The 288,358-nt window shown below is 41.9% G+C and overlaps 3 protein-coding genes and 1 pseudogene across 8 annotated transcripts; 1 reads left to right on the forward strand and 3 right to left on the reverse strand.

Moving 5' to 3' along the window:
- Nucleotides 1-463: 463 nt before the first annotated feature.
- ARMC1 (armadillo repeat containing 1) lies at nt 464-35,362 on the reverse strand. The gene is made up of 7 exons (XM_004588013.3): nt 35,171-35,362; nt 28,928-29,145; nt 17,800-17,891; nt 9,591-9,780; nt 1,710-1,826; nt 1,553-1,627; nt 464-837 (listed from the first exon to the last, which is right to left on the reverse strand). The coding sequence occupies exons 2-7, from the start codon at nt 29,108-29,110 to the stop codon at nt 646-648; spliced, it is 849 nt and encodes a 282-aa protein (XP_004588070.1). The 5' UTR covers nt 29,111-29,145; nt 35,171-35,362; the 3' UTR covers nt 464-645.
- An 18,609-nt stretch (nt 35,363-53,971) lies between these two features.
- On the forward strand, nt 53,972-103,600 carry MTFR1 (mitochondrial fission regulator 1). 3 transcript variants are annotated; one of them, XM_058668679.1, is made up of 8 exons: nt 53,972-54,194; nt 71,647-71,789; nt 77,438-77,536; nt 85,787-85,899; nt 99,343-99,578; nt 101,632-101,872; nt 102,401-102,569; nt 103,428-103,600. In XM_058668679.1, exons 2-8 carry the CDS (start codon nt 71,724-71,726, stop codon nt 103,494-103,496), a joined length of 993 nt encoding a protein of 330 aa, XP_058524662.1. In that variant the 5' UTR covers nt 53,972-54,194; nt 71,647-71,723; the 3' UTR covers nt 103,497-103,600. The 3 variants fall into 3 exon arrangements, with proteins under 3 accessions (XP_058524662.1, XP_058524663.1, XP_058524665.1); XM_058668680.1 differs by lacking the exon at nt 53,972-54,194 and adding an exon at nt 54,205-54,235; XM_058668682.1 differs by lacking the exon at nt 53,972-54,194 and adding an exon at nt 67,741-67,765.
- A 6,460-nt stretch (nt 103,601-110,060) lies between these two features.
- PDE7A (phosphodiesterase 7A) lies at nt 110,061-231,429 on the reverse strand. 4 transcript variants are annotated; one of them, XM_058668675.1, is made up of 13 exons: nt 230,683-231,429; nt 168,301-168,361; nt 165,542-165,625; nt 132,715-132,866; nt 132,109-132,172; nt 126,954-127,049; nt 125,867-125,967; nt 119,883-120,014; nt 119,598-119,689; nt 116,594-116,738; nt 116,017-116,113; nt 115,316-115,396; nt 110,061-111,884 (listed from the first exon to the last, which is right to left on the reverse strand). In XM_058668675.1, the coding sequence occupies exons 1-13, from the start codon at nt 230,818-230,820 to the stop codon at nt 111,679-111,681; spliced, it is 1,449 nt and encodes a 482-aa protein (XP_058524658.1). In that variant the 5' UTR covers nt 230,821-231,429; the 3' UTR covers nt 110,061-111,678. The 4 variants fall into 4 exon arrangements, with proteins under 4 accessions (XP_058524658.1, XP_058524660.1, XP_058524659.1 ...); XM_058668677.1 differs by lacking the exon at nt 230,683-231,429 and adding an exon at nt 212,026-212,055; XM_058668676.1 differs by lacking the exon at nt 230,683-231,429 and adding an exon at nt 174,701-174,982.
- On the reverse strand, nt 196,265-197,538 carry LOC101530861 (zinc finger protein Pegasus-like; annotated as a pseudogene).
- Nucleotides 231,430-288,358: the final 56,929 nt, after the last annotated feature.

Here is a 288,358-nt window from a genome sequence, read left to right on the forward strand (position 1 = left end):
CGTATAGCAAATAACATTGCAAAGTTTTTCTCAGAGCTTTTTCTTAGGGGACTATTGTGTTCAAATAAATATATTTTAATCTGCAATATGTCATTAGTAATGTCCTTTCTATAAACATGGTTGGCAAAATAAAAAAGGCACAAAAGGGGCTAAACACAAAATGCTTTCAGTTTTCAGTGAAGAGTACAAAAGCACAGATCATTCATGAAAGCAGAGGAAAACATTCAGTAATTCATGCACAATTTGAATTACAAAGAAGCTTCTCTTCAAATAGGTCCTGAGACTGGAGGAGAAAATGAGTTTTCCTAATCATGTGCTTCATGTAAAATAAAATATAAAGCTACACATACATGTTTGGTTTAGCAATGGACCCATGTTTTTAAAAAAGTGAGGCAATGGAAGAAAGGAAAGGCAAACCAAAACACCTTTGTGAACAAAGCAATTCCACCTGTCACCTCCGTCCTTTTTATCACCCAATGGGGTAAAATGTCCAATAAAATGTAAAATGCAGCATACGCAATCATGTAATCTAAAAACTTTTTCATGATAACTTATTGCAAATTGCACTTGACAGTTCACCACAACACTGGAAAACTGGCCCCTAGTTGGTTCACACTGTCCTTGAGCCCCAAAGTGAAGTTGAAGTCACCAATAAAACGACCTGGATAAAAAGTTTGCAGCTGTGCTCAGCCAGCTAGCTCCACCCTCTGGGTGTGAGCCCACCCGGGACACGGCTTTGTCCTGCTCCTTCGTGGGGCTCTCATCCTCTGGCAGGTAATCGGGCAGCTCTGTGTTCTCTTCTACTTCCACAGGAGTATCCTGGAATGGGACCAGCATCTGGAACACAGAACAGGTTCGAGAGTTATCACAAAATCAAGATAAGGGTTAGAAGGTAAGGTCAACTTGGTTCTGGATTCTAATCACCATATTTATTCTCAGGGACTCTGTTCCTCTGAGACTCCCTATTACATGACAGTAGTCGCCACTGCTGAGCACTGTCTAAATACAGAAAGGAAGAAAGACAAAGAGAACTCAGATGCTGATCTGCTTAGACTCTTAGAATCAATCACTGACCTGTGTCTATAAAAAGACTAAATCTACTGTCTGGATGTGTGGCTCCCCAGAAATCCTGGAACCTTCCATGGATGAAGACCCACATGAACTCAAGGCATTCAGATTCATTTCTGCATCACAACAATAATGCAAAAGTAGCAACAGGCCAAGATTTTGACCACACTTTCTTCCCCAGTGGGTTGCACCTTGATTTATTTCTTAAATTTCTAGATTGGCAAAAATGGCTAAGACTGGGAAAAAAGTATTTAAACTATGTATTCAATGCAAAAAAACTAGGTATCCTTTATTTCCATAAAAAAATTAGCAAAATATCCCCACTGAGAGTTTTCATCCTAAGTTTTGAAATCTATAATTCATCTATCCATATTTCTAAAGCAATTAACTACAAAGTTGGCATGTACTTTTCTAGAAATACTCCCAATCTGCTAGCCATGAAAGACAGTCAAGAGTCCGAATCAGAACTAACTGTAACCTTTACCTCTTCTCCACTCTCACTTTTCACAACTTGCTGAGCTTTCATAACCTTGGTTGATGCTATTGCTGATGCCAAAGCCTGGAACAAGATAAAAGGATCAATGTTGAACACTGACTTGTTTATCTGTAACCTTAGGTGTTTTCACCCATTTTATACTAACCTCTGCTTTCAAATCCGAACGGATTCGCACCACACATCTTTGAACAGCCATTTGAAAAGTAAAGCTAATAACGCCTTTAATTTTTAACAGAGCTTCTTCACATAGATTTCTCCGAGACTGAAAAACAGGACATTATTAAATAGGGTTTTATTGTATTAATAGTAAAAGGGAATGTATCAACTCAAACCACTCCGAACTAGTTCTTTATGATATTTTTGAGGGGAAGGGTGCAGCTGAACCTATCTCAACACTACCATCTCATATTTCAGGGCATGGGGACGGTGCTGAATCACATATATGAAATTTTACAGAAAGAACAACAAAACGGCAATTTCTGTTGTACTTTTTAAACTCAAATACTCATATGTATTTTTCTAATTAATTATCTGCTTTAGATTTTTTTTGAATGAAAACAAACAGAGAGAGATTTCCTACCTGTTCTTCTACTCCCAAAGTGCCCCCAACATACAAGGCCAGGAGGGGCCCAAAAAAGCCAGAAACCAACAATTCAAACAGGTTTCCTACACAGGTGGCAGGGCCCATGCACTTCAGCCATCGCCTGTTTCCTCCCAGGGTCTGCATGAAGCAGGATGCAGGAGCACAGCTAGGCAATGAGCCTGCGCACTCTGACACAGGGGTTTGGGTATTCTTAACCACCGTGTTAAATTATGTCTCTCCTATCTAGTTTTAACATTTTTCTGAGAAATTACTCAACTTATATCCTAAACAAGACAGAATTAAAAGTGCAGGGGAATAAAAGCCACAAAGCAGAAAAGACAATTCTCTAGCTGAAGTGTGAGCAAACTCGAGTCCATCAGCCATTTTCATAGATGAGCATTCACCGGAACATGCCAAATCCATTTGTTCATACGTCATGAGATACTAGTTTCATGCTAAGACAGAAAGTTCAACAGAGACCCACAACAACCTGTAAAGCCGAATATATCTATTCTCTGGCTCTACAAAGAAAAAGTTTACAGGGGCAGGCAATGTAGCACATCCGGCTAAATTACCTCATGCAATGCCGATTCCACAACTGCATCCTGTGACAGCACGCCCAGTCAGAGTCCCAGATTCTATACTTACATTTTTCTTTTGCCCTATGTACTTTAAAAATATTTATTTAGCTGAAGGGCAAAGTTACAGAGAGGCAGAGAGAAAGAAGAATCTTCCACCCACTGATTCATTCACCAGTGGCCACAATGCAAAGAGCTGAGCCAGGCAGAAGCCAGGAGCTTTGTTCAGGTCTCCGTCATGGGTGCAGGGACCTCAGGACCTGGCCATCTTCTGCCGCTTTCCCAGGCACATCAGTAGGGAGCTGCATTGAAAGTGGACCTGCCAGAACTTGCGCCAGTGCCTCCATTGGATGCTGGTGCTGACGGTGGGAACTTGAGCTGCCACACCACAGTGCCAGTCTCAGATGCTCCCTCAGACCCCCGGGAAAGCAGTCAAAGATGGCTCAAGTCAGGAGCTCCTGCCATCCACATGTGAGACCAGGATGCAGTTAAAACTACTGGCACCAGTCTGGCCCAGTCCTGGTTGCTATATTCCAGTCGCAGAGTGAACCAGTGGATGGAAGATATCTCTCTGACACTCTAAACTTTCAAATTAGTAATTTTTTAAATTAAAGATAAAAAGGGACCTAGCACAGTAGCCTAGCGGCTCAAGTCCTCACCATGTACACACCAGGATCCCATATGGACATCAGTTCTAATTCTGGCACCCTGCTTCCCATTCAGTTTCCTGCTTGTGGCCTGGGAAAGCAGTTGAGGATGGCCCAAAGCATTGGAAACTTGCATGCATGTGGGAAACCCAGAAGAGGCTCCAGGCTCCTGGCTTTGGACTGACTCAGCTCTAGCCATTGTGATCACTTGGGGAGTGAATCATCGGACAGAAGATCTTCCTCCCTGTCTCCTCTCCTCCCTGTATATCTGATTTTCCAATTTAAAAAACAAATAGGGCTCGGCAGCGTGGCCTAGTGGCTAAGGTCCTCGCCTTGATCCCATATGGCTGCTGGTTCTAATCCCGGCAGCTCCACTTCCTCTCTATCTCTCCTCCTCTCAGTATATCTGACTTTGTAATTTAAAAAAAAAAAAAAAAACAAATAAATCTTTTAAAATATAAAATTAAAGGGGACTGGGGCCCAAGGACTTGAACCTCCAGCAGGCAGCTACCTTGCTGCCTGCCGGGGGGCCTTGGGATGGCCACGCCTCAAGCCTAGGAACACACAGTAGCTACCACGTACACGTGGGGAGCTGCTCCCAGATTTGCCGGAACCTCGATGGCTACCCCTTTTCTGGGTGAGTCCCGGGGGTCTGTGTAGCGAGTCTGGGCCTCCCCTACTGCTCGCCATGTGGCTTGAGCTGGGGGGAGGAGCCAGGAAGGGTGGGACTGGGGCCCAAGGACTTGAACCTCCGGCAGGCAGCTACCTTGCTGCCTGCCGGGGGGCCTTGGGATGGCCACACCTCAAGCCTGGGAACACACAGTAGCTACCACGTACACGTGGGGAGCTGCTCCAGGGCCTGCTGGCCGCCCGGCCAGAGAGTTTTTGACTTTTGGTTCATTGACCTGCTGCCTGGGAGGCTCCCTCCTGAACCCACAGTGCTTGGGGCGTGAAGCACTGTGCTTGCTAGTAACCTGATCTCTGAACACCTCAAAGTCTCTTTGGGGATCCCTTCAATCAAAATGGAGGAAACAGAATGCTGGCAATGAGGGAATCCCAAATGAACTTGAGGCTTGCAGCTAATGGTCCTCAGAGCAACCACGGGCAGGTGCGTGATTTACGGCTAGGAACAGGCCCAATCTGGGAGGTAAGGGGATACCACAACTGGGATGAGGCTCCCACCAAGGAGTGTATGTGCTGGAATGGGGGCTGCGTTCTATCTAGGAAACAGTTGTAGTCACCCGAGGCACTAGTGTGGGCTGGGATTGGATGCACCAGGCCGGTTCAGATCCCAACACCATCTGGTGTTATGGAGAACCAGGGTAGATGTGGGACTGACTAGGCTGGGTCTCACTCCTCTTCTGAGCCATGTGTGAGCTGTATGTGGGTATGGACGAGCCATGGCTGGGCTGAAACATCCAACATCAAGAACCAGAATGGGGTGAAAGCCAGCCAGGAAAAACCACTGTCCCTGCTAGGACAGGAGGTGAACTGAGTAGGGTTAGCTCAAGAACCCCCTGGCAAGCGCAAAATCTGGCATTGGGAGGGGTTCTGATGGAGGAGCCTGGGCAACTCCTCTGGCAGGACACAGTCCCTGCAGGTAAGCGCAAGAAACATGATAGGAAACAGCCCAGAATAGGTCATGGAAAGTTTCCCACTGGCATACATTCGGCATGGGTCTGAATCAGTTCATGTCAACCACTGGCAAATCCGATCGCCAGAACAGAGTGTGGGATGGGCCGGGTTTGGTTGCGACAAAACCAGTACACATTATGGAATGCCAGGGCGTGGTTGCCTGTACTGGATGTGAATGCAGCACCCATCCAGCACACGTGAGATCCAGGAAGGAAGGGGCAGAGCTGGCAGGGGGATTAAGGGGCTGGTCCCCTCGCCGGTCAGCTACTCCCACTGGAGAGTGTTGGCTGGGACAGAGACAGACCCGACTAAGCAAGGCTACAACACCTGTGCGCTGCATGTGGACTAGATCAGGGCTGCAGCATCAGCTGGCAGAAGCTGGCACTGGGGACTAATTCTGTCGAGTCAAATCTCAGGACCACCCAAAGAGTGCATAAACCGGGACAGAGAGACCTGGGAGGGAAAAGTGGGTTCCCCCTTCTTGGGTCACTAGTCCCGTGGGAGGGCATGAAAACTAGGACGGGGGCTGGGATGGCTAGATAGAGAGGCACTCAACAACATCTGTGAGGGCTGGATGGTTGAGTTGGTTAGATAGAACTAAGCTTTAATACCCATTGACAAGTACCAGAGCCAAATGGGATGGGGGACAGACTGGTCTTCTGCTATACATACTGGCAAACCAGGGTAGGGGGCGGGCTTGGTGGGGGTTATTGTGGGTCGCCCCAACTAGGCTGCAGCTCCCACTGGTTGATGTAAGGGCCGAACCAGACTGGACTGCAACACCCATTGGTTCCAGTGCAACTCGGGACTGAAAACAGAACCAACCCAGCAATTGCAACCACCAGCTGATCGGGGTGATGGACTGTGCCGGGCCCTGTGCTTGCTAGAACATATAAGAATCTAGTCTGGGAATACCTCAAAGTATCTTTGGAGATCTCCCCAATCGAACTGCTGGACTCAGAACTCTAACCAAGAAAAGACAGAAGACAGAACAGGACAATCATTCATCTCAGCTATATGTTGGCAGCAAATTATGGGGCAAACGGAGACTTTATGATGGACCATATCAATCGGTGGACGACCTCATCGAGCGAAACTGGCAGCGATTTATAACTGGAGAACTATCAACACCACTCGAGCACATATCTCAGAGCATGCCCCACATCCGAGACTTGGGGTGGGCGGGAAACCGGGTGGGGCTTCTCCCTCAATATCCCCCTTTACCTCAGATACATGATGGAAACAATATGGACATTATAGCATTACGCACTTTCCTATGCCCCTGAACCTTTTTTTTTTCTTCTTTTTCCTTTAACTGTAATTAACTATGTAAAAATTGTCAACAATACAATAAAAAGAAAAAAAATAAATAAAAATAAATAAATCTTTCAAAAAAAAATATAAAATTAAAAAGTTCAATTCTAGAATCATACCACCTAGAATCAAATTCTGGCTCATCCTTTCATTTCCTCAACCTATGTGACTGGGATGTATTATATAACCGTTGTAAAACTCAATTTCCCATTCTTCAAAAATAAGAGAGTAACATGCCTCTTAGTGTTGATTACCAAATCAGATAATCAATGGAATATACTTATCTTTAGTGCCAGCTTATACCATCAAAACTGTTGACCAACAAGACAGTACAGTGCAAGAACTAACTTGCTAGTGTTTTTTTAGTGTTTTGGCAATCACATTATCCCTATAGACTGGCCTATATTTTTATGAGTGCTTAATGGAATCTCATTATTTGGTTTCTGCTACATTTATAAGGAACTATATTCTCAGTCACTAAAATTAGATGATACTAAAGATATTTAAATATCTTATTACCCTGATCAACCAATTTATATTTATCAGAACATGCTTCCTAAAAACTTCTCATGATCCACAGTTTCAGGTTCATTCAGACAGTTGTTAATTTACTTGGCTCTGTCACAGATAATACACACAAGGAAGGCTTCTTCTCACACTTACAAGAGTACTTCAAAAAGCCTGTGGAAAATGGGACTAAAAACTAAGATTTGTACAAAATTTTTTTAATTAATGCATAATTTTTACTGTGGTATGCACTTTCTATAAACTCATTTTACAGACCCCTTCTTAACATATAAAACCCTAAATCCTAAGTCCTCAGCACCAAAACACTACAACCAAAAAGCTGTGGATGACCATTTTAACAGATCTAGCCCAGGTAAAGCGAAATGTGACTTTCTGACAATTGCCACTGCTAAATAACTTATCATTGCTCAGGACTTCTAATTTCAGTCAATATGAAGTACCAAGAACCACAGTTACCCCCCAGCATTAACTAACTAAATATACTAACTAAATATAGTAGGAGCTGTTATGGTTGGGGTTAGGACCCAGTGCATCAGACCATGGTTGCTCCATTTCCAATCCTATTACCTAGGATTTTCCCAGGCCTGTGGCCTGGGAAAACAGTCGAGGATAGACAAAAGCCTTGGGACCCTGCACCCACATGAGAGACCCGGAAAAAGCTCCTTGCTCCTGGCTTCAGATTGGCTCTGCTCTGGCTATTGCGGTCACCTGGGGAGTGAACCAGTGGACAGAAGATCTCTCCTCTCTGTAAATCTGACTTACAATAAAAAAATAAATATATATGTACATATGTGTGTGTATATATATATAAAACAAAGAAAATACAGGGCCCAGTGCAGTAGTCTCCCGGCTCAAGTCCTTGCCTTGCATCTGGCAGGATCCTATATGGCCTAATTCCAGCTACTCCAGTTCCCTTCCAGCTCCCTGCTTATAGCCTGCGAAAAAAATAGAAGTCTTGGGAACCTATACCCACATGGGACAGTCAGGGAGGCTCCTGGCTCAAGGCTTCAAATAGGGTTAGTTCCACCATGCAGCAATTTAGAGAGTGAACCAGTAGACAGAAGACTTTGTCTCTTCTCTGATTTTCCAATAAAAAAAAAAATAGACACTATAGAACAAATTCAATAGGAATCAGATGTTATATAAAATTACTATATTTCTACACTATTTATACGAGTACAGCCATCTGGCACTTAAGTTGGCTTTTAACTACAAACTCAATTTCTTTAACAGAAATAGAGCTACTCTGATCATCTCTCTTTCTGAGCTCGCTAAATAATCTCCATCTTTCAAAAAATTTCCCGACTCTAACAACATTATCAACTTTATTGCGATAAATTATTTAAAATGTTCATTTTTAGTCCTTTTAATATCTGTAAAATCTACAATGAGGTCCTCTCACATCTGACACGAATACTGTTTTGCACGTCTGATATCCACTTTTTTGCTTTTGCTCTTCTGCTTGCTTTCACTTTAATTTGCTCTCCTATCCTAGTTTCTTACAGTGGAAGCTTAAATAGCTGACTTGATTCATCTTTTGCAACCATTTAAACATTTGGCGCTAATAAATTTCCACCCTACAGTGTGTCACGTGTTTCACACAAATTTTGATGCTATACTTTCACAATCAATCAGTTCACAGTGCTTTCTAATTTCTCATCTGATTTATTCACTAACTCATATTGACTATTTTAGAAAATTAAGTTGTCAGATTTTGAGGGATTCCTCCAGGTTACTCTTTTGTTACTAATTCCTAGTTTTCCTTCATTATGCTCAGAGAAACTATGGTTTCAATCATTATACACTTATTCTTTTTTTTTTTAAGATTTTATTTATTTTATTGAGGAGCCAGATCTACTGAGAGGAGAGAAAAAAGGAAGATCTTGATGCAGTATTACAGTTCAAATTCAATCAAGATTCTTTCCTTGCAAACATATACCAAGCATGGAGTCCAGCTACTTATTGTCCAGATGGGTTGAACAGTTTCTTGGAGAGACCATTTCTGGTCCGAAGTTAGAGCTGATAATAATATAAAAAAAAAAATTTGTAGGAAAAAAAAAAGGAAGATCTTCCAACCACTGGTTTGCTCACCATCTAGCTGCAACGGCTGCAGCTAAGCCGATCTGAACTCAGGAGCTTCCCCCAGGTCTCCCACGTGTGTGCAGGATCCCAGGGCTTTGGGCCGTCCTCGACTGCTTTCCCAGAGCACAAACAGGAAACTGGAACGGAAGCGGAGCAGCCAGGACACAAACTGACGCTCATTTGGGATCCTGGCAGACGCAAGGTGAGGATTGGGCCACTAGGCTATCGTGCCAGGTCCAAAGTAATTCGGTCTTGTTTTATGGCTCACACAATTATCTAGCTTAGTGAATACTAAGTGAATATTACTATCAGATAAAGTTGACTGATAGTATTATTCAAACCTTCAATATCCTTACTAACTTTCTATATGCCTCTTGTATTAATTCAGAGTGCTGTTATGAATTACGGATTTAGCTCTAATTATAGATTTCTCTATTTCTCCCTGAATTTCTGTCAACTTCTGCTACATATATTCGGAGGCGCTATTATTATGGGTCTATGTATTTGAAATGGTTATGTCTTCGTAAATGACTCCTTTGGCTTAAAATGAGTACAAAATACTGCCACTAACTCTTACAGTTAGCAGGTGACACTGCAGAAACAAATTGACATGATCTCTTTAGCTTCCCTTATGTCCAACATGTTTGTAGAACTCTCACCGTGTCATCCAGACCATCTATATGCAAAACCACTGTTTTGGCACGTTTGTTTGTAGTTCCCAGAAAAAACTGAGCTTTCCTTCGACGTGAATTCATTTCATTGAAACTATCACCATCTGCCATATTAGAGGACTGAAGAATGTCATAGATTTCAGAGGCCAGAAGTTTTGTTTCTCCTGGAGTTGTAGTTCTGAAAAAGAAAGACATACAAATAGATGAATTAGTTTTGCCACTTCTACTCATCCTGTAATTTTATTTCTCAACTTTAAGAAGCCTTATTTTCTTCACCTTAAAAGTAATACAAATGAAACCTAGAATAACCAATAATGTTTTTAAAAAGCATCTTGCATATCACAGCCTTCTAATTCCATTGAGATTTCAAACCAATCACTACAGTGGCATAAAAAAACATTTACTAGAAATCATTAATTAAATAGGAAACGAACAAAATCATGCTATAACATGTCCCTGGATTATCACTAACATAGACCCTCAACTAGAAAGTATCCTGATCCTCCAAAAGATATAATATATAAAAATTCAAAGGGAGAAAATAAATTAGGATAGGAAATTTTTAGTGTATTCTTTCCTTAATTCACATTTTTATATCTTTTATAAAACATATAAACATGTAAACTCAACAAGCTAAATCTCCACTTTCAAAGCACTGGCAGATCCATGTCCCAACTGCTCCACTTCAGGTCCAGCTCCCTGCTTATGACTTGGGAAAGCAGCAGAGGATGGCCCAAGTCCTTGGGATCCTCTACCCACATGGAAGACTCAGAAGAAACTCTAGGCTTTGGATCGGCTCAGTTTAGCTCCAACCACTGCAGTCATTTGGGGAGAGAACCAGTAAATTAAGTTCTTTCCCTGTTTCTCCTTCTCTCTCTAAATCTGCAAATAAAAAATGCTTCAAAAAATGGGACATACTTTAAATAAATAAATATATATACATATATATATATAAAAATCAAGAATGAGTAGTAGTACTTGTATGTACCTAGACAAAAAAAAATGTGGTAAAATGTTAAAATTTGGAGAACACAGTATGCTGGAATTGTGTCTGCTGTCTTTCAAAGTTTTCTGTAGGTCAGACATTATTTCCAAATAGAGCTTTTAAAAATAAAAAAAAACTAAGAAAAAACATAAAGAAATGATATGTATGTTTTTCATCTACAAAGGCTTCAGAAAGGACACACCACCATTTATTAAAGCTTATTACTGTTTTAAAATCAAGAACTTTGCCTGCAATGCCAACACCCCACAGCAGTGTCAGTTTGAATCCCAGCTGTTCCACTTCTGATCTTCCTAATGGCCTGAGAAATCAGCAGAAGATGGCCCAAATGTGGGATATCCAGAAGAAACTCCTGGTTTCCAACTTTGCCCTTAGGCAAATTACAGCTATCTTGGCAGTGAACCAATGAATGGAAGATCTCTCTGACTCTCTCCTTTCAAATAGATAAATATTATAAAAAGAGAGAGACCGAAAAAAAGAGAGAGAAAACAGAGAGAAGGGGGAAGAGACAGGGAAAGAGACAAACAGGGAGAGAAAAACTTTAGAGGCTGGCCCTCTGCCTTTCAGCACCGGGATCCCATATGGGCTGTGGTTCTAGTCCTAGCTGATCCACTTCCCAGCCAGCTCCCCGTTTATGGTCCAGGAAAGCAGAAGATGGCCCAAAGCCTTGGGACTCTGCAACCATAGGGGAAACCCAGAAGAAGCTCCATACTTCTGGCTTCAGATCAGATGAGCTCCTGCTCTTGCAACCATTTGAGGAATGAATCAGAGAACGGAAGGTTTCTCTCTGTTTTCTCTGTCTCTCCTCTCTAAATTTAAAAATCTGCCTTTAAAATAATAAATAAATAAATAAATATTTCAGAAAAAAAGAACTTGAAAGAGCAGGCATTTGGCACAGTAGTTAAGAAAGACATTGTTGGGCCCAGCACGGTACCATAGTAGTTATAGTCCTCGCCTTGTACGCGCCAGGATCCCATATGAGCACCAGTTCTAATCCAGGTGGCCCTGCTTCCCATCCAGCTCTCTGTGGCCTGGGAAAGCAGTCGAGGACGGCCCAAAGCTTTGGGACCCTGCACCTGCATGGGAGACACGGAAGAAGCTCTTGGCTCCTGGCCTCTGACTTCGGATTAGCTCAGCTCCAGAAACTGCGGCTGCTTGTGGAGTGAACCCTTGGATGGAAGATCTTCCTCTGTCTCTCCACCTCTCTGCATATCGGCCTTTCCAATAAAAATAAATAAATCTTTTTTTTTTTTAAAGATTTATTCATTTTTATTACAGCCAGATATACACAGAGGAGAGAAAGAGAGGAAGATCTTCCATCCGATGATCCACTCCCCAAGTGAGCCGCAACGGGCCGATGCGCGCCGATCCGAAGCCGGGAACCTGGAACCTCTTCCAGGTCTCCCACGCGGGTGCAGTGTCCCAATGCATTGGGCCGTCCTCAACTGCTTTCCCAGGCCACAAGCAGGGAGCTGGATGGGAAGTGGAGCTGCCGGGATTAGAACCGGCGCCCATATGGGATCCCGGGGCTTTCAAGGCGAGGACTTTAGCCGCTAGACCACGCCGCCGGGCCAAAATAAATAAATCTTAAAAAAAAAAAAAAAAAAAAAAAAAGGCACTGTTAGGACTGCCAACAGTCCTTACCAGAATTCCCGTCTCTGCCTTAGATCCAGCTTCCTATTAGTGGAAACCCATGCAGAGAGCAGCTACCGGTCCATATACTACTCAGAGCCCTGCCACCCATGTGAGAAACCCAGCTTGGATTCCAGGCTCCCTGTTTCAACAAGGACTAGCCCCAGCTGTTGGGGGCCTTTGAGGAGTGAGCCAGAAGATTAACATCTTTCTATCATTCAAATAACAATAAAATTAATTTTAAAACTTTCAAAAACCAGAACCTTAGCAGTTCCTCAGATGAAATTAAATATTTCAAAGTTGAGATCACATACTTTATTCAAACGGTTTTCTATAGTATAACCTGGTTAGATATCCACAGATGGTTTCGGAAGTACATCTTGGGGTGGATACTGGGCATTTGAGAGACCTCCAGTCTTTATCCTGAATGACTGGGTTCAATTTCTGGCTCAGCTCCCAATTCTAGTCTCCCAGGAGGCAGCAGGTGATGGCTGAAGCAGTAGGGTTCCTGTTATCCAAACTGGGTTTCAGGCTCCAAACTTTGCCTGACCCAGCCTTGACCGCTGGAGGTATTTGGGGGAGTAGACCACTAGATAGAAGATCTATGTTACTACCTCAAATAAACATAAGGGAACTTCAAAAAGAGAGAAATTCAAATATGAATTAACAAAGATCTTAAACTGGATCTAAAGTTATAAGCTACCATCTTAAAAAATTATTTTTCAGAAAGCGGTCCAAGACTAAAAATATAATACAAAAGGTTATATCCTTTAATGAGGCACTTTTATTTATAGAAGAGATTAAAATTAGAATATCATATGAGAGTCATTCTGAGTGACAGAGAAGTGAAATTCTTTTCACAGTTACGAACTAACGTAACAACTGTTTTAAAAGCAACCTAACTGCCAATCTCTGCACCAATTTGACCTCAAGCAAAAACTATTGAACACTGTCAAAATTTTAGCAAAATTCTCTAGCAAAATATGTGATGGCAAATAAGCAACAAAAATTTTACGGCTGGTGGGCCTCAGGATGGGGCATCTTGCTCGGATCCTGACACCAGCCACCATGTGCACATGGTGAGCTGTCCCCGGGCCTGCCTGGGTTCAGGGGCTGCTTCCTTTGGGGTGAGTACATCTAGGGGGGAAGTCTCCGTGACTGGGTAGGTCCGGGGGCCCACCCACCGCCCTCATTGGGCAGTGGATGGGACTGGGGAGGGGTGCGACCTTGGGCCTGGGGGTTTAAACTTCTGGCAGCTTCCCGGCTGCTGGTGGGCCTCAGGATGGGGCGTCTTGCTCAGATCCCGACTCCAGCCACCATGTGCACGTGGTGAGCTGTACCTGGGCGGCCAGAGCGCCACTTGGCGCTAGGCTCTGCCTGCTGGCCACCTGGCCGGGGAGCTCTGGGGTTTTGGTTCTTTGAATCGCTGCTTAGGTAGCTCCAGGTTGATCCCACTGTGCTTCTGGGATTTGAGTCAATCCTAAAGATTCCCAATGACAGTAACTCTTCCTTTGAAGAACTGGTAATCACTGAACAATGCTGAGCACCAGTTCATGCAAAAGCTAAGGGTCGGGGCTTGTCCAGCAAGATATCCTATTACCTGACATGATGATGCATCAGGAGACTGGTCACATTAGGCAGGGCCATAACATTAACTAGAACTTGAGAACCATATCCGAGGGTAGATTCTGTGGGAGATGTGTGGGCCACACCCTGTGGAAATTCTAGTCTCACGGGTTAGTTCAAGTGTTTGGGTGGTGATGGACTGAGCTAGGTGTGACGAAGAAGCCTGCCATCAATCACAGGTTAAGGAACTGACAACAGTCTGGACTGGTCAAGACAGCAGCACCCGAATGTGCAGCCTGAATAGGGTGTGGGGTGGGCCGGGCTGCAACATTCACCAGCTCATATGTGACCAAATGGAAGGCCAGACTGTGCTGGGCACTGGCCTAAAACCCAATGGCATGTATGAGAACTGGGTCTGTGAGTGGATCAAGTGGAGGAACTTGGGAAACTCCCCTGGTGAGTCATAGCTCCCGCTGGTGGACATGTGGTCCAGACCTGGGGGTCAGACAAGCTGGGCAAAGTAGCTCCAACAGTTGGCTAAATGTAACTTGGTAATGAAACAGGATGTACTGGGCAGGACTGAGCAAACCTGAGCCTACAAGCGAAACTAGAAACCAGGATGGAACACAGGGCATGCCGAGCTAGGCTCTTGCACCTATTGGTCTGCATGAGCCACAGACACTAAGCCACAGTGTCTAAGGCAGAGGCCAGGACAAGTGAGGGACTGAGCCAAGCTGAGTCAGAACAACCACTGGTATGCGCGTGATCTATGGCTGGGAACAGGCCTGGTTGGGGAGCTAAGGGAACACCCTAACTGGGTTGAAGCTCCCACCAAGGGGTGTATGTGCTGGAATGGGGGCTGTGTTCTAACTAGGAAACAGTCGTAGTCTCCCGAGGCACTAGTGTGGACTGGGACTGGATGCACCACACCAGGCCAGACCCCAACACTGTCTGGTGTCCTGGAGGACCAGGGTAGATGTGGGACTGACTAGGCTAGGTCTCAACCCCTACTGAGCTGTATGTGGGTATGGACGAGCCATAGCTGGACTGAAACATCCAACAGCATGAACCAAAATCGGTTGAAAGCCAGCCAAGAAAAGCCACTGTTCCTGCTAGCACAGGAGGTGAACTGAGTAGGCTGGCTCATGGACACCCTGGTATGCGCAAAATCTGGCACTGGGAGGGGTTCTGATAGAGGAGCCTGGGCAACTCCTCTGGAAGGACACAGACCCTGCAGGTAAGCGCAAGAAGCATGATAGAAATCAGCTCAGAATAGGCCACGGAAAGTTTCCCACTGGCATACTCTTGGCATGGGTCGGGGGCAGACCAGGCTGAATCAGTTCATGTCATCCACTGGCAAATCCAAACACCAGAACAGTGTGGGTCGAGCCAGGTTTGGTCGCGACAAAAACCAGTGCACAATATGGTACGCCAGGGTGAGGTTGCCTGTACTGGATGTGACTGCAGCACCCAACCAGCACGCGTGAGAACCAGGAAGGGAGGGCGCAGAGCCGGCAGGGGGATTAAGGGGCTGGTCCCCTCGCCGGACAGCTACTCTCACTGGAGAGCGTGGGCTGGGATGGGGACCAGACCAGACTATTCAGGGCTACAACACCTATGCGCCTCATGTGGACTAGATTAGGGAAAAGCCAGGCTGGGTGGACTATTCCTGCTGGTGCAGGCATAAATCAGAGTGGGTGAGGGCTGTTTGGGCTTAGCCACAGCATCAGCTGGCAGAAGCTGGCACTGGGGGCTAATTCTGTCAAGTCAAACCACAGAACCACCCGAAGAGTGCATAAACTGGGATTGAGAGAGACCCGGGAGGGAAATAGTGGGCTCCTCCCTCTTAGGTTACTACTCCCGCGGGAGTGCATGAAAACTAGGATGGGGGCTGGGGTGGCTATACAGAGAGGCACTGGAGGGCTGGATAGTTGAACTGGTTAGATGGAACTAAGCTTCAATACCCACTGTCATGTACAAGAGCCAAATGCAATGTGGGACAGACTGGACTAGTCTGCTACACATATTGGCAAGCCAGGGTAGGGGGCGGGCCTGGTGGGGGCACCCAACAACATCCATGAGGGTTGGATAGTTGAACTGGTTAGACAGAACTAAGCTTTAATACCCATTGACGTGTACGAGAGCTGAATGGGATGTGGGACAGACTGAACTAGTCTGCTACACATACTGGCAAACCAAGGTAGGGGGTGGGCCTGGTGGGGGTTATTGTGGGTCGCTCCAACTAGGCTGCAGCTCCCACTGGTTTATGTGAGGGCCGAGCATATGCTGGGCAGAACCAGGCTGGACTGCAACATCCATTGGTTCCAGAGGAAGACAGGGCTGGAAACAGAACCAACCCAGCAATTGCAACCACCAGCTGATCAGGGTGATGGACTGTGCCGGGCCCTGTGCTTTGCTAGAACATATAAGAATCTGGTCTGGGAATACCTCAAGGTTTCTTTGGGGAATATCCCCATTCGAACTGCTGGACTCAGAACCCTAGCCAAGAAAAGAAAGAAGAAAGAACATGTCAATCAACCACCTCAGGTATATGTTGGCAGCAAAATACTGGGCAAATGGAGACTCTATGATGGACTATGTCAATCAGTGGATTCTTCAACGACCTCATCGTGCGTGGAGTGGCAAGACTGGCAGCAATTCATAACTGGGGAACTATCAAAACCACTTAAGGAAGTATCTCAGAGCATGCCCCACATCCGGAAATTGGGGTGGGTGGGAAACTGGGTGGGGCTTCTCCCTCAATAACCTCCTTTACCTCAGATACATGCAGGAAACAATATGGAAATAATAGTCTTACCCACTTCCCTATAGCCCTTGAACCTTTTTACCGTAATTAACTATGTAAAGATTGTCAAAAATATAATAAGAAAAATGAAAAAATAAAAACATATCAATATCAAGGGCCCAGCGCGGTAGCCTAGTGGCATAGGTGCCCCAGTGGCCCCACTTCCCATCCAGCTCCCTGCTTGTAGCCTGGGAAAGTAGTTGAGAACAGCCCAAAGCCTTGGCACCCTGCACCCTTGTGGGAGACCTGGAAGAAGCTCCTGGCTGCTGGTTTAGGATCAGCTCAGCTCCAGCCGTTGTGGGTGCTTGGAGAGTGAACCAGCAGACAGATCTTTCTGTATGTCTGCCTTTCTAATAAATCAAGTGAATTTTTTGGAAAAAAATAATAACAGGGCCCAGCGTGGCAGCTAGTGGGGCTAAAGTTCCTGCCTTGTACATCCAGGATCTCATATGGGCGCCAGTGCATAGCCTAGCTGCTCCACTTCCCTTCCTGTAAGAGCAGCAAAAGATAACTCAAGTTCCTGGGCACCTGTCATCCTGGCTCCTGGCTTCAGACCCATCCAGTTCTGAGAAGTGGATGGAAAATCTCGGTAGGCTAAGCCACTGTCTGTGTCACCAGCATCCCATGTGGGCAACAGTTTGTGTTCCAGTTACTGCACTTTTCAGCAGGCTCCTTGCTTATGGCCTGCGAGAGCAGCAGACTTAACTCAAGTTCTTGGGCCCCTGCACCCACGAGGGAAACCTAGAAGACACTCCTGGCACCTGATTCCTTGCTTCAGGTCAGCCCAGCTCCAGCCACTGTGGCCATCTGGGGAATAAACCAACGGACAGTGGATTTGCATGACATGCTGAGACAGAGAAAGAGAGAGAGAGAGAGTGAGTGTCTGTGTGAGGCCCAGAAGAAGCTCCTGGCTCCTGGTTTCAGACTGGCTCAACACCAACTGTTGTGGCCACTTGGGGAGTGAATCAGCGCAAAGAAAATCTTCCTCTCTGTCTCTCCTCCTCTCTGTATATCTGAATTTCAAATAAAAATAAATAAATCTTAAAAAAAAAATTGGACACATAACCCAAATAACCCACAAAAGCATATCAGAATCAAAATTGTGATAAAATTCTGTATTAACAATTCTGTATATATTTAACACAGTCCATTTCTCTGCTGTAATAGGAAACACTATCTATTGGACTTACTTTTGTATAACGTTCTGCAAGCTCAACATCATACCCAATTCTCCTTTCATCTTCTCTCTGTTCGCACGGCATTCTGCCAAATATCGCAGAGCCTACGGCAAGAAAATCAATACATTAATTTACATGTCCACAGTGCTAAATTTACTTACTGAAAAAAAAATAAAGAAAATTCAAGTTTTTGTCTTTTCTAAGATCACTTAATTTTGAAGTTTTGGCACCTCTCCTTTTAACAAAATATTTAGCTCATTTTAACAAGATATTCAGTGGCCGCTAGTATCCTTACAGGCATCAGGTATAGCTTCCAATCCAACTCCCTGCAACAGTAGTGAAAGACAGTTCAAGAACCTGGATCCCAGCCACTCATGTGAGATGAAGTTCCTGCATCCTCCCCTTCACTATTAGGGCTGTTTGGGGAATGAATCAGTGGGTAACATCTTCCGTCACTATGCCTTTCAAGCAATAGCAAAAAACAGAACAAAACAAAAGGATCCATTTGAAAGACATTTTAACAGAGAAAGCGAGAGAGAGCTTCCATGTACTGTTCATCAGCCCAAATGGCCACAGAAGCCCAGAACTACACCCTGGTCTCCCCATTAGTAATCAGGGCCCAATTACTTGAGCCATCTTCTGGTGCTTTCCCAGGTACAGCAGCAGGTAGCTGGCTACAAGGCAAACAGCTGCGACTCAAACCAGCTCTTGGTTTAACAACACTTGGAGCTGTTAAACGTACATGTTTATCGGGCCAGCATTGTGGAACAGTGAGGAAAGCTTCCACCTGCAATGCTGGCATCCCAGTGGGCACTAGTTTAAGTCCTGACTGCTCTGCTTCTGATCCAGCTCCCTGCTAATGTGCCTGGGAAAGCTGTGAAAGATGACCTTTGTAGGACTTGGACCCCTGCACCCACATGGAAGACCTGGAAAAAACTCCCAATTCCTGATTTAGGATGGGCCTGGCTCCAGCAGCTACAGCAATTTGAGTAGTGAACTAGCAGATGAAAGATCTCATCCTCTCTCTCTGTAACTGAGTTTCAAATAAATGTATACATATTTTAAAGTATATGTTTAGGGTCCAGCATAGTAGCCTAGTGGCTAAAATCCTCGCCTTAAACATGCCAGGATCCGATATGCCGCTGGTTCTAATCCCAGTGGCCCTGCCTCCCATTCAGCTCCCTGCTTGTGGCCTGGGAAAGCAGTCAAGGATGGCCCAAAGTCTTGGGACCCTGCACCCACGTGGGAGACCCAGTTGAAGCTCCTGGTCCCTGGTTTCAGATCGGCTCAGCTCCGGCTGTTGCGGCCACTTGGGGAGTGAATCATTAAACGGAACATCTTTTGCTCTGTATATCTAACTTTCCAATAAAAATAAATAAATCCTTTTAAAAAGTACATGTTTAGTATTTTTTTTTAAGATTCATTTAGTTTTATTGCAAAGTCAGATATACAGAGAGGAGAAGACATAGAGAAGATCTTCCATCCAATGATTCATTCCCCAAGTGGCCCCAACGGCTGGAGCTGAGACCATCCAAAGCCAGGAGCCTGGAACTTCATCCGGGTCTCCCACACAGGTGCAGGATCCCAAAGCTTTGGGCAGTCCTCAACTGCTTTCCCAGGCCACAAGCAGGGAGCTGGATGGGAAGTGGAGCTGCCGGGATTAGAACCAGTGCCCATATGGGATCCTGACATGTTCAAGGTGAGGACTTTAGCCGTTAGGCCATCACACCAGGTTCCATGTTTACTATTTCTTGCACATGTTCTTATTTAGAGACCTTGTTTAGCTACTTACACGCTACACCTAAATATTACAATCTTTAACACACCTCCCAAACACTGATCGTTCACTGAAAATCTTGTACCGCTGAGAATTCTACAACCCAAAATTATGCCATTTCAGTTCACTGATCTTCACATTTACCAGTCCTTTACTTTCCATTTGTGAAGTGTCTAGTCATCACTGAACACATGCCATGAATGGCACAGTGTTCTGGAAGTGGTGCTTCAATGCCATACTCCTAACTGTGGCTCCTGACTCCAGCTTATCACTGCCTCAGACCTTGGGAGGCAGAGGTGACAGACTCCAGCTTATCACTGCCTCAGACCTTGGGAGGCAGAGGTGACAATCTGAGCAACAGGATTCCTGTCAACCAATGGGAGAACTGGACTGTGTACCTGGCTCCCAGCTTTAGATCTAACCCAGAGGCAGTCACTTACAGGCAACAACAGAAGGAACAAGTAGAGGAGAGCTCGCTCGCTCTCTCTCAAAGAAAACAAAAAGAAAGAAAGAAGGAATGTGCCATCTTATATCTTCTTTCACAACTACTCCCAGTATGACATCTACTACAGCCCATAAACAATGAAGTGCTGGGCCCAGCACAGCAGTCTAGTGGCTAAAGTGCTTGCCTTGAACATGCCAGGATCCCATACAGGAGCTGGTTCTAATCCCAGTAGCTCCACTTCCCATCCAGCACACACAAAAAAGTCTGCATCAAGCAGGTCATCATCATATGTGCAAAAACACTACTAAAAGTCTCAGTAAGAAGACTCGGCATGGTGGCCGAGCAGCTGAAGTCCTCGTCTTGAACGCTTCCATTGGGCACAAGTTCTAATCCCAGCTGCCCCAATCGCTTACCATCCGGCTCCCTGCTTGTGGCCTGGGAAAGCAGTCGAAGGCAGCCCAAAGCCTTGGGACCCTGCACCCGCGTGGGAGACCTGGAAGAAACTCCTGGCTCCTGGCTCCAGATCAGCTCAGCTCCAGCCGTTGCAGTCACTTGGGGAGTGAATCAGTGATGGAGCATCTTCCTCTCTGTCTCTCCTCTTCTCTGTATATCTGACTTTCCAATAAAAATAAATCTTAAAAAAAAAAAAAAAAAGACTCAGAAGGGCCCGGCATAATAGCCTACTGGCTAAATCCTCGCCTTGCATCCGCCAGGATCCCATATGGGCTCCAGTTCTTATCCTGGTAGCTCTACTTCCCATCCAGTTCCCTGCTTGTTGCCTGGGGAAGCAGGAGAGGATGAGCCAAAGGCCTTGGACCCTGCACCCGTGAGGGAGATCTGAAGAAGTTCCTGGCTCCTGGCTTCAGATATGCTCAGCTCCAGCCATTGTGGCCATTTGGAGAGAAAAACAGCAGATGGAAATCTTTCTCTCCTTCTCTCTAAATCTGTCTTTCCAATTAACAAAAAAAGTAAAATTAAGCAAAATAAAACAATATTATTTGAAACAAAGTGAATTAAAAAAATTTTAGAACAGGACAGGAACAGTAACCTAGTGGCTAAAGTCCTTGTCTTGCATAAGCCGGGATCCCTTATGGGCGCCGGTTCTAATCCCAGTTGCTCTGCTTCCCATCTAACCCTGCTTGTGGCCTGGGAAAGCAGCTGAGGACGGCCCAAACCCTGGGGACCCTGCACCTATGTGGGAGACCCGCAGGAGTCTCTTGCCTCCTCCAAAATCAGACAAAAAGCATTAATCAGAGAGAAACAAAGATAAAAATTATCTCATTTTTCTCTTAGAAATTATACAAGTCTGAAGACTGTGCAGCAGTATCTCTGGAAGTACTGGAGGAAAGTTTCACTGCTTCCTAAGAAATGTCAAAGTTTTTCAGGTGAGAAAAAAATTGTATCAGCACAAATCTATATTTATATTAACGGACCAAAAAAAAAAAAAAAAAAAAAACACCAGAAATACGAGACTACGTATATAAGACATCAAAAAAATTTTTAATGTCTTTAAAAGATAATTATTTTAGCAAAAAAAAATGCACTGTAGGTGTTTAAATTCACATAGAAGCAAAATGAATGATAAAAATAGCACAAAGGAGAGAGGGAGAATGGAAGCACACGGATACATAACACATGCTGTGCACGACTGGTTTAAAAAGTAGGCTGTCAAAATTAAAAGCATTTATTGTAAAACCTGCTGCAACCACTAAATAAGTTAAAACAAAAGGGCACACTAACAGTAAGACTCTAGTGATAATGAAACAAACTACAAAACCACCATCCCTGTCACACCTCACTGGAAGATGCATGCAGTGAATCCTGTACTGTCTGACAGCTCCAGCCCTCAGTGGCTCACCTGCCCTTCCCATTCAGCCTAGCACCTAACCTAGCATTTCAACCCCTCTCTTGCTAATAGCCTTGCATAAGAGATCAGCCCGATTTACAGGGCTAAGTATCATTGCTGGACAGATCCAACTGTCTGGCTGTCAGAGCCTAAAGCTGGACTGATGGGGTAGAAAACGGTCAGTATTACACCAACTTAGTATTGCCAAACCAGTGAGTCCCTCTTTACTTACCATTCTTTTCAGTCAGCAGCCTTTCTTATTTTCTATAATCACAATAGCCTTTTCAAACTTCTCTTGCTGCAGCAGTCTTGCCTTCTGAACTCAGGTATGTTCAAATCTAATCTATTAAAAAAGATTTGTGGAGCTGGCACCATGGTTCAATAGGCTAACCCTGCACCTTCAAGCACAGACATCACTTAAGGGCACCAATTCATGTCCTGGCTGCTCCACTTCCCATCCAGCTCCCTGCTTATGGCCTTGGGAAGCACCAGAGGATGGACCAAGTCCTTTGGATCCTGCACCCACGTGGAAGACCTGGAGAAGGGTCCTGGCTCCCGGCTTTGGATCAGCTAAGCTCTGGCCATTACAGCCATTTGGGAAGTGAACCAGCAAATAGAAGATCTCTCTTTTCTTATCTGTGTTAACTCTCCCTTTCCAATAAAAACAAATCTTTAAAAATATTAAAAAAAAACTTCCTTCATCCTATCTAAAGATCAACACACTCTTTCTTCTCATCTTTATTGCATTTCTGACTGAAACAGGAACCAAATAGGAGTCCATCAATTTTTACTACTGTTCATATCTTAGATCAGTGTATTTGGCCTTTTAAGCTCCATTCTGTGAAGGTAAAATACAAAATTCACAACATACACTTTAATTTTCTAAAAGGAAAAGCAATGTATTTTTTGTGTGTGAGCAAACCATCCTATTACCAATTGAGGAAATTTACCCTGAGTCCTTAAATAAAGGACAGTAAATAAAACTTTTAATACAATAATTTTGTTTTATATTATTTATTATAAAATGTTTAGATCACAGTAATGATTCCCAGACTCTGACTCAGTTTCAACAATTATCAAGATTCATCCATCTTTCCTGTCCAGAATTACATGATACTATTTTATTGTAAGTTTCAGAGAAGACTTTCATTTGCAAATATTAGTATATCCTAAACACCTCATTATTTAAAAATAAGTATAATAACAACACTATTTTAATATAATGTAAAAATAGGTTCGGGCCTTGGGATTCGGGGGCAACTGCCACTCTTCACAGTGTGGCGGCTGTGGGGGGTGCCCCTGCCGGGTCGGACCCAATGCTGGGGGCTCACGCCAAAGACACTGCCGCAAGGCAGTGAACGAGTCCTCGGCCTCACCCAGGACCCAAGACAGCTCATTCCTCAGGGTAAGTGCGCCATGAGGGAACTTGGGAACTGGCTTAAAATTCCTAGCTCCACCCAGCTGCTAATATCTGGCAGCTAGGTGAGTTTGGGAGGGGTTCGGGCCTTGGGATTCGGGGGCAACTGCCGTTCCTCACAGTGTGGCGGCTGTGGCGGGTGCCCCTGCCGGGTCGGACCCAATGCTGGGGGCTCATGCCAAAGACACTGCCGCAAGGCAGTGAACGAGTCCTCGGCCTCACCCAGGGCAGCCTGTGCACCATGTGGTGCCAGGCTTTGCCTGCTGGCCGCCCGGCCGGGGAGCTCTGGGGTAATGGATGTCCGAATTGCTGCTTAGATAGCTCTAGGGTGTCCCCACTGTTTCTGGGTTCTGAGTCAATCCTAAAGATTCCCAACGCCAGTAACTCTTCTTTTGGAGAACTTCTAATCACTCAATAATGCTGAGCTTTGAACACCTATAATGCAAAAGATAAGCCCCAGATTGTCTAGCAGGATATTTTTTTGCCTGACATGATGTTGGTTCAGGAGACTGGTCACATTACGCAGGTCCATAATTTTAACTAGCACTCTAGAACCTTATCCTGGGGTGGACTCTGTGCAGGATGTGTGGGCCACACCCTGTAGAAAGTTTGGCCCCACTGGTAAACCTAAATTTTAGGTGGTTATGGACTAAGCTAGGTGTGACCAAGGAGCCTGCCATCAATCACAGGTAAAGGGATCCACCATAGACTGGACTGGGCAAGGCAGCAGCAACCAAATGTGCATCCTGAATAGGGTGTGGGGTGGGCCGGGCTGCAACATTCACCAGCTCATACAAGGCCAAATGGGAGGCCAGAGTACACCGGGCACTGGCCTAAAAACCAATGGCATGTATGTAAACTGGGTTTGGGAGTGGATCAAGTGGAGGTACTTGGGAAGCTCCCCTGGCGAGTCATAGCTCTCGCTGGTGAACACGCCGTCCAGATCTGGGGGTCAGACTAGCAGGGCATAGTAGCTCCAAAATGTCTAAATTGGTAATGGAACGTAATGCACTGGGCAGGACTGAGGAAACCTTTGTTTACAAGCAAAACTAGAAACCAGCATGGAACACAGGTCATACCGAGCGAGGCTCTTGCACCTACTGGTCCTCAGAGCAACCACGGGCAGATGCATGATTTACAGCTAGGAACAAGCCCAATCGGGGAGGTAACGGGACACCCTAACTAGGTTGAGGTTCCCACCAAGGGGCGTATGTGCTAGAATTGGAGCTGCGTTCTATCTAGAAAACAGTTGCAGTCACCCGAGGCACTAGTGTGGGCTGGGATTTGATGCACCAGGCCAGTTCAGATCCCTACACCATCTGGTGTCATGGAGAACCAGGGGGTAGATGTGGGACTGACTAGGCTGGGTCTCAACCCTCTACTGAGCCATGCGTGAGCTGTATGTGGGTATGGACGAGCCATGGCCGGGCTGAAACATCCAACAACAAGAACCAGAATGGGGTGAAAGCCAGCCAGAAAAAGCCACTGTTCCTGCTAGGACAGGAGGTGAACTGAGTTGGGTTAGCTCAAGAACCCCCTGGCATGCGCAAAACCTGCCACTGGGAGGGGTTCTGATAGAGGAGCCTGGGCAACTCCTCTGGCAGGACACAGTCCCTGCAGGTAAGTGCAAGAAGCATGATAGGAAACAGTCCAGAATAGGCCATGGAAAGTTTCCCACTGGCACACATTCAGCATGGGTCAGGAGCAGACCAGGCTGAATCAGGCCATATCACCCACTGGCAAATCCGATTACCAGATCAGAGTGTGGGATGAGCCGGGTTTGGTCACGACAAAACCAGTACACATTATGGAATGCCAGGGCGTGGTTGCCTGTACTGGATATGAATGCAGCACCCAACCAGCACACATGAGATCCATGAAGGAAGAGAGGGGCAGAACTGGCGGGGGGATTAAGGGGCTGGTCCCCTCACCAGACAGCTACTCCCACTGGAGAGCGTGGGCTGGGATAGAGACAGACTAGACTATGCAAGGCTACAACACCTGTGCACTGCATGTGGAATAGATCAGGGAAAAGCCAGGCTGGGCTGATTATTCCTGCTGGTGCAAGCATAAATTAGAGTGGGTGAGGGATGTTTGGGTATAGCAGCAGAAGCTGGCACTGGGGACTAATTCTGTCAAGTCAAATCACAGAACCACCCAAAGAGTGCATAAACCGGGACAGAGAGACCTGGGAGGGAAAAAGTGGGTTCCCCCTTCTTGGGTCACTAGTCCCGTGGGAGGGCATGAAAACTAGGACGGGGGCTGGGATGGCTAGATAGAGAGGCACTCAACAACATCTGTGAGGGCTGGATGGTTGAGTTGGTTAGATAGAACTAAGCTTTAATACCCATTGACAAGTGCCAGAGCCAAATGGGATGGGGGACAGACTGGTCTTCTGCTACACATACTGGCAAACCAGGGTAGGGGGCGGGCCTGGTGTGGGTTATCGTGGGTCGCCCCAACTAGGCTGCAGCTCCCACTATTTAGTGTGAGGGCCGAGTACGTGCTGGGCAGAACCAGACTGGACTGCAACACCCATTGGTTCCAGTGCAACTCGGGACTGAAAACAGAACCAACACAGCAATTGCAACCACCAGCTGATCGGGGTGATGGACTGTGCCGGGCCCTGTGCTTGCTAGAACATGCAAGAAACTAGTCTGGGAATACCTCAAAGTTTCTTTGGAGATCTCCCCAATCGAACTGCTGGACTCAGAACTCTAATCAAGAAAAGACAGAAGACAGAGCAGATCAATCATTCATCTCAGCTACATGTTAGCAGCGAAAAATGGGGCAAACGGAGACTTTATGATGGACCATATCAATCAGTGGACGACCTCATCGAGCGAAACTGGCAGTGATTCATAACTGGAGAACTATTAACACCACTTGAGCACATATCTCAGAGCATGCCCCACATCCGGGACTCGGGGTGGGCAGGAAACCGGGTGGGGCTTCTCCCTCAGTATCCCCCTTTACCTCAGATACAAGATGGAAACAATATGTACATGATAGTATTACCCACTTCCCTATCCCCCTGAACCTTTTTTTTTCTTTTTCTTTCTTTAACTGTAATTAACTATGTAAAGATTGTCAACAACACAATAAAATAGATTATAAAAAAAAATGTAAAAATAATGATTCTTCAATATCATGTATTGATTGATCTATATTTCATTGTTTAAGAAATATTTATAGCTAACATTCAAATCAGGTTCACATATTACATGACATAAAAGCCTTTGATCTACAATATTCACTACAGCCCTGCTCCACTTCAATTCCCTTTCTTTTTCACTGTCATTTATTGTTTAAAGAAATGAGGCCTAATGACCTGTGTTGTTCTTACATATGTTTCTCCAGCTCCCACGTAACAAAATAGCTTCTTCTGCATTACCAGCTAAGATTCTATATATTTTCCCCTTAACCTTCTTTTTTTAAAGATTTATTTATTTTTATTGGATAGTCACACATACAGAGAGGAGGAGAGACAGAGAGGAAGATCTTTCATCACTGATTCACTCCCCAGGCAGCTGCAACGGCAAGAGCTGAGCCGATCAGAAACCAGGAGCCAAGAGCTTCTTCCAGGCCTCACACAGGGGTACAGGGTCCCAAGGCTTTGGCGCCGTCCTCGACTGCTTTCCCAGGCCACAAGCAGGGAGCTGGATGGGGAGCAGGGCTGCTGGGATTAAACCAGTGCTCATATGGGATCCTGGCACATGCAAGGCGAGGACTTTAGCCACCAGGCTACCGTGCTGGGCCTCCCTTTATCTATTTCCTTACCTTCTCTTCTTACCTTGTATAGCAGATGCACCTGGGCTAACTAACGAATGGACAAACACTATGTGGTATGTCACAATGGACTTGCCACGTACAACCCCAAAAGAAATAGTAAAATATGTCATAGAAAGGACAAACTTTGAAAACTATACTAAGTCACAGAAGTCAGGCAAAAGGGTTACATACTATTTGATTCCATTCATATGAAAAATTTATAGGCATTTTCACTAGAATAGGCAAAAACAGAGAACAGACTAATGGTTGCTTAAGGACAGAGGGTGGGAGATTACAGAACAGGTAGAAAGTGTAGGGTTTCTTTCTGATGTGACAGAAGTTAAAATGCACTGTGAGGAAGGCTGCACAACTCTGTAAATAATTCACACAACTACAATGGGTGGATCCTTGAAAACTGTCAGAAGGACACTGTGTGACAGCCTAGTGGCTGAAGTTTTAGCCTTGTATGTGCCAGGATGCCACAGGATGCCGGTTCCTACCCCGGCAGCTCCACTTCCCATCCAGCTCCCTGCCTGTAGCTTGGAAAAGCAGTTGAGGACGGCCCAAGGCCTTGGGACCCTGCACCCACATGGAGACACAACACAGGCACCTGGCTCCTGGCTCCAGATTGGTGCAGCTAGCCGCTGCGGTCACTTGGAAAGGGAATCAGCAGCTGGAAGATCTTCCTTTCTGTCTCTCCTCCTCCTCACTCTCTCTTTCTCTCTCTATTGCAATAACAATAAATAACCTTTTTTAAAAAATGAAGAAAAAAAAGGAAAAAAGCAAAACAACAAACCATGCTCCATTTGTGTAAAATGGCTACACACACATAAATGTTTGTACATAAAGAAACACAGGCAAGATCGGCAGCAATTCAGAACCACTGAACTCTCAAAAACCACTTGAGCAAGACCCTCGGGCATGCCCCACATGGGGGACCTGGGATGGGTAGGAGGCTGGGTGGGACTTCTCCCTTTATCTCCCCCTTTACCCCAGAAACAGAAAAAAAGAGAATGTGGAACTAATAGTCTTACCCACTTTCCTGTAGCCCTTGAACCTCTGTGCCCTAATTAACCGTGTAAAGATTGTCAAAAAAAAAAAAAAAAATAGCAGGAATCCAGTTTTCTAAAGTTAGGTAGTGGTGAGAGTGGCACAGACCTGAGACTCCATTAGCTGTATAATTACAGGGGGAAAAAAACAAAGAAAGAAAGATAGACAGACCCGGGGCCAGTGTTGTGGTGTAGTAGGTAAAGGTGCTGGTGCGCTGGCATCCCATATGGATGCCAGTTCAAGTTCCAGATGCTCCACCTCCGCTCCAGCTTCCTGCTAATGGCGTCTCGGAAAGCAGCAGCGGACGGCCCAACTGCTAGGGCCCCTTCATCCACACAGAAGACCCTGGACCAGCAGAGCTCCAGCAGCTGAAGCCACCGGGGAGGGAACCAAGAAAGAGAAGACCTCCCCCTCTCTTTACTCTGCCTTTCAAATACATCCGTGTATCTTAAAGATAAGAAAGATAGGAAGAGTCCTTCTTGGCATTGTAGGGGACTGGCTCCAGGGCTCCCTCCCATAACACAACTCACACACCTCCCTGCATAATTTAAATCAACTGCAGGTCACTTAGAATAGGATGTCAACGCTATGTGAACTGCTGTTACACTGTAAAAAGGTTGTACATGAAAGTAGAAATGGGTTTCTTTTTTCTGAATACTTTCAATCCTTCAGTTAGTTGAATGAAAGAATGCAGAAGCCATGGAGGAACACCTGTACAGAAATTACTCTGTATCCTCTTCTTAATTTTTACAATGTCATCTAACACCTTTTTCAAAATGTTACAACTTTCCAAAGAGTAAAACATTGGGAGGGAAATTATTAACACCAACTCACGAGCAAAGCTGAGTGGACGACAGAGGGGTTAGGATGGTCCATAAACAAGATCAGGCCAGGCAGACATCCCTGGTCCTGGACGATAGCTCTTCTGTTCAGTGGATCTGCTGCCAAATCCCGCAGCTGGTTGACTACTGACAGAGCATCGGGTTCTTCATTCATGGTAGAGGAAGAGGAATTCATCTTCTATGCCATGCACATGAAGAAAATCTCAGATTCTGCAGAAAAGATTCACAAATTAGCTCTAGGTTGCTGAGGTATAATGTGACACCTAGTAAATAACCAGGATTACAACATCATTTGAAAGAAATAGATGGGGCCCGGCGTGGTAGCGTAGTGGTTAAAATCCTCACCTTGCACGCGCCGGGATCCCATATACTTGCCGGTTCTAGTCCCGGTGGCCCTGCTTCTTTCCAGTTCCCTGCTTGTGGCCTGGGAAAGCAGTCGAGGATGACCCAAAGCCTTGGGACCCTGCACCCATGTGGGAGACCCGGAGGAGCTCCTGGCTCCTGGTTTCAGATTGGCTCAGCTCCAGCCTTTGCGGCTGCTTGGGGAGTGAACCATCGGAATTAATGTCTGCCTTTCCAATAAAAATAAATAAATCTTTTTAAAAAAAGAAAAAAAGAAACAGATGAATCCAAGTCACAAAAACGCAAGAACTGCCAACTCCACAGTTTGAGAAAAGTAAAATGAACACAAGACGCTGACTGAAGAAATCAAGCTATTTATGTGTGCACAGTGTTTAAAAAACATATGTTGTGCTCAATATTCCAATAAACTCTCTTTCAGCAATACATATTTTAACACTAAAATCACAATAAACATTATTCAAGCTTGTGACCTTCGATCCGCTTCCTTTCCTCTAGAGCATTTCTGGTCCTAAAACAAGAGCCTGGAGTGCGGTGGGGGGAGGGAGAGTGGCTTGCTGGCAGCCTTTCCCCCCGATTCATCTATGAACAAAAACAGCCTACTGGGTCTTGAAAAGATAAAATCCTCTAGAAAAAAAAGGAAGAATGCAAGGAGGATGAACCTAGAATTCACCAAGGGTATCCTGCTTTTGCTCAGGCTAGCCAAGCTTAGGAGACTGCATCGGATCTGACCCGCAGAGATCTGTCCACCTCTGCGCCTGCCACCTCCTGCCACCTATTAGGAAAGCAAGAATAGCAGCAGTCTCAAAGAAGTTACATAACACAACCCAGGTCACAAAATCTAATTAGTGCAGTACTGGGCTGAAATCTCACTACTTCCTAAAATGGTGAGCTTTCCACTAAGCATACAGATCCTGTAAAGTCAGCATATCCTTTCCCATAAAGATTAAGTGTTTTAGAAAAGCTACCATGCAAGACTTAATAAAGCCAAAGCAACAAAATACCAAGGGATGATCTTGATATTTTCAAGGGATAATCTTCACACACACAGAAAATTAAAAACTAACTTCAGTTAATCACGTTGCATAGCATATTCCTTATCTGACCGACTATACAGTTTTGAGCTTTCAATAACAATGCCAACTGTGAACGCAACAGGATCAAAATGACTCAGTATTTTCAATGGGATGACTACAAAGTTACTTTGAGGAGAAAAAGCAAAAAAGCAGAACTGGCCTCACCTTGTAGTGAAACCTGAAAAGCTTTCAGCATAAAGCAGTGGTCCTGGGGCGGGGAGCGGGAGACACAGATCAGAGGGGCTCAGTGTTTGGATTTTGCCAGACATCTGAATATTTGCATTTACAAATCGTGATATCGGGGATCCAAGTCTAAAAACGAAATCCATGCCTATTGCCCGTGCACCTTATATACAAACCCTGCAGGTAATTTTGCACATTTTTATAATAAATCTTTAAAAGAAAAGATCTTCGAAGGATCTTTCTCTCTGTCTCTCCTCCTCTCTGTATGTCTGACTTTCCTCGCCTTGCATAAGCCAGGATCCCATATGGGTGCCGGTTCTAATCCCGGCAGCCTCGCTTTCCATCCAGCTCCCTGCTTGTGGCCTGGCAAGCAGTCAAGGACGGCCCAAAGACTTGGGACCCTGCACCCTCGTAGGAGACCTGGAAGAGGCACCTGGCTCCTGGCTTCTGATTAGCTCAGCTCAGATCACTTTGGCTACTTGGGGAGTGAATCAGCAGATGGAAGATCTTTCTTTCTGTCTCTCCTCCTCTCTATGTATGCCTTTCCAATAAAAATAAATAAATCTAAAAAAAAAAAAAAACTAAGGTTCTTTAACTCAAACAACATGGTAAATACAGATAATACACACAAAGAATATATCTTTTCCACATAAAATATATTAATGTATTTCAGAAATCACCAAGAAAATACCAAACGAAGGGTTCCCAGAAAGAGGGCTTTGATAGGATAGTATTGCTAGGTAATCTTCTCAAAGTATTACAGCTTTGCTTGTAATTTTTAAGGTCAGAATAAAAAGTAAACACAAAAGGAGTTGGCATTTGGCACAACAATCAAGACACCACTTGAGACGCCCACACGTCACACTGTACTGCTCCCTATTCCATTCCCTGTTACTGTGTCCCAGGAGGCAAGTGACGGCTTAAGTGCTTGGGTCCCCATCCACTACCTAAGACCCACACCAAGTCCCAGACTGCTGGCTTCAGCCTGGCACGGCCTCAGCTACTGAAGATATTTGGAAAGTGACCAATAGACGGAAGACCTCTCTCTGTTTCACAAAGAAATTAATCTTAAAAAAAAATCAATAAAAAGAAGCAAAGGAAAAGCAACAGACAGAACACCCACAGACTACGAGATCTAACTCCATGTTGCCTCTCGGCTGCCTCTATTAATCAGTATCTTGAAGAGCATGGTTTACAAACCTCATACCCACAAGCTTTCCAGGCGTCAGCAGCACAACAAATCCTATCCAAATGGACCCCGCAGAACTAATTACCAGCTTAAAGTCAACTATCAGAGGTGGGCATTTGGGACAGCAGTTAAGATGATGCATCTTGTATCAGAATGCCCGAGTTCAAGCTGTGGTTGACGTCTTGGCTCTACTCCTGATGCTAGCCTTCTGCTAAGACACACCAGCAGGTGGGCGCAGCAGGTGATGGCTGAAATGGTTGGATCCATGCCATCCATGTGAGACCCAGAGGGTTCTTCCCAGTACCCAGCTTCATGCCAGCCTTACTCCAGCTGTTGTGGGCATTTGGGGACTAAATCAGCAGCCAAGACATCTCTCTGCCGTCCCAAATATAAACAAATATGCTCACTGATGGCCTTTTCTAGAACACTGCCTTGCATGGGAATGTTCCATTATCTAAATAGTCCGTAGACCCTGAAAAGGTAAAACTTTCCTGTTCCTTTGAGATAAACAAAACTTAAAACAGTTAAAGCTACCAATCTTCAAAGCCTACTAAGGACAGGGCTCAAATCAGGATTTACCTAGAAAAAGGTCCACAATACCAGGAGACACCAAAAACCTGAGCTGACACAGCAGGCAGACCTGCAGTCAAGCGGCACACTTCCTATGACTGTTAAAGAAGCCTTGGGACTCTGCACCCGTGTGGGAGACCCGGAAGAAGCTCCGGGCTCCTGGCTTCAGATGTGCTCAGTTTCAACTGCTGTAGCCATGTGGGGAGTGAACCAGGGGATGGAAGATCTTTCTGTTTCTCCTTCTCTCTATAAATTAGCCTTTCCAATGAAATGATGATTAAATGATTAAAAAAAATGATTCGCTCCTCAAATACCCATAGCAACTGGAGCTGAGCTGATCTGAAGCCACAAGCTTTTCCTGGGTCTCCCACATGGGCACAGGGTTCCAAGGCCTTGGGCCATTCTCTGCTACTTTCCCAGGCCATGAGCAGGAAGCTGGTTGGGAAGTAGAGCAGCCAGGATATGAACTGGTGCCCACAGGGGACCCAAGAATTGCAAGGGGAAGATCAGCCAAAGAAGCCATCATACCAAGTTCCCAAAATACACAAATATATTTTTTAAAAAGCCATCAAGTTATTTCTGATACAAATAAGAAGAAACACTAAAGCTCACCTCCATCTAGAAAAGTATGACTCTTGAAAAATCACAATATTTAACCCTCAATGCCAGAACTAGAACTATAAAACTTTCTCTAATTACTGAACAACACAAGATTATGTGAATTTGAGACTGGGTTTCAATTTTTTATTACCAGACAGCCAAAATAATAAACTGGAAAAACCAGTAGCAAACACAACCCCTTCCTTCCAAAGAAAACTGATCAGAAAATTTTGATTAATGAAGCAAAACTATGGGGAGCAGGGGCAAGTTCAGGACAGAATCAGGCTGTACCCAGACTATGCGTAAGTAAACACAAGGTTTGTGAAACCTTAACATGCCTTTTGTGTCAGCGTGCCTCTTACTTTTAAGACTGACACATGATATCTCACAAAAGTTTTCAATTACTGTATTCTTGTATACTTTAAAATTTTGAATCCCAGCGTGATAGTCTAGTGGCCAAAGTCCTTCCCATATAGGTGCCGGTTCTAATCCAAGCTGCTCTGCTTCCCATCCAGCTCCCTGCTTGTGGCTTAGGAAAGCAGTTGAGGATGCCCCCAAAGCCTTGGGACCCTGAATCCACGTGGGAGACCCAGAAGAAGCTCCTGGCTCCTGGCTTCAGATCAGCTCAGCTCAGGCTGTTGCGGCCACTTGGTGAGTGAACCAGCAAATGGAAGATCTTTCTCTGTGTATCTGTTCTCTCTGTAAATGTCTTTCCAATGAAAAGAAATAAATCTTAAAAAAAAAAAAAAAGTATTTTTGACATCTGGAGCCAGAGCCCTGGGATAGCAACTTGAGCTTCCATCTGCAGTGTCATAATCGGCAATGATTGGAGTCTTGGCTGCTCTACTTGCTATCCAGTTCCCTGCTGTTCACAGGGAAAGCAGTGGAAGATGGCCCAAGTCCTGGGAAGACATGAGGAAGCTCCTGGCTCCAGACCAGCTCAGCAGTTACTGCAGTCATTTGGGGAGTAAACCAGCAGACAGAAGAGCTCTTTCACTCTGTTCTTCTCCCTGTAAATCTGCCTTTCCAATAAAAATAAATACTTTAAAAAAAAAAATAAAGATTTCTGATGGATAAGCAAAAAATTTGTCAATACTGATGCATTTTAAACTTATGGTAACTTCCTGCTCACTTGGCAGCACATACACTAAAACTATGCAAATGCTGCAGTTGTGGCAGGGGGTGGAAATGGACCCCATCTCTCCCCATTGTAGTCTTACTGGAACACAAGCACACAGATATATTGCAGCTCATTATTTTCTCTGCCTAGTTAAATCTGGACTATCAATTCATCCTAAAGTCATGAATGCTCACTCCTACACCTACAAAACCTCCTGAGCACCTCCAGGCCCTTGGCCTACGCACCCACACCGCCCGTCAGAACCCCTGGGCTCTGACCCATCTCCTGACTCTAGCTTCCCATTACGCATAGGCGCTCGGAGTCAGGTCTGCCCACACCGTGTTCCTGGGTCTGCCAGGCACCTACAGAGTTACCTCACAGAAAGAAACCCTAGCTCTCCACTTGTGTCTCTTGTTTTGCTTTGCTTTGTTTTACCATAAGAAGTAAATCCGGACTGAGTGGCAGACATAGGGCCTGGGATTCTGCATTTATTTCACACAGGGCTCCAGTGAGGTCTGTGTCAGCCAGGACTTGCCGTTTATTTCACAGAATCATTTGGTCCTTCCACGCTAAGTTAACCAAGCTTTCCTTGGCTCTTTTTTTTTTTTAAATGACATAAGCTTGGAGAGGATATCTGGCTTTCCCTTCACCTGCAACTAACTGCAAATCCGAAAAATTAAATTACCTCCTCGCAGCCAGTTTCCTCACCTCGGCAAACACATGTGGTTCACTACGACCCAAGCCAATAAAGCAAACCACGAGATGGTCAGCAAGGAACAAACCAGAGGACACTGCATCCCGTGGGGCCTGCTCTTCCGAGCCATAGGGGTTATCTCCCGTCAGCCGTGACCCCGCCACAGAAGGCCTGCGAACCACAGAGTGCCCTTGCCAAGAACAGTGCTCCAGACACTGGCTGTGCAGCTGCTGCCTCGAACAAAGTCGCTAAGGAACGACAGAGAAGAGGGGCTGGCCACAACCGGGCGCGAGGAGGACAGAGAGGAAGCCCACCAAGCGAGCGTTTCCACGGGACACAGCGGAGGAGGGCGTTTCCGAGCGACCCCGCCGGTTCGCAGGTGCCCCGGCCCCGCGGCCTTCCAGTCTCCCGCGCTTTGTCCGCCGCCCCTGAACCCCACCTACCGCTGCAGGGTCCTAGGAGGCCGCAGCCTCCGCACCATCAGGGCCACGCCGAGGAGTGAGCACAGCCCACGCCGGTCGCAGCCGCCGCCTGGGAGATCGCCAACAATCCCACCAACTCCAAGAGCCCAGGCGCCAAGGAGCTGGCGGGGGAAGGCGCTGCAGAGTTCCCCCGGTGACCCTGTCACCTCCGCCGGTTCTGCCCTCCTATTGGCTGGTGATGGAGCCACCGCGAAGAAACGTACCCAGTCAGTGAAGGCCTTCTGAGAGCAAGTCTCTCATTGGTGCACTGGAGAAATGCACTCAAGTGTCGAATGGGCAGGCCCAATGAGGGCCCGGGATACTGAATTGGCCCTAGCGACGCCCTATCCACCATGCCGGAACCGCAGACCTGGGATTCAGGCAGGGACGTCTTAGACATCTCCGAACTACAATTCCCAGCTCCCGGGGCTGGGAGGCTATCGGGGCTGCTGAGTTCGGAAAGCCCGGCCCAACTCTTTCAGGTCTGACAAAGCAGTTACTTTTCCTTCCCTGAGTTTTAGTTCATAATCTTTAAACATCTTTTAGTTTCTTCTTTTTTCAGCTTTACCTTAGCAATTTATTAGATGTGCCTTTCATTTCCTTCATTTCTCGTTGGGGTCAGTTGTGTTAGAAGCAAAGCGAAACCCACCAGACTCCTTCTATAAAAGGAGTATTTTTGTTTCGGAAATAAATTTTTTTCTTGGAATGTTCTTATGATCTTTAGCGAATTTACTCAAATTCTTCGTAAAGTATTGTTAAATGTTGTTTATCAGAGTAAGGATAATGTATTTGTTTCATAGATTCCAGCCATTGACTTTTTTTTTGGTTTGGGTTGTTTTGTTTTTGTTTTTTAGAATAGATTTCATTTGTTTATAAAAAGTATTTCTTTACATTTAAACGTCACCTAAATGCCAGAGATCAGTGGTGGAGAGTAATCAGTTCACTGTATTCTGAATGTGTTCTTTCACAGTTTAGTTCTGCCCGACAGTTCATGAATTGTAACTAGAAAGAATTTGGTCTGCAATAGGGAGAGTGTGGGGGAGAGTAAATATCCAGGCTGTGCTGTCTGCCAACACCGTGGCAGAGAATTTAAAAAAAAAAAAAAAAAAAAGCTTCTGCTTTTATTGTGTTGTGTTCCAGTGTTCTTAGTCTGATCTTTTTTTTTTTTTTTTTTTTTTTTTTAAGATTTACTTATTTTTTATTACAAAGTCAGATATACAGAGAGGAGGAGAGACAGAGAGGAACATCTTCCATCCGATGATTCACTCCCCAAGTGAGCGCAACACCTGGTGCTGTGCTGATCCGAAGCCAAGAACCAGGAGCTTCCTCTGGGTCTCCCACACGGGTGCAGGGCCCAAGACTTTGGGTGGTCCTCGACTGCTTTCCCAGGCCACAAGCAGGGAGCTGAATGGGAAGCGGGGCTGCTGGGATTAGACCCGGTGCCCATATGGGATCCCGGCACGTTCAAGGCAAGGACTTTAGCTGCTAGGCCACGGCACCGGGACCCTGATCTTCTGATAAACTCTAGAAGATAGGAGTGAAGTGAAGTAGAAAACCATTATTGGTCTGTTTCATACCATTTACACCATTGAAAAACCATGATTGACAGGATTTTTGTTTCCCAAAGCAACAGGAAGGTGTGGTTGTGGGTGAACATTCAAGTGAAATATAATGTCTAGTATTGAAGGGCCAGTCTTATTTATAGGAACCCGCAACCAGTCAACTATTGAAATGGAAACAGGAGTAAGAGGGGGAAAAAGAAATTGTAACTGTAGAAAGCTGTAAAAAAGTAAACATAAGAAGTTCAAAGGACACAGCCAAGTTAAACATAACCCTTCTGGTTGGGTAAATCAACTTTTGTTCAGAATTCTTATTAAAACAACTCAGTAACATAGGAAAGTAAACTTGATATTTTTAATTACATTTTGTATTAGGAAAGGAAACTACACTTTGCATTTTCCCTAGTGATTAGGGCAGAAGTTTTAGCAGCTGCCAGAGTAACTTCCAGAGAACATGTTTCGGAAGTTTAGAATCCAAAATTAAACCTCATCACATTTAAGTACTGAGACTAATTCTGCCATTAAAGTGTGGAGATTAAGTGAGATTAATGTACTGGGTAGATGACTAACATTATTCATAAAACAAATAATGATTTTCTGGTGACTTTGTAGCCTGACAGGTAAAGCCGCTTCCTGTGGTGCCAGCATCCTGTATGAGTGCCAGTTCTAGTCCTGCCAGCTCCACTTCCAATCAGCTACCCTAGTGTAGGGACCCCTAGTGCTGGCACCCACGTAAGAGACTCAAAAGCAGCTCCTGGCTCCTGGCTTTGACCTGACCCAGCCTTGACCGTTTTACCATCTGGGGAGCAATTCTGTAATGTTGCATTTCAAATAAATAAATGAATTTTAAAAAAATAAATCTCTTGAGCATTGGTGGATTACAAGCCTCAAAGGAAGTTTTAAAGGTCTTAAGAATTAATTCCCACAGTAAGAATGTCTTTAGCTGACACTAATGAAGAGTTGCTACCTGTGAGTCATTGTTTGTCTCAGCTGTGAATATTTGGCTACAGAACTCACTGGAATATCAAGTTTCTCAATAGCTGTGTTGCTTAAGACATATGATTCAGATACTGGCAACTTCATTTCATTATTTAACAGCCAGTTGTGTGTTTGTTTGTTTGTTTAGTAAACATATACAATGTGACATGGGTGGTCTTAGCTATAGATTCAAACACAAGGAAAAACATAATCTCTACCCTTCTGATTTAAGGAGTTCAAGGAACAGTGATTCCTGAGATATGTTAATAAAGCAACAATTACAGGGGTGGTATTGTGGCACAGTGCATAAAGTCACAGTCTACAACGCGGGTATCCCACATGGGTGTCAATTTGTGTCCCAGATGCTCTGCTTCCCATCCAACTCCCTGCTGGTGCGCCTGGGAAAACAATGGAAAATGGCCTAAGTGTTTGGGCCCTGGCCATCTATGGCAGTTCAATACAGCTGTTGTAGCCATTTTGAAAATGAACCAGTAGATGGAAGAGCTCTGTCTGTCTTTGTGTGTCTCCTTTGAACTCTGTAACTCTTTCAAATAAATTTTAAAAGTTTAAAATAAAACCATGAAAATACAATTTTATATGGAAGAAAAATTTAAAATAGAAGCTCTATCTATCTGAAAGAAAATAAAGTTGGGTCCATAATTGGATCATTTACCACAACAGTAAACTCCAGATGTATTAAAAAGCTCAAATCTTAGAGACTATATATATGTAACCTAGAAGTGAGGAATATATTTAGTATTTTTTAAATTTATTTATTAATTTGAAAGGCAGAGCAAGAGAGAGAGTTCTTCCATCCTCTACCTTACTACCCAAATGTACACAGCAGTGAAGTATGGACTGGGCTGAAGCCAGGAACTCTGTTAAGGTCTTCGAAGTGGGCCACCTTCCCCTGCTTCTCCAGGCACATTAGCAGGATATGGTATGCCAGCTTATCTAGATTTGTCACACCAATTCCAAGGATCATTTTAAAGATTTATTATTATTGGGGCCTGGGGGCCTGGTGGCTAAAATCCTTGCCTTGAACGCACACAGATCCCATATGGACGCCGGTTCTAGTCCCGGCAGCTTCACTTCCCATCCAGTTCCCTGCTTGTGGCCTGGGAAAGCAGTTGAGGACAGCCCAAAGGCCTGGGACCGTGCACCCATGTGGGAGACCCAGAAGAGGAGGAGGTTTCTGGCTCCTGGCTTTGGATCGGCATAGCATCAGAAATTGCGGTCACTTGGGGAGTGAATCATCGGAGGGAAGATCTTCCTCTCTGTCTCTCCTCCTCTCTGTATATCTGACTTTGCAATAAAAAATAAATAAATCTTTCAAAAAAAGTCTGGAAAGCAGAAATTAAAGGTTAATAAGTAGATATCTTTGAGGTTTTTTAATTTCGTGTCTAGCTGTGCCGGGCCCTGTACTTGCTAGTACATATAAGAATCTGGTCTGGGAACACCTCAGACAAAGTTTCTTTGGGGATCCCCCCAATCCAACTGCCGGACTCAGAACCCTAACCATGAAAAGACAGAAGACAGAACAAGTCAATCAACCACCTCAATTATATGTTGGCAGTGAAAAACTGGGCAAACAGAGACTCTATGATGGACTATGTCAATCAGTGGATTCTTCAACGACCTCATCGTGCTTGAAATGGTGAGACTGGCAGCGATTCAGAACTGTTGAACTATCAAAACCACTTGAGCAAGACCCTCGGAGCATGCCCCACATCCGGGACCTGGGGTGGGTGGAGAAAGGGTGGGGCTTCTCCCTTAAAATCCCCCTTTACATCAGATATATGAAGGAAACAATATGGAACTAATAATCTTACCCATTTTCCTGTAGCCCTTGAACCTTTTTACCCTAATTAACTATGTAAAGATTGTCAAAAATATAATTAAAAAATGAAAAAAAATTTCATGTCTAGGAATGATTTTTTTTTAACAGAGAAGGAGAGAGATCTATTGCTGTTCACTCACCAAATAACTGCAGCAGCCAGAGCCGAGCCAGTCCACAGCCAGCAGATTTTTCAGCATCTCTCATGCGAGTGTAGGGTCCCATATCACTTGGGTCATCCTCTAATGTCCTCCCAGGCACATTAGCAGAGAATTGGGTTGGAAGTGGAGCAGCTGTGACTCTAACTGGCACCCATATGGGATGCCAGTGTCCCCATCCACAACTTTACTTGCTATATCACAACACCAATACCCTGTTTTGCTTTTTAAAAACCTTATCTGGCAAATACTTAAACAATTTCTATAGGTAATAATTTTGGAGTTGAGTTTTCAGCCCAGTGGGTTGGCAGAGGGTGGCATTCAAAAATCAGTTATAATTGTTCAGTAAGAGACTAAAACCAATAGTGATTAGGCAAATAATATAAATGAATATTTTAAAATGGAAAGTTCATATGACTAATCAACATGAAAACACATATAAGCTTACTTTTATAAGGGAATACAAATTAACAAGAACAATCACTTGATACCGATTAGACTGGAAAAAGCAAAATAACACTGTTGCTGGCAGAAAGGGTGGGTGGAAGGCTCATTCTCAACTATTGCTATACAAATGTAAATTATTGGGCCCTGCGGTGTGGCCTAACCGCTAAAGTCCTTGCCATGAAAGCCCCGGATCCCATATGGGCGCCGGTTCTAATCCCTGCAGCTCCACTTCCCATCCAGCTCCCTACTTGTGGCCTGAGAAAACAGTTGAGGACGGCCCAAAGCATTTGGGACCCTGCACCCACGTGGGAGACCCAGAAGAGGTTCCAGGTTCCCGGCATCGGATCGGCGCGCACCGGCCCGTTGCGGCTCACTTGGGGAGTGAATCATCGGACGGAAGATCTTCCTCTCTGTCTCTCCTCCTCTGTGTATATCTGGCTGTAATAAAAAAATGAATAAATCTTAAAAAAAAAGTAAATTATTTCAGCATAATAGACAACAAACTGGCAGCATCTATTCTAAAAAAAATAATACTGTCTTTGCGCTCAACAATCATGGTCTCAAGAACCTAAACCATGGGCCCAGTGCTGTGGCCTAGTGGCTACAGTTCTCACCTTGAACGAGCCGGGATCCCATATGGGCACCAGTTCTAATCCCACTTTTTTTTTTTTATTGCAAAGTCAGATATACAGAGAGAAGGACAAACAGAGAAGAAAATCTTCCAGCCACTGATTCACTCCCCAGGCCGCCACAACAGCCAGAGGTGCATCGATCAGGAGCTAGAAACCTCTTTCAGGTCTCCCACGTGGGTGCAGGTTTCCAAAGCCCAAGGCTTTGGGCTGTCCTCAACTGCTTTCCCAGGCCACAAGCATTTAGCTAGATAGGAGGCAGGACTGCCAGGATTAGAACCAGCGTCTGTATTGGATCCCGGTGTGTGTAAGGCAAGGACTTCAGCCTCTAGACTACTACACCGGGCCCATGTTGTAAGTTTTTATTAACAGAATGTGTTGGTAGCCAGTCGGGAAAGGCCACTGTTCCTGCTAGGAGGTGGACTAAGTAGGGCTGGCTCATGGACCCAGTGGTATGCGCCAAGATCTGGCATTGGGAGAGGTTCTGATGGAGGAGCCTGGGCAACTCCTCTAGCAGGACACAGTCCCTGCAGGTGAGCGTAAGAACCACGATAGGGAGCAACCCAGACCAGACCAGGGAAAGGTACCCACCGGCATGCATTTGGCACAGGTCAAGGGCAGACCAGGCTGAACCAGTTCATATCACCCGCTGGTGAATCCGAGCACCAGAATAGTATGGGTCGGGCCAGGCTTGGTCATAACACATAACAGCAAACATTACAGCTGGGATTGGGTGCCTGCTGGACTGGGCTAGGTTGTAACCCTCACCAGCATCAGCTAAAATGGGGGTGGGCCGGGTCAGGCTATAGCACCCACTGACAAATACCGAGGCAAGAGGGGGGCCATGCCAGACTGGTCTGCAGAGCCCAACCAGCACATGTAGGAACCAGGGAGGGAGGGGATAAAGTTAATTGGGGGAATGTGGAGAGCCCCCTTGCTGGAATATCACACCCACTGGAGAGCCTGAGTTGGGATGGAGGCAGACCAGACCCGGCAGGGCTACAACACCGGTGGGCCTTATGTGAGCCAGATCAGGGAAGAGCCAGGTTTGATTGACTGCCCCTACTGGTGCAAGCATAAATCAGAGTGGGTGAAGGTTGGTTGGGCTATGCTGGAGCATCAACTGGCAGATGCTGGAGCATCAACTGGCAGATGCTGGCACTGGAGGCTAATCCTGTCAAGTTAAACTGCAGAACCACCTGGAAAGTACAAGATCCGGGAGTGGGCCTAGAGACACCTCCCTCTTGGGTTATTGCTCCCACTGGAAAGCATGAAAACCAGGACTGGGGCAAACTTGGCTGGACAGAACAGCACCTACTAGCATGTGTGTGGGCTGGACAGTAGGCCTGGTTGGGTTAAATTGGGCTTCAATGCCCATCATGTGGGAGAGCTTAATGGGATGTGGGACAGACTAGACAAGTCTGTGGTACACACGGACAAGCACGGGAACCAGGGCAGGGGGTGGGCCTGGTGGGGGTTGCTGCGGGTCGGTCCAACTAGGTTGTAGCTCCCACTAGTTTGTGTGATGGCCAAGTGTGTGCTGGGCAGAATCAGGCTGGACTGCAACACCCATTGATTCATGTGGAAGACAGGGCTGGAAACAAACATGATCCAGCAATTGCAACCAGCAGCTGATTGGGGCTACAGACTGTGCCAGACCCTGTACTGGCAAACACACAGGAGAATCTGGTCTGGGATCACCCCAGATGAAGTTTCTTTGGGGACCCCTCCAGCTGAACTGCCATACTCAGAACCCCAACCATGAAGAGAAGTGCAGGTTCCATGGTCTGACCATGGAGTGCAAGCATCAAAGCTGAGCCTCCTCAGAAGCTCAAATGAAGCAGTGGACAGCATACCCAGGTGTGCATGGAGAATATGGCAGTCCATCAGAACCTGCAGAAGACACCTGGTACCACAACAGGGGATGGAGGACAGAACAGATCAGTCAAGTACCTCAGCCATGTATCGGCAGTGAAAATCTGGGCAAACAGAGACTCTGAGGTGGACTATGTCAACAAGTGGATTCTGCAGCAATTTCATCGTGCTTGAAATGGCGAGACTGGCAGCAGTTCAGAACTATTGAACTCTCAAAACCACTTGAGCAGGACCCTTGGAGCATGCCCCACATTGGGGACCTGGGATGGGTGGGAGGCTGGGTGGGCCTTCTCCCTTTATCTTCACCTTTACCCCAGAAACAGAAAAAGAAAAAAAGCAATAATGTCGAAACAATGGTCTTACCCACTTTCCTGGTGCCCTTGATCCTTTGTGCCCTAATCAGCTATGTAAAGATTGTCAAAATAAAGCAATTTCAAAAAAAAAAAAAGAAGAAGAAGAAGAAGAAGAAAAAGAGAAAGAAGTGGTGCTGCTGGGACATAACTGACACCTTATGGAATTCCAGCACTGCAAGGTGAAGGATTAGCCTGCTGAGCCACCACATTGGCCCCACCATTAAGGAATTTCAAGAAATGAATTCATTATTTTGAAATTTTGAAATAAAAGGAATCAAATCCTTAACTTCGTTCATCTTACATGAACTGTATTTCAGAGTAGCCAGAAGAGTGATGATTATCCCCAAGAGAGGGATAATTATTTTGAAAATGGTAAATCTTTTTTTTAGATTTATTTTATTCTTTGTTGGAAAGGCAGATATACAGAGAGGAAGAGAGATATAGAGGAAGATCTTCCGTCCGATGGTTCACTCCCCAAGCAGCCACAATGGCTGGAGCTGAGCTGATCTGAAACCAGGAGCCTGGAGCCTCTTCCTGGTCTCCCACGCAGGTGCAGGGTCCCAAGGCTTTGGGCTGTCCTCGACTGCTTTCCCAGGTCACAGGCAGGGAGCTGGATGGGAAGTGGAGCTGCTGGGATTAGAACCGGCGTCCATATGGGATCTTGGCACCTTCAAGGCAAGGATTTTAACTGCTACGCTATCGTGCCAGGCCCATATCAAGCCTTTTTATCTACCAGCTTAAAGACAATAAAAGGACAAAATATGTTAAATGTCACAGTAGAACAGAATCAGCAAATTACATTTGAGAAAATTCAAATTGAATTGGAGAAGTTTGTACACCAGAAAAATTTGTTTCTTCAGTAACAGGAAAAAGGTTGGGGAAGGTACCAATGTCTGGATGTCTAGGCAGCTGGTTTGATTCTCAGCTGCTCCATTTCCAGTGCAATTCCTTGCTAATTCAGTTGGGAAGGCAGCAGAAGACGGCCCAATTATTTGGGCCCCTATATCCACATGGGAGACATGAACGGAATTCCAGTCTCCTGGCCCATCTGTAACTGTTACAGTCATTTGGGAAGTGAATCAGGATGGAAGATTTCAACTTTTCTCCTAACTCTGCATTTCAAATAAACAAATAAGTACCCCCTTTGAAAAAATGTGGGATGGTGGTATTTCTGGGTGAGAGAGAATCTGGAGGCCATAGATTCAGTCTGGGTTTCACAGACCAGCTGCACTTCAGATTTCAGCATCTTGCTAATGTAAACCCCGGGAGACAATGGGTAATATTTCAAGTACCATGTATTCCTGCTACGCACCTGGTACATGGGATTGAGTTTCTGCTTTGGCTTGGTCTAGCACCAGCACCACACTTATGGGGCAAATCAGCAGATGGGAGATATATCTATCTCTCTCCCTGCTTTTCAAATAAATAAAAATTTAAAATAGATTTAAGGGACATATTGTCCAAATAGAATGAAGGATTCTTTTTGGCTGCTGAGCCAAAGAAATGGAATTTTAAGAAAATAACAGGTAGGAGGTGAATGTTTAGTGCATTGGTAAAGATACTGCTTTAACCACTTTCATATGTGTGCACGTTGGTTCTTATTCTAGCTTCCTGTTAATGCACACACCGGGAACCTCAAGTGCTCAAGACCCTGCCACTCATGTAGACAGTCCAGACTGAGTCCTGGGCTTCTAGCTCCAACCTGACTGGCTTGGGCTGTGGTGGACATTTAGGGATTTCAGGAATGAGTCAATGCAGGAGGATCTCTCTGTCTCTCCCATTCTTTTTCTGCCTTTTAAATAAGTGAAAAAAGATTTTTAGGGCCTGACACAGTGGCCTAGCAGCTAAAGTCCTCACCTTGAACACGCCGGGATCCCATATGGGCAGCCCCACTTTCCATCCAGCTCTCTGCTTGTGGCCTGGGAAAGCAGTTAAGGACAGCCCAAAGCCCTGGGACCCTGCATCCACATGTGAGACCTGGAAGAAGCTCCTGACTCCTGGCTTCAGATTGGCTCAACTCTGGCCATTGCAATCATTTGGGGAGTGAATCGTCGGAGGGAAAATCTTCCTCTCTGTCTCTCCTCCTCTCTGTATATCTGACTTTCCAATAAAAATACATAAACCTTAAAAATATTTTTTAAAAAGCATTAATTTGATAGCATGAAGAAATAATCATTAATATTTTATTTTCATAGGGATATTGTAGTTTTCTTTTAGTGGTGCATACTGAAATATTTATGTGTGAAACAATATACCTAAGATTAATTCCAAAGACACAAAGGGAGGAAAAGCTGTGGAAAGAACAATGATAAGAATTGTTAAAGCTAGCTGTTTGATATGTATTGATTCTTCATACTTTTTTGTGAATGGTTGAAATATTTCATAATTTTAATTATAATTTAAAAAATGTAAAAGCTTTGTAGGTCAAGGCCAATCTCAAGAGCTGCATCACAGAACGGATATAACTTTCCCAGAAAGGCCATGATCTTTCACTATGGCTACTGATCTTTTTTGGCATTTTATACACTGATCAGAATAAAATAGTTCCAGGGCTCAGAACAATCAAATAAGCCCTAGTGTATATGATTAAATTAAATATATCCACAGAGGCTGGTATTGTAGTCTAGCAGGTTAAGCTGCTGCTGTCCATGTGGGCATCCTGTGTCAAAGGTCCAATCAGAATCCTGACTGCCACTTCCCTTCCAGTTATCTAATGTGCCTAGGGAGGTGGCTGATAAGGGTACAAGTACTTGGGCCTTGGCCACCCCTGTAGGTGGCCTGGATGGTGTTCTAGGCTCCTTATTTGATTCTGGCTCAGTCCTGCCTGTTGTGGGTGTGTAGCAGTGAACCAGCAGACCCTTGGGAACCAGCCATGGGACCCTGCACCCACGTGGGAGACCCAGAAGAGCTTCTGGTTCCCGGCTTCAGATCAACGCAGTACCGGCCGTTGCGGTCACTTGGGGAGTGAATCATCGGAGGGAAGATCTTCCTCTCTGCCTCTCCTTCTCTTTGTATATCTGACTTTGCAATAAAAATAAAATAAATCTTAAAAAAAATTATAACAGAACTTCATTTCAATATTTATCTTTCTCTATTCAAAAATGTTCCAATCAGGAAGGAAAAGATAGGAAACAGCTGAGGATTGATCTTTTTTTTTTTTAATTATTATTGGAAAAATAAGTTTTCTGGGGGTCTTTGAAGGCTGGATTTTTTTTTTTTGTCTTTCACATCTGTGGCAGCTAAAAAATAAATCACTCGAAATATTCAGGTTTACATGTTAGCTCTCTCACAGGGAGCTGCCATCCCTCACAGCTCAAAGTGTATTCTATAGAGCAGCAACATACTGACATGTAATTGCAATTTACTATGCAGCAAAAATGATTCAAGAATAACCTGCAGTGTCTATTTATCTTTGTATAGGCAATTGCTTAAGTTACTCTGCTTTTAATATTTGTACTTGGGAAAAGATGCTTATGTATGTCTAGTAATGTCACAGTGCAGATGCTGCTAGCCTAGGCACAAAGTATTAAAAATTATTTTGTGAAAAAAAGAAATTATACAACACAAGTTGACCACATGGCCTTCGTGGTGATTCATTTTCAGGCACTTGTGATAAACCTGGCCTTGTCCTTAGCATTTGACAAGTGTTACATAATCAGTCCTCAAGGCTACTCTTTGAAGTTGCTACCATATCTACTGTGAAGGCAAATAAATTGAGGCTCAGGGCGGCCACTTGGTTTGGCCAAGGCCACCCACTGGGGCAGTGGCTGAGGCATCCTTTGCACATGACACCCATGTTCTTTCTGTATCATACACAGCCTCACTGCACACCAGCATACTTGGTTGCATCTCTGTAAGGAGAGAAGCTCAACATCTGTCTTGGTCATCTTAATGCTGCGTAAGTAATGAATACTTCTTTGCCTAGTGATGACATTACAGTATTTTTCTTTCCTTTTGGCTTTTGGAGGGACAGAAAATCAAGGACCACTTTATCAAAACCACACTGTAAGAGAAATGTGAATTCTTGTACCTACACTCAAGGTGCTGGCATTGTGGATTAGGAAGTTAAACTTCATCTTCAACACTGGAATCTTACATGGGCACCAGTTCAAGTACACCAGTGGGAACAGCAGAGGTCCTTGCGCCCCTATGGGAGACCAGAAAGAAGCCTCTGGTTCAGGGCTTTAGCCTGACCTAGGTCTGGCTGTTAACGGCCATTTGGTGAGTGAACCAGGAGACAGCAGTTTCTGTCTCTTCTTCTCCCTCTGTACTCTGCCTTTCAAGTAAATGAAACACATCTTTAAAAAAAAGTAAATATTCCAAATTGCACATGGCATTTCATTTATCCTACAATCTGCAAAAAAAAAAAAAAAAAAAAAAGCTGAACAATTAATTTTGGTGAAGAATTCTTAGATCAAATGCATTGAAAGTAAATAGTTTGGGCCTGGCGCAGTAGCCTAGCAGTTTAAGTCCTTGCCTTGAATGCACCAAGATCCCATATGGGCGCTGGTTCTAATCCTGGCAGTCCTGCTTCCCATCCAGCTCCCTGCCTGTGGCCTAGGAAAGCAGTCCAGGACAGCCCAAAGCCTTGGGACCCTGCACCCACATGGGAGACCAGGAAGAAGCTTCTGGTTCCTGGCTTCGAATTGGCTCAGCTCAGATCTTTGCAGCTGCCTGGGGAGTGAATCATCAGACAGAAGATCTTCCTCTCTGTCTCTCCTCCTCTCTGCATATCTGCCTTTACAATAAAAATAATAAATCTTTCATAAAAAAGTAAACAGCTCTTTTCTTCTGATATCCTCCAATGAAAGCTTCTTAGCTTGTTTCCAAACCTCAACAAAAAACTTAAAATTCAAAAGTGAAATTTCAGAACCTTTGATTTTTTTAACATTTTTTTTTTATTGGAAAGGCATATTTGCTGAGAGAAGGAGAGACAGAGAGGAAGATATTCTGTTTGCTGGTTCACTCCCCAAGTGGCTGCAATGACTGGAGCTAAGCCAATTTAAAGCCAGGAGCCAGGAGCTTCTTCCAGGTCTCCCACGCGGGTGCAGAGTCCCAAGGCTTTGGGTCGTTTTCTACTGCTTTCCCAGGCCACAAGCAGGGAGCTGGATGGGAAGTGGAGCAGCTTACACCAATCAGCATCCATGTCAGCACCCACGTGGGATGCTGACATAAGTAGGGAGAGGATTAGTTAGTTGACCCATCACGTCACCAAATACCTCACCGCCTCAGGAAATTTCTGTAATAGCTTTGGAAAATCTTGTTAAATCTAGAATTATCCTAGAATAAATTTTGTTAAAACCAAACAAAGAAACTCAAAGTAGCCTGCTTACAATTTTAAAAGTGTGATGATGGTACAATTGTTCACCTTGATGACCTTTACATCAACATATTTCAAACTCTTTCTCTTTAGAAGCCTTCTAGAGTCAGGCACCAGGGCACCTGTTGGGAAGCTCTTGGGGTCACAGTCTTGAAAGAGATGGCCCAGAGCTCAACCAAGAGTACTTTTTAAAAAGAATTTTAAATTTTATTTGAAGGGTAGACTTACAGAGATCTCCCATCTACTGTGCATTCCCCAAATGACCACAAGAGCTAGAGCTGGTCTGGTGTGAAGCCAAGAACCAGGAGTTTCATATGGGTTACCCATATGGGTGCAGGATTCAAGCATTTGGGCCATCTTCCACTGTGTTCCTAGGTACATCAGCTGGGAGCTGGATCAGAAGTGGGGCAGCCAGATCACGGGGTTTCGGTCTGCCAGCAAGGTCCCAAGGTCACCGAGGGTAAGCCGATGGTGCTTTTTGACCATAAAGTACACAGAAGACAAGCTGGTGAGGTCCGTTTATTCAGCGCGAGTTACAGGTTTATAAAGGTTAGAAAAGGACGTTTTCAGGTAGTATCTTCACCCAATAACGACACTGTAATTAGATGAAAGGCACGCCTAATCCTGTTGATCTTCCACTCATATCAGAGGTCGCATCTTATATACAGGGTTTGAAGTCACACACTAGACCAGGGCAGAAATGCCTAGGTCATGCCCACCAGGTAGTAGGCAGAGACCCGGGGATGATTTCCCACATGTTGATCACCTCCTTACAGTTCAGGTGATCTGAATGAAGGACAGCATAGACAGTGCAGCTGCAGTCATCGTGGTCACAAGGGAGACAGCAGTGATGACGAGGCCAGTTATATGCTGCGTTCGGTGCAGAATGGAAGAGAAGAGGATCTCATTGTGTACTTGCTTTCAGGGTACCTTCCATTTGTCATCCAGCTGAACTGGAATCTGAGGTGTTGGCATTATTCATAAGTGAAGGCTATGCAATCTTGCATGCACAAGTCGTCATTTCGAATCATGCATGGGGCCAAATGAGGCCACAAACTGTGGAAATTAAAAGATAACTTCTCCAGGGACCAGAGACCCTAACTCTGCCTATTATCCCATCTGACTTCTCACATCCCCTCCCCAGGAGAAAGAACCCTAGCTGCTGTCAGGGATAGGAGCCTACAATCGCTCTGGCTGCTCCATGCTGAAAGCGAGTGTTGGAAGGCCAGGGACAGCAGCAAGGTATTATTCAAGGAGTCTACCTAGAGGTCCTTGATAGAAGGTAGAACTCATTGAGTGTCTGAAGTATTCATTGGAGCTTGGAGGCTTCTCCTTGTTGAAGTTTGAACTTTGAAAAGGTTAAGCCATTTTGCGTCCGGTATTGGGAGGGAGCTGGGCTCCTCTTTTTCCATTGTCTCCTTGATGGTAATGGATCTTTCAGGATGAGGTCCTGAGGTTGTCTTGCTGGAGGGGCATCCTCCAGTGGATGGGGTCCAGGGCTTGACATAATTAGCAGACACTCTCACAGGCTGCAGCTCAGTTTCTGGAAAAACACAAGCAAACCCTCCTCCCACAGTTAGCAAAGGGTCCCTCCATCGAATCAAAGGCATCTGCATTGGTCCTGCAAGCGGCCTCTAGTGACGCACAGCTGGTAGCTCACCAGAAGGTGGAATCTATAAGAGAGGCTTGGCAAAAGAATCAACGGGAATAGTCCAATAAACTACCTGGGGAAGTTATTTCCATTTGATTTGATTGTCTAGTGGAAGAGTTTGGCCTTCTAGTGGGAGAAGACCATGACACTCCCCCTCCGGATGACAGGGATGGGGTTCACCCCACTACCTGAGTCAAAGGCTGGCCACTCTTGGTGCGGCAGATCCTGCAATCCTTAGCCCAATGAAATCCCTTTTTGCATCAAAGGCACACTGATCGGAGCACAGGTGGCAGAGGGTCAGGACTTGGTGTGGAAACATTAAGACAATTGCGTTTATGTGTCCTTGATCTCCACATCTCCAGCATAAAAGAAATTCAGCTGACCTTGTGTGGCTCTGGGTGCAGTCTGCACTCAAAGCCTGGGCTATTCTTCAGTCTTATTGGGAGGGTGGCTCTGTCTGAGGTGGTGCAGGGGGGCTTGAAACCAATGGAGGTGGCGGGAACTATTGGCCGTGGGCTCTCCCCGAGTTCCCCTGTAACTGGGTCTGGAATAAAGTTTACAAGAGCGATCTGAGGGCATTCCCCTGCTGGGCTGACTGCTAAATGGCAGAGGCACCTCACTTCCCTTCTCTTCCAAACGTGAGTTCAACTGCACTTTCTTCTGTACCCAAATGGGACTCAAACATCACTGTACTGAGAGTCAGAATTCTGTCTCCGGGGAGGTCTGACTCTGCTTTTTAGATTTTGAGTCACTTGAGCTTATTTGACCCATAATCACCGTGAGACACAAGAAAACAGGAGACCTGCACTCCACGAGCTCCACGAAAAATCAAATGTCCTCTATCACAGAAACCAAACCAAAGGGCGAAAATCTCAGAGCACAAACTGAGGGTGCTCACCACTGGGTGAAACCTGAATCCACAAACCAGGACTGTCCACCACTCGGGGAGACCAAAGCCTACAAACCAGGGTTTGCCGACACCTTGTCATTTCTTAGTCCACAGACTGGGGCTGTCCAAAGCCAGGTGGGAATCTAGGCCCACAGACTGAGGTGACAGCCCTGAACCGGGCTGGAATCCGGGCCCACATATCAGGGCGAGAGCCCTGAACTGGGCTGGAATCTGGGCTCACAGCAACACAAATGTTCCCTTTGAGGGGGTGACTTAAGAGTCTCACCTTGGGCCCGGTAAGGTAGCCTATTGCTAAAGTCCTCACCTTGCACGTACTAGGATCCCATATGGGTGCCGGTTCTAATCCCGACGGCCCTGCTTCCCATCCAGCTCCCTGCCTGTGACCTGGGAAAGTAGGCAAGGACAGCCCAAAGCTTTGGGATCCTGTGCACGTGTGGGAGATGTGAAAGAAGCTCCTGGCTCCTGGCTTTGGATCGGCGCAGTACCAGCCGTTGCGGTCACTTGTGGAGTTAATCAAGGGACGGAAGAATGTCCACTCTGTCCCTTTGCTTCTCTGTATATCTGACTTTGAAAATAAAAAAGTTCCACCTTGTAAGTAGCAATGGAAGGCTACATAAGAGGACGTGAACTCAGTGTCAGGGGCCCCTCCTTGGGTCTCAGGACTGCTTAAGTCAGAGGCAAGAAGCACAGCTTCACTTAGTAAATCCTACCAGAAGAAACTCTGCAGATAAACGGGAGGTTTGCTAGAGACACCACTGCCTCAGCTCCTACCCAGGAATTACGCCCTTGCTGATCCACGACACTTCTCCCCAGCACTCATTCCTCCTGAGCCACCCCACAGGCGTGGGCATAGCTCCTGAACCGCGGGCACCCGGGTTCCCTCCTCCTCCAACACAGGATCACACATGTCATGCCTGTGTCCGACCTCCCAGTTATCCCGGACGCTCAAAGGAGGGTGGGGCTTCAGGCTTTTCTCCATTGCACTGGCCAGGCCTTCACCAAGGCCTTGTTGAGTAAAAAAATTTGTACACTCGCTGAAAGAGGGAAGCTCCTCGCCAGCAAACTTTTTTTTTTATTAATTATTTTGCATTATGTGACAGTTTCATAGGCTCTGGGAATCCCCCCACCCCTCCCCACGCCCCTCCCCCATGGTGGATTCCTCCACCTTGATGCAGCATTACAGTTCAAATTCAATCAAGATTCTTTCCTTGCAAACATATACCAAACATAGAGTCCAGCTACTTATTGTCCAGATGGGTTGAACAGTTTCTTGGGGAGACCATTTCTGGTCTGAAGTTAGAGCTGGTAGAATATCATCCCAGTCAATTAAGAGTCCCAATATAACATCAACAGCAATTTGCAATATTATGGAATTGACATGGTTTTGAGTAACCAGTATGTTAAAAAAAAAAAAAAAAAAGCAAGTCCTAACCACAACCTATGATTAGCTCATTGACATTTCAATTTTAGTTTATATACAGGACCAGCTGCTATTTACCTTAAAATGGCTATAAGGTACCATTCAGTTGTGTCGTGTCTATTTCATTTTAGTATTTAGCCATTTGTTGTGTTGAAGTATAATTTTGCTGATCTTGGCAGATTTTAGGATAATCTAGACTGGTTTGTAACTCTAACAAGATATTTGTCGACATTTAAGGTGCAGAACATTTTTTTTGGGGGGGGGGGTTGTGCAGGAAAATCCTCAACACCATGGTGAGGAGTAACTAATCTTTGTGTCCCACCCAGCGAGGCATGAGCCAATCCCCGCCAGCTCTTTCCTGTCAGATTTCAAGCTCTACTTTCTGTTGTTTGTCTATTTATTTTAGTTTTTTTAGTTTGTATGATTGTTTGTTTGCTGTGAGGGGTTTTCGAAGCGATCTCGATGGTCATTGCGAGGGAGGGCGGGGGTCCAGAAGTGGAGCCAGGCTCGGACCAGAGATAGCTCTCCTCCCTGGTCCCGAAGGACATTTATTGTTCTTCTGTTTCTGCGGACCGCTCAGGGCTTCTGGTTGTCTTTCTGATGACGTTGGTTTCTGCACGGTAGTGTTTGGACTTCTTCCATCCCCTGCGGAAGTTCCGGTTGGGGTTGGGTGACCTCAGAGTTCTTGGCCTCCGAGGGCATCCAATTCCCTGTGGCCTCCTTGGCAGTTGGGATATAGTCCTTGTTGCTCGTATTAATAGTTTGTGGTGAAGGTCTGGGAGTCTTCATGGTTGGGATCCAAGCTTCCTCCTTACCACCTGCTCCACTCTGGAGTGCCCCCCTGCTCCACGTACATGACCTCCTGTTGTCAGGATCGCACCCGATTCCCCCCTCATGCATTGGTATAGTAGTTTTACTGTTGTTTAGTGCCGCTTTGAGTCTGTTGTCTATGAGATCTTGATAGCCTATATTGTACTTTTTTCTCACTCTTTTTATGGTCCTGAAAGACTTCCCTGCACTCCCTCCCCATCGCCAGCAAACTTTTGCTCTTGCCCAGAGCAAGAACACCAGAGTTCCAGGGCCTGTGGAGCCACCTCCGGGACCAGCTGCAATGGGAGGATAAGAGACAGCTAAGCACCCGCCTCTGCAATGGCCAACAAAGAACTACCCAGGGCTTCCTACCTACCCATGAATATGAATCACGCCCACACACATTCCCATGCTGAACCGAGTTCATGATATCATACGTAACAATCGTAATTTTCCTGTCAGACTTCTAGAACATGCAGCTTCTAAAGCTGGGAGTGAAGATGGTGAAGTAATACCTTCATCAGCAGGCACTTTGAACAGCCTCGCACCCCTACTCCGCCCAAACACAGACGCTGCCCGGATGTGAGGCCCGCCCAGGCCGACGATGTGCCGGGGAACGCTCCTAGCCTCCACAGCGTGGGAGGAACGGACTTAACATATGTTAGGTTCAAAAGGGCTTAGGACCTGCCTCTCCTTTCAAGGTAACACACGCTTGTGGCCGCATTCAGAAGGTGAGGTTACCCTTAGCCAGAGTTTGGCGTTAACCAACAGGGTCCAGCCGTGAAGGCACAAAGCGAGGTCCACGCGAACGCACACGCCCCTCGCCGCGCGCCGCGCGTGCGCACTGCGACTGGGAAAGGCGGCCTGCGGCGCGCCGGGCGGTCTCAGCCTGGCGTCCGCGTTCCCCTTCTAGGCCCGCCTCCGTACCGGAGAAAGTAGAGGATTGGCTACCCTGGATCCGGGTCGGGGCGGGGATTGGCTGATTGGCAACAACCATCTGGGACAACCAATCTGGAGGCCTGAGTAGCTGGAGAGGGTGCTGGCTGCCGCGCGGCGGAGGTAAGTGGGGCTGGGGACTTGGAAAAGCGGTTGGCGAGGAGGTGAAGGAAGCGGCTGCCCCTCCGGGTGGCGGCTCCGGGGCGCAGTGTTAGTAGTCGGGGTGCGAGCCGAGGCAGTCCGGTTCTGGCATGCGGGGCGACCGGCGGGCCCCGTGGGCAGGTCGGGCGTCTGCCCGGCGGCCCTCGGAAGGGAGCCGGGGTCGTTCTGCGGTGCCGGGGTCGTTCTCCGGCTGCCGGGGTCGTTCTGCGGTGCCGGGGTCGTTCTCCGGCTGCCGGGGTGGCTGCGGGGCCTCGTGGGTGCCCCGCCACCTGCGGGCCTGCCCCAGGTCCCCGGCTCCCTTCCCCCTGTCCTCGCTCCGTTTTCGGAGCTTAGAGATTTCGCGCCGGCCGGCAGGCGGCGGCCCGGACGGGTGTTGGACGCTCTCCCGGGCCCCGGGGATTCCGGGAGGAGGAGCGCGCTCCGTGCTCTGCTTCGCCTGGCTTGGGTTGCCGTGTCTGTCACTTTCCTCCTAGTACATTTTCCTAACCGTGACCCGGGTTTGCACAAAGTCGGCCTTTGGCCTCTGCGAACTCCCTTTTCCTATGGCAACTTTGCAGTGTAGAGAAGTTCAGCGAACAAACTTGAGCGTCGACCCTTTTCTTCACTCAGACTCAGCAGCTATTCCTGACGATTCTTGCTCCCCTCCTCTTGGGTATTGTGAAGTAAATCGCCGGTGTCATCTCTTTTACCTGGTCCATTATCCTTTCTGATCACTTGCTTTTTTTTTTCCTAATGAGAAATTGAGTAAATGAAGGTATCTATGGAGAACTGTACTACAAGTATCACCGCCTTCTCAGGTTTTAAAAACTACTGAGATCTGAGGTCGTCAAAAATCCTAGGGGAGTCGGATTACTACTTTGGAGCAACTATGATGTTTTTATTTCTGTTTACGGAGATTTTAGTGTGCTTGAGGCACTGTGCGATTGTCTGGAAAGGTGTTATTTTAGGGTTGCAGGAAAAGTAAATTAGGTCACACAAATTGCCTAAGGTTACCTTGTTAATGGGAGATTGAATGAGTGATGTTAATCTCGATTTTTGTCGTAAAATGTTGCCTTTTTTTTAACTTTAAGAAGTTTCTACAGGGTGAAGTTGCAGAGTAGGTAAGAAACCTGCTGGAAATGTACGACTGTACAATACCATAATAGGGAATTGTGTTTCTCTGAAAAATTGATACACCTGAACTCAAAGTTAAGAACAGTGTTATATAAACGTGGTTGGATAAATACAGGATTGCAGTTTTTATTAAAATATGGCCAGTTAAAAGGGGAAGGGAAAAGGAAGAACTGCGTACGTCAGTGAATGCACATCCTGGATGTTTGTACTATTTCATCTGTGTCCCTCCTCTCAGTTTTATTCAATGTCTGCGACACTGGCTTCATCCAAATAATGTTGCAGGAACAAGGCACTGGAAGGATAGCTGAGCTTACAGCACTGTGGACAAGGTCTGTGAGGGTGGAGTTTAGAATTCCTCCTGGAGTGGGTCTGTAGGAGGTCTCAGAAGGACGACTCCCACTGAAGCCACCAAGTGCTTGCCTTTGAGGGGTTTGAACTTAATGAGCAACCGGTGACAAGATCAAAGTCATCTCTAGAAGGTGGTGAGCCTGCGCTGTCAGGAGTGAATTTACCTGAGCTGTTGAAGGGATTAGGGAGTTGACCTGAAGAATGTGCAGGAAGCAGATGAGCCTATCTGGTGAGTTCATGAATAAAGCAAAGGTATGGAGAAGCAGAAGGGCCAGGATTGCAGTATAGATTTGGAAATGTTGGTGAACTTCATTTTCCAAGGGTTTTTCTTGGACAGCTGTGTACATTGCTCCCTGAAATGTGAATTATTACTGTGCTATTTATCCATTCTTTTAATATGTACTGATTGCAGAAATTACATAATGTAAACAAGTGGCCAAAATAATCCTGTGATCCCACCGCTTAGATAGTCCCCGATGCATTGCTGTATACCTTAGGTTGGCAAACTGCTCCAAGGGCCTGACCTAGTCTGAGGCTTATTTTGGTGTGGGCTGGGAGAGGGAAGAAGTTTGTATGCTTATGTAAAGAAACTTCTTTTTACAGACTGTTTCTTGACACCTGCAAATTATTTGAAACTTAAATTTATTGGAATCCAGCTCTACTCAACTTGTTTACATGTTGTTTATGGTTTTTGCACTGACAGGGCAGGGGTTGAAAATGCTTTCGTCACCCTCTTTTCTCGGCTTTTTTAAATGAATGTTCCTTATCACTTTTATCTATAAGAATTAGATTATACACAGGGTTTTGTAATCTGGTTTGTGTATTGAACATCTTTCTCAGATTTAAAACTGTGTCTGTAATGTCTGATTACTTAAAAGTATAAACGAGGTACCCTTGTACATATTTTTTATTTTTTCTTAAGATTTCTTTTGGGGGGCCCGGCGGCATGGCCTAGCAGCTGAAGTCCTCGCCTTAAATGCCCCGGGATCCCATATGGGTGCTGGTTCTAATCCCGGCTACTCCACTTCCCATCCAGTTCCTTGCTTGTGGCCTGGGAAAGCATTAGAGAGTGGTCCAAAGCCTTGAAACCCTGCAACTGCATGGGAGACCTGGAAGAAGCTCCTGGCTCCTGGCTTCAGATCAGCTCAACTGTCAGCTGTGGTCACTTGGGGAGTGAATCATCGGACAGAAGATCTTCCTCTCTGTCTCTGCTCCTCTCTGTATATTTGACTTGCCAACCAGAAAAAAAAATCTTTTTTTAATTTATTTTTATTGGAAACCTAGATATACAGAGAGGAGGAGAGTCAGAGAGGAAGGTCTTCCGTCCTGATGATTCACTCCCCAAGTGAGCGCAATGACCAGTACTATGCGGATCCAAAGCCAGGATGCAGGAACCTCCTCCTCGTCTCCTGCGTGGGTACAGGGTTCCAAGGCTTTGGGCCGTCCTCCACTGCTTTCCCAGGTCACAAGCAGGGGGCTGGATGGGAAGTGGAGCTGCCGGGATTTTAGCCACTAGGCCACCATGCCGGACTCATTTTTTATATTGTTTATTTTTAATGATTCATTAATTTTTATTGCAAAGTCAGATTTGCAGAGAGGAAAAACAGAGAGATAGGTCTTCTAACCATTGACTGACTCCTCAAGTGGTTGCAGCAGCCTGAGCTGAGCCTTTGCTCTGAAGGCAGGAGTCAGAAGCCTGTACCGGGCCTCCCACGCGGGTGCAGGGTCCCAAATCTTTGGGCCGTCCTCGACTGCCTTCCCAGGCCACAAGCAGGGAGCTGGATGGGAAGTGGAGCTGCCGGGATTAGAACCGGCGCCCATATGGGATCCCGGTGCGTTCAAGGCGAGGACTTTAGCCGCTAGGCCACGCCGCTGGGCCCAACTCTGCTTTTAAAAGAAATACATGTTGGAAGCGAAATACTGGGCAAATGGAGACTCTGTGATGGACTATGTCAGTCAGTGGATTCTTCAACGACTTCATCGTGCGTGGAGTGGCGAGACTGGCAGTGATTCATAACTGGGGAACTATCAAAACCACTTGAGCAAGTAGCTCAGAGCATGCCCCACATCAGGACTTGGGGTGGGTGGGAAACTGGGTGGGGCTTCTGCCTCAATATCCCGCTTTACCTCAGATACAAGAAGGAAACAATATGGAAATAATAGTCTTACCCACTTCCCTATAGCCCCTGAACCTTTTTACCGTAATTAACTATGTAAAGATTGTCAAAAATATAATAAAAAAAAAGAAGGAAAAAAAAAAAGAAATAAAAGAAGTCTAGCGCAGTAGCTTGCTGGCTAAAATCTTCACCTTGTACATGCCGGAATCCCATATGGTGCCAGTTCTAATCCTGGCTGCTCCACTTCCCATCCAGTTCCCTGCTTGTGGCCTGGGAAAGCCGTCGAGGGTGGCCCAAAGCCTTGGGACCCTGCACTCACATGGAAGACCTGGAAGAAGCTCTTGGCATTGGATCAGCTTCTCTCCCCATTTGCTCATAAATATTGCTCGGTATTTATGCCATAGATATTGGGAAAGTCTTAGTGACATTAAGGATACTAAATTGAGTAATTTTTTTGTTTTTATTTTTTAAATTCAGGTTCGTTATGCATCATTGGCCCTGTAGTATGGACTTTTTGTGGGGTACATTGATATGATTGATTATTTGATCTCAGTAGTCTGAGAACATTAAATGTTATTTGAATGATTTAACTCACCAAATAATCAAGAATGTTCTGTTCTTATTCTTAGAGCCTCTCCCTAGCTGTATTGGTCAGACTCCTCCCTTATAATGTAGATAGTTTAATCATTTCCTTGAATAATTCTCAGACTGTATAAAAAATATTTTTTACTGTAATTAAAAGTTTTTGGCATTTTCCATTTCATGACAATCATACAGTTAATGCTGATGATGAAATTAGTGCTACTAACTTATTGGTACTGTCTCGAAACAAATATATGACTTGATGGTATTATTTTGTATAATTTTTGTTGGATTGCTATACATTTTAGCCCAACTACACTATTACATATTTTTGTGATTTTTATCGAGGGGAGAAGGTCTGTCCATTTTTGAGGTTTGTAAGTTTCTCATTTACTCTTGATTTTTTTTTTTCCTATCAACTGCCAAACACATCTTTCCCCAAAAAGTAATTTGCGGGCCTGGCATGGTAGCCTAGTGGCTAAAGTATTCATCTTTCATGCACCAGGATCCCATATGGACATTGGTTCTAATCCCAGCAGTCCCGCTTCCCATCCAGCTCCCTGCTTGTGGCCTGGGAAAGCAGTGGAGGATGACCCAAAGTTTTGGGACCCTACGCCCTGATGGGAGACCTGAAAGAGGGTCCTGGCTGCTGGTTTCGGATTAGCTCTGTTGTGGCTGCTTGGGGAGTGGATCAATGGACAGAATATCTTCCTCTATCCCTCTCCTCCTCTCTGTATATCTGTCCAATTAAAAAAAATTTGCTAGTTCTTGTAGTCTGTGCAGAATAGACTTTAAGCCTAAATCATCTTCATAAAATCTCTAGAAGTTACCTTTTATTTATATAATCTACGTGTGTATTCATATAGAACCTAGAAAATAAAATGCAGTCTGCTTTCTTTGTACTCCAGTTTAATTTTTTTTAAATTTTGAAATCTTAAATAGAAAAATGTACAATCATAAACTTACACCTCAGGTAACATAAAGCAAGCATCCCCCAGGTTAAGAAATAAGTTGGTGACACTCCAGGAGACCCCTCCTAGTAGCCACTCCCTCCCAAGGATGTTGTAGGTTTTTTACAACTTATTTTGATTTTTGTGATTTTCTTAAATGCCTTAGCGTCTAAAGTCATGTTTGAACCTTCTTCATTCTCATATTGATAAGTACTTCCCTTTCTGTCCTTGATAAATCGCGTTAGAAGTCTATATTTTTTATTGTTCTTCTCAAAGAACAATACTTGTTTGCTTTGATAATTCTCTAGTTCATTCAAATATGTGTTTTTGGGCAGTAGCCTAGTGGCTGAAATCTGCCTTGCACTCACGTGGATCCCATGTGGGTGCCAGTTCTAATTCTGACAACCTCACTTCCCATTCAGCTCCCTGCTTGTGACCTGGGAAAACAGTTAAGGTTGGCCCAAAGCCTTGGGACCCTGCACCTGCATGGGAGACCCAGAGGCGGCTCCCGGCTCCTGGCTTTGGATTGGCGCAGCTGTGGCTGTTGTGGCCACTTGGGGAGTGAATCATTGAACAGAGGATCGTTGGCTCTTCTTCTCTCTGTGTATCTGCCTTTCCAAAAAAAAAAAGAAAGAAAGAAAGAAAGAAATCTGGGGCCTGGCGCAGTAGCCTAGTGGCTAGAGTCCTCACTTTGAATGCATCGGGATCCCATATGGGTGCCGGTTCTAATCCTGGCAGCTCCACTTCCCATCCAGCTCCCTGCTTGTGGCCTGGGAAAGCAGTTGAGGACGGCCCAAAGCCTTGGGACCCTGCACCCACGTGGGAGACCTGGAAAAGAAGTTCCTGGATCCTGACTTTGGATCAGCACTGCATTGGCCCTTGCGTTCACTTTGGGAGTGAATCATCGGATGGAAGATCTTCCTGTCTCTCTCCTCTGTATATCCGACTTTGTAACAAACTGCAAAACATGTGGGTGATTCGTATAAACATATTCTGTATGATCTATGTTATTCAAAAGGCAAAGTGGTAGAGATGGAGATCTTCTGGCTGCTTGTTTACTCCCCGAATGGCTGCAAGAGCCCAGGGCTGAACCCGGCTGAGCTAGGAGTGTGAAACTGCTGAGTCTCTCATGTGGTCAAGGATCTGGGCCATCTTTGATGCTAGTGTTACAGGTGATGGCTTACATTGCTTTGCCACAGTACCAGCCTGATGACTTACATTTTGTCCAGCTAGTTTACTCGTTGTCTTCAGTGGGAGGAGAGTTTGCCCTGTTAACCGTTGGGAAAGCCTAACAAGGGCACTCACCTGGACTTTACGTTCTCTCATTTAGTGTGGAAATGTCAGTTCAGTAATTGCTGTATCCTATATGCTGTGCCTTGTGCTCGGGCACTGTGATGCCCAAGATGGAGTTTCTGTCCTTGAGGTGGTTCAGTCCATTGGAGGAGGGAAGCAGATTAGTTTATTGTTTTAATGTGCTGCTCTGTAGCGTTTATCCTGTTAAGTTCTGAAACATTTCTGGAGAAGGTAGCAGCTAAACTGAAGTGAAGAATTAGTAACGATACAGAGGTACTGGAATATTGGTAAGATAAATGTGAGAAAGAAAGCATGCTGAATTTCTGAAATTATCTGTGTAGCTGAACTGAAGAGTAAGATGAGAAATGTGGGAGATAAGAAAAAAGCAGAAGCTAGATCATAACAGACCTACTTCAGTACTGATAATGGGTAGAAAAGGGAGAACAGAATGGAGAACATTAATGAAGGTGTAGCATAGCAGTAAGGACTTTGGATGTGAAATCTGGTTTATTTTAAAAGAAAAATAGAGTGTGATTAAATATAGATAGTGACAGAAGAAATAACTGGCAGTAGGGAAGCTCATTTTCTGAGCTAAGGAGCCCATGAGCTATAAATTTTGGGGAAAGCTAGTTCAAATTCAGATTTTTATAAATGGGATGGCTGAAACCACCTATAGCCTTGACATCTTTTTGGTTCAAGTCCTGGCCACTCCATTTGCATTCCAGCTCCCTGCTAATGTGCCTGGGAAAGAAGAGTAGGGTAGACCAAGGGGTCTCGCACTTATGCTTCCGTGGGAGACCTGGAGTTTCTCTGGCTTCACCTTAACCTGGCCCTGGCCATTGCGGCCATTTGGAGATTTTTTCCTAAATCATAATTTTGCCTTTCAGATAAGCAAAATAAATTTTTAAGAAAGAGAACGTGAGAAAGGAAAGAGGACAGATTTTTCTAGAATGATAGGAAGCAGTGAGGGCCCAGTGTAGGATGGAGATGGTACATTGGTTGTACCATCAAAATTCAGTATTTTTTCTGTAGCCTAGTTGTAGGAAATGTAACCTGTTGAAATCATCGTTTTGGCTTACAGAATAAGCAAGAGAGAACAAAGCGTTGAACGTATTAGCTAAGGGGCTGGTTTTCTGGTGTAGTGGGTGGCTAAAGCCACCACCTGCCGCCTGCGACACGGATATCCTGTATGGGTGCAGCTTCTGGTTTAAGCTGCTCTGCTTTGATGCATCACGCTGCTAATGCACCTGGGAAAACAGTAGAGGTGGCTCAAGTACTTGTTGGGCTCCTGCATCCACATGGGAAACCCTTGATGAACTGGGTTTGTCTTGGCTGACCTCTGGCTGTTGCAGCCATTTGGGACGTGAACTAGTTGATAGAAGGCTCTCTGTCTCTCCTCTCTGTGTAACTATGCCTTTCACAAATAAATAATTGTATTTTCTTTAAAGATTTTTTTTTATTGGAAAGTCACATGTATAGAGAAGAGGAAATGCAGAGAGGAAGTCATTCTGTCTGCTGGTTCACTTCCCAAGTGGCCACAATGGCCAGAGCCGAGCCAATCTGAAACTAGGAGCCTGGAGCTTCTTCCAGGTCTTCCACATGGGTACAGGGTCCCAAGGCTTTGGGCCATCCTTGAGTGCTTTCTCAGGCCACAATTAGGGAGCTGGATGGGAAGCTGGGCTGCTGGGATTAGAACCAGCGCCCATGTGGGATCCTGGTATGTGCAAAGCGAAGACTCCAAACACTAGGCTACCATGCCAGGCCTAATAATTGTATTTTTAAAAACATGAGCAAAGCTTTGGTTTGGAATAGGGTAGAAGAAAATTAAAGTGAAAAAAGACTTGCTAGCTGAGTGGAAATTGCAGAAGAGGTTGAGAATCTTTTTTTAAGTTGAAAGATGGGTTTTTTAAATTCTAAATTTTGTTTTTAAATGAAGGAAAATGTTAAAATCATACATCTTGGTAACATTTTTATAAATTAAACATTCTGAGAGGATTCATGCCAAGAAACCATACGTTCTGGCACGCTGAAAATTCCTCTCCTGTCTCCTGGTGGTCACTCTACAAATAGGTAGACTATTTCCAAAGGTGATAAAACTTTAGAAAGGAAATGGAAACAAAAACAAAGCTCTCATAGGATTAACTTGGTTTTAGTTTTGTCTTTTAGGTTTTATTTTGTTTTTTTTTCTTACCTTTTAAGATTTTTAAGTAAATGGACTTTTATAGTACTCTCTTGGATGCACCAGTTACATGAATGTTACAGTCACATAGCATAGTAGGAATGTAAGTTGTTGATGTACTAATGCCGATGAAGTCAAAGCACGACATTTCTTTTAGGGAAGGACGTGGCGTGAAGACAACACAGCTGATGTCCTAGGTGAATTACTGAGAATGACTCAGCTGTCTTCACTGGTGACCATAATGAGTGAGAAGGAAAGTGGTAAGGCAGTGCCTCCAAAGTAGAATGGCTTTGTTTTCATTTCTTAATGAAAGTAAAATTTGCATATAACAAAGCACAGTTTTCTGTAGTGAATATATCTGTCTTGAACAGTCATGTCAGTGCGAACACAACCAAGATAAACGAGCAGTCCCATGCTTCCTGTGCTCCTTTGTAGTTCAGTCCATCCCTGGTAAGCACTGATCTGTTTATTGTCCCTTTTCATTTCGCCTTCAAAGAAGGATTTTTTTTTTAGCGATTTATTTGTTTATTTGAAAGACAGGGCATGGAAGGCAGGAAGAGGAAGGAGAGAGGGAGAGAGAGAGAGAGAGAGAGAGAGTGAGTTTTCACCTGCTGCTTTACTGACCAAGTGGCCACCACAGCTAGACTGGGTTAGCCTGAGCCAGGACCTCTTTCCTGGACCATGAGACGTAAGTACCTGGGCCGTCTTCCATTGTCTTATCTGGGAGCATTAGCAAGAAGCACTCTGATACAGGTTGCTAGCACTGCAAGTGGAGGATTAACAGCTTGACAGTGCTAGCCCCATGGATGGTTTATTTTTAAAAGTTTACAGAAATAATTGGTGGGACTAGGTAAGCAGGAAACCCTTTGAGAAGACTATGGCTTAGGAAAGTATCTTAGAAAAAAACCTATTTTTCTTTGGAAGTCAGAGGAAGGACAGAAATATCTCTACTGGTTCAGTCTCCAGACGCCCAGAGGAGCCTGGGCTGGGCCAGGCTGAAGCTTGAACCTAGTTAGGAGCCATGAACTTAATTAATCGAGGTCTCACATGGATGGCAGGGACCTGACTGCTCAACCCATTACTGCTGCCGCCCAGGGTGGACGTTGGCAGGACTCAGGAGTGGAACTGGGGCTCACACTCAGGCATGCTGATGTGCGCTGTCTCAACTGCTTGGCCAAACAGATGCAGTATTCTCCTGGGAAATGTCTGTTAAGGGGGATGGAGCTGGGCCAGGAGAAGTCAGCCATGAGTGGGTGTGCTTGAGACTGCATTCCAAAGAGTACAGTGGAGAAGTTTAGAAGGAAAGGAAAAGCCAAGAGGCTTCTATGTGCTCTTCCTCCTGCGTTACCTTTCCTGAAAGCTCTCCTGCTTCTTGAGGACAGACTCTGTTTCCAAGGTCTCTTTGGTCATATTTGCTCGCTGCCTTTGTGGGTTCTTGATTGTTGTTGTTTATCCCACAAGTATTTCCTGAACTCTCTGTTCCACCTTTTCTTCTTACTCTATATGAGTTACCATTTTTAATCTTTTTCTGACCAGTGTTTCATAATCTTATGTCTAGGCTAGACCTAAAAATCTGTCAAAATAACTTTTCCAGATAATTTTATGTACTATGTAAACATAATATGTCATATATTAACATATTTCTGATAATTTTTAGAAGAATTATGTTGTATGACATGTGATTAATGTATGACAGGAGTAAGGGATGCCCAGGTTGGCGGATATTATTTCTAAGTGTGTCTGTGAGGCTGTCTGTAGAAGAGATTAACATTTGACTGCGTTCTGAGTAAAGAGCATTGGCACTACCCAAAATGCTTGAGTGCCTGAACAGTACAAAAAGGCGAAGGAAGGGTGAGTTTGCTCTGTGTTTGAACTAGGACATCCGTCCTCTCCTGCACTCAGAGAAGGCCACGCGCAGGTTAGGACCTTAGCCATTAGTTCCCTTTGCCCTCCAATTTGCATATTCCAGGGATTTGTCAGCCTGTGTAGCCATAAAACCTCATCTCTTGTGTATCTCTTTGTGTCTCCCCTTTCGGTTCTACTTCTGGGGAAAGAACTAACTCAGGTACTGTCTTCAAAATGATCAAAACCTGGATATAAATGTTTATAGCAGCCTTATTTGTAATTGTCAAGCCTTGGAAACAGTCACAATGTCCTTCACTAGGTGAATGGATAAATAAACTGATGTATTAGAATGGTGAAATCCTATTTGCCACTGAGAAGCAGTGAGCTATCAACCCATGAGGTTTTTTGGAGGAAATTAAAATGCATATTACTAGGTTAAGGCCAAACTGAAGTCCACAGACTATGGTTTTTATGGCACGGCATTCTTGAAAATGGAGAAAATGTGGAGGAAAGTGGAGAAAAATGAAAGGATCAGTTGTTGCTAAGGGTTGAGGAGGGAGAAGTGATTAGCCTGAATGCCACAAATGTTTAAAACAGGGAAATTACAGGGTGAAAGAGGTGGATACAGGTCAACACACATTTGTCAAAATTGCAGGATGTGGGCTCAGGTGTGACACCACAGATTAAGCTGCTATTTATAATGACTGTGTCCCATAGAGTGCCTGTTCACATCCCAGCCGCTCTGCTTTTTATCCTGCTTCCTAATGTGCCTGGGTGCAGGGGCCTCTGTCACCCATGTGGGAGCCAGAGTTCCTAGCTTCTGGCTTCAGTCTGGCCTAAGCCTGGCTATTGCTCCCATCTGGGGTGTGAATCAGTAGATGGAAGATGGATCTCCTTACCCCTCATCCTTTCTTGCTCTGCCTCTCGACTACTTAATAAGCAAATCAATCTTGGGGGGAAGGAGAGGGACCCCTAATGGAAACTGTGGACATTGATAGTATATTTTGTAGGTACAATGAAATATACCACTCTGGTATAGTATGAGATATAAAGGAAAAATCTGTGCCTTCCACTAAATTTTGCTGTGGATTTAACTGCTTTAAAAAAATGTTATTTATATAAAAAAGGGAAAGAAACAGAAGATTGGATAGCTACATAAGATTTTTTAAATTGATTTTTAAGTTAGCTATGGAGTGTGGGCGGGGAACCCGAGGGGAGAGAGATTTTCATCTGTTGATGCACTCTTTTTTTTTTTTTTAAAGATTTTATTATTATTGGAAAGTCAGATATACAGAGAGGAGGAGAGACAGAGAGGAAGATCTTCCGTCCGATGTTTCACTCCCCAAGTGAGCCGCAACGGTCCGGTGCGCGCCGATCCGAAGCCGGGAACCTGGAACCTCCTCCGGGTCTCCCACGCGGGTGCAGGGTCCCAAATCTTTGGGCCGTCCTCAACTGCTTTCCCAGGCCACAAGCAGAGAGCTGGATGGGAAGTGGAGCAGCCGGGATTAGAACTGGCGCCCATATGGGATCCTGGGGCGTTCAAGGCGAGGACTTTAGCCGCCAGGCCACGCCGCCGGGCCCTATTGATGCACTCTTTAGATGACCACAACAGTCAGGATTGAGCCAGGTTGAAACCAGGAGCCAGGAGCTTCTTGCTGGTCTCCCATATTGGTCGCAGGACCCAAATATTTGGGCTGTTTCTGTTTTCTGAGGCCATTAGCAGGGAGCTGTATAGAAGTGGAGCAGCCCAGACACAAACTGGCGCCCATCACAGGGGTTGCTGGCATTGCAGGCAGCAGCTTTATTCTTATGCCATGGCACCAATCCCTAAGAGAATATATTGTACCCCCAAACCATGTAAAGAAACTGCTAGAGTTGCTAAGATAAAAAAGTGTAATATCAAGTATTGACAGTGTTGTAGAGCACCCAGGGATCCCTTATTTGCTTTTGAGAACATCATTGGTACAACAACCTTGGAAACACGCTGGGAAGGCTGTAACAACAACGTTGAATAGTGAGTGAAGATGCCCCCTGCAGTGTCACCAGCAGTTCATGTTAGCATTGATCTGCGACCCAGCTGTCCCTTTTCCAATCCAGCTTCTTGCTAATGTGTCTGCCAAAGCAACAGAAGATAGTCAAATTCTTGGGTGTCTGCACCTGCAAGGGAAAACTGGAAGAAGCCCCTGAACTGGCTCCTGGCTTGGATGGGCCCAGCGCTGATGGTTGGAGCCATTTTGGGAATGAGCCAGCAGATGGAAAATCTCTGTCGTCTCTCCCTCTCTTGCTGTGTATCTCTGCTTTTCAAATAAATATTTTAGAGTTATATTCATGTATAATAAGCATGCATGTATAGGTATGGCTTATGATCTGGCATCATGTATGTGTATTATATAAATATAAGTGTGTATATGTATATGGCCTGTGATCGGTATACTCATCAAAAGAAATTAGTGCCTATGTGTATCTTGCTAAACCATATGTAAGACTTAGTACATTTATTTGCCATAGCAAAAATTTGAAAAGAAATAATCACAAACAGTAAAATGAGTAAGTAACATGTGCTATGGCCGTGCAATGAAATACTAGACAGCAGCAGAAAATACTTAGGTCATAAACAACATAAATGAATCTTACAGGCAATGCTGAGTGATAGAAATTAGGCACAAAAGAGCACATGTCATTTTTGCTCTTTGTTTTTATTTTAATCCCAGTGAGTTATAGAGAAAGAAATCATTTATACAGTCAATAATAGCTTGTGATAACCAAAATCTAGTCATGGGCAGTCAATAAATATACGGTGTGTTCCTCCTGGTGCTAAGTAGTCTGTATTTTCACATAGCTATACATTTGTCATGTTCGCCTCATCTTCATGAAAGAGCTTTACCGCTGTCAGCCAGCATCTGTGTCAGCCAGCATCTCTGCTTGAAATGTTGCAATGAGTCACTTCACCAAGTCTGATTAATTTTTATTTTGTCAATGTCTTACCTCCGTCTCTTGTCCACTCCAGCTAATATCAACCGCTTTTTATTTTCAGGACTTTACTAATATGGCATATGTTGTATTTGTCAGTTCTGACAACTCTTCAGGTACTGTTACTATCTGAAGGTAATTAACTCACTTGTGCTCACTAACTGTTAGGTGACTTGTGGATAGAATTCAAGTTCAGGGCCCGGCGTGATGGCGTAGTGGTTGAGGTCCTCGCCTTGCATGCGCCAGGATCCCATATGGGTGCCGGTTCTAATCCCAGCAGCTCCACTTCCCATCCAGCTCCCTGCTTGTGGCCTGGGAAAGCAGTGGAGGACGGCCCAGAGCCTTGGGACCCTGCACCCGCGTGGGAGACCCAGAAGAGGCTGCTGGCTTCGGATCAGCTCAGCTCCAGCCGTTGCCGCCGCTTGGGAAGTGAATCATCACACAAAAGATCTTCCTCTCTGTCTCTCCTCTCTGTATATCCACCTTTCCAATAAAAATAAATAAATCTTTAAAAAAAAAATTCAAGTTCAAACCCTTAACACTTTGCTTTGAGAATGTAAACGTGGAAAATTGGGTAGGATCATATGAAAAAATGAAAAACAAGCAAATTTTCAGATAGGTCTTGTGGGAATAGAATGGTACAGTGGATTGGAGAAACTTTATTTTTAGCTAAGTAACTAGTTTTTAAGAAAATTAAAATTTTTTCAGATTTATATATTTTTATTAGAAAATCAGGTTTACAAAGTAAAGCAGAGACAGAGAGAAAGATACTTCGTCTGCTGGTTCACTCCCTAAGTAGCCACAATATCTGGAGCTGAGGGCTGATCCAAAGCCAGGAGCCAGGAGCCTCTTCCAGGTCTCCCATGCAGTTGCAGGGTTCCAAGGCTTTGGGCCGTCCTCAACTGCTTTCCCAGGCCACAAGTAGGCAGCTGGGTGGGAAGTGGAGCAGGCAGGACATGAACCAGCACCCGTATGGGATCCCAGCACATGCAAGGCAAGGACTTTAGCCACTAGGCTACTGTGCCAGGCCACGTCTAACTAGTTTGATCCTAACTTTGCTGCTTGAACTCTTGTTACCTTTAGTCAAGTCATTAACTAAGCTTCAATTTGCCCCCTGCAAATGTGATAATTGAATTGATTTTATATCTAATGACAAGATAAAATTATGGGTGCAGTAAAATATAATGCTCATAGTGCCTGACACATAGTGAATGTTCGGTGACGTCAGTGCTCGTTATTGCTGTGTAGCCTAGTGGTGGTTGGCCATTTTTAACTATGGACTCTTACTGGTACAGCGCGCGCACACACACACACACACACACATACACGTATACATTGGGAGCAGGCCTTCACCTGGTGGTTAGATGCCTCTCTAAGCTCTACTGCCAGTTCTGGCTCCCTGAAACACCCACTCCAGGAGGCAGGGTTGATGTCCCCAGTAGTTGGGTCGCTTTCACCCATATGGAGTCCTGGATTAAGTTCCTGGCTGCTCATCAGGCCTGGCCCAGCCCTGGTCAGTGCAGATACGTGGGGAGTAAACCAATGGTAGGTAGGAGATATTTTCTGTCTCTATAGCTCTTTCTTTGTTTCTTTTTGTTTCTTTCCCTTCCTTCCTACCTCTCAAAAAGGAAAAAGAAAAAAAGATGTAAACCATATTAAAATGTGTGTGCTACTTTTACAATTTTTCAAAAGTTGGTGAATTAAAACTTTCTAAATTAACGGTCCTACCCAGTTTAAGTTAGTTGTATCCCTGTTCTTTGCCTCTTTTGTTCCAGTATAAGTTTTTAGCTCAGATTCTCATAGAAGTTCACTTCTTGTGTATATTCTGGTCTTAACGGTTCTCTTATTGCTGTTTATTTTGACCAGTTTTGTCATTTTCCTTTCTACTCTATCATTAAGGCCCTGCTCTTCCATTCACCCAGTGTTCCGCATTTTTGTGGCTACTTTCTTCTCTATGATCTCTGTAATTGTCAAGTTCTTCTCAAATTGTAGACCACAAACTACTTTTGATCCCGTGTGAGCTTATATCAAAATGTAGACCAACTGTATCACAAAGTGTGCTTCAGTGTTCAGCTATTTTTTTTCTTAATTAAGATTTCCTTATTAAGGAAATAACACTTTGATTTATATTCTGGTGCAAACTCCCTTCCTCGTTGGAAACCAACACTATTAGTGAACTCATCTGTGCTATTCAAGTTAATTTAGACTTTTATATTCTTAGAGATTTATTTTTTACTTATTTGAAAGGCAGAGTTACAGAGGAGAGACAGAGAAATCTTGCATCCATTGATTCACTCCCTAAATGCCACAGTGCTTGGGACTGGGCCAGGCTGAAACCAGGAGCCAGCAGCCTCTTGGTCTTCTGTGTTCATGTGGGGCCCAGGCATCTGGGTCATTCTCCACTTCTGTCCCAGATATGTTGGCAGGGAGCTGGAATGAACCAGCGTCAAATGAGATGTTGGCATCACAGGTAGGGGCTTAATTTACTATGCCATAGTGCCAACCCCTTATTTTAGTTTTGTTAGATTATTAGGGTGAGATGGGTTACACGGACTATATTGCCAGTGAGCATAAGATTTTTCATGTAATTTCAACCTCGCATCTGGATTCCTACTCCATGTTTCTGGAATTTATTTCTTTATGATCTTTGATGGAAAACAGAACCTCTTTGTTCAGGCAGGTACTTGCTTTTCCAGCCTAGATGCTCCTCCCTCAACTTTTTTTTTTTTTTTAAAGATTTGTTTAAGACAGAGTGAAACAAAGACACACAAAGAGATCTTGCATTTGTTGTTTCACCCTGCAAAATGGCCACAAGAGCTGGGCCAGGCCAAAGGCAGGGTCTTACAATTCCACCTGGGTCTCCCACGTGGGTGTGAGGAGCCCAGCTCCTAGGGCCACACTCTGCTGCTTTCCCAGCTAGGTTAGTGGGGAACTCCCAGCCTTTCTTGTACTAGTGTGTAAAAGCTGTGATTGGCCAAGCAGATGTTCCAGTACAGACAGCACTCAGGAGCTGGTGACAGAACAGGGGGCCATGTGTACTCTGTTCTGTCCTCTGTGGCTACAGCAGGTGTCTTTTCGGGACCAGTTCAGTAGTTTCGGCTGTATCCTGTATGTCAGGTTTTCTGAAGATTATTGTTTAGCAGTTGTCTTTTCGTAAGTCTGTTTTACTTATATCAGCTATAGTATGTGTTTGTTGCATCCAACTAAACCTTGTATTGGAAAAATACTTTTAAAAATCTTATACATGTTAGAGTTACAAGCCAGTCTAGATTATCCCAAAATCTGCCAAGATCAACAAAATTATACTTCAACACAACAAATGGCTAAATACTAAAATGAAATAGACATGAGACAGCTGAATGGTACCCTATAGCCTTTTCAAGGTATATAGCAGCCGGTCCGGTCCTGTATATAAACTAAAATTGAGATGTCAATGAGCTAATCATAGGTTGTGGTTAGGACTTGTTTTTTGTTATTTTGTTCTTTGTTTTTTGTTTTGTTTTTTTTTTTTTTTTTAACATACTGGTTACTCAAAACCATGTCAATTCCATAATATTGCAAATTGCTGTTGATGTTATATTGGGACTCTTAATTGACTGTGATATTATACCAGCTCTGACTTCGGACCAGAAATGGTCTCCCCAAGAAACTGTTCAACCCATCTGGACAATAAGTAGCTGGGCTCCATGCTTAATATATGTTTGCAAGGAAAGAATCTTGATTGAATTTGAACTGTGATACTGCATCAAGGTGGAGGAATCCACCAGGGGGGAGGGGAGGGGGAGGGGGATTCCCAAAGCCTATGAAACTGTCACATAATGCTAAATATTAATTAAAAATAAATAAATAAAAAAAAATCTTATACAGTTTTATCAGACAAGCTGATCACAAGCAGCTTGTACTTTTTCTTAATTTATTCACAAAGCTTTAACATGTTTTAGGCTTACTTTGTGAGACATGTTTGGGAAGATTTTAAGTAATAATTTTATTTTAATATTTGCATTTTAAAATTTTAGTGTGCTTTATGGACCATGTGCTGCTATGTATGCCTGAAATACTTGAAATGCAAATTTGGGGAGACTTTGCCATCTAAATGCTTGGCTGGATTAAGCGTCTGATTAGGATGGTTCTTCAGCAAGCTGGAGTAAGCATGCAATCGGTGAGTACTTAAAATTCATATTTAAATTCAGACATTTATTTCTGCATTTGCTTCTGAAGAAATGAAATACATCTATTTGAGTACATGATCAGCATTTTAAATTCAGTGTATTTATATACTGTTTCATTTGCTTAATATTACGTGTAAAGTGTGTCTTTTCCTAGAATCCTAATGAAAGGAGTGATTTTTTTATATTTATATTGAAAATGAAGCAGTGTTCACTTCATTAAAAGCAATGCACTTGTGAGGAGGTAGTTCACATATATAGAGAAATAATTCAACAAAATGTCTGATTAGACTTAACAACCCTGAGCATTGTAGAACTTTTTTTTTTGTTTTGTCTGAAATGGCTACAGTGGTCCAAGCTGAGCCAGGCCAGAGCCAGGAGCTTCTTTTTGGATCTCCACATGTGTGCAGGGGTCCCAAGCAGATGGTCCCGATATGGGGTACCAACACTGTAGGTGGCAGCTTATCTTGCTGTGCCACAGCACCAACTGCTATAGAACTATGCATGTTGCATGTTGCATTTTGCATATATTATGGTGAGTCACACAGCTGGTTAAAAGGTAAGTAATGGGCCCAGTGTGGTAGCCTACCGGCTAAAGTCCTCACCTTGCATGCGCCAGGATCCCATATAGGCACTGGTTCTACTCCCAGTATCCCTGCTTCCCATCCGGCTCCGTGCTTTTTGCCGGCAAAGCAGTCGGGGATAGCCCAGAGCCTTGGGACCCTAAACCTGTAGGGGAGATCCTGCACCTAGAAGAGGCCCATGGCTCCTGGGTTCAGATCAGCTCAGCTCAGCCCCAGCAATTGGCAGCCAGTTGGGGAGTGAATCAGTGAATGGAAGATCTTCCTCTCTGTATCTCCTCCTCTTTGTATATCTGACTTTCCAATGAAAAATAAATAAATTTTTTTTTTTTTAAGATTTTATTGTTATTGGAGAGCCAGATATACAGAGAGGAGGAGAGACAGAGAGGAAGATCTTCCATCCGATGATTCACTCCCCAAGTGAGCCTCAACGGGCCAGTGCGCGCCGATCCGAAGCCGGGAACCAGGAACCTCTTCTGGGTCTCCCACGCAGGTGCAGGGTCCCAAATCTTTGGGCTGTCCTCAACTGCTTTCCCAGGCCACAAGCAGGGAGCTGGATGGGAAGTGGAGCTGCCGGGATTAGAACCAGCGCCCATATGGGATCCCGGGGCTTTCAAGGCGAGGACTTTAGCCGCTAGGCCACCATGCCAGGCCCAAATAAATCTTTTTTTTTTTAAAGCTAAACAAATGAACAAGCTACTTGAATTCTATACCCTGGCATCAGGTACATCAAATTAGCCTAACGTGGAGAAAATAAAAAGGTGAAAATGTTTGAGTCAGGATTTTGTTTTTGTTATAAAGATAACCGGTGACGATTAGATGTTGAAGTGGGCATCCCTTGCTTTGTGCTCAGTGTTTAGTTAGATTTGAACAGTTCTCTTTTACAGATGAAAACCTTGTGGTTTGGAGTGTTAACTGCCTCAATCAGTGTTTTCTGACTGTGGTAGTGAGAATTTGGATACAATTCTGATTCCCAAATGCTTCTTTTTTCTCTTATATTCTGCCTATTGTAATGTAAGGGGAGAGATACTGTAACTGTTATTAAAGATCTGTGATCAATACCTTCACTCATTGGTTGTTTCAAGGCATGTCAAATGGATGTAGTACCATCTTGCAGATAAGGAAAGAGAAGCACGGAATGGGCAGTGGTTTGGCATGACCGAGGCAGTGCACTGGCAGAACCTGCTCTCCAAGTCAGGGCCTGAGGTTTTGACTTTGCTGTCTTCCATTTTACCTCAACCTTTGTTTTAGTTTAAAACCATACATACATTATTTTTTCTCTATTATTTTTAATCTATTAATTAGATTTCTATCTCCCAGTAAAAACATGGTTTTTTTTTTTTTTTTAACTAGAGAAAGTAAGACTTGTGAAGCTAATGTGATTCTGATAAATCTCAATATTTTATGTTGGTGAAAAGTATAGAAAATCCTCGTTTGCATTAACAGCATAGTAATCGTAGGAGTTAGAGCCTCACTTTCTCTTTGTGCTTTAGAGGAGGAATGTGAATGGTGCTCAGAGTTGGAATAAGAAGATAACAGGGAGCGGTCTTAGGCTTCAGTTAGGGATTTTTATTTTTTATATTTCAAAAGGTTTATTTTATTTTTACTTGAAAGCCAGAGCTACAGAGAGACACACAGAGAGAGATCTTCATCCACTGGTTCACTCCTCAAATAGCCACAGTAGCCAGATCTGGGAGCCAAGAGCTTCTTTCAGTATCTGTGCTGTTGACGTGAGTAGCAGTAGCTTCTTCCAGGTTTCCCATACGGTTGCAGAGGCCAACCTCTTATGCCATCTGCTGCTGCTTGTCCAGTCGATGAGCAGGGAGCTGCATCAGAAGTAGAGCAGCCTGGACTTGAACTGCCAGTTCTATGGAGGCCAACACTTCAGGCCAAGCTTGCTATGCCACCATGCCAGCCCCCGTTTAGGAATTTTTAAATTGTTATTAGAAATTCATTTTCTAATATCCAATACCACTTCCCCCAAATACGTGTGTGTGTGTGTGTGTGTGTGTGTGTGTGTGTGTATATATATATATATATATTCTGAATAAGGGGGTTACGAGAAATAAAATATATTTATATACATGTTAGGCTAATCTGACTGATGCCAGGGTATGGAATTCATGTAGCTTGTTCATTTGTTTAGCTTTTTTTTTTAAAAAAGGTTTAATTATTTTTGATTGGAAAGAATTTGTACTTTGTTAGGTCCTTGAAAATTTGTTAATGATATAGGCCTTCTTCTTAGAAAAATGTTACATACCCACTTGCATGTAATGTTAAATATGTAAACTCATGCACAAATATAATTATTCTTGAGAAAAACACATTTACTTAGAATTGAATTTGTAGTTTTTCCTGCAAAAATAGTTCCTCTCAAATATTAATAGAGATGAATATACACCAAGTGATTTCCGCATAACACTTGAGTGCAGCCATGATGGAGGAGACAGATGACTGCCTCACACTGCAGCCTCACCCGTCAACACTTCCACAGTAGCCTTTCACGATGCTAAACAAGAACAAATTGCTTTCCTGTTGTCATCTTCCTCTTCGCTGTCATCACTTTCAAACACTGTTGTAAAACGTTATGGACTGTCACTACTAGACAACGCATACACAACACAGAGAGGCTGATGAGTAGATTGTAGAGAAAGTTTCTTATAGATAAAACATGATTTTTCTGTTATGTCTTAAAGCTGTTGAATTGTCTTATTTCTCACTGAAGCCACATTATCTAGTAATGACAGTTTTATCCCTGCCTTCTTTCTTACTTTCCAAGCAATATTAATAACAGTTTATCTTTAGAGAAAGTCTTCCCTTTTCCAAATCAATGTATTGACAAGACACGGTTCAGTCCCAAGTTAGGCAAGGAGACGCACTTGGGTCATGCAGCCTCTCATTGCACAGATGGTGACTTTTCAGCGCCATCTGCTCACTGTTTCTTCACAGCCACTTACAACTTCTCCCCCTCCCTGAGGGCTGAATAGAAAAAATAGGAGAAAAGCTGGGAAGACCTACTTTTAGAGTTCCTGGAAGTTAGCTGCTCTTTCCCCACACTTTTCCCTACCATCCAATAAAGGTTATGGTTGTTATAAATATTCTATCGTTCGCTTACACAGGCCCTTGTTTCGTATTTCTTGGTTTAAGTAATATGCATTTCACAAGTAACAGGAAAACAAGATTATGTTAGTCTACTGCGTATGCTCAGAAAAAAAATAATCACATAAAGCAATCTGTTCTTTTTCTTCCTTTAGATTTGTAGGAGAAGCCTCAGTAGCCTGCTTATCCTTTTAATTAAATGCTGAATTGTTGGCTACTTCTCGTGTAGGAGGCACCTTGTAGTCATCCCTTCTGATATTAAACAGATGGAAAGATAATAGTTGAAAATTAGCCCTGCAGCATGCATAGTGAGACGTGTTCAAAGCTGGCAGAAACATTAGTTCACGACCTTGACAAATCCTTCCTAATTTTTCTTTGTGAGCTCCTTGTTCTTTTTGTTTCTGGTAAGAACTTTACGTACTGGAACGGGGGAAGGTTCAGGTCAGGCTGTGTGATTGTCACCTGTGATGCACACAGTTTTCCTTATCTGCTTCATGACACTACGTAGAAGAGTGAAGGAAGACTGATATGACTGTTACACTGTGTATTTATGTTCAGAAGGTCAGGACTGTTAAAGAGTTTGCTTAAAATTGTCTTGAATTACGTGCTCTTTTTGTTGACAATGCAGATTGAATGCTTGCTTTTTTTCTCTAGTTATTTTTTTTGTCTCTTCATTTTCACGTGTATGTGTGGTAGATAATTTTCTGATCATTGGTGTGAATATTTTGCTTGAAGCTTAGAGCAAGTTTGCCTCTTAAATACTTTGTGTGATATTCACATCTTATGTGGATCCCTTCCTGTCTTGCTATTGAGTCGTTTTCCAGCCTGTAGCATCCTCTTAAATGATGTTTGAAAACAGAGTTGGCATGTTTGTTGCCTATCACATCCAGCATAGATTATAGAATTGGGTAAGAGGCAGTGACACCTTGAACAAATGTTCAGTTACATAAATCTGAGGCAAGTACTTGAGGTGTCCATTGCTCAGATGCAGTACTCACCTTAGTATTGTTTATTTATTCTTTAGGATATAAGTGTTAAAATTTGAGGAGTTTACTTTTATAGTCACTTTTATTTTTTACCTTTAAAAATAGCTTTTAATAGAATGTTACCTCTCTTTACCTCTTCTGTCCAGGCTTTTTCAAGTGTAGCACTCAAAACAAATGGATAGTGTTTCTCTTTAAGGGAAGATTATGTTCCTGAGGAGAAATTTCAAGGTACAATTTGTAATGCCTTAACAATCTACAAGTGTTGTTTTACTTTTGGTTTAGGGAGTAATTACTTTAAGCATAACATAATATCTTATGTGTTATGATTTTGTCTGAGAAATTCTGCTCATTAGGACTCCCGCTGGCCTCTTAGGCAGCTTTGCGCAGAGTAGAAGGTGCCTTTCCTGAAGGCACGAGGCACCCCAAAGAAAGGCAGCGGTTGGTGAGCAGCGTAATCGCGTCTCAGCCCCCGCTCAAGCCCAGCCAGGCCCTCTGAGACAGCAGGCGACGTGTTGCCCCTTGTGACCTGAACTTGGTGTTCTGAACCTGGAATTCAGTTGGATTTATTTTGAGAAGTCCATTATAGTAAAAGCAGCTAGCATTTATCTATTTTTATTTTTACAAATTATGTGTATTAAAACTAAAAGAACAAGAAAAGAGGCAAAGTGTTATTTCTTTTAGCATCTTCTATAAACCAATTGTAAGTATTCTTTGTGCCAAATACAGTTTTAAATATTTAAATATTCTTGTATATTTTTATATGATGTCTTACTTTAAATTTTATTGCTGAATAACTGACTGTCTACTTAGATATTCTTTAATTTTGAATTGAGAACTACTAGAATATTTCCCATAATAATTACAGCATTCTGATCCCATAATTAATGCTAGCATGCCATTGCTTTGTATTTGTCCAGTACTTTGTTTTAACTGTAAGTTTTGTAATTAAACTGTTGGTTTTGCCCACTTCTACAGGTACTTTGGTCTGGGAAGCCCTATGGTTCATCTCGAAGTATCGTAAGGAAGATCGGTACTAATTTATCTCTGATTCAGTGCCCAAGAGTTCAGTTTCAGGTATAATTTATTATTACTATTTATTATTATTATTGTATTAATGTGTGCATTAAGAAAAATGGGAAAGATGGTTTTAACAGTGTTTGATTTTGAACCTTTTTCTTTGTTGATGCCAACTATCAATACAAGGATTAAAGACCACAGTAAAGTCTTTCTGATTTTAGTTCATCTGTGGAGTGATTATCCAAGACATTTATCCTTCATAAGAGTGCAAATGTGAACAATTGTTAATTCCTAAGTGACCTCACGACATAGATCTATGTACATTTATACATACATATATATTTAGGTGCTATTTTATCTAGTTTTTATATGTTTGTACAGCCACTCTGGTCCCCTAGTTTGTTGCTGTTTTGAAAATGTCATATAACTTGCTTTTGCCACAACTGGTTTCAGTCTGAGCATTTATTGTAAAATTCATTGACATGGAGGTAACTGCAGTTCCCTGAATGAGGTGGCAGTCAGACTCTGAATTAGGAGTCATGTCAAACACTTAAGTCTCAGTATTCTCCTCTAGTGCAAAATCTGGAGCTAGTCTATTGTTTGCTTGATGTATTAGTGTTCTGTTCTATGATTTGTTTCATTTTTAAGAGATTTATTTATTTATTTGAGAGTCAGACTTACAGAGAGAGGTACAGCTTACTTGATGGATGTTCACCACAGCCCAAACTGGGCCAGTCCAAAATCAGGAGCTTCATCCAGGTTTTCCACGCAGGTGCCAGGAACAAATTGGGTGTCTTCTGCTGCTTTTCCCAGATCATTATCAGGGAGCTGGATCAGAAGTGGAACAAGCGGACTAGGGAACAGCACCCATGTTGGACACCTCCCATCGCAGGCGCCGACTTTACTCGTTCTGCCGTATCACCAGCCCCTTGATTGGCATTTTTTGTCCTGTATTGTTATTACTATTATTGTGTTAGAAATAGATCACCTGGTTCTTATTTTTTGGTTATTCTCTGATAGTCAAGATAAAACTTTTCATTTCAACATTTAATAATATAAACCCAACAGACACTTGTATCAGTTTGAAATAATAGATTCGCATGTGGAGATGTGAAACATTTATTTAACTTATCATTTAGAAGCTCAAAATGCCTGTCCCCCTGCATGTTTATTCGAAGTTATGTTGTACTATACATTACTTTTCTTGGTGGGGGTAGGAACCCATTTGGAAGCGAGTAGCAGAAATGCATTTTTGTAGACTGACTGCAGTGTTTATTGATGTTCATAGTCCCGCTCACAGATTGATTAGTTAAGCCTTTGTGTATCACTGTAGAAATTGATAGATTGGAACTTTATGAGAAGTAATTTTTGTTAAACTGTAGCTTTTAGAAACTTCAGAGAAAAATATGGTTTTATATGACTCAAACACAGTTTCAGAGAATTTAATTCATTTGGAACTAAATTATTGTTAGCTTTGTTTGCCAAATTCCTTCAAATAACTGTTAACTCTTTTTGACAGCTTATTCTGGTAACTTGTTAAGACAACTTTTTGATAGTTGAGTTGCATTGAAATGTTTTGTTTGTCAGTCCTACTAGTTGTAGGAGAAATTTGTTTTTCCATTTGTGTTCATGTAGATAGATACATGTAAAAAAACCATGAAAATACGAAGCATTTTCTGAACACATCTCACTTCTGCCTTATTAGTGCAGTGAAATGTTAGGACCAAGTGTATTTACCTGATTGGACTCTGTTGTTCAGTGTTGTCATTAGCCACTGAAATGGCATGCACACAAAGAGTGTTGGTTTAGGGCAGGGATTGCTTTTACAAAGAGACATGTTAACTTAAGGAAAGTACTGGTGACCTACTGGAGAATATGACCTGAGACAGAAGACATTTGTTTATAGTGAGATTTTTATTCTTCAACATCAGTATTAAAATGTTTGCTACCTTAGCTAGATGTTTTAAATGTATTATTTCTCCTTGTTGTTTTCTTCTTTATCTGAAACATTAAGAAAAAGTAGGTTGAGAAATATAGAGTGCTGTTTACTTTTTAAAGATGTATTTATTTATTTGAAAGACACTGATTGGCGAAGAAAGAGAGATCTTTTGTTTGCTGGAAGATCTAAATGCCCCACATTAGGCAAACTGGACCAGGCTGAGTCCAGGAGCCAGGAATTTCATCTGGGTCTCTAATGTAGGTGGTCCAAAGTACTTGGACTGTCCTCCACTCCCTTCCCAGGTGCATTAGCAGGAGGCTGAATGGGGGACAGCGGAGCCTGAACTTGAACCAGCACTCTCATAGGAGATGTAGGTATGTGTTGCAAGCAGCCTTAACATGCTGCACCATTGCACTTGCCCTTTAGACACAGTCTAATGAAATTCAAAATGCATTTTTGCCGTTTTTATAGCTCCTTCAGGTTACTCCTTGATATGGAGCAGTGTAGCTGGATAATCTTGGCATCCAAAATGGGCAACTGGGGAACCACTGTGGTCCCCAAAGAGAGCAATAACCATTATAATAAGACCAGATTCAGGTCAGAATGACATGTTATATATGTCTATTGAAATGTTATATTGTACTTCATAAATAAATACAATTAATATGTATCAGAGTAAGAAATTTTACTTAAGAAAAAATCTTGCCTCCAAAGGAAAAGTCAAATTAAACTGAGCGTACGACATTTATGGGAATTAGGTAGTCACTCCCTCATTTGCCTAGGTGATGTCCATGTCTCTTGTAGGATCATCTTGAGACATTGCTTCCTTTTCTTTTCTTCCTGTGCTGTTGACTTGTACTTCCATTTCTTTCCTAGGACCAACATCATAAGCAGTAGTGCAGCTGTGTAACCCAAAACAGTTTGACTTTTACAATTTTTTTGAACGATTTATTTTTTTTATTCAAAATGCAGAGTTATAGAGCAGAGGAGAAACAATGCTAGGGGGGTCTTCATCTACTGTTTCATTCCCCAAATGGTCACAATGAAGGGGGCTAAGGTGGTTCAAATCCAGTAGCCAGGAGTGTCTTCTGGGTCTCCCGTGTGGGTGCAGGGGTCCAAGGACTTGAGTCATCTTCTGCTGCTTTCTCAGACATATTAGCAGGGAACTGGATCAGAAGTGGAGCAGCTAAGACTCTTGACAGGCACCCATTTGGCATACTGTTATAGTGTTACAGGCAGAGGCTTAATACGCTATGTCACTGTGCCAGCCCCACTTCTGAAATCTTAAACTTCAGAGTTATGCTTTCTTGGCAGAGAATACTAGTAACTGGTACTAATGTGTTTTATAAAACATTACATTGGATCTTCTGATATTTTCATTCAAAATATTTCAAGCTTTATACATTTATGTTTTACTTCTGGGCATTTTATTAAATGAATCAGTTTGCTTGGCATAGTTTTACATTACCAGAATATTTAAAATTGAATAAAGTTGCTTTTGTAGGATTCCTGAAATATAGTGGTATTCAGGATAATTTATATTGTTTCAAATGGTAAAGTGAACATCGAAAGGTGTGAAAATACAGTGCTATTAAGTTCTCATTTGGATGAAATATGATTAAAAATTTTTTTCTCTCTTCCCTTTTGTTTTCTTTCCTACTAACAATAGCCTTAGTAGGACAGGACCTTGCTGAGAACCTGCAGTAAGTTGGCCTTTTCTCTCCCAGAGCTGCTGTCGGTCACCCATGCATGTCAGTAGTGCTGTCTGCTTCATGCTTCCAGGAACAACTTGCTCTTATTCTCGTCTACCATTGGTGACTTGGCCTTGGTTTCCACTACACGGAGTGGGTTGTCCTGGAAATTGTCCTTTCCATTCCATGCTTACGTCTCTCAGTGAATGCTTTCCTCAGGAACAACTGAATGAGGTGTAAAAAAAAAAAAAGAATTATTTTTTAATTTTGCCTTGTGAATGAGCTGAATACATACGTCAAAACTACTTTGGATGCAGGATGTCAAGTAGAAATGATGCAGATCGTGACAGCATCATTAACATTTTTGTCTCTGGGGGCACTTACCATGAACGTGAGATTATTGTGAAGCCTAACTAAAGCTTTACTAGTATTGAAAACCAAGTTCTTGGGGGTAATTATGTTTTTTTGTTTGCTTGTCTTTTAAGATTTAGAAAGAGAGAGTGGCAGAGATCTTGCAGACACTCCCCAGGTGACTGCAACAGCCAGGGCAGAGCTGGACTGAAGCTGGGAGCCCAGAGCTTCTTCCAGGTCTCCCACATAGGTGGCAGGGACGTGAACACCTGGGCCATCTTCCCTTTTGCTTTTCCCATCCTATTAGAAAAGAGCTAGATCTGAAGTGGAGCACTGGGACATGAACTAGTGCCCATGTAAGGTGTTGGCATTGCAACAGCAGCTTTATGTGCTGTGCTATGATACTAGCCCCACAGTTAGGTTTTGGTTTTGCTATATTGAAGTTTGTACAAAAAGAACATTTTGTGTCATTGAGTAAACTATTTACACATACAATATTGAAATATGTTGATCCTATGAAAGCCCTGAGAATGGATTAACTTCTCTGTCTTTGAGAATGTATTCTTAGAAAATAGTACTTCACTTCTCTATTAATATTTCAGAAGAAAAAGTGATATTTGTAACTGTCATGGGAAAGTATGGAGTTGTAACGTCAGATAGGAACTGTTGGAGCACTTAGATCCTTGAGCAGATATAATACCCATTATCAAGTTATGTAAGATACTTACTTGTTAAATATTTGAAAGTTTCTTTTCCTAATTCCATTGTTATGTCTGTTTTTGCCTGGGAGTTATAGACATATTTCATTTCCTGTTTCACTTGCCTGCCAGCATGGCTTCCCCAAAGGGCATAATTGAGTCATTATTAGATACTTGAGTTTCTGGGTAAATTATTAAAATGTCATTTTAATGCTTTTTATGCAGTTGGTAATGTTATGCAACTGATATGAAAACGAGTGCACCTGCTAATACTGATAACTTTGGTTTGACTTTTATTCTTTTTTTTTGCTATATTTTTATTTTGAATTTTTGAATTTTGTGGTACCATTTCATATATCCTGGGATTCCCCTCCAAACTCTCACCGCCCAACAGATTTTCCCCATGTTGCTATGATACCATAATCCTTCATAATGAGTCATAATTCCATCAGTCTGTTATTTAAGTGTGCCCCCAACATTGCTGGTACAGACAGTGTCAGACAATCCAGTATCCCATTGTCTACACATTTCCAACAGTTTCATTGGGAATCCATCTTTTGTCTGGAAGCAGGGATGCATGTTGCATTGTACCCCCACATCTGGATTTGGTAGACCCCAGTACTCCATCACTGTGCATTTCCATAACTGAGAAGCCATGAAACAAGGTCAATAACTGGTATGAATTAGATCAACAGCCACAACAACAACAGCAAATTATAGCACCATGAAAAAACATGCCACTGAGTAATCAACACATGGGTGACAAAAAGGAAACACAAAAGTCTCTTGAGAAAAATGATGCCACTGTGTAATCCATGAGCCAGTGATGAATTTGACAAGAGGAAAGAAAGTATTTGAAATAAATGAAACTGAAATGAAAAACATCAAAACACATGGGATGCAGCAAAAAAAAAAAAAAAAAAAAAAACAGTATGGATCGGGTTATTGAAGTTACACTTTCCATGATGATTTCCTTTTATCAGAGAGAATATATGTTATTTGTTCTTTCATGAATGACTCATTTCACTGAGTGGTCTCTAGTTGGGACCACCTAGTTGTAAATGGCATAATTTTGTTCTTCTTAATAGCTGAATAATATTCCATGGAGTAGATGTACCACGGTTTCTTTAACCACTCTTCTTTGGAAGCACATCTGGATTGTTTCCATGTCTTTGCTATTGCAGATTGTATTGCTGCAAATATAGGATTACAGATCCCCTTCTTATATGCAGATTTCACTTCTATTGGGTATATTCCTAGGAGCAGGATAGCTAGGTCATATGGCAGATTTATTTGCAATTTTCCAAGCACTCTCCATACTGATTTCCACCATGGTTGAACTAGCCTACACTCCCACCAGCAGTGAAGGAGGGTGCCTTTCTCCCCACATCCACGCCAGCAGATGTTATTCGAGTTCTGAATGTAGGCCAGTCTCACTGGAGTTAGGTGGTACCTCAACGTGGTTTTCATTTGTATCTCTCTGATGGCTAGGGAGCCTGAGCATCTTTTCATGTTTGTTAGCCATTTGAATCTGTTCTTTTGAGAAATGTCTGTTCATTTTCTTTGCCCATTTTTTCACAGTTTTTGTTTTTTTTTTTTTTTTTTTTTTTTTTTTTCTGTCCCTGGGTTTCTGAAGCTCTTTGGAAATCCTGGATATTGGTCTCCTATCACTTGTGTAGAATGCAAAAATTTTCTTCCGTTCTGTTGGTTGCTTCCTCAGTTTGTTAATTTTTTCCTTTGCTGTACAGAAGCTTTTTAGTTTGATGTAGTCCCGTTTGTTCATTTTGGCTTTGATTGCCTTTGCTTTTGATGTCTTTTGTAAGAAGTCTTTCCCTGTTGCTATGTCTCGGAGAGTGCTTCCTATGTTTTCCTTTAATAGTTTGATGGTTTCTGGGTGTAGACTTAGGTCCCTGATCCATTTAGAGCTGATTTTGGTATACTGTGACAGTATACAAAAAAAAACTTTGGTTCAATTTTTATGTATTTTTTTTTTAAGATTTATTTGTTTTTATTGGAGAGGCAGATATACAGAGAGGAGGAGAGACAGAGAGGAAGATCTTCCGTCCGGTGGTTCACTCCCCAAGTAGAAGCAATGGCTGGAGCTGAGCCAATTCGAAGCCAGGAGCCAGGAACTTCTTTCTGGGTCTTCCATGCAGGTGCAGGGCCCCAAAGCTTTGGGCCATCCTCAACTGCTTTCCCAGGCCACAAGCAGGGAGCTGGATGGGAAGCAGGGCAGCCTGGATTAGAACTGGCACCCATATGGGATGCCGGCACATTGAAGGTGAACACTTTAGCTGTTATGCTATCGTGCCGGGGATTTTTATTCTTAATACTACTTTAAAATTATTTTAATATTCACCTATGTTAGTGTTATGTCTTTGATGGGTATATTTTGCATTTAAGGAAGTAGCATTAAGCGTAACTTGGCAAAGAGAGCACAGATTTGAACAATGCAGGGGGGCCCCAGTAGCACCTTCCTACTAAACACATTACTGAGTAAATTTACCTTTTTAAAAGAATTTACTTATTTTTCTCATGAAGACAGATTGACATATCTTCCATCCACTGGATCATTCTCCAAATGACCACAACGGCCGGAGTTGAGCTGAAACAAAGAGCTCTCTCTGGCTCTCCCAAATGTGTGCAGGGTCCCAAGGCTTTGGGCCAGCCTCCTTTGCTTTCCCAGGTCACACTCAGGGAGCTGGAAGGGAGGTGGAGTAGCTGGGACACAAACTGGTACCTGTATGGGATGCTGCTGATTTCAGGCAGAGAATTAGCCAATTGAGTCGTCATAGTCACACTAAACACATTTTTCTTGGCCTTTTACTGTTTTTCCCCAGTGTAAGTTTGAGTTGTTTTTCTGTTTTATTTAAGATTCATTATAACTTTTAAGGGAGTATTATATTAATTTGGTAATTCTTATGTTAAAACTTTTTCTGGCCGTCTGACTGTATTATACATCTAATAAAATCAACTTTATTCCTATTAAATTATTTTTGCAGTTTTTTTCAGGTCATACATGCTATTTTTTTTGTTTTTATTTCCAAATATTCCTTCCCTTCCTCCATGTGTTTATGTTTGCTAGAATTCTGTTATGCTGTTTGCAATTTTTCATTCTTTAATAGTAAGCTAAAAATTGAAATCTTTAGGGAATTTAAAAAATATTTAAACAGTATAACAATATAATAACATACACACTTATATATACAACGCTACAATAACATAGACATATTGTGGTCATTTAAAAATATTCCTAGTTTTAACACAGATTGTCATTGTTTTTTCTTACAATTTCCTGCTCCCAAATTTCTTTTCTTTTTTTCTTTTCTTTTTTTTTTTATACTGCATCACTTCAGAACAAAGTAGTTTCTGATGCTTGGATTGCAAACTTTTTCCATTTTAAGATAGAATTTTCTAAGTTAAGTAGCAAAATTAAAAATAGAATAGAGGTGAATTATCCTTTACAGATTGTGTATGACTCATGATTTCATTCAGGGAGCTCTTTAATGGAAATGCAGACATCACTCATGTGTTTCTAATACCAGAGCTGATGATTTTCATTTAGGTGAATTAAAAAGTCCAAAGATTTCATACCAGATAAAGAACTTTTCCTGTTTATAACTTACAGCTCACCAGTCAAACAGCGGAGTGGAGCCCCAGCCCAGGAGAGGATGCGGTGGCCTCTTTCGCGGATGTTGGCTGGGTCGCCAGAGAAGAGGGGGAATGTTCAACAAGACTGAGGTTGGTCTGGAAGGCTGTCGGAACTGAACTGCAGTATGTTGTTTTAAAGGATTATAGGCTTGCAGTACTTTGTTTTAATAGCTTAATCTGATATCTAGTAATTAACCCATCTTTTTTGTTCAGTTTTTTCTTTTTAATTAGTTTATTTTTGTATGAAAGGTAGGTTTACACGTAGAGAAGAAAAGTCAAAGTTGTGCCATCTGCTGGTTCACTCCCCATGGTCACAATAGCTGAAGCTGGGCTGGTCTGAAGCCAGGAGCCAGGTGTTTCTTTCTGGGTCTCTTACGTGGAGGGAGGGGCCCAGGCAGTTGGGCCATGTTCTGCTGCTTTCCCAGGCATGTTAGCAGAGAACTGGATCTAAGTGGAACAGCTAGGACTTGAACTAGCGCCCGTATGAATTAGCGCCACAAGTGGAGGTTTGACCTACTATGTCTTAGTGCTGACTCCTTTTCTGTTTATTTTTAAGACCAGGCTCCTAGAGACATGTAATAATTTATATTTGTATGTAAATAATACAGTAAATATTTATGATGTAATTATGATATAAATCCTTATGGAATATAGGAGTAGCGTTTCTATGTTTTCGAAGTATACATCCTGTTATGAGACCAAAAAGAACTGTTGTGTGTTTACATCAATACAGTACTGATAATGGCAGATAAATTGGTCTGGATGATGAAAGGGAATTGGGTTGTGATTCAAGGGCAATTATACAGTTGCTTGTATTTTATTTAAAAGAGCCTGAATAGAGACAACAGATTGAACATAATGAAGTTATTTCACGTTATTACATGCTCTGCATCCTCACCAGACGTAAATGATGTAGTGATAAAACAAGGCAGAATTCTTGTAGTCAAGGAATACTTGGAGTGCTAGAAAAGATTAGAAAAGAAGTGAATGCAATCGTCATTGCAGACTCCAGTAATTCAAGAGGGCAGCCAGGGTGAGGGCGGGACAGTGCTGGGAGAAAGATCAGTGGGAAGGCTGTGTTCCAGGAAGGGGGAAGGACTCGTTTCAGGTAGTCAGAAAACATGGCACATTTGGGGTTACCAGCTGTCTCAGCAAGACAGAGAAAGGTAAGCTGTGGGAGATGCACATGGAAAATGGGGATAGGCTTAAGGAAATACACACTATGCTCCGAATGTTAGACCTTTTTCTGAAAGCGGAATGGAGCCGTGGAAGAAATTGAGCTGCATTAGCAATGTGATCAAATTTGTGTTGCAATAAAATTAACCTGTAGTCAGTATAAACAGTACGATGAAATCCAGGAGTTAGACAATTAATAGGTGAAAAGGTTGAAACTAAATGAGGGAGTTGGCAGAAGGTCAAAGCTCAGGAAGGAGTCAGAGGAATAGAAAAAAAATGTAGAAACATACTAGTTATGGAGGATAAGGAAAGGAGAGTTTAGGATGGCTGGATCATTAGGAATATCAGAAAATAGGTTTACTGATAGGCAGGATTAGGACGCAGTATTCCAGGCTGATGTCTGGGTTTTGTGTGACTTTCACATGACTGTAAAAACAGATTAAGGACACAGATACTTGTAAGAAAGGCTTGTGCTCTGTAACATGTAGATAGAATGGCTGAAAATGAAGGGTGCCCAAGGAGCACATATGGGACTTGAGCGTTTGCATTCTGAATGAAAGCAGCATTTGGAAATTTAGAAAAGAAGAAGTCAGTCCTCATTCAGAATTAACAAGCAGTGCAAGAGGTGAGACTCAGTAAATCAAAAAACTAGTGAGTTTCTATTTTTGTAGTTGGAGGATTATCATTAACTTTAGCAGGGGTCAAGTAGATATCAAGCAGGCCAAGAGCAAAGGAGGGTGTGACTTGAATGACAAGTGAAGTGAGAATGTAGCAGTAGATGCACGCAGACAGACCTAATTCCCCCCCCCGCCCCCGCCCCCACTGACACCACAGGGAAGACTGTAGGACCTGTATATTATTGCTAGGCAGTGCTGAAGGTTGTCACTCTCTGTGGGGCCCCTGTGATACCACTCCAGTTAGTGGCAGGGGCAGCTGCCGCCTTACTGTTGGATGGGAGTGATGGTACCACCATTTGTGGGGTGCCTTCTCGACACCAGCCTGTAGGCTTTCGGAGCTTATCATGCTGCTTGTCAGGGGCATCTCAGTTGGCCTCCGCTGTGTGGGCCCTAGTTTACTTCAGTAGTTTTGCCTGGAGTAGAGCATTTATTTTCTGTCTTGCTACACTGCCTCTTTGTTGATCCTTTGGATAAGAGAACAGGCTTGTGTTAAGGCTTTTTATTTTCTATAGCCCTTAGCATTTCTGGATTGTCAGCTTCTCCAGCATCCAAGACAAGTCAGCGAACCCTGCTGAATTGTTTTTTGGGTTTTGAAGTCCCCTCTCTGAGGTTCTCCAAGCACCTTTCAAGTTCTTCATGTGCTTGTTTTAAATACGGCATCCAGGGTTTTTAAGTGTAGTTAGTGGAAGAATAGGGAAAAGTCAGCTCTATCGTTTTCCTCAAACAAGAATTTTATCAAGGGATTTTAATAGCAGATCACATGTGTACAGTGAAGTGAGATGTGACCCAATGAATTAGCATACTGAAGGATTGTGGTGCCTTTGAGTTGGCATGTGGATATGGAGAGTAGGATTTTATCGGTAATATTGCAAATATTACTAATGGCAACGGGCTTTTGAAAAGGCACCTGGAAATACTGTAGGTGAAGGTACTCTGAATTTGAAAAAGAGAGAAGGAAATGCAAGAGCAAAGACCAGTTGGATTTGAGAGGTATCATAGAGGAAGAAGTCAACAAAATAGATAATGCAGTGCCCTCAGATTCCAACGTTTTTGATAGGTGTGTGACTTGGCTCACGTGACTGAGAAGAACCAGATGAACTTTATCTTTTGTACTAGGATGCTGTTTTGCTCTTTGTATTGATTGTGATACGGTGTAAATAAACTTTAGTCAGATGCCAAGGAAAGGTATTCTTCCCCTGTGGCCAATATTTATAAACAGGCTGCCAGATCCGTCTCACCATCTTTCTCTGTGTGGAAATGGTTCTTGAAAGGGCTGTATGTTGTTAGTCTCACATATTAGATAAGTAGTGGCATATTGCACAAGCAGCAGTAAATTTACCATGTATTTCAAACAATAGAACAAGATTGAAAGGAAGAGAATTGACAAGATTTTATTTTGTCTTGGAATTTATGTTAATGACATTTGTGTAGCAACTAAAATATCCTAGAATTGTGTCCCTGGGAAAATAGCACATTAGTGAGTCCTTCATAATTGGTTATTGTACAAGTGATTATCTCAGATATCCTTTTTTTTATTTGTAAATGAAAAGTGTTAATATTACCTTTACAAGAAAATTGTTTTCACCATTTCTTCCTCCCCTTTCCCACCTTCTGGTAGCCATCATTGTACTTTTTATGTATTCATTAAAAAAATTTATTTGGAGGCTGCAATGCCAGGTAAAGCTGCCACCTACAGTACGCATATGCTATAGGGGTGCTGGTTCGTGTCCTGGCTGCTTTGCTTCCAGCTCAGCTCCGTGCTAATGACCTGGACAAAGCAACAGCTGATGTGCCAAGTGTTTGGCCTCCTGCACCCATGTGGGAGACTTCAGTGAAGCTCCTGGCTCCTGGCTTTGGCCTGGCTCAGCCCTCGCTTGTTGCAGCCACTTAAATTGAACCAGTAGGTCGAAGAGCTCTGTGTCTTTCCTTCCCTCTCTGTCACTTTTTCAAATAAAGAAATAATAAATCTTTTTTTTTTTTTCCAGATGCCTTGACTTTTTCTTTTTTTTTAATCATTTATTATTTTTAATTCATTAATTACATTGTATTATGTGACACAGTTTCATAGGTACTTGGGTTCTCCCCACCCCTCCCCAAACCCTCCCACCATGGTGGATTCCTCCACCTTGTTGCATAACCACAGCTCAAGTTCAGCTGAGATTCCCCCATTGCAAGCGTATACCAAACATAGAGTCCAGCATCTTATTGTCCAGTCAAGTTCAACGGCTTCTTAGGTATACCCTCTCTGGTCTGAAAAACCCAGAGATGGAGATGGATTGCCTGATTGCTCCTCATCTGCTGATCCATTCCCGAAATGGACGTAGCAGCTAGGGCTGGTTCCGGCTGAGGTTAGGAGTTGGGACTCCATCTTGGTCTCCCACCAAGGTGGCAGGGACCTAAGAATTGGACATCTTTAACTGCTTTCCCAGGTGCATTGACAGGGAGCAGTAAAGAATTCGAGTTGCACTGTTTTCGACACCACGTGTGAGTGAGATCAGGTGATACTTGTCTTTCTGTGCTTCCCTGTGACGCTTAACAGAACAGCATCTGTTCCCGTCCATGTTGTTTCTATCCTTTTTATGGCCTAGTATTAATCCATTGTGTATATGAACCACGCTTTCCTTATCCCTCACCAGTGTGTAGATACTTAGGGCTCTTTACATTTCTGGGCTATTGTGAATAGTGCTGTAATAAACATAGCAGATGTCCCTTCAGTGTGACTTCATTTTCCTTGGTTAGATACCCAGTAATCAGATTGCTGGTTCTGTCTTTAGTTTTTTGATGAACTGCCTTACTGTTCTCCACAATAGCTTTACTAATTTGCACTCCCATCCACAGTGTCCAAGTGTCACTTTTGCTGCACGTACTCAACAATGCTTGCTTTTGTTTTCTTCGTAACAGCCTGAGGAGTTTAAGAGACCATGAAAAAAACAGTACAGTGGCATGGACAGTAAATCTTTTTTTTTTTTCTGTACACATCTTATTTCCTTTTGCATTAACAAAACTGCCTCAAAATAAGGGTATCATTTTTGTAAGTATTGACATTATGTGAAAGAACCAATATGACTAATAAAACTGTCTGGGATAACTCATTCTCTTTCCATCTCAGAGCATGTAGTCTCTGCGTGTGCATGTAGGCGTAGTATTTGTACATGATAAAATTAAAGACAGCAATCTGAGCCTTCTAGCAGACAAACACTGTCAGCAGGTAGTTGCTTGCTTTGGGAGTGAAAAAGCATTGTTTAAGGAATAGTAAATTCCAATGGGAGTCTATTCATTTCTTATTGTATCTAGTTTTTCAGTAGAGTTCCACATAAATATCAAGTCTAGAACTTTTTCTGTAAGAATCTGTAGGTTCAAGAAACTGTTCAACCCATCTGGACAATAAGTAGCTGGACTCCATGCTTAATATATGTTTGCAAGGAAAGAATCTTGATTGAATTTGAACTGTAATGCTGCATCAAGGTGGAGGAATCCACCGGGGGGAGGGGAGGGGGAGGGATGGGGGGATTCCCAGAGCCTATGAAACTGTCACATAATGCTAAATATTAATAAAAATAAATAAATAGTATCTATGTAATTGTGTCACATAATACAATGTAATTACTGAAGTTAAATAATAAATAATTAAAAATTAATTAATTAATTAATTTAAAAATATATTTACAGGGGGGAGGGACATGGGGAGGGGTGGGGGGATTCCCAGAGCCTATGAAACTGTCACATAATGCATAATAATTAATTAAAAAAATAAAAAAATAAAATATATATAAAAAAAAAGAATCTGTAGGTTCATAGTGTTTAAAAGCGATTCAGCAGACTTTTTTTTTTTTTTGTTAACCCAGGGTATTTGTAATCTAAATAGGAAGGTAATATACGGTTGTTCCTGGGTGTCCATGGGGATTGGCTTCAGCAGCTACCACACGTGCCAAAATCCAAGTCCCTTGTGTAACATGGCATAGTATCTGCGAATTCCTAGATTTGAAGTGATTTTCGTATTACTTAGAGGAATGAATACAGGTAAATGCTATAGAGTTAGTTGTTATACTGTCTTGGTTAAAGAAAAATGACAAAAAGAAATTTATTCATGTTCTATACAGACTTGATTTTTTCTTTTAATATTGTTGATGTGTGATTGGTTGAATCTGTGAATCTGTAATGGAAGAATAGTGAACAAGGTGAAACTGAGGACTTGAACTAAAGATATCCACCTTAATGTTTCATATTTGAATGTTAATGGAATGTGCTGTTTTTGTTACATAGATTTGCTTTTTATTTGGAAGGCAGATTTATAGAGAGAAGGAGAGAGAGAGCAAGAGCTTCCAGCTGCTAGTCCACAGCCCAAATGGCCACATGGCTGGAACTGAGCTGTTCTAAATCAGGAGCAGGAGCCTCTTGGAGGTCTTCCACATGGGTGCAGGGGCCCAAAGAGTTAAGCCCCCCCGACTGCTTTCCCGCCGTTTTCCCAGGCCATAAACAGACAGCTGGATGGAAATTGGGATAGCTAGAAAATGAACTGACACTTGGCATAGGATGTTGCTACTAGCAGGCAGAGGATTAGCTTGCAAAGTTACTGCTGTGAAACCAAAGAATGTGGTATTTTTAAGAAAATTTTATTTTAATTGGAAAGAAAGATTTACAGAGAGGAGGAGCGGCAAAGAAGCTGGCTCACTTCCCAGGTGGCTACAGCAGCTGGAGCTGCGCTAACCTGGAGACAGGAGTTTCTTCCAGTCTCCCACGTGGGTGCAGGGTCCCAAAGCTTTGGGCTGTCCTCAACTGCTTTCCCAGGCCACAAGCAGGGAGCTGGATGGGAAGTGGAGTAGCCAGGACATGAACTGACACCGACATGGTATCCTGGCAGATGCAAGGAGAGGGCTTTAGCCACTAGGCTACTGCACAGGGCTGAGTGTGGTATTTTTTAAGGGTATCAAAGAAGGCCCTCAAGCTCAGGCAGAATGCCACATAATAACAAGATTCTGAAGGAAGTGAGTCAAGAGGCAGGCTGGCTTGCCACAGCTCAGTGCAAAACTGTGTGCTGCACATCCAGTGCAGGTAATTCCAGTCTCATTTTAATCTTAATGACTTGATCCCCAAAATTGACAACTTACATTAGTGAAATGCTGCACAAGGGAGAAGTTTTTCCAGAAATACCACTGGTAAGAACTAACTTTTAAATTGCAAAACAGAAGGCCTGTGTTGAACAGAATCTTCCACAGCACCTAGGGTGCTACCCGCTGGTCTCCCAGGTCTGCAGCCTCATCACTTCCCTGCTTGACTGTGGCTTCTTCCTCTCAGACTTCCTGCAGTCTGAGCAATTCCCCCTGCTCTGTGGTCTTCACCAACCCCTCGCCTGCCTTCAGAGGTTGCTACTTACAGCTGTGTAGAAAACTAGCCGAGAACTAAACTGCCAGCTTCCTCCCTACCCCCGTCTAGATTCTAAGGTAAACAAAGTGTATTTTAATGTCTTTGTAGGTTACTCTGTAATCCAGAACAGCAAGGGAGGATCAGTAGAAATTATTTTTGGGAATACCAGCTTCTACAGGACATTGCTATCGTAAAATTGTTTCAGATTTTGAATGTTTATTAAGTGTGAGATAAGGGGAAAGAAGGCTGAGGTGTATTACTTTTAATCTAGAGTTTTTGAAACAGATCTTTAAAAAGGCCTTTGTATTTTGTGCTCTAAAAATACTTGCCTTGATAGTAACATTGGAAAAACAGAGCCAGGTAATTCCAGTGCAGTGTTCCTCTAAGTAGGAGCTTTGGCCTGCCTTCGGGCACTGTGGAGCGACAGACACAAAAGGTAGCAGTCTCGGCAGCAGGGGTTGGTGTGCAGAAAAACATTTTTAGAAACTTTACACCTTTGCTATAGCCTGTGTCTTCTGGGACATCCTTACTTGATGTCTCATTTATGGTTCTTAGAATTTTACTAGGTAGAAAAACAAAAGGACAAAATCCACCTGTAGGAGTTATGTGGATAAGTAGAAAAAGTTTTTTTTTTTTTTTAATAAACTTTGTAGTTTCTGCTCTGTATTATTTACTGAATTTTAAACGATAATAAGCTCTAAGATGGTCAAATGTGATTATCGTAGATTATGATATACAGAATTGAATTGCCGGGACAGACTGACTGAAGCCTCTGTGTTCAGATGTAATATGAAAACAAACCTCAGCCTCATTTACATCCCCAAATATGACTATGTTTATTATTTTAAGACTTGTTAATTTTTTTAAAGATTTATTTATTTTTATTGGAAAGGCGGACATACAGAGAGGAGGAGAGACAGAGAGGAAGATCTTCCGTCCGGTGGTTCACTCCCCAAGCGGCTGCAACGGCTGGAACTGAGCCGATCCGAAGCCAGGAGCCAGGAACTCTTCCGGGTCTCCCACATGGATGCAGGGTCCCAAGGCTTTGGGCCGTGCTCGACTACCTTCACAGGCCACAAGCAGGGAGCTGGATGGGATGCGAGGCTGTTGGGATTAGAACCGTCATCCATATGGGATCCCAGTGCGTGCAAGGCGAGGACCTTAACCACTGCGCTATTGCGCTGGTCCCAGAACTTGTTAATTTTTATTGGAAAGTCAGATACACAGAGAGGAGGAGAGACACAGAGGAACATCTTCCATCCATTGATTCACTCCCTAAGTGATCAGAATAGCCTGAGCTGAGCTGATCCCAAGCTAGGAGCCAGGAGCTTCTTCTGGGTCTCCCACATGGGTGCAGGGTCCCAAAGCTTTGGGTGGTCCTCAACTGTTTTCCCAGGCCACAGCAGGGAACTGGATGGGAAGTGGGTCTGCTGGGATTAGAGCTGGCGTCTATTTGATGCGAGGACTTTAGCTGCTAGGCTATCACGCTGGGACCCTGACTTTTTTTATATATATTATTTTTTAATAATGATTACATGGTTGATCAGGGTGGGAAGGAATGATTTTAGGGATAATTGGGTGTACTCATTGCTTCCAAATTTGCTATTTCTTTTTGTTGATTCTCTGGGAAGGGGAGAGGCAAAGAGGGAAACCACTCATGACTTTCCACACGTCCCAATACCCAGGGATGAGGAACCGCCACCTCGTATCAACCCAGAGTGTCAATGTGTATGTATTCCGAGGGTTCTGTCCAAGTGGTTTGGATGGTTCTGAAATGCTGCCGATTTCACCGATCCGAGAATGATGTCACCCTCCCAATGTCCATTGGCTCCATTCACCGAGATATTTTGCTGTCATTGTTTGGGGTAGTTGTTCAGTTAGTTCTGTTCTTCTGTTACAGCACCAAATGTGCTGCCATATTCTCCTTTTACAGTAGGGCCTGTGTCCACTGCTCTGCCTTTTTCATTAAGTAGGACATATTGTTGCAGGAGACTCTGGCCAGGTGTCCCAAGCATCCCTGATCCCCACCCTTGCGGCTCACAAACCTGGCACCCACTTAGTAGGCGGACCCAGAGACCCAGTCCAAGTAACCCAAATCCTGCCCAATTCCCCACCTCTGGGGCTAATAAACCTGGCGCCCACCTTGCAGGTAGGCCCCAGGACCCAGGTCAGGTGACCTGAGCCCCGCCGAATCTCCCACCCCAGGGTGCTCACAAACCTTAACCCACCCAACTGGTTTTTTTTTTTTTAGTTAGATTTTGGTAAATAAAGCAAAATTCTGCCTTCGTGGAAATGGAAAAATGGGAGGGGTGGAGCTGAGTGTTTATCTGCAGTTTGCTTGTTCTCAGTTCCCCCTGGCCTGGGTGCAGCTCCAGGTGCTGCCATCCCGGCCAGTGGCAGGGGCGTCGGCCCTCTGCCCTGAGGACTCTCTGCTGCCGAGGACCATCGTCCTCCAAATCCTTCCTGCTCTTGCCTTGGCAAGACTAAACCAAATGATTCTGTAGGCCTTTAACAGCCTGCAGGCCAGATGTTCCCCACCCCGGCAGTCTTAACACTCCACTTCTTACTCCACAGCACTTGTGGGCAAGCATGCTACTTTAAATCTACATTTATTTGAGATTTCTGTATTTTGCTAGAATCTATTTTTGCGACTGAATGACTGTCCTTTCCATTCTGCCTACCAGAATTCCCCCTCGTTCTTTCATGAAGCTTTTTAATGACTGTTCAGTTTTATTAAAAATAAAACTTACGAAATTATATTTGAAGAGCCAAGTTATGTAAGATTATATTAAGTGTAAGTAGGTAGAAATCAGTTTAATCAGTTACATTAACAAAGAGCCACAGTAACTATTGTATTCCAAACTTTTAATGTCTTATTTTTTCTTTATTACAGGTTAATCACAGCACATCACAGAATGTATTAACTTGTATAACAAAATCTTTCAAAGAAAGTATTGATATGTTGAATCAGGACATTGCCAGTATTCTTTATGAAAAATTTTACCTTTGTGTAATTTTCATGTACTTTGAAATTTTGTCATCTGTTTTCCCCCTAGTTTTGTGCTAAGAAAGGAAACAGTAATTCAAGATTCCTAAGTCAACATTTCCCTTTTCCACAAATATGCCAAATAAAGTTGTTATTATGGTCTAGGCACAGATAGAAGGAGAATATTTCCTAAATGGTGTTGTTTAAAAATGTAATAGGTAACATTTTGAAATACAGGTAGAAAAAAATTTTGCAAGTATCCTTAGTGTATAGCAACTTAATTTTTACAGCATATGAGCCAAATTCGATTTGAAGAACATCTGAATTCAGCACATACTACCAGAAGCTAGTCAGTGAGAGTTTTGCCATTCAAAACACAAAATGGAATGAAGAACTCTCACACTCTCAAACAAAATTAAATTAGCAATCAGCAGCATCCAGTTAAGGAAAAACAAAAATAAATTTTACTCTGAATTTCTTAACAGTAAGGAGTAGGTTTAACTGCAGAGTAACAGAGAACCTAAAAGAACGGTGGCTGAAATAGGATGCATTTATTTTTCTCTCACAATAGTTTATTTCTATTTCACATCAAAGATCCAAGGGTAGAAAGTCTGGACCTTTCAGTGGTTGGTACAGTGTCCTTGGGAACCTGGCCAGGCTCTGTCATTCTTTGCATTGGTTTTCCATTAGCTTCTGATCTTCTATATGACTATAATATTACCTTGCAGTCATGACTCTAAGAAGAAAGACTCAGGCCGAAGATCTAAGAACCTTCCCTGTAGTGAAGAACCTAGACGTTTTCTGCTTTTGTGATTCTGCCTTAATTGCTTGGCTGGGGGCTGTGTGAACTCCAGGCCTGATAGTCTACATGACTCCCGACACCCGGCAGGACACCTGGCAGGTCACGTAGGCAGACCACTCCTCAGGAAGGAGGTACCTGGTGTTTGATAAGATCCACCGCCCTATAGCTCATCGATTTGTACTTTTTGAAAGTTGCTTGCTTCAAACCCACCAATAGAAGCCTGCTAGATCATGACTGTATAATTAATAGCCTAAAATATATAAGAACCCGGTGCTGTTCAACTGGGGAGCAGGAAGGGGTTGGGGGCGCTCTCTTGTTGCCCTGCTGATCCTGTGCACCCTGGGCTGCAGCTGCCCCTACCCCGCCCAGCCCTACTGGACTGGGGGAGGTGGCTGGGAGACCTAGGCTAACCTGAATAAACCACCTTTATGCCTTAGCACTGACTTCAGACTTGATGATTTTTCTGGTGATATCAAAATCCGGCACAACGGTAGAATTACCTCCCTTCAAGCTGTCTTCCTTGATGACTTACCAGTATTCAGCTTGTGATGTCGTTAGGCCAACTCTGCACTTGCCCCTGCACAACTGCAGGGGAGGTGGGAAATGCAGTCCTGGGGCTGGCGTTGCTGCCCTGGGCTAAGGTTGCCTTTGTTCCTGTTCTTAGTAAGGAGGAAGGGAGCATGATTGCTGAAGTAGGCCAGTGACTAGTGATCTCTGTTCTGGGCACTGGAATGAGCTCTAAGCCTTTGCCTACCTTGCCTGAGCGTTGTTCAAACTTTTATGTTAACTTACCTTTTACTGTGGCCTTTTGTGGGCTGGAAGGAGTGGTGGTATCACCGAGTTTATTCATTTGAGGATCATGAACCTGAAATTCTATGAACAGAACATGAGGATTATATGTGATCATTTACCTGAAAAAAGGCAGCCTTTCAAAGGAATCTATGGCTTCAAAAGCAAGTTGTTTAGCCTAGTGGTTAAAGACATCCATGTCCCACCTTGGAGTACCTGGGTTTGATATTTGCCCCTGGCTCCTAACTCCAACTTGCTTGTAATGTGGACGCTAGGAGGCAGCCTTGATGGCTTAAAGTAATGGGGAAGCCAGGCGGGAGAGCTGTATTGATTTCCCAGCTTCAGCCCAGGCCCAGGCTTAGCAGTGTTTGGGAAGTGAACCAGTGTGGAAGTGCTTTCCATTTCTATTGTTCCCTGCTTCTCTAGTAAAGTCTGTTGATTGAGAACAAAGGGAAAAAGTCAGTTATGAGTTTTCTTATCTTTAAAACTCTTGGTCAAGGCACTCCCTCATTCTTTTCCTGGGTATCTTGAGTGTGAGAAAAAGAGTAGTCCTGGTAAAATCACTTATCATTCCCAGTATAAGTAATGATAAGTTAACAGTGAATGACCATAAATGGGCATATTTCTTCCTTATATTGTATTATTTCAAAACAGTAAGTTTTTGACTTAGTGCTAAATGATGCTTTTTTTTTAAATAGAAAGAGAGCAACATTGATAAGCTGAAAAGGCTTAATAAATATCAGCTCCAGTATTGCCTGTCCCATGCACTGACTGCGAGACCCTGAGATTATATTCTTAGCTACAGAACAACATCTGCCTCATTGGGTTTAGATGAAATCTGCTGCTGGAAGCCCCAGCCCCCGTGTGAGGCAAAGACCATAGTTCGTGCTAATTCCCTTTCTTTGTAGCTGTCAGACACAGAAGACTTTCCTCAAATGGCACAGCAATAGAGCGCTGCGCCCGCCACCCATGGTAGTATGGTCTGAAACCAGGACTTGTAAACATAATTATTCCCTGCACTAGAATGAAGAATTTAGAGTAGTAGAGAGTTCCAAATAACTGTAATGGGAAAAGACACAGCGAAGGGAGAAATGTTCATGATACGTGGTAACAGGGTTGGTGTGTATAGACTACAGGTTAAGAAGAAGTATAGCAAAAGAACCTGGCATATGATATGTAGCTAATTGAGGTTGACAAGCACTTTGCTTTTTTATCACTCTTGGAGGAACTCAGGTAGGATAAACTGGAAAAGCATTCTTTTTTATGGGAGGGGGAAGAGTAAACTTAGTTTATTTTGTACTTTCTCTACCTTTTTAAGATTAAAGATTAATTTCTTCTTATTTATTTGAAGGGCAGAGTGATAAGAAAGGGAGGGAGGAGGGAAGAGAAAGAGGAAGGAAAGCTTCGAGGTGCTGTTTCATTGCCGAAATGCTCAGCCACAGCAGGGCTGAGCCGGGCTGAAGCCAGCAGCCCATACTTCCATCTGGGGCACCCAGGTATGTGACAGAGCCGTCACCTGCTGTCTCCCAGGATGTCCAGGAGCAGGAAGGTGGGACGGGAGACAAAGGAGCCAGGACTCAAGTCGGGCTGTCTGATAAGGGGTTATAGACATCGCACGCATCACGATGCCAAGCGCCGGTCTCCACGGAATGTAGTTCTTGCATGGCATGCTCCGATCCTCTGCTGGTAACGACTGTGCTGACAAAGCCCCTGACAATCCCCTTACGTTGTCCTTGCAGGACGGAGGTCAGGGTAAGGCCGACCCTCCAGGATGATGTTCCTTTCTTTGAGAAGCCCCCGAGCAGGCAGATTTCCCTACCAAACCTGTCTCAAGAAGAGCCACAACTGAAGACTACAGCACTGGCCAATGAGGAAGCACTGCAGAAGATCTCTGCACTTGAAAATGAACTTGCTGCTCTCAGAGCTCAGATTGCCAAAATTGTCACCCTGCAAGAGCAGCAAAACCTCATTGCAGGTCTGTAAGTCCTACATTCTTTCGTTGTAACCATCAAACTGGAGGTGAAGAAAATGGCACTCATTAGACTGTTCCAGCTCTTGGGATTGTTAGAAAAACCGTGTCTTATTTGCACAGTACAAAACCTGGTCAAGTTTAGATGGCTTGTGTGTCTTTATTTTGAATATTCTTGGTGCTGTTAGAGGAGGTGACTAGGAAATATGCTTGGAAAACAAAGAAAACCATGCAGCTGAATTTCTGCTATAATGAATGGCTTTCTTATGTGCAATTTAGTTACCCATGATAATGATACCAGTCATAACATGATGTATTTCCATGGATTTCTGCCCATTTAGTGAACCTGGGAGTTGCCTGCTTAGCACAGTAGGCAGCGCGTCAGGCTCATCATAGTGATCCTGGGTTTGGGGGTAGGACTTAGGTGCTGATATTGCTACCTGCAGGTCCTGAGGTCCACTTGATCTTTCACCTGTTTCTTGTTTTAAAATAGGGTTACTGTGAGTGAAAATGGGAAAAACATACATAAAAGGCCTTTAACACTCAGCAGCTACTTAATACTCACTTCTCTTCTTACACAGTTAGATACTGAATTCAGGTTTTCTTACCCTGGTCTAACACTGTTGCTTTTATTAGTGTGGCATTGTCACATTAGGTGAGCAACAGCCTTGAAATCCTAGCCCACTCGCTGCTGGCAGCTTGGGCGCTGTGCAGAGGCGGTAGGCACCCTGAGCACTGGGGCCCGGTAGGGTAAGGACTTTGCACAGTTTGGAACTTCTCATGACCCTAAAGTCCTGCTCTTTTCTTGTCCCTTTTTTTTTTTTTTTTTTTTTTTAAAGATTTATTTTATTTTTATTACAAAGTCAGATGTACTGAGAGGAGGAGAGATAGAGAGGAAGTGGAGCTGCCGGGATTAGAACCAGCAGCCATATGGGATCAAGGCGAGGACCTTAGCCACTAGGCCATGCTGCCGAGCCCTCTTGTCCCTTTTTAAAAAAAGTTATTTAGGGTTTGTTTTACTTGAAATGCAGAGTTAGAGAGCTGTTTCATCTGTTGGTTTACTCTCCAAATGGCTCCGATGGCCAGGCCAAGGACAGATTTACCCAGGTTTCCAGTGTGGGTGCAGGTGCCTGGGAACTTTCCTGCGCTTGTTAGTGTGGAGCTGGACCTGAAGTGGAGCAGCTGGGACTGAGAGCGGCACTGTAGTGCTGCAAGGGGCAGCCCAGCTCGGCATGCCACAGGTCTGGCCTCGCATCACTCTTTTTTGTTTGTTTTGTTTTCTCTCCTCACTTTCAAACTGCCATTTTCTTTTGCTTTACCTCCCTCTTCTGGAAGAGGAGGAGAACTACTACAAATGGTGGGATAATTTGGGGTTAACATTTCGATGTTCTACTCATGTCTGAATCTTCTGAGCAAAATGTCTTTTCGTCAGTGCCATTCCCCTCCCTTCGCCCAGTCAGTATAGTTCACCCAGTAGAAACTGCAACCTCACAATTCGGCAGGAAAATAAATTTTAGGTCCTTATTTTGTAATCTTTTTAACTCTTAATAGTTATCCCTTATTTTAGAAATTAAATGTAACACTTTTCTTCCACAAGATTTTTCAAAAATATATCTAAAATTTTTCATCTAAACACTATTTATACGGACTTTGCAGTGCTAAGTCTTATATGAAAATATACTTGAAATGTACATCTATTTTTTCAAATAGGTGTAATAGCACGGATCTATCAGTGCTGAAGATGGAGGTGTTATATGCGTGACACACTACTTTATATTTCTGCTAAAAGTGATAAACTGGGCCATGGTCAAACTTGGACATTTGATATCACAAACACAACACTGTTAAACAGGGCTTTTCATTTGGAGAGGTTTGGATTGAGCGACAGTGGCCGATTCACCAAGTAACTGAATCTGTCTTCTTCCTTAACTGAGACTGTTTTTAAGGACATCGTTCTTAACAGTACAAAAGTTTGTTTTTAAAAACTGACATTTTATTGCATATTACAGGATTAAGGATTTAAGTATTTTTCTTTTTTTTCCCCCCATAGGTGACTTAGATTCTACCACATCTGTTAAAACAGCAGCACCCCTTCCCCCACCCCCTCCTCCCCCACCCCCACCACCTCCCCCTGCATTCCACCAAAGTCTGTCTGCCATTGACCTGATTAAAGAGAGACGGGAGAAAAAAGCCAATGGTGGACAAACTTTGGTTAAGAACAATCCAAAGAAACCAGACATGCCAAATATGTTAGAGATCCTTAAAGATATGAATAGTGTGAAACTTCGGGCAGTGAAGAGGTAAGTACACACTGGCCTTTTCTCTTCCCCATGTGTTTACTCTAGTTTTTGGAGTCGTGATACAGCTGCCATGAATAATTAAATTTTTATGGAAAAAGATAGGTACTAGTTGCTGCTACACACAGTGACTAGGAGGTTAGCAAAATAAATAATTTCCATATGATTGCCTTTATAGTTTTCCCATTTAACTTAAATATCAGCCCTTTGATATAAAGACTTCATTGTGATTGCTCAGTCATTTGTTAAACAAAGATATGTTGTGTGCCCTGCTGCTAGACATCCTGTTTGTCCAGAGGGACAGTGCGTTCAGCGTTCTGGACATGCAGCAAATGGCTCTTTATTGTACTCTTGTGTGCCCTTTTGTTGAACATTCCGTTGGTTTCCCTGTCACTGCCGGTAGTATCTGTGTTTTTGTGGAGTAAGTCTGACACCAGCACAGTGCCTAGTGGCATGAAAGGCAGACATGGTGCTTCTGGAGGGTTTCTAGTGTATCAACCTGTCCTCTTGGTTTCTTCCCATTCTTCTAAGGCCAGAGCAAGATGTAAAACCCAAACCAGCAGATGCTACTGACCCTGGTGCCCTAATAGCAGAGGCTCTGAAAAAGAAGTTTGCCTATCGGTATCGAAACGATGGCCAAGGTGAAGTTGAGAAAGGAGTTCCAAAGTGTGAAGCAGAGTCCACCTCAGAGAAGGTGTTGGTGAGTGTCGGCCTGGCTTTCTTTCCTGGTACTTGGTAATTCACCCCGTGTTGGGCACCTGTCAAGCCATTCTGCTGTATCTTCCTCAAGCAAGATGCAAGGTGTGACACCCAGGGTCGTCTCTGTCCTCAGTTGCAGAGATTGCGGCTGGTTGGAGAAAGGATGACGTCTTTGTTTAATAGTTATACTTCCACTTTATAATTTTAATAGTTCACTTGGAAATTTGAAACTTAAGAGAGGAGCATAAATTTAAAAAAGCAAAAATTAACTCCAGGATCTTACTAACTTTGCTAAGTAAACTCCAGTGGCAAATTTAAGCATAATGTGGAATTCACAACAGTTCATATTTTAGAGCAGTATGTATTTGTTTATTGTAGATGTTGAAAGCAAAGCAAGCTCACTTTCTCAGAACACCCCATGAAAATCTTTTAAAGAAGGCAGTGTTTGTGCCTTAAGAGGCTATGTGCCTATGTCACATGTGGAGATGGTGAGAATAAATTGATCATTTCTGAATTCCATGTACTCATGTTTGCTGTGGACATGTGCTTATCTGTTCCCAGGAAGAAAAGCTGGCTCATTGTATTACCCTGGAAAATAATCTTTTTCCATCTTCACTCAGAGAAGTAAAATTGGACTACATTGGAGTATTGCTGCTTGTAGTTTTCTTCTAGAAAATACTTTGCACTTTTGCCTTTCTTTCTGTTACCTGTCTAATGTAACTCAGTTCATTAAGGTTTCAACATGAGCAGTAGCTGCTTGGTTTTTCAGGCAGCACACCTAAGCGCTGATCAGTGACGGGGAAGGGGGCAAGTCATTGCTGTTAAATGAGCCAGTGTCTATAATTTGTTTCTTTTCTAGTTTGGGCCACATATGTTGAAGTCTACAGGAAAAATGAAGGCTTTAGTCGACAGTGTCTCCAACTCCTAACAGAGAGTGTGCTGAGAAAGACTGCGGGGTTTGGCTGCTGGTTTGTGAGGGCTGTCTGCGGCTGGTAGAAAGCAACACTATTTAGTAAATCCTGACTTTAGTATTCACTGGGCTCCTTTTTAAACCTAATCCGGAAGAAGCAATATCAAAGTACTATGAGTTTGGTTTTGCTTGTATAAGAGGTCTGTTCTGCAGCTCTCCGGGAACATTGCATGTTCTGACCTCTTTCTAATGTGTAGCCAGGATGTTCAGGTTTCCAGTCTTGAAAAACTTGTAAGATTACAGAACATTTAGAAAGGACATTTGTGAATGTTATTGTGCATTTTAAGTGAACACTAATTTATCTGTTCGAATGTTTTATATGCATATATTTGGATGTAACAGTGTATGTAAAAATTAGTAGTAAATGACAAGCAGTGGTGGGCACCAGTATCCTCATTGTTCTCAATGACCGTTTCCTATTCAGTGATGGATCAGCTGCTATAACAGGGGTTGCTGGAATGAAATATTTTACATTGGAAACTTCTTACCTTGGATAGAATTTATATCTTAGTTTCCCTCACATTTTTTGGAACCGGGGTTGAGTAAGAACCAGATGATGTTCAGTGCTGAAATTCTATAATGCCTTCCACTAAAGGGAAGTTGGGGACCAGGAAAGCTGCCTTCACCTCATTTTCACGCAGAGCTGAGGAAGAAAATGTAGTTTTCAAGTAAGGACAAACTGCATTATTGAATTAAATCCCTTTTTAAGTAATAACCGGAATGTACCACCTTTCCTTTCTGCTTAATGGATGGCATCAAAAAGGTGATGTTTGGCTAAGTTAATACTTCTGGAGATGCCAACATAATAGAGTTCACAAAGTTAATATTTTGGCCGAATATTAAAATTTTTAATGAAACATTTTGAATAGGCAAATTTCCTATTATTTGTCACTTATAGAATTTGGTTCTAATGAATTGTATTATGCAGTGTAAACCTCGGGCTGTTATTAGAAGTGGAGATCTGCCTTTCTCATCTAGGGCTTCTGCGGACTAGCCAGAAGTGATTATTTTTAAATGCTCAATACGTTCTTATGATTTTCTCTCTCTGATAAATTCAGCTGTAGTTAGTACCAGACCCTCCTACCATGAGTAAATACTTGCATTATTTAATTCTGAGGGAAAAATAGTTATACTTCCTGGGAGGAGTAAGAAACATCAAGAATAGACATTGACCTTTAAGTTATTAAAAATACATGTTGTTCTTAAATATCAGCAAAAATTCATGGTTTGGTTATTCAGCTTAAATTTAAACTGGTTTATTTTATGTATTCTTGCATTGTTTCTAATTGTTTTATATTGTTTAAATTTTCTACCTTCAAGGAAGTTAAGAAAATTCATCTGACATATTTGGACCTCCCAAGAAACTGAAATTTGTATCAGTGTTTAATTTTGGCTACTGCTTCAATTTGGTCTTTTTAAAATAAAGCAAATGTTTCCTTGGACTGTGCTGCCTATTTTTTTTTTTTTAACTAGTAAGTTTCTTATATATATTACACAGATAGCTTCTTGACAGTAGTTTGTTTTCTGCAGCTTTTAATGTGGAAATCTCGTCTTTAAAATACGCTGTCCCTCTTCATCCACTTTTCCTCTTAAGGGGATCTCAACATTAAAACAGAAGGGTGGACACAGATGGTATCTGAATTCCCTAAGGAGCCATTTATGGGATTCATGAGATCCCATACCCATCTCATTCAGTTTTGGATGATTGCACCCAACATAGCATATGAAACAAACAAAAAAACCTATAAAAGAATGAAACCTCTGCATTTTATAGTTCAACTCAAAATGGTTAAATAAGTTGCTGTACTATGTTATCTGCTGAATTCGGACTAGTCTATGACCCTCATGCTAGATGATGGGGAGAGGCAAGCAAGGGGAAAGTGAGAATGGAGTTGGTATCTACTGGACTTGGAGCTTTGTACTCCTGGCCAAGTCACTTTTTTTTTTCAATATATTTTTAAAAATATTCAGCTCAAAAGATTATGAAAAGTAGAGTGCTAAACAGTTATTACTGTTGCATTCTCCTAGAATGCAGTCCACTGCATGTGGGAAAGGCATCATCCCATTTTTGTAGTCCTGGTTGTCTCCTTAGTCACTTGTTAATTTTTGCTGTGTTACAAATTTGTGTGTCTATGGTGGAAAGACATGAATAATAATGATAGCACATTTTTGAAAGTGTTCTGATAACTTTTCCTAAAGTGTAAGTGCTTTCTATGGAAGAGAACCAGGTAGGTAAGTTTAAATCTTTAGGTGTTCACACAACGAAAGTGGCTCTGGGATTAACAGGCAGAATGAGACACTTGTTTCATAGCTGTTTGCCCATTGTTTCTCATGACCTTCTTGCATATTGAAGTCCCAGTTCCTATGTCTTGGCCTTGTGTTGATAAGGAAAACCTTGATCTAATGCTATGTCCTGAGAATAAATCACAGGAACAACATAACCAGGTAGGATCTGGGAACATTATACCATCCCCTCTGGGACTGCTCTTCTTGTTTCACTTCACTTAAGCTAGAAGCCTCAAGATTCTACAGCTCAAACTTCTCAGATTCCTTATTTTGTTTGTAATTTGGACATTCTCAGGAGCGTAAATATTACATATGGTCTAATAGTTCTCCAAGTCCCTACCAAATGATTGTTATGGGCTACTATTTCCCAATGACTTTGCAGATGGAAAAGGCTAAATTTAAGAAAGGACAGATTTTCCAATGGGAATTTTACTGACAGTGTTAAAAGGCCTTCTGTTAATGTTGCCTGGTGCCCATAAGGAGTCCCCAGGGAGTTGTTGTAGAACCCAAGGGGTTTCCCGTGGTGGGTGAAAAGAAGACAACTGGAGTAGATGTGGGAAGTGGTTTGTGGCCTCAGGGTAGAGTGCCCCTGGATGCTAAGCAGCGGTTGTTGCCTTCCTCTCTGCAAGGGGAGCACCTGGCAGTGCTACCTGCTCAGTGCCCACGCACACAACCTTGATGAACTGTTCAAGTTCGTCTCCCTCTGGAGAATCAGGCAGTTAAAACCAGCTTGAATAAGGACGTTGTGAGGTACAGCTGTACCCAGGAGCTTTAGAAGGCACAGATTATGAGGTCCACAAGTAGAAAGAACCTTACTGCGTATCAGTACATAAATTTTTTTAGACATTTCAAGTAAAAAGGTGAGGAAACTGCTTAGAAGCCTGGACATAGCTTGCCAAAGGATCCAAGCCCAAGCTTGGCAGAGTACAGACAGTGCTTTATAAAGACTGCATTGCATACTACCACCTTCCTAAGCAGAACCTGCAAGGTAGGGAAGAAATGAGAGGAGGAACAGGGTAGAAGAAAGCCCAGATTCACCTGCTTAGATGCCAGGCTCCGTTTGGTTGTTTCCTACAAGCTGGCTGGCCAGGGTTCAGCTGCCAGGAGCATGAATCCTCCTGACTAAAGTCAAAGTACAGAAAGGAGTCCATCCCTGAGCCCTGCGGTGGGAAAAATCCAACTACTACCTTGTGATGATGCTTAGGTGGAAATCAGAAAATTTGGTGTTCTCCCAATCTTTATGGGAACTTGAAGCACTTTTATTAAGTTTGTGCTTGTGTACTACCCGGCTCCTCCAATCCTGGTGCACCTAACAGGATAGGATGAGAGTGTAGTGCCTCTGGGAGGGAATTAAAGTCAATGTGGGATCTGCCATTCTTACAAGAGGAAGACAGCTGGCAGATGAGGACAGAACCAAAGTCAAGAAGTTTGCAACTTTGAAGTTGACCGTCATGAGAACCAGATTCTAGCTGTGATAAAAACAAAATAAGACACACTACTTGTTAAGTCACCTAGTCTGGGAAACTTGTAATAGCATCGGAGACAATTCCTCCACAGTAGTGCCTTCATATGGAACTTTAAAAAAAACTGGATTATCATTACAACTGCCTGATCTTAACGTGGCTCAGCCATGAAGAAATGCTTCAATCTATGTTTGAAATACAACAAAGCAGATCTTTAAAAAAAAAAGCATTGTAGTTACAAGAAACTGACTGTTGATGAAATCAGTGGAAAACCAGAATAAGTCACTGCTGCCAATTTTACATTACAGCCAACAAGAAACCTAACATTAAACATAGAAGTCTCCATCACCATGCGACCAGACTGTTTCATACTGAAAATATAAAACTATACCATTAAAACCAAATCTGAAACCTACATCACTTTTACCAGTTACTGATAAAAATAATTAGAAACCACATTATTTTCATCACTAAATTATTCTCCTGAACATCATTTTACTTATTTGTCAATCTGTTACTTATAAAATGAAAATGTACATGTTGTCACCCAAGCATTTTGGTAGCAACCATGCTGTATAGTTTTTAATACCTATTGCCACAAAACAGGATTCTGGTATTTCTGATGACTTCTGCATAAACAAACCTGTTTCAATAACATATTAATTACAGGTTAGTTTGTTGAACAGACATTTATTGGTGGCCCACTTATGTCAACTCTATGCTCGTCACAGGAACCAGGAGGAAGGGAGAGTCCCACCATGAGTGCTGCAGCTTAGCCTTCAGCTACATAGCCTGTCCCAGCTGTGGACCACGGGCCTCAAGTCACTTGCAGGTCCTTGGCAAATGAATGGCTGCATACTGAGCCTGGCACGCATCAGTACCACTGCATTCCAAATGCACACCAAAGCCATGCTGACTAATAACATGTTCTTAGAAGCAATCCTGGAAGCATTCACTTTTGGTCACTGTATACTTTCTTAGCAGGTCTGTGAGGGAATTGAAACAGTACTTACACGTTATTTATTCATGCCTGAAAAACACTGGATACATCTAAAGTGAATTTTTAAGTTTCAAGAATATAAGATAAAAAAAGGACTTTGAAAAAATAAAATTTTTGAAATCTTTAAGGAACTTTCTCAAGTTTGCAAGCGACCAGAATTTTATATAAAAATTATTACAAGCTATCACTCATATAATGAAGACAAATTTTGGCCAGATATCAAAAAATATTTTTTTTTTTCCTTTTTTAAATGAAGGACCTGTCAAGATTTTCTCCCATGGGCATTTTACTCCTAGGAGCAGACTCGCTCACAGCTACACTGCTTGGCCCAGGGAAGAGCTATATGCAATTGACATCTCTGCTTAGTCTTGAAAAAAAATTTTTTTTAAGATTTATTTTTTTAATTAGAAAGTCAGACATACGAGGGGAGACAGGAAGATCTTCCATCTGTTGATTTATTTCCTAAGCGGCCGCAACAGCTACAACTGCGCTGATCTAAAGCCAGGAGTTTCTTCCGGGTCTCCCACACGGATGCAGGGTCCCAAGGTTTGGGCCGTCCTCCACTGCTTTCCCAGACCACAAGCAGGGAGCTGGATGGGAAGTGGGACCTCCGGGATTAGAACCGGTGCCCATATGGGATCCTGGCGCATGCAAGGCGAGGACTCCAGCCACTAGGCTACCGTGCTAAGCCCATTAATCTTGAAGTTTTATGTGAATTGTACAGTCTGTCCCATAATAACACAAAGATACTTAAGATAGTTTGTGGAAGAATGAAATTAAAAGGTGAGTTTAGTTAGGCACAAACAACTTGAAGCCATACTTTTCATAAAACACAGTTTCCAGGAATTTTTCAAAGGCTCCTTGTATGCACAGATTAAAATATATTTTGTACCAAAATAAACTTAATTCCATACCCATGAACTTTTTAAGTTTCCTACTTAAATTTTTTAAAATGTTATCTAAGTGTTTTCTCAATTTTTGGAGAAATCAATGTGTAAGGATGCAGGTAATTTAAATTATAGGGCTACACGTATATGATTCTCACATATACACAACACAGTTTTTCAGTGGGTTTATTTATATATGCTGTGGGAAATGGGAGGAACACATGAGATTTCCAAGACAGTACCAACAGAGAGCAGAAAACATCTTTTTTTTTTTTTTTTTTTTTTTTTTTTATTGACTGCATGTTGAAGTGGTAAAATTTTGGATACATGGGAGTAAGCAAAATATCAAAATTCCATCTAAATTTTTTCCATGTGGCTACTAGAAAGCCAAAAACTTTCACGGACCTGTTGGACCTCTCCCTCTTCTGTACAAAGAATGATATGTTTACTCAGAACTTGGCTTGATATCCCTTCTAATGATTTGCATCTGGGAAGACCTGGGTGAGGCCCAATGGTACTTAAGCTTATTGCAAATTGAGTAGAATACCTTAAAATGGACTGACAGATATAAATATAACTAGTAGTTTCGTACTTACAAGAGGTGCTGTTGTCTTCTGCAGTTCCCAACTGTGGGAAGAAAATGCTGTGGACTCAAGAGCCCTAACTCACAACTGTTGGGTTAGTCAGAACTCGGCACACTACGCGACAAGGTGGGCCTCATTCGCACCACAAGGCGCAGATGGATAAAGGCAGATAAGCTCGTCAGATGGTGCCTGCACACAGCTCCTACTGATGCAAGAGCCCAGGAGTTCACTGGGACTTCCTAGCAATTTAGTATTGTGAATTCCAAAGGACTGAGTTATAATGTAGATATCAAAGATAAAAATGTGAAAAGATAGGTTTTTATTCATCAGAAGTTAACAGCAACAGGCACATATTAAAATGAGTATGGCAAAGCCTTTTACAAATGGCTTTACACTCAAGCTTTCTCCCAAGAAAATGGCTGTTGCAACAAACTGTAAACATAATTAATAAACAGTCTTTTACAGTAACAAGGGAAATACAAATGAACTAAAAGAAAGCACCGATTTCTCTTAAAACTAGATTACAGTTGTGCTTACTATACATAAAACAACTGAAAACAAATTACAAAAGTGGAATGTTTTAAGTTTAAAATTAGTCCTTAAATTTTTGTCCTAGAAAACATCTGTTCACATCAAAAGGCCCATCAAAGGGTAATGTTTCATCAAAGGGAGGGACAAGAAAACAATGCACTTTTTTTTTTTCAAATCAAAATGAAAATTTGGTCACGTAGCTTTGTGCATAGTTTAAGGCAACTGGAGCAATCGGTTACAGCTTACCTACCTTCCCCTCCCCAAGTGTGGCTGCTCATTTTGTCACATTCTGCAAGAATAAATAAAAGCTTACATTTCCAATCCTTTCCCACGTGGATAAACATGACATGCACAGTCACACATGCACAAATATACACGCAAACACACACCCACACACAACATACCTCACTCGCTGCAGCAAAAGGGACTTTAGTACCCTTGATCTGAAGGACACACTTCCCCATCCCACTTTATTTCAGATTGGCAAATACCCTGAGCTGATGATGGTGTTTTAAACATTCCACCTTTTTCTTGCATGTGCAGGTCAAGTGTACAGTAGTGAAAACAACATGCAATGTCTCCACTGCACAATCAAAGGACAGCTAGGACATTGGTGTTCTTCCCCTCCCGCCCCCAATTAAAAACTAACTAAGAGTTTAAAAAAAAATTGCATTGCCAGACAGCACTGGAGTGTAAGGTTGGTGGTTTTCTGTGACAAATGCTGTTTCCAGGGCACAGAGTAAAACCACAGCAAACGGGGGGCCTTGGTGGCATCCAAAGCAGAGAAAAGGCAAACCAGGGAAGAGCTGCAGTCTAAAGTTTGACCAGGGAGTTTTGTTTTGTACTGTTTTTTTCTTTTTCAGTGGTTCCTTCACAATCGTGCTCCAAGGCAATTTAGAACCCATATTTTCAGAGTTGATTTGTAAACATTGAGTCTTGCCAGAGGCAGCAGAGGCTGGGCACTTCACATTTCCGTTTTTTCAGAGAGAACTTAGTGGAAGGTACGGATAGACATTGTTCCATCAGACTGGTTAAATTCCGAGAGATTGCTGCCGAGAGATTCGGTTCAAGTTTCAGGGTTTGAAGAGTAAATGCTCTGAAAAACGCGTGGCACACCTCAAGTCATCCTTCGTTCCTTCTTTTGGACTCTCCTGCTGGGCTTTGCATAATCAAGGTTTCACACAAAAGCCAATGCATATTGCTATGTGTTCAGGTCTTACAGTTAAAAAGTAAGCTTAAATGATCCAACAGAGGAAATCTTGGAAATAAATAATGCTGGCATCATTCACTTGGAAACCTTGGCAGTCAAGAGTAAGTTCTCTCACCTCAAGACCCCATTTCACATTTCTAGAAACCTCTAGGAGGCAGTTTGTCCTACTGGTTCTGGGGTTAGGATAACCGATTTTCCTGAGGTAATAACTGTGAGTTCAACTCAAATGCAGCATCAGTGTCGTCACTGCTGGACTGTTCTCTCTGCAGTCCCTTCCAGCTGGCTTTGTTGAGCCCCACGTGGCCGAGCATGGTCTGTGACAGCCTTGTGTTCGAAAACCTGGCCCACTCTGTAAATAAAGGCTCCACCAGGTAAGTCATAAAACCTGAGAAAGTAAGAGAAAAAAAAGCTATTAACATTTTTTCTGAAACTTTGAAGCATCTTTACAGTGCTAACCTTCTTAGCTACTATTTCAGTATTACCTAAATAATATTTTTCGAAGATTGCAAAGTTTAGAAAATTTATTTGAAAAGGCAGTAGTGACAGAGAAAGAGACTCTTCCATCCACTGGTTCACTCCCCAAATGGCATTCACATTTGGATCACAGCCAGAGCTGGGCCAGGCTGATGCTGAAGGCTGGACTTCCAAGCAGGCCTCCCACGTGGGTGGCAGAAACCCAAGTACTTGGACCATCTTTCATTGCTTTCCCAGGCACATTAGAAAGGAGCTAGATTGAAACCGGAGCAGCCAAAATTGGAACCAGAACTCTGATACAGGCTTTTGGTATTGTAGGAAAAGTGTACCACACAGTGTGTGAGGATCCTGTTTCTCCTGGATTTTCAAGCAGAGTGGAGCTGACAAACCTACCCAACCTCTTCTGCTTATGTCTCCCTCATTTGTACAATGGCACCCTTCTACATGGCAGCCCTGGGGATAAGCAGGCCTCACAAAATTCAAAGAACTGTTCCAGTGAGACAAGTGGAGGCCATGGCAGGGTCTCTGCCAAGATACACGTGAGGAAGCCTAAAATGAAGTAAAGTTGGTGGTCTTTTGCTGCTGCCCCTCAGGGGATGGAAATCACACTGGCACATGACTGAGAGCTGCCATTTTTACTCAGCATTTATAAAGCCAAATTTATGATGAGAGTTACTCAAAAATAATAGTCTAAAACAAACACCAAAGCTGCACCAGGGACCTTATTTGATAAACAACTCATAACTGATTTCCCATTAAAAAAAGAAAAACAAGTTACTTCAGAATTGTTTGTACCTTTAGGCCCTACAGTACCCTACTGCACACATAATCTGATTTAATAGTCTTTTACATAGAATCACAAGAAGCCTCTTGGAAAACAGCTTACTTATCAAACAAATCATATATACATGGGACATAATAACACTTCAAAATTTATTTATTTATTGAGAGAGAGCCCCAGTGGCAGAGGCCAAAGCTGAGAACTCAATCCAGGTCGTTCAAATGGACAACAGGAACCCAATCACATAAGCCATCCCTGTTGCCTTTTAGGGTAGGCATTAGCAGGAAACACACGGGTGAGAAGCCAGAGCCAGGATGTGGCCTGGAACCCAGGCACTGGGACACGGGACATCAGGATCTAACTGCTACGCAGTTGTGTGTGCCCTGCCCCCACAACTGCCAAAATATTTATCTGTAAAGGATGGGAAATATACATTCAAAGTCTCTCATTGCCTGTATAACAACTTCTAAAACATCTACAAATGTTTTTGCAGTCAAAGATCATGTAGACAATGAACAACAAAGGTTGTATTTAACCAACACAAACACCGCACTAGGATTCAAAGCAATTAGCACTCATTATTTTTAATTAGACTAGTATATGATTGATGGTTCAATTTTCTTTAGGTGCACTTAAATTATGATATCTAAAATAGAAATGTCTCCATCTAGACTTGCTTCCTTTCCTTCCATACACATTAAACGCGCACCCACTACATGTACTCTTCTAAGCTTACATGCTGGTGCAGAGAATACTGCAAGCTTTCTAACAACCACGCTCCAACCCCCTGTTCCAAAGTTCTGTCTTCTCAGAGGCCACAGTTAGAATGAGCAGCCAGAGATCTGTACCCAGATGCAGAACCTGATGCCCTGGCTTGACATGTGGCACTGTGTCTGACTCCTCCCACTGTTCCAACTAATTGAAATCTTTGGGGATGTTGACACGAGCATCCTACCTCCAAGTGCCCGTTCAACTCCCAGCTGCCCTGCTTCCAATCCAGCTCACTGCAGACATGCCTGGAAAAGCAGCAGCATATGGCCCAAGTACTTGGGCCCTCGCCATCCATGTGGGAGTCCAGGATGGAGTTCTGGTCTCCTCGTTCCAGCCTGGCCCAGCCTCGGCTACTACCAGCATTTGGGGAATGAACCAGCAGATGGAAGGTTTCTCACGCTTCCTTCCTCTCTCATTCATTCCCTCCAGCTCTCTCTGTTACTCTGCCTTTCCAATAAGAAAATCTTGATAAAAATAACATACTTCTGAGTTTCTGACCCTGCAGCACTTAGATAATTATGCCATGGCAGTGTACTTCCCCTCTGCATTTATGGAAGCCTTATCTTCTTGATGTCTGCGTACACGGTTTGTCATGTTCAATCTCATCCTTAAAGGCTCTACTCAACACTAACATGCTCCTCTCACAGAACCCTGTTGACTTCATTTCCCCATCACTCTCTACTTCACAATGAAGCCCAACGTGTTCTCAAGCCCAGTCCATCTTCCTGTGCTCATCCACAAGCTGCAAAGGCTTCAGTCTCAGAACATTTCCATGTACTTGGTATTTCTAGTGTCAGTTCACTCAGCCTGTGGTTCTCAGAGGCCTCCTGCTTGCAGGGCCAGGCCAGGGCAGGGTTGTGGGAGATAAGAATCAAGCACTTCAGATGCGTGGAATGGCAGGGACTGACTGCCTGCAAACAGTGGAAAGCAATACCTAGAGGAGGTGACATGTGAGCCAAGCCTTCAAGAATGAGTCTGGGGCCCAGCACAATAGCGTAGTGGTTAAAGTCTTCACCTTGCATGCGCCAGGATCCCATATGGGAACCGGTTCTAATCCCAGCGGCCCTGCTTCCAATCCTGCTCCCTGCTTGTGGCCTGGGAAAGCAGTTGAGGACGGCCCAAACCTTGGGACCTGGCACCCACATGGTTGACCTGGAGGAGCCTCTGGCTCCTGGCTTCGGATTGGCTCAGCTCCAGCCATTATGGCCGCTTGGGGAGTGAACCCTTGGACGGAAGATCTTCCTCTCTGTCTCTCCCATCCAGCTCCCTGCTTGTGGCCTGGGAAAGCAGTCGAGGACGGCCCAAGGCTTTGGGACCCTGCACCCGCGTGGGAGACCCAGAAGAGGTTCCTGGCTCCTGGCTTCGGATCGGCATAGCACTGGCTGTTGCAGTCACTTGGGGAGTGAATCATCGGACGGAGGATCTTCCTCTCTGTCTCTCCTCCTCTGTGTATATCTGACTTTGTAATTAAAATAAATAAATCTATAAAAAAAAAAGGCAGCTTAACAACTGTGTGAAAGAAGCGTCCATGAGCAACATGTATACTTTCATTAGGACAGAACAGAAATTCAGTTTTGCCTGCTCTGCAAAGTTATGCATTTTATGACCTAAGATTAAACTGGAGTGAAAATTCTAAGTCATAAGAGGAAAAAATAAGGGTAAAATGTCAAATTATTTTAAAAGTTAGAAATGAGCATTTTAATATTTTATATTCCAAATATATTTTCTTCTTGATAAAATAAAAATGAGTGGCATTTTCTAACCTACTATCTCTGAATATGTATAATTACCAATCTGGATGTTGGCAATAGATTCAGTCTGACGATCGCAAAGTGGACTCACTCCCAAATGATACTTTTTTTCTATATCCCCTGCAAAATAAAAAATAGACACAATTATTCATATGAGACACATCAATTGGTTAAAATATTATTGTTAAGGTTTTTCTCATACCTGTGAATTCCTTAGGAAGAACATATTTAATTTTCATAAAAGGACAGCTTCTCAATTAGTCTGTTGAACAATTTAAACTCATTCACATATAGAAAACAATGCCAAGACGATATCTTCATTTAAATGGACAAAGTAACAAATTTTGCTAGGTATTACTTAGGGTTATAATTCTGTCAGCATTTTAATCTGAAAGTTAGGACACTTAAAAGGAAGGCTCATGAATGAAGATCCTTGGATTTTGGCTTTTAATTCAAATGGCCATGCATTCCACACAATGACAAAGACAGCAAGTTCAGGGAAATCTTTCCACTACAAAAAACCTCCAGATTGACTGGTATGTATGTGTCATCGCTGCAAAAGAGGACTACTATTTTTAAAACAGATGCTCATTCTCTGTGTATCAGTTACATGTGCATAAATGAATCGTCACTAAAAATACCAAGAATCTATGGCTCCACTCTTACAAAAGGCTCAAGTTATTTTACTTGAACGAGGCAAAGAAATGAGCTGACCAGTTACCACTCAGTACTGTACTTGCCTTGATGGAAGAATTCCTCTGTTACTTTCTCACTCCACTGCTTGCTTAATTCCCAGGTCCGACATGGGTTACAGATATCGGCACATTTCAAAGCCATCTAGCAACAAAATAACACAATTGTGTTAAGAAAAAAAAAGAGATGTTCAATTGTACAGTTTGACTGTAGGATGTACTACAAGAGTGGAGAAAATAACATTTTAAGAAAAAGAATATATTGCAACAAAAAGTACTTTTTTACATAGTAAATATATGATGCTACTGGATCAACCAATTGTTCTTACATTAATGCTGACCACGAAGCTGTAGACTGACTGAAAACCTAATTACACATGCTTGGTAACCAAAGACACAAGCACAGGACTGTATTACTCACAAGCTAGGAACAAATAAACCAGAAAGACTACAAAAGCAAGGGTGACTCTGTAGGTGACCTCCTGAGAATTCTGATGTACCTCAAGCCTCAGTTTTCCATCAGGATTTAGTCATTCTGAAAAACCATGCACTGGAAAACTTCGTTTTCATTACAGCAGCCACAGGGTTTAGGCAAGAAATACAGTCTCTGCAAGCCCAAGTTTACCTGTAAGACCAAATGCCTATGTCTGGCATCTTCCAGGCGTAAGTCGCCTCTATCCAAGTGGGACCGAAACAACGACAGATACTCATTCTGGCGACTGATGTCAGTGGCTAGTATCAGAGCACCTATCTGAGTTTCCATCTGCTGCCTGGAGTTGGGGAAACAAAAAGAGCAAACAGAAGACTTTCAATTAATTACTTTATTTATTTTTTTTTTAGATTTTTATATTTGCAAAACTTTATAAAGTTATATGATGTTGGGCCCGGCGGCGTGGCCTAGCGGCTAAAGTCCTCGCCTTGAATGCGTTGGGATCCCATATGGGCGCCGGTTCTAATCCCGGCAGCTCCACTTCCCATCCAGCTCCCTGCTTGTGGCCTGGGAAAGCAGTTGAGGACTGCACTGGCGTGGGAGATCTGGAAGACCTGGAAGAGGTTCCTGGCTCCTGGCTGGCTTTGGATCGGCGCGCACTGGCCCGTTGCGGCTCACTTGGGGAGTGAATCATCGGACGGAGGATCTTCCTCTCTGTCTCTCCTCCTCTCTGTATATCTGACTTTGTAATAGAAATAAATCTTTAAAAAAAAAAAAAGCTACATGATGTTGTTCTAATTGCTCAGTTAAAATTTTATCTTTAAGAATGCATCCAAAAAGCACTAATAAAATGATCAAAACAAGAGTTTGTAGGGAATTATCAATATGCTAATATCCCAGAAGAAATGCATACAAATTCTTTTTGGGTACCGGAGAATTAATAAAAGACAGAGGAAGATTCAATCAGAAAACAACAGCCTACTGGACCACCGACTTCCCTGACTCTCACAGACATTTTGCCTATATGCCAGATGCAATCTTGCGGAAATCCCACGAAAGGTCTAAGTTTAGATTCAACTATATTTTCAGGGCTAAATCAATAAACCAGTTATCTGTCTGAGTTTCCAAATTTCTTAGAAGGGAAAGGTAACATATCAATAGAAAAAGGAAATACATCATACAAAATTTCTAAACCATCTTAATTAAAAAGAAAATATGTTTAACAGTTTTTCTGCCTTTTATTTCAACAGGTTGTACCATTCTTTGCATGATGACAAAGAGCTATCAAACAGATGGAAACACTCACACACAGAACTGAATATAAAACTAAGCCCTAAATGCAAAAAAAAAAAAAAAAAAACAACAGAAAAGATTGCTTGTTAGGTAGCATTTCTTATATTTAGCTTTAATTAAAATCTGAAAAATTTTTTTGATTGATTATAAGATTTAATAAGGAATCTATGATACATGCCTTTATAAATTCCTTTCATTTATAAGCTTTCTTTTTTCCCCTTTTTTTAATTCATTAATTACATTGCATTATGTGACACAGTTTCATGGGTACTGGGATTCTCCCCACTCCTCCCCCCGCTCTCCCCCCCATGGTGGATTACTCCACCTTGTTGCATAACCACAGTTCAAGTTCAGTTGAGATTCCCTCTTTGCAAGCATATACTAAACATAGAGTCCAGCATATTTTAGTCCAGTCAAGTTTTTAATTTTATATTCTTGATATTTTAAGTAATATCAGTTAGGTTTAGTGGAAATTGATTTTGGATCTAAGTAAACAAAAATCTGAAATTTTTAACAAGATTAATCCTCAAATACAAAATATGATGAAAAGGGAATAATGAGGCAGGCATTTTTATTAGCACCACGCTCTAACCAACTGAGCTAACCGGCCACATTCAAGGCAGGCATTTAAAAAAAAAAAGATTTATTTTATTTTTATTGGAAAGTAATATATACAAAGAGGAGAGACAGAGAGGAAGATCTTTCGCCTGCTGATTCACTCCTCAAGTGACCTCAACAGCTGGAGTGGAGCCAATCCGAAGCCAGGAGCCAGGAACCTCTTTCAGGTCTCCCACACGGGTGCAGGGTCCCAGGGCTTTGGGCCATCCTCTACTACCTTCCCAGGCCACAAGCAGGGAGCTGGATGGGAAGTGGGGCTCCTGGGATTAGAACCGGCACCCATATAGGATCCCAGAGTGTGCAAGATGAGGACTTTAGTCACTAGGCTACCATGCCTGGGCCCAAGGCAGGCATTTTAATTTACCTTAATAAAAAAGTTTATGGTTTATATATATGAGTATCATGTGGGTTAAGCAATTTTACATTTGTACCACAGCAAAAAACTATTTCACTTTTCAGAAGTACTGTCATATTCCAGATGGTAACCATGAATAAAGATTTAAAAAAAATAGAAAGTCCAGCTTTATGTCTATAGTCATTACACAAACACATATTTTTTATAAAGCTGTTTTAAATCATGAAAGGGAAAAGCAAAGAAAAATGAGTACAATTCAAATTTAATATCCCACATTTGTATGCCTCAGTATTTTTGTTGGCTTGGCTGGCTTACCCGTGTGTACCTGGCTTTCTCACACGCACCCTCTCCCAGTGGGCTCCAGCGAGAGCTTCGGTTTGTGAGCACAATATGGCAGCTGTGTGAGATTTTATTCACTACCATCATACGGAGCTTATTTACAAGGGCATTTTTTTTATTAGGTTCTCAAATGGCCTAATTAGTATTAAATTATTTTTTTTTCAAATGCGTGCATTTTTTGGTCATTTTTTTCATTCATTATTTAGCTCAAGAAGTGACTCCTGGACTGTATTACTGAGAAGATAAGCCATTTTCTTTCTTTATTTTCTTATCATTTTGAAAACTTCCTGAAGCAGATTAAAAAAAAATCTATTACATAGAAAGCTTACTTTCTAATTGAACCTTGCACCTAATCTTTGAAGTTTGTTTCCACTGAATATGAAGTGGAACTAGCCAACACCTGCAGTAAACCATGACTGAGCCACTATGTAACTAAATTTTTGATGTGAAGTTTTAAAATAATTTATCCATGGAGCTGAACAAAAACTGAAAGCTATGGAACATTTGAACACAGTAACTTGATTTTTAGCACTCTATCAAATTATTCTAACATAATTTGCATAGCAACACACCGTGGGTGTTAAGGCAACCTACCTGCTTTCTAACGGCATATGTGAGAATAATCCGGATTCTCTCAACAAGCCCACTGCAGATCTCCAGTGGTGATTTTCCAGGACTGAGGTATTCTACAAAATAGTATGTTGGTTGATTATTTCATGATAACTCTTTTTCTGAACATAAAGAATCACTGTTTGGCAGGAATACTGGCCTGGTTCAAGTTCTAGTCTCATAGACAAACTGTTTTTGTTACTTTCATTCCTTCAAAACCTGAAACACTGTCTAGAATGAAAAAGTATTTGAGGAGAAAATTGCACTAACCTTGTATAAAGTTGCCAAGTAATGGTTTGTTTTAATAAGGAAAGGTTGATTGACACCTGGATGGTCCAGATCATGAGTGGCAGCTGCAATCAAGCTCAGCAAGATATCCCAGGGGGTCACAGAATTGGCAAGCTGAAATGTGGCAAAGAATGATAAGTCACAAACATTTCTGAAACAAACCACACCAGCGCGGTGGCTCTGAAGTAGCAGGCAGCAGTGGCAGTGACAGCTCCTGTCCCTGTCTCCCAGGCCGACTGGTCACTTACCACCACCCTCATCCCCTGCGCATGTCAGGTGCTGGCATCATCAAGACACTGCAGCAGATGTGACATGACAGTGTCTCTGCTCACATGGAGTTCAGAGCTCATCTCTCCATCGCGGCACTCTTTAGGAGCTAACCACCAACACCACCTTTATTGGTGGGAATAAAAGGCTTAAAAATGAAAAATACAGGGGCTGCTGTTAGAACAGGCTAAGTCACTGCCTGTGATGCTGGTATCCCATGTCAGAGCCCTGGTTCTGGTCCCGACTGTTCTGTTCCAATCTGCTCCTACCCATGCACCTGGGAAGTGCTTAGGCACCTGCTGCTGTATGGGAGACCCAGGTGGAGCTCTAGGCTCTTGACACTGGTCTGGCTCAGCTCTGACCACTGTGCCCATTTGTGGAGTGAATCAGCAGATGGAGAATTTTCTCTTTTGCGTGCTCTCCGTCTTTACCACTGTCTACCTAGCATCCTTTTTCTCTCTCTGCCATTCAAACAAACAAATCCTTTAATAAAACACAATGAGACTCTCAGTTCGTTACTGAGATGTCATGCCTACCTGGCCAGAAGGTGTATTCTCTTCATTAAACCTTGCTACCTCACTTGCCACTTAAAAGATGATGTTGGTGTCCGTGTCATGGCACAGTAAGGTAAGCCACTGATGCCATTACCTCACAGAGGCACCGGTATGTGTTCCAGCTGTTCCAACTTCTGATCCATCTCCCTGCTAACATGCCTAGGTAGGTAGAGAAGGGCCATGTGCTCAGCCCCTGCACCCACCTGGGAGACCCAGAGGCAGCTTTTAGCTCCTGTCTTTAGCGTGGCTGTTGCAGCCTTCTGGGAAGTTAAATAGGGGACAAAAAAAATCTGTCTCTCTCTCTCACTACATTTCAAATAAATACATTAATAATTTTAAGATTTGCAATAAAATCTTTTCCGCATGGATGGATATGTTCAAAATGGTATATACAATATATGCACATCAGAAAAAAATTCTGTAAGATAGGAATTATATTTTACTCTCAGTCATCACTGTCAAACATATTTGACACCAAAGCTAATTACAGTAAGTAAAAATTTATCATAAGCTGACTGGAATTTCTAGTGATAAAAATGCTCACTTGGGGCAGATGACTAGTTCTGGGGAACTGCCTCATTTTCTGGCAAACTTCTACTCCTCTGACAAAGCCCTGCTCCAGAGACCGTCCTTCCTGCTCCGTGGGCCCCTGCCCCGTCCTCCTGCACTTCTGTCTCCTGCCACCTTGGCACCCACAGGGCAACCCACGTGGATATGTTACTTACAGTTTATGCTACTGAATGAACATGTATTTCTTATTGTAAAATGAAGATGAAAATTAAAAAGTGTAATATTATGAGAAAAAAATTTACATTTAAACTTTACTATTTTCCTTCTATGCCAGAATGGATCATCATTTTCTATCCCTCTGTTAACTTCATTTATGTTGGAGAAATCTCTGTGTGAGAGCCTGAATCTGCTGGAAAACAGTAGGCTGGTGGAAAGTAAAGAATGTGTAACATGTATGTTCATGTTACATATATGGAGAAGCTTAACAAACGGGAAAATGATGAAGGAAATTATTTCCACTTAAAGACATGGAAAAGCATTTTAAACACAGAGATTTTGAAAGTATTTCTTGGTGATCAGGATGGACAGAAGGCACCCGAATTGGGGCTTAATGGCTGGGGAAGCCTCCCTGCCAAGACAGGTAAGTGAGTGGGCATGGGTAGGCTTGCAAAGGAATGTGTAATTTACTAAGCAACAAAATTCCATAGTCTCATAACAAGTAAAATAAATCTTTCATTTTAAAAAGCAACATTTTGTAAAACTCTTCTAGTAATAAAAGTTTGCAAGTATTGTAAAAAAGATAAAAATTCAATGACATCAATAAACCTCATTAACTATGTTCTGAAAAACACTGTTATTTACATTCTGTGACACAGATGGCAACACTTGATAATAAAAGAGTTGTATGGAGAAGAAACTTCAAAGCATATAATATAATTTTACTTGAACCTATGAAACTACCGGCAGAGTTCTTTTCCAACACAAAGGAAACAATTACGTGGCCAGTTTTCCTTTGTTCAGTAGAAATCCTCTTTGTTGGAGCCAGTGCCAGGGTGTAATATATTAAGTCTCCCACTGCCACGATGTAGTATGTTAAACTCCCACCTGCAGTGCTAACATCCCATACAGGTGTCAGTCTGAGTCCTGTTGGACTGGCCCAGCTTTGGCTCTTGTGGCCATATGGATAGTGAACAGCAGATGGAAGATCTATCTCTCTTTCCCTATTTTAAAATCTGCCTTCCAAATAAAAATAAATAATTAATTTATATATATATATATACATATATAAATATGAAGCAAATCTATTAGTTCCATGGCTTATTAGGGTTATACTGAGTTCCTAATGTAATGATCATTACACATGTCTTATTCACTTGATTATTACTTCAATTTCAAAATAATTTTAGGAGAAATGATGTGGAGAAACAGGAAAAATGTATCCCAAAAGTCAAATTAAAATTCGAACAAAAATCCTGGGAGAATATTTTGTAGGAATTGACAAGGGCCTAGACAAACCTAGACACAGAAAGAAGAAATACAGGGGGGAAAATTTGAGACCAAATGATCTAGGGTTTTCTCCCCCTTCAACTGGCAATACAAATATTAACACAAAAACATACTAGGAAAAAGGAGCTAACTAAAATGCTGATGATTTGCTGATGTAACAATACAGTGGTTTGATCACTAAAGACAGTATTGTAAGGAAATCAAGAACACAGATTCTTGATACATGATTTCAGCCCTGAGCATCTACTTCAAGGAAAGGACCCTTCTTCTCTCATACTCACAGAAGCAAAAACCTCTGAATAGTAAAATCAGGAACATTCTAGAAGTGTCAAAGCTGTCAATATAATTACAATAACCCTACTTAGTTTTAAACATCACACTCACACAGCAGCACCCATTCACTAATACAACTCCTGGTTACTGGGCAGCTACCCCACGCCAGCATTACGCTAGGGGTGGTATACGCTCGTGAACACATAACTGTCAGCCTGAGGAGGGACTGACCTTTTTGCGGTTTCCACATTAGTTTCCAACACGTCCCACAATTAAAATGTCACAGGTCAAACATTCAAGTCTCTCATTCTGCCATCAACAACTAGCAAGCAGGTGACCTGGCTTCTATGCAGTGCGGTGAGGTGACCTGAGCATCAATGGTCCTGCTAACTTCCCAGGTGGGACAGGGACGGAGACATGTAGAGCAAGACTGAGAGGCTCAATATCAGAGCAGGTTTCTCTCGGCAGCAGGTGTGAGAGGTTTGCAATGCCGGTCTAGTTTAAGCAGTTACTGATTAAGTACAGTAATGAATTTAAACTCAGGCATACACAACATGAAAGTGAGAAATAAGAAAACACACTTCCTCCTCAGCTCACAATGATGAATGTTATCAGTGTCAACAAATGCAGGAGACAGAAGGTTCAACTGCAAAAAAACCGCTTTCTAACTGTTCAACCTTTGAGGACACAAAACATAAACACTGAAGTTTAGAGATGATGTACACCGAGTAGGGTCAGTTCCCTGAATTTAGTTCTCAGTAATTCCTTGGGCTTGGAATATGTCTTCACTCCGAGAAAGAGCACGAGAATTAGCTAGTCATATAAATAGTAAGGTATTAACAGATGTCTCATAAAAGCAACAGTACATCAGAAACTTCATAGTTCTCACCGTAACATTGTAACCCTTCGCCATCCAACCAGCATGTTACTCTATTCTGCTTTCTCATCACTTCTTGGCTTTTTGGTTAAGATCAAGTGTATTGTGCTTTCTTCATAGTAGTGATTACTGCAGTATCCATCAAAACTCCACTCATCCCTCCATGTAATGACTGTCCCGCCCTGTTCACCACCATGCACCAGCGCCAGCAAAGGGCCTGGCTTGAGCAGACACTCAGTGAGCAGGTACTGAATTCATGAGTGAAAATACTCAGAAATGTGATGGGAGGTCTAGGTCTAGGAAGCAAGAGACACAATTTTACAACTTCTGGGTTTTCAGAATTCACTTTTTAATCTCTGATTTTTATTTTTTTTAAGGATTCATTTTTATTGCAAAGTCAGATATACAGAGAGGAGGAGAGACAGAGAGAAGGATCTTCTCTCTGTTGATTCACTTTCCCAGTGGCTGCAATGGCTGGAGCTGTGCCGATCTGAAACCAGGAGCCAGGCACTTCCTCCAGGTCTCCCACGCAGGTGCAGGGTCCCAAGGCTTTGGGCCATCCTTGACTGCTTTCCCAGGCCACAAGCAGGGAGCTAGATAGGAAGCGGGGCTGCCGGGATTAGAACCAGCACCCATATGTCATCCCAGCACATGCAAGGCAAGGACTTTAGCTACTAGGCTACTGCATTGTGCCTTCTGATTTTTATTTTTAAATGCCAATTATGATGAGGGAAAAGGGAGTTGTGGTACCCAGCGTGCTAATGATGAAAGCTACTTAAGCATGAACAGAGCTTCAGAGGCCTAAAATCATGGCTGTATTCATTTTTACCCACATCTCCCCAGCCTGTTCATGGGCATCACCCCCCAAATTCCTTATCTGTGGCGGCAGGTGGGTAAGGATGTGGGGGAAGCGGGGAAGCATCACTGGCCAGGTTAGCCCTAAATCTGCTCCTCAGGGAACTTATCTCCAAAGTTCCATTTGTCAGACTAAATGGTGATTCAGAGTCCATTTCTCTTCTCAAGATTCTCAGAACTAAAGGCTTAAGTATAAAATTGGGGTACTTGGCAGTACACACATCAAAACTGCATACCAAAATCAAATCTATTTTAATACTGCATGAAAATTATACCACGTTAAAGTGTTTACTTATTTATTTTTAAAGTCACAATATATAGCACCTTAAACATCTTTGGGCACACAGCTTTCTTGGCATGAACAGCTGATGTTTCCTAAATCTCATCTCAAATCTAATTCCCTTCCCCTACATCAGGTTCATCTATACAGCTCTCTCCCAGATGGCTCTGCCTGGGTATCACATAAACACATTGAATGTCACATGGTAAAATGGAGCCCAGCATTTCTACCAGCACACCCAACACTTGCTCTTTCTGCTACATTTCTCCCTTCACGGATGACTTGGCCTTCTCTGCTCTATTGTCCAAACCATTACATGCTGGCTTCTGGGTTTCTTTGCCCAAGATGCACACAAATACCACACTGGGTTCATTCTAATCCCCAAGAGATGTTACAAATCATTCCCTTTTCCTCCTCCCCACCCTACCCTAGAAGCTCCATGTCCTCTTCCATGGAGCAGCAACACAGCTCCTGGGAGGTATGCACGCTTCCGATGGTGTTTCATTTCTTTTCACCACACAAGTAAGGACAATATCCTGACGTTTCCTGGTGTCCTTCCACAGCTTGTTATGCACTCATAGAAGCTGACCAAGCTGCTCCTGCCCTCATGGAGCTCACGGTCTAGGCCAGATGACTTCACACCAAATGGTTAAGTTTTTCTCCAGCCCCTCTCTTAATCAGTACTCCCAATTTCCTGGTTGTTGCACTTACAGATAGGACCACTCAAGACAAGCCAGTCAAGCCAGCCTGCTTTCTTAAGAAGGATGATTCTGATTTTGAGTTCAGCCACTACCTTAAAGGATTTTCTTAGCACTTAGACCTACAGGGAATGTTGTCCTCTTACCTTGGGTTCTTTTAAGTAACAGTGCATGGCCTGAGTGACATCTGCAGCGTGGACTGCATTGTGGTAGGGGTTCTGACTGTGATAATCCTCTTGAATCATAACTGCATCAGAGAGAAAAGATCTCAGTTTTAATGTAAGTGGGAGACAGATAAGCACAACAATCATCACGATTACAAGTGTCCCTGACCCATTCATTTTTGGTGCTATCAGCTGCAACTACCCAGATTCAGAGATGATAGTCACCTCACAATTCATACAGCGAGATATCACAATTACATTCTGAGAAGGGTGTCACTGGGCAATTCCATCATGTGTGCACTTTAAAAAAATTGAATCTTTAACAGAAATGTCATTATGCAGTGTACAACTACACACCCAAAGAAGTGATACCTACCTGGCCCTCCATCTCAAATAAAAAAATAAATACATACATACATAAATAAAAAATTTATTTAATTTTATTGGAAATCCAGATATACAGAAAGGAGGAAAATACGGAGAGGAAGATCTTCTGTCTGCTGATTCACTTCCCAAGTGGCCGCAGCAGAAAGGCTGGAGCTGAGCCAGTCAAGCCAGGAAGCAGGAGCTTCTTCCAGGTCTCCCACGTGGGTGCAGGGTCCCAAGGCTTTGGGCTGTCCTCGACTACCTTCCCAGGCCACAAACAGGGAGCTGGATGGGAAGCGGGGCAGCCGGGACTTGAACCAGCCCCCATATGGGATCCCGGTGTGTTCAAGGTGAGGACTTTAGCTGCTAGGCCACTGCGCCAGGCCCTGATTCCTGTTTTAAATGTGAAGTCATTATGATGCCAAACTCTTTTGGCTCTTTTTAATTTTCACAGAACTGAGCCAGTTCAGACCCACTGTCACACCTCAGGTCTCAGGCAGGCAAAGATCGAAAATGCAATGTGCAGTTCTGCTGCTGACTGCCAGAGCCCTTGACAGACCTGTTCTCACCACGGCTAAACATGTGTGTAGTCTAAGCTCCTAATTGCAAGTGGTCACAGAGCATTAACTAATGCAATCAGCAAAGTTTTGCAAAACAAGTTCTTGTATAAATCTTGTTACTGTTAAACGCGTTAATTACTTACCTAAAAATCTACGAAGTTTCATCATGTCTAAATGGAAGTACTCAATTAATCCATGAAGACTAAATAAATGAAAGGTTAAGTTTACTAGACTATTTCCTAAAAAGAAGGAAGAAACATCACTTTAGTAGGGGATACAAATGAACAGGATTATCACATGCCTCCAATACGGAGTTCTGAGGATAAAGCACACTAAGCAAGTACTAATTCCTTCTTATTTGTCTAAAATTTATAGCTTCTTGTTTTACCTCTTATGAATTTAAAGGTAACATCTCTGCGTTATTCTTAAAAAGTGAACTGTTATTTCAGTTTTCCAAAAACAAAGAACTACAAGAGAATCATTTTCAAATAGATCTTTTTTCTTTCCCAAAAAGGTAACAAAATACATCAGGAGCAGAAAACTGCAAACTGTCCTATATTGCATTAGCTAATAGGACTTTCCAAAGCACTCCTTCCATCCCTTCTCTTGCTTAACTGGAATTGGCTGGCCCAGAGCACATGGCCTTGACCACAGCCTCAGGACGGGAAGGTTTTACTGTTATCCAAAATGGGCCAGGAGGACAGCTCAGTGACTGTTTCTGGATCCTCCAGGCAAGACTGGAAACTCAATCACTTGGTCCTTCCTCACTTGCCATGGAGGACCTGGTTGTTGCCAGAGAGAGGAAAAAAAAATCACAAACAAGCCAGAACTCCGTTGCTAACAATTTATCACTGAGGCCATACAGCAATCCTATATTTTTCTAGTGGAACCATTTTTTCACTTTTTAAACATGCCTATTTTCAACCCTTTCCTATCCTAAAACTTTCAGCACAATCCCATCTACTTTCAGGCTCCGCAGCCTCATTCTTGGCAGAAAAAAATACAAAAAAATACAACATCAAGCCCTCCTTTTTCTTCTTTTTTATGTACTTGAAAGGCAGAGTCAGTAAGAGAGAGAGAGAAAGCGAGCGTTCTTCCCATCTGTTGGTTCACTGCCCATGGCCAAGGCTGGGTCAGGTCAAACCCAGGAGGAGCCAGGGTCTCCCTTGTGGGTGCTGGGGCTTAAATACTTGAGCCTTTTTCAGGTGCATCAGCAGGGAATTAGATCAGAAATGGAGCAGCCAGGATTCAAATCACAGGCTACATGGATGCCAGTGTTGCAGGCAGGACTTAACTTGCTATGCCACAACATGGCTCTTCCCCACTTTTCAAAAATCAATCCATCTATACGTTCTCCAGGACCTTCCCTGTTCCATCAGAAATATTTACCCTCAATCTATCACTCTCCCTCCTTTCCTTCCTCTCTGTTTCTTCTCTATTTTGTTTCAATAAGCATCAGCATTCAGAAATACTCTAGATTCTTTCATTTCTGAAATAACAGAGAATCCTGGCCTCTCTCCGCCCTTTCTTGTTCTGCCTCCCATCGCCCCCAAGGGAGCACATTTTCTGAAAGATCTGTCACTGTCTTCACCCCAACCCTCCATTCTTTCACCACACCAAGTATAGAAGTGAAACTTGAAAAAACACACTATTGCTTTGTTTTCCATTCTATGGCAAACTTTTTTGGTTTTATATCATCTAACATATGTTTCTTAAAATTTTCTGGACTTTCTATGAGACACAAATGAAAACAGGGCTTCAAATAATCCATGCAAAACGCACATTATGAAAAAGCTACATGGATTGAAAAAAAATTGCAGCAAAATCAATTAAACTGATAACTCTATTTTTCACAAACACTTAAGTATTTTTGTATGCTCTATTATTTTAACAACAAAACAGACTATATATCTAAAAGAGTGTGAGCTCATTAGTTATTACCAACATTTGGATAGCAATGACATAAACATGACGGTAGTAGTCTCTGAAGAAGTCTATGATTTTCACTAAACTAGAAGAAGTAACCAGTCGTACTTCGAAAATTTACAGGAATCATGTTTATAGAGTATAATAACAGACTACTTGATTGTCTCTTATCTATAACTGCCTAGACAACCTTCAACAGAGGCCTACGGTTCAGAAAAACATAAATTAACTGAAGCAGTATTTTCTTGACCAACATTAGAAAGGATGTGGAAGGCTAACAGATTTTTGGAAAATTACCTGAGACTTCAACTTCATATGGAAAGAAAAAAAATCATCTCAAGCTTTCTAACAAATTAAATATTAAAATGCATTCAAGACCTGATAACATTTTTCTGGCAAAACCATAGTTCCAGATGGTTTGGAACCATTTGTAAAGAAGCAAGCTATGTTTCTGTGTCTTTTACTATAACAATCAACCTTTCTTTAGAGAGACAGAGACAGAGAGAGAGAGAGAGAGTGATTGATTTTAGAATGTATATCCACTTTGCCATTAGGATTATCAGAGGGTTTTCTTAAAACCCTTTTCTTTACCTGACAAGTCACTGATTTCTAGGGTCTAAAATAGGTTTTTAAGAAATCTGTTACCCATGGGAAAATATCCTGTTCTGGAATTCAGGCAAACCGTACTAGAAGACACATACAATGTCCCCAATAAGATTTTACAGGAATCTGATAAGTTCCAATATTAAAATGTACTGCCCATTCAGCATTGGAAACATGAATGCAATGTTTTTCCCTCTCCATTTATGAGACACCAACTGGAGATTTTTAATGTCACTCAATAAAAACACAAGACAAAGAAACATTTTTAGAACAAGAGAAGCCATGTTAGACAAAGCAACCGGCACAAATTTTTAAAAAATGGAAATAAATGCTTTCTTGGGAAAGATGAATTTACAGAAAGGTCACCCTCATAAAAATACACCAAAAGCTGGGACTGCCTAAGATGTAGCAGCTCCCAGTGGTTTTTGAAAAGCAACCCTCCATGAGAGTTGAAAGCTAGGCTGCGACTATGACACAGATCTGGCAAAGGGTGTCCTGGGCACCAAACAGCTTTGGGGAGCAGGCTCTATCCTTCTGTTACTACATCAGCTCTCACCTCTGCAAAGGAAACTTCAACTGCCTCCTACTAAAACATTACTTTCTTTTGTGGGGCACACAACATAGGGACCATTCGTTTTGAGTCACTGAGTTTTGCCTCCTCTTTCCCTGCTTCTTGCTCCTCCCTCTGCAATTTCATCTGGAAAATTACTAGAGTAGAAGAGCATGAAAGCAACAGATTGATAAACAAGAGGGGAAAACTACACTTGGACACTATGAATGTGTATCATCCAGAACTTACTTCAGGTTTTAGGGTTTGAAAGGAAAGCCATTCTTAAGTATATAATGCAACTTTATCTCCAGGAGCACTGCCCCCAGTGATACCTGTCCACATACAGAATGCTTATGACTTGAAGTTGCCTGTAGTTAACTGCACCATCAAGGGTGGGTGGTTAACCACAAGTGATTTCTACTAACTCCCAGTGATCTGGAATCAAGTGTAAGAAGAAATCATGCAACCACCCTCTCCACAAATACAGTTCAAGGAGATGATTCAAGGGAACTTAGAGAGCTCATTCAACTCAAGTAGGTTGCAGGTTGTTACTGCTGTCCATCCAACAGGTTGTCAAGCTCAACTTCTTGATATCAAGCCTCTTAACTAGCAGGGTATGTGCTTTTTAAAAATAAAATTTAGAGAAGAACAATCAACTCTTTAGTGAGTGACAGGCATCCCAGTAGCCTAATAATAGGCTCTGGGCTGTTAGAGTTTATGTAAGGCTAAACCTTGAGGGTGTGAAGGGTAGCATTGTTTCTTCTATATTTATCTTGAGATAATAACTAAGGTAATATTTGTGTTGAGTTATGAAATGGGAATTTCCCAACGGAAAAGAGGGCACCCTGCCTGATATTTTAAAAGCTATATTTTCAAAAAAGAGAAGGCTAAGGGGATGGTCAACTGTGTAAAATGACATTGGAGCCTTTCTTTTGTGGAAGGGTCACAGTAATGGCAGGGTGAAAAACAGGACACTCAATCACCCAAGGGCCATCTGAAGGTGCAAGGAAAACAGGAAAGGCGCAGGACCAAAAGGCCAAGAAGGCAGGGTGGGGGGCTTTGCTGCCAAAGGCGAATGTTACTGTTTTCACCATCTGGCCAAGGACAAATCCAGTATAACTGGTGTCCATTATGCATAGAAAAGTACAAGCTACACACAGAGGTGGGTTTTTTTGTTTGTTTTGCCAGATACTGGCATACAGCTTACAGGAAATAATGCAGTACTGCTAACAGATTTATATTGATTTTGTCCATTTTGCACTTTGATTTTCTTAAGAATAAAGCTTTACTCCAAAGTGAAATAAGAAACAAGCAGGTGCTTTTAAAGCATAGCAATGAACCAAATACCAATTTCATCATTCTCAACTTAAGTGACTTCTTAGTATACTTTCTCATTTGGTTGAAATGAGAAAAAGGGCACATGTTGAATCACATCAAGAAAAATTCCAAATATTTAACCCTAAATAAAAATGACAGCCAAATATAATTTATTCCTGTTCTTAAGGAATGTAAGAACAATGATTCTTTCCCCCAAATAAGTATGATGCTCTCCACAAAATTAAAAAAGGGATATGTAGATCAGAATCACATGTAGGTATAGCTTTCAAACCACTGCTACTCTGTAGATTTTAGTGAGCTCTGCTAAGTTAGCCACAAACTCTTCCCCATCATCACGGGAAGCAGCGCGACAGGGAACCCTTGCTGCTGCCATCTCTCAAGTATGCAAAGACAGGCCTGAGAGCTGCACTATTCCAAGAAAAGAGGCACCTCCAAAGGCAGTTAGCCCGCCGTCCATTTGGGCTATCCCAACAGCAACACAGTATGAAAAGATAACATTCTAAAACACTGCAAGGTAAAACAGCAAAAGAAATGGAAAAAAAGAATAGAGAAGGGGAAAAAAATCAAGAATAAAATGAGACAATAATACTGGCTTTGGGTTGTTAAAATAATGCTAGAATTAATTTGTCAAGTCATAGTGATGGTGAGAATAGTTTTTCATTACTTCAAAGAGTAACAAACAAAAGATAAAATTAGGGGACTCATTTTTTAGGCTTTTTGCTTTAGAAAGGTCATTGAAGACAGGACAAAACAATGTTTCCTATGTCAGCAGAGGGCTAATGAAATGAGTAAATGAAGAGCACCAGCCCACAGGTGGCTCTGCCATAGAACGGTCATCTAGAGACTACATCCACTTTGAGTAAGTCCAATTCTTTACTTACCATTTGTTAGTCTATCAAATAGAAAGATATCAAAATTCCAATTTCCAACTTTTTCCAGCATACACTGAAATAAAAAAAGACATTCCTACTGTAATTTAATGTCAATGACATTCTTTTTGTAAATAGTCCATAGGGAAGTTGAAAATTAAAGCAATGTTTCACTTCAAAAAAATACTACATATTATTCCCCCTTTAATCATCATTTCTCTAATCTGTACTACCAAAGGGATAAACTCCATTTGCAAAAGTGATTATTGTCTTATTTTCAAATTAATGAATGTACAGGTAAGCGTAGTTTTTCTCTTATATCTATTGCCCTGGAAAGGTTCAAGAATTCGGATGCAATTTAACATCTCAGAAGTATAGTTCAAACTCTGCTTGGTCTATAGCTCACATTTCTTGAGTCTGGTAACAACTGTTCTTTGAGGATCCGGGCCACTGAGTGCTTACTACAGTATAAGTATGTTATATATATTTTATTCACTTCACCTACTCACACCACCACAAGCTCATTCTTCAAAGGCAAACAAAAGACACTATAAAATTATATAGAGAAAAAAGTGAACCTATTAAAAAAACCTGTTTTCTTGGAAAAGTCATACACACCTTGGCTTGCCCATTATAATCATCATCTAAAATGTTTAGAGAACTTGAAACGGTAGTTCCACGAAAAAAGCGTGAAGATCTAAGATACCGCTGGAAACTTAGTAACCTTCTGATATTCCTTGCAGAGACAGAGACTTCAATCTCAGACTGAGCTGAAACAAAGGGAATGATAAGTGAATAATGCAAGTTAAAGTTGTGTAGAAACCATTTTGACAATACCACTCCTGATTATGTGCAAGTATTTTCAAAAGTTCAGTCATCGCTAAACCATATTCTTAGGTTTTTTTTACTTCTACTTTCATTCGAAGAACTAAAAATAAAATAATAACTGGCCCATTTGACAACATTCAGGAAGATAATAAAGATTGTGGCTACTTGATAATCTTTTTTTTCACTTTCAAGAACTATTACCTCTGACTAGATCACTTTAACACATTTATTTACATATAAACAGAGAAGAAGAAGAAGGAAAAAAACACACACAAAGTCTAGTAATAAACCACTTGAAAGGGCCTGGCCCAGCAGCCCAGCAGCTAAAGTCCTCGCCTTGCATGCACTGGGATCCCATATGGGTGCTGGTTCTAATCCTGGTGGCTCCGCTTCCTATCCAGCTCCCTGCTTGTGGCCTGGGAAAGCAGATGAGGACGGCCCAAAGCCTTGGGACCCTGCACCCGTGTGGGAAACCCAGAAGAGGCTCTGGGCTCCTGACTTCGGGTTGGCTCAGCTCTAGCCATTGTGGCCGCTTGGGGAGTGAACCAGCAGATGGAAGAGCTTCCTCTCTGTCTCTCCTTCTCTCTGTATATCTGATTTTCCAATAAAAATAAAAAATAAATCTTAAAAAAAAGAAAGCATTTAAAAGCCAGGTTCCTAGTTCCATGAGTTTCTTTTTAAAATAGCTATACAGTTAAAACATCTTGAAATTTAATGTGATTTAATGTGCTATCATATAATTTCAAATATTTCATCAAGTTAATGAGATGGAATAAAAAACAAATTGATTTGTATCCTGTAAAGACTGCACAGGTCAGAAATAAAATTCCATGATGTTAACAAACAAAAAAACTTACAAAAAGATTGGGAGACACATAGGTTCTCTGATGTGCGTCTCACACGGCTCCCCCCAACCTGCCTCCTCTAGTGTAATAATCATCTGGTTTTTTTGAACACCAAGTAAAAGTAACAGACTTGGGTATAAAAGCATTCTTGTAGGGAATATATTCTAGTTATACTTAAAATCAAGAATAAAAACAAACTCAGTAAAACTGCTCAAAATATAACACACAGAAAAATTAAGATGAAGGATCAACAAATCATCCAATCTCTTTTCAACTTCCATTAACTTAGAATCACCAGAGTAACAGCACATAACCAAACACGTTTTCTTGTGTGACCAATCTCTTATTCCTCTATTAACTTCTACTGCTTGGTTTTCCTTATCTATAAAACAACAGCGATTAGATCTAATTCAAATGAGACTGGATTAAATGAGACAGTGTATACTCAGTCCAGATACACACAGCAGGCATTAATAAAGGGTAACAATGCAAATGATGGAATACTGATGCTGCTCCTACTCTTAGAAGTATGCTTCCAGGTATTTATCCTAAATTCACAACCTTCTCATGTTGCTCAAAATAGAATCATTCCACTCATCATCTTAGTAGGAACTCTATCTCCTTAGACTGGAAGACAACATGCTCCAGGTTACTGCTGCTCAGGTTACCTGAACGCACTCTCCCTCGGCTCAGAGAAGAAGAAGGAGTCTCTGTGGGTTTACAAAGCTCCCTGTGCCATTCATCTGCTATAGCACTTTTGACATCTTATTATAACTTATTTTTGTTATTATATATATAACTTATTATATATAATACAACTTATTATATATATTATATAACATAGCTTATTTGTTCCTTAAACCAATGACAACCTTCAAAATTACACATGATCCATTCTTTAGTCTCAGTGTTCCTAATGCCAAGTATATAGTAAATAATTTAAAAATATACAGAATAAATGCATAGGCCTAAGAGTTTTGAGGTTCCTGCATAACCAAACAAACCAGAAGTAAAATACTGCACAGTACAGGCCAGTGCCTTGGTGTGGTGGTGCTGGGATCCCACAAGGGCGCTGGTTCAAGTCCCAGATATTTCACTTCTGATTCAGGTTCCTGCTAACATGCCTGGGCAGGCAATGGAAGATGGTTCACGTGCCTGAGCAGGGAGAAGCTCATAAATTCTGGTTTCTGACTAGCCCAGCTCTGGCAACTGTAGCCATGTAGGGAGGGAACCAAGGGATGGAAGATCTTTTTCTGTCACCCACTCAAAAAACCCAAATCTTTACAAAAATACTGCACAGTAATGTAGTTTACTCTTCATTTTTTTCCATTAAATATAAAGTATGTAGAATATGATGGAGCTAAATTTATGATTTTTATCACTGTAATATGTAAGAACTCGAATCAAATAAGAAGTAGAATCATTAACAAAATGATTAATATCAAGTGATTGTGTTTACATTAGAATCAATGTGTTTGAGGAAATCATTATACGGAAAGCAATGTTCCAAGTGCTTTCAAAAAGTGTCTCATTTAGTCATCAACAACTTGAAAAGACACATATTCTCCACTGTACACATGGAAACACTGAACCCCTAAGGAAGTAACAATCCAAGTGCAGAACCCACACAAGATGCACTGAAATTAAAGAGAAAAAAAGAGATTAGTGTTTATAAAAGCTGTGTCTATAGTATTACTGTTAAGTTTTTGTTAATTGTCTCTACAAGAGTTGCTTAGTCAAACTGTGAGTTTTACTAAGGAAGTTAACCCATTTAAACCCATTTCCCCTTTTATCAACCTCTACAAGCCTATGAAGATTGTCATCTTTGTTTCATTTTATTTTTTAAATCACTTTCTTTTATTTGTGAAACAGTTACAAAGCTAAGGGAAGACAGAAAGGTCTTGCATTTACTAGCTCACTTCCTAAATGGCCACAATGGCTGGAGCTGAGCTGATCTGAAGCCAGGAGCCAGCGCTTCCTCGGGATCTCCCAAGCGGGTGCAGGGCCCAAGGTCTTGAGCCATCCTCTGGTGCTTTCCCCTGTGATAAGCACGGAGCTGGATCGGAAGTGCAGCAGTCATGACATGAACTGGTGCCCATACGGGATGACAGTGCCACAGGTGTTTGAAAAGTTTCTCATAGTTTTTGATGACAGCTTGAGTGAACATAAAATTCTGTTCTGAGTTTCCTCCCCTAGTTTATGTGAAGGTATTGGTTAACTGCTCTTACAATGAGGTGTGCAAAATCTGGGGCAAACATACTGTTTCCCACTCAGAACGTATGGGTCTCCTGGCAGGTCCATCAACAGAAGACCTTCAGGACTTTACGAAGATACATCTCAGTTAACCTTTCTGGGTCACTTTCTCCCCTAAGTAGTGTGCCCTCTTAATGCGTAAATTTAAAACTTCTACTTTTAAAATCAAACTCCTTGAATTATGTTCCTAAGTGTTAATTCTGTTCTGTTATCTTAGCTGTGTTGTTCAAGGGATTCTAAAACGTCTCATTCAGTAACTAATTAGTGCCAATTTGGTACCAGGGATCACTCTGGCTGCTGAGATTTTGTGGTAATGGAGAAAGCGTGTCCCTGCTTTCACGGAGCTCACATTCACTGAATCGCCTTTCCTGTCCTCCACAGCCTCCCTTTTCTCCACTTCCTCACCACTTGCTTGTTGTATGTCGCTTGCTTTTCTCAGTTCTACCCACTACATCAATGATTATGCTTACACCTTGTGCTGCTTCCAAATCTGCATTTCTGTGATACTATCTGAAACTGTCCCTACTGTTTTCAGATTCTGAGTATAAATGTATTTCAATTCTTTTTGTATCTGAATGTGCCCTATGGTGAGGCTAGTGATTCAGTTAGGTTTTTAAGTCAATGGCAGGAAATTTAGTCACAATTTTCATCAGTTCTAGGGTAACATTTTCCTATTAAGTGCTATTTATTAATTTTTTTAGTTTTTCTTTATTAGGTGCCATTTAATCATTAAGTTCTGGTATTCCTATCCACTGTTCTAGTTAATTAAATTCCATGATGTGCCAGTTTCTCTAAAAAAAAAAAATTACTGAGACTGGTGCAGTGGCTCAGCTGGCTGATATCTACCTATAAGTGCCAATAAGCGCCATCTTCCCATATGGGGGACTAGTTTCTGTCCCAGCTGTTCTACTTTCAATTCAGGAAGAAGCTTCTGGCTCCTGGCTTCAGACTGGTTCAGCTCCAGCCTTGATGCCATTTGGGGAGTGAGCCAGTGGATGGAAGATGTCTCTTCATTCCCTCTATCTCTGTAAACTCTGTCTTTCAAATAGAAATAAACAAATCTCTAAAAAAAAAAAAAACAAACCAAAAAAACAAAAAACCCAAAGCAATCATTACTGAATAGACTGACTTTTCTGAACCAATGCTGCACCAAGTTCTCAATGGGGATGCTGGGCAGAGAGCCTTCTGAGCTTCAGGACTCAGATGGCCTCCCCTCCTCTGCTCAAGGCAGAATCTGGGTAAAAACAGGCTTCTGCTGTGTCTCTAAACCCAGCTGGGCCCAGGGGCACGGGACCTAACTCTGCTCAGCCCAGGCACAGGAAGCGAAATGTTTAGCTGTGTACTTTGGAGTTAAGACACACATCATCCCATTCCCCCTGCACCCCGTTTTCTTCTCCTTTTAACTTACAACTTCTTTGTGGTCTCACTTCCATTCTTCAAAATGTTTCACATGCATGAGAGAACAAGGTGTGTTTTGCATGTGTTTGTGAGATCTCATTAGATCAGACTCTCCAAGTTCTCTCTGCTTTCATCTGCACTGGGGCGGGTGTCTGTCTGGCACAGTGGGTAAGACACCACATGAGACATCTGCGTCCCCCGTCAGAGTGCTTGTGCTCCGAACTCCAGTCTGTGCACACCCTAGGGAGCATCAGTGATGGCTCAGGTAGCTGGGTCCCTGCCACCCATCTGGGAGACCTGGGTCCATTTCTGGACTCAGAACAGCCATGGTTGTTATGGGTACCTGAGGGGTGAACCAGTGGAGACCTCTCCCTTCTCTCTGCTTTCCAAATTATATTATGTACATCTGCATTATGTTAGAATTCCTTCACTCTTCAATAATTGTTTCATGTAATTTTTAGTATTTTCTTCTTGTTGCACTGGTACTTTTATCAATGCACAATGTCCTTTATCTCTCATAACAATAATAATTTAAAGTATATATTGTCTGATAATATATAGCCAAATCAGATCCTAGTTTTTTTTTTAAGATGTATTTATTTTTATTACAAAGTCAGACATACAGAGAGGAGGAGAGACAGAGAGGAAGATCCTCCATCCGACGATTCCCCAAGTGAGCGCAACGGCCAGCGCTGTGCTGATCCGAAGCTAGGAACCAGGAACCTCTTCCAGGTCTCCCACATGTGTGCAGGGTTCCAAGGCTTTGGGCCGTCCTCGACTGCTTTCCCAGCCCACAAGCAGGGAGCTGGATGGGAAGTGGAACTGCCGGGATTAGAACCGGCGCCCATATGGGATCCCGGTGTGTTCAAGGCGAGGACTTTAGCCGCTAGGCCATGCCGCCAGGCCCAGATCCTAGTTTTTAATTTGAAAATTATAAACAGCAAGAGACCAAGTGGGAGTGGGGGTGGGAAAAGAGAGCAAATTTCTATGTCTTCTCCATTCTCTGAACACTCACTGCAGGTAGTGCCACAGCCAAGAGCCAGGACCTCAACCCAGGTTTCCCAAGAGGGTTGTCACGAACTAGTTATTTAAACTACCATGGCTGCCTCTCATGCAGGGAAGCTGGTGTTAGCAGCCAGAGGTGGGAGTCAAAGCCAGGAACTCTAATGTGGTACATGGAACTCTAGGCTCAACTGTTAGGGTAATGTGTATTCCCTGCTAGATCTCTTTGAGTTACTGTTTGCATGACATATCCTTTCGAATTCTCTTACTTTCAATCTCCTGGTGTGATTATACTGGAAATGAGTGTCTTCTACACAGAATACAGAAGCACTGTGTCTTAGTGAATTCTGTGATGCTATAACAGAGCACGTAAGGCTAGGTAACTGGTAAACATTTGTTTCTTATGGTTTCTGAGGCTGGGAAGACCAGGATTGAAGGGATTCTCTCTGGTGAAGCCCTTTTTGTCATGTCATTTTTATTAGAAAGTCAGATATATATAGAGAAGGAGATACAGAGAGAAATAACCATCCGCTGACTCACACCCCCAAGCAACCACAACAGCCGGAGCTGAGCAAAACCAAAGCCAGGAACCAGGAGTTTCTTCTGGGTCTCCCAGTAGAAGTGCAAGTGCAAGGTCCCGAGGTTTTGGGCCGTCCTGGACTGCTTTCCTAGGCTGCAAGCAGGGAGCTGGAGGGGGAGTGGAACAGCCAGGATTAAAACCGGTACCCATATAGGATCCTGGCTCATGCAAGGCAAGGACTTTGTAAGCCTTATGATGTAAGCCAAAAAGCAAAGGAGGAGTGTGGAATAAGTAAAGGGGGCTAAATTCATACTTCTATTAGGAACCCACTCGCAAGATGACCCAGCATGGCCTTACTCCATCCAAACGCTTGTAGGACACAAACTACTTCTCTCTTACTACTTTCCAAAATGTCTTGGTTTTGGCTTCAATAGATGGACTAAAATATGTCTCAAAGTGGATTTCCCCAAGTTTATCCTGACTGATCTTGCTTTCATACTCATGTCTTCATTAGATTTGGGAGGTTTACGTCTTTATATATTTTTTCTGCCCCCAGAATGAATCCTTTGAATTGTTCCATCTGCATGTTTGAAGCTTCTTTCTTTTTATTCTGTCTGCTCAGATCTGTGGTTGACCCCAATACTGACTTTTTTGTTTCAATTATTGCACTGTTCAATTTCGTAGTGCCGCCCGTTTTATAATTTGTACCTCTTTACTGAGATTCTTGTTTGCTTCACTCATTATTTCCTGACTTCTTTTACTTCACTGTCCACATTTTCTTTTAGCTCACTAGGCATACTTAATGCAATCATTGTAACATCTTTGGTAATTCCAGGGTGTGTACTTCCTCAATGATGACTTCTCCCCATCTTCCACCTACAAGTCATGTGTTTTTCTGTTTCTTATCTTTTTCACCATTATAATGTCTCCTTTTATTTTCCTTACAAACAATTCTGTAATAAGCATTCTTCGAATGTAATTTTTGTACACACAGAGACTCCTTTGGAAGAAATCCTGAGAAGAACAAGTAATAAGACCATGTTTTAATGGAGCCTAATGAAATGTCAAACTGGAGAATAAGTTTTGTAAGAGAAAATTAGAGAGGTTTCCAGAAATGTCCTAGGAGAGTTTCCAAAATATGATCTAAGAAAAGGGATCAGGAGCTATAAATCACGCAGGAAGGCTGGTGAGGTTATCTAAGATTGCTGGGCAGCTCTGGTTGCTTCATGTGTCCTCTCGGCTTCCAGCCGCTGCATGCTCCCACCGCCTGGCTGTGGTCAGAAGTGAGGCCTCAGAAGGGAGACTGACAGTCCGCGGCAACAAGGAAGGATGAAAAGGAAAGGCAGGACCTGTACAGAGAATGTCCCAGGCAGAGGCTGAGCAGAGAGGGGCTGTCAGCGCCATTTGGGAATTTGCAAAAGAGGAGAGTGTGATTATGAGATTCTAACCAGTCATTTCATTCCATTACTAAAAAGCTCACCCTGTTTCACAAAAAAGTGGACTCCACCACCGTTATTCTCATGAGTTCATTCTGTAACACGAGACAGCTCACTTATTTCACAGCATTGCACACGATAGATTGAACTTGCCTTATTAAAGCCCTGCTTCCATGCACCTTGGACTATTTATTTTCGGTCCCAGTCCTCTGCTAGTTTACATGGTTACCTACATTCCAATCCAGCTTAGAGAGCCAACAGGGCTCAGGGAATTAATCAAGTTACTATTAAAGAGCAGTTGGCTTCGCTGGTTCCCTTCTAAAATATCACATTACCTCACTCTGTGACCTGGACAGACTGATCAGCCTCCACCAGAACTACATGAGCACTGCTGCTGACGACCATGGGCAGGCCTTCTAGTCATCACCCTTAGCTCTAAGTCAGAAAACAAAATGTGGGACAGCAGATGTTCCCCTCCTCCGAGGGAGAACACAGGACAGACCAACGCAAGAGAGCCAACACATCCCGAGGAGCATTCCAACCTCTCTTACAGACTCTGACTGCACATCCAAATCATAGGACAACACGGGACACAAAAGAAGTCTGTAGTGGAGAAACTCAGGATCTTCAGCTCTGACCACTATTTCTTTAGCAGTCCACAAGAGGGAGCTCTGCAGCCACTGTATGGCATGAGCATCCTTCAAGTGGTAAAATGCAGATTTGTTTTGGGAGATTATTTTTTAAAAATACATACTTAAAAAAAATTAATTTTTATTGGGAAGTCAGATTTACAGAGAGAAGGAGGTAGAGAGAGATATTCCATCCACTGGTTCACTTCCCAATTGGCTGCAACGGCCCAAGCTAAGCTGATCTGAAGCCAAGAACCAGCAGTTTCTTCCAGGTCTCCCACGCTGGTGCAGGGTCCCTAGGCTTTGGGCCGTCCTCGACTGCTTTCCCAGCAACAAGCAGGTTGTTGGAAGGCAGTGAAGCACCGGCGCCCATATGGGAGGATTTGAGCCACTAGGCTACCAGTCCAGGCCCTAAACTGATACATGTTAAAAACATTCAGTTCCAAAAAAATATAAATAAACAGAACATTCAGTTCTGTAAGGTGAAAAGTCTAGTGAAAGCTCATATTGCATTGTGATGGAATAAAAAAATCTGAAAAGAATGCTTTATTTTAGCTATGGTTCATCTACTCCATGGAATACTACTCAGCTATTAAAAACAAAAAAACAAAATGCAGTTCTTTGTGGCCAAATGGGCCAAACTGGAAACCATAATGCTAAGGGAAATGAGCCAATCCCAAAAGGTTAAATACCACATGTTTGCCTTAATTTAAGATGATATGATGTTATGTATAACATGTTATGTTATGAATGTTATATGTTGTGTATAAACTAAAATTGAAATGTCAATGAGGTGGTCACAGAAGATGGTTAAGAACTCGCATTTACTTTTAACATATTGGTTACTCATACTATGTCAATTAATTCCACAATGACGTAAATTTTTGCTGATGGTATGTTGGAGCTTTTAATTGATCGGGATGATACTCTGCTGGCTCTGTCATCAGACCAGAGAGGGTATACCTAAGAAGCCGTTGAACTTGACTGGACAATAAGATGCTGTACTCTATGTTTGGTATACGCTTGCAATGGGGGAATCTCAACTGAACTTGAACTGTGGTTATGCAACAAGGTGGAGGAATCCACCATGGTGGGAGGGTTTGGGGAGGGGTGGGGAGAATCCAAGTACCTATGAAACTGTGTCACATAATACAATGTAATTAATGAATTAAAAATAATAAATAAAAAATATTCAAAAAAAAGAATGCTTTATTTTTTAAAAATATTAACAACTTCTAAAATTTTAATTTATTTACAAGTTGCCCAGGTCAGAACAGCAGCTGGAAACTCAATCCAGGTCTTTAGTGGGCGGCAGGACAGATGCCAGAGTTGCTCGGCACTTAGCCCGGGCATTCCGATATGGGACATGGACATCCCAGGCACCAGGCTAACCTACTCCCCCAACAGTTTATACTCTATCCTTCTCTTTCTGTCCCTTGGTTTGCTGCAAACAGAACAGGAAGCAAATCCAAAGGACCATTGTTGAGAAACCACCCTCATCATCCCTAGATGAGCCAAGTTTTCTTAGCAGAATGTTCACACATGGTGTGTGTGAGAAGTGGTGTGGATATGGAGTGCCAGAACAGCCAAGTGCACACACATAGGCCTGGGACTTGGACACATCTGAGTTTCAATTCTGGCTCTGTCACGTTGATTACCTCTGTTGCTTTCAGTAAGTTATTCTAGAACTCTGGTCCTCAGCCTCTGCACCTCAACAACAGGTCTCACAGGAATGCTTAGAGATTAATATGTGCCACATGTATTTGTGCACTTCTGGCAAACAATCAGCATAAAATCAAATTCGGACATTGTATGATTACAAATATCATTAAACATGAGTTCCAGTATTAATTTTAATGAAACCAGACTTATTCTTTCCTGTCCATAAAACTTCACCCAAGACTGCTGCTGCACACTTCAGTATTGCAGAAAATGTACACACGTCACAGCCTGCAAAGTACGCAAACATTCCCTTACCCTGAGGATGCAGTTCCCATTTCACTACAAATCAAATCAATGAGCTACTTACAATCTAAAATTGTATTACATCAGTAAGGAAGTAAAATGCAACCAATATTTTCCCCCTAAAGCAATTCTTAGAATCTTACTTTGCAGAATCTGATGTTTATTTTGATACGATTTCACAGAGATAGGAAATGCGAAACTCCGTAAAAAACATTACTCTTATAGTTAAGAGCGTAGGTTTATTGATTTACTTTTTTCATTCTTCAGAGCTGGGCTACAGGGAATGCTGGGTTCCTCTTATGCTTAAGCTCCTTATTTATTAGATTCTTAATCCTTTTATTAAGGGAAGTAAAAAAGAAAGAAGGGAAAGAAAATGCACAGGGCCTTCATGCAGCACTTCTTCAAAATATACATATACAACGAAGCTTTAAATTGCATTTCCAATTACGCCAAGTCTCCAAAGCACAAGTAGAATTGAACTGTATTAAGATAAGGGTTCAATTTGTGTCAGTGCCCTAATTTATGCTGGGAAGTTCGAAAAGATAGATAGAACACTGTTCTTTGAACTTGGGGACAAAAGAGAAACCAAAGTCAGCAGTTCTCAAATGTTGCCATGTCAGAACTGTCTGGAAAACCAGAGCTTTTAAAAACACACAAACCAGAAGCTGCATGTGACTCCTAATGCTATTCAAGACAGCAGCAATCAACTTCCACAAGCAAGGGTCTGTGATGAAGAGAAAGGGAGCACAGGACAGAACAGAGAGAAGTGACATCTGGACAAGGCATTGGTGTTTCCTGCAACAGCTCCACGAACAACCATGGACTTTCTTCCTTTTTTGCAACAACCATACATGATCTTAAACAAACAAATGATTAGAACTCCAAAGTATGACTCTAGTCTCTAATGCTACAGCTTTAACCATCTGCTGTCACATTGGGGTTTGAATGTGAAACTCAGTTGCTAATAACGGACACCCACTTTAGTAGACCAAACAAATAATGGTTGAAAATACATATGCTGGTGAATAGCAAAAGTGCCAACCAGGAAGTACAGTTTGAACGTTAAGAGAAGGGATGTAACAGGTAAGACACGCCTTGGGATGCTGGCAACCCTCATCATGAGCACCTGAGTTCCATCCCAGCTCTTGGAATGGGCGCCCTGGAAGGCAGCAATGATGACTCACAGCAGCTGTGTCCCTGTCACCCATGTGGGAGCCCTGGATGACGTTCTCAGCTCCTGGCTTTGCCGGGGCTCAGCCCTAGCTGCGGTAAACATTTGGGGAGTAAACTAACGAATAGAATCTTTTCGTCTTTCTCTCTCTGCCTTTCAAATAAGTTGAATAATTAAAGAGAGAGAGAGAGAGAAAGAGAGAAACTGTTATGCTCCCCCACCCTCCCAGGAATGAGAATGCATAGTTGGAGGAAATGCCAAACAACTTTTATGGCTTGTCAGGAGCAGGGAACCTTTATTCTGCCAAGTGCCACTTGGATATTTATAATATCATTTGCAGGGCATACGAAATTATCAATCTAAAAATTAGCCTGCTCTAAATTTAGTGAATTTCAAGTCCCTCCAGTGATTGGTTGCCTTGGCAGAGCCAGATCAAATGATTTTGCAGGCCATATGCTTTGGAGGCCTACAAGCCAGACACTGACCTCCTTGGTTAAGTGAAGGAGAATTAAGCACCCAAAGCTTCCAAAGACTCTACCTTTGTATAGTAGCTGCTATACAACACAGCCCTGTGGGGAAGATGGGAGGCGACCCAAACTTACACGTGAAGAACCAAGGGAAAATTTTGGGGAGAATTTTGCATGTTTTCATGTAAGACATTATAACAAAGACAACATGAGATGCTCGGCTCAAGAGAAAGGACAGTTAAGTGCTCATCTGGACGACACACCGAGAACTACAAACAGGTTCCTGTAAAATCAACCTGGGGAAGATAAAATGCTTGAATCAATTTGGTGCAATAAAGCTACTTGCAATCTCCACATAGGTCAGACACTTCCAGAAACTAAGAATAAAAAGGTGAGTAAAACTAAAACCCCAAAGTTAAAAGCTTTTAGGCCACAAATGTAAACATCCTGAAAGGTTCCCCTATTGTGTTCATTGGGGGTGGAGCAAAGTGCTAAAATGAATTGAGCTCAAGCTAATAGACAGAATACATTTGAACAGAATGAACTGGAACACTGCTGTTGTGCCATGAGTAAAAGAAAATAGAAGAAAAGCGTGCCTGCTTTTGTGAGGGCATGAAAAAAAAAAGTGAAGATGCTTATTCCTCGTATTACATCTTGTCGGATATTGGCAGGCAGAGCAGGCCCTCCAGTCGGGGTGACGTCAATGAGCTCTGCTGAATTCCACGCAGGGAACTGTCAAGCTGACAACTTCCATTACTATTTAATCACTGTGCCAGTCTTTCAAAATAACACGTCAGACCTTCTAAGTGGGAATGTGAAATGGGATTATAGTAATTCTTTCATGTTTAAAGGTATTAATGGTTGTCATTATAAGCTGAAAGTAACATATTACTAAAGGACCCAAACTTATGGCAAATAAGAGATAAATTTTTAATAACAAGAAAATCAATATGGAATTCATTTCATCATGTCCAATGAATTATTCAAAGCAATCTGTTTCAAAAGACTAAGTATATGGTCGATTGAACAGACCAAAATCTCTAGAGGGATATTTGGGACTGTTACTGCAGCCTACTGAACGTCAGCTACTTATTGGAAGGCGAGAATGACATGAGCAAGCCTCCAAGTGAATTGTCAGAGAGCAGAAACTTGAAGAAGCCCGGAAAGGGAAAACTGGCACAGTAGAGAATGATGGTCAGGAGCAAAGGGCCCAAGTTAGAGGGAGGCAGGTTCTAGGCTGCTTTTCATTATAAACCACTCTACTACTGCCCAGCAATGATGCCACACTCTGGCTCTCCCTCTGAGTTCCCAGTCTCCTCAACACTTGCCTGCTCCTCTCCCTTCGCTTTCTCAATTTGTTGAGTCTACATTATTGCTGATTGCTACTGGGTGCCTCAAATTTGCAACATGATTTTCCCATACATGATCAAGAGACTAAATCAGTTAAAATGAGTTGAATTAAGATGATTAAGAATGAGTTTATTGGGATGTGTATTTGGTGCAATGGTTAAGATACTGCTTGTGATGCCTGCATCTCACACCCAAGTGACTGGTTCAAGTCCTGGCTCCACTTCTGATCCGGTTTCCTGCTAACATGTACCCTGGGAGGCAGAGATAAAAGCACCTAGGTCTCTGTAGCCCACATGGGAGACCAGTTAAGTTTTGGAATCTAGCATGCTTCAGTGTGGCCAATCTTACCTGCTGTGCAAGACTGAACTGTCTGGAGACTGAACTAGCATATAGAAAATATCTCTGTCTTCCAAATATAATGGAAATACATATCTTTTCTTTCTCTTTTTTTAAAGGAATAAGTTTCCTAAATGCAAGCAGATGAGAAATCTGCACCCTAGTGGGGATGACATCCAGGCATAGGGCAGGTCTAAAAGATACTGATCTTATAAAAATGAAATAACCATCAGAGAACCTTATCTAGGGTTTTCATGAAAGTAATAACATCAACATTTTCAGTTTAAATATTTATCTCAGACTAATCAATCTGTCTATAATAATACAGATCACTAAATAAAACCACCAGTTGTTTGAAAAAGAATATAAAATCGTGAACAGCCAGAAGCTGCATTTCTTGCCAGTTCTGCAGCCCTCCCAGGTTACAGGAGTCTATACAGACCTGGGGACAAAGGGCAAAGACATGAAATGAGAAGCACTGAGCTTAGCTTTCTGTGACAAGCCAAACGGCAACAACTGGAACGGAACTATACAAACACTTATGGACTTGTTGTGACACTTGCAACTACATGACCAGACTGTTTCCCTTTCAATAAGCAGTCACAGTCCTTCCAACAGAATGAATAAACATTTTTGTCTAATGTCAGGATATTATAATTTTTTTAAAGATTTATTCATTTTATTACAGCCAGATATACACAGAGGAGGAGAGACAGAGAGGAAGATCTTCCATCCGATGATTCACTCCCCAAGTGAGCCGCAATGGGCCAATGCGCGCCGATCCAAAGCAGGGAACCAGGAACCTCTTCCGGGTCTCCCACCTGGGTGCAGGGTCCCAATGCATTGGGCCGTCCTCGACTGCTTTCCCAGCCCACAAGCAGGGAGCTGGATGGGAAGTGGAGCTGCTGGGATTAGAACCGGCACCCGTATGGGATCCCGGGGCATTCAAGGCGAGGACTTTAGCCGCTAGGCCACGCCGCCAGGCCCAGGATATTATAATTTTCACAGTACCTTTAATGAGGTAAGATACTCCAATTTTTAAAAATCATTCACTTATTTTATTCATTTTACTTGAAAGTAAGAGTTACAGAGAAAGAGGGAGAGGCAGAGAGATCTTCCTCAGCTGGTTTACTCTCCAAATGGTCCTAATGACCAGAGTTGGGTAGATATGAAGGAAGGAACCAGGAGCTTCTTCTCGGTCTCCCACATAGGCACAAAGACCTAAAGCCTGGGGCTGTCCTCTGCTTCCTTCCAGGCCAGTAGCGGTGAGTTGGATTGGAAGTGGAGCAGCCAAAACTTGAACTTGGGGTCTGCGTGGGATGTTAGCGCCATGTGTGGAGGATTAGTCCAATAAGCCAATCTTCCAAATTAACACTGGTCACTTAGATAATTCTTACTAATACATATAGTCTACTTAACTAAATAAAAAAAAGGTACACTCCCTGGAGAAGAATACTTATTTTGATACAGTAATCCAAGAAATGCTTTTGATCATCGTAAAATAATGTCAACAAGGACTCCCTTCTGTGAAAAAATACTTTCTTAACTGCATAAACTATGCAAACACGTGTAAGTATTATATTCTGATCTATAATATGTAGCTAATTAGTAAGAATACAGAGAGAGAATCAAGATGGTGGCAAAGCGTGCAGACATGTTTGAGATGACAGAAAATTATTAAACAGGGCAAAGAACAAAGAGCAGATTACTAAAAAAGTTAGGGGCCAGGAAGTCAACAGGGAGGTACCTGGAGAACCCCTGGATACAGGGAAGAGACGACGACGGCAGAGCCGTGTTACAGGGAACAGAAAACCCAGCAGCCACCCATGAGCTATGATCCAGACTCCAATGACAACCAGGGATCCAGAGGCGGCCACAGATCAGCCCTTGCAGCAGCCAGGGGGGCGCTTGGGTTCGTGCAGGGAGCTCGGGAGGTGAAGACAGGCTGGGACTAGCCAATCCTGCCGAATACTTTAGCCCAGCAACCCAATGGAAAGGGAGCTGCGGCCTCCGCAGGGCAGACTGGTGGCGGGTCGGAGCTAACAGCACAGGGATCAAACGCTGGGGTGGGCACGTTTCTAGCTAGTCACATCCGGCTGATCTCACAGGGAGGACAGTGCCAGCTTCATGTCCTGCAGGATCTGGGTGGTCCCCGGATTGAAAAGCCAACAGCCCCAGCTCTCTGACAGTGTTCCACCAGGCGCCATATTGTGTGTTTACACAAGATCAGTGCTGCTGATAAACCTGGGACAGTTGGCCTCTCCCTAATCCAGGACACTGATTGAACATAAAAACTGAGGTGTAGAAATGTAGGTAATACATCTTAGAAAACTGCACTAAGGAGAACAATACACCAAACAGGATTGCAATGTCAAAAGTTAAGAGACAGAGGCACAATGAATGTTACTGAAGACTCCCCGGTAGAGGAACAAAAGCCTCTAACACCCTCAGAGTGAACTGAGGCAGACACTGAAAAAATGGGGTACACAGAATTCAGAAAATATAAAGTTTCTGACCAACAGCGAGAAGCACATTATACAAGAATTCAAAGAATTTAAAGAATTTGTTACACAGCCAATGAATCTAATGAAAGCTGACATTTCAGAAGTTAAGAATATAGAGGAGCAGGGCTCTCGCAAGATGGCCGACATAGGAGGAAGACTGTGAGAGAGCTCACAGACAGAGAGGGCTAGAACGCGACAAAAGCGTAAGTGGAGCAGCATAGAACTACAGGGAGAAGAACGTGAAGTTCCCTGGACAGTGTGGAGCCAAAAAAATCCATACAACTCGGAAGAGCAACCAGGGAAAAACAAAGCAAAGGACAGGGAAGACGACTTTCCGCTCCTGACCTGCTGAGTCACCTCTGAGTGCAGACGCTGAAAGCCGCAGAACCCACCCAAAGACCGACCTGAAGACGCTGTGGCCGTGAGGACCGGAGGTGATTGGGACCCGCTGGCATCTGCTCACCCTGGTCACCAGGACTCGCCAGGACCTGCCCCGCTGCGGACACCAGGACCCTGAATCACCGGGACCCGCCGGCATCTGCCCACCCTGGTCGCCAACCCCCGGGACCTGCACCAGCCGCAGCCTCCAGGCTCCATCGCGACCCGCGGAGACCAGCAACGGATGCAGCAATCGGGAGACGCACTGGCGGCCAGGATTCCCACCAGAGGAAGAGGCAGACTGCAAGAACCTGAGGTTTGAGTGAGTTGGGTGGGGACAGTGGTGGGTTGGAGGCTTCGGGAGTTGGCCCCCCAGGGGCACGGACAGAGCCTGAACACAATTGGTCTCCCCGCCCCTCCCCCCCCAGGCTCCAGCCTCTAGAGACACAGGGCGAGTGCCTTGAGACTGCCAAAACTGTGTCTGGGAGAAAGGCAAAAGGCACACTGGATACTCCCCTGTGCCTTTGCGGTGTGGCACTCAGCTGGGCGGTGCTATCCCACAGGAACCCAAGCACGCCTCTGGGCTGGGCAGTTCCCTGCTAGCGCAGGGGCGGTCGGTCCCCTGCAAGTGCTGGGGTGGGCGGACCTGCGCAGGAGGCGTTTCCAGAGAGCACCTGGAACACGCCCTATAGTCCCTTGCTCCGAGCCCTGTGATCCAGTAAACAGGGTGCGCGCACAGAGAGTGCCTTCACTCCCCCACGCCCTGTGGTAGCATACCTGTAGGGCACGAGCTGAGAGTGCGCTTTGAATCCTCTGGGCCCTGGAAGAGGCGCCCTGAGGTCCAGTGTTCTGGAGACGCACCAAAAGTGCCTTGAAAATTCCCACACCCTGCTACTCCACGCCTGCAGACTCCGATCTCTACAGGATAGTGCTTGGAGACCCCTCAGCACACTGGTGCCTAGGTCTCTCAAAAAAGAAACACTAACACAATGGGAAGAAATACCAGAAAAGGTAATGATCCAGATGAGAGTGCCAACACCCTACCAATAAAGGATCGAAAGCCAATGTCTATTTCGGAGATGCGAGATGAAGACATAGAAGATCTACCAGACAAGGAATTCAAAAAAATAATGTTAAAATATGTCAGAGACAATGAGAAGAATTGGGAGGACTTCAAGGAATTCAAGAACCACATAGCCTCAGAAATACAACAAATGAAAAGTAAAATCCTTGACTTAGAGCACAAAATTGAGAGCCTAACCAACAGAACAAATACAGCAGAAGAGAGGATCTCTGAAACGGAAGACACACAAAACGAACACACCCAGTTCATGAAACAGCTGGAGACAAGTCTGAACAAAGCCAATAAGACCATACAAGAAATGAAAGACAACCTCAGAAAATCGAATATTAGGATTATTGGCCTTCCTGAAGGAGCGGAAAAAGAATCAGGAATGCAAATGGTGCTCGACGAAATTATACAGGAAAACTTTCAAAACACTTGGAACATGAATCCAGCTCAAATCCAGGACGGTCAGAGGACTCCCAGCAGATATGACCCAAAGCGATCTTCACCCAGACATATGGTGCTCAAGTTCCACTCCAACGAAGACAAAGAAAGAATCCTGAGACAAGTACGAAGCAGAGAAAAGATCACATACCGGGGAAAACCAATCAGGATCACGGCTGACTTTTCTGAAGAGACCTTACAAGCAAGAAGAGAATGGACAAAGATCTTCCAAATCCTGAATCAGAACAACTGTCAACCAAGACTATTGTACCCAGCAAAGATCTCATTCGTATTTGAGAACGAAATCAAATACTTCCACAGCAAAGAGAAATTAGAAGAATATGCCAGCACAAAACCAGCTCTACAAAATCTCCTTAGAAATGCACTAATTCCAGAAAAAAAGGAGGTGAATCATAAGCAAAGATGGCAAACAGGAAGGTCTCCCCACTAAAGTCCACACAAGGAAGGGCAATAACACAGATATCAACACCCACAAAAACAAGTATGGCAGGGCAAAATCACAACCTCTCAATTTTAACTCTCAACACAAATGGCCTGAACTCACCAATCAAAAGGCATAGATTAACAGAATGGATTATCAAACAGCACCCAACTATCTGTTGCCTACAAGAGACACATCTAACCAGAAGAGATTCAAAGAAGCTGAAAGTGAAAGGTTGGAAACAGATATTTCAGGCTGGGGTAGCTGTCTTAATTTCAGATGATGTGGACTTCAATCTGACACACATCAAAAAGGACAGGGAAGGACATTATATATTGGTGAAGGGACTGATCCATCAGGAAGTAATTACCATTGTGAACATATATGCACCAAATTCAAACGCACCTAGCTACGTGAAGCAATTACTCACGGACTTAAGGGGAGACATAGATATGCACACAATAATAGTGGGTGATCTTAACAACCCACTAACAACTATAGACAGATCAACAAAACAAAAACTCAACAAAGAAACAACAGAACTCATACAAACAATAGAACAACTGGACTTGGTTGACATTTATAGAATTTTTTACCCTAAGGCCACAGATTATACATTTTTTTCAGCAGTGCATGGCACCTTCTCCAGGATCGACCACATGATAGGACACAAAGCAAACCTAAATAACTTCAAAAAGATAGGAATCATACCATGTACCCTCTCAGACCACCACGGAATGAAGCTGGAAATCAGCAATTCAAAATGCCCCAGGAAATACAGAAACTCTTGGAGGCTGAACAATATGCTACTAAACGAACAATGGATCAGAGAAGAAATTAAAGATGAGATCAAAAAATTTATGGAAACCAATGAAAACTCTGACACAACATTCCAAAATTTGTGGGACACTGCCAAAGCAGTGCTACGGGGTAAACTCATCGCAATTGGAGCTCATGTCAAGGCCCAAGAGAGGCGCCAAATACAGGAACTAAACACACACCTCCAGGAACTGGAAAAACAACAGCAGAAGAGCCCCACACACAATAGGAAACAAGAAATCATCAAAACAAGGGAGGAAATCAACCAGATAGAAATAAAAAAAACCATACACAAAATCAATGAATCAAAAAGCTGGTTTTTTGAGAAGATAAACAAGATAGACACTCCACTGGCCCAACTGACAAAGAAAAAACAAGAGAAGGCAAGAATTAACAGCATCAAAGATGAAAAAGGCAACATAACAACAGACACCGCATCCATTAAGGCCATAATCAGAAATTACTACAAAGCACTGTACTCCAACAAATCAGAAGATCACCAAGAAATGGAAAAGTTCTTAGACTTCTACCACTTGCCAAAACTTAGCCCAGAGGCAACAAACGACCTGAACAAACCCATAACTGAAGTAGAGATTGAATCAGTGATTAAAAACCTCCCAACAAGGAAAAGCCCAGGCCCAGACGGCTTCACTCCAGAATTCTACAAAACATTCCGAACAGAGCTGACCCCAATCCTCTACAAACTCTTCAAAACAATAGAAAAAGAGGCAACCCTTCCAAACTCATTCTATGAAGCCAACATTACCTTAATCCCAAAACCAGACAGAGAACTAACAGAGAAGGAAAACTACAGACCTATCTCTTTGATGAACATTGATGCTAAGATTCTCAACAAAATCCTAGCCAACAGAATTCAAAAACACATCAGACAGATCATTCATCCAGATCAACTAGGATTCATCCCTGGAATGCAGGGATGGTTCAACATTCGAAAATCTATAAATGTGATACACCACATCCAAAAACTGAAAAACAAGAATCACATGATAGTATCAATAGATGCGGAAAAAGCTTTCGACAAAATCCAACATCACTTCCTACTAAAAACCCTAACCAAGGTAGGCATAGATGGAAAAATCCACAACATAATTAAAGCAATATATGAAAAACCCAACGCCAGCATCATACTGAATGGAGAAAAGCTGGAACCCTTCCCACTGAGATCTGGAACAAGACAGGGATGTCCACTTTCTCCACTACTATTCAACATAGTCCTAGAGGTACTCGCTGAGGCCATAAGACAAGAAAAAGAAATCAGAGGAATCCAAATGGGAAACGAAGAAGTCAAGCTCTCACTATACGCAGATGATATGATTCTTTATGTAGAAGAGCCAAGAGACTCAATACAGAGACTGCTAGAACTTGTACGAGAGTTTGGTAGAGTGGCAGGGTACAAAATTAATGAACAAAAATCAACAGCCATAGTGTATGCGAACAGCCCCAAGATGGAAAAAGACTTAACCAGCAAGATACCATTCAAAATAACAGAGAAAAGTATGAAATATCTGGGAATAAATCTAACCAAAAATGTAGAAGACTTATTTGAAGAAAACTACAATCTGCTTAAAAAAGAAATTGAACAAGACCTCAAAAGATGGAGTAATATCCCATGCTCCTGGATAGGTAAAATCAATATCATTAAAATGTCTATACTGCCAAAAGCAATATATACATTCAACGCAATCCCAATCAAATTGCCCAAAATATTCTTCATGGAACTGGAAACAATGATCCAAAGGTTCATCTGGAAGCACAAAAAACCACGGATAGTTAGAACTATCCTGAAGAACAGGAAGTTAGCAGGGGGAATCACAGTTCCGGACCTCTGGACATACTATAGGGCAGTGGTTATCAAAACAGCGTGGTACTGGCACAAAGATAGAGAGGAAGATCAATGGAGCAGAATAGAAACGCCAGAAGGAAACCCACACAGATACAGCCAAATAATCTTTGACAAAAAGACAAACGACAACCCAGGCAAATGGGAAGGTCTGTTCAATAAATGCTGCTGGGACAACTGGTTGATAGCCTGCAGAAACAAAAAAATAGATCCACATCTCTCACCATACACTAAGATCAGATCTAAATGGATAACAGATCTAAACCTACATCCAGAAACCTTCAAACTTTTGGAAGAAAATGTTGGAAACACACTGGAACACTTAGGGGTAGGCCCTCACTTCCTAAAAAAGACTCCAGATGCAGTAGAAATCAAGACCAAAATAAACAATTGGGACCTCATCAAACTAAGAAGCTTCTGTACAGCTAGAGAAACAATCAACAAAGTAAAAAGGCAACCCACAGAATGGGAGAAGATCTTCGCACACGACATAGGTGACAGAGGGCTAATCTCCAGAATATACAAAGAGCTACAAAACAACCAAAATGTCAAAACAAACAACCCACTCAAGAAATGGGCACGGGAAATGGGCAGACACTTCACAAAGGAACAAACCCAAATGGCAAATAAACATATGAAAAAATGCTCAAGTTCCCTGGCAATAAGGGAAATCCAAATTAAAACATCAATGAGGTACCACCTAACGCCAGTAAGACTGGCCCACATGAATAAAAGCACCAACGACACTTGTTGGCGAGGTTGCGGGGAAAAGGGAACCCTACTCCACTGCTGGTGGGGCTGCAGGCTGGTACAGCCTCTATGGAAATCAGTATGGAGAATATTCAAACAACTCAAATTCAACATACCGTATGATCCAACAATAGCACTCCTAGGAATATATCCAGAACACTTGTTCTATGAGAAACCAACATGTACTCCTATGTTCATAGCAGCACAATCAGTAATTGCAAAAACATGGAAACAACCAAAATGCCCATCAAAAGAGGATTGGATAAGAAAGCTATGGTTCATCTACTCCATGGAATACTACTCAGCTATTAAAAAAAACAAAATGCAGTTCTTTGTGGCCAAATGGGCCAAACTGGAAACCATAATGCTAAGGGAAATGAGCCAATCACAAAAGGTTAAATACCACATGTTTGCCTTAATTTAAGATGATATGATGTTATGTATAACATGTTATGTTTTGAATGTTATATGTTGTGTATAAACTAAAATTGAAGTATAGGTGAGGTGGTCACAGAAGGTGGCTGGGAACCCGCATTTACTTTTAACATATTGGTTACTCATTACTATGTCAATTAATTCCATAATGATGTAAATTTTTGCTGATGGTATGTTGGAGCTTTCAATTGACTGGGATGATACTCTGCTGGCTCTGTCATCAGACCAGAGAGGGTATACCTAAGAAACCGTTGAACTTGACGGGACAATAAGATGCTGGACTCTATGTTTGGTATACGCTTGCAATGGGGAAATCTCAACTGAACTTGAGCTGTGGTTATGCAATAAGGTGGAGGAATCCACCATGGTGGGAGGGTTTGGGGAGGGGTGGGGAGAACCCAAGTATCTATGTAACTGTGTCACATAATACAATGTAATTACTGAAGTTAAATAATAAATAATTAAAAAAAAAAAAAAAAAAGAATACAGAGGAGCAAATTAAATGTACAGTGGAGAGTCTAAAAAATAGAATGAATGAAGCAGAAGAAAGAATATCAGAATTGGAAGATATTTCCTGTCACCAGCAAGAAATAAACAAAAAGCTGGAAGCAGAGCTAGGCCAAGCTAAAAAATAATTAAAAGATACAATTAAAAGGCCCAACATAAGAATTATGGGAGTTTCAGAACGCACAGAAAGAGCAACTGGGATTAAAGGTGTATTCAATGAAATAATACACGGAAATTTCTAGAGAAAGAATTGGGAAACAACATCCAGGAGGGGCACAGGACTCCCAACATGATTGACAAAAAGCGACCTTCATCAAGGCATGTGATAATCAAGCTCTCCTCAGTTGAACACAAGGAAAAAAATCCTCAAACATGCATGTGACAAAAATCAAGTGACTTATAGAGGAGCCCCATTCAAACTCACTGCTGACCTCTCAGAGGAAACACTATAGGCCAGGAGGGAATAGAGTGACATATTCCAGACCACCCCCCACCAAAAAAAATGGATAGTAGAAAGTAAACATACCAGTCAAAATAGTACTTGGAGACCTGCCTCCTATTTTGGAATCCTTGGATTTGAATTGTGGCTGTACTCTGGGGTTTTACAGCTTCTTGCTACATTATGCCTTAATGAGACAACATAGGACCACTCAACTAGTTGAGTCTTAGTCACTCACCGGAAAGGTTTGGAATCAGTTCCTAAGGGGAGACAAATGGCGGGTCCAGCGGCGTGGCCTAGCAGCTAAAGTACTCGCCTTGAATGCGCTGGCATCCCATATGGACATCGGTTCTAATCCTACCAGATCCACTTCCCATCCAGCTGCCTGCTTGTGGCCTGGGAAAGCAGTCAAGGATGGCCCAAAGCCTTGAGACCCTGCACTCAAGTAGGAGGGACGTTCCTGGTTCCCTGATTCGGATCGGCACAGCACCGGCCTTTGTGGTCACTTGGGGAGTGAACCATCAGAGGAAAGATCTTCCTCTCTGTCTCTCCGCCTTTATGTGTACTGGACTTTCCAATAAAAATTAATAAATCTTTTTAAAAAAAAAAAGGGAAAAAAGAATACAAACAAGGGTCAAAGGATGCTTCAGAAAACTACAGAAGAATATGAGGAAACTTTTTTGTTAGCATAAAGACTCCACTAAAAGTATCAAAGACATACTTCCCACATGCAAAAAGAAAGCTAGTTTAGAATGAAAGCTTCTGTATGACCCATTTATCTCAGGAAAGACTTAACTTAGACATTATGGTAGATTTTGTTAATTAAAGCAGAATCATTATCACAAAGCTACCAGACTAACCTTGAATATGGATTTACCTCAGTACTTTGGGAAATGTTCCTTGGCAAAGAGGGTTCAAGAACATCAATATCCTCCATTGTTTTTAACCACGAGTACAAATGAGTCTCATCATTTCTTTCCCAACTACAGAACTTGAAAATATAAACCAATGATTTTTAAATAAGTGCGTACATTCATAACACCAGTTTAAAAACTTGGAAAGAAAAACAGTACAGAGAAAAAAACCTCTTTGTTCCTATTTGCCATTGTTAACATTTGTAGTTTGTGTGTGTATGTGTGTGCATATGTGTGTCTGTACAAATTTTAAATTTTTTTTCTAAACACTGAGGGAAAGTTAGAAATATTCTGGTCCTTTGCGCAAAACATATAATTATTCTCTTCAAACATTTCTAGTGGTGAAGTCAGAGACAAAAAAGTTGCTTCAAGTTCCCCATACATATTGTCAAAGTGCTTTCCAGAATGTTCACAACAATTTGGACTGTCATCGCCTGTACCTCAGCCGATTATTCAACTTTCTAATTTGATAGGAATTTGTTTGCTTAACAGTAAGGTTGATTATTTCTGCCAGTTACTGTGCTTTGGTGTTCAACTTTCTTCTTTTGCCTCTTTATAGCTTTTAAAAAAGATTCTTAAAGGTCAAAGTTACCTGAAATGAAAAGGCCTAAGGCAAATTGTACTGTGAGGATAAATTTATAGGCTGGGAGAAAACAACAATTACAACAAAAAACAATCAAAAGCACAAAAACTCAAAGCAATCAACAGTGATATCTCTACACAGAGACTACTGCTGAAGTCCTTGCTGGCTTTGGGGCCTGTAACTAACTACTCCCCAGCTGGCCTGGGACTTTGCTGATAGTTACCTCACCAAAGAATGCAAGTTCATAATGCAGACTCAAACGTTGCTTACAATACACTGCACATTTAAAAATATTAAAGGACTCAACCTTGCAGTGCAGATGTCTAATTTCCAGGCAAATTTCTTACGTTCTACATGAGAAAAAGCATAATCCAGAAACAAAACTATCCTATAATCTCCTGCCACACACCAAAATCAGTGGCATTTCACAGATATAATACACAGAAGAAATGCAAAAATTATAAACAAATCTATGCAAGTATTTTTAAAATGTCTTTAACCTAATGATATGTATCTTTCCTCTATATTTTATGCTTTTCTACTCTTAAAACTAAACCTGGATACAGAGTAGAGGATGAGACAAGCACTGAATTCTTTAAAGCACAGATGATGGGAGAATTTCAGAACAATCTCAAACAAGAAAGCAGTAAGAGTTAAGTAGGTAAGCCTTACACAGCTACTTCTGGATGCAAAATACGCAGTATTTAATCACAGCCTGGATTTAAGAAGTGAAAAAAAGGAGCAACGTTTTTACAATAGGGAAATTGATAATGAGTTTAAGGAAAAGAGGTGCACAGAAAAATGTGAGTTGACGAAGACAGAAAAACTCACTTTGGTAAGTTTCGTAGCTATCTAAAATTTCACAATCAGAGTATCTAGAAACTATTTTTATTTCAATCTGCATATAAGTTTTTTGTGTCACTGTAAAAACAATCTTATTTTTAATTATATGCAAGAGAAGAGAAACCATATTATAGTCTTTTCAAAGCTTTAGTATCTTGGGAGGTTTAAACAGAGCTGCAAAGTCCTAGAGTGTAAGTGAATGTGTATGTGACCTAATTCACAGGTGTCCTAATCAAAGAGCACTCTCCAAGCAAGTAGGACTACAGAACAACTGCTGACTCTATGAAAATCAAGTCCTTATTCCTGCCAACAGCATGAGGGTGAATTAGACACTGACTAGGAAGAAACTTGGAGGTTCAGGCCAGAGAGTGACAGTCCTCTAGTCTGAAGCAGTTTAGAGTTCACAGCGTATGCGTTCACACTTAGTGTGCAATTAGGGAAAAGCTTATAGGCCAACTTCTGCAGAGAACAAGTTCAGGCAAACCTGCACAACAATCACAGATGCTGAAGACAATGGCTTGAAGACAGCTAACAGGCTTAGTCATTCCAAAGCATGTGCTCACTCCTGATTAAATCACACGCCACAAAAACACTCTAATGGGGGTGGGTGTTTGGCACAGTGGCAGAGATGCCACTTTGGATGCCTGTACCCTGTATCAGACTGCCTAGTTCAAGTTGTGGCTGTGTTCCGAATTCTTGCTTCATGCTAATGTGTAATCCAGAAGGCAGCAGGTTCCTGCCACCTATGTGGAAGACTTCTGAGCTCCCAGACTCATCCTGGTCCAGCTCAAGCTGCTGTGGGCATCTGGTAGAGTGAGCCAGTGGAGAATCTGTCTGTCTGTAGGTATCTTAAATAATTTACAAATTTAACAAAATAAATACATACATTAAAAGTGTCAAAGAATTATGAGCTATGTAATATGCAGAATCTATCAATACCAAAGGACAACTCATTTTTTTCCCCTTCAGTAGCAAAACAAACTCCAAATCATATTCTCAGCTGAACTACAGGACCAATTCCACAGTGACAGTTAATCTCCAGCTCCGAGGCTAAGCATGTGGCCCAGCTGTTAAAATGCTACTTGGGACACCCACACCCACTGCCAGGCCTGTGTTTGGGCCCTGGTTGTGTTCCTGACTGCAGCTTCCTGCTGGTGCCCACCCTGGGAGCCAGTGGTCATGCTACAGGTACTTGGGTTTCATCATCAGTACAGCAGACCTCACTGGAGCGCCTGGCTCCTGCCATTATCCTGACCCTGCCTGGACTTTGGTAGGCATTTAGAGAATGAACTAGAAAACGGGAGATTTCTGTCTCTTTCTCTACCTTTCAAATTAACCAATAAAGAACTTAAAATACACATTTGTATATGTATGTGTGTGTGTGTGTGCATTTTATTTGAAAGAGAAAGTCAGAGAGAAAAGGAGAGACAGAGGCAGAGGTCTTTCTTCTGCTAGTTTACTTTCCAAATGGCTGCAATGGCGAAGACTGGGCCAGGCCAAAGCCAGGAGACAAGAACTTCTTCTAGGTTTCCCCTGTGGGCACAGGACAAGCTAGGTGATCCTCCACTGCTTTCCCAGGAGCACCAGGAGGGTTTGCATCAGAAGTGGAGCAGTCAGGAATCAAATTCGAGCCTATATGGGATGCTGGCACTGCAGGTGGCAGCTTTGCTCATTAAACCACAGCTCTGGCTGCTCCCCTATATGTATGAGTTATCAACAAATAACACACCCATGTGAATCAAATTTAAGAGGTCTGCAAAAGAATGTTTCTTTCCATTTCTGTGTCATCAAGCCATCCACTCTCCTTCTGCATGCAACATCATCAATTTCTACTGTATTGTTACAGAAAAAAATCAATCACTATTGCTTCCTTCATGAGGGCTGAAGTATGATTCTTTCATGCTTTTGGAATTCATTTATTTAACATTTAATCATTTTTAGCTGGCATTTACAGTGACACTATTCCATTTGCCGGTAAAAAAGTCAGATTTGCTTCACGAAATTACTTTGAATAATTTCTTTTTTAGATATGGAACAGGTTTAAAAAACTTTGAAACTATGCATCTTTGGAAGACTTTGAAGAGGGACCAACATCATAGCACAGGGGGTAAAGTCTCATTCCACTGGGGCTCATTTCCTGCTCCAGCAGCTCCACTTCTAATCTAGCTCTGTGCTAATGCACTGGGGAAAGCATGGGCAGATGACCCAAGTCCTTGGATCCCTGCCACCCATGTCAGAGACATGGAGGAGGGCCCTGGCTCCTGACGTCAGCATGGCTCAGAACTGGCTACTGTAATGACCTGGGGTGTAAACCAGCAAACAGAAGATCTTTCTCTAACTTTTTCAACTATACAAAATATACCCTAAAAAAAGGAAAAAAAAAAAAAAAAAGAAAACCCTCAAAAATTTGCTTATGAAAATCTTTGCCCTTCAGGCTTTTAGAGAAGTAAGCCACATGTAACTTTCTCTAACATGCTGGTTCTCAGAACTCTGAGATTACTGATTACTGATTGTCCCAAAGACCTGCAGTTGATGTGGATTTTGGCTACTCATGTTCAAAACATCACAACAGAAACTTTAAAAAATTTTATTATTTAAATATTTAATTTAGAAAATTTTTATATTAAAAACTAATATACATGCTATTAAATACTAATTACTTAAATGGAACTGAATACATAATTTACTTCACATAATTTAAGAATCTCACATTAGCATAAACAGCATTTGATTAAAAAACTATATTTTCTGGGCCCGGTGCAATGGCCTAGTGGCTAAAGTCCCCGCCTTTCACATACCAGCATCCCATATGGGCACCAGTTCATGTCCTGGCAGCCTTGCTTCCCATCCAGCTCCCTACTTGTGGCCTGGGAAGGCAGTTGAGGACAGCCCAAAGCCTTGGGACCCTGCACCCATGTGGGAGACGTGGAAGAGGCTCTGGGCTCCTGGCTTCGGGTTGGCTCAGCTCTAGCCATTGCAGCACATGGGGAGTGAATCAGCAAACGATTTTTCTTTCTTTCTCTCTCTCTGCGTATCTGCCTCTCCAATTAAAACCAAACCAAACCAAACCTGCATTTTTCAAAAACAAAACCAAAAAAATTTAGTAAGAATTGCATCTCTCTTCAATGGCTGCTATGTTTTATATCTGCTATTAACACTCAAAGAGTTCAGATATCAGATATGATGAATCCTCAAAAAGTTTCACTGCCCCCATGAGTGATAAGCAGGCATACTCAAACATCTTAGAATTATTACAAAAAAACTTTTAACCTGAAAGTCCATCCAAAGAGTGCTAGAAACTTTAGATTACACTTTTGGGCATTGCTAGATTAGTTTGTCTATATTTCCTGCATTCAGCTTTGATACACTACAATTTCTAAGAAATTTTTTTGGGAGTGGAATGTTGTACAGCAGAATAAGCTATTACCTGTGATGCCAGTATCCCACAGATGTACAGGTTTGAGTCCTGAGTGCTCCATTTCCAATTCAATTCCCTGTTAATGTGCCTAGGAAAGTCCCATAAGTTGACCCCTATGATTTGGTCACATGGCAAACACCGGGGGCTCTCCATGCTCCTTGCTTCAGCATGGCTCAAAGGGCCATGTTAAAGCTGCTAGAGGGCTGTTAGAGACACCTGGGTTGAAAGTTTTCTCTCCCTGGAACTCTGCCATTCAAGTTAATAAATAAATATCTTCTTCTCAAAAAAGAATAAAATTTCCTGGATTATAAAGGTTTTCAAATATTTTTAGAGCCACACAAAGTAGTCTTCTTTCAAAAAAATATTTAATTTTTTAATTTGAATGGCATAAGCCAGAGAGAGAGGGAGAAACAGAATTAACAATCCACTCTCTGGTTCACTTTCAAAGTCCCAAGCAACCAGAACTGGCTAGAATGAACCAAAGACCTAAGAGCTGCATCTGGATCTCCCTGAGTAGTGGCAGAGGCACAAGCACCTGTGCCACCATCTGCCACCTCCCAAGATGCATTAATAGGAAGCTGTATCAGTACAATGGTCAGGACTTGAATGGGCACTCCCATGTGGGATACAAGTTGCCTACAACCCATTGAACCACAGCATGTGCCCTAAATCTGTGGGACCTTCTTTTCCAGTTTTTCCATTCTGCATGCATCCATGTAATCCTTTTGTGTTAGCTAACACTGTTGTAAACAAGCTCTTAGTTTACTTGTCAGTTCTATTTTTATTTAACTTGTCTAGTTCACTGACTTTTTAAACAGTCTTTACTGTTTCCTTCATCTTTTCTTAGCTGACTTCCTTGCTCTTTCTAAGTTGAACTAGGCTGACTTTTCTTAGCCGGTTAGCTATTCTTAGCTGACTTATTTCATTCCTTCTTGTTTCTGAAAATATATATATATATTTTTTAAAGTTTTTTTTTATTTGAAAGTTACAGAGAAATACAAACACACAAGATAGAGGTCTTCAGTCTTCTGGTTCAATACCCAAGTGGCTGCCACAGCCAGGTGTGCACCAGTCCGAAGCCAGGAGCTTCATCTGGGTTTCCAAGGTGGGGAAAGGGACCAAGCACTTGGACCATTTTTCACTGCTTTTCTCAGATCACTGGCAAGGAATTGGATCGTAAATGGAACATCCCACACCTCCCAGTGCTTCTATGGGATGCTGGTATCACAAGTAATAACTACCTTTTATATCACAATACAAGCTCCAAAATCAGTATTTTTAAGGCCATTAATTTTTCTGCTTTAGATGAATTTCACAGTTCTCCTATTTGGTCTGCTCCATAGCTTCCGTGCTCCTATTTTCCCTGTCAGCTCTTTATGTTTTTTTTCTTTGCAGCAAAGCTCTGTTCTAAAATGACTCTGTATTAGCTGCATCTACTTCCTATTTTCCTGTTCTTCATGAAGTCCTCTGTAACTCCAGGCTTCACTAACCACCACTACACATCTGCCAAACTCTGATGTTTCATGTATGATGTGAATAGGAGTAGAGTACACTTCCTTTCCCTTTTCCCTCCTCCATGGGTACACAACCTGGCTTACCACCATTTATGTTCTACCCACTGCATTACCACATTTATCCCAAATCGAACACTCATGTGGTGATTCTACGCCACATAACGCACCATCCTCTGAACTACCATCACCCTGACTCAATCATTACAACTTAGAATGTGAATGTGTTTTGATATCTAGTAGAGGTAAATTTTACAACTGGGTTGTTGTTTCTGATTGTGTTGGCTATTCGTTTCTTTGCTTCTTGCAAAGTTTAGAATCAGCTTGATTAAAAAAAAAGACAAAAAGACAAAAGATCATGTTGTAGCTGTCATTGTGGTTCACTATGCAGATGTATTTCAGAAAAACTGGCATTTAATAATAGTCAATCTTTCAAAACATGAGCAAAAGTATGTTTCCATTTACTTAAGACTTTTTATGCTTTCTTTGTAATGTATCATTGGTTTCCCAGCAATCAAACACATTTTCATTGAGATTTATCCCTACAAATTCCTGTTGTTTTATACAAACCTAAATTATATTTTATCTTAATGTTGCCAATAACTGCTTTATAGAAATACAACTATATACTGATTTCTCAGCAAGTGTGCTAAATTCATTTATGATTAATCCAAGTAATTTTCTGGGTACCTAACTATGTCACATATAAATAAAATCATCTTATTTTTCAGCAATTGGTCTTACTGGTATTTAACATGTTCATTTGTTATATAGTGTATGGGTCTATCTGATGCAGTGAATTACATCAATTGCTTTTTAATGGAAAAGCAACCTTACAGTCCTACCCAAACACAAATTGGGTCAAAACAAATATAATAATTTGTTAATATGAATACTTTCTTACGTATTATTTATTGAATCTGATAATATGCAGTTAAGCTGTTCTATCTGTATTCAAGCGATGTGGTTGTAATTTTTCAGAGATCTCTTAGCCATTATCTCTTCAAAGATTAAAAAAAAAATCTCTGCTACATGCTCTCTCTCTTCTCCGTTTTCAACACATTTCACATAAGATGAAAAATGGAAGGTAAGGTAATTTTTTTTTAACCTCACTCCCTCTGATAAGTTGGGTCTGGAATCTAAACCCCTCTCTTCATGAGTCTTAATCCTCTCTTCAGGGTTAAGTTTATAGTTAGCAGCCTTAAGGGAAGAGTAACACCCCTCTCCTGCCGAAAGCTAGATGCGCAGATCACACTGAGGTCAAACTGGATTACGACCTCGCAAACCTGGGACTTATTTCTAAAGTGTAACACCATGGGTTCCAGCCTAAACACTGAGGGTAGCATCTATCCTCCAACCTTGTGGGGCTCTAGACACGTGCTTTTGTTTCTCTAGTCATAGGTGTTTGTCAAAAGCTCTGCTCTGCTTCTCCCCCACCTTCCTGATGCTCCACACGGGCTGTCAAGAAGGGTGGCCAGGTCTGCCAAGCTCACTGCCGGACAAGTGCCACTTCTGGTAAGTGCCAACATACGTTTTTTATATTTTGTCCAGTTTTTCACATTCTCTTAGTAGAATGTTAGTCCAAATTACCTTATCCAACATTATTGGAAGTGGAACTTCTCCAGAAACAGATTTAATGTGTTTAATATTTAAGGAATTTAGATGTTATGCTTATTTCCTTGTTTCCTGCCATTACGGGCCCAGACCCACACAGAACATTGTAAAGTATGCATTCTATCAAACATGCTTAAAGATGATGTGCATTTCTAAGAAAGCCAAAAATGGAACACTCTGTGAAGCTATCAAAACACTTTTTAACATTTCTTTTAGGTAAAACATTTAATCCGGGATAGTAATAACAAAACATTTGCAATAAATAACTCTAGATAATGTATTTTAAAAGATAAAAATGTACCAAAGTCATTAAGTTAGAAAAAAGCTTTATTAGCTTTAATGTTAAATTCCTTTCTCTTCTAATTGCTCCAAATCACTTATTAACATTATCTAGATATAAGATGTTACTATGTTTCTCAAACATTCTAAACATAATATAGCTTTTGTTCTTTTTTTTTGTTTTAAAGATTTATTTTATTTTTATTACAAAGTCAGATCTACTGAGAGGAGGAGAGACAGAGAGGAAGTGGAGCTGCCGGGATTAGAACCAGCGGCCATATGGGATCAAGGCGAGGACCTTAGCCACTAGGCCACGCTGCCGAGCCCGATATAGCTTTTGTTCTTATATTTCCTTTTAGCTTTGGAAAAACCACAGAGCTAAGAAAACTTGAATTCTGGTGAAAATCAGAGAAAAACATCATGCCTGTCAACACTTACAGTGAAAAATACGAAAATCAATGTAGGGGTGAGAACCTCTTCTTTCTGATTCAAATCCTGCTCGACTCCTTACACGTACATCTCCTGGACGGAATGAAGAACACAATCCAAGTTTAGAAGGTTTTCATTTTGGAAGAAGTTCCCACATTTAATAAAGGTCCATGTTGTATCACCCTACACATAATGGCCCTTTAATAACATACATGCAGCAAGAAGTTAAGAGTGAACTCAATTCCAACGTTTCACAGATCTTCAGTATTGACTTGTAAGGTTAAATGAGGTGAATTTTTTTTTCAATCTACCCCTACAACAATAATAATTACAGCCTATTAAAGTTAACTTTCAGGAAGATAAGTCAAATGTATGATATTCCAAGCTAACATCTTATTGTTTACATGGAATTAAAAAAGAAGAAAAGGCCACTGAGAAAATCTTTTTTAGAGGAGACAGGAAATCCACAGCACAAAATTTTAAGAAATCATAGCAAGAAGTAAGCATTTATTCAAAATCTATTTTGTGCCTAGTATTGTGTTATGGACTAAAAGAAATAAGAAAAATAGAAGCCACAACAGATGCAATCATATACAGGTACAGAAAACTGAAATCTTAGACTCTACACTGTTTAACCTAATCAATCTCTTTTCCATCGTCAGTGGGTATAATTAAGGTCTTTGGGTGGACTGTAAACTTTGGTATTTATATATCCTTTTTCTCTTTATAGCAACATAATCACATCACTCTTTTTGTCTTAAGGGCATTACTAGGCTTAATTCCCTAATCAACCCTCACTAACAGCAATCTTATCCAGACACGGAAGCTGGACTTTGAGAATAACGTGTGCCATGCCACGAAAGTAGTACAAAGGGCGAGCCAGGAGTTAAACCTGAGCCCTGTGGCTCACAAAGACACACCTCCCCATACCACTTGCACAGCTCCCAGTCTTCAACCTTTAGGTCTTTAGCCCTTATATCCCTGTGTTCACACAATTCTGCTTGCTTAGAAGGCTTCCCTAATTACTTGTTGTTTTTCTAAATAAAATCATCACTTCCTTAAAGGTTCATTTCATTTGCCATGACTCTGTTCCACAATGATGAATCACCTCTCTGAAGTGGTGTGATTCCTCTGCAGTATAATGTCTACCAGATAGCCACCACCCATCAGGCACTGGAAAGACAGCAGTGAACAAGGTATTCAAAGCTCCTGTTCTCATGAAGCTTATCTCATTATAATATGAGACCAACAACACAGCAAATACATCATTGGATTCTATGGTCACACACACACACACACACACACGAATGCAAAGGAAGACAGAAATAGAGAGGGAGGAACAGAAGTGGCACATTAGAGTGGTCAAGAAGTTCTTGCCAAAAAGGAGGCATCTACACAAGTGAGCAATGATCTGCTTGGCTCCCAGGAGGAAGAGGGTTCCCAGAATCAGGAAAAGCAGCATAAACACTTGAAGTCTGGAAGAGCAGTGCACTTGGCGTGTTCAAAGATAGGTGAAGAGGTCATGCCAACAGGAGTGAGGGAATGAGGGCACTGGTGAGAGGCAAGGTCAGATATCCAGGGAACTACATCATGTTGGGCCTTCATGATCTACAGCACTGGCCACTACTCTAACACAGGGAAACACCAGGGAATTGTACACAGAGAAAATGACTTAGCCTATACTTGCAAAGGTTTACTCTGGCCATGTAGACCAGAATAGAGAAAGGTGGCTGCAGGAAAATGGGTAAGGAAAGAGTGCAATCAAAGGAGCAATAACAGTGAGTGGGCTGGATAACATCATCAAGGTGGTGAGATTCTACATTCATTTTGAAAGTATCAGTCAAAAGATTCTGTTGATGAATTGGACATGGAGTAAGAATGACTCCAACATTTCAAACCTGATGAATGGAAGAATTCAGTTAGTTACTGAGAAAGCAAAAGATTACAAAATGAACAGACCTGGGGAATATAAACCTTGTTTTTTTTTCAGACAGGTTGAGTTGAGAATATCTTTAGCACACCTAGTGGGGATGTTCTACAGATTTAAAGAAAATATGAATCTATCACTCTGTTTTAAGGACCACAGGGTCCTAAACATGTTTGTAGGGAAAGATGGTGACAGTAAAGAGGAAAACACTGAACATTCATAAGGGAAAAATATGCACTAGAGTAGACTGGAAGTGAGGCAGGTAAGATATACACAGTAAATTAAATAGAAATAATGGAAGTAAGAGCAAAAATAAGACAAGGCAACACTTAGTTTAAAAGTCTGAAAACGAATCAGTGAAGGAGGCAAAGAAAAACAGGGTAACTCAGATCTATAACATCGGGTAAGGATTCTGAGCTGGAGGGGAAGAATCACAGGAGACCCTTGTAGAACTGAGTAATATAACAGAGATTTAAGCACCAAGACCAAAGATAATTCCATACAAGCCAATTAAGAATAAAATATATCCAGCGACAAAGCTAGTTGATCAGGCAACTGCACACTCTTATTTTCTGTGAAGAATGTTCAAGAAGCAATCTACAGTTGTGGACAAACGACACTGTCCCAGTTACTAAGCCAGAGTGTTCTCCATCAACTCTTTCATGCCTCTCTTTATTCATATTATATTCAGCACTGGTTTCCAGATTCTAAGCTTTACTATAAAATTTATTTCTGCTATGAACAATGATTAAAAAGCCTAATGTTAAGTTATCTCAATCTCAAACAGTAATATATGAGAAACCCAATTAAATAATTCTGCTACAAAATGAATAAAGCTTACCTAGCATACGAATGTACAGCGCAGTCTGATCAGAACTGTCATAGGAAATAGCTCCACGTCTCTAGAAAAAAACACACACACATTTTGATATGTTACAATTAAGTCTGATATTAAACTCAATTTAACAAACATGGATTTGTTTGCTATTTGCCAAGCACTATACAAGAGAAGTTGGTACAAAATGAAAGTAGACATGGTATCTGATCTTGAACTCTCTAATGAGGGGGGGGAGATAAACACAACACAATATGGGCAGGAACTACTGTAGAAGTAGATATTGTATGAAGAGGTAGAAATGTCATCTGAGTAAGTCAAAAGTTTTGGTGGTGACATTTCAGTTGACTCTGAGGTACTGATACAAGTTGCTAATGGAAGAGAGGAGCAGGGTCCTCTACTGGTTCTTCCCCTACTCCCCCATATCTTTTGGTCCACAATCTGCTCTTCACAAAGAAGTAGGAGGGAGGAGTTCAACTTCTCAAATGCTTCAAAATGCTTCTCAAATGCTTCAATGGCAGCTACCGCAGTTCAGGTCAAAAGCTGTCCCCTTCATAGAGGGGACACTGCATCTCCAGCTACCTGAGAGCCCTAGCCCACAGCACACTAAGAAGGGTCGGTGGGCTTCACTACTGTGATCTTTTGCGGGCATTCTCCAAAGGAAAGTTCCACGGGGGAGGGCAGGAACCGAGTCTGTGTGCTTCATCAGTGCATCGCCTGCTTCTAAACAGGGCCTACTACTTAGTAAACCCTAAATAAATATTTGATGAATAAGTGACTAAATGCATGCACTGCAAATAAATCATGAATAACAATTCACAAGCAAAATGATGAGTCAATTAATACTTAGAAGAACTGATATAAATGAAGACAGACTTAAAGATCTGGAAGAGCAAAGTGAACAGGTTTCCTACTACAGTCTAAGCTTTGGGAAGCAAGGACTCCATTCACTGTAGCATCCCAAGACCTCAAATCAGATCCCAACTGTACAACAGTGCACACCAAAATTTATCTGTAAAATTATTTGAACCAAGAGGCAAAAGAAAAGCTTTCAAGTAGTAATAAATGTAACTAATACATGTAGTGTGCCACCACAAAGTAACAAAGAAAATAAAATTGTCCATGGAAAACCCACAAGCAAATCCAAGAATAAACAGTGATTTCTTTTTGCTAAAGAATGTGAAACAATGGGGGGGGGGTTGCTGGTGTGGTGGCGTTCCATATGGGAACTGGCTCAAGTCCCAGCTGCCCTACTTCCTATCCAGCTCCTTACTTATGGCCTGGGAAAGCAGAGGAGGACAGCCCAAAGCTTGGGATCCTACAGCCATGTGAGAGACCCAAAGAGTCTCGTAGCTCCTGGCTTTGGATCAGCTCCGGCCAATGCAGTCACTTGGGGAGTGAACCAACAGATGGAAGTTTCCTTCTGTTTCTCCTTCCCTCTATAAATGAGGGGGGGAAAAAGAACATAGAAATATATGGGGAAGGGCCCGGTGGCGTGGCCTAGCGGCTAAAGTCCTCGCCTTGAACGCACCAGGATCCCATATGGGCGCCGGTTCTAATCCTGGCAGCTCCACTTCCCTTCCAGCTCCCTGCTTGTGGCCTGGGAAAGCAGTGGAGGACGGCCCAAAGCTTTGGGACCCTGCACCAGCGTGGGAGACCTGGAAGAGGTTCCAGGTTCCCGGCTTCGGATCGGTGCGCACCAGCCCGTTGCGGCTCACTTGGGGAGTGAAACATCGGATGGAAGATCTTCCTCTCTGTCTCTTCTCCTCTCTGTATATCCGGCTTTCCGATAACAATAAAAATCTTAAAAAAAAAAAAAAAAGAAGAAATATATGGGGGAAAAAGATGAAATTCAATCGTGTTAGATTAAATGAGTGCCTTCTGAAAAACTTTAAATGTCATTTCTGCATTCCTCCTCCGAAATAAGTTATATTTGGGATAATAATTTAAATGCAAAAATTATTACAAGAAAACATGACCACATTAAAAAAACTCTTGGATAGGAAGGCCTTTCTAATTATCCCATAAAAATCCAGAAGTCACATATCACTAATAAAAATGATCACTTCAAAGAGGGTTAGCACTGAAGTTAACACTTGCACCCCACACAGCAGACTGCCTGGAATGGAACTGTCAGCTCTGATTCGGATCTGGTTTCCTGCTGTTCCTCACTCTGGGATGCAATGGGGATTGCTCAAGCAGTTGAGTTCTTGCCAATCACATGGGAGACCATAAGTGAGCTCCTTGCTCTTGGATTTGGCTAGGCCCAGCCACAGGTGTTGTGGGCTTTGGGGGAGCAAACAGAAGACTTTCTGCTTGTCTCTATGACTTTCAAACCAAAAAAATTACTTCAACAGACTGAAAACTTCATTAGATCTTAAAAAAAAGTGCCATAAGAATAAATTTTTAAAAAGATGACTACTATTATAGAAAAAATGTAGCATATAAACATACTATTTATAAGAAAGAAAAAAAACAAGAAAGGAAGTTTGGTTTCTTTAACAAAAGAAATATATTTTCACTAATCACTTTATTGATCTTCTTTTATAAAACTCTGTCATAGAATTTACAGGTCCAATACATATCTACAAGTCTCAAGGAAAAGCAACTTCATATCTTAATATTATTAAAAACACAATTTACTTTGCTATCCTTACAACTGCACAAAATGTTACTAAATTCATAATGTTAATAATTTAGAAGAAAAATATCAACTAAAAATATTAGGAAATAAAAGCTCACAAAATGCAAAAGGAACAAACATTTCAAACAAAAATAAAACATTAGCTATGAAGAGTGGGGTTGCCAGGCCTGGAGCAATGGCTTGAATGGCTAATTCTCTCTCCACAAGCATTAGGAATCCCATATGCCACCAGGTCGTGGCCTGGCTGCTCCACTTCCTATCCAGCTTCCTGCTTATGGCCTGGAAAAGCAGCAGAGGATGGCCCAAACCTTGGGATTCTGTTCCCACACAGGAGACCCAGAAGAAGCTCCGGGCTCCTGATCAGCTTGGCTCTAGCCATTATGGCCAGCAGATGGAAGGTCTCACTCCTTCTCACTGTATATCTGCCTTTCTGACAAAAATAAATAAATCTTTAAAAAAAAAGGTGATTGCTATCAGGGAAGTTGAGGTACATAGATGTTGAAGGGACACTTACCAATCTGTATCTTTGTACTTTTTGAACTACACTGTGTATGCCTATTATAAATTCACAAAATAAATACAATTTAAAAGTCAAGTACAAAGAAAAGCACCTCCGAAAGGACCAACTGATACAGAATATACTCAGGTACTTAACTTCCAACAACAGAGTTTCCAAAGGAAGCCTCCTGTTGTGTTTCATGGCAAACTATTTATTCTGGAACAAGCAGCCAAGTAACCACTTGGTGTTAAAAGGAGCCACTCACATCTGCTGCTCCAATTTACTCCCAAGATGTTTGGCTGATTGGATTACAACCCTCCCCTCAACATTATCATACTGGGGATTAAACTTAGTAACCCTGGAAGGGCATACATGGAAATAAATAATTCCATCAGCCAAAACATATTAATGAAACTAAAAACATTGCATAATAAATTGTCATGTCAATAGCTATCAATCTGGTAAAATGCAATAACAACCTGGGGAGACTGCTGGTTGAACAATCTCCAAGCAGCTGTCCTCTAATGGTCTTCTTTAGTAAGGCAGCTAGCACTATTATTTTATAATGCAAGAAGGTTATTTTCTAACACAGTCCATAATTAGGAAGATAAAATCTGATGTTACCTTACATCTTAAGGACTGTGAAAGAATAACATCAGCTCTCTATTAAATAAAATAGTAATATGTCAAAAACTGGGTAATGAATACAATGAACTAGGATATACTAAACTTATTTTTAACACAATGATTTTAGGCTCACGTATACAGCCTAATTTAGATATTAAAATGGTAGGAACTGTATTAATCTTAATAAAAACTTGGCAGAAATGTAAAGCTTAGTTTAAATACATATTGACAAGTTATCTATGAATGTGCAAAATACCCAGGTTACTCTATCTGATATAAGGGACTGGTCTACAAAGACTTAGCTTAAATATTCTACTAGACTACAAGACATCAATTTTATGAAATAAATCCAGATAAGAACATTTTTGAAGAGTGCACTTCAAAACACATATTTGAACCTATCAACAAATAGATCTAGTGTGATGATCATTCATTTGCCTCCTTAAGGAAGAAGGTCAAAGTGAATATTATCTTACTCTGCAATTTAGATAGAAACATCTAAAATAACTCATCTTAGAAAAATTTACATTATAACAAAACTTGACCTCCATGTTAGAATCATGTGGTTTGAAAAAATAACTGTATGTGCTTTACACATTGAGACTACTACACAGCCTTATCTTCAGAGTTTAGCATTAAAAAACCCCATATAACTATCAGAATTATATTTTAATTAAAAAAATAGATAAATTTCATAAAAATTCTTTCTTTCACACAGTCAGTCATAAAACATCTTGAGCTATCACCCACATTCCCAGCTCACCTCCGAGGAGCTCCTACTCGTGACTTGTCTAATTTAGCCATCCTGGGAACAGCTTGTAAAGCAAACTAGTATAGGTCAAAACATGGGCGAGGCTGGGCTAATCAGAAACTGACAGCCGCTGCATAAACAAGTTCAACTGCAAGGTTCCACAGGATCCACTGCAGGCGAGCAGGCCTACTCTATGCCCTGGCAGGACACCTTCCTCGCCTTAAGTCAGGGTGAGCTGGTCTTCCATAAAAGATTTGATGGGAGGGTGAATGCCTGGGAGGCGTGAAAGCTGCTCCTGGTATTAGTAAATACCTAACTTTTAAAGGCAGACATGTTTTAAAAACTAGCAAAGATATTCTAAGCACCATTGTTTTCATTTTGTTTCAAGTTTTTCGCCAAATAATCCAGTGAACAAATGCAAGTGCATTTCTCTTATACAGTAAAAGTATTAACATAAAAACTTCTCTGTCAGATAGTGCTTGCATGTTTTCATGAAAACTTACTTAACCCACCCAAGATCTTACTGAGGTAGGTTTAATTAATCCCATTTTACAGATTGGCAAACCAACAGTTAAAGGGCTTAAAATCAGTAGGCATTAAATAAAATATTTAACGACATTACCAAAAAAAAAAAAGAAAGAAAAAAGAAAACACGAAACAAAAAACCCCAGTAACATATAAGCAAAACATGAAGCACAAAGTTTCAAACCTAGCTTTCTCTGCTACACTGGAACAGTGTTTTTCAGAACTCCCTCTTACATACCCTAGACAATGCCTACAGTACTCTTTCTAGTCTTTGAAGATTTTAAAATAAAACTTTAATATTCTAAAAACCCAAATTGTTGATAACCATTTAAAAAGTAAAGCCTCTGAAAATACCCACAATTCAACTAACGCTTTAACATTAACTTGACCTGCATTCAATAAGTTTGGCAAACCAAACCCTTAAAAACAGTGAGTTAAACAGCTCTCTGTATAAAAAATTAATCCTTAACTTTTAAAAACAAGGACTTTAAAAATTTGAGCAAACTTTTTCTTCCTTTGATCTGTTATTCATATTCGCTAGTAAAAGTGGACTACTTTAGGGAGATGAGTATGCTCAAAATGTTATCTTTAAATTCAGTGAAAAATTACATACCAGAGATTAAAACGTTACTTGCAAAGGAAAATTTCTAAGACCTTCATGGTGTTTAGCAAAAAGTAATGATCTTACAAGTTTATTCAGTTTCTTAGTACAGAAAGGGAAAGGAGCATGCTGATGACAGATATCATTCCAACACAAGTGCAGAAGAAACAGCGTAATAATTCCAAATAGTATAATCTTATTTTAGTTTTAGACTCTGATCCAGATGGCAAGTAGCTAGCTAGCACCCTATCAGGGATTTCTCAAGCCTGCTGTCTAGAATTCAACTGGAAAAACAACTGATATAATTAATCTTACACTTCTGGCACTTTATTACAGCTAAACATACATGCTGGCAACAGCAAGACCTTAAGAAAGGTGACTTTTTGGCTTTAAAAAAGTCTACCATTGTTTAGAAGTCTTCAAATTTCACCTTAAACATACAAGTGTTAGTAAATTCTTTTTCTCCAAAGGAAGATGCTTAGATAAGTACACCAGAAGCCTAAACTACAAGGATTTTATCATCTTAAAAGTTAAAGCTGTTTAATCATAAAACATCCCCTAAGACAGCTACTTTGATATTGAGGGATGACAGCAGAAAAAGCCCTAAAGCAGGAATCAAGTGGGATAAGAATGTAAACCACAGGTTGCAATTTTAAGCCTTTTCACTGACCAGTAAACTCAGGCCAGAGGAGAACATCAACTCCTTCTTTTCTATCAGTCATGAGTAGTTGTCACAACCCTCAACAACACAGGGCCTACCTTGGAGGTGATCCACTTGATAAGAACCAAAGCCAGACACCAGATCAATGTAATTCCCATTGGATCAATCAGCTGCCTGCTGCATAATCTCTCTCCTCTCCTGGGGAACCAGGAGGACTTCTGAGGAGCCTGGTAAATGACCAGCTGTCCTGGGACAGAGGAGAGGGGACACTGACTGCCCAAAGCCTTCAGCAGCTGCCTTCCAACAATGATCACCTGACCCCTCTGAGAATGCACTGCCCAGCCAGGCTTCTTACCCAGAGAAGCCACACACCCCGGGTGCTGGGTGGAGCAACTCAAGGAGTTAGATGGGAGGGGGGGAGAAACCCCGGGTGAGGCCTCACCTAACAATTTGATATATGCAAATGAAAGAGGCCTCAGGTTAGCCCACACACCATACAGTCTTTATACTATCACACTAATGGCCTCCAAACAACTTTCAAAAACGATTTGGCAGGATGAAAACTTTTCTCTTTGTCTTCACACAGACAGTTTAACAGGCATGTTGTCCTGGCATTTTAAAGACGTGCACGCACATTACTCTCAACTTTCACATTGCATTTATTCAACTTTTTATTTCCTTTGGAGCTAGGATTATTTTATGAATGTTAGATGTTGTCATATTGTTTTGCTACATTACAGTTCACTCATTACAATTACAATTCACTCATTACAATTCACTCATTTTGACAAAGCCAGTCGAACCAGTGCATTACAGGCATACTATTTTCACATTTTAATTGCAATCTAGCTTATAAAACAATACTCAGGGTACGTGTCTTGTTCTCGTGGTTGTGAGTGAACTTATAATGAAGTGTGCCTGTACCCATTCATCTGCAAGCCAGTCAAAACAGACTGCAGGTAGTACAGCTGATAGGAGCATCTCACACAGCTTTCATTCAATTCAAGTTCTTCAGCAAATGTTTATTAAACTGCCATAATGTTCCAGGACCGGGGCTGGACATCTGGGATACAATCATTAAGTAGAAGCAGACACAGTTTTGGTCCTTGTGTTAGGTACAGTTTAGAATCTACACTCCTGAAAAATACAAATCAACATGGAACCGCAGCTGTAATCAGTATGATGAAGCAGAGAGGAGCTGCCCCCCAAAGTTTGGGTCTGACCTAGAGAACAGGTAAGGAACTTCTCCCCGGTGTCCCAGAAATGTCTCTAAGCTGGAAGTAATGCAGCAAAAACATAAGGACAGGAAAAACCTGAGTGGTCAAGAGAATAGGCATAAGGGCCAAGAAAGCACCAAGTAGCAGTGATAGAAAGGAGATCCTACTGAGCAGCGAGTGCAGGGAGGGATAGATGCAGCTGCAGTCAGAGGCTAGACCTTCCAGAGGCCTTCCAGAGGCCTCCCAGAGGCCACGGGCACCGAGGTTTCCCATCTCCAAACTAGCAAAGAATAACAATCTGCTAGGGATCTTCAGCAGTTGTTGCATCTTCCAAAGACCCGTCAGTCAATAGTTAGGGTGGGAGCTAGAAGTGTAATTGGACTGCCTAGCAGAGGTTCAGGAGAAAGGTGATCACCACATACAGGTGGCAGGACTGCAATCAAGAAGGGAAGAAAGCCACCTGCACAGCAACTGTACGAATGATGCTTCTCAAGTATTTGAAAAGAGCTCAAGTGGCTCTAACGCTAATGTTTTCATTACTTAACCCATGGTACAAAGAATTTAGGCACAAGTTAATTCTAGAACTGTCAAAGTGAAACATAAAATAATGGACAGATCTCAATTCAAACTTTCCTAAAACAAAACCAATTTTAATAAATAGCCACGAACATTTTGCTTCTGGTTCCAGGATGAACAAATCAGGATGCTAATCCTTGCTAAAATCAAGATAAATGTTTTTTTTTTGTTAAGGAGACCAGGTTTGCCATGAGATTGTTGGGGTCTTTGATTACTCTCCCTATTCCAGTGAGGTACCACCAACCAAATTCAAAGAATGCTCAGGCATGGGACAGAGTATCTTAGCCCAACACTCAACGGAAATATCCTTTGCCCTGTTAGAGTGTGGGTAGCCAAGCCCGTGCCTAACATAGGCTTCAGGGTCATTCTGTCTCTGACACTCTGGCCTTGGCTGAACAGTCCAAATTGGTCCACTGCAGGATGACCTCAGCCAAGGAATACTTCTGTTCTTACTGTCACTCTATTCTTCCAATCAGCTGCTCAAAGAGAGTCGAGTTTTGAGAAATAATAACATTTCTGGTACTGTGTTTAAATTAAATATTCCAATAAATGCCTTTTTAGTTAACAATGAGCTCAAAATTCTGCATTTTCTTGTACATTAAGAGAGACAAATGCACATTGTGGCACAGCATGGTAAGCCACTGGAAATACCTGCAGCCCACAATGGAGTGCCCAGGACTCGGGCCCACCTCCACTTTTGATCCAGCTTCCTTCTAACATACCTGGGAAGCAAGAGGTGATGGCCCAAGGACTCAAGTCCCTGCCTCTCCTGTAGGAAATCCAGATGGAGTTTCTGGTTCCAGGCCAGCTCCAGCTGTTGTGGGAACCTGGGGAGTAAACTAATAGGTGCAAGGTATCTATCCTTCTCTCTCTCCAAATCAATCAACTAACCTTTAAAAGATAATTTAAAAAAAAAACTGAAAGAAGAGAAGGTTAAAAACCCAGAACTTAGACATGGAGCAGGAAATATCAGCCTCCATGTTCTCTGATGAATTCTGGTACAGATTATCTCTACCATCTCAAACTCTACAGAGCTTGGAGAAAAAGGCTTGGCTTATTTCCCACCTTCACTGTCACAGCAGGTGACCCTGGGCGAATCAGCACCTCCCCTCAGCCTGACTCCGCTCCTCTTCAAGAGCTGAATGGTGTGCGTCAGAGTGGGCTCTGCATCCCTTTTAGCTCAATCAGATTTAAACAATTAGATCTGAAAAGGAGAATTCCCTAACGCTGTAACTTGACCTCACCTCTCAGGCTAACTGCAATCACAATGGTCTTGAGGGGAACTTGCACTATGCTTGCCAAGTGACACCAGGCAGGACTAGGCTCTTGGCTTTCATTTCTCACCTTGGGCTGGCTCTGAAAATGATTTCCCCAGCACCTATTTCTTAGGTTTCTACTGTATGTGTGACACGGTAGTACAGTGACAATCAAGACAATCTTCCCAGATCAGAAAATACTGTTTAATCTACAACTAAAACAAATTCTTCCCTGCGAATGGGATATTTATATCATTCTAATCTTACACGATCAATCTAACAGCCTTAAAGTTTTATTTCAGGGATGAGCTATTTATTACCAGTTCATTTGTGTAGGTTACAAAGTTTCTCTTAATAAGAATAAAAATAAAATCACATGAAAGAAATACGAACATTGTCAAATTAGTATGAGTACTTTAATAATATCATGGTCATTGCTTAGCAAATTACCTTAAAAATATTTCCAGAATTGAACAATGTAATTTATTGCTCTATAAAGAAAAAAGTGTTTCCTTTTCATGCTAACAACACATACAGACTTTCACATTAGCTGTTTTCAGAGCTGGCTCAAATCCTTAGTGAAATACAGCAGGATAACAATCTAAACAATTACTTTACAGGATTCATTTAAGCTTTCAAAAAGAATTTTATAGCATGAGAAGAAAATATAAAACTTCATAATCTTTCTGGGATTCATTAGGCTAATATCTGAAAAAAATATGTTAAAAGCAAACTTCATGATTTTCTGTGTGGTCAACGGAAAAAAAGGTTTGACTTTGATCAGTGTTTCTTAGAAGTAATCCAAGAGCACATTTTATCCGTAGGGCTCTCTGCCACACACAGGACACCTGTCAATTTTGGCAACAGCCTCTAGCTGTCCATATAGAGACTCACCACGTCCCTCTCCTGACCAAATTAGGCTACCCTCATCTGCATTGACATCAGTGTCTATAATTTTGGAATCCCTTGGACAGAAATAGCCTATCACAGTGTTCTATATACAAATCATCTGTATGTAGAAAACTACAACCCAACTGATCATAGAAAAATATGGAAAGTACAGTAACAATCCTCCAATTACACTTTTATCATTTTAAGTTACAATCAATCTTAATAAACAAGTTTATTTCTTTTACTAACATCCAGAGTACAGTATTCTTCAAGTAGTTTGCATTTCAAGAATTATGGAACCAAAAAAAAAATTAAGTGCTCATAACTAATAAAATGTCATTTAAAAGCTATGGCTAAGACCTTTCTGTCATACTGACTTAGAACTTTGCATTATATATTTTGTTGGAAGAGTACAATATATTTGACATAAATGTACATGTGTTTCATTCTAGTACAAAGGAAGATAATAAAAACACCCAGACTTTTACAAACATCCAGTTCATCTGAGTCAGAAGACATTATCTTAGCTTACTTACTGGACCATGAATTATATTTTAAAAATTATAGAAAAGTAGAAAATCATCAGAAAACAAATGAATAAATGTTGCCACAATTTCTAAAAAGAAATGGTATAGATATAGCTGCAGAATTTGGACTTGATAAATAAGAGCACATGGGGTTGGTGAAGTGGCTCAATGTGTTAATCCTCCACCCACAAGCACCAGCATCCCAAATGGGTGCCAGCTCTTGTCTTGGCTGCTCTACTTCTGATCCAGCTCCCTGCTAACAGCCAAGGAAAGCAATGGAGGAGTGGAGAATGGCTCAAGTCCTAGGACTCCTGTGCCCACAGGGGACCTGGGAGTGAGCCAGCAGATAGAAGACTGATTTTTCCTTCTCTCTGTAAAATCTGCCTTTCAAAAAAAAAAAAAAAGTTATTTCATTGGCTGGTGCAGGTGACAGACCAAATCTGACCCTCCACGAGCTGGTACATTCAAGTCAAATCTGAGGACTCCCCAAGTTCCATGGGGGACTCCCCAGCTAGACTGTTGGACTCAAACCTTACCCTCAGGGAAATATCACAAGATATGTGGTCTCTTGGAGTACCAGGACCAGGACTGGGCCTCCTCAGTTGCTGATGCCCAGGCAGTAGAGAATACACCCAGATGTATATGAAAGACATGACAGCCAGCTCATCTAAACCAACAAAAGATGTCAAGTACCTCATCAAATGATGAAAACCACAACAGGTTAAACAACTCCCCACCCACCCACACCTACCCCCCCCCCCAGCACCCCAGGTTTTGCAACAAATATCTAGGTCTGTGGATTCACTGAAGTAGACCTGGCCAGCAAACAGATTTTGCAAAGATTTTTTTCAACCCTGGTACAACAAAGCTGACAACATCTCAGAACTGTTCAAATCACTCAAGTAGCACCCTGGGAACATTCTTCCTCATCAAAGGATCTCTGGGTGACATCAAATGACTGTTCCCCAGCTCCAGGCACTGACAGAGTTGGAAAGTAAGGAGTAGGCTCTTCACCTTTCTCCCACTGTTATCAGAGGAAGAAGAAGGAAAAAGAATGAACTGAACCATTTATCTCACCTCCATTCCTCCATACTTTGATCCTCCCCAACATAATCAGAGGCCCACATAGGCATGCAACCCTCTCAACTATGAAAATAATATTAAAAATAAAGTAAAACATTAGAAAAAAAGAGAAGAGCACACCACGGTATACTGTAAAGTTGCTAGTATGTTAGAACAGGAGAATGTCACACCACAGGAGACCCTATGTTCAACAAGGACCCACACAAAGCCTCAGTGACATCCTTAGGAACCATGCAGAGTGACATAGCCCACTTAAGAGGACTCCTCACTGACTTACAAACACACCAAAAGAAACTTCCAATCCGAAAAGGTTAAATACCACATGTTTGCCTTAATTTAAGATGATATGATGTTATGTATAACATGTTATGTTTTGAATGTTATATGTTGTGTATAAACTAAAATTGAAGTATAGGTGAGGTGGTCACAGAAGGTGGCTGGGAACCCGCATTTACTTTTAACATATTGGTTACTCATTACTATGTCAATTAATTCTATAATGATGTAAATTTTTGCTGATGGTATGTTGGAGCTTTCAATTGACTGGGATGATACTCTGCTGGCTCTGTCATCAGACCAGAGAGGGTATACCTAAGAAGCCGTTGAACTTGACGGGACAATAAGATGCTGGACTCTATGTTTGGTATACGCTTGCAATGGGGAAATCTCAACTGAACTTGAGCTGTGGTTATGCAACAAGGTGGAGGAATCCACCATGGTGGGAGGGTTTGGGGAGGGGTGGGGAGAACCCAAGTATCTATGTAACTGTGTCACATAATACAATGTAATTACTGAAGTTAAATAATAAATTAAAAAAAAAAAAAAACCCTATTAGAGGAAAGATCCTGGAAGGAAATTAAGAGAATTTTGCATTTAATCCTGTTTTGTATCAGACTATTCACTGGATCAAATGTGCATATAAAACATACAGGTTGCAATCTGAACTATAACATCAACAAAAGCAAAAAGAGAATTAAGTCAGTACTATGATTAAAAATGAATTGTATACACACACACAGAGTATAACTACTGACCACCTTTACAAAACTAATTTTCATTCTGAACATTTTAGCAAAAGACACATAATATTCTTAAATGCAGGCAGCCACATTATGTAAGAAACAGCTTTTCAACTGAGACGGGTTGGGCAAAGTAGTAAAAAAGAAGGACAAAACAGGTGTTATACTACTGTCAGATGAAACAGCCAAAGGAGAAAGTGAGCTTTATTATAAGCAATTATAGAAGGCAGAAGTAGGACCAACAGGCAGAAGTTTGTGGAAAATAGAATTTAACTCAATACTACTCCTAGAAATGTTCTACAATTTCTAACTTTTGCCTGGAGCCATGAAAACTGGAAAGAGCTATCTCCAAGTAGCCTCTGATAAGGAGGTGGTAAAGCAGGCTAGAACAAGTGACTTCCAAGATCCCTGCCAATTCTAAGATTCTAATACTGTAACTGACAGCTCATAATTGCTTACGGAAAAACAGATTTTTTAGAAGATTTATTTTATTTTTTAATTAGAAAGTCAGATATACAGAGGAAGAGAGACAGAGAGGAAGAATTTCTGTCTGCTGATTCACTCCCTAAGTGGCCGCAACAGCTAGCAATGAGACAATCCCAAGCCAGGAACCTGGAGTCTCTTCTGGGTTTCGCATGTGGGGGCAGGATCCCAAGGCTTTGGGCTGTCCTCGACTGCCTTCCCAGGCCACAAGCAGGGAGCTGGATAGGAAGTGGGGCCGCTGGGATTAGAACTGGTGCCCATATGAGATCCTGGCATGTGCAAGGCGAGGACTTTAGCTGCTAGGCTACTGCACTGGGCCCAGAAAATACAGTTTTAATTTTAAACCCAAAGCAAGATTGAAATAAATTCATGCCAATGTTTTTGGCTAGTAATTTTCAAACAAATGCAATCACTAGTAAGTCTGTGGAACAGAAACTAAAAATAAATTAAAATTGAAAATAAATAAATGTGAAAATAAATTATTATATACAATAAATATATCTTCATTCATTTAACAGTCCAGTTCCTCCAGGAAAGTTGTTATTAAAGACTCTTAACTCATAAACGCTGGCCATACCAACTTCCTGAAAGCTATTACAACCAATGGGATGATTACTGCATTTATCTTGAAAGAAACTTTGAATGAGAACCATTTGTAGGTTAGGGGAAAAACACTTTACCTTTAAAATGATTATAAACAGAGTAAACTACTTGTGGATATAATACATATACATATACATATAGACACTAGAGAAAATATCAGTAGCTGCAGATTAAGACAAATTTAGCAAAGAAAACACTGCAATGTCAATTAACTGCTCTTCTCAAAATCAGAGTAGGATCGCAAAATTTTTCTGCAGTAACTTGATGGACTTTGAATTGAACAGTACTATTTCACCTTCACAAATACTGCCGCAATTGGCAGGTGGAAGCAGGGAACTGAAGTTGAGATCTTCACCACATTAAACACCAGAGATGTGATGTGACAGAGACATGGTCTCTGTGGGAAATACCATCTCAGAAGCAAGCAGTAACAATCAGAAGCCAAGGCACCAAGCATGAGGTGTAAAGCAGGATACAGCATCCAGGCAGGCAACCAGGAAAAACAAACAAACAAACAAACCCCAAACAGGCAATCTGGTCTTTAAACGATGAAGATGAGTTTGTAAAGTGCAAAACAGTGGGAAAATATCTAAGCCAAAACGCAAGAAGAACACAAATTATTGGGGATAGCAAAATCTTTTCAAGTGAAGCAAAACAAAGTGCTCTCTATAACTGTCTCGGAAGCCGCGGGGCCGTCAGCAAACCCAGAAGCAGAGCAGAGAATCCTGCAATGCACTGTTGCTTCCCGAAGCTGAACAGTGAGAACAAGGATCACATGGAATTTGCAGAGCTGACTACCAGAGATGAGAACTGTGCGGGCAACAAGTTCCAGAAGTGTGAAGATGGGCCACCTGGATAGTAGGGCTGATACAAGGCTGGGCTTGTTTGTTCTGGAAAGATCCAGGAGGCAGAGAGAGGAATTACCAGCGAAAGAATAACTTCAACGGATGGAGCTGAAAGACATCTGAAATCCAACCAATTAAGGTGAGGAACTCACACAAAACATCTATGCTAAACCACAGAGATTCCAAATATCCCATACTTTAGCAAACGGGCCAAACCAGCCCATCAATGCAGAAAGTTGTATCAGCAAGCGCTGTTAGACTCACATGAACGAAGCTCACAGTAAGTCAAAAAGGATCAAGACAGTTTGCAAGACTCAGTCACCTGCTAGATTAAAACTCAAACATGTTTCTAAGAATGCTGAATCAAAAATGAAAAAGGAGAACACGCAAGAAAACTTGAATATTCTGGGCCTGGTGAGGTAGCCTAGTGGCTCAAGTCCTCCCCTTGCACATGCTGGGATCCCAGACAGGTGCTGTTTCATGTCCCGGAGGCCCTACTCCCCATCCAGCTCCCTGCCTGTGGCCTGGGAAAGCAGTCAAGGACGGCCCAAACCCCGGGACACTGCACCTGCATGGGAGACCTGAAAGAAGTTCCTGGCTTCAGATCGGCTCAGCTCTGGCCGCTGAGGCCGCTTGGGAAGTCAATCAGCAGACAGAACACCTTTGTCTCTGTCTCTCCTCTTCTTTCTATATCCAATTTTCCAATAAAAATAAATAAATTTAAAAAAACACAACTTGAATGTTCTTAACCTCCTGAACACAATAAACCTATAAATGGATCAACATAATAAAATTGAGGAAAATGAATTTAAAAAATGATTGTAAAAATGTCCCAAAGATTCAAAGAACACGTACATAATGAAAAAAAAATCCTTATAAGGAATCCTCGGGATATGGCAGGTGAAGCTGCCACTTGGGATGTCAGCATCTTACACAGCTGCCAGTTCAAGTCCCAGTTGCTCCACTTCCAATTCAGCTCCCTGATAAAGGCCTGGGAAAAGCAGCAGAAGATGGCCCAAGTACTGGGCTCTTGCCACTTCCATGGGAAACCAGATAAAACACACACTCTCTCTCTGAACTCTTTCTAAACAAATCCTTAAAAAATCAAAAGAAATCCTCTGTAACTGAAAATTATCACTTCTTTTTTTTAGGGATTTATTTTTTACTTATTTTGATTGGAAAGTCAGATATACAGAGAAGAGGAGAGACAAAGAGGAAGATCTTCTGTCCAATGATTCACTGTCCAAGTGGCTGTAATGGCTGGGGCTAAGCCAATCCAAAGCCAGGAGTCAGGAGTTTCTTCCAGGTCTCACATACAGGTGCAGGGTCCCAAGGCTTTGGAGCATCTTTGATTGTTTTCCCAGGCCACAGGCAGGGAGCTGGATGGGAAGTGGGGCCTCCAGGACATGCACCAGCACCTATCTGGAATCCCAGCAAGTGCGAGAAGACTTTAGCCACTAGTTTATTGCGCAGGGCCCAAATTACCATTTCTAAATGATTCACATTTGAATTTCACAGACAACACATTACACACAAAAAAATAATCATCCTCTGCTGCTTTCCCAGGCCATCATAGGCAGCTGGACTGAAAGTTGAACAGTCAGGACACAAGCCAGTGATCATATGGATTCCAGTACCACAGGCAAAGGAACAGCCTATTATGCCACTATATCAGCCCCCATGCATTTTTGAAAGGCTAAAATATAAATGGCCAACAGACATGAAAAAATGCTCAGGATCTCTGGTCATCAATACCAGTTAGAACCACCTGAGGAATTACTTTATACCAGTAAGAATGGCTATTGGGACCTGACACGGTAGCCTACTGGTTAATGTCTTCACCTTGCACGTGCCGGGATCCCATATGCCCGCCGGTTCATGTCCTGGCAGCCCTGCTTCCCATCCAGCTCCCTGCTGTGGCCTGGGAAAGCAGTTGAGGACAGCCCAAAGCTTTGGGACCCTGCATCTACATGGGAGACCCGGAGGAAGCCTCTAGCTCCTGGCTTCGGATTGCCTTAGCTCTGGCCATTGCGGTCACTTGGGGAGTGAGTCATCAGATGGAAGATCTTTCTCTCTATATATCTGTTTTTCCAGTAAAAATAAAATCAATCTTAAAACAGTTCTACTATAGGAACAAGCCAACCTATCCTGGGAAAATACCCAAAGGAAATGCAATCGGCATATGAGAGCTATCTGTACCCCCATCTTTTTTTTTCTTGAAGATTTATTTATTTTTTTTTTATTGGAAACTTACACATATATAGAAGAGGAGAGACAGAGAGAAATATCTTTTGTCCAATGATTCACTCCCCAAGTGACCGCAACGGCCAGTGCTGTGCTGATCCGGAGCCAGGAGCCAGGAGCCCAGAGCCTCTTCCCACGCGGGTGCAGGGTCCCAAGGCTTTGGGCCATCCTCAACTGCTTTCCCAGGCCACAAGCAGGGAGCTGGATGGGAAGTGAAGCTGGCGGGATTAGAACTGGCGTCCATATGGGATCCTGGCGTGTTCAAGGTGATGACTTTAGCTGCTAGGCCACGGTACCATGCCCTTTATCCCCGTCTTTATAGCAGCTCAACTCACAAAGAACTAAAATATAAAATCACCCCTGATGTCAATTGATGACCTGATAAAGAAAATGTGTTATATATTCAGGATAGAATACTACTCAGCTATATAAAGAATAAAATCCTTTTACAATGAAATGGACGCATCTGGATAGCATTATGCCTAGGGAAATAAACCAGATACAAAGCACAAATATCATGTTGTCTCTGATTTGTGGTTGCTAATTACACATTTAAAAAAAACATTCTGAATGTGTAAGAGTGAAACACACATCTTATTTGATTATTGCTTATAGTCCTTGGCTATATAAACAATAGTGTTTCTACTTTTCACTTGTTGAACGCTACAGTTAGTGGTGTGTTAAGCATATACGTAAAAACTAGAGACATGTTGTAGCAAAAGGAGAAGAAAGAAAGAAAAAAGAGGGGTCCAGCCTTGTGCATGTGTCACCAGCACCGTGTATGTCCCAGCTGCTCGACTGCTAATCAGCTCCCAGCAACAGTCTGGAAAAGCAGGAGAGGACAGCCCAGTGTACTCATGGGGAGACCCAGGAGAAGTTCCAGGCTCCTCACTTCAGATCCATTCAGCTCTGGCAGTTGGCACCATTTGGGGAATGAACCAGAGGATGAACATCTCTCTCCACCAGTCTTTCGCAGTCTCTCTAACTCTGTCTTTCAAATAAAAATAAATAAATCTTTTAAAAAGGAGGGGATTTCTACTGCTTTTGGAGTCTTTTTTAGGAAGTGAGGGCCTACCCCTAAGTGTTGCAGTGTGTTTCCAACATTTTCTTCCAAAAGTTTGAAGGTTTCTGGATGTAGGTTTAGTTCTGTTATCCATTTAGATCTGATCTTAGTGTATGGTGAGAGATGTGGATCTATCTTTTTGTTTCTGCAGGCTATTAACCAGTTGTCCCAACAGCATTTATTGAACAGACCTTCCCATTTGCCTGGATTGTCGTTTGTCTTTTTGTCAAAGATTATTTGGCTGTACCTGTGTGGGCCCCCTTCTGGTGTTTCTATTCTGCTCCATTGATCTTCCTCTCTATCTTTGTGCCAGTACCAGGCTGTTTTGATAACCACTGCCCTATGGTATGTCCAGAGGTCCGGAACTGTGATTCCCCCTGCTAACTTCCTATTCTTCAGGATGGTTCTAGCTATCCGTGATTTTTTGTGTTTCCAGATGAACCTTTGGATCATTGTTTCCACTTCCATGAAGAATGTTTTGGGCAATTTGATTGGGATTGTGTTGAATGTATATATTGCTTTTGGCAGTATAAACAATTGGGACCTCATCAAACTAAGAAGCTTCTGTACAGCTAGAGAAACAATCAACAAAGTAAAAAGGCAACCCACAGAATGGGAGAAGATCTTCGCACACGACATAGGTGATAGAGGGCTAATCTCCAGAATATACAAAGAGCTACAAAACAACCAAAATGTCAAAACAAACAAGCCACTCAAGAAATGGGCACGGGAAATGGGCAAACACTTCACAAAGGAACAAACCCAAATGGCAAATAAACATATGAAAAAATGCTCAAGTTCCCTGGCAATAAGGGAAATCCAAATTAAAACATCAATGAGGTACCACCTAACGCCAGTAAGACTGGCCCACATGAATAAAAGCACCAACAACACTTGTTGGCGAGGTTGCAGGGAAAAGGGAACCCTACTGCACTGCTGGTGGGGCTGCAGGCTGGTACAGCCTCTATGGCAATCAGTATGGAGAATATTCAAACAACTCAAAATCAACATACCGTATGATCCAGCAATAGCACTCCTAGGAATATATCCAGAACAATTGTTTTATGAGAAACCAACATGCACTCCTATGCTCATAGCAGCACAATCATTAATTGCAAAAACATGGAAGTAACCAAAATGCCCATCAACAGAGGATTGGATAAGAAAGCTATGGTTCATCTACTCCATGGAATACTACTCAGCTATTAAAAACAAAAAAACAAAATGCAGTTCTTTGTGGCCAAATGGGCCAAACTGGAAACCATAATGCTAAGGGAAATGAGCCAATCCGAAAAGGTTAAATACCACATGTTTGCCTTAATTTAAGATGATATGATGTTATGTATAACATGTTATGTTATGAATGTTATATGTTGTGTATAAACTAAAACTGAAATGTCAATGAGGTGGTCACAGAAGGTGGTTAAGAACTCGCATTTACTTTTAACATATTGGTTACTCATTACTATGTCAATTAATTCCATAATGATGTAAATTTTTGCTGATGGTATGTTGGAGCTTTCAATTGACTGGGATGATACTCTGCTGGCTCTGTCTTCAGACCAGAAAGGGTATACCTAAGAAGCCGTTGAACTTGACTGGACAATAAGATGCTGGACTCTATGTTTGGTATACACTTGCAATGGGGGAATCTCAACTGAACTTGAGCTGTGGTTATGCAACAAGGTGGAGGAATCCACCATGGTGGGAGGGTTTGGGGAGGGGTGGGGAGAACCCAAGTACCTATGAAACTGTGTCACATAATACAATGTAATTAATGAATTAAAAATAATAAATAATAAAAAAAGGAGGGGAATAAAAAAGGGGGGGGGGAAGAGGATTGGGAGGGCAAAAGGCCAAACTCAAAAACAGTTTTCTACTATTCCAAGTAGAAAGCATTCCTCCTTGCTACCAGTTCTCACACACTTACAGATAACATTCCTACCCCCATGCCCACCCATCACATGCACGCGCACGCACGCACACACATACACACACATATATACACACCCCATGCAGGAGAAAGCTAAAATCAGAAAGTAGCAGTTTCCAAAACAACCAAAAACCTAGTTTCAAAACAGCCCCAAAAGCATAGAACTGAAGATGTAATTTATTTGAAAGATAGAGTGACAGAGAGGGAGGAAGATGCAGAGAAAGAGATCTTTTGCTGGTGTGCTCCGTAAACGGCAGCAAGGGGATGCATTTAGTTTCTCCCACCACAGAGACCTCGGCCAGAACTCCGCCCATTCCTCAGTGGCCACTGGTTCAATATTCTCAGAAGGTAAAAGCCAAGGCGCAGTAACTAAAAACTAAAAATTCTATCATCCATTTCTAAAACAAGTGCTGATTCAGAAGATCTGAATACATGTAGGTAATTATGATAAAATGTATGCTTCTATTACTACTGTCAATTACCAGGCAGAATGAACGGACTGGAATGAACGAACCTGTTTAACAAAGTCTCAGAAAAACACTTCGTATAATGGCACTAGTTCGAAGGATGGGTTCTACCACTGAAAGTGCTAAAAAAACAGTGAAGATACCTTTTGAATCCTTGAATGAATCCTTGAGCTGACAAAATAAAGAACACTTAGGGAAAAATCAAATAAAGGGAGGAATTCAAGGTGAACAGTGTACTGAAACTGACTTTCATTTACTTCAAGGTCAACATAAAGTGGACGAACCTGAGCCCTAGGTGTTTTTTTTTTTAACAACCTCATGGGTAAACAATGAAAAAGAGCCCAGGAACTGAACAAAATACGCAGCACCTTCCAGTAACTAGTACCCACGGAATACAACAATCATACTTCACATTGATTTAGAAAAACAGCTTCAAGTAAATCATGTGCAATTTGATAACTATCAGCTAGCAGAATATGATACAAATAAATGCAAGTCAGTAAAAAGACACCACATCTTAGATTTGCAACCACTCTGATGAATTTAATGGCAAAGGCAATTAAAACTGTGATACAAGAGCTCTAACTAGAGTAACATAGCAGCTTAATAAGGTTCAGAAAAAAAAACTCATTTGTTCTGAAATTATTGCCACTGGTTTATATATAATAACATGAAAAGAACACAGTCTTCTGTATTTGGCATGTATAATTATAATGCTTTGTTTAAGACAGAATAAAGAATTAAGAACGCAAAAATAACTTGATTTACACTGAAGTAAATGGTACTTCTTGCTCAGAAGAAATGTATTTATAATCAACATTCTGCAAAGCAATTCAAAAGCTAATGCATATAACCTAACATTAAAACTTTCCCATTAAAAAATATTTTCTTCATAAAAACAGAAAGTAGAGCAGAGCTCCCAGAAGTTGCTGTGAGGGGGAAGAGGAGTTATTATTTCAGGATTGTGAAGTTTCTGTTTGGGAAACAAAAATAAATAAACTTAGAAAATGGGCATGGTGATGGTCATACAATATTTCAATGCACCTACTGCTACAAAACAGTACACTTAAAAATGATAAATTTCATTTTATGCACATTTTATAATAAAAGTGTATAGAAAATTATTTCTGTATAATGCCATAAAGTTTTGCATTCTTTTAATTCTAAAATTTGTGCATACTCCTGAAATTAAATCAAAGGAGCATTTGGCTTTGGGCATTTGATCACTGATTCAAATTAAAAAGTTGCTTCTTTCAGTCATATGGTAGTTACATTTTAAACCTCAGTTTTCCCACGAGGGGAGTGGGAAAGTAAGGGGAACGGAGCCCTGTTTGGAATTACATGGTGTCTGAAGCTATTCGTAAAGACCACCCAGGAACTTAACCAGGATGTTCTTAACTCATCTCTGGCACAATCCAAATGAGGAGTCACCAACTATAATTTGCAAACCTTTAAAAATCACCTTACTACCTCTATCCACCACACTGAAGTATATTTAAGCACATCACCACGTCCCAAAAGAGCACTGGTTCCAGTCCTGGCTTCTTCATCTGATCTAGCTCCCTGTCAATGCACCTGAGAAAGCAGCAATGAAAGGTCAAGATGCTTGGCCCCTTGCCACTCATGTGAGAGACATGGATGATGCTCTTGGCTTTGATCTGTCCTGACCCTGGCTCGGTGGGTGTTTGGAGAGTGAACTACGGAAGAGAAGCACTCTCTCTCCATCTATTCCCAACTCCTCCATTCAAATAAAATCTTTCGAAGAATACAAATAACCAGGATATTCTCTTTTTCAAATTTCTGTTGCCCAGTATTCATATTACCTAATGTTAATAGTCAATTTTCAGTCATCTGCACCAATCAGACATGCACTGTTAAACCAACTCAGAAATCTGTGTTTCAAAGTCTGAATCACAATCCACTCTTGGGAGTGGAGACATGGCCAGTGTAGGAGCTGCTCCACCTCCTGGAGGATGATGGACCTCAACATGACAGGGCTTATGCAGGGCTCTACTGAGAAAGCACAAAGTAACATGATTGTGAGTTTGGGAAGTTTTTCATTTTTTTCAAGATTTTTTTCATTTGAAAGGCATAGTTATTACAGAGGCAGAGGGAGAGAGAGGAACGAGGGGTAGAAGAAGGAAGGCAGGGATGGAAGGAAGAAGAGGGCTGGAAGTGGGCCTGGGCGAAGCCAGGAGTCAGAAGCCTTTTCTGCATGTCCCATGTAGGTGCAGGGGCACAAATGCTTTGATCATTATCCACTACCTTCATAGCAGCATCATTAAGAAGATAGAGAAGTACAGCCTCCAGGACTAGAACTGGTGCCAATGTGGAACAATGGTGTTACAAGGCAGCAGCTTTACTTCTAAGCCACAAACCTGGCTGCCAGCAATTATGTTTAAATGTATTTTATTTAATCATAACACTACAGTACTTGTATCTGAAAAATACATACACATAAATACACAATTTTTTAAAAACTCAGTGTTTGAAACACATGTGGACTCATGAATTCCGTGCCAATTCCTAGATCCTCCTGGGAGTTACCTCTGTTGGTTAGGAACTATTGGCCAGAAGATAAGGTTCCTGGCATTGGGAGAACAAACTTGCAGGGACAAGTTGTTTGTTTATGCACACTCCCCACTCCCATATACACACACATCAAAAGACAAACATCATTCAGTACACCAATATATCACTAAAAGAAAGCTGATACAATTCAAACTGATATGATAAGAAAAACCTATATTATCAAGGGTAAAAAGGGGACATGCCAAAGAGTACAAAATATTTAACCCAATCATCAAATGGCACACATAGCACCTTATTACACATACTTCGCTACCTGTAATCTATTTTCTACTACAGAAAAAAAAAACCACACCAAATTAAAACTATCTCTCATAGCACAAATTTAATCCTATTTTTCTCATTTCCATCCTATATTTACTCTAATTCCAGCTAAATTATCGAATTTCCAAACACAGCCTGGGTAAAGCAACTGCCATATTTTTTCCAGTTTACTTCCTCAATTTAGAATGAATTCCCCCACTCCCATCTGGGAAAGTCTTGCCAATTTTAACATTTCCAACATGCGGGAATAGAGAGAAATTAAATCCAATTATTTTGGGCACTCTGACTAACTTCTTTCAGGATTTACTAAAGACACTTAAAAAAACTAAAATAGGTAGCCTGAAGTTTTAATTCACTATGTGGCCAACCAAGAGCCAGTTAGATATAGTCCAGTCAGTTTAAAACTAATGAATAATGCATACTTCAAAAGTCCCTTGTTGAGAACTTAGAACACAAATCCAGTAGGACAGGAGCTCTGACTATTCCAGCTAATGTTTCAAGCACATTTGACTTTAAAGTCACACTCATACTTACTGAGAAGTTCTAAAGCAATTTTCCAAATTTATTGAAGTAAACATTTGAAAAGGAGATACTATAGTTTAATCATTTAGTCATTTACCATATTGTCATGCAGGGGTGGGGAATTCCAGCCTAGAGGTCATATGAGGCCCATGAAATCATTTGGTTTAGTTATGCCAAGGCAATCGCAGGCGGTACCTGAAATTCAATAATTTTGTATGGTCTACAAATCATACTATGAATGATTCACAAAGATCCCTAGCAGATAAAAGGATCCCTAAACCTGCAAAAAGTCTTCCATTATTGTTTTGGTGAAAATTGGTGGGGCCAGTGCGGTGGCACAGTAGTTAAGCTGCTGCTTGCGACACCAGCGTCCCACATGGCCACCATTCACAACCCTGGCAGTTGCAGCTATTTGCAGAGTAAACAAGTGGATGAAGGATTGGTTGGTTATTTCTTTCTGTAACTCTGCCTTTCAAACAAATAAAAAATCTTCAAAAAAAAGGGCACACGCTTTTTGAGGAAAATTTCATGCTAATAAAAATATTGATGGGCCTGGCGGTGTGCCCTACTGGCTGAAAACCTCGCTTTGAACATGCTGAGATCCCATATGGGCGCCGGTTCTAATCCCGGCAGTTTCACTTCCCATCCGGCTCCCTGCTTGTGGCCTGGGAAAGCAGTATAGAAGATGGCCCAATGCTTTGGGATCCTGCACCTGGAGCAAGTTCTTGGCTCCTGGCTCCAGATCAGCACAGCACCGGCCATTGTGCTCACTTGGGGAGTGAATCATTGGACGGAAGATCTTCCTCTCTATCTCTCCTCCTCTCTGTATAACTGACATTGTAATAAAAATAAATAAATCTTTAAAAAAACACATTGATAAAGACTTTACACCTAACATCTTAACTATTCTGCTAAAAATCAGTCTAAGAAAACAATTATGAATGAGCATAACGATTGAGCTACGAAGATTTTTTCCAAGTTAATCTATTTTATTGTTTGACCAACTCTCAAGAGTAAGCTAGTTGTTATACAATATAAAAACAATAACCTCTTCAAAATGAGTTCCTCTAGATTTAATAAATCTTTTTATAAACACCATATTTAGATGTAGTTTATATCTATTACCACAAGCTTTTATCCTTTCTTACTAAGGCGACAATTTCATCATAGTTTCCATATAGTGCTATTACTGTACATGAAGAGTGGTACAACTGCAAAGAAGAATTACATTTTAAGATTCACAGAAAACATTTGAAATGGCCAACTGTGAAGCAGACATCAGAATCCACATCATTATTTATGTAAATGCTGTTTCTCCGTCACCTTTTCCATTGCGCTTCTATACCTACCTTTTCTTGGAAATTATACAATAAATGTATAGAAAGCAGAAAAAGGAACTTGTATAGTTTGTTTTTTTCCTACGAAGGACTGTATTTTAATAAGATGGTGACTGTACCTCTTTGGTCATCAAAGACACAGAATATAACAGATTCTCACTAGCGTTATTAACTGACTGAAAGAACATCATTTGTCAGAATAAAGGATTAAATAAAAGGTTCAAATTTAAAGAGGGAAAAAAGCATCTAGCACTACTTGCGGTTTTAAAAAGAAGTTGGAAGCGTTAAAAACAAATAATATTGACTCCTATGTGCTTAAACCAGAAATTGAAGAAACACCATTTTCAATTTTTAAAGTCTGGAGTATAACTTCCTTGTAGAACTTTTACGTAAATATTTCATATTTCCTCATGTAAAAAAAATTTTTTTTACCACACTCAGATAGCTTCACTATCATCAGCTGAAATGAAACTAGTGATTCAGCTTACATGAACCAAAAAGTATTTCAGTTGAACAACCTTAAGAACAATTGTTCTACTAAATACTGAAAGAAAGTTGTAACAGATCTTGTAAGAGAAAATATTCTCTAATGTTGAAATATGGCAGAACTCATGTGATATAGTTTCCGTTGATTTTTGTTGGTGAAGTGTGTCTCTTCTAGATAATAGATGGGTTTTGTTTTTTAATCCAGTCTACTAATCTATGACGTTTGATTTAGCTTAAGCCATTTACATTCAGGGTTAATATGTATGGATGGTAATTTGGTCCTGTCATTTTAGGAATGGGTTGTTCATTGGTTTAGTCTTCTGTTGTCATTTTACTGGGATGTTCTTCCCATTTGCCTTTGGTTTTGGTAGGTGCTATTCCTCTTCTCTGTGAAGAGAACATCTTGAAGTATCACTTGTAGGGCAGGTTTGGAAGAGGCAAATTCTTTTAACTTTTCTTGACTGTGGAAGAATTTGATTTCATTTTCAAAGACAAAAGAAAGCTTTTCTGGATATGTTATCCTAGGCCGACAATTTTTTTCTTTTAGAATCTGGAATATGTGGCTCCATTCTCTTCTTGCCTGTAGAGTTTCCTGTGAGAGCTCTCCTGTGAGTTTAATTGGCATTTCTTTATATGTCAATTGATTTTTTTCATGTGCACATTTAAGGATCTTTTCCTTATGTTCAATTGAAGAGAGCTTGATGATCATGTGTCTTGGTGAAGACTGCTTTTGAACAAGCCTGCTGGGAGTTCTGTGCCCCTGCTGGATCTTGTTTCCCAATTCCTTCTCTAGCATGGTTTTGTTGTTTTCTGTTAGTTTCATCTCTTCAACACACTTTCTTCTGATTAAATCATTCAATGACTCCTAGATCATACAGTAGCATCATTTTCTTCAAGAAGGTTCTTGATTTTCATTTCTTCAGCTACACGTTAGTCATTTAGTAGCATGTTATTTAACTTCATGGTGCTGTTAAATTCTTTTTTTTCCCTGATGTTGATTTTGTTTTGTGGCTTTTCATTTAAGGGGATGTATAGTAGCTGGGTAATGGAGACTGTCATATCTAGTAACATGTCATTTAACCTCCTGGTGCTGTTAAATTCTTTTTTCTCCCTGATGTTGATTTTGTTTTGTGGCTTTTCATTTAAGGGGATGTATAGTAGCTGGGTAATGGAGACTGTCATATCTAGTAACATGTCATTTAACTTCATGGTGCTGTTAAATTCTTTTTTCTCCCTGATGTTGATTTTGTTTTGTGGCTTTTCATTTGAGGGGATGCACAGTAGCTGTGAAATGGAGACTAACATCCAGATGTGAGGATACAATGTAGTATGCATTTCTGCTTCCAGACAAAGATGGACTTACAATGAAACTCTTCACTATATCTTGACAATAGGATTCTGGACTCTCTGCCATTGTCCATGCCCGCAATGATGGACATATGGGGCCCGGCGGCGTGGCCTAGCGACTGGGGTCCTAGCCTTGGGCACCCCAGGATCCCATATGGGCGCCGGTTCTAATCCCGGCAGCTTCACTTCCCATCCAGCTCCCTGCTTGTGGCCTGGGAAGGCAGTCGAGGACGGCCCAAAGATTTGGGACCCTGCACCCGAGTGGGAGACCTGGAGAAGGTTCCTGGCTCCCGGCTTCGGATCGGTGCACACCGGCCGGTTGCGGCTCACTTGGGGAGTGAATCATCGGACGGAGGATCTTCCTCTCTGTCTCTCCTCCTCTCTGTATATCCAACTTTGTAATAAAATAAATAAATCTTTAAAAAAAAATGATGGACATATGACTGTGTATGAAGAACTATATTTTAGTAATAATATAGAGTAACTAGGTGGGGGGGAGGGAATTGGGGAGGGGATAAGGCAAATGCCAGGAGCCTATGGAATTGTATCATAAAATGTTAATAATAAAATGTAAAAAAAAAATACTTAAAAAAAAAGAAATATGGCAGAAGTAGCATTTTAGCTGCAACGTATAGAAACAATGAGAGCACGGATCGACCTAGGAAGTCCTTCCAGGTCACAGGTGGGAATGAACACCTAATGAGGTTATGACTGAACTCTAATCCTCATTTCTACACCAAGAGACCTCAATGTGTCTAACTATGCTAATATATAAGCGACCAAGCCACATTTTTATGAAAACAAAATTGGAAGAAATTTTTCCACTGTCAAATTTATAGTCTATAAATATAATGTATGAATTTAAATTAGCAGACTTCTTACTAGGGATGACCAAACAAAACAAAAACAACTAAACTATGAAAGACAAAAAGGCAAAACCAAGTAAAACATAATGTAATAATGTTCGGATCAGTGCTGGCTCATGCTGCCCTCTTGCAAAATCATACTTGTTTTTACACTTGCACCTGCATATATTACACTGGAAAGGGTTTTCATACCCGTGGCATCCCATGTGGATGGTGTTATCTGCAAAGTACATGTCACAGTGCTGGCAGTGGTGCAGCAGCTATGGGTCCTGGACTGGCAGGGTTGGGGCCGGAGTGCTGGGCTGGCTGTTTCCTATGTTGGGAGTACTGGTATGGGCACTTGGTTCACTGCTCGGCCCTGCCACTGGACTGAAGTCCCATGGGCCATGCGATGGCCGCAGCTTGGGGCTTGTGGGCGAGGAACTCTGAGGAACACTTGCTGACACGGCAGAGACCACCGCCTGGGTGGAGGGCTGCTGGATCAGGAACGGCTTTTCCTCAGGGCATGGGACCACATCTGGGGACTCTGGGTTTTGGTTTTCAGGCGGCAAACTGGACAGCTGTCCTGCTAGAGAGATGATTTAAAGGGTCGTCAACCATGAGTTCTTGGGGGTCCTTTGGGGGGCCACCACTTGGAGTGGGCTCTGCCATGCTTTCATAGGAATCAGTCTGGCTATTTGGGATTTCGTGGGTAAAGTCGTTAAAGGTAGTCTGGTTTCTGGACCACCATAAAAGGCGGACTTAAGTTGATTAATGCTCTTCTGCCGTGCCCCAAATTGCCTGTTTTCTTCTGTAAAACCCCCCACATTTTCTTGGTGGTTAAGGAAGATCTGGTACCTTTAATTGGTACCATCTTATGTTTGTGCCTTTGATGATGGGACAGGTTACTGCGATCACTACAGCAGAAGAAGCACAGTTCACATTTGTACGGTTTTTCTCCAGTATGGGAACGCATATGGGTTTCCAGATGACGCTCATAAGCAGATGCAATAGACACAAATGACATCTATAAGGGTTCTCACCTGTGTGGATCCTGATGCGTTCAATGAGCTGGGCTGTGCCTTTGCTGGCATAGTTGCAGTACCAACACTTGAGCTTGCCATCAAAGGTCCTTTCAAACCCGTCCACTAACATTCCTGGGTTTTCATCCAGAGACACTTCAACAGATGGGTGATCAAGTCCCTGGAGAGCCTTGGCCTCCTTGTCCCCGCTAACCGAGCCAGAAACCGTGTTCACATGGTGGATCTGCTGAGTCAGGTATTCCTGAAAGTCTTTCACAAAGTCCAAAGGCTCTGGTTCTTTTCGCCCATCTTTGCTGGTTTCTCTCTTTTAAGTTTACAGTTTATTATACCTCCTGACAGCCACACCAGGCAAGCCCTGCTGCCTGGCTCAACACCGCTGCCACCGTCTCCTTCCTCAGGTCGCCGCCATGTTTGTTGTGTCTCTGGTTTGCTTCCCATCCCGCTACGAACATTTTCATAAACACATGATTTCTAACAGTGAAAACTGTAACAATTCTAATGGTTTTTAGTTTTCACAAATATCTAAAAATCAGGAGAGGCTGGTAGATTTAAAATAGAAATACAGAGGGTCTATATTGTGGCCCAGTGAGTTTGGCTTCCATCTTTAATGCTGGCATTACTTTTCAGAGTGCCAGGTCAAGCACCGCTGTTCCACTCCTGTTTCAGCTTCCAGCTAATGCTCCTAGGAAATCAATGAATAATTACCCAACCATCTGGGCTTCTGCAACTCACACGTGAGATCCAGATGGGGTCCTTAGCTCCTGGTTTTGATCTAGTCCAGACCTGGCTGTTGGGACAACTTAGGGAATAAATCAGTACATGAAAGAACTCTGTCATTCTGCCTTTCATGTTGTTATAAATCTTAAATAAAACAGAAACATGAATATCTATAATCATCTCCAGCAAATGCTCTAAAATGAACTTTTTCCCAACTGACTATAGTCTCTTGGACACTTTTAATTAGATGTGTAGTTAAAAAGCAACACACACATTCAATATATACTTAAAGACAAAGTATTTACTAATTCAGCAGGGAGTGGAGGAAGCAAAGGAGAGTGACTCATTTATTATTTTTTAAAATACATTTTATGTTTGTTTCACTTAAAGATTTCTTGTATTTGAAGGCGGCGTTACAGAGAAAAGGAGAGAGGTCTTGTTCATTCCCCAAATGGCTACAATGGCTGGAACTGAGCCAATCCAAAGCTGGACGCCAGCATCCTCTTCCAGGTCTCCATAAGGGTGCAGAGCCCAAGGATTTAAGCCATCCTCCACTGTTTTCCAAGACCATAAGCAGGAAGCTGGAATGGAAGTAGAACAGTTAGGACACAAACTGGCACCCATACAGGATGCAGTGCCACGGGTGGAGGATTAGCTTGCTATACCACTGGGCCAGCCCCCAGATGGGGACTCCTAGGTAGTTTTTCTCAGAAATAGATGCTAGGGAAACAGACAGCAAGGAAGGTTGTACAACTCTGTGAATACACTAAAGAAAACTACACAAATATACACTTTAGAGAGTAAACTTTATGGGAGAATAAAACATACTTCCTTAAAAATGTACGCATTTAAACATTTTATAATTTTTCTTTGGGGATTCCTACCCAACTACTACATATTCAGATGAATGTGTTCATAAAAATCTTTAATCAGGCGTTCTTTGGCAAATCTATGTCGTGTGTTATTGATTAGTAAAGTATGGGTACTAAATTGGCCTATCTCCAACTTGCATTATATTCCAGAAATTCCTTTGTTTTGCACATAGTATCCTCTTTGTTGTAGTACAATCTGTTGAAAAAGCAATTCTCCTGCTTCCTCATTGACCATTCTTGATATCCTTATCAAAATTAGTTGCCTATAACACATCCATTATTCTGTGTATGCTAACGCCAGTATTATTGTCGTGACTATTGTTAGTTTGCGTCATGACTATTGTTAGTTTGCATTTTTTAAAAATTGTATTTGAAAGGCAGAATTACAGAGATGAGAGACAAACAAGAGAAACCTTCAATCTGCTAGCTCATTCCCCAAATGACCCCAACAAACAAAACTGAGCTGATTCAAAAAAGGAACCAGGAGCTTCCTTGGGGTTTCCAACATGCGTGTAGGGGTCAAGGATTTCGGTTATCCTCAGCTGACTCACCAGGACATACACAAGGAGCTAGGTAGGAAAGTAGAACAGACAGAGCTAGAACTGGCACCCATATGGGATGCCAACATTGCAGGTAGAGGCATAGCCTACTATGCCAGAACATTAGCCCTCTCTGTAGTTAAGTTTTAATATCTTTCTTTTTCTAAGACTGTTTCTGTAAATATGAATCCCATACAATTCTACATGTATTTTCAAATCAATTTGCCAATTTGTACAAAGAATTCAGCTGCAATTCTGAATGTCCAAATGAATTTGTGAAGTATGCCATCTAAACAAACTGTCTTCAAAACCAGGAGGATGGTATTTTTTCCCCAACTATTCTCAATATTTTTTTTCAATAGTGCTTTGCACTTTCCCAATACATTTTGCACTAGTTGGGCTAAAGTTATTACTAAGCACTTCATTCTTTCTTATACCATTGCAAATTATCTTTATTTCATTTTCAGGTTGTTCCTGTCAAGCATACAAAAAGTCACATTTTTTAAAAGATTTATTTTTCATTGAGAAGGCAAATTTACACATAGAAGGATAGAGGGAGAAAGATATCTTCCATCCATTGGTTTACTCCCCAGATGGCTGCAATGACCAGAGCTGAGCCAATCTGAAGCCAAGAGCCAGGAGCTGCTTCTGGGTCTCCCACATGGGTACAGGGTCCCAAGGCTTTCCCAGGTCATAAGTAGGGACTGGATGGGAAGTAGAGCAGCCAGGACATGAATGGGTGCCTATATGGGATCACGGTGCTTGCAAGGGGAGGATTTAGCCCTCGTGTTGGGCCCTAGGTAATAGATTTTTGTACTGATCTTGAATACTGCAAATTGCTGAACTTATTCTGGGATGAAACTCGTCTAATAAGGGCATAGGAACGTTTTCCATCCATTGCCAGATTTAGTTTAGTCTTTCATTTCAGATCTTTCATGTCCACACTTTTTCTTACCATGTCTTTATTGGTTTTAAGATTGTTTTCCAAATTTATTTGAAAGAGTTACAGAGGGAGGAAGAAGAGAAGGAAGAGGACAGATAACGAGAGAGAACTCTTCCAGGAGCCTGGAGCTTCATCAGAGACTCTCACGTGGAAGCAAGCGTCCCAGCACTTAGGCCATCTTCCACTGCTTTCCTCAGGCACATGAGCAGGAGCTGGATCAGAAGTGAAGCAGCCAGGTCTGGAATCCGAGCTCGTATGAGATGCCAGGTGTCAAGGGGAAAGTTTAATCTGCCAGCCACAATGCTAGATCTTTACTGGATTTTGGTATCAGAGAATATTGGTCTCATGGGATAAGTTGGAAAGAATACTATTAACTATTTGCAGGTTTTCTAGATGAAAGAAAAATCTTAACACATAATCAGAGTAAAGTGAATTATACAGTAATGATAACATGATGGGAAGTACCATCCTCAATCCCTGCACAGCAGGCATTGCGGGCTGTCGGATGGTCCTAAAAGCCACAAAGTTTATTCAGCCATCCAGGCAGCTGTGAATTTTAGGTGAGCAGCTGTAGACTCAATTCTGAAGAGCAAGCCCAGACCAGGAAAAGTCAATTTGCAGTTCAACAGAAGCTAGAGGGAGGACAACTCCAACTTACAGCTTAGGGAATTTGGAAAAAGATTTTTGCTTCTACCAGCTTAAAAAAAAAATCCATCTGAAACAATCAGCGGCATACAGGAACCTGCTGGCACTGGGTCAGAAGTGCTGTTTGGTCCCAACTCGGCACTCAGTAACATAGCACTGGCAGCTCAGATAGACCATGGAAGAGAATGGACACTACACAAATCATGCGCTTTCTCTTTCAGAAATCCAAGTGCTAAACATTTTCTAGCACACCATTAAACACAACCTTATTTCAAATTCTCCTTTTCATTAAACATTTCTTTTTACTCATGCAATAAGATTGTGAATAGTCAAAATTTTACCAATAAGATATTGCATATATTTGGGTTTTTAATAAAACTTTACTTTGAAAAAATTTCCAGTATCCATTGCTAAAATATTTCACAATATTGCAATTACTGACACTACACTATAAATTAAAAAACCTGAGTATAGGGCCTAGCGGCTAAAGTCCTTGCCTTGAACGCACCAGGATCCCATATGGGCACCGGGTCTAATCCCGGCAGCTCCACTTCCCATCCAGCTCCCTGCTTGTGGCCTGGGAAAGCAGTGGAGGACGGCCCAAAGCTTTAGGGCCCTGCACCCATGTGGGAGACCCAGAATAAGTTCCTGGTTCCCGGCTTCGGATCGGCGCAGCACCAGCTGTTGCGCTCACTGGGGGAGTGAATCTTCGAATGGAAAATCTTCCTCTCTGTCTCTCCTCCTCTCTGTACATCTTTGTAATAAAAAATAATAAAAAAAAAAAAGGGAAAAAAAACCTGAGTATAAAACACTACATACAATAAAAAGAGACCACATCTAGATGAACAGATACCAGAATTGCTGACTTAATATCAATTTGTTCACAATGTTATCCTTGAGTGGTAAGATTATAGACGATTTTTAAAATTTAATTTATGCATTTATTTTTTATTACTTTTTAAAAAAAGATTTATTTTTATTGGAAAGGCAAATATACAGAGAAGAGGAGAGAAAAGATTTTCAGTCCGCTGATTCACTCCCCAAGTGGTCACAATGGATGGAGCTGAGCCGAGCCGAGCCGAACCGAGGTGAAGTCAGGAGCCAGGAGCTTCATCTGGGTCTTCCATTGGGTGCAGCAATCCCAAAGCTTTGGGCCCTCTTCGACTGTTTTCCCAGGACACATGTAGGTGGCGTGGGGCTGCCAGGACACGAACTGGCACCTATTTCGGATCCCCGCACCACTAGGCTTTAGCCAATAGGCTACTGGGCCAGGACCAATTAATGTACTTATTTCTACTATAGGGCTACAGAAGAGGGGAAGAGACAGAGATTTTCCATCCACTGGATCAGTCCCCGAATGTTGCAATAGCCAGGGCTGGCCCAGGTTAAAGCTAGGAGTTCCAACTAAGTTTCCCATGTAGACAGCAGAGCAAGACCATCTCCCAATGCAAAAGTGCAGCAGCTTGATGGAAAATGGAGCAAACAAGATTTGAACTTGTTCTCATATGGGACACCAGGGTCTCAGGTGGTGGCTTAACATACTGCACCACAATGTAGGGCCCACAAATGATTCTTCTATTTCTGCCCTAATCTTTTTTCTAATTTTTCATCATGAAATACATTAACAATAGAGAAAAAGCTAATTGATGCTTTTAAAATAAAGAAATCAAAGTTTGTAAAAACTGTTTTTCAGGTGGGAAGGCAGCTACAGTTTTTAAAGTGAGTGGTTCTTTGCTGCTTTTGATAGCACAGTTATAAACCTGTTCTCTGACTACCTCATGAAGATGTTGGAGGCATGAACTGAATGGTAGCATGCATCATAAGCAAAGTGCTGAATGTCTTCACCAAACTGTTCTCCTACTTTGAAATATGTGCATGCTCTGATTCATCAAACTGTGTTAACTCTATTCTGAAAGATGATGTGGTACAATAAAGATGCCCTGGACTGTGAGTCAGAAGACTTGGCTTCTGGTCCTAGAATGAAATCCTGTCAGCCATGTGACTGCTGACCTGAAGTAATCCCTCTAAATATGAATCCTCCCATTCATGACGTGAGGCTGATCACACCGTCCGTGGCCTCTCACAGGATGACGTAAAGCAGATCAAAGAACTATCAAGTGAAGGACTCTCACACGTCAGCATGTCACTGCAAACATATTTTAAGTCTTACGACAACTGTACTTTCCTCAACTTGGATACAATAGACAGCTTTATAACTAACAACACGTGTCAGTTTCCCTGGTGACAAGTTAGCTTGCTCACTGCTTTGAAAATCACACATTCACACACACACACACACAGAGTTTTTAAAAGTCTCTTTTCTTTTTAGTTTTCAACTCAGAAAATACAGGAATGATGTCAACAGTGTATTATCGCCAAAACATGACACTGCAGAGAGCTACAAGTGAATTTCAGTGATAGCGTTGCCTAAGTCCTAACTAATATATTACATGTAAAATAATTAAAAATAACATCTGCTAAATCAGGTACGAAACATCCAAGCAACTTAAGAACAAGCTATTAGAATGGTTAATATGATAATTTACTATATTACAATTAAGGTTTAAAAAATCTAAGCATCTTCTTTTTATAAGTCTTTTTAAAAAGATTTACTTATTTTTTATTGGAAACTCAGATTTACAGAGGAGAGACAGAAAGGACCTCCATCTACTCGTTCACTCCCCAAGCAGCCCCAATGACCCGAGAAGAGCGGATCCAAAGCCAGGAGGCAGGAGTTTCTTCTGGGTCTCTCATGCAGGTGCAGGGCCCCAAGGTTTTGGACTATCCTCTACTGCTTTCCAGGCCACAAGCAGCAAGCTGGAAGGGATGTGGAACAGCCAGGTCCAAGCATCTTATTTTTAAAAAAGGCTTATTTATTTATGTAAAAGCCACAACGACATGGCAAGGGAGGTCAAGGAAGAGGGGATGGGAAGCAGAACAGAGAAAAAAAGACAGTATCTTTCCTACACTGGTTTATTTCCCAGATGGCTAAAATGGCCAGGAACTCCATTCCAGCCTCACACATGTGTGGCAGGAGCTGAAGTACCTGGACCATCTTCCACTGCCTTCCCAGTCACATGACCAGGACTGGAACTGGCACTCTAACAAGGATGACAGTGTCACAAGCAGCACGAGTCCCTAAGCATCCTAATTTATTATCTTATTCAAATGCATTTTGCATATACAACCCAAATAAATACAATCTAATAAAGAAAACGAAGAAAAAAGGTAAAACTGCCACTGCTTGCAGGTGATGTGTTATCTGCAGGTAACTCAAACAAGAAAAGGCACTGGATAAATATTAGAAACAACAGTGTATCCACACAGAATCAGAAAACAATTTACAATTGCAACCAAATAAATCTGGGTGTAAACAAAACTTGTAAGGACTCTATTGGGAGATCTCACGGAATACAACAGGAAGGTCAGATTTTAGTGGAATGAAGGAGAGGTGCAATAAGAAGAGGAGGAGGAGGAGGAAGAGAGATGAGAGTAGCTTTATCAGTCAAGTGACAGCACTGGGCAAAAGGCCAAAAGGGGCCACCCACTCAGGCCTGGACAGAGTGGAGTAGCAGGGCTAGCAATACAGGGATGCTGTTTCCAAAGAATCCTGGTGGAGACTCTCATTATGGGACAGGAAACCAGATGACAACATATGTGGCAAACAGCCCTATAGAGGGACTGCAAAATGTGAGAAGTCTTCAAAAAAATTCATGGAAAATGCATATTGTGAAAAAATTATGTATGAATTTCAAAACATATTTGCACCAAAATAGTTACTTTTTTATTCCATTGCCATGAACTTTTCTGAAGTACCCTCCTATGCCCCAACTTTCCTTTTCCCAATAGGTTCATCTTTCATTGGCCAAATTCAATCAGAAGCTGGAGGGCAACAGAGGCTGGTGGTGTACTCCACACTGGCCAGCATCCATCCATAGGCAGAGTGTAAAATGCACAAAATGGAGAAAACACATGAAAGATCAAAGAAGATCCAACATGACTAGCTTCTCACCTGCTGCCTCTATGCCACATACCGCTCTGAGCATTTGGTTGGGTTAATCCTTTCAATTCTCAAATGGCACCCCAAACTACAAAATAAAACGACCCCAGTCAAGAGAGCTGGAGGAAACGACAGTTTTCAAAAATGAGAAAAAACAGGTGTTTAAGATCAGAGAGGCAATAAATAAATAAATAAGAACAGTCCTATCAAATATCAACACAGATTATTCGCTGAAGTACTGTTTGTAAGTACTGCAAGGGGGGTGGGCAAAAGGTGCTATGGCTTGATCCACAGGGATCCTATTACAGCATAGCACAATCACTCTGGGCACCAATTCATGTCCTGGCTGCTCCACTTCCCATCCAGCTCCCTGCTTGTGTCCTGGGAAAGCAATAGAGGACGGCCCAAAGCCTTGTGACCCTGCACCACGTGGAGACCCTGAATAAAGTCCTGGCTTTGGATCAGCTCAGCTCCGGCTGTTGTGGCCACTATGGGAATAAACCAGTAGAAAGAAGACCTTTTTCTTTGTCTCTCCTTCTCTCTGTGTATCTGCCTTTTCAATTAAAAAAAAAAAAATCTTAAAGAAACCCAACAGTTGAGTATCAAAATTCTTACTTGAAAAATAAACAAAAATATAAAAAGTTTAAAATATATTTAGAATTTGTTATGATCTGAATTATGAAGAAATTTGTTAAAAAAAAATCAAGTGTCAACTAGAAATATTTTTATTTTCATTCCCTTGAAAGGCAGAACCAAAGAGAATGAGATGAAGAAAGAGGGACCCTCCCATTGCTGAATCATGCCCCAAACACTCCTAAGAGTGAGGGTTGGTCAGGCTACAGCCAAGAAACCTGAAATCCACCACCAGGTCTCCTATGGTAGTACAAGTGGTCCAAGCACTTGAGCCATCATCCTCTGCTTCCCAGCATGCAAATAAGCTGGAACTGGCTAGAAAGCAAAGTAGCCAGGATGTAAGCCGGCAGTCAGATATAGGGCACAGGCACCATAAGCAGTGGCCTGATGCTCCACTATAGCTATCACTTGGCTTCCAGTGTAGGTTTTTTAAACAAAATTTTTGTGTACACCTATAAGACTGCTTTTCTCTTACAGAACAATCACGCACACAAAGAAATTTTGCAAAAATATTCAGTTTCATCCATTTTCTTAAAAGCCATTCTTGGGGAGAAGCATTTGGCACACTGGTAAAGCTAATCCTTGGGACACTTGCTTCCCACATATAGAGGGCCTGGGTTCAGGTCCCATTCCTCTTCTAATTTCATAGTCCTGGTAACACACACATTGCAAGGCAGGTGATGGCTCAAGTACTTGGCTCTCCATCATATTTATGTGAGACTTAATACTGCTTAAGCCTGGTCCAGCCCAAGCTGTTGCAGGCATTTGGGCAGTAACCAGGAGATAGGAGTTCTCTCTGTGAAATGATTATCTGTAGTCATTTGACAGTTAAGTCAGGCTCCCTTAAAACACATAAAATAGCATTATCCTTGACAATTTTTCTTCAATTGTCAGTCTTAACGGGCTCTGACTTACTTAATATCACAAACAAGTTTCATTGAAACTTACATACTTTGCAAGATATGCAATTTCAGTTTGCAAAGATCCTATTATGTTCATTTAAAACTTTTTAAAGGTTTATTTATTTTTATTGGAAAGTCAGATCTACAGAGAGGAGGGGATAAAGAGAGGAATATCCTCTGTCCACTGATTTACTTTCCAAGTGGCCACAACAGCCAGAGCTGATCTGATGTAAATCCAGAAGGCTTCTCTAGGTATCCCCACACGGGTGCAGTTTCAAGGCTTGGGCCCATTCTCAACTGCTTTACCAGGCCATAGGTAGGGAGCTGGACAGGAATCAGGGCCATTGGGACACGAACTGGCACCCAAATGCTGGCATGTAAGGCGAGGACTTTAGCCACTAGGCTACCACGCTGGGCCCTCACTTACAATTTATAAAAGAATCAAGAGCAGTATTTCAGGAAACTAATGTTAAAAGCAATACTTTCATTTCAGAAAGCTTTTTATTTTGATGGCCTTTAATTATGTAGCTAACCAGTCATTAAAAGTGACAAGCCTATTAAACTGATATATGGATGTCATATGTATAGGACAATTCCATTTACTTGAAAGAATCTCATTATGTACACATATTACGCATATCAAGACAACTATGTTTACATGTGAACAATAAGGAAAAGAATCCAAGAAATTATAAACATTTGTTTAACACCGGGGAATGGATAAGGAGAGGTTTACTTTCATTGCACCTTACATGCTTTAAAACTATATTCTCATATGACATTCAATTACTTATCACGTTTTTTAAAAAAAAAATCTACAGCAAAAAGAAAACCTTTGTTGACTCCATTATCTCTTAAAGATAAATAAGATATGAGTTTTGATTACCAAATTACAAAATGAAATTTGAGATTTAAGGCAAAAAAAGCAAAAGTAACTAAGACTTACAACCCAAAACAGTCACAACAATACTCACTGAAGCAACTTTAACTGTTCTGCAACCTTTTTCATTTATGAAAGAATATGTTCATTTTATACTAAAGTTCCAGTGAATGTTAGAAATAATAGAACAATTCAACAGGTCTCAAAGTATGCTACCATTTTATTGAATCAAATAGATAATCTCATGCATTGAAATTCAATATACAGATAGAATAATACATTTTTACGGAGTAAAGTACAAAAATTAACTGACCTGGTCTCAGATTTTCACTCTTACAATTACATGGGAAGGCTTCTCAACACGCTTCTCTTTTCCCGCTACACACTTCAGCCAAAGCAACACCTTACAAGCTCAATGTGGAAGCCCATAGGACAATCTAGCTGTCTTCTATTTCAGCAATTCCAAAAGCAATTAGAAAGTGTTAAATAAGGCTAGTCTCCTTGCCTAATACTTTACTTTGCAAATTATACATGTTTAACTTAGAAAATGATATTCATAACATGAAATTGGTCTTTTTAAATGAACAGTATCTAAATGCTTCTGTTTCAATATCTAACATAATAAATAGTCCTAAATAGTTTTGAAGAGTAGAAACGAGTCCTAAAGTCAAAAACTTTGAGAACCATTATCAGTTTAACTAACGTCTTCAGGCTAAAAAATAGTGGTGAAAGCAATTTGTTTACAAATAGCATGAATGAACATGGAGAAGAGAAACGTTATAGACACTAAATCTGTTCTTAGCAACCAATGCTTTTCAAAGAAATAAGAAAAATGCATTTATAAAGACTTATATTAACCTTCATTCTGACAATTCCATCTTTTTCCTCTTCCTGTGGATCTGAGCTACCATCTGCTATCATCTCCTGCCAAACTGTCTTGGAAGGCAGGTCTTTGGTTATAAATTGTCCCAGTCTTTGTATAAGAATATGTTTGTATGACCTTTTTTTTAAAAAAAAAAAAAACAAACTTATTTTATTGGAAAGGCAGACTTACGGAGAAGAGGAGAGACAGACAGATCTTCCATCCCCTGGTTCACTCCCCAAGTGGCCGCAACAGCTGGAGCTGAGCCAATCTGAAGCAAAGAGCCAGGAGCTTCCTTCCAGGTCTCCCATACAGGCAACAGGGTGGGTCACAAGGCTTTTGGCCTTTCTCAACTGCTTTCCCAGGCAACAAGCAGGGAACTGGATGGGAAGTGGAGCAACTGGGATATGAACAGGCACCCATATGGGATCCCAGCACATGCTAGCAAGGCAAGGACTTTAGCCACTAGGCTACTGTGCTAGCCCACCTGCTTTAAAATATATAAAGAATTATTCAGCGTCTCTTTCAGTACTTTGGATATATCCTTGCACTGCCTTTTGCTTTCCTTATTTCTAGGAAGAAACCAGCAATTAATCAAATCACCCCTCCCTTCTATGGAAGCTGTGCTTCTACTGTCCTTTCGACTCTTATCTTTCAATAGTTTAAACATGTTATATCTGTGTGTGGGTCCTTTGCATTAATCCTGGTGAGGTACACCCTACTTCAGGATGTATCTTTCAATGTTCTTCATCAAATCTGAAAAATTTCTGAAATGTCGTATTTCTCAGCACTTTTCTCTGGGACTCCCGTCACATGTATATTTCTATGTATTTTCTACCTATCTCTAAGGCTTTGTTCTTCTGTTTTCTAATACATTTCAGCTTTTGAGACTGAATAACTTCTATTGGTTTGACTTCAAGTTCACTGATTTCGTCGTCTCCAATCTACTGTGGAATCCCTCGTTTTCATTTCAGATATTGTATTCAACTTCAGATTTTCCCTCGATTTTTAAAGTTCTTAGTCTGAAATAAATTTAGATATGATTTGTAGCAAGGTTGCAAAGACAGCACAGTTACTGTATCTGCTTTCCTAATGTTAACACTTTTCCACAGTACTAATATTTTATAAGTGCTTTCTCCCTGTGTATGGGTCTTACTTTCTGATTCTTTACATTCTACAATTTTGTGGTGGTTGTTGTTTAACCTACAGATTTTATTGTTCTGGATTCTGGATTTTCCCCCATTAGAGATAATGCTGCTGTTTTCTTTCAGTTTGGTTTAGTGTAGAACCCAAACATCTGTTTCCTCTGTAACATACTACCATTTATATCTGTTATTTACTTTTAAAAATTATTTATTTTACTTGAAAGTCAAAATTACAAAGAGAGAGACTTTCCATTGCTGATTCACTCCCCAAATGGCATCAATGGCCAGAGCGGGGAGCCAGGAGCTTTTTTGTCTCCCCAACATGGGTGCAGGGGCCCAATGACTTGAACCATCCTCTACTGCTTTTTCAGGCCATCAGTAGAGAACTGGATCAGAAGTGAAGCAAGCAGCTGGGATATGAACCAGAGTCCATTTGGGATGCTGTATCTCAGGTGTAGGATTAGCCGCATATGCCAATACGCTGGGCCCAGCTGTTTATTTTTAAGTCTAGCATTGTAGATGCTGCCCTTTTCCTTAACTTACGAATCACTCTGAGATTAGACAGAGGTTATGGTCAACAACCTGCAGCCAGAAAAGTTTCCAGGTCTGTTAACAGATGTGTGTGTGTGGATAGGGGAGTACATTTCAGGTTCAGCTTGTTTTCCTGTTGGCCCTATGTTAAACTCATCATAGACTCTCTTTCCTTCTTTCTCGCTTTCTCTTTCTTTGTTAAATTACCATAGTCTCTTTTTTTCCTTCTTTAAGATTTTCATCTATTTTTTTATTGGAAAGTTAGATTTACAGAGAGAAGGAGATATACAGAGAAAGATACCTGCTGGTTCACTCCGTAAGTAGCTGCAATGGCTGGAGCTGGGCCAATCTGAAGCCAGGAGCTTCTTCTTGGTCTCCCACGCAGGTGCAGTGAGGACAGAAAACTTTCCATCCACTGATCTACTCCTCAACTGGCCTCAACAGTTGGAGCTGAGCCAATTCAAAGCCAGGAGCCACGAGCTTCCTCAGGGTCTCCATGGGGGTGCAGGGTCCTAAGGCTTCGGGCCATCCTCAACTGCCTTCCCAGGCTACAAGCAGGGAGCAGGATGGGAAGTGGAGCAGCCAATATGGGATTTTGGTATGTACAACATGAGTATTTAGCCACTGAGCCATCACATCAGGTCTACTTCAGGGTCTTTTTAAGTGTCCTATGTACATGTGTATGTGCAACTTCAGAGTCAACCAAAAGTATCTGAGTCCCTCCAGCCTCCTAGGTTCATTTCCAAACACTACCAAAACTTGAAACTACTTGAGCTGAAGCACTGACCCTCTCTGACATCTCAAATCCACACACAGCAATGGGCATCACACACCGTCACAAAAAGCTAGACCCCTTCAAACTGCTTGTGGCCTATTTCTCAAGAACCTTTATGATAACCTTACTGGGAAAGAGTAGGATATATTGTTGAGTAGCATCAGTTGGAATGCTGGAAGAGTTCTATTGTTTTTATTCCGAGTTCAAGAACATAACATATTTCATAACATATTTCATTGATCACTCTGCAGAGTACTGAAATGGTTGTATTAAAAATGTAATACAGAAATAAAAATTCTATTAAAATGTTCATGTTGTTAGGATCAATAATTCCACTTCTATAAAATCATCCTTAGGGAAACAACCTAAGATGTGGAGAAGGCTGTGCTTTTGCAATGACATCTCTAAAAGCAAACTATTTAAAACAATGTAAACATTTAACAAATCTGGATACTCAACTGTGATACACATCTAACTACATAACTACATAACTTTTAACAGTTAAAATCGTAAGTATTCTACTTTAAACCTCTTTAAAATCCTTCCCTTTATTAAAGGTTGCTATTTTTCTAAACTTTGGCAGACTAAAATGCAATGGTCCCCAAAAATCTATCTTCACGTTCTTCTTGGGTATTACCACCAGCCTCCTTTGCAGCTAGGCATAGCCCTGTGACTCAGTTATAACCAAAATAACATGAGCAAAGTTTCTTACCTCCTCAATGGGAAACTACACAGAATTTCACCTCTTCCTCTTTTTCAAAGGTTGAAATGTAATTTGGTAGCAACTGACAACCATGAAAAATGGATCCTCATTTAACTTCATGGAGCAGAACTGCCTCACCAGCCTTTGGATAATCCCAAGCTATTGTAGGATAGTAAAATGCTTCATTATTACATGACTAAGTAACACTGTACGTCCATATTTTTAAAAGTGTTTAAAGTATTCAAAAAAGCTACAAAGTTAAATATATTTAATACTTACAACTTTTTCCTTAAAAACTTATTTGAGAAGCAAAGAAAGAATAAGAGTGGAGGGGGCTCCTATCCATTAGTTCAGTTCACAAATGGCTTTAATAGCTAGGGCTGAACTTGGCCAAGCCAGGAGCTGGGAGCTCAATCCTGAACTCCCAGGTTGGTACAGGAACTCAGTTGCTTAAACATCACCTGCATCTTACAAAGGTGCATGAGCAGGAAGCTTGAATCAGGAGGTAGAGAAAATAATTGGATCCAGATACCCTGATTCAAGATATGTAAGTCAAGTGCATGCCCCAATAACTATATTAGAATATGCATAAAACAATGTTACAGGAACCAACACCGTAGCATAGCAGGTTGTCACCTGTGATGACAGCATCCCATGTGGGCATCAGTTGAAGTCCTGGCTACTCCATTTCCAATCCAGCCCCTTGTTAATGTATCTAGGAAAGCAGTGAAAGATGACTTAAGTGCTTGGGCCCCTGTAACTAGATGGGAGATCAGAAAAAAGCTCCTGGCTTTGGCCTGGCCCAGTCCTTGCAGACATTTAGGAAGCGAAACAGTAGAAGGAAGATCTCGTTTCTTTTTTCATTCTCCCTTTCTGTAACTCTGACTTTTAAATAAACAAATGAAGGATAGGGGCCAGCACAATGGCTCAATTGGCTAATTCTCCCCCTTGAAGTGCCAGGATCCCATTAGGGTACCAGTTCATGCAGAAGTTCACTTCCTATCCAGCTCCCTGCTTGTGGCCTGGGAAAGCTGCAGAGGATGGCATAAAGCCTTGGACCCTGAGAGACTTAGAAGCAGCTTCTGACTCCAAGCTTAGGATCAGCTCGGCTCCAGCTGTTATAGCCATTTGGGGAGTGAAGGTCTTTCTCTCTGTAAATTTGCCTTTCCAATAAAAATAAGTTAACCTTTAAAGGAAAAACAAAACAAATGAAGCTTGGGAAAAATGCTATGGTAGGAGAATTATAAATTATTATCTTGCACATATTCAATATTACCTGATCTTACCCTTTTTAAAAACTGAAATTATTGCATTAGAGTGAAAATTCCAGAGGGTAAATGAATAGTTATCCTTCAAGGCTTAATAATGATATGAAACATGGGGTCTTTGGCTAAGATTCCCAAAGATTCTCTGCAATCTCTATAATTTTTTAAGGATTTATTTTTTATTGGAAAGGAAATATATAGAGAAGGAAAGACAGTAAGAAAGATCTTCCATCTGCTGGTTCACTCCCTAAGTGGCCACAATGGCCAGAGCTGAGCTGATCTGAAGCCAGGAGCCAGGAGCTCCTTCTGGGCCTATCACGTGGGAGCAAGGTTCAAAGGCTTTGTTGGGCTGTGCTGGACTGTTTTCCCAGGCCACAAGCTGGAACCTGGAAGGGAAGCGGGGGTCACCAGGATACAAACCATCACCCATATGGGATCCTGACAGGTGCAAGGCGAATACTTTAGCCACTAGGCTACCAGGCTGAGCCTGCCAATTATATTCTTTATTATTACTGGATTATCTACTTATGTTCCTCAAGGACACAAGCTTGCAGCATTAACCAAATAACATTAGCTCTATAGAACTAAGCCTTTTCTACCTGGAGAAAAGAGAAACATAACAAAACAAAACAAAACCTTTCTGCTTTATCTGGAAGATTAAGCCAATTCCCGATGGAAGAGGTAATTTCAGAACCTGACCCCAAAGAAAACATCTTGACTTTTTTCACCCAGCAGCTCTTCTCAACATAAAAAAAAATGTCTGAGAAAGGATAAGAGCCGGTCCCACCAAGAAAAGCACTGTTCCTCATAAAACCGCAATTTTGGATTGTTTTCTCTTCCCTAAACCAAGAAAGTAAAGCAGCTCAACCAAAAGAAGCAAAATAAAGCTAAAAACTCTTCTGTTCTCATACTGGAAACTCTACTCTTTCTCTAAAGATGCAGCCAATTTCTCTCTTTTTTTAAAATGTATTTATTTTTATGGTAAAGACAGATTTTCAGAGAGAAGGAGACAAAGAAAAAGAAACATCTTCCACATGCTGGTTCACTTCCCAAATGGTTGCAATAGCTGGAGCTAAGCTGATCTGGAGCTAGGAGCTTCTTTCAGCTCTTCCATGTGGATGCAGGGTCCCAAGGCTTTAGGCCATCCTCTACTGCTGCTTTCCCAGGCCACAAGCAGGGAGCCAGAAGAGAAATGGGGCAAACTAGGCATGAACCAGCACCTATTTGGGATCCCGGGATCTGCAAGGGGAGATTAGTCAAACTGAGCCAATTTCTACAGTATCTTGACATCACCAAAGCTAGTAATTGAATTTAATGGTTTGTTTGAAGAAACAAAGAAATCGAGTATTCATCTATGAATTCACTCCCTCAAATGCCCGTAACAAGTCAGAGGCTGTCAGTCAAGAGCCAGAATCCAAGTCAGGCCTCCTTGTAGATGACAGAAATCAATTATCAGAGGCACCACTGCTGACTCTCAAAGTCACATAAGCACACAGCTGGCCTCATGAATCAGAGATGGGAGTTGAACCCAATCACTCCAATGGGGAACATGGGCATCCTAACCTGCATCTTAACTACCAGACCAAGCACTCACCCCAAATTTAAAGTTTACAAGCAGAAAATGTGCAAAACTGCAAAATATCAGACTACAAATATGTCTAATTAACAGGGTGTGGGGAGGAGGGTGGAGGTATTTCGACACCTGACCTCTCCTGACATATTTTATGTGCCATAACACTACTATTTCTAAAATGAAATGGTATGCTTACCACACCATTACTTCTAAAGCTGTGCTGCCGACAAGAATTACCTGCAGCTACTGGGCACAGAAAACAGTACTAATCAGAACCAAGATGTGCTCCAAGTGTAAAAAGATTGGATTTTGAAGACTTACTACCCAAACCTATAACACATCAATATTTTTGTTGTATATTTGCATATAATATACACAACTTTCAAAAAAATGGCCACAAAAGCATTTTAAATGATCTACGTGGCTCACACTAGTGAACATCCAGGTCTGAATTAACAAAATTTAAAACTATTTTTCTTTGGTTCAGTACAAAGAAAGTATACTGACCTCAGATTATGGCCCACAGGTTACTGAAGATAAAGGGCTACCTGGAGTCATCTGGTTACTCAATGACAGGGTTCAACCTATATACCAACCAAGGGTCCAGGAATGATCCTAACATCTTATACATAATCTCTAAGAAAACCACCCTCCTTTCAGACAATATCATCCCTCAGTTTCTTATGACAGAATGTGAATGCTAATATCACTTCAAGAGGCTCTTTAAATTCATTTAGTTATTGTAATGACTAATAGGGCACATCTTGATAGTAGAGATATTTTAAAACAAAACACTGGGTGTCACAGCTGGGGATGAGTTAGCACCACTGGGAAGGAGAAAAAAACAGCGTGTGGGTATAGCAGAAAGCTGGACTATCCTATCCACAGGACTGAATCAGGCAAGCGGGATAAAGCTCCACTGCACTTTCTACAGCTGCTGAACACAGCTAAATAGTGTCCACTGTCAAGGAACTCAGTCTAACCAAACGCACTGAAGTCAAGACAAATTAGGGGACAAGGCCAGCTATGCTCTATGAGTTAATCCCTAGGCTGCAACTTTAAAGGATGAAACCAAAGTTGGGTAATAAACTCAAATAAACCATCTGAGTCAAATAGCCTCAAGTTAAAAGCTGAAGGTAACTGGACTTAGAAATCAAGCAAGGTTTAATCAAGGACATGATGGGGGAACTTTGGAATCCCTTCACAATGTTCGATATTTTCACTTAGGCTCCTCCTCCTTCAGGAGGCGGGAGTTGAAAAAAACTTACCATCATCAACAGTCTCTGAGGTAGCAGGCTGCAAATTTCTAGTAAACTAATTTACAAACCAGGTATCTATGCATTTACCTTTATGTAATCTAACTTAGAAGTTAAAAACACAAATACAATTCTAAAATTGTATCTTTGTATTTCCACTGGTTCCTCCTGAACAGCTTACTGGGATCTTGCTCTACGGCATCCTAACATTAAAGAAATTTTAAAATACACTGCTGGGAAAACCCTCTACAATGCTATTAAAAACGTATTTCCCACAAAAGTTCCCCAAGTCACAAAGCAGCCTCTGCGCATTCCAGCTAGAAAGTGTTCTGTTTTTCCTTCCAAATCGTTCCCTTCTGATACTATGAATCCCCAAATCCCCTAAAATGTTTGCACGACAAACTGTCTTTAAAAACTTAGAGATTTTAGCAAGTTTATCTAAAATGGGTCCTACTTTCCATTTTTTCTTTAAAATTGGAGGTATCACAAAACTTAAAATATTTGCTGGAGAGGGAAGTTGTGTGCTAACTGCCTCAACTCAAGAGTGCTTCGGCTGTACCTTCAGTTCTGAAGTAATTTGTATTCAACATATTTTTTCCAAGCATAAAGATTTCCTACTGTTCTTTATTCAAAAGTATATACACACACACACACACAAAATCTTGGAGCCAGCATTGTGGTACAGCAAGTTAAACTGCTCCCTGTGAAGCTGGTAGTTAGTGTCCAGCAGTTCTACTTCCAATCCAGCTCCCTGCTGTTGTGCCTGGGAGAGTAGAGTAGTGGAGGGTGGGCCATGTGCTTGGGCCCCTGGATCCATACTAGAGACCCAGAAAAAGCTCTTAGCTTCAGCTTGGCCCAGCCCTGGCTGTTTGGAGCCATTTTGAGAATAAACCTGTGGATGAAAGTTTGCATGCTCTGATTTCCTATTTATCCATCTAAAACAACTTTTTTGTAACCCTTTCAAATAAATAAAAGGATTTATTTATTTTTATTGCAAAGGCAATTTATGAAGAGGAGACAGAAAAATCTTCCATCTACTGGTTCACTCCCCAAATGGCTGCAATGGTCAGAGCTGAGGCAAGTAGGAACTAGGAGCTGCTTCCGGGTCTCCCATACCGGTGCAAGATCTCAAGGCCCTGGCTCCATCTTCTACTAATTTCCAAGACCGTAAGTATGTGGGAAGTGTGTGGTCAGGACAGAAACCAGCAAACATATGGGATCCCAATACCTGCAAGGTAAGGATTTAGCCATTCAGCCATCACACTGGGTTCACAATAAATAAATACCTAAAATAAATTCCATTACATCCTTAAAGAGATTTAACACCAAATAAAGGTTTTGCAGTGTAAGTAGAACATCATTTTATTAAAAATAAGGTAAAGGAGCAGGAATTTGTCTTAGTAGCTAAGATACCTCTTAAGACAATCAAATTCTCATATTGGAAACGCACCAGGTTTGAGTCCCAGCTCTATCCTGGATTCCAATTCCTTCTAACATGCCCCCTGCGAGGCAGCAAGAAATGGTTCAAATACCTGGGTCCCTGCCACCTACATAGGAGACCAAGACTGAATTCATGGTTCCTGAGTCCAACCTGGAACATCCCTGGTTGCTACAGGTATCTGGGGAGTAAACTGGTAGATGGAGACCTGTGTCTGTCTCTTTTAAATTAAAAAAAAAAAAAAAAAAAAAAAAAAAAAAAAAGGAGGGACAAGCATCTGGCCTCATGGCTAAGACACCACCTAGGATGCCAACATCTTGTACCAGAGAACCTGGGTTCAATATCCAGCTCCACTCTGGATTCCAGCTTCCTGTCAGTATTGTTAGTACTGAGTGGCAGCAAGTGATAGATCAAGCACTTGGGAGATCTGGTCTGAGTTCCAATCTCCCAGCTTTGACATGGCCAGGCCCGACCTAGCCTATTGTGGGTATTTGGGCAATGAACCAGCAGATGGAAGCTCGGCCTCAAGTAAGTAAAAAATGTTAAATAAATAAGGTAGAAATATGGGAGGCTTGCCTCAAATACGGCAAAATGTTCATACTCAAAACAGTATAAAAATCGATTTTAAAATATGCTAATTTCCAAAAGAAAAACAGGTAATTGACAAATGATTCACAGAAAGCATGCAGTTCATAATACATTTTACAAGTTTAATTTCAACAAAGCTGCAAGACATGGAAACTAAAAATATTGCAAAGACATAAAAAGGCACTCACATGTTGTTCATGGAAGTGTAAGTTGGCACCATCACTCTGCAAAGAGATTTGACAATACGCTTTGGTCTAGTAATTACATTAGGAAGTAACTCTGAAATTAAAGACTTATGGACAAGATGATCATCACATTTTGTTTCTTCACAGAAAAGATATCAAAGTGAAACATTAAGGGAGTCTCTCAGAGGAAAGGCCTATGACTACTGTTTCCTTCATTTTTTGTATCTTCCGTGTATTTTATAACATGTATTAACTTGTATTAACATGTACAACATGTATTTATAGCATGTATTAACTTTAGTCCTAAGAAATTCAAGTTACTTTTTAAAGCTCCTTTTAACAAGTATCACCCACTTCTTACAGAAACAATGTGTTTATATTTCTATTCCAAATAGGTAGGGCTCCTATTCTAATTCAGGATTTATGCTTCCCACTCACCAAAACCATCAGCCTGCACAGCCGCACAGCAGAGAGGAGCTCAAGTGAGAATGAGACATTTAAGTTCCAACCCCAGAAACATCATACACTGGTGTTATCTTGGGTGGCTTATCTAAACCTTGGTGTATTCTTACGGCTAAAACTAGAGACCAAAGATAGGCCCAATACCACCGAGGGCAATGCCAAAACAATACAAAGATGAAGATGGAATACTGGAGGAAGAGGATAGCTGGAATTACCAAATGAAACTATAATTTGGGACTCAAAACGCAAAGTTAGAGTGGAGTATGTCTTTTAAAAAGCATGCAACTAAAAGTCAAGTTTTATCCACTTTGTGCTGTCCTAGCAGTGAGTGGGATGAAACAGATCCCTGCACTCTGAACACACACTTAGGTTGGTGGAGATGGGCTGAAGCAAGTTTCTGATGTGTGCTATGAACAGAAAGGGGGAAGAGTACCATCTTACACAGGGTGGTCCAATGGAGCTTCTCCACAGAGGTTGGGCTGCAGCCTGCAAGACAGCGAGCCACATAAGAACCCAAGTCCAAGGAAGCAGCCAGTGCAAAGGGGAAGGAGGAACAAAGCTGGTACATTCACAAACAATGAGAAGACCTTTGTGAGAGGGGATGAAGCGCAGCAAGGGGCAGACCATACAGGGCCATGCACAAGCAGGAGTTGGATTTGAATTGTGTGAAGAACCTGCAAATGTCTTCAGCACACTAACATCAGTTGACTGCATCTTCAGAATCACTTCAAGGAGCACACATTTACCCAGCAGTGAAGTCGCAGCATGGGATGCCCACATTGCTCCTCTCCATTCCCAGGTTCTAGTACCACTCTGCTCTTGTTTAGCTTCCTGTTAATGTGTACCTTGGGGGGCAGAGCATCTGGACCCGTTCCCCCCACTCGTGGGAGAAATAGATGGGAGCTGCAGACTTCTGGCTTCCGATTGGCCCAGCACAAGAGCATCTGCGAGTGAACCATGGATGAAAGAGTTCTTGCTGCCGTTCTCCCTCTTCCCATCACTCCCCCATGCCTCTCAAGTACATGTATATATTTTAAAACTATTTCTTTTTTTTAATTTCAACTGGCTGTGGTGGTTGTATTTTGTGAAAAATGTGACTACAGCAGGCCAAATGTGCCTTGAATAGTGCAGAACAGAGCAGAATTCCTTCCCATAAAAGTTCATTTCAAGTCATCTTTGAAATCAGGCACAGATCTCACTTGGTAAAACTGTCCGTTCTTGAGCCAAGCGCGATAGATAGCATAGCGGCTAAAGTCCTCGCTTTGAACGCACCAGGATCCCATATGGGCGCCAGTTCTAATCCCGGCGGCAGCTCCACTTCACATCCAGTTCCCTGCCTGTGACCTGGGAAAGCAGTCGAGGATGGCCCAAAGCTTTGGGACCCTGCACCCATGTGGGAGACCTGGAGAAAGCGCCTGGCTTCTGGCTTCTGGCTTCAGATTGACTCAGCTCCAGGCGTTGTGGCCGCTTGGGGAGTAAAGCACTGGATGGAAGAGCTTCCTCTCTGTCTCTCCTTCTGTCTGTATATCTGCCTTCCCAGTAAAAATAAATAAATCCTTCAAAAAAAAACCAAAAAACAAAAAAACAAAGCTATCCCTTCTTGCCCCTGCTCTTCCATGTTCTAGGTTTCACCACTTCATAAATATTCTAAGAACATGTGTCAAAATGTACTGTAATTATTTATTAACACTGTTACTTTTCCAACTAGCCCATATCCCAAGAATGAAGAGAGAACTTTGACTTTTTAAGATTTATTTATTTGAATGGCAGAGTTACAGAGAGAGATTCATCTCCCAATCTTCCTTCCACCGGATCATGCCCTAGATGGCTCCATTTGAGAAAAGATCAATCTTTTTATAAGGAAATAAACAATAGTGAGAAAAGCAACAGGAAAATTGGAAGAACTAAGTTTAAAGCCCTAACTTCTCTACTTCCTAACTGGGTGATCTTGGAAAAAAATCTATCTTCAGAGGTTCACCCACTATATTGTTTGGAATGGAATTGCATATCTGATTTCTTCCATGCATGATTCCACTCCAAAAGAAGGCCTACAAGTGATAAAGTCTGGAGACCCATAGCTAGGAGTAATCAAAAACTTGGTGGGGGGTGTAGAATCAACAGCTGTATAAGGTATAGCTTTACAGCTATGCACACTGGTAAAATAGCAACCAGGAGACAGAATACAGTAAACCAAACTGGATCATAAAATCCCTCACAGCACATAGACTTGGAGAATTTAAGGGGACTGATAATAAGGTCATCATCAGGGTCTAACAACACGTGGGGAGAACAAAAATCAATCACTTAGTCCATAACATTAGTGCTGAGAAAGTCAAATCACTTTAAATAACATGGGGAAAATCAGTCAAGGGGTGGGAATTTGGGGTGGGGGGGAAGCCCAGACCCTATGAAATTGTGCCATAAAATTCAAGGGCCTGGCACCGTGGCCTAGCAGCTAAAGTCCTCACCTTGAACGCGCCAGGATCCCATATGGGCGCCAGTTCTAATCCCAGCGGCCCTGCTTCCCATCCAGCTCCCCGCTTGTGGCCTGGGAAAGCAGTTGAGAACAGCCCAAAGCCTTGGGACCCCGCACCCGCATGGGAGACCTGGAGGAAGTTCCTGGCTCCTGGCTTCAGATCGGCACAGCACCAGATGTTGTGGTCACTTTGGGAGTGAACCATCAGACGGAAGATCTTCCTCTCTGTCTCTCCTCCCCTCTGTATATCTGACTTTCCAATAAAAAACTAGAAACTAAAAACTTAAAAAAAAAATCAAAACATAAAAAGATCTGATTTTTAAAAAGTAAATTACTTCAAACACTGGGTATCAAATCCTTTCTCCAGTCACATTGTCGACAATTCCATGAAAATATAAGCTGAATCACATCTACTTGTTACCTAACAAAAAGTTTAAAGTAAAAAGATAAATAACAGGATGCCTGCAGAATCCCATCATAACTACCAACAATATTTATTTCTCTATCCACTCCACTAAAAATGCCCTTCTGATACAATTTTTACTTAAAAGTGATTAATAAAATGCTTTTAAGTAAAAAAAATACATTAGGATAATATTTAGAAAAAGTAAAATGAAAATAAGACAAAAATTTGGGATGTTAAAAACATACAGAAGATGCTGACTTGTCACAATTCGTCTGGATCCATTTAAAGTCATCATTTAAACAATACACCATCATTTAAACAATACACCGAAATTCAGATTTTAAAAAGCTGAGAGTGGCCCTGAGAGTTAAGATGCCTGCATCTAGTACTGGGAATGGGTTCCAATTCCAGCTCTGCCTTGGACTCCAGCATCACAGCAGTGCATACCCAAGAGGTGGCACTGACAGCTCAAGTGACTGAATACTGTCACCCACACAGCAGAGCTGGACTGTTTCCAGCCCGGGCCCACTAAGTCCCAACCACTGCAGGCATTTGGGGGCAGGGAGTGAACTCATGCATGGGAGTTCTAACAACAACAAATATTTTTCAACAGGTTTGAGAAAATCCAGGTGTTGCTTTTCAAAGTATTGGAAAGGATCTAGTGGCAAACTCTTCAAAAAATATTTGTAACAAAGATCAAAATACATCAGCAACCTCACCTTGCCCCCCAAGATATTGCTTACTGGACTCTTCAATCTGGATGTTTCACACTTAACAAATTCAAGACGTAAACCTTTTTCTCTATTTGCCTGTATTAAAATATGACTCCCTTTCCTAAATGTATTTTTATTTCCAGCTTCGTGACCTATCTACCTTATCTCTCAAAGAGACTTTGTTTATTCATGATCTTTTCATCAGTGCTCATCGAATAGCTCTTCAAACAACAACAACAACAAAAAAAAAACCTTAATTTTACTTCCTAGAATCTCCTGCGGAAGCTGAAATTATTTTACAATTATCAGAGCAACACAAAGTATAGCTGGCATTCACATAATTGAGTTCCAATGACAGAACTGAGAAGTTGCAAAGAACTAGAACAGTCAATTCTCTTAACAATACCCTAATCCAAGTATTTTTCAAACTATTGTTTTAACTGACACTGAGACTTCACATAATCCCATATGGCAACCCACTCAGCTTGGACAGCTCTGACAGAGATCTGAGCCCAAATAGAACTCGCTTGATTTTTTTAGTCCTACACTATTTTGGTTTTAAAGAAGACTGAGGTCACTAAAACACTACTGGTCAAATTATGTAAAGCTATAAATTAAAAGAGTATAAAGAAAAGTTAAAACTGCCTAAATTTCACCATCCACAGATAACCTGAGCTGGCACTTGAGATACATCCTGCTTTTTTCCCCTACTTTTTCTTGTTGACATTCAGGTTGGTCACATAAGTATGTTTTGTTACTGATTTACTTTAAAAACTAAAAAAAATTCTATTGAGAGGCCTAGTTACACAGTGAGAGTGAGAGAGTGAGAGAGAGAGAGAGAGAGAGAGAGAGAGAGACAGCCAGCATCTTTCAGCTGGCTCACTCTCCAAATGGCCACAATATAACCAGGTCCAGGCCTGGCCAAAGCCATGAGCCAGGAACTCCACCAAGGTCTCCCACATGAGCAGCGGGAGCCCAACTCCTAGGGCCACCTGCTGCTGCTTTCTCAGGTACATCAGAGGGAAGCTGGATCCCCACACAGCCTCAGGGACTCAAACCAGCACTCTGACAGGCAATGCTGTGCCATAATCACATCCTTCCTGTGACTTAGCTTTAAACAAACTAGGGCACATGCAGATATCCTAGGTTTTGTTTTCTTTCCCTGATGAAACTAAACACTCTGCAAATTTTTTGAAGCATTTCAGTGGGTAAATAATACTGAAACAACAATAATAAAGTACATTTATCTTTTTTGCAAGCTATATTATTACATATCCTTTAAACTGTTCACTGCATTTAAGTGATTACATAACATAGATCTAAACACTGGCGGGGGGGGGTCAGCACAGTGGCAAAGCAGGTGAAGCCGCAGTGCAGAACAAGCATCTCATATGGGCACCAGTTTGGGTCCTGGCTGCTTCACTTCCAATGCAGCTCCCTGCTAATGCACCTGGGAAAGCTAGAAGCAGGGCCTGTGTTTTCAAGAGGGAAACCAGAAGAAACGCCAGGCTCCTGTCTTCAGCCTGGAACAGTCTTGGCTGCTGTGGCCATTTGGAGAGTGAATCAGGAGATGAAAGATTTCTTTTTTTTTTTTTGCCCATTTATTTTATTTTATTACATTTTTGACAATCTTTACATAGTTAATTACGGTAAAAAGGTTCAGAAGTGGGTAAGACTATTATTTCCATATTGTTTCCTTCATGTATCTGAGGTAAAGGGGAATATTGAGGGAGAAACCCCACCCAGTTTCCCACCCATCCCAAGTCCTGGATGTGGGGCATGCTCTGAGAGACTTGCTTAAGTGGTTTTGATAGTTCAGGAGATGAAAGATTTCGATCTCTCTCAAGTCTGCCTTTCAAAAAAAATAGATTTCTAAAAAAGGAGAGAAATAAACACTGTACTACTCCATAATAATAAATACTGTATCTAATCATCTATAAATTAATGATTGCTTCCAATTTTTCACAATGATATAAGACAAATATACCTAAAGATTATTCTTTTTGCATTGTTCCTTCATTCTGAGAAGGACAGAAAGATCTTTCATCAACTGGTTCACTCCCCAAATGGCCACAACAGTTTAAGTTGAGCTGATTTGAAACCAAGAGCCAGGAGCATCTTCTGGGTCTCCAGCACAGACACAGAGTCCCAAGCACTTCAGCCATCCTCCACTGCCTTCCCAGGCCATAAGCCAGGAGCTGCATGGGAAGTGGAACAGCCAGGACACAAACTGGCACCCATATGGAATGTCGACATATTTGTTCAGGAGAGATTCCCAAAAGTAAATGATCAAGCAAAAGTATTACTTTCCTTTTTTTAAATTTTTTTTTACAGTAAATATTTCTTTTTTTATTATATTTTGACAATCTTTACATAGTTAATTACGGTAAAAAGGTTCAGGGGCTATAGGGAAGTGGGTAAGACTATAATATCCACATTGTTTCCTTCTTGTATCTGAGGTAAAGGGGAATATTGAGGGAGCAAAAGTATTACTTTTCAAGTATTAACTGTTGTATTCATTTGTCAAATTGCTTTTCAGAAAACTCAGAATTTCAATTCTAACAATGGCTAAGTGTAGCCCTTAAGCTACACACTCTTTTTAAAGTTTCCTTGATTCCCAGTGTGGATACACACAAGATCCCCTTGCTATGTTCCTCCAAGGACACTCCTGTCCCCCTGGTAGAGGAAGCAGAAGCAAACACTGGAGTTGGTGCTCTGGTGTTTAACGCCTTTCTACTGCCTCCTGTGTCACTTGCGTGGGTGACAACTTACACTTCCATCTTGTCTGAACTACAGCCTGCCTGGCACAGGAAGGAGCTGGGTAGAGAGCCATGGAGGACACAGAACCAGGCAACACGCACCTCCTCTTCTTCCTCTCATTCACAGGGCAGTCCATCAAACCTTAGTAGACAGCAACTCCCTCCACCCAGCTGGTGGGGAGGAGTTATTCTGTCCAGGACAAAGATCTCTAACACTCTCAGGCACTTACCAGACGATGTGGTCTGGCATCATCTCACCACCCTAGCCACTGTCTTCAGAGCATAATTTGGCTTAGTCCTGTTCTCCTGAATGTGGCATTTGAAACACAACACTATAGGTCTGATTTGAAAAGATGGAATGACGGTTATGTCAAAGTATCACCTCAGATAATCTGTCAAATTACTGACATTACTGAGCCAGCATCACCTAGAAGGCAAAAACCTAAAATTCAAACTACATACCACTCAACCTCACAGATGAGGCAGGTCAAATTAGAAAGTAGGAGTGTTGGGACATCATAGCCCATCTAAAAGCACATGTGATGCTTTAGGCAAGGTGCTTTGTGTCCTGAAACTTGGTTTGCTCCTTGGTAAAACTGGAGTAATATCACAAGAGTTTTTATAAAGATTGGACACCAATTACTGTACCTAAAATGTAGGAATTGGTTCAAAAACAGAAGTATTCTTACTAGAGCAATACAACTACATTTTTATTAAGCACCATTTGCCAAGTACTGAGTGTCCTGGGCTAGAGTCACCTACTCAGAACTCCAAGGAGTAGGACAGGCTTTGGTGAAACTTAGTTTTCCAATTGACAATGTATCTTCTTCCCTAAACGGCCATGCCATAGGCTCTCCTCAGCTATCCTAGCGAAAAAGCAGGAGCATCTCCACCAGCAGGTGGAGGCATGGAGCAGTAACCCCAAATCTCTACAAAGGAATACTGCCAGTAGCTACTACCTGCCCACAACAGCCCACTTTGGGCTTCTCCGTACAGGTTTCTCAATAGGCAAGTCACCTACACCAGCTAACATCAATCTGGAATAATTTATAAACTGGTGTGGTGTAAATTACATTTACAAACTGATGTTGAATATATGCGAGCCTTTATAAATGAACATTAATATATGCAAATGACATTTCACAAAAGGGAAATGCAAAAAACATAAATAATACTTTAGGCAGTATATGCTCTTGATACTCACAACTGAAAACAAATTCAGGGTGCCACAGTGCACATACTAAGTAACAAAACGCTTATTAAAATAACACCTATTAACATATGACTGGAGAAGAAAGGGATGTGTTAATTCAACCCAGTACTGTAAAAGCATACAGCTTAGGGCCCAGCGGCGTGGACTAGCTGCTAAGGTCCTTGCCTTGAACGTGTCCCGGGATCCCATATGGGCACCGGTTCTAATCCCGGCAGCTCCACTTCCCATCCAGCTCCCTGCTTGTGGCCTGGGAAAGCAGTCAAGGACGGCCCAATGCATTGGGACCCTGCACACGTGTGGGAGACCCGGAAGAGGTTCCTGGTTCCCAGCTTCGGATCGGCGCGCATCGGCCCGTTGCAGCTCACTTGGGGAGTGAAACATCGGACGGAAGATCTTCCTCTCTGTCTCTCCTCCTCTCTGTATATCCGGCTTTCCAATAATAATAAAAACATCTTAAAAAAAAAAGCATACAGCTTAAGCAGAAAAATGTTCTTACATTTTGATCCAATCTAGTGATTCTATTTTGAGGGGGATTACCAATCCTGCCTTGAGATATTTATTGAATAAAGCTTTGTATACAACAAAAACCTAAAAACATGAATGTCCAAATTCAGGAAATACATTGCTAATAAATCAGCATGACTTCCCTCTAATTAGTCATGAAGTAGTACTATGCACATCTACTCTGCCAATACAGTAGTCGCTGGTTATTTGTAGCCACTTCAGAAAAACTGAAGTGGGGTAGTACAGTGGGGCAGGCTAATCTTCAGCCTGCAGTACTGGCATCCCATCTGAGCACTGGTTCTAGGCTTGGCTGTTCCACTTCTGATTGAGGTCTCTGCTTATTAACTGGGAGAGCAGCCCAGAGTAGCTCAAATTCTTGGACCCCTGCACCTACCTGTGTGGGAGACCCAGAGGAGGCTCCTAGCTTCAGATTGGCTCCGCTTCAGCCACTGCAGCTATGTGGGGGTGAACCAGCAGATGTACACAGACCTCTCTCTCTTTCTTTTTGTAAACCTGCCTTCAAATACTTAAACGAAAGAAAAGAGAGAAAGAAAGAACATCTAAAACTAAAAATCCACTTCTTCTGTCAACCAAACCACATCTCAAGTGACTACTAGTTACAGAGTCTGTGACCACCATACTGGACAGTGCAGAGAATATTTCCATCATCCCAGAAAGTTCTATTAGTCAGTGTTGACCTACAAATGGCTCTGGGTCATCTTTGCCCCTCATCCCCCCACCTCTGCTCATCTGTCTAGAAACAACTGCTTAACTTTGGCCTAAATCTCTATGACCCCAAGAAACTACCCTCATTTACCCCAGAAATTTACATATATCTTCCTTATAGTCTCATTACACCTTGATAACTCCAATATAATAATTACACCACATACAATCTTATCTCCCCCCCACTAATATCCTGTAAGGTTCTTAAGGAGGAACCAACTTTCATCTGAGGGACTTTGAATTCTGGCATAAATGGGACCCTGATAATTGGTCACATACTATGAAAACCACTGACGGTGAGAAAGCACGGCTATAGGAACAAGGACTACAGCTGGAAAGTGTTTATCCAAAAGCAAGGGGGGAAATTTGGTTAGGTCAACAAGGCCACAGGGTTTTTATATAACTACTGATTCTTTTTTTTTCCCCTCAACAACTAATCTCTATTGTGAACATCGAACACAGTAAGTCACACAATGCTGAGCATTATCATGACATGCTTCCTCACAAAAAATGCACATACACCAAATTAGACATAGGATTTGGCCTTCTGTTTTATCAGAAGCATGTTGACATACTAATCTCAATGTTTTGTTCAATATTAACATATTATCATAGTTTCATGACGGATTACGTTTCAATATGTCTAACCCAATTAAGATTTGATTCCGCTGCATTGAAAGTTTGCAATAATCCTAAGTGCAGTGACTGGCACAATCATCAACACTCTAACCAACCTCCCATATTTACTGAGAAATAACCTATACAAGGAACCACGCACGTAACGTGATGAACAAAGCAATTTTTGCCTTCATGCATTTCTGAAAGACAGATCTGTAAACTTAGCAAGCAACAAGATATTCCATAATGGCAAAGAACAAACTTCACTCAGACTTCTTATTATTCAAGCAGTTCAAAACAAAGCATTCTCCATTTGAAAAAGCCCTACCTACGTGGTTCAAACGCCTCATTTAGCGGTATCTTTGGAAGAGCTAGTGTTCCACATAAATGAATTTTCCAGGTAACTCAAGCTTGTCTATTGAGGCACTAACTATTTAGCACAGAAATCTTTTCTTGAGAAAACAGTACAAGGAACTGCTGCATGAAAAAAGAAAAAAAAAAAAAGGAAAAAAATCTTGCAATTTTTAACTACATTCTAGCAGACATTTTGATTAACAATAATTGTGTGTACAATACACAAGCCCTTAAACTGAATGTCTTCAGGGTGTCTTTTTAAGTCTTTGGCTTTGAAGATTCTGTCTCTTGGTCACTGGCCATTGCTGTGTCAGCTGTCAATTTGTGCCATCATGGGTGAGAAGGGACTCTTGCAGGCCACTCATCTCACATCTGCTACTTAGAGAGTAAGTTTGTTAAAATTTTGCCTCAAACACACATGCGCTGAGAGGTTTTCCGAATGCATTTTGCTTACACAGTGCTTCCTGCTTAACTCCCAGATCAGTCACAGTCTGCAGTTACAAGTACCAAACCTGTCTTCTGGACAAATGAGTCGCGGCTGCATTGTCTCTACATTGTTATGTATGAAAGCAATGCTCAGAGATCACTTCAGCACCAAGTCAGTCACTCCACAAACAGGTATTAAATGCCCACTGCCAGGGCGAAATTAAAGCACAGAGAAGACTGCTAGGGCTCAATATTAAGAAGAAAAATGATCATTAATGTCTAAAAAAAGGAAAAAATGGGCTTTTTAAAAAGGGCTTCCTAAATGATATTACAAAGTCACCTAAACATTCTATACTTTCTGTCCTGTTTTATGCTGGGCCACTGAAGATTCAAGTTCTGCCCTGATGGAGATTCCAAAGTTTTCTATCTCGTTTCATTTTTACTACAAAATTCACCCAGGCCTCAAGAAATGAACAGCACATATGCTTTCTCATAAAGCAATACTCAGAGTCTTGATAAACACTTACACACCCACCTCAGCATCCTGGGAAGGGGAACATCACTGTAACAATGAGCAACGTAAGTAGCCAAAAAATTAACTCAGGAAAATTCCCATCCACAGTTTCCAAAGTTCCTATGCTTTTCTCTTTGGGGGTTTAGGAAAGTTTTTAAGCCTTCAGTGTAAAACACGGGTAACTACTACAACACTGACTTCATGTGCTACATACCTATTCGCTGAATTCCACTACTCGTTCAAAACTATGACTAGGAAATGAGCCCAGGAGGTGCAGCCTTCAAAACTGGTCTCTCTGGGTTAATTAAAACCACAGCAAGCAGCCTGGCTGAATTCCCTTGGAAGATCCCTTCTCATTCATTTTCTCCCCGGGGAGTACAAATATTTGTATTTTCTACTTTTATAAATGATCAGTGATTGACTTTACTATTAAGACAGACCTGGAAATGGGAAATTACCAAGGTCATGTGCCTGCTAACCTAAGGAAGCAAAACGACACTCGCAAAGTGCAAAATCTCTCATTATTTCATGTCAAAACTGTTGCGAGCAGGGCACTGATATCACTCTATTATCAATTCTGGAACATGCAAATGCCTTTAGCAACACTAAAGAGGCAGCTCACAGCCCTACCTTTCCAAATGCATAACAATGGATTCTTCAAAATGCTACTTCATAGTACAGCAATTTTTACATGTCGGTTCTGATCTCATTAGCACACCGCTTTTGGCTGCGAGAGAAGTCTGATTTTAAATAAAAAGAATGGAGAATGAAATCGAAATACAAGCTCCTGCTCTCTGGAAACAACTCAAGCTAACAAGCAAATGACAATTTATTGGGCAGATACCAGATGCAAAATCTAACAGTCCACACTACATGTTCAAAAAAAAAAAAAAACTGTAACAACAGATGTAGCTCAAGATATTCACAACATAACTGCAGAAGCATGGTCCCATGCAAGATATTAACCAGTCAGAAAAATAAATACACTTCACTGAAAAAGTGGTCATGAACACCTAATATCTGGCAGCAAAAAATGAGGAAAATCAGCTCAGATGTAAGCAATTCTTTCCATTCCCCTCTAATTTAAGCCCGACTACCAAAAATGAGCCACCCCCAAGGTGGTGGCCAAGAGCATCCCTACATTAAAAACACAATTTGGAGGAGCAACCGGTCCTGAATCATTCAGAACAGTGTTCCGGTGAGCAGGTTCTCTCACAAAAATCTCCTTGTCAAATTAAACACGAAAAACTTGGCGGGCCTCTCCTCTGACACGACGCTGGGGCCCATCCACAGAACCGAGGCACGAAGAAGACGGTGCCGGGGCTTGCAGGCCTATTGTTCTGAGAGAACTGCAGGACCAGCAGCGTGGGGCGCGCGGGAGCTGGCTGAGGAGAGGCGCGAACCCAGAGGTGTGTGCATGGGGGGAGGGTACAGGTGTGTCGGGGCTGAACAGGTGTGCTCGATGGCCACGGCCAAGGACGAAGAGCCCGGCCTCCAGAAGCAAAGCCAGGAACGAGAGTCATTCCTGCGGTTCAAACCTCTGGGCAGGAAAGGTGTGAGGCCTGAGGAGGGTCTGAAGGGATCCCGCTGGGGTAGGGGGTTGCTGAGGAGGCCAGAGGACCGAGAGTGGACGGCCTCAAGGACTCAGCGAAAAGGCTCTGGCAAAGAGGGTCAGCCTCCAAATCCCCCAAAGAAAGGAACCATGCTGGGGCCGGGGTGGGCGGCGGGAGATTGAGGGGGTGTCGCAGGGGTGAAGCCCGGTGGAAACAAAAGAGACCAGCCCCCCGTGCGCGGGGCCCTCCGGCGGCGACGATTACCTGGGAGAGCTGCCGGGGATTGGGACAGCCGAAGAGAGCGGAGCTGGAGCTGAAGCTGATGGCTCCTCGGCGGCTGAGGACGTGCTGGGGGACCGGCCTGTCCAGGGGCAGCACCGGCAGCTGGTAACATACTTCCATTGAATACGCCCGCCCTGCCTCCGCGCGGCGCCCGCCCTGCCGCGGCCGCCGGCCCCAGCGCTGGGAAGGGGCCGCGGCTCGGGGGCGCCGGGCCCAGGCGGGGGCAGGGCGGGAGGCGACCCCGGGGCCGGGAAGCCGCGCTCACGCCTCCCCGGAGCCCAGCCGGCGGGAAGGTGCTGCGGCGGCCGCGGCGCCAGGGGACGAGGACCCCGGCGCGAGCCCCGGCTCCAGCCGAGCGGGGACGGGGTGTGCAAGCTGGGGCAGCACAGGCACAAGTCGGAGAGGGAACCGCGCCTCCGCCGCCGCCTCCGCCCCGGCGCTCCTGGGCCGACAGGAGAAAGGCAGCCGAGACGGCAGCGCAGGAGCCGAACGAGCACGGAGCGCAGCGATGCAAGCGAGAGCGACGGCAGTGCACGGGGCTCGGGACCAGGCACCAGCTCCGGCCGCCGCCGCCGCCGAGCCCTGCCCCTCCCCGCCTCCCGAGCCTGACTTCACTCCGCCGCCGGAGCGAGCCCGGCCTAATTCACACTTTGCAGCCGCGGACCCTGCGCCAACCACCGACGCCGCCAGCGTGACGTCACGACGCCGCGCCGCAGCAGCGGCCGGGGAGCCGGGCTAGCGGCCGGGAGGGCGGGAGCGGCCGCCCCCCGGGCCCCGCACCCCGAGGGCCGCGCGGGCCCCGCAGCGCGCCCCGCGGCTCGCGCCTGGAGGTGCCGGCGGCGGGCGACGCGCGCACGAGGCCCCGGAGGCTCGGGGTATCCCCGGGCACGCTGAGGTAGTGTGGCGTGGGCTGCTGTGCCGCGCGGGAGGCGACCGCGGGGGAGGGGGCGGCCTGCAGACTCCAGGAACGCAGATCACGAGGCGCGCCCGCCGCCCCGAGCCCTGGCCGCGCGGTCCCCGCCGGCTCTCCCGCCCCGAATTCCCGTTTTTTGGGTTTCGCTCGAGACCGCTGCGGCAGTGACGTCAGCGGGCCGCGCGGGCACCATCGTCCGCTGACGTCACTGCCAGTCCCTTGGCGGGGCCAGACTCCAGTGTTCCCCTGACAGGTGCAGCCCCGTGGCCCGAGGGATGGACAGGGAGGCTGTGAACTTAAGAGTTGAGGGGGGTGGGGTCTGGACGTGCAGAAAAAAAACACCTAGATGGAGAAAGAAGTCGGAGTATACAAAAGATTGTTTGCAGTGATACTGCAAAGACAAAGAGGAGGCTGCAGCATTTCCAGCTCAGAGCTGTGGTTTTGTTGTTTGTTCGCTTTTGATTTTTAGAAAGCAAAGGCAGGTGGAGAGCCCTTGACCTGTTTTGTAAGCTGGATGTGTAATAGCGTGTTCATTTTGTCACATCCCTGCCCAAATGGCCAAAGCTTTTCAGCAGGAGCCGATTGTCTCCAGTGCTTTCCACCCTCTGGTGCTTCAGCGCTAACAAGCTCTCCCCCGCTAGCAGAATGGTGGATTTGGCTCCTCTTCAGGGCACCCACTCTTCCACTTATTTGGGATGACTAGCCACTGGCAAGGTGACAGGCCTTTCAAAGCTCTGCACAGACTGCTGATGCTATCAGGTACAGATGCACTTGGTCTGATAAGTGAACTCCGTCTGCAGACCCTGAATCATCTTCCCATGGCGTTGTCCTATGTTGTCTAAACTTTCTGCTTCCTCCAAGAGTGTTTCTCTACCTGTCTGCTCTCTACAATTACAATAAATGTGAGTATAATTTCCATTGTGGTCTTGTAGATTTTGTCTTGGTGAACTACTAAGCTCCCCTTTAGGGCAACAAGTGATCCAACTCACCATTAAAAGCCCTAATTACTCCCCTAACATCTAGTAGATGTGTTGAGCGTCTGTTGAATGTAGGGATTATGCCCAGCACTTTCTCTTATTACCACATTTACTCCTCACAAAAACTAGATGAGGTAACTTTCAGTATGTAAATTGGAAGCAAGCTCATGGAAACAAGCTTGCTGCAGACCTCACACAAGCCAGCGATGAGAGCTAGCTTCCATGCTTGAGGGTGAATATTGGTGTGCTGTCAGTCTGTGCCACATGAATAACCACGTTGTACTGAATGACAGCAGTTATAACAATGCAGCAGGTTGGTAAACAACGCATCTTTCTTCTACAAAGGCTACTATGAACCTACTGTGTGCTACACATTATGCTTAACATGACCCAACATAATAACCACACACATCAGGTTTTTCCTGATTCTGCAAAGATGCGGGGTGCAGGACCTAAGCCATTTGCCATAACGATCTCTGGTTTGTGATTTCAGAGCCATGCGTGTTCCACCTCCCTGTGCAAAGTCTCCAGGGCTGAACCTCAGCCGTCTTCAGTGTTCTTTCCTGTGTGAGAAAGTGTGTTTACCAAGAAGGTTCTCCAGAGAAACAAAATGCTAGGCTGCATGAAGCAACTTGAAAACGTGTGGAAAATGAAATCAGAAGATGCTTGTTTGGGGCACAAAGAAAGCACTTTTGGCAATCCATGCATAATTTTTTTTCATTATATGCATTTTCCATGAAGTTTCTGAATAATTGTTTGAGTTTATGTGTTTGGAGAAAGAGAGGGAAAAAGATTTTAAGGAATTGGATCACATGCTTGCAGGAATGGCAAGTTTGAAATCTGCAGGGGCAGGCCAGGGGCTGGAAATGCAAGGAAGTGTTGACGTTGCAGTCCTGAGTCTGAAATCTGCAGAGCAGAGCAGCAGGCTGGGAAGTCGGGCAGTTTCTCTATAGGAGCCTGAAGGCAGAATTTCTCATTCCTCACAAAACCTGATTTTGCTCTTAAGGCCATGGGCTGATTGGCTGTAGTCCACCCACCTTGTGGAGGATAATCATTTTAAACTCGAGAATTACAGAAGTTAACCACTAACATTCAAGACAGCATCTAGGGCTAAGTCCTTGCTTTGCACACGCCAGGATCCCATATGGGCGCCAGTTCTAATCCTGGTGGCCCTGCTTACCATCCAGCTCCCTGCTTGTGGCCTGGGAAAGCAGTCAAGGATGGTCCAAAGCCTTGGGACCCTACACCCACGTGGGAGAACCTGGAAGAGGCTCCAGGTTCCTGGTTTCGGATCAGCTCAGCTCCAGCCATTGTGGCCGCTTGGGGAGTAAACCATCAGGCAGAAGATCTTCCTCTCTGTCTCTCCAATAAAAATAAACTCTTTAAAAAAAAAGACAGCATCTAGACATCTTGACTACACACTGAACATCATAGGCTACCAAAGTAAATACACTAAATTAGCCACCAAAGGAAGAAAATGTTAAGCCTAGATAGTGGGGAAGAATTCTATTACCTACAACAGCAAAAGTAATTATGCATAACCTCAACAGAAGCTGGCACTGTGGTGTAGTGAACTAAGTCAGTATCTATAGCACTGACATTGCATGTCTTGGTTAATGTTCCAGCTGCTCTGCTTCTGACCCAGCTCCCTGCAAATGCACCTGAAAAAGCAGGAAGAGATGGACCCAGTACTTGGGCCCCTGCCACCGACATAGAAAAACTGGAAGGAGTTCCGGTCTCTTGTTTTCAGGCTGGATCAGTGCCAGCCATTATGGCCATTTGGTGCATGAACATGGGAAATATTTTTGTCTCTCATGCACACACATAAATATACCTTAAACAATTAACAACAAAAAGCATTTCATATAAAGAAAAATTTATGTGGGAAAATATTAAAGTAGATTTAGGTATTAGGAAAGAATGCCTTTTAATAATTTTTAAAATTCCTATTTATTTGAAAGAGTCACAAAGAGGGATAGAAGTGGAGAGAGGATTTTCATCTGCTGGTTCGCTTCCCAAAGGGCTACAACAGCTGGAGCTGGGCCAGGTAGAAGCTGGGAGCTTATTCCTGGTCTCTTACTTGGGTACAAAGGCCCAAGCATTTGGGCTGTCTACGTTCTTGGTGGAGGTGCTTTCTCAGTTGCCTTAGCAGGGAGTGGAATTGAAAGTAGAGCAGCTGAGATTTGTGCTAGTGCCCGTATAGGATGCAGGCACTGCAAACAGTGGCTTAACTGACAAGGCTCTAATGCTGGTTCCAAGAATTTATTTTGGGCCTGGCAAAATGGTTCAATTTCCTAACCCTCCCCTTGCAAGTGCTAGGATCCCATATGGGTGCTGGTTCACGTCCCAGCTGCTCTATTTCCCATATAGCTTTGGCCGGGGAATGCAGCAGAGGATGGCCCAGGGCTTTGAGACCCTGCATCCACATGCAAGACCCAGAAGAAGTTCCTTGCTCCAGGTTGCAGATCAGCTCAGCTCCAGCCATTGAGAAGCCACTTGGAAAGTGAATCAGCAGATGGAAGATTCATTCATTCTCTCTTTCTCGCTCCATAAATCTGCCTTTCCAATAAAAATAAATAAATCTTTAAAAAAGAATTTCTATTTTATAGAAAGATTTAAGGTGCTTTAAAAATTACAGCTAGCACTAAATCTACACATTGGTCATGACTCAGTAAATAATCAAATGTTTCAAATAGACAAATTGCTTCCATGTCACATGAAAATATTATAAGTTAGCCAGGAAAATTATGGGGAGAAGAAAAAACCCAAATGAATAATTGTCTAGTAGGTTGGTTCAGAGAAGTAGAAATGCTACCAATGACACAGAATAAATAATATATTGTGAGGAATAGACTTTGCTTAATTGAAGGAAGCTGGTAAATTGAAGGGCAGGAAAGCGAGGTTACAGGTTCATTAACAAGTCCCTAAATAAGGACCATGAAGAGGAAAGTAACAAGTTCTATGACAGGCTGTTGCTGCAGTGATGCTAGTAGGTTTGAAGCCATCAGGAGTCAGCACTGTAAGCTGATGGGAAGCAAACTTGAGTGCCAAGTGGGAAGAAGCTTAAGCAAATAAAACACCATGAGAAGAAAATCCTTGTCCTTCACCGTGTCTAAACCCAGTGACACGTGACTGGCAGAAGGAACTGGCACCTTTAGACAAGCAGCTGCACTTGTGCCTAGCGCAGAGAAGTGGAAGCCAATGTAGGTGGCCGTGCTGCTGCTAGACAGTATGGCGAGTGGACAGAGCAGTGCACATGTGTGCTGCTTGCAGTGGTTGCCAGGACCCTGCATGGACCTTCCTAGGATCATCATTAGTAGTTCACTTCCACTTCTCAAATCTTTCACAAATTTTCTATTTTGACAAACAAAAGCCAGAACCATAAAAGGAAAAAATTCAGGGAAATGTAGTATCAGCTTAGCTAACTTAACAGTTCAACTTAATTAATTTTTTAAAAAGACCTATCACAATCACTTCTCCCCATATGAACCAAGTCTGTCATACAAGCAAACTCAGTTCACTTCCTCCCTTCGGGGTGTATACACAGCTTTCTTTGAGTGGTGTTCCTTCCTCTTCTTTGTAAGCTGCTCTATTTCTGTGATATTCTGTACTCTAAACACTAACAGATAAGAATGTCCAATAAAGGAGAATATCCACTATTAAGAAAATGGAAGGGAGAAAAAAACAACAGGGGCTGTGTTTGATGCAGCTGCTAAGACCCTACTCAGGATGCCTACATCGTATATCTAAGTGTCAGGGTTCAAGTTTTGCGTCTACATCTGACTCCAACTTTCTGTTAATATACATGCTGGGAGGCAGCAGGTGATGGTTCAGGTAGTTGAGTCTGCCACCCATGGGGAAGATTCTCATTAAGTTCCTGACTTGTGGCTTTCGTATGCCACAACCCTAACTAACCCTAACTGTAAACTAACAGATGAAAGAGTTTTGTCGCTCTGCCTTTTAAAGAAAAATTGAATAAATAAATACTAAAAATAGGAATTGGTTTATATATATATATATATATGTAAAATTATGTTCATATTAAAGCGGGGAAATGCTATCGCAGTTTTTGTATATTCAGCTTATAATTTGGTCATAGCTGCTTATAACTCTCTTCTTTCTCTTTCATTACTCACCTAATTTCCCCCTTTGTCTTCAGCAAGCTAGAAATGGTTCCATACCTTGCAACGTGATCCAAACCTTGGTTCCTGCAGTGTCCAGGCCTTTGGAGTTGTGCTTCTCTTGGGTTCTCCAGTAGACTCCTCCCTTCTGCCTCTGTGTAGCAGCGATTCAGCCTGTCAACACACTTGCTAGGTCGTGTGACCCACATGAGAGAAGCTTGCACGACAACTTTGATTCATCACATAAGCTTTGTTTCCCCGAGCCCCTAAAAACTTTTAATTTTTTATTGTGGTGAAGTATACATATAATGATAAATTTATATGTAACCATTTTTACCCCATTTAAAAACGTTTTAATGGAGTAATTCCGAAAGGCAGAGGAGGGATAGAGAGCACAGGCAAGATCTTCTATCCACTGTTTCACTCCCCAGATGTCCACAATAGCTACTGGTCTGGGTGGAAGTCAGGAACCTGGAACTCTGAGACCCAAGTTCTTAGATGGCAGAGACCCAAGTACTTGGATCATCTGCTGCTTCCAAAGGTAGGACATTGGATCTGAAGTAGAGCCTTATGTAACCAATGGACTCTGATAGTGGATACAGGCATCCGAAGTGGCAACCTAACCCCTAGGCCAAATGTCCACTCATTAGCCATTTTAAGTGTAGAAGTCAGTGGCATTAAGCACACTCACACTGTGCAACCATTTCCATTATCCATCTCCATAACTTTTGTTCGCATGTTTCTTTTTATTCATGTTCTATTTGTATTTTCTTTGTGCTTACAATGGGGAAATACATATATTTACATATACTTATGTATATATAATCCTATGTATATTTTAATTTAATTTTGTTTATGTACATAAAAGGGTTTCTATATAACAGATATATAATATGTATAAAATCCAAGTGTTATAAAAATGTTTTGTGATTTGTTACCAACTAAACCACAAATATGCAAAATATTCTACTGTTCTTTTAAAAAGCTCATTATTTTTCACTTTAGTTCAATTGAATGTTCAATTATCTTGACAATGTGTAAGTTGGACTAAGTGATTCATAAAGACACTACTAAATAGCGTAGTTTAAATCTGGCCAAATGATTTACAGTGAAAGAACTCTTCATTCTTAATCCAAGGTTCAGGACTTATTTTACAGTTTTTGTTTTTCCTATGACACAATATGATACTCATAGATATTCTTATCATTTCCCATTGAGGAGATACTAGACTGCATCTAATACATTGCATATGCATAATGCATTTATAATACATATTGTAATATATAAACATTGCATATAATATGCACTTAATGCATTAATGCAGTACATTAAAACACAGCTTTAGAACAGTTTTGTCATATATACTACAAATGTTAATATGGGGGAATTCAGAATGTTCATGAGAAAATGGAATTACAATGTATGTTCACTTTGGTGCAAAAATTGTTGAAATTCTGACATATACTTGTATACTATGTATTTTTTCTGTTTAAATTTTATTTTATTTTAAAATATTGTTTACATAGTTGAGAGGGATGCATGCCCATGTGGGTTTCAGATTAGGGTGGGGAGGATCGAGGTTTGGGGGAGGGAGGGTGGGAAATATGTTGCCATTTTTTTCTTTTTCTCCTATATCTGTGGGATGGTGGTGGAGGTAAGGTGGGGGGAAGAGAGGGTTGCTTCTTGCTGTCAGGGAACGAGGTACAGTCATTTGCTGATGCCTTAAAGATCCCAATGCAGGGAAGCATGTTCTGAAGTTGTTACTTGAGTGGATTTGATAGTTCTGAGATATTGTCTGTTTTGTTGCGCCAGGTTTAAAAAAAATCTTCCCAAGGTCTATTGGCTGACCTAATCCATCTTACTTCATTCACAGACCCAGGCACCTGCTGCAAAGCTTGGCCAGGAGGGCTGTCTATCCTGCTCTGCTGTCCATCCTCTGATGAAGCCTTCGATCTCTTGCTGGATGAGCTGGCTGCCATGTCCGTTGTGTGCATCTGGGTGTGCTCTCCACTGCATGGGCTTCAGGAACTGAGGAGGCCCAGACCTGAGATGTGCACTCCAAGGTCAGACCACACATCTCTCAAATTTCCCTGTGGCCAGGATTTGAGTCCAGCAGTCTAGTCGGGAAGTCCCCCAAGAAACCTTTCCTGGGTGACCTCAGACTTGACTCTTGTGTGTGTCAGTACAGGTCCATCACTTTACACCAAACAGAACACATACTGGTAGATGCAACTGCCTAGTCAGATTTGCCCTCAACCCCATCTCTCATGCAGACTGACAAGTGCTACAGCCCAGCCCAGTCCAGTCCAGTCTTCATGCATACCAACTAGTGCAATAGCCTAGTTGGGGTGACCCCAATAACTTCTGCTAGGTCTTCTGCCATCCCTGCCTTTTGCATGTGCTGACATGTGTTGTAGTTGTGGGTGTTGTGGCTTAACTCAGTCTGCCCTGCCTCCAGACCCAGCCCATAGGTATGCTGATATGCACTGCTGTCTTGTGGAGCCTGATTTGCCCCCAGCCCTGGCTTTCATGCTCACCAGCAAGAGCTGCAGCCTAGTAGGGGAGTGCCCACAATTCCCCTACCAGGCCCATCCCCAGCCCCAGATCTTGTGCCTGCCGGGGGGTACTGTCATCCAACCTGACATGACTTGCACCTAGTCTTGGCTCTTTCCAGCAAATACTATGGTAAAACCTGCTAACCCAGGCTTATTCTGACTTGTATGCACCAGCTGCTATGTCAAACCAGCCCAGCTTGGCCCTTCTTCAGGTACAGCCTACATGATAGCCAGTAGTGTTGCTGTCCTGCACAGTCTGGTGTTCCCCTAATCCAAGCTCTCATATTCACTTATGAAGCAGCAGCCTAGCAGGGGAATCCCTGAAGCTCCCCTAACAGGCTCATTCCCAGCCCTGGGGTCCTGTGTGTGCAGCAGTCCAATCTTGGTATGGCCTGCCCCATCTCAGCATTCAGATGCTTCAGCCTAGTTCTACCTGACCTGTCCCCAGTCCCAGTTCACAATGGCAGGTATTATAGCCTAGCTCAGCCTGACAAGCCCACAGCCTCAGCCTTCATGGGAACTGGCAGGTGTTGTGGCCCAACTCGGCCTGATCTGCACCCAGTCCTGGTTCTCACATGCCAGCAAGTTCTGTGGTGTGGCCCAGCCTGTCCTGCCCCAAGACATGGCCCAAATATAAGTCCAGCCTGGCCTGGACTGCACTTGTGCTCATCAGCAGCAGCTGCACCCAGGCAGGGGAGGTCCCCAAGTCCCCCCATCAGATCTGCTCCCAAAGATCTCATATGCATGCTGGTGGGTGCTCTTCCCAGTCTGATATGACCTGCTCTGGTCCCGTCACTCACTGGTGGATACTGCAGCCCTGCCTGACCAGCCTGTACCCATTCCAGCTCTTGTCAGCCAGCACAACAACCCATCCTTGCCTGGTTCACCCCCAGATTTGGCTCTTATATAGCCCAGCAGGTGCCACAGCCTAACCTAGCCCATCTTGCACTCACTATGACTTTCATGAGTGCCAGGAGGATTGGGGCCTACCCAACCCAAATGCGTGCTGAGGGGTGCTACAACTGTGTTCAGCCTGATCCATCCCCCACCCTGTGCCTCACACTCACTAGTGGGAACCTCAGCCTAACCGGAGAGTCCCCACAGTTCCCCCCACCCCGCAGCCTGCTCCCAGCCTTGGGTCTTGTGGATGCATATAGGTGCTTCAACCTAGTTTGGCATGACGCACCCCTAGACCTGGCACTTGCCAGTGGATGCTACAGCCTGGCCAGGGCTGGCACTCCCTCAGCCCCAAATCCAACTGGTGGTAACTGTGTAGCTCAGCCCAGCCCAGCCCAGCCTGCCCCGAGCCCTGACTCTCATGTGAATTGGTGGGTGTAGGCATGGCATGGTGTAGCCCTAATCCTGGCTTCTGGGTGAGCCAGCAGGTGCTAAGGCCTAACCCAGCCCAATCTGCTCCCAGACCCAGCTGGTATGTGTGCTGATTGGTGCTGAAGTCTTACTTGACCTGGTCTACCCCCAACCCTGGCTCTCATCATCACTAGCAGCAACTGTGGCCTAGTAGGGAATCCTCCCAATTTCGCTACCAACCCCTCCCCAGCCCCAGATCTTATGTGTATTGGTGGGTGCTGGGCCCCTGCCCAGCATAGTCTAGTCCTAGTCCTGAACTTTGCATGTGTTGGTGGGTGCTGTGGCCCACCCTGGCCCATTCCTTCCTGCATCCAGTTCTCAAGTGTGCAGGGTATACTGCAGCCAAGGCCAGCCCGGCCTGCTACCAACCCCTGCTTCTGTGAGTATGTTAGTCCATAGTGGCCTTCAGTCACCTCCAGCTCTTTCACAAACCAGCAGGTACTATAGTTCCACAAGGGTAAGCCCCCAAATCCCCTACAAAATCTGCTCCAGATCTGGTTCTTTCATGAGCTGATTAGTGCCACAGCCCAGGCCTGCATGGTCCACCCCGTACCCCAACACTTGCTGGCAAGTACTGCAGCCTAGTCCTTCCAGGCAGACTCCCCAGCTTGCTAGTTTTCCTGTGTGCCAGAAAGTAGTGGATCATTGTACTTAGTCCAGGTTTCCCACACTGACGGGTGCCTTGGTCTGACCCAGACATGGCCTCAGGTTCCCCCTTGCTAAATCATTCCACCTTGGCTCCCTAGTTTATCTGTGAGTACAGTGGCCTCATCCTTGGAGTCCACCAGAAATCATTCTTCACCCGTGAAACACTCCCTCAGTGGCCCTGCTCTCACACATTCCCCAAACCCTCTTCCTCAGGCAAAGAATCTATTCACTAAATAGTTGAGCATGAAGTCTCTACTGAACATGTGCATTGCCTGAGATTGTGTGTTGATTTTTCATTTTCCTGTTTCTGCAACTGCTTTTACATATCTTGATATCCATATGACTATCTTGTTTGGGACATTGTTGGTCTGTGGTCCCTACTGGTCAATAATCTCTTACCCCAACTGGATATGAGCCAGTTTTCCTACAACTTCCTGAGCAAACATCCTCTGCTTCTTATTTAAAAGCCAAATTAGGAATAAAGAAATCTGTTCTTAAAGCACCCCATTTTATGGCAGCATATTGAAAATCAAGTATGTCCTGCTCATTGTAGATTGATTGATTGTGTTGTCTTTGACTTTTCTGTCAGAGAAATATTTATCTCACAAAGCAAGTTGGGAAGTTTGCCATGCATTTCTATTTTCTGAAATATTATATACAAGTAGTATAATTTCTTCCACAAATGTCTGACAGGATTCACTGGTGAACTGCCCAAACTTGGGCTTTTCATTGTGAAATTGTCAACAACAAACTGAATTTCTTCATTTAAGAAATAATATTTTCACCAACAAGCTCGATGTCTTCATTTGAGAAATACAAATCAGTTTTCTATATCCTAAAAGAAGTGGCCCCCAAAATGTTACAAGCTATGAATTCTTTTTTTTTCCTTCTCAGGTATTTTCATCATCAATTCTATTGGCCTGATTTTAAGATAATTATATATTATCTTACAACAAAGTTTTATGTTTACCTAAATTGTGAGTTAAAGTAAAATGTTTATAATGTGATAATGAACATTTAAGAAAACAAAAGGGCAACTGAAGGAATATTCATCCTGAGGGGCAGTTTTCTTGTATTATTTAGTAGCCTAACACCAATCAACAAGAACTTCTCTCTTGGCACCAAGAGTAATCAGCAAGAGGATTTCTGATTACTTATACGTATTCATCTGTTTCCATCCTAAATTCTGTGAAATGACACTGAATAAAGGAAATAATGCACTAACTCAGAAGAACAAATAGAAAAGGAGGAAAATAAAAAACTGATAAGAAATGTATCTTTTTAAAAACTGAAGGCAAGGGACCATGTTCTTGTGTCATAGCAAAGCAAAACAAAAATGCTAAAAGCAAGTGCTGGAGTTGTGTTGTAGTGGGTTAAGCTGCCACCTGCAATGCCAGCCACTCCTGTGAGTGCCAGCTCAATTTTTAGTTGCTCCACTTGTTATCCAGCTCCCTGGTAATGTACCTTAATCAAAGCAGCAAACTATGATCCAAGTGCTTGTGCCCCTGCTACTCACTGGGGAGACCCAAGTGAAGTTCCAGGCTCGGGCTTAACTGAATACTTTAAAAGCTACATATTTATTTATATTTGAAAGGCAAATTTACATAGAGAAGGGACAGAGACAGAAAGATCTTCCATCTACTTGTTTACTTCCCAATTGGCCATGATGGCTGGAATTAAGCCAATCCAAAGCCAGGAGCCAGGAATTTTCCCTGGATCTGCCATGTGGGTACAGGGACACAAGAACCTGAGTCATCCTCTGCTGCTTTCCCAGGAAGCTGAAGCAGCCAGGACTAGAATTAGTTCTCATATGGGATGCTGGTGCTGAAGATACAGGATTAACCTGTTGCGCCACCATGCTGGCCCCCAAATAAATCTTTAAAAACAAGACAAAATGAAAGAAAAAAAACCCGAAAACCTAAGCTAATACGTGGGGAATATTATATGTGGCCAGTAGCTGCTGCAGAGACCAGAAATATCTCAGAAATTGGAATTCCAAACTGTCTCAGCAGGAAAGCATGCAAGGGGACTGAAAAGCAGATCCATTGAAGTTCTTTATCACAAGTGACTAGCACCTAAACATCATCCTCACCCTTGTAGGACTGGGTAGCTTGTTGTTCTACTCTGCAGAAAGCTAGATGGCTTGGCCAGACTGTTGTCCTGGGTTTACCAGGCAGAGGAGAGATAAAACTACAGGATTGTATGAAAAGATCTGTAGAGTCTGCATACTTGTTGATATTCAAGTCAATGTCTTACAAGCAAAATTTGCAGATTTCTCTTCCAGGAAAGTGAATCTACCCCAAGCAAAAATTTTGCAGATGTTATCAACTGAAAATTCTCCAGCCAGCTGAGTAGGTTCCACACATAGTTCTAAGTCCTACGCATACGTGTGGATCTTATCAATAGCACATATCAGAATCTGATTTTTATATGTGAGAAAGTATAAGAGCTACTTGAAAACATCTGATAACTTGAAAGATAATGCAAACAGAAGAAGGAAATGAGGAGAAACACAAATAATTCTGAGAATCCTCTACAAAAAAAGAATGATTCTTAGAGGATCTGAGTTTCTGAAATTTTAAGATACTAAAACAGAACAATAATTTTAAAAGAAACAGTCTTTAAAATCCAAACGCTAACAGCAAAAATTAAATATGTATTGTTTAGGAAGATCTCTTGCTAAATGTAAAATATTAATTGACTTCACAAGCAAATTGGAAAATTTTAGAAAACAGACTTAAGAAAGCCATAAGGGGGAAAACACTCCAGAAAATTCAGTAGAATTGAAGGACATATATTTCTATATGGAGACAGACACATTTATACCCATAATAATGGATAAAGAAAAGATCTATCAAGCCATATTATGCTAAAATTTAGAGAGAATGGGGACAAGAAAATTATCTTCCAGGGAACAAAAATATAACCAGGTCACATATAAAAGACCAAGAATCAGAATGGTAAAAGACATCTGGGCCTGGCGGCGTGGCCTAGAGGCTAAAGTCTTCGCCTGGAATGCCTCGGGATCCCATGTGGGCTCTGGTTCTAATCCCGGCAGCTCCACTTCCAGTCCAGCTCCCTGCTTGTGGCCTGGGAAAGTAGTCGAGGACGGCCCAATGCCTTGGGACCCTGCACCCGCATGGGAGACCTGGAAGAGGTTCCTGGCTCCTCGCTTCAGATCAGCACAGCACCAGCCATGGCGCTCACTTGGGGAGTGAAACATCGGACGGAAGATCTTCCTCTCTGTCTCTCCTCCTCTTGTACATCTGACTTTGTAATAAAAATAAATAAATCTTTTTTTTAAAAAAGACATCTTTATGACAAATGAGAGACAGAAGACAATGGCCAAAGACTTGAAAACTATGAAGGAATGTGATTTCCCATCCAGCAATGTGTATACCTGATTGTATCATCCATTTAACAGTTGAATAAAGAGACTTTTCAGCTGCAGAAGAATTCAAATATTCAATTCCCATTGTACCTTTTCTGAGGAAGCTGTTAGAGGATCTCTTCTAGAAAGAAGAGGGAGGATGGCAAGAATGGGAAATGTTCAAGTCAAGCAAATAGGAGATTCATGCAGGCCAGAGGCAAAGGGCATGCCCAGGGCGGCAGTCCCAGGTCACAGCTGCTGAGGAGACCTGGAGAGCAGCAAGGCCACTGGAGAGCAGAGGATGAGTGCCGAGTAGAAAATGAAGCCACAAGATGACCTCAAGTGGCCTAACATAATAAAAAAAAACTCTGGCAGAAAATTTGGAGATCAAGTTATTATTAGCACTATTAATATATTAAGCCCAAGAACTCAATTACCACCAACAAGGGAAATCAGGTGTAAAAGAATATAAATTAGATCATCATGTATCATATGGATTAAAAAATGTTATTTATTTGAGACTTGAAGAGAAACTAGGAGATTTCTCCATCTGCTGGTTCATTCCAAAGTGACCACAATGGCCACGTGGAGCCAGGAGTTTCATCAAGATCTCTCACGTGGATGTCAGGATCCAAAGACTTGGGCTTGGGTGATCCTCTGCTGCTTTCCTAGGCACATTAGCAGGGAGCTGGATTGGAAATGGAGCAGAAGGTGCCTCAAATCAGTCCAATGGGATACAAGCGTCACAGGTGGCAGTTTTATCTGCTATAACACATTACTAACCCCTAAAAGTGGGTTTTCCGTAAATAATAGCAGCATTATGACTTTTTTTCACAAATTAAGTTACATTTTACATGATTCCCCAAATTTTAACAAAGTTATTGTAAATACTATAGTGAAAGGCAAGAGAGAATGAAAAATGTATATTTGGGTGCTATTAGAAAACTGAATTTTCAGGGCCTTACATGGTAGCCTAACGGCTAAAGTCCTCACCTTGCATGCGCTGGGATCCCATATGGGCACCTGTTCATATCCCTGTGGCCCTGATTCCCATCCAGCTCCCTGCTTGTGGCCTAGGAAAGCAGTTGAGGATGGCCCAAAGTCTTGGGACCCTGCATCCGTGTGGGAGATCTGGAAGAGGCTCCTGGCTCCTGGCTCCTGGTTCCTGGCTTCGGATCAGCTGAGTTCTGGCCATTGCGGTCACTTGGGGAGTGAATCAGCTGATGGAAGATCTTTTGGTTTTTTTTCTGCTTTCTGTATATCTGCCTTTCCAATAAAAATAAAATAAATCTTAAAAAAAAAGAATGAAAACTGAATGTTCATCTTCCAAGGCAGAATATTATTAGGTAATAACTAAAATTGAAATGTGATTTAATAACCAGAGTTAAATACTTGTAAGAAATAACATGAACAATGATTTTTTTTGTCTTAGTGGAACAAAAATTGGTAAAGATGGAAATGGGACAGCCTTCAGCTGTAAGCAACTGCCTAGGTTGTCTTGTACCTTAGGCAAGTGTTACACTGTGGGAGAAAAGCAGCTAGTAGTTGGTGGGCACTCTGGGCCTGGTTAATGCCAAATCTGTGTTAACTGTACTAGTGTACCAGCATATTTGCTTATTCTATTTTTTTTTAAGAGATATGCAGAGAAAGCAGGGCCGCCCCATCCCCAGGTATGTTTCTGGGCAGTGGGTGGAGCTTCAGGGTGGGGACTGGAGATCTGGGGAAGTGTTGCAGTAGGGACATCTGAGGGCATGTTTAACAGGTGAGGAGTGACTTCCAAGACCTTCCATGGATCTACTGCACTCACAGGTAAGTGAGGGAGATGAAGCTGGATGGTTTAGAGTGAGGAAACCAGAGGGCATGTCTGGGTCATGCCAAGGCATCCGCCCATGTGAGACACTGGGTTGGGCTAAGCAACATTGGCTGCTGCTTGCTGGCACATGGGAAAGTCAGGGCTGGGGAGCCTGTCTGGCTGGACTTGGCTGCAGTACCTGAGGGTGGACAAGACCTGGTTAGGCCCCAGTACCCACTGGTGCTTCTGAGAGCCAGAATAGGGGTGGGTGGGTCAGGCTAGGCTACAGCATGTGCTGGGGCACACAAGAACCAGATGTGGGGGTGGACCAGGCTGGGTGAGGCTGTAGCACCTGCTAGTGAGAACCAAAATGGGTATGGGTTGTTTTGCTTAGGCTCCAGGACCTGCCCATGAGTGCCAGGGCTGGTGGTGGACCATATCGGCCTGTATCATAGCACCCACTGACACACACAAATCTGAGGCTGGGAGCACTCCTGGTAGGGGAACTTAGGCAACTACCATGCTAGAGCACAGCTCCTGCCGGTGAACATGAAAGTCAGGGCTGGGGGCAGACCAGGCTAAGCAGGGCTGTAGCACATGCTGGCATACATGTGGACTGGATCTGGGAGAAGGCTGGGCTGGGTTAATTTGCAGCACACCAGCAAGAGTGAGACCGAGGGTGGAGTTCAGACCATGCTGAATTGGGTTGCAACATCTGCCAATTCACATGAGGGCTGCGAGTGGGCTGAGCTGGGCTAGGTTCTTACACCCTCTGGTGGGAGCTGGAACTTGGGGTGGGCTTGGCTGAGCCAGGTTGTAGCACCTGCCTGGAAATGCTGAGACTGGGGGAAGGCCTTCCAAACTGGGCCGCGGTACTCTGGGACATGTGCAAAGACCCAGTGCTGGGAGTGGGCCTGGTAGAGGAACATTAGGACTCCCCTGCTGGACTGCTGCTTCCACTGGTGAGCAGTAGAGCTAGGACTTGGGGCAGATCAGGTTGGACTAGGCCACAATACCCACTGAAAAGTGCTGGGACTAAGTGAGTAATGTCAAGCAGGAGAGCAGCACTTTCTGACAAGCACAAGATCCAAGGCTGGGATAAGGCCTGGTAGGGCAACTGTGGGTACTCCACTGGTAGGCTACACCTGCTGCTGGTGAGCATAAGAATCATGGCTGGGCATGGGACAGGCTGGACAAGGCAGCAGCACTTATTGGCATACAAGTGAGCTGGGTCTGGGACAGGAAGGGATGAGCTAAGCCACAGCACCCATAGGTATGCACAAGAGCCAAATGGAATCTGAACCAGGCTACAGTGCAGCACATGTTGGCACATGCAAAAACTGGGGATGGGGTAGGCTTGGCAGGTGTTTGCTTAACTAGGCCATGGCACCTGCTGCTTTCAAGTGGTGTGTGTGTGAACAATGGGGTTATGACAGGCTGGGTTAGGCCAAGCCACAAAAACCTGAGATTTACATGAGAGATGGGGGTTTGGGAATAGAACTCACCATGCAGCTGTATCCACAAGTATGTGCATTGGCTGGTGCAGGTGATGGACTGAACCTAACCATGCACTAGCTAGACATGGAAGAGTCAAGTCTCTGGTTACCCCAGGTGAGGTTTCTTGGGGGCCTCTTTAACTAAATCCCGACCATAGGGAAAATCACAAGATATATCTCCAACCATGGAATGCATGTATTAGAACTGGGCCTTCTCAGTTGCTGACACCTGTGCAATGGACAGCATGCCTAGATATACATGGGGGACATTATAGGCAGCTCATCCAGGCCAATAGAAGATGTGAAGTGCTTTATCAGAGGAGGAAAAGCAAAACAGGTTGGCCTGTTCCGCTGGCCAAGCTTTGTAGCAAGTATCTGGGTCTACGGATGCACACAGAGGTGGACCTGGTTAGTTTGGAGACCTTGGAAAGATTTTCTCAACCCTCGTGCGACAACATCTCAGAAACTATCAAATCCACTGAAGTAACACCCTCACAAAATCCTTCCCCATATCTGGATCTCTATGTCATCATCAAAGGACTGTCCCTATCCCTGGGTGCTGACAGTAGTTTGACAGCAAGGAGAGGCCTCCTCCCTTTCCCCTCTATAGACACAGGAGGGGAAAAAAAAAAAAAGGACTGAAACCTACTCACGTTATTCCATACCTTGACTCTCTCCATCCTAATCAGGGGCTCACATAGGCGTGTATCCCTCTTAACTATGTAAACAATATTAACAATAAAATTTAAAAAATGAATAAAAGAGAGGACAGGAGCCTGGTAGGTTGAATAGTGGCATGCTACTCTAAAGCTATATGTATGTACTATCCTCTCCATTAAAAAAATGGAAGACAATTGGAGTGTGTTGAATTGTGTTCCATACCCCCATAAGATGTGAAAGTCCTATTTTCTGGTATCTATGACACTACTGGGAAACAGGCTTTGCAGATGCAATCAAGTAACAAAATCATCATACAGGTTTAGGGTACGCCTACATCCAATGACTACCATACTTTTTAGAGAGGAAGATTTGCATAGATACAATGGAAGACAGCCATACAATGTCAGAGACAGAGACTGGATTTCCACTCCACGAGCCATGTAATATCACGGAATCCCAAAAACCGCCAGAAGCTTGCAAAGAAGATTCCCTTCTTGGCTTTCAGGAGGAGCTCTGTCCTGCAACGCCTTAGTGTTGGACTCCTCAGCCTCCGGAACAGTGAGAGCATAAATGTCTGCTGAGTTAAGGGACTGCCTGTGACCATTTGTTATGTCAGCCCCGGGAAACTAATATGATCACGCTGTTTAATTCTGTGATTCTGAATTGGAGCAGGAGATGTTTCACAGAAGGTCACTTCTCCTAACTTTATTTCCATGCTAGAGGTGAGACAATCACAGTTAATTGAGTTAGCTGTTTTATTTATTTATTTTTTAAGGCACAGCAGAAAACCCATCTGTTCTATGAAGGGATGTGGGAGGACTGGCAAATGTGAAGTCAGAAATTTTGCTCTCTTGCTGCAAATATTGGCTTGATTTGCTGCCGCTGGTAAGAGCACTCTTCTTTCCTGCCACTGCCAGAGAAAGATGACGACTGACAAGGGACTGTTCCTTCCATACCCCATGCAACTACATCATGCAACGTTGATACGAATGAATCTTATTCAGATTATTGCAACCTTGTATAGTGTACCTGGATACCGATTACTAAACAATGTTTCTCACTAATAACTTTCTCTGAACTTGTTAATTACCAACTTTATATAAAATTGTAACCAATTTAAAGAGAGTACCTACATTTTAAATTATACTTCTTATATCCTAGATTCCAGGTCCTGTCTTAGGGTCAAATGTCTGCTTAACAATTGTTCAAATAATAAAATACTTCAGAGTTTAAAATAACTCATATGGTGTTACAGGGTGAATTGTATCTGTCACCATCCTCACCCCATTAAAAAAAAGGGCTGTGTTCCTCAGCACGTGACTTTATTTGAAACTAAAGTATTTGCAGATATGATTAAGATGAGGTCACACTGGATTAGAATGAATCTCTAATGTATTTGACACATTGATCCTTGTAAGAAGAGAGTGATATGAAGGCAGAGACTCAAAGATAGCATCATGTGAACATGGACAAGGAATTTGGGTTGAAGCATCTGCAAGCAGGGCTAGCAAATACTATCATTCAACAGCAGAAGTCAGGAGATAGGCAGGGAACCAGTCCTGGAGAAGCCACTAGAAGGAATTAATCTTGTCAGTAATTTGATTTTTGACTTGAAACCTCCAGAATTTTGATATATTTCTATGAAATGTATATGTAAGTATTTTAAAGTCTTTCAGTTCGAGTGTTTCATTATTTGTTTATTCATCAAGAATTTGTTAAGTGACTACTATGTATTGAACACTGAATATAAAATCAGATAAAGATCCCTGCCCTAATGAAGTTAAAATTTGAATAGAGTAGTAAATACGCACATAGCACATGAAATGATCTAACACAGCAAAAGCTGGTATTCAAAACACTGAAGAAAAACCAAACAGGAAAGAGTATTAGAAAGCAGGACATAGACCAGGCCTCCTGTCATTTCTACATCTCTTGGAATGGAAAAAGTCAATATTCACAATTCCGTTTGAAATGAAATGTGTTCATTTAGGAATGAGTGATATAGTTATCAACAGTGACTTTATTTGACTTTATTTGTAATTGATTTTATCAATCTTGGATGACAAGAGCCCAGACATTTTGCCATCTTCCACTGCTTTTCCAGAAGAATAGCAGGAACTATAATTGGAAGTGGAACAGCCAGGACCTCAACAAGGCTTCCCATGTGGAATATCAATGGCATAGACAGAAGCTTAATCCACTGTGGCACAACACTGGCTTTGTCATTGAGTTTAGAAAATGGAATGAATCAATATCCAAGACCAAACCTTTAAAAACTTTCCATAGAACAAACAAGGTAGTTCAAAAAGAAGATGTTTGGCATATTTGCCAAGATGCTGTTTGTGACACTTGCATTCCTTATCAGGGTGCTTTGTTTGAGTCCATGTTCCACTCCCAGTTCAGCTTCCCACTGCACAATCTGGCGGCAGCAAGTAGTTGGGTCCTTGCCTTCCGTGTGGTAGACCTAGGCTGAGTTCTAAGCTTCTGATTTTGACCTGACCCAGCCATGGCTGTTGTGAGCATTTGGTGATTAAGTTTAGCAGATGGCATAGTCTGTGTTTATTTATTTCTGTTTCTTGCTTTTCAAATAAATAAAAGAAAAAATGGACAAAAGAATACTTTTCTAAATAAGACAAATGACCAATATATACATAAGAATTGTTGAGCATCATTTTATCATTAAGACAGTATAAATCAAAACCACTATTACACTTCAAACCCATTAAGATAGTCCTTATGAAAAAATAACAGGAAATAACAAATATTGGTGAGGATGTGGGACTATCGGAACCCCTGTGAATTTCTAATGGAAATACAAAGCGATGCAGCCAATAGAGAGAATAGTTTGACAATTTCTGAGAAGTTACAGTTAGAATCATCATATGATCCAGCAATTCCACTCCAAAGTACATAACCAAAAGATATGAAAGCATGGATTCAAACAGATCGTGTACACCAATATTCATTGTAGGCAAAATGGTAGAATGTCCATTGATTAATGAATGGATAACAGAATAAGGTGGAATAGCATTCCTTTCTTAAAAAGTGATGAAATTCTGATATATACTACATTACAGAAGAATCAATGAAGACATCATGCTAAATGAAATAAACTAGACACAATGGGCAAACACAGTGATTTCACTAATATGCAATATCTACAAAAGTTAGTTTTATGGAAACGGAAAAAGGAGTAGATGTTACCAGGTGCTGGGGGAAAGGCTGGAAATAGAAATTAGTATTCAAAGGGTTTAGATTTTACCTTAGAATGATGAAAAGATAACAGAAAATAGTAATGATACCTGTACAACATTGTGACTACACTTAACGTAAATGAATTGGGTATCTATAAATGGTGGAAATAGTGCATTTCATGATAGACATAATTAACCACAACAAAATCCACCTCCTCCCCTATCCTGAAGAGATGTAGAAAAGACAGGAAGAAAGTTTATGCTCTGAAAATTCAATACTTTGATCAACAATTTTCTTCTGGGTTCTGGAATCGACTATGCAAGTCACCACACAGAGCTCCTCCCCACAGGGTGTGTATGCTTTCCCTTCACACAGGTCCCAGAGCCCGGGAGTTCCCTGTGCTCACTTTGAATCATCCTTACAGATATTCTATGAAATCCTTGGAGTTGATCAAGGCGGACAGAGTCATTTGCCAGCTTGAAGTTGGGACAATGATGATTTTCTTTGACACTTCTCCACATTTCTGCAGCCACAATACACCTTCACAACACAACTCTTTTGTATGTTTTATTGATTTCAGTCATCTATCTAACCCAGCAGGAAAAATAATTACAACGAACCTGCTGCAATACAACACATATGCACATCCGCAGCCCAAGTAAAATTTTAATTTATACTTAGATGCAGGGAACAAAGAAACAGGTATCCTGCAGGGCAGGTAAAAGAGGTTAATAAAAAGCTTAGTGAAAGGAGTACCTTATTAGCAAAAGACAAAATCGATCACCCGGGAAAAACTCTGAAGCAAAACTACAAGAAATAAGTTGCTTTTATTTTTGACAGATTTCACTCACGTCAAAATGATAACTGAAAGAAATATTTTTCATTATCTGTGGACAGTTCTGTTTGGCAAGGAATCCTCAGATAACCCTCTCTCACCCCATCATTTTAAAGTGAAATCAAAAACACGGTTCAGACTCATAATAAGCAGAGCAGTGATGGAAGTTTATGAAGTAGCAATTAAAAAGCTCACCTGTGTGTAAATAAAAGTTCCTGATGAGGGGTGGGTGTTTGGCAGAGATTTTCACCCCAGCTGGGACTCCCATATTCCATACTGAAGTGTCTCAGTTTGAGTCTTAGCTCTGCTTCCAATTCCAGCTTCTGAAAATGTACATTCCGGGAAGCAGCAATGATGTCTCAAATTGTTTCATTTCTGCCACCCCCATGACAGACTCAGATCGAATTCCCAGTTCCTGGTTTTAGCCTGGCCCAATGCCTTTGTTGAAGGTCATTAGCGGAATGAACCAGTGGATGGAAGAGTCCTCTTCTCTCTGACTCTGCACCAAACATCCACCCCACACACCCTCTTACCACCTCGTATGCTTGTAAGACCAGCAATCCTATGATGGGTTGCCTCACAAACAAAATATTGTCAAACAAACTGATAATAAGAAATAAAGAGCAATACATCCTAACAAATTAAAAGTAAGCCTGAATCAAGTACACAGATGGTAACATTTGCAGGTATGGTTTGCATACATTTCAGTCCGTTACAGTGACATATAGGATGGTGGTTTCACAAGATGATCCTGGGGGAGCTGAAAAATTTATATTACCTGGTGCTTTCCTAGTTATCATGACCTCACTGCATGATGCCTTACTCATCTGTCTGTGTGAATCCTGGTACACACCCTACTGTGCTTCTAGTTGTATAAAACTAGAGCACATGAAATTAGGTACAATATATAATACCTGATAATGACAAAAAAAACCCACTTCAATTGGGTGCTGGCATTGTGATGTAGTGGGTTTAGCCACTACCTGCAAGGTCAGTATCCCATATGGGTTCTGGTTCAAATCCTGGCTGCTCCACTTGCATCCAGATCCCTATTAATGGCCTGGGAAAACAGCAGATTTCCTTATGTGTGTGGGTCCCTGCCATCCACAGGGAGACCAGTATCGAGTTCCAGGCTCCCAGCCATTGTGGCCATTTAGGGATTGAATCAATGGATGGAAGATCTCTCTCTTTTTCTAACTGTGCCTTTCAAGTAAATAAAATAAATCCCTAAAACTATAAACACTTCCACTACTGATTTATGTATTTATTATTCCATAATTTTTTAATCAGTTCAGAAAATGACAGTAAAATAGTATGAAACAGTATGTCAGCTACAAAAGCAGTGTCAGAGATCTCATATTATTGCACCTCTTGATTACATCAGAAGTGATAAATTGGGCCAGGTGCGGTAGCCTAGTAGCTAAACTCCTCGCCTTGAATATACCGGAATCCCATATAGGTGCTGGTTCTAGTCCCAGCGGCCCTGCTTCCCATCCAGATCCCTGCTTGTGACCTGGGGAAGCAGTTGAGGACGGCCCAAAGCCTTGGGACCCTGCACCGGCGTGGGAGACCCGGAGGAGGCTCTGGGCTCCTGGCTTCGGATTGGCTCAGCTCCATTCATTGCAGCCGCTTGGGGAGTGAATCAATGGATGGAAGTTCTTGCTCTCTGTCTCTTCTCTTCTCTGTATATCTGGCTTTCCAATAGAAATAAATACATATTTAAAAACTGTTAGATCTATAGCGACTATGTACTCTATGATGCTCACACAACAATGAAGTCAATTATCAAAACATTTCTCAGAATGCATCACCGTGATACATGACTGTATATTCATATCACTATTATTTTAAAACATATAGCAGAAGGGTTTGCAACATATAGTTCACAAACTCCAAGATATCCTGGAGACCCTTATGTGGGAGGAAGTCTGTGAGATTAAAAGTATTTTCGTAAGAATCGGCTGTGCTGCCATTTGCACTAATAGTGTGAAAGAAATGACCTGGTCAGTGAAACTGTGGGGTAATGAACACAGAGCCAACGAAACTGCCAGTCACTGCATTCTTTCTGCTGTGCCCTCACATTTCAGAAATGCCACTTTCAGCTTCTGCATGTCCTTGACCCACAATCATTAATTTCATTTCTGTCAGCCCTTGAGTCTGCATCTTGATCTGCTGTGGGATGAAAGAAGTGTGTGTCAAGCCTCGTGTTCCTTGATGCTGTCTCGAAGACACTTGTGCCATTGTTTTGCATGAAACATCATTTTCTCGGAAGAATGATGAACAAACTATGATTTTTAGGACCTGGATATTTCAGACATTTTCTCTCAAGTGAAGCAAAGGAGCCTGTTCCTTCAGGGAGAACAGCTCAAGGTGCTTGTCAAATACAGAATCCAAGCTATCAAGAGAGTGTTGGAATCTGGGAAAAATCTGGTGCCGCTCAGTGGTGGCACAAATAAATGCATTTTTAATATTATATAATGAAATGTGTCAACGTTTAGAACATCTGCATTATAAAATGAACCAATCGTTTTCAAATGATTAGTATGTGATTTGCAAAAACATAGAAAGACCCACTTAGAATTCAAGGGAGCGAGCATCTTTTATTGTAACAGATTAGAGAGTTCTTTGATAAAGATGTTACGTTTTGCACAGCAGCTAATTTTTAAGAAGCTACCATTTGTTAAGTTTAGTTGTCACAGCAAAGAAGAGTATTAATAATTATTTTAAAAGGCTATTAGAAGGTATGTGTGTTTGAGGTTAGATTTCCTTCACATAATTCAATGAAAACAATATATTGTCACAGTCTGAACGCAGAAACAGATATAAGAATCTGTCTTCCATTAAGTAAGATACGGAAGAGATTCACAGAAATGCAAAACATTGCAACTCTTTTTTTTTCTATAGAAACGTAGTTTGGTGGGTTGGCACTGTGACAAAGCCCATTAACCCTCTGGCTGCAGTGCCAGGATCCCTTCGGGGTGATTATTGGAGTCCTGGCTGCTCCACTTTCAATTCAGCTCCCTGTTGATGCTCCTGGGAAAGCAGTGCAGAATGGCCCAAGGGCTTGGACCACTGCACCACATGCAGACCTAGAAACATGTCCTGGTTTGTGGCTTTGGGCTTGGGCCAGCCCTGGATGTTGTGTTCATTTGGGGAGTGCGCCAGTGGATGGAAGATCTCTGTATTGTTCCTCTCTATCTCTCCTCTCTATCTGTATCTCCCTCTGTAACTTTGCTTTTCAAATGAATAAGGTAAATCTATTAAAAAAGAAACCTAAATAAAATGTAAGAGAAAACTAAACATACAGCCAAAGCAAATGCCTTTTTTTTTTTTCTTGCAATGACTAAGCTTGGAAGAAAATTACAAATAATAGGGCCCAGTGTGATAGCCTAGTGGCTAAATTCTCACCTTGCATGCATGGGGATCCCATGTGGGCACTGGTTCGTGTCCTAGCTGCTCCACTTTTCATTCAGCTCCCTCCATTTATGGCCTGGGAAAACAGTAGAGGATGGCCCAGACCTTGGGACCCTGCATCTGCATGGGAGACCTGGAAGAGACACCTGGATCCTGGCTTTGGATCGGCTCAGCTCCGTCCGTTGCAGTCACATGGGGAGCAAATCACCAGATAGAAGGTCTTTCTCTTTGTCTCTCCTTCTCTCTGTAAATCTGCCTTTCTAATAAAAAAAAAAAAAAAGGAAATTAAAAATAATAAAGAGAGCCAAAGGTTTACTAGCGTTTTTTTCCCCTCGAACTTGCTTACTTTAATAGTTTTAGAATTAAAGAAAATTCCTTCTTGTTTAGTATTTTGGGGAGGTGTTTCTGCAATTATCCTAAAGCATTTTGTGTGTTGAATTCTTTTTGATATTTAAAGAAATTCATTTATTTGAAATTTTTATTCACCTGAGCGTGAGAGAGAGTGTGTAGATATTTGTGTGTGAGAGAGAATTCTCATTTGCCGGTTCACTCCCGATACGCCCACAACTGATTAGCGACTGGAGTCTGGAGCTCTCCCACAAGAATGGCAAAAACTAAATTGCTCGAGCCATCACCTGCTACCTCCCAGGATTAACATTAACAGGAAGCTGGAATTTGGAGCTAGATTTGTAGTTGAACCCAGGCACTCTGAGATGGGATACAGCCATCTTCATCACTAGGTTAAACCCCAACCCTTGAGATTCGCACCAATTGATGTGCATCGTTTGCACTGAGCGAATTAAATTATCCACTTAAGTACATTGTATATACCAAGTACATACGTTCTCTTGTTAGTCTGCTATTTATGTGCTCTCCTTGGAAACGCTTTTTTCCCGCTTTTGGCCTTTGTTTAGCATATGAGAAAACGGAAGATGTGAATCCAGGTCTGAATGAACTGTTCCTTGTCAGTCCTGAGTTTTTCTTCCTTGACAATAGCAAACGTTCTTTGGACATGTCTAAACCTCTCATGAAGTCTTGCTCACTTTTATGTGACAGAGGGTAAGTCATGGAAAAACAAAGTGGAATAGAAACTAGCAGCTCTGAGTCTCAGTTATTGTTCACTAATCTTGCACTTCTAGAAAAGGTTTTCTGGTGTTGTGGGTCAAACTGTTGTTTGCTATGCCTGTGGTCCTGGGTTGAGTCTTGACAGCTCTGCTTATAACCCAGCTCCCTGCTTGTGGCCTGGGAAAGCAAAGGAGGATGGGCCAAAGGCGTGGGACCCTAAACCTACATGGGAGACCTGGAAGAAACTTTTGTCTCCTGGGTTCAAACTGGCCCAGCTCTGGCTATTGTGCCCATTTAGGGTGTTAGCGTGCAGATGAAAGTTCTCTCTGTCTCTCCTCTTTTCTCCAATTCTGATATCCAAGTGCGATAAATAAATCTTAAAAAAAAAAAAACCACAGAAATTGGATATAAATTAGACTATGACCACATTGGTCCACTTTCTTAGCTCAGCTGCCTACAAGCTCAGGTTTAGCTACTGTGTTTTGACATTTTAGAATCTAATTACCACTGTAAGAAATTCATGAGACCTGCATTTCAAAGCAAACTGGTTTTCTTTTTTGCTTCAGGGAAAAGAATGGCAGTTTTGCTGATAACAGTCATTAAGATGATTGTGGCAAATCGTGGCATCTGTTTTCTTCAGACTGCCTTTAGCCCTAAATTCCAGGAGTAAAGCAAAGAAGGTTTAGATGCTGTTTTTCAGAATAGAATCTTCCAGAAATGACACAGCAAAATTCTCAAGAACAGTTCTCTACTCTTGGGATTTTATTCCAGTTGCTTTCCCAGATTTACTTTAGTAACCTTCAGTGTAAAATTTTTTTCAGAGGGTTTTGTTCCCTGTGTGCTTGGATGGAAAACAGCAATTGTGTTCTGTGCTTCTAAAATGCAATTTGTTTTGCTTTTGTAAATTTTAGTTTCCCAGTTTCATTTGCATTTTGTCCTATTGTCTCTGGCAGAAGTCCATTTTAAAATATTGTGTATTAGAAATAATATTTGAATAATTTAGACTTCTCACTTTTGCAGTAGAGTTCAGTGCCACAAAATGAGTTCTTTCAGCAGAGCATAAAAAGCTATTGAATTTGTTCCTTTGACTAATCAACTGAAAGAAATTCTTTTCTCGTGGGAAAGCCTTTTCTCACTCATCAAAACAGGAGATGTCATGTTACAGCAAGATAATTTCACGCAATTTTGTATAAAAATAAATAGATACACTAACTGGTATTTTAAACAGCTATACCATCATTAAAAAAAAAACCACCAAGAATTGCTTTAGCTTATTTTCAATAGACAGGCGAAGTGCTGCCTTGGAAGACGTGAGATGGAAAACGTGAGGACCCTGTTGGCAGAAGCCCATTGACAAGGGAGAACAGAGAGGAAAAGGAAGCTTTCGCTTGCAGGAGGATAGAATAGGCTGGGGAAAGCAAGGATTGGGGACAGTTGAAATGCCACACTTTGTGTTCTAAGGATCATTAAAGCTTCAAGGTTTTCTCAAGAGAGACTGCTGCAAAGCAGCTGTGGTTTTCTCAACTGAATTTCCTGTTGTGATTCAGATTCTGTAAATCACTTGCACACACCTGAAGGATACAGCTTTATTCCTATTTGTATGGAAATGAAAAAAATACTCAGGAAGAAGTCATCAGAAAATATTTTGGTGACTTTTTAAGTTTTTATTTAAGACAGGTTTAAAATACTCAGTTTCTGTTCTGTTTTCATGTGTGGGCATACATTGGAAGGATTTCAACAGCCCAACAAATGTATGAAGAGCATGAAGAGAAGAATCCTCAAATCTGTAATACATGTGATGCATTTTTGAAAATATATTTTTACCCTTTTCTTGTATTATATTACAGACTGGTGGTGACTGCCCTATGATGTCATCTCTGTTTTGCCTTTAGGTATAAAGAAATCTTTTTTTTTTTAAATTATTTTGGTTGGAAAGTCAAATTTGCAGAGAGGAGAGAGAGAGAGAGAAAGATCTTGCATCCGCTGGTTCACTCCCCAAGTGATCACAATGGCCAGAGCTGAGCCGATCCAAAGCTAGGTCTCCCATGTGGGTGTAGTGTCTCAAGGCTTTGGACTAACATTCACTGCTTTCCTAGGCCACAAGTAGGGAACTTGATGGGCAGTGGAGCGGCTGGGGCATGAACCAGAGCAGGTAAAACCTGTCCCAAGTATAAACAGCACCGATGATCTTTGATGCTTTCCATTTCCCCTTTTGTGGCCTTTTCCCTTGCTAGACTCCGTCTGCCGCCCTGATCACTGCACACCAGTGACAGAAGTCCTGGGCCACCACTCTGGATATAAAGCTCATCCTTGTCGATGTCTTGATTCACTTCCATGGCATTTGTTTCTGTTTCTCTGACTGGATAAATTCCCTTAATCGCCCCACAGTATGTTACTGAAGCTTCCAGAGACTCAGAGGAGGATGACTTTAATTAGAAAGTTTGTACACTGCACCAGTAAATGGAAAGTTGTGTGTGTGTGTGTGTGTGTGTGTGCGCACACGCTCACGTGTTTCCTTCCCGGAGAAGCCACAAGAACTGCTTTTAGATCACATGGTCTATTTATTTATTTATTCTCATGGAGGCATAGGTTTCTCACGTGGTGTTGCTCTGATGATACGCATCCCTGAATCACGTGAAACTGAGATGAGGTCAGAAGCAGGTGGATTGAAGCTGGTGCTGTGCAAACTTCTGGCTCCCCTTTTCACACAGATCCTGCCAAACGTTTGGAAAGAAATGTGCACTGTGTTCCCATGTTATATATTCCTTCTTTTTTTCCTAATTCATCGAAGGTTGTTTTAGCCATCTATGGTTAATAGTGCCATGTTACCCGTTTGACTTCCCCTCTGTAGTCCTGTGTGTGGTGAGGCAGGAGAGGCTGTGGATAATTTAGATTCCCATCAAAAGAAGGTTAAGTTTCATTTAGGTTTCATAGTTTATGCATTCAACCCTGGGCATCTGAGCGGCACTGGTTCTAGGATCCTTGCAAACACCAATATTGGCTTTTGCTCACACCAAAATTCATTGATGCTTAAATACCTTAATAAAATAGCATAGTTGGGGCCAGGATTGTGACTTACCAAGTTAAGCTGATGCCTGCAACACTGGCATACTACATGGGTGCAGGTTTGAGTCCTGGTTGCTTCACTTCTAATCCAGTTCCCTGCTAACATGCCTGTGAAACAGTGGAGAATGACCCAAGTACTTGGGACCCTGTACCCACTGGGGAGACAAAAATGAAGCGTCTGGCTCCTGGCTTTGGCTTAGCCCAGCCCTAGCTGATGTGTCCATTTGGGGAGTGAACCAGCCGAAAGAAGACCTCTTTCTTTTCTGTCTCTTCTCTCTCTCTAATTCTGCTTTTCAAACAAATAAATGTTTAAAATAAGTAATATGCTGTGTGCTTCTAAAATATATATCCTCACATGCACTTTAAATAATCTCTGGACGACTTATAATACCTATACAATATAAATGCTATGTAAACAGTTGTTACACTGTACTGTTTAAGGAGTAATAGCAAGGGGAAAAGTGTGTATGTGTTCCATAAAACATAATTTATCTCTAATAATTTCTATCCTTAGTGGAATCTGTGGACACAGATATGGAGGCCAATTATGTTCATATGATTTGCAATCATTTCTGTAATTAATGAAATTACAGCTATGTGTTGACAAAGGAACAGTTTTCTGACCGAACACTCCTGTTGTGGGGGAATGCGGCTCAATTCTTATTTCAAGTTCTTGCCATGCAGAGAGAGGATTTCTTATTGCTGGTATGTATAAGGTCAGTTTTATTCACAAAGTGAGAAATCAAAGACACATGTGAACACGACTTGCTCCACATAGAGAGATACGTGCTATGAGTAGGAGGTGGATGTGGAAGGGAAAGCAAGTAGGAGAGGGGAAGTTATGGTTTCTAATGGGATAGAGCACTCTCCCTGCTTCTGGGCTTCTTTGAAGAGGCAGGAAGGGAGAAGCACTACCTCAGCATGGCACCTTCCCTCAGGTCTCAGGGTGAGGAGCTCAGTCCCAGCAAAGAGGACACTTTAGCTGTCTTGGTATAGGGTACAGGAGGTGGGAGGGGACAGGTGGGTACATACGGGACTCATTGGTAGTTGCTTGTGTCTTTCAGCTCTACAGACCTAATTTGTTGTTGCATATTCCATACCGCTCCCACCTTCTACTTGTTTGAGCCATTCAGTGTCAGGACATAAAGATGCAGAACCAATGCCCTTACACTGGAAACATGCCCTAATATTCCTCTTACCAGGATTATGCAGTTAAGTCTTAGAGAACTGCGTTTGAAATTGCTGGGGCCAGTGAGTAAAGTCATTGCCTGCAGCACTGGCATCCCATATGGGCACCGGTTCAAGTTCCAGATGCTCCAACACCATTCCCGCTCCCTGTTAATGTGCCTTGGAAAGCAGTGGAAAGTGGCCCAGGTGTTTTGGCTGCTGTGCCCATGTGCAGGAGATCCAGAGAGATCCCAGCTTCCGCCTGCTTCAACCCTGGTGTTGTAACCATTTGGGGAGCGAAGTAATGGATGGTTCTCTCTCCCTTGCTTTCTAACTCTGACTTCTAAATAAATAAATCACATCTTAAAAAAAAAATGCTGGGTAGCTAGGTAGTCATTAGCCTATGTATATAAGAAAGGCTCAAGAAAATGGGAATTTTTGTGTGGCTGAGTGATGAAAACAATGCAGAAGCAAGTCGTGGAAGTTGCGAAGCCTCAGTGTATCAGAATTCTCGACCTTGTTGGATAACCTGCTAGATGGCTGCCAGCCTTTCCCAGTGGGAGCTTAGGGGGATCTTCCCTGTCTTGCACCAAGGAGCCTATTTCAATAAAATTGTGCTGTAAGGTCCTGGGAGGAATTTCATGAATTCCACTCCCAGAAAGCTCTCTAGTCAGCAATATCCCAGAAAGGAAGAGGGGAGGAAAAATGGAAGGGGAAAGGTTCATATCCATATCCATACGAACTTACTCTGGATATAGACTGGACTCTTAGTTCTGTCCTGCTTCTCCCACCATTAGGTCTAATCTCATCATTAAAATTTGCTACCTTAGGGCCTGCTGTGGTAGCCCAATGGCTGGAGTCCTCATCTTGCACACACCGGGATCCTATGTGCACACCGGTTCTTGTCCCGACAGCCCCTCTTTGCATCCAGCTCCCTGCTTGAGGCCTGGGAAAACAGTTGAGGACAGACCAGGGCTTTGGGATTTTGTACTCATGTGGGAGATCCAGAGGAGGAGGCTCTGGGCTCCTGGCTTCAAATTGGTGCAGCTCTGGTCATTGCGACAGCTTAGGGAGTAAATCACTGGATGGAAGATCTTCCTTTCTGTCTCTTCTCCTCTCTGTATATCTGATTTTCCAGTGAAAATAAATAAATCTTTTAAAAAAATTTGCTACCTCACTTAGCACTACTTTCTGACATCTAAATCCTTTCTTGTGTGAAGACAAGATCCTCTAAGTAGCCATTTCCTGTAACACAATGTCTTAAGCTAGTTGGTGGAGTAAGCACCGGTAATCAGATATAGAAAACTGTGAGTGGAGAATTCTGTTTGCACCAGAGCCTACTACATGTGGCTATGTGTAGCCTACTGTAGCTTTCCAGTTGGAGACTACGGATGATGTAACAACTACAACCATCAGCATCCCATACATATTTTCTCCTTTTGTGATGGTAAAGGTATGAAATATAATTGATCAGAGTCTTTTGATTTTGGGGCAGAAAATTGTAGTAGTGTTAAAAACAGCTAATATGTCTATGTAGAGATAGAAGTATTTATGCAAACTGATCAAATATACTATATGGAAGATGAAAGTTATTTTTCTAATCTCATTATACAAGATATTGCAAAAACAGCTGTAGTGTGAAGAAACAACTAGGGGTGGTGTGGTGGCATAGCCGGTTAATTCTCCCTTACAGCAGCAGCACACTATTGGCTCTTCGGTTTCAGTCCCAGCTTCTCTACTTCCAATCCAGCTACCTGTTTATGGCCTGGGAAATAAATGGAGGCTGGCCCCACAGCCTTGGGTTTCTGCACTGGTGTGGATCAGAAGAAACTCCTGGCTCCCAGCTTCATACCAGCCTAGCTCCTATCCTTGTGGTCATTTGGAGAGTGGACCAGTTGGTGGAAGATCTCTCTGTCACTGCTTCTTTTTCTCTCTGTAACTATGACTTTCAAGTAACATACATAAATCTTTTTTAAAGATCTATTTATTTTTACTGGCGAAGCAGATATACAGAGAGAAGGAGAGACAGAAACATCTTTCATTTGCTGGTTCACTCCCTAAATGGGCACATTAGCTGGAGTTGAGCTGATCCAAAGCCAGGAGCTTCTTTTGGGTCTCCCACGTGGGTACAGGGTTCCAAGGCTTTGGGCCGTACTCTATTGCTTTCCCAGGCCACAAGCAGGGAGATGGATGGGAAGTAGAGCAGCCAGGACATGAATCAGCGCCCAAATGGAATCCCAGCTCATGCAATGTGAGGATTTAGCCACTAGGCTATCACACTGGGCCTAAAAATACATAAATTAAAAACAAAACAAAACAAAAACCCACAACTAAAGAGCATTAAGTAAAAAAATATTCAAATGTCATACGGATATTTAATCAATTAGTTAATAAAAATATTGTGCAATTTTTTGGACATTAGTGATACTTCTGGCTTTGTCAGCATTTAAGTTTTGGAGACTTATGTAATTTCTATTGTCATTCTAATATCTTCATAACTTGCATGTATAATTGTATGATCTTTTCTTTATAGTGTCCCTTGGGGAGGTCATGGCACAGTGATGAAGGCTGTGCTTGAGAGCACTGCCTCCAGTTTTGGAGAGTCTGGGTTTGCATCTTGGTTCTGGTTCTAATTCCAGCTTCTTCTTCCTATGCACCCTGGGCAAGCAGTGGATTATGGCTCAAGTATTTGGATCCCTTCTGCTCATGTGAGAGACCCATTTGAATTCCAAGTTCCTGGCTTTGGGCTGGCCTAATCACAGTTGCTGTAGGCATTTGGAGGAGTAAACTAATGGGTAGAAGATCTACCTTTCAAATCTCTCTCTACCTTTCAAATAAAAACAAACAATTTTAAGAAGGGCCCCCATATTGTGTAAGTCAAGATCTGTCTCTCAATGAAATGTGATGAGCTAGGTCAAGGTGATCTTTGGCATAGGACAAAAAGTTAAGCAAAAAGGAAATGAATTTAGAAAAAAGAAAAAAGAACTGAAGTTAGTGAAATAAAAATAACTGAAGCTAGGTCAGGAGCATAGTGTCTGTTCTTGTAAAAACAATAACATTTTTTGATAGTGGATATGCTGGGCACTGTAGAGATGGTTTTATTTTGGGATAAGTATATTACTGTATCTTTTCATTTTTGCTATATTTATTTGGCTCTACTTCTTTCTCCCATTCTGAAATATATTATTTGTTATTTAGCAATGGAGTATTATTAGTGTTAAACATTTTTTTAAAAACTCAGTTGTAGGATTTTTTTTGTCACCTAGATTTGAAAATTAGATTCTTTCATTTATATTGAAGAAATATTATATTTTTTTTAAAAAAATTTATTATTATTGGAAAGCCGGATATACAGAGAGGAGGAGAGACAGAGAGGAAGATCTTCCATCCGATATTTCACTCCCCAAGTGAGCAGCAACGGGCCGGTGCGCGCCGATCCGATGCCGGGAACCAGGAACCTCTTCCAGGTCTCCCACGCGGGTGCAGGGTCCCAAAGCTTTGGGCCGTCCTCGACTGCTTTCCCAGGCCACAAGCAGGGAGCTGGATGGGAAGTGGAGCTGCCGGGATTAGAACTGGCGCCCATATGGGATTCCGGGGCGTTCAAGGCGAGGACCTTAGCCGCTAGTCCACGCCGCCAGGCCCGAAATATTATATTTCTAAACTATCCTATCCTATCCCAAAACTTGTCTATTGAGAAAGCAGACTATTGAACTGAATTGTTTTCCACACCCCATCTTCCAGGGCTATGTTCAGGAGAGCATGCTTATTACTTGAGTTTAGCTCCTTAGACAGTATACCTAGGGGGTTGGTGCCATAGCATATAAGCAGGCTAACCCTATGCCTACAGCTATAGCATCCCATAGGGGAACCAGTTCAAGTCCTGAAGGCTCCATTTCCCATCTATCTCCCTGATAATGGCCTAGGATGGCAGTGCAGGATGGCCCAACTCCTTTGACCCCTGCATCCATGTGGGTGACCTGGAAGATGTTCCTCCTTCCTGGCTTTGGATCAGCCCACCTTTGGACTTTGTAACCATTTTGGGAGTGAACCAGCAGGTGGACGATCTCTCTCTCTCTCTTTTCTTGTTCTGTAACTGCCTTTTGAAAAAAAAAATTAACAATCTTTTTTTTAAAATGCAAGTAAACCTAATGTAAGGGACATGTTAACCCAAAGATTATTCCATTGCCCCAGAACCATGCCCCAGAACCATGTAACCTTTTTTTTTTTTTTTTTTTTTTTTTTTTTTAGTCTCTATACGTTTCTGTTCTGGTGATTAAGCTTCTTTCAGAAAGTCTAAGGCTGTGGGACAAGCAAGGGCACGTTACTGGTGGCAGATTTTTGTCTCTGGAATTTGCATTCCTTGTTATCATCTTGAGATCCATGAGTCTCCAATGCTATCTATTGCACACACATGGCTAAAGCCTTCATAAAATGCTTCACACTCTTGTTTCCAGTTGCACAGATTTTAATGAAGGATTATGGCATTGCAAAAGAACCAAGGAAAATCTTTATTCTGCTTTTACTATTGTTTGAATTTCTGTCCTTCTTAAGGTTCACTTCATTGGAGTATTTGCTATCAGTTTGTATTCCTCGATATTCATCTTGCAGGCAGTGTATAGTTGCTTTAGTGGTAATGGCTGGATTGAGAATCTAAGATTCTGCTTTTGCCTCTCTGTCTCTTTCTCTTTCTGTAACATGAGCCATAGCAAAACAAAAGGTCAAGAAAACAAACAAACAAAGCAAAGCAAAAACAAAAACACACTATAGGATGATTTTTTTTCTGCAAGCTCAAGGGAACACCACATAGACCTTAGAAAGTCAAATTATGGAAAACAGATAGTATCTGTCATGTTTTCTGTAGATCCTCAGGTAACCTTGATGTCCAAAAAATTGTATCAAAAAGTTTTTTGAAAATACACAGAAAAAACATTGGGTTTCACTTTTTAAACATTTCACAACTTTTCTGTACTCTGAGGACTGTATTTAATCTGCACGTTGGTACTGCCATTAAGTACTTGAAACGGGTTAAGCCTATTGTGTTCCTTCTGTTGAAAGAATGACCCAATAGGGGTTTGTGAACTGCTAAGCAAGTATGAACAATTTTCTACAGATCGTCACACCAGATAAGAAAACTCAGCCTTTAGAAGTGTGGCAGCAAATGGTACACGCTGGTGCATAACTTTTGTTTATTGAGTCACAAGCCCTTCCTGTTAACTGTATTCAAGTAATGCAAGTACATGACCGACACACACAATTTCTTCCAGGCAAATGATCCATAATCTGAAAACATCAATAGTGCAACATTTTTATTCAAACCTTCTAGCAAGTCATTAGCTAAACTGTGCCATTGCATTAAGAATGTACTTAGTGTAATTGGCTAAGTTTGGCCTTACAAAGGTTTTAATTGTTTTTAATATCTGTGTAGCATTTCAAGTGCGTTTCCTAATATCAATACTTTTTAAATTATTTTATTTCTTTATTTGAAAGGCAGAGTTAAGAGAGACAGGACAAGACAAAGGGAGATCTTCCAACCATTGTTTCACTCCCAACAGTCAAGACTGGGACATGCAAAAACCGGGAAATAGGAGCCAGAAGTTTCACCCTGGTGGCAAGATGGTCCATGTGGGTGGCAGGGGCCCAGACATGTGGGCCATCTTCTGACATTTTTTCCGGGCTATTAACAATAAGTTAGACCTGAAGAGGAGCAGCAGGACTCCGACCGGAGTCATATGGAATACCAATATTGTAGGGCAGCTTTCATGCTGTGCTGCAACATCTGCCCATGGTCATATGTTTGCATATGTTTACTTATATGTGTATGTATGGAAATGCTTTAAAATGTCATGGAGATGGAATTAAATACATTTATTCAAAAAACTTTCAAATTGTATATACAAGCTTCTTTTTCAAAAGTTCATGGAAACTGTATAATGAAAACAAGCATGCATGGGTATAAAAAAAATTTGCTACTTTTTGAAAATTTAGAATCGCATTTCAAAGATGCTTTTTGAAATATCTTTGTTGCATTAAAAGACTTTACCCTAAACCTTCAATGAATTAATGAAAGAACTGGAGATCAGATAACAATATCATCTGGTATTTTTGCTCGACATTTTGTTTTCTTGACATAACGAGTTTATAGATGACGTACATTTTAACAATATGTGATAGATTGGTGCTTTCTAGGGACTGGAGAATGACAGCCAGTATTTTTCTCCTTGGGTTGAAGCCAAATGTTTTATAACGAGATTCATGTGATGATAGCACAACTGTGTGAATACACTCAAAGGCACTGAACTGAATGCTTTAATTGGGTGATTTTTAATATGTAAAATGTATCTCAACCACGCTGTAAAAAAGAAAAATAGGGACACTTAAATGTTCTGTAAAATCTTCAAGTTATACCATTTCTCATACTCCATGAAGATACTCATGACCTCTTCTTATTTAAAGCAGTACAGCTATATTTTTTTACATTTATTTTTTTACTTTGATTTACTTGAAAGGCAGAGTGACAGAGAGATGGAGAAAGTAGCACATCTACTGTCTGCTGGCTCACTCCCCAGATGCACACCAAAGCAAAGCCAAAGCCAGGAGGCAGAAACTCACCCTAGTGATCTGTGGGAGACAGGACCCGAGAGCCCTGCTGCCTGCCAGGCTGCCCGCCAGGCTGCACATTAGCAGAAAGCTAGATTAGAAGTGGAGGCAGGGCTTGATCCTAGACATTCCAATTTAGAACTCAGACATTGCAAATGATGACTTAATACACTATGCCACAAGGCCCACCGCTTTTTTCTTACTTCTGTTAACAACTTTATTTCAGTATCAAATTTTTAACCTGCTTATTATATATGCTTTATTTCTATCACTCTCTTAAAAGTCTCTGTGCTGACAGTAAGTTCTAGTATTTATTACCTGATATGAATAGTGTAGGGGCCAAAGCACTTGGCTTGTCTTCTGCTGATTCCCCAGGCAAATTACCAGGGATTTGATTTGGAAGTGGAGAAGCCAGGACTGGAAGTGGCATCCTTCTGGGATGACGGTGTCACAGGTGGTGGCTTTCCCTAGTAAGCCACAATGCTGTTCTTGAATTTTAATGTCTTGAAAGTTGTCTGTGAGCTTACACAAAGAATCTTCAAAAAGTTTATGGAAAGATGATTTTAAAAATTGTGCATAGATTTTGATTTGTTTGCATCAAAGAAGCTCATACTAATTTGTTTATAATATAGCTGAACAAGATCAATGTGAGATCTTAAGAAGGATAAGACATCACACATCACTATCAGAACAACATGAATTATGCAAAAATTGAGGCAAAAATAAATATCTCATGGTGAAACTTTCATTTAAGTATAGTGAAATTAGAGGCTATATGAAGTTTTTGGGGACAATATCTACTCCCACCCTCATGAAATGGTAGTTTACCAATTATTTTCTTATGTTCAAATAGGGCAAGACAATGTTGAAGACTGAGTTTGCAATGGCACAATATTCACATACACTCTGTGAAGAAAAAGTTCGTTTTGTTCATGCCACAACTGAATAGGACAAACAGTTAATATCAGAAAAAATAACCAACATCATAGACAGCTCAACTGTTTCAGTTTACAATACTGATTAAAATGTTAAAGAGGAGCAAGCTTTAAACTTGATGGCCGTCAAAACTGTGGAGTTCATACTGCTACAGACAAGAGGAGAACTTTCAGTGGAAGTTTTAAATGAGTAGAATCAGGAAGAATGGGAACAGGAGACAAAGCATAGTGGTATCACTGCAATCCTGAAGACAAAGCATAATCAAAGTGATGGCTACCAAGAGGTGAAAGAGGTCCAGCCGAAGAAATGCAGACCAAGTGTGGAGGGCATCATGACAATGTTTGGCTTATTGACTTTATTTGGCCTATTAGAAGAGTGTTTTGAGATAGTTAGTGGAAGCTTTAGCAGAAGTTTTCCCAAGAAGGTTCGTTGTGACAACATTGTTCCTGCTTGTTTCTGTCATCACAAAAGGGCATTTTTGTTAGAGTATGAATGGAAGTGTTAGGCACCCACCTCCTCGCTATGTGTCTCCTTTGGAGTTCTGTTGTCTTCTGTAGTCTTTTTCTTTCTTTTTTTTTTTTTAAGATTTTGTTTATTTCAAAGTCAGAAACATATATAGAGAAAAAGGGAGACAGAAAGAGCAATCTTCCATTCCTGATTCATTCCCCAAGTGGCAACTACATCCAGAGCTGAGCTGGTCCAAAATTGAGACCCAGGACCTTTTTTCAAGTATTGCATGTGTGTGCAGAGCTAAGGACCTGAGCCATCCTCCACTGCTTTCCCAGATCATGAGCAGCCAAGACTCAAACTGGCACCCATATGGAATGCCAGCACCACAGACAGAGAGTTAGCTTGTTATGCTACAGTGCTGGTCCTGTTTTGTAATCTTAAAAAAAGAAAGAAAGAAGGAATGATGTTGTGGCTTTGCAGGTGAAGCTGCATCCTACTGCCTTGGCATCCCATATAGTTTAAACCCTTATTGCTTCACTTCTGACCCAACATCCTGGCCTGGAAAAAGCAGCAGAGAATGACCCAAGTATCTGGGCCCTTACCACCCATGTGGGAGCCCAGGATGAAGCTCCTTGTTCTTAGCTTTGGTCTGGTCCTGTCCTATCCAGTATATTCATCTGGAAGGTCTAGCAGTGAATGGAAGATTCCTGTATTTCACTCCTCTCTCTTTGTAACTTTGTACAGCAAACTACATTGACATGGCTAAATTCCCAGGATCTCCTTTCTTTAGGAATGAACTAAATGGCTACTATTATTGCTTACAAAAGTGTCTTGAGCTTGATGGTGCTTAATTTGGGAAATACAGTTAATATTTTAAATGTTTTAAATATTTAAAATTTTAAATCTTAATTCCATTTGCAGCAACATTTTGAAGTTTACACTTAAATATTTGTAAGTATAGTTTAACTAATAGGTTTAAAGTAAGGGAGACTTGGGAAAATAAGTCTAAACAAATAGGTTTGAGTTTCACTGCAAAAGATACATCATAATAGATTAACAAGCCTGGTTTTACAGGTAAAAGGGAGGAATTCAAAGGTTAGAAAAGTAACAAGTTGGTGGAGATGCATGGGGACATTGAAAGGAGTCGTTCATTGGACAGAAATTTGTATAGAAGATCTGTGCAGTGTTTTTTTTTTTAAGATTTATTTTCTTATTTAAAAGGTAGAATCAGAGAGAGAGAGAGACAGAGATTTTCCATCCACTGGATCACTGTCCAGATGGCAGCAGTTGTGCCAGACCAAAGACTCGAAAGTGGAGCCTCTTCCAGGTCACCCTCATGGTTGTAGGGATCCAAGCCACTTGAGCCATCTTCTGTTGCTTTTCCCTGTGTATCAGCAAGGATCTAGAGGAAAAGTGAAACAATTAGACGAAAAGTGGAGCAGTTGGGACCTGAACTGTATCCCACATGGGATGTTGGCGCCATAGGCAGTGGCTTTACCCGCCATGCTAAAGGGATGGCCCTGACAGTACTGTCAAAAGACCTTGACCAGTGTATTTGAGGAAAAGTATGAAGGAGGAACAGATTTCAGAGGCACTGAGGTCAAAGAATCCAAAGCAACCTGTCGCTGATGAGACATGAGAGCTGGAAGCCAAAGAGAAAGGATTAGACAAGCAAGGGAGTGATGATGAAGTGCCAGATAGATGATGGGATAACACCAGTAGGGAGTGGAGGAGCAACTATATTATGACTCCTGTTCTCCACATCCATGACTGCCAGATATTGGGAAGGAAATACTCAGTGGGTTAGTGAAGCTAGAGTCCTGGGACTGATGCCAGTTCCTTGTGACTTGCAGACCGCACAGTGTCACAGCTGCTGCTGTGAAACCAGGTAGGATTTCTGCAGGAGACTGAAGACGAAAGGCAAGGTGGCTAGGAACCTGTCCTTTGGTGCCACTTCTGTCCTGGGACAGAAGGAACTTAGGAGGCCATTTGGGGAGTGAACCAGAGACAGATCTCTGTAAGTCTGCCTTTCAAACAAGCAAGCAAGCAAACAAACAAATAAACTTTTCAACAAATTGTGTTATCAGGGAGTTTCAAGACAAGTTAAAAGAAAAGTTGTCTTGCTCTGCTTTGGAGATGGCCAGGAGAGAAAGCAAATAACGTGAGGATACTTAAAGAGAAAGACATGACAGAGGAGACAAGAGCCTTTGAGTAGTTTTCAGTTTCTGTTAGCCATAGAGTTGTCTCTTCAAGTCAATCTTGTGGGGAAGCCTACAATATAAAAAATACTCACATGGGGTTTCTCCACTGAGAGTCACTATGTGTGCATGTGCATGCGTGTGGGGGAATGTGCGTGTTGGTGGTGGATAGGTGCTGACCTATGAGTTCTCAGTTTTGTGAAAACAAGTGGCGTATCCTGTCTCACGTGCTCTCCATATCAGTCAGTGGACAAACCATTTCTGTTGCTCCTAAGTGCAACTTGAGAAAACTGAGTCAGAGATTAATGACTTTTTAAAAGGCACGCAGCAGGTATGATGCATGAATCAGAATCTGGTAATCTCAAAGCTTATATTCTTTCTTTTAAAGTTTTTTTTAACTAATTTATTTGGGAGATAGATAGATAGAGCTATAGCCATCCACTGGTTCACTTCCAAAATGTGCACAATTGCTGGGACAGGACTGGCGCCAAAGCCAAAAGGCAGGAACTCAGTCCTGTTCTCCCATCTGGGTGGCAGACCTCAATTACTGCTGCTTCCCAGGGTCTGTATTAGCAGATGAATGACTTAGAATGCAGAACTGGATATCGATCCCAGCTACTATGATATGGTATGGTATGGAATATAGTTATGGATTTTTTAGAGTTTACTTATCTATTTGAAAGGCAGAGAGTCAGAGAAACAGGGTGGTTTTCCATCTTCGGGTTCACTTCCTAAATGGATACAATGACAGAGGCTTGTCCAGATTGAAGCCAGGAGCTGAGAACTTATTCAGGCTTCCCATGTGGGTAGCAGGGCCCAACTACTTGGACCGTCTTCCTCTTCCTTCACAAGTGCATTGGCAGGGAGCTGGATTGAACTGGAGCAGATGGGGCTTGAACTGGCACTCACATGCAATGCTTACTTCTCAAAGGGAGACATAACTCACTATGCCACAACACCAGTCCCAAGAGATCTTGGCATGTTTTTTTAGAAGATTATTAAGTCAAAGTTACAGTGAGAGAAAGAGAAAATGAGAGAGAGAAACAGAGAGAGAGAGAAAGAGAGAGAGAATCTTCCATCTGCTGACTCACTCCTCAGTGCTGGGCCAAGCCGAAGTCAGGAGCCAAGAGCCTCATCTGAATTTCCCAAAAGGCGTAACAGGGGCCCCAAAACTTTGGCCATCTTCCATTGTCTGTTTCAGGCTATTATCAGGGAGCTGGAACAGAAGCAGAGCAACTGGGACACAAACCGGTACCCATATAGGATGCTGGCAGCACAGGTGATAGTTTCACCTGCTGTGTCACAGCACTGGTTCCATGGACTCTGAGTATCTTAACCAGTGTCCTAACTACTAGGACACTGTGACACCCCACCATGTGATACATCATGCTATTTGTGATACACAGTCATATGCCTTGCTCTTTCTGCTACAGAACACTAACATCCTCTTTAAAAGAGAGGTATTTTGAAGAGACCACAAGCAATAAAAGTGCGGGGAAAATCTTGGGTACTCAGTGACTTGGTAGCATAAACTCATTTTTCTACTCAATGATCCCACAGGATAATTTATCTTAGCAGTAAGCTCAGTCTCATCACAGTTTTTTTTTCTTTTAAACATTTCTATTACAAAACTTTTTTTTTTTAAAGAGGAAAAGAATATTGCTGGAGATAATGTAAAATGTTGCAGTCAAATGCAGAAAATAGTATTGCAGCTTCTCAAAAAAGACATTTGATTACCACAAGGTCCTGCAGTTCCATTCTGAGTAAATACCCGAAGATGTTGAAAGCAAGGTCTTGAACATGTAGGCTCATAGTAGCCAGGTTTACAGAAACCCAATGGTAGAAACAACGCAAATATCCATTAAAAGATGAATGAGTGAAAAAGGAATGTAGAATATGTATGCAATAGGTCATCAGCAAAACTCAGAAAGAAATAAAAGTGTGCTAGCTGCTACCAAGTGAATCAATGAAAACATCATACTGAATAAACCAAGGCATTCACAGAGGGAGACGTATTGTTTGATTGTGCTCTCATGAGGAACCTGAACCAACACATTCCTAGAAGCTGAAGTTATAACAATGAGTTAGAGGCTGTGAGGAGAGAGCAAGAAGAAGTTACTCTTCCGTGAGACAGACTTTTGGTCTGGGGGTATGAAAAAGTTCTGAAAATGAACAGCCGTGATGGTTACACAACAATGGGAAAGAACTTATGCCATTGATTTCCACACCTGAAATGTGTAAATGTGAAAATTATGTCCATTTGGCCACAATACTAAAAAGGGAGAGAGGAGATTTATGTCTTTGTTTTCTACACCACATTTAATACAACTTCTTGGCTTCTACAATCACTGTGCTGGTTGCAAAGCAGGAGAGACTTTGCTTTTCCTTGCAATAGGCATTTTTTTCCTTTAAAAAAAAAGATCTATTTATTTTTGTTGGAAAAGCAGATTTACAGATAGAATGAGACAGAGAGAAAGATCTTTCATCCACTGATTCACTCTTGAAATGGTCACAATGACTGACGCTGCACCAAACTGAAGCCAGGAGCCAGGAGCTAGGAGTTTCTTCCTGGCCTCCTAAGCAGATGCAGGGTTCCAAGAGTTTGGGCCATCATTCACTGCTTTCCCAGACCGCAAGCAGGGAGTTGGATGGGAAGTAGAGCAGCTGAAACATGAACTGGCGCCCAAATGGGATGCCAGTGTTTACATATGGAGGATTAGCCAATTGAGGCATGTTTTTGCCCTTATCAGTCTTCTTAGCCTTCCAAAATGACTAATGAATGAATGGTTTTCAAAACACCTATGTTAACTACGATTTTCACTGGAATTTTCAATGACAGGAACATGCTCCTTATTTATGAGTGAACAAATGTAAGTGAAACAAATAGCAACAAGAGTTGGGTTTTATATCCCTTTTCCAGGAAGTGTGGAGGTCAACCTTTGATATGAACAGCAGGTTTGTGACAATGAGAATCAGCCAGATGGTTCAATCTTGCCACTTAAAGAATGGTTTGTGGACCAGCTGTGATTGCATTAACTGGGAGCTTATTAGAAACCATTAATCTCATGTGCAATCCTGGACCTCCCGCAGCAAAATCTGCTCTCCGACAGGTGCCCAGGTGAGGTGTGCACCTTGCAGTCTGTCAAGCACGGATATACATTACTTTCTGATGTGCATAGACATTTTGTTTTCTTAAACAAGAGAACTGAGAACTTATCTGAAACATTATTGCAGAGCTGATATGTACTAGACACTAAAGTATGAATTTCACCAATGTAATATTTAATACTTACAATGAAAATGGCATTGGGGGCAGGTGCAAAGGCTCGATTGGCTAGTCCTCTACCTGCAAGTACATGCATTCCATTTGAGTGCCGGTTAAGTCCTGGCTACTCCACTTCCAGCTCCCTGCTAATGGCTTGAGAGAGCAACAAAGAATGATCAAGGCCCTTGGACTCTGTACCTTTACGGGAGACCTGGAAGAAGCTCCTGGTCCCTGGTTTCCAATCAACTCAGCTCTGGCTGTTGTGGCCACTTGGGGAGTGAATCAGCAGATGGAAGATCTTTCTCTCTGTCTCTCATTCTCTATTTAAATCTGCCTTTCCAATAAAAAAATCTTAAAAACAATAACAATGGCATTATAAATTATTACTCACTTTTAATAGACGAGGGAATTAAGGCTCCACTTTGAACCAGCTAGGAAGTGCCAGAACTCTCATTTGACTTTAGTATTTCAAAGGCCAGATATTTTTTCCTGCTGCACTAACCTATCTCTCAGCATATGAATGAAGGCATTCTAAAATTTTTTTTGAATGAAACAATATTTAGGAATTTCTCTAAGGAAAACATGGCATGACTCAGACTCATAAAACTATCAACATTAAGTGTTTATTTTATCATTACAAAGTGCTTTCCTTTGTTAATCCTCACAATAATCAGGTGAGGCAAAAATTATCTTTCCTCTGTAACGAACAAACTGAAGCTCTGAGCAGCTAGAGTTGTCCAAAGCCATAAAACAGTGAGTCAGAATTGGAACTGAGCTGAGAAAGCTTACAATAACCACAGAGATTCTGACATTCTACTCTGAAACCGTTTAGCTATTTTGAAACTTACAGATGTTGATTGCTGGAGCCAGGAGCCGGCTGGGTTGATATGTGGGATGTTCCACTTAAGTGTGTCTAGATGGGAACATGCGGATTCCACTTGTTGCATCATGGCTGGTTTTGCCTGACGCTATCAACTAATACAAATCTGTGAAGTTCCATGATCAGAAGAGTGTCCTTTGTAAGCCACAGGATAATGGAATTCTCTACCTTTCTGATTATTCTTTCATCTAGGGTGATTTTATTGGAACTGTATATTCACACACACAAAAGCTACTCTATCTTAGGAGGGAAATGTAACACCACTTTTTTTTAAACGACTCTTTATTGCAAAAACATGTTTTTTTCTTTTGCAAAAACATTGCTTGCAGAAATGCAAAATAGTGCAGCATATGTGGGAAACAGTATGTGGCTCCTCAAAAAAGTAAACATAAAAATGAACATTTAATCCAGCAATTTCCCCCTGTGTATATACCCAAAATAATGGAAAGGTTCATCTCCTAAGGTTGCTTGTGCCCTTTGCCATCTCAGAGCCTTTGTACAAACTATTTCATTGGCCTCTAAAGGTTTATTTTACTTATTTGAAAGGCAGAGTCTGTCTCACACACACATACACACACACACAGGGGAGGGGTGGGGGAAGAGAAAGAGAGGGATGCTCTAGCCACCGATTCACCCTCTCAGTGGTCAAAATGGCTGAAGTTGTGCCTGTCTGAAGCCAGGAGTCAGAAGTTTCATCTGGTTCTTCCACATATGTGCAGGGGCCCAAGCACTTGCACCATCTTCTGCCTCTTTTCCAGGCTCGTTAGCAGGGAGCTGGATTGGAAGCAGAGCATCTGGGACTCAAACGAGGACCCATATGGGATTCCAGCACCACAGGTGGTGGCTTTATCTAGTAACCATAATAATATACCCCAAAGTATTTTTCATAAACGGTGAAGTTTTTCTATCAATGACAATTCTATTATTTGCACTCTGATTTGAAATTTAATTTGGTTTGTATTTTATTATTATCATTTAGAAAGAATTATTCACTCATTTGAAAGAGTTACAGAGAGAGAGATTGATTTTGTATCCACTGGCCCACTCCTCAGATGTTAGCAGTGGCTAGGACTGAACCACACTGAAGCCAGGAACTGGAAGTTTCATCCTTGTCTGCAACATAGATGGAAGGAGTCCAAGCTCTTGAACCATCCTCTGTTGCTGGTCCTAGGTTATTAACAGAGAGCTGAACTGGAAGTGGATCACAAGGGAGGTGAACCAGCATAGTGGCCTTATCCACTAGGCTGGAACACCAGTCCCTAATCTGTATTCTAACAATGTTGGTGATACAGAAATAATTGTGTTTAGTTATTTGAAACCCATATTTTTTTATTTTAGTTGCTGGGTCTAACAGGTTCACCTTGTGGTTTTTAGCTGAAGTTCAAAGAAATGCCTGAGTTAATGGCTCGGATAGAATATTTTCATTTGACCCTGACAGGAGACCTGCATAGGTGGGAAGACTAAATTCCTCACCTGACCTCTTGTTCATTAGACAGATGAGTCAACTCTAAGAGATTTATACTTAAACCAAAAAGTTTCGACAATTTTTGTGCAACTAGTTATTCTTAGGAGAATGTGCTTAGGACATTCTTAGGACAAATGTGCTTGCTTCCCGCCCCCCGAAGAAAATGTAGACTAAATTATGTAAGATGCTTCTAATTTTTACCAGAGTTGCCAAGCTATTAAGATAAATTCAGTGTCCAACTTTAACTTCTTGAACCTTGGTGTCCCCTACTCGTCTCTCTTTAATCTGAATGATTTTTTGTTTCGTTTCTATTCATAATCCTTTAGTTCATGACATATTCAGAGTCTTGAATTGCTCCCATCAGTAGACATGACATACATCTTTAAAAAAATATTACATGCCTTTTGCCTGAGTTATCAGTGATTCAAAAATTAATCGCATTTGGATGGAGAAGCTGGCAAAAACAAAGCTATTATCTTTTCTACAGTAATGGAAGTCAGACACAGTGGCATTTGAATTGAAATAGGTTTTACATTAAGCTTTCCTTAGTGTCGCTCAGACTAAAATGCATAACTCAATTTTTGACAAAAATGCGGCTATCTCTACAGTCAAATCTCTAAGGCTAGCCAGTGATGTTTTCAGCTCACAGTATAAAATCAACAATGCACGAGAAAACACTTGGTAAACATGTTAAAGTATTTAGTAAAGGTTCTATCCAAGTCTGATTGTTGCGGTCATAATTATTCTTATTCCAATTTCATAAACATCACTGAGACTTTAAGTGTATTGAATCCTGAATCTGTGGATTTTGAGTATCTTAAATAACTGTGCACATCTTAAATTCATGTTTTGAGTCCAGGCATATAATGTAGGGCCTGAGTTAACAGGCAAACTGAGAGTCTCAACCTGGGAGAACACACTGGCTTGTTCCTCACTTAATTAACAGATATTCACATTGCACGTATATGTCCAAGTTTTCAAGCGGGGCTTTCAGGTGAAGAACAGCACTATATCAAACAGACTTTGACCCATTGGCAGGAACTTAAATTTTGGTAAAATATTGATATTAGCATAATAATGATACTAGTAGATGAAAAATTTCCAAGTACTATGATAAAAACCTTAGGTAAAGTATCTCACGCACAGGTAATCCTCACAATCTCATGAAGAGGAATCATAATTACATTTCCTCTCATTTTAAGATGATAAAAAAGGTTAGGTAACTAACTCAAAATCTAATCTCATGTTTGTTAGCTAAAAAAACAGAGTGACGTTCAAAGCCTGGCAGGTACGATGACATTCTACAATGGCAGTGGATATTGACCACTGTCTCACAGTAGGTTCAGGAGGCCAATAAATCCCTCTTACTCCCTGGGTTGCCTTCAAGGCCACGGGTTATCAGGAATAAGAGAATCCAGAGAGGCTGGGAGATTACCCTCTATGCTATATATCATCTCCAAGCATAAAACAAGACTGTGCAAGCACTAGGTTAACAGCTAGAGCATTAGGCTGAGGCTTCATTCAAGCAGCTGCTGTGCTCCATGCCAGCCACCCGATAAGCACCTGCAGGTAGAACAGGGATGAGGAAGGTGTGACCTCACCTCAAGGAGCTCAGAATTGAGAGCTTGGCCTTGGTTCTGATTTTAGGAGCTGGGAGAGACACCAGCTACTTGGAACTTCTTGGAAAAAGGATTAGTTTTCTAATCAGTAAGAATCAAGGAAACAGCAAGGTTATGGATGCTTAGGAACTTTATTCACTGTGGTAGTTAGCTAGCTCACTTTGTGTGCTAGACATTTGCATCTTCAGCATGAGGAGGCTGAAGAGGCCCTCTCTCAGTTGTGTGGATGAATACATTCATGGAGGAGAACATTAGTCTTGTTTTTCACAGGTAAGCTGTGGCACAGTGCCACAAAATGATAGAACAGGAGTGTCCCCACACAATGTCAGTAAGGCCTGGGTCCAGATCTTGGTTTTACAACTTCTGTGGTCAGGATATTGAACTACTCGGAGTCTTAGTATTTTTTGGACAGTTCCTCATTGGCAGCACTGTTGATATTTTTGACCCCCTGACTTTTTGTTGACAAAAACACCATTCTCCTGTTAGAGCTTCCTCTCTACAGCAGCTGTTCTAGTTAAGCACATTTGGCTCTGGTCCTTATAACATTTTCAGTGTTATATTTTCCTTGTGTTCTAACTACTTGCAGAATAGCTGTGATAAGGCCTGTAAACCTTTGTCCCAAACTCATCGTATCCACACAAGGTTTAGAACGACCGAGTCAGCTTAGTGTACTGTACTCTGATGCCCTGCTACATGGAACCATTTCATTTAGAATCATGCTGTCTACCCAGCAAATTGATTCCTTTATAACATATTCCTCTTTGTCTCTACTATTTTTTGCTTTCCTGAAGACTCTCTGATATTGATACAGTCTTTACTGTTTTTTAAATTTAATACTTGTCATATATATTTTACTTTATTTTTATTTTATATGTGCAATTTAATTTTTTTCCATTTAAAATTATTATTTTTATTTTATGATACAGTTTCATTGGCTATGGGATTTCCCTGAACCCCTCCCCAAAGCCCCTACCCTCCAACAATATAATTTCCTGCTATATTATTACAATAGTAAAGTTTTTCATAAAAAGTCATAAGTCCTTCATGCAGGCATGGACAATGGCAGAGAGTCCAGCATCCTATTGTCAAAATAGAGTTAACAGTTTCATTGGGAGTCCATCTTTGATCTGGAAGGAGAGATGCATCCTGCATTGTATCCTCATATCTGGATATGATCATCTCTAATACACAGTTAATATATATTCCCTAAGTGAAAAGCCACAAAATGAAATAAAAAAACAGGAAAAAAATAGAAATTTACAATGCCATGAAGTTAAATAACATGCTACTGAATGACTAATGTATTGCTGAAGAAATACAAAAGAAAATAAAGAACTTTCTTGCAGAAAATGATGCTACTGTATGATCTATGAGTCAGTGGAAGAATTTAAGAAAAAAGCTTTTGAAGAAATGAAAATAAAAACAAACACATCAAAATTTATGAGATATACTTTTTGCTGATCTTTGTTGGTGAGATGTGTCTTCTGTAGACAACAGATAGATGGGTTTTGTTTTTTAATTCAACCTATGAGTCTTTGATGTTTCATTGATAGATTTAAGCCATTTGTATTCAGGGCTAATATGAACAGGTGGTATTTTTTACATCTTACTTCTTTTTACTATTATCATTTTATGATACAGTTGCATGAACCCTGGGATTTCCCTTATCCCAGCCCCAATACCCTCCCCCCTCACAGAGTTCCCCTGTATCATTACCATGGTACGGTTCCCCATTCAGAGTGATATGTCCATCATTGTAAGCATGGACAACGGCAGAGAGTTCAGCTTCCTATTGTCAAGATATAGTAAACAGTTTCATTGGGAGTCCATCTTTGGAAGTAGAGATGCATACTGCATTGTATCCTCACATCTGGATATGATAGTCTCCATTACACAGTTACTGTACATACCCCTAAATGAGAAGCCACAATATAAAATCAACAACAGGAAGAAAAATAGAAATTTACAGTGCCATGAAGTTAAATAACATGCTACTAGCTATGATAGTTTCCACTATACAGTTACTATACATCCCCTTACATGAAAAACCACAAAATATAATCAGCAACAGGAAGAAAATTAGAAATTTACAAAGCCATGAAGTTAAATAACATGCCATTGAATGACTAATGTGTTGCTGAAAAATGAAAAAGAGAATCAAAAACCTTCTTGAAGAAAATGAGGCTACTGTATCATCTATGGGTCATTGAAGATTTTAATCAGAAGAAAGTATGTTGAAGAGATGAAACTAACAAAAAAAATATCAAAATCTATGAGATAAGGTTTCCGCTGATGCTTGTTGGTAAAATGTGTCTTCTGTAGGCAACAAATAAATGGGTTTTGTTTTTTAATCTGATCTACTAATCTATGACATTTGATTGAGGAGTTAAAGCCATTTACATTCAGGGTTGATATAAATGGGTGGTAATTTAGTCCTGTCATTTAGCAATGGGTTGTTCCTTGATTTAGTCTTCTGTTGTTATGTCACTGGGATGTTCTTCCCATTAGCCCTTTGTAGGCACTATTCCTTTTCTCTGTCAAGAGAACATCTTTAAGTATCAATTTGTAGGGAAGGTTTGGAAGAGGCATGTTCTTCTAACTTTTCTTGACTGTGGAAGAATTTTAATTCCTTTTCAAAGACAAAGGAAAGCTTTGCTGGATATGTTATTCTAGGCTGACAATTTTTTGCATTTAGAATCTGGAATATGTCACTCCATTCTCTTGCCTGTAGAGTTTCCTGTGAGCTTAGCTGGCATTCCTTTATATGTCAGTTGATTTTTTTCACATGCACATTTAAGGATTTTTTCCTTATGTTTGATGAAGAGAGCTTGATGATCATGTGTCTTGGTGAAGATTGCTTTTGGTCAACAATGTTGGGAGTTCTGTGCCCCTCCTGGATCTTGTTTCCCAGTTCTTTCTCCATAGTAGACTGTTTATATTTATGGTAATTATCAGCACTTTAAGGTTTAAATCTTTCATTTTATAATCTGTCTTCAATGTTTTATTTTTTACTTTTTAAAGATTTATTTATTGTTATTGAAAAGGCAGATGTACAGAGAGGAGAGAGAGAAGATCTTCTGTCCGATGATTCACTCCCCAAGTGACCGCAAGAGCTGGTGCTGTGCCGATCTGAAATCAGGAGCCAGGAACTTCTTTCCGGGTCTCCCACGCTGGTTCAGGGTCCCAATGCTCTGGGCTGTCCTCGACTGCTTTCCCAGGCCACAGGGAGGGAGGTGGATGGGAAGTGGAGCTGCCGGGATACGAACCTGAGCCCATATGGAATCCTGGCGCATTCAAGGCAAGGACCTTAACCACTACGCTATTGCGCTGGGCTGCAATGTTTTATTTTTAAGATATTATTTTATTCATTTGAAAGGTAGATTTACACAGTGATGGAAAAATGTATGAGAAGTTAGATATCTTCCATCTGGTGCTCACTTCCCAAATAGTTGCAATGACTAGACTAGGCTAGGCTGAAGCCCATAGCCTTAAACCTCACTTGGGTGTCCCATATGGGTGGCAGGAGTCTGAGCACTTGGCCATCTTCTAATGCTTTCTCAGGCACATTAGAGTAAAATTGGTCTGGAACAGAGAATCAGGGCCATACCAGTGCCCATATGGGATGCCGGACCTTCTAGGTAGGCTTACTTTTCTATGCCACAACGCTGGCTCCTGTTTTGTATTTTTATTATTCTATTTCTCTCTCTCTCTCTTTAAAATATGAAAGCAAGAGACTTAGAGGAAAAGAGAAAGACAGAGGGAGGGAGGAAGGGGATGAGAGAGAGAGACGTGCTCAAAAAGACAATGAGAGTTATAATCTACTAGTTTACTCCCCAGATATCTGCAATGGCCAGGATCAGGGTGAGTTAAAACCCAGAGCTGGGAAAACAATTCCTGCTTCTACCATGAATGACAGGAACCCAGTAATATGAACTATCATTAATGCCTCTCAGAACCTTCTTTGCAGGGAGTTGGAGCACAGGTATCCATCTCAGGTACTCTGATATTGGATATGGGCATCTTGAACTGGGCCACACAGACCAAATACCTGCCTCTGTTTCTCTTTTCTTATCCTTCTGTGGATTATTTGAATATTGTTTGGATTTAATATTCACATATATATAATTAGTATATGACATTGCATACTTTAATAAAGATGTTTTATTTTGTTTACAGAGTTTCAGAATTATTGGGATGGGGTGGAGAGGGAGATGGAGAAGATAGAGGAGAGGAAGAGGGAGGGAAAGATGGAGACAGAATGAGAGAGCAAGAGAGAAAGCAAAAGAGAGAGAGAGATTTTGAGAAATCTTCCATTGGCTGGTTCAGTCCCCAAATGGCTGCACTGACTTGAGCAGGGCTGGTCTAAAGTCAGTAATCAAGAGCTTTGTCAAAGTCTTCCACATGGAATATAGGGATCCAAGACTTTGGGCCATCTTCTACTGCTTTCTCGGGCACATTAGCAGTGAGTTGGATCAAAAGTAGAGTAGCAAGGACATGATACAGCGCTCATACAGGATGTCAGCATCACAGATTATATGTAATTGTTGTTCAGTCATCAAATGTGATTTGAAAAACACATAAGGCATATGAAAAACAGGCATAAAGATTAAAGCTGGCAGCCACGACACCAGTTTTGCAAACAGGTGTCTATTCATGTTCAGACTGATCAACTTCCATTCTAGTTCCCTTCTAAGGAGCCTGGGAAAACAGAAGAAGATAGTCCAAGTCATTTCACTCAGTTGATACTCTTTGCCCCTGGTTTTGACCTGGCCCAGATCCAGCTATTGAAGCCACTTAGGGAATAATCCAGGCAATGGGAGACCTCTCACTTTCTCTCCCTCTCTCTGTGACTGTTTCAAAAAAATGTTTTTAAGAAGCATATAGATCAAGGTAATAGATTTGAGAATCTCAAAATAAGCCTTGACTATTATGACCAATAGTTTTTCAACAGGAGTGCCAGACAAGTCAGTGGAAGAAAAACAACCATTCCAGAAAAGGATACCGAAACAAATGGATGTCCACATGTAAAGAGAATGAAGCTGGACCCTTTACTCACATTATATATAAAGACTAACATTTATCCAAAGAAAATGTACAAGTGGTCAATGAGCATAGAAAAGAATGTTCAACACTGCTAGTCATTAGTTACATGTATATCAAAACCACATGAAAAACTCACTTGGATATGTATAATAAAAAAATCAGATCATTACAAGTTGTCAGCAAGAATATGAAAAAATTGGAACCCTATTGCACATTGTTAGTGGGAATGTAAAATAATTGTACCACTTTGGAAGATAATCCAATTACTGAACATAGCTGCCAAATAATCCATCAATTTCATCTCTAGACATCCTAACTGAAAGCAATTGAAAACATATTCTTGTACAGAAGTTTATACAAGAGAGTTTATAGCAGCACTGCCTCATAAAAGTCAAAAGTCTAAATACCCAAATATTCATGAACTGATCAGTAAGTATGACAGATGAACATAATCTCAACAAAACCAAAACAAAACAAAGTAAAAAGATTCACAATGGGAGAATCAATAAGCAATCTATCATCTCATTTCCTATACTTGTTCCTAAGACTATAGCTGATAATTCTTCATTCCCTTCCCTTAAAATCCACTGTGTTTTTAATATCTTTTTTTATTTCTTAATTTTTTGTATTTTATTGTGATTATTATTTTCCATGGTACAGTTTTGTAGGTATAGGCATTCCCACCTCCACCTCCCCTTCCTCGCACCATCCTCCAAGATAATTATAATAGTATAGTCCTTCAGTAACTGTTGCAAGTCCAATATTCTGCTGTTTAAGTATATTATGTCATTATAGACAATGATAGAAAATCCAGTATCATATTGTCGAAGTATCTTTAACCATTTCATTCAGAGTCTTCCTTTTATTCAAGAATAGAGATGCTTACTGTAATGTCTTTACTTACTGGTATACTACTCTTTATTATACAGTTCACTTATGAGAATATATGTATATACGTGTTTACCTTTATATCTGTTTTGTATATTGCATGAATATTGCCTTGTATCAGAGTTTTTCATATCTTTTTAAAGATGTGTTTATTTTTATTGGAAAGGAGAGAAAAAAGGAGAGACAAAGGGAAAGATCTATCCACTGATTCACTCCGCAAGTGCCTGCAATGGCCAGAATTGAGCTAATCTGAAGCCAGGAACCAGAAGCTTCTTTTGGGTCTCCCACTGGATTGCAGGGTCCCAAGGTTTCAGGCCATTCTCCACTGTTTTCCCAGGCCATAAGTAGAGAGCTGGATTGGAAGTGGGGCCACTGGGACACAAACTGGCGCCCATAAGTGATCTCAGCGTATTCAAGGTGAGGACTTTAGCCACTAGACTACAGTACTGAGCCCACCCCATTCTGTGTTTTCTCCATCTTTGGCCAATCGTTCAGCCTCTTCAGATTCTTTTCTTGGTAGAATGACCTAGACTTTCACTTCTGAAAGGATGGAAGCTTGCTTGTTTTGCCTTTGCCAGGCCATGGCTAACTGTATTCACCTGTTCACTGCTAGCCACTGGGAATGAAAGCACCATAGGATGTCCTAAGGAGTTTTTTAAGTTGCAGGGTTTTCCCTAATGCTTACAGCAGCAGCAGCAGCAATCTTACCTCTTCACTTTAAGAATTATTTATTTTTATTGGAAAAGCAGATTTACAACAGAAACAGAAGGAGACACAGAGAAAGAGATCTTGCTCCTGTGGGTTTGCTCCCCAGATGTTTACAACATCCTGAGCAGGGCTAGTTTGAAGTTAGGAGCCAGGAGCTTCTTCTGGGTATCCCATGTAGGTGCAGGGACTCAAGAACTTGGAACAGCTTCCACTGTTTTCCCAGGCCATTAGCAGTGAACTGGATTAGAAGTGGAGCAACCTGGACTCAATTCAGATCCAACTGGAAAGCCTGTGCTACAGGTGGACGTTTGGTGTACTGGGCCATGGTGCTGGTTCCCAGTGCATTTTTAAAGGAAAATATGCTAACTGAAATACAAAATTATGGTTTAGTATAGAAGGAAGAGATATATTGAAGATGGATTCTGGCAGTCTTGAAGTACATCATAAATGGCAGTGTATTCTTTGAAGGCAAATTACAAAATATTTTAAACATTTCTATGTGAATTTCAACAAATTGTGAAGATAAAATGCTCAGGAAATAAATATTAATCATTTTTTCAGAGTTAAGCACATGTCCTTTCTAGGGACATAAGTAAATAAGGACTTCTTGAGGAATTCACAATAAAAGAGAACTGTAGAAAAAATTCAGTGCAGTTTCATGTGAGGAATGCTATAACAGGAACACTGGTGGAAGAATTTGCTTTTTTCATTTAAAATAATTTCTGTCAGTCTTTCAGTGAGCCTAACTCAGGAGAGCTTATTTTTATTTTATATATTTATTTTTAAGACTAGGCTATGCCGCAGTCAGGAGTCAGAAAGTCAACCCAGGTCTCCCATATCAGTGGCAAAGACCCAACCTTCAGACCATTTGATACCTTTCAGGTGTCTACAAGCGGGATATTGGGACTGAGAATGGAGCCAGGATTCAAACCTAGGCACTCCAATGTGGGATGAGAGCATCCTAATTAGCAACTCAACGGCCAGGCCATGCCAGTCCAAGAAGCATCTTCTTTTGATATCGGGTCCCCAGTGCTTGAAGAACTTAACGTACGTACAATCCGATTAAATGAAAAGCTGTGTAGGGGTAGCATGTGGCACATCTGTGAGGTCACTGCTTAGGATGCATTGCTTTTGTCCCGGCTAGTCTGCTTTGGATCCAGCTTCCTGATAACGGATGCTGTGGGAGGAAGCAGACGAAGGCTCAAGTCTCTGTCCCTGATGTGGGAGACCTGGATGGAACTCCTAGCTCCTAGTTTTGTCCTGGCCTGCCTCTGGCTGTTATGGCCCTTTAAGAAGTGAACCAGCGGATAGATCTCTCTCCATGTATCTCTCTGCCTTTCAAATAAAATGGAAATCAAAACAGTTAAAAAATTTAAGTTACATTAACAATTTTTTCAAGTTTTAAAAATGCCTGCTGTTTTTGTACCTACATAGGAGAAACAAAAGAGTAACTCATTCTTTTTTTTTTTTTAATAGCAACATGGATAGAGTGGTGACGTAAATGTAAATGTGGATATAAAAAGTTACAATTATGATTAATTGGTACTGTCAGTAACAGATCCTGATAAATGGCTGGTACGTAGAATCATTAAGATAATTGGTAGAGCAGTGCTATAAAACCTGATACTGCTTCCTTAGGAAATTATTAGAGGGAAATAGCATTAAAATAGAGAAAATGCAGCTGATTTTATTTCAGCATTACTGTTTCTCCCTGAACATGCATTATGCATAAAACTACACAGAAAGGAACCATTTCTGGAAGACTTACCTTGAACAGGCAAGGAAATTGCAACTCTAGAGGAAAGCCAGAAAAGACCTCCTCATTTTACACAGCTGTTCTGTGTCAAGGGGGTCCTGTGGAACTGACTCCTGGCAGAAGACAATCCCTGTATTTGGAAGCAACCAGGGCAGGCCAGGACCAGATAAGAACCTCTTGCCCCATGACATCCAAGCCATCGCATTAAATTGCCCCAGTTCCACAAGAGATATGCTGCTTTTAAATGCTAAAAATGGAAATAAATTGTGTAATTTTTCCAACTTTATTAGACACAAATTACTATTTTTTCATTATTCAAATGATGGTTACATAGAATTATAAAGGCATTGAACCAGGTTAGAGCTGACCAGTTGGTCAATTTTGTAAAATTGTGTTAGATGTTTCAAAAATTGGAAGCAATATTACTTACCTTTTCGTATCTAAAACATGTCAGGCCTTTAAAACTGTTAGAATCCCAATTGTTTGTCAGTGACTTTTAGTAGATAAAATTTAGATAGCACAGGACAAAAAGGTATGAAATCAGTGTGGATTTTCTCTCTTATTCAGGAATGCTTCCACACTTTCATGATTCTCGAATTATGCACTATGAAAATATTTCAGAAGTTTGTAGGGGTAGGAGTTGTGGCCCAGTAGGTTTAGCTACCACCTGAGAGTGCTAGTTCTAGTCCTGGCCCCTTGATTTCTGATCCAGCTTTCTGTTAGTGTGCTAGGAAGGCAACCAGTGACTATCCAAGTACTTGGCTCCCTGCCATGTGACAGACCTAGGTGGAGCTCTGGGCTGTGGGCTTATTTGAGGAATGAAATAACAGGTAGAAGATTCTGTCTCTTCCTCTTTCCCATTCTGCCTTTCAAGAAGGCAAAAATAAATAATTTTTTTTAAGGAATGGATGAGCATTGTGGCACAGTGCATTAAGCTGTCACTCATGACACCCACATCCTACATGTGAGGGCCAGTTTGAGTCTGGCTACTGTGTTGTTAACATAGCTTCCTGTTAACACATCCTTGGAGGCAACAGGTGATGGCTTAAGTACTTGGAGCCCTGCCTAGAGTCCTCAGTTTCAGACGTTAGCCCCATCCAGCTCTGGCTGTTGTAGGGATTTGGGAAGTGAACCAGCAGATGAAAGATCTCTCTTCTGTGTTTCACTGTCACTCTGCCTTTTAAGTAGATTCACACACACACACACACACA

The sequence above is a fragment of the Ochotona princeps genome, chromosome 9, assembly GCF_030435755.1.
Source record: "Ochotona princeps isolate mOchPri1 chromosome 9, mOchPri1.hap1, whole genome shotgun sequence".
NCBI lineage: Eukaryota > Metazoa > Chordata > Mammalia > Lagomorpha > Ochotonidae > Ochotona > Ochotona princeps.

What these genes read in the sequence shown, in the direction of transcription:
- MTFR1 (XM_058668679.1), top strand. Translation starts at nt 71,724, where the DNA reads ATGCTTGGCTGGATTAAGCGTCTGATTAGGATGGTTCTTCAGCAAGCT. An exon ending in GCCCAAGAGTTCAGTTTCAG is followed by an intron (nt 77,537 to 85,786) that starts GTATAATTTATT and finishes TATAACTTACAG; the next exon opens with CTCACCAGTCAAACAGCGGA. An exon ending in GCAGCAAAACCTCATTGCAG is followed by an intron (nt 99,579 to 101,631) that starts GTCTGTAAGTCC and finishes TAGGTGACTTAG; the next exon opens with ATTCTACCACATCTGTTAAA.
- PDE7A (XM_058668675.1), bottom strand. Translation starts at nt 230,820, where the DNA reads ATGGAAGTATGTTACCAGCTGCCGGTGCTGCCCCTGGACAGGCCGGTC. An exon ending in ATTATAATGGGCAAGCCAAG is followed by an intron (nt 132,173 to 132,714) that starts GTGTGTATGACT and finishes TTTTTATTTCAG; the next exon opens with TGTATGCTGGAAAAAGTTGG. An exon ending in ACTTGGCAACTTTATACAAG is followed by an intron (nt 119,690 to 119,882) that starts GTTAGTGCAATT and finishes ACTATTTTGTAG; the next exon opens with AATACCTCAGTCCTGGAAAA.
- ARMC1 (XM_004588013.3), bottom strand. Translation starts at nt 29,110, where the DNA reads ATGAATTCCTCTTCCTCTACCATGAATGAAGAACCCGATGCTCTGTCA. An exon ending in TCGTCCACTCAGCTTTGCTC is followed by an intron (nt 17,892 to 28,927) that starts GTGAGTTGGTGT and finishes TTCTTGCCGTAG; the next exon opens with GCTCTGCGATATTTGGCAGA. An exon ending in AAAGTGAGAGTGGAGAAGAG is followed by an intron (nt 838 to 1,552) that starts GTAAAGGTTACA and finishes TCTGTGTTCCAG; the next exon opens with ATGCTGGTCCCATTCCAGGA.